Raw genomic sequence first — 262,708 nt, 5'->3', positions numbered from 1 at the left:
AAGTAAAAACACAGGAGAATGATAACTTCAGTAACTTTTCTGCCTGCCTACAGGTTTTTATCCAGTGTTACGTAACAGAGAATGTTAGAACTAACAGTTTGACATATAAACATAACATGAAAGACAACAGTTGCCAGAAATACTGTCACGGGATGCTCAGCAGAAAGCAAATGATACCAGTAGAGTCTCTAAATTTTTGGGGATGGAAGCCAGGAAACTGGTAAGAGTTTGCTAATAGGTGAATGTGACAAGCACTAAACAGGGACTGAGATACTGCTGAGCAGTTCCCAAGTTCAGACAACAGGAAAGATGAAAGCAGCAAGGACTCTTCAATGCTCTTTTAACAGTAAGAAGCCAATTCTGGCATTTTTCTGTAGCTAAAAACATAGCATAAAATCAAATCTATTGCTTACCATATGCAAGGAAATGCCAGCCTCACATGAGGAAAAGCAATTAAACTAGCAGTCTAAATTTTATTTTTAAATATTATTATTCCCAAGCAATAAAAGGGACGCAAGTAAAACACTTGATAAAAGCACACAATAGTGACTGCAAAAAAAACTAATTAGAAGTGGACCAACTCTACTAGAATTCAAACAAAATGCTTCCATTTTGTAGTATTTCCTATGAAGAAAACGGAGACTCCACGTATATCAAAGTTTCAGACTCAGAAAACTGTTGTGAAAAATTTCTTCCCACAGAATGTGACCTCGATTCCTAAAGAGAAGGAAAAATGCTGTGTTGTTTCCTCCATTTAAAGCACATCCCATTTACTACATTAATAATGCTTCAGTGAAAAGTTACAGTTCATTTTGATACTGCACCAGCTAGACAGACTGAGTTCAAAAAAGAAAACCAGATTTCCATTAAGTACAGAGACGAAGTCAGTGGCAAGAAATAACTTCCTTTACAAGTATGGAATCTTAAACTGAGTGCAGAATTAAACGTAATGAAAAAAATATCAGCTGTCATTCATTGACCACACAGCCTTAGCAAAATCTGTCAAGTTATTAATTCTATCTTCTTTCTAATTAGATAGGGAAAGTTTATTTTTATAGTAAGCTACAGTGCCATTTAACCTTTTTTTTTTTTGCATTCTCTAATACAGATTAATGTTTTACTATGGGAATTCATAATATTCCTACATTATTTTTTCCATAGCTTAAACTCAAATTTACAAAAATTGAGCTGAATATCTCATAGTTGTCCTATCTGTAAACTAATGAACAGGCAATGGACTGTGACCAAGTAATTTGGCAGTGGACACTACTCGCTGCCAACAAAAGGATGGCAAAATCCAGGCAACAGGGCTACCACTTTAGGTGCTGGCAAGAACAGTTTTTAGAATACTAGTACTGCTCTGTATATTCTTCCCAAGGTCAAGTTCTCTTGTAGTCTCCCTTTGCACCTCATCTGCTCTGTATCCCATTTGTAGAACTCTGATCTGTTTTTTTCTCTTAACCAACTTGAGTCCTTTCTTCCTGTTGCTATTATGACATATAACAGACTCCTATCTTTGTTTTCTAACCTCATCTTCTTAGCTCAGGCCTTATCAGCACTCCAATGGGTTTTCTTTTGTTTCATTAAACACACATATTTATAGCCTCCTTCTAGCTCTTTGATATCAAGATTTCAGTTTCTCTCTATCACCTACCCCATTTGCAGCATGTTGTTCATTGCCTTCTTAAATCTCTAGGTTCTATAGCCATCTAGAGCCAGTCTCTCCATCCACTTTAGCTTTCATTCTATCAACCATAGAGGACTCCAGTCCCTGTCCAGTTCTCTTTAGTTTTGACTCTCGTTAGAATATAGAGGACAGAAACATTTTCCCCTCTCTACAGGCCGGTCCCAACAGAAGAGTAAACAACTACACTTAGTTCCACCCTAATAAATGTCTAGTATTTTTTTAAAGCCTGGGGATAAATTACACAGACACAGACAAGACATCACACTTTAACAAACAGCAAGCCCCTGATACAGACCACTGGGGTGTCTAAACTCTATCAAAAAAAAGAAATTTATACAAATTTTAGAAAGTGCAAATAGCTTCATGTTAAATTACTAATTTTTAAGGACGTGTAAGCAATTAAAAATACACCTTTTTCGTAATAAAAAGTATGTTTAAGCACATACGGGAGTGTAACTCTGTGAACACAAACCACTAAATCACACAAAGTAGGGAGAAAAGGTGAGAAAATTGAGTTGCCAATAAAGGAATTTAAACAGTTTCAGAAACAAAAAATGCACACAGAGAAGTGCTGAATTTTTTCCTCCCTGTTGAGGGAAAATATTCCAAACACACACCGAACTAGGAAGTGAACTAGGAAGAAAATAACAATGGAATTAATATAGAAGTGATTATCCCAGGATCAATGACATGGATTATATAATTTGATTTGCATATGAGAATTATTAGGAAACTTACAAGCATGCAGGTAGCAGCTAACTAGTATAGCAGATTTTACTAAATTCTATCTCAGCATGTTTTATTACTCATCAATTGTAAATAGCAAGTACTGCAATGAAACAACTGACCCCAAGTCCCACAACAGGCAGCTGCTGGTTGGTGTGTTGACAACGAAACTCAGCCACATGAGAAGGCCTGGACAAGGAAAATCAGTACAGGTAGAGTAGAGGTCCCCAAACGTCTTAGTAGTGAACACTCCAGAGTGTCTGTTAAGAGAAAGAAGACATACAGATCAGAAAGCAAACAAACAAACAAAAAATAATCACAAAGCTGTAATGAGAACAAGCTATTAGAATAGAAACAGCGGAGATTGTGAAGAGAGCACAGAAGGAAACAGCACAAGATAAAAACCCCAAGCCATCTGTACCATTCTGTGTTAATATAAAAATAACAAATATGTTACTGGTGGAGTGAAAATAACCCTCTATAGCAAATAGAACTTGTTATAGCTCATGACAAGCTTCATTAATCATATGACAGCTATAAGTTTAGATTCATGTTTCTGAGATTAAGGTAACTTTAAACAAAAGTTTTATTCTCTCTCAATTTCACTCCACATATAAATAAAAAACCAATTATCTAAACAGAAAATAAGATCCAAGGTTTCATTTTGTGTTGCAGATGGAATATCATACAAATGACATACAGCACTAGTATAAATACTAAACTTTTCCCAAACTTCCACCAAGACTTCCCCTTACAAAAACCACAATTTATGTATATGTACATGCATATCTATATACACAAACATGTATAAACACACATTTATTGTATACACAGAACATACCTTTTACCTTGTAACTGTTAAGTGCTCCAATTTCAGTTGCATTTCTACAAAACATTCACTACCAAAGGCCACAGTGCACTGTTATGATCTGAATGCAAGTACACATGACCTATATTACAAATTAATACTCTAAACTCTGTGCTGACAAAGAAAGACCCTCCTCTGCCTTTTCAGTCAGAGGCAATATAGTTACTGTCAATATGCTGCTGAGGCAAAGAACCTTCGACATTTTTAGAGAGCATCTTATAGTAAGCAGACAATTCATTTTTAAAGCTATCAAGAAAGATTGTGAGGAATTGAGAACAAAGTAGTGACAAAACCCAAACATGCAAACAAATGTGAAAACCAGGACACATTCTATCATTTCTATCTTGGTTCTTGTCCGAAAGTTCAGTTGATCTGGTTTCCAGAAAAAAAATTGTGAAAATCAACACCACCTCTGTACTCTTCTGTGCCTTTCCAGAATATTTTCTAAAGAAAAGAGTAAGCTTAAAAGCAGTACTAGAGCTCTGCACTCCAGTCCAGTGTATAGCACATTTATATTCCAAGAATTGGATTAAGGATGATTGTCATGACTTTCAGAGCTAGAACTAGTCTATTGTGAGGACAGGAGTGAAGAGTTTAGATAATGCAAGACCAATCTCCTCTCTTCCTGTTCTCGAAGCTAAACATCCAAGCTCAAATAAGAGACCACCTCCTCTCCTCCCCCAGGGACCTAAAAAATCTCCTATAGGAAGAGACGCTATGATCTCATACTGTTAAATGCTGACCAAAATATACTGCTGGATATAGATCATGGGGTAGCAAAGACCCCTGACATTAGAACCATGCCTTCCCCTGACAGGTACAATGCAGCAGGAAAAATAATGAAAAGCAGCAGAAAAAAACCCCAAACCATGAAACAAACCAAAGCCCACCTCCCTCCATGTGCCAGAACCTTTTACAACTTAATATTCAGTTTATATAGGCTGCAGCTGTGCTTCTCAGCTCACAGGGCTTCACAGGTCTCCCTCATACACACAATATCCAATAAACTTTTACCATGTCACTGCCTTAGAACTCAAAATAACCAGTCAGTAAAACAAAAATCTAACTCACGGGTATTTCTTCCAGGTCTGAAAACAGAGGAACATGAATCTTCCCTCTATTTTCTGCTGTTAGTGTAGATCACACAGATCTTGCTAACCAAACACAAGCTCATACCTGTCCTCTAGGACCACTCAAACATTGATCTCTGTATTAGAAGACAATTTAAGATATGAAACACTGCACAAGATGCAGCAGAGAAAAAAAAATGACAGTTCCTAAAATTCAGGTGTCACTTAGCAACCTTTGACAATGAATGTCAGCCTTATCCATTTGTATAGGTGAAATCACTTCCACATACTCATGAACAAAACATGCTATAAATTCCCCCCGAACAACTTCAAGTACATACAAAGGATCATTAACAAACACATGATTGTGGGGAAAGGATTCGTATTTTTGATTCAAATCTGATCTTAAATACCAAATTTGTATCTAAAAATTAAATTATAGTTGGGAATTAGGGAATGTTTTATTCCCATTTTTGTTTAATGCTGTTACCAATTACATACTAAAAGTTACATCAAAATGCTGTTAAAGTGGCAGAATAGAGAGAGCAAAAATAATACATTAGGGAACTGCCAGAACTGAAGTTTCCTTTCTTAATTACTAAATGGCCTACATGATGAATCAACCAAGTTCTCTTTTTACACATCCACAACAATGTAAACACTGATTTTCTTCAATAAACATTTTCATGCGTTTTGTTTGCTCACCCTTGTGACTTCATTAAGGACAACTGCAATGCATACTCTGTTTTGAGCTGCATTTGACAGCTGTAAGAAGCCAGCAGCTGTCAATAAAAAATAAAATCTGGATATTGTCTGTACCGATCCTACTGCCACCATGTGGCTTAAAGCTCCTAGCATAAACTATGCTTACTCTTAATGCAATTCCTAGCAATTAGCAAATTACCTTTAAGGTAAGGTCTTTATTTTAGGCATCTGCTGTCTCCTACACAGCCACTCCTTGTCAATTTTCAAGCAGCAGCTGTACATTTGTTGGCATAATTTAACAAGACTACAGCCAGTAGGCAGTATTTTATGCAGATGGAGAGCAGGTGATAATGACATAGCCACTTGCTTATTAATACATAGCTGTCTGCTGTCAACATTTGTTCTTCCTTTCAATCACTGCTGAGTGCTCAGCCAGTGACAGGGAATATGAGCTGATCACATTCATTACACGTGGAACATTCAAAACTGAGTTGTGTGAAACAGTAAGGTGAAATGTGAAAAAGGAAGAATTCTGTTCCAGAAACACTACTTACTACTAAGCAAAGCCAACTAAAAAAAACCTATCAAAATCTATTCGACATCAACTTGTAATGAATTAAAAGTGATCAGAATTCAGCAAGTCTCTGTAATGGTTTAACTATATCTGTAAATCTGAACAGAGACCTGAACAGAGCAAAGTTTCAGTAACAGGTAACAGAAGACTGCCAAGAAACTGGGTAGAAAAGACCAAGAAATACAGTGGCTAGGATAACCAATTTCACACTCAGTTTCATCAAGCTGGAATCTGCACTGCTAATACAAGTCTTACTTTTTCTATCCTATCCCAAATTTCTTGTATAGGTACAAGAGTTTGCATGGTTGCTCGACAAACTCGTCTGAGAAACTGATTCAAATCTAAATTAGCTCTTTTTGGGCAGTGCAAGTGGGGCTTCACCTTTAACTACATCAACTCCTTGACCTGGTTTACCACACACTCACAAAAACCTGTACCAGCATAGGAAATAGGTGGTGGGGAAAATCAAACAAATTGCTGGGTTATACTAGCTTAGGCTGCATCTGAAATAACTTCTAAAGCTTACTGTATCAGGAGGTAAGATAGCTCATTTCCTGTGCCACGATAACCAAACGTGGTTTTACCACGCATACAAATACTCTGCTGTAAATTAACACATTATCATTTATCACAGAGTAAACTACTTTGCTTTAAGGTGAAGCATGGTACTGTGGCAATTACTGTAGAAGAGGAAGAGCTATCACGCTTTACATATACCTTGTAACTTACTTAACACTATTGTGTTCATATAGCCTTGGTCCTAGGAAAGATAATAAATGTCAAGTTTCAAGGTAAAAAAAGCTTGTTTCTCTATTCAATACAGCAATACGTAGGCACTTGTTTTTGATTGAGACTAGTATTGCCATGGGTTTAAGTGCTTTTATACACTGTTAGAAAATGGAATATAAACTGGGTATTATGATCACTGTGTTACACCAACTCTGAAGATTCTACATCACTGAAGATTAGTATTCTCAAATTCATATTCAGCTATCTTTTTTTAATTGAGTTCTTGCATTATATTCCAAGACAGCACTAATGTTACAGCCCCCTCTACTGGAAAGATTCAATGGATATTTTTATGCAACAATTGGAAGAAAGAAATTCAAAATATACCTTTGATTCACTCATGTTTAGTCTGTTTTTTTGCAGATGAGTGAACATATTTCAGAGGTGAGTAAGTGCTGTAACATCAAGTAAAACTAATGATACCTTTAGTCCTTTGTCATCAGGAAAATCTAGGCCAAGTCTAGTTCAGACAATTTCATATGTTATATTAATAATGTGTTAGTTTAGGCAACAGGACCTTAAACTGGGACACAAAAAGAATGCAGCAACTCGTGTCAGGTGACATGGAAAAAAATAATCTCATTTCAGAATGGCCATTCAAAATGAGAACTGCACAGAAAGACACCCACAGGTGGCCAGCCAGTACAATTTTTCATTGCTCCGTGTTCCAAAATCTCTCATCTCAACACAGCTTGCAGTGCTTATTTAAGGCTGCATGTAATGAACTCAACTTCAAGATGCAGAGACAAGGATTTAAGACCATGATTTTAAAGAACTGAAAAAGGTTCGCTATTTTCTGTCAAAATATATGCAGTTTTCACTGTATCTCAAGTTTTAAAATCATTTGCCATGTTTATTTTTGGTTACCCCAAATAGTTGCAAAAGAGTAAGTAAAGCCTAGTGTCCTCTGTAACAAAACCTCAAGTGAAAAAAAATCTGTTTCTCTGCAAAGTTTGTTTCCATTATTTATTAAACCATTAGCTAAACCCTTTAGTCCCCGCTCCTATTATTACTGTCCTTCTTCAAGAAAGGCAGTAAGCTTACCGTACTCGCATTAGCTATCTTCATTTGATACTCACAGGTCCCTGCACAGCTATGGCACTCTGGGCATAAAGCTGATGATGTGGTGCTTGAACTCCATGATCAGAATACAGCTGATAAAAACACAAACAGAAAAAATGAGCAAAAAAGCTTGTTTCACAGTTTTAGGTTTTTGCAAACCATTTACATACATTTATTCCTTAGCCATTAATTTGAAGTTTCAGGTTTATCTAAGAAACCGACCTTCTAAAACAAAAAATTCAATATTAAGACTATGTTTCCACACTATATTCAAGTCAAGTAAATTCAGTTAATCCACTTCAGTGTCAAAAAGCACTTTCCTCGACAGAAGCAGCACACTTCTCTACTACAAGCCCGTTTCACTCAGCTCCAGTTGGAACAGTGGGGAAGCATAAATTCCCAGCATTACTACACTACGTGCAAATAATACACATGCTTTTATTTGAATTTTACACAGTCTTCTGAATTTCCACATACTGCTTCCTTTAACATCAACAAATCACATACCCGTGAACTGAGAGCATGTTATACCCAAATAACCATTAATTATTTTTTTCCCTTTTTCATTTGTGCTTATAGATGTCAAGTTTCTCTGTAAAAGCTGATATTTGATTTATGAAATGCAAAGGTAAAACACTGATATTAAAATCAATGACTATACAGTAAATACTGAAACTTATGCACTTTAAAAAACCAGAACACCCCAACATCCAAAGTCTGCTATTTTTTAAGACCTATGTAAGGAAATTACTTAAGTACGTCAGGATTTCCCACTTAGAATGTTTGAAACACCAGTTTTGGACCTTCTCTTGTAGCAATAAAATACTCTTCAACTTCTATTAAAATATTTGATTACTACCCTAATTTACCATTTATTTTGGCATCCCCGTTAATGAGGAATAATTTTCAAAGAGAAAGAGTATCAACTAAACACAACACATTCCCAATTTTATAGTAAGCTCTTCTGTAACCAATAATAACTGGATACTAAAAATTACGGTAAATAAAGAAGTGGTCTTACTGTACATTAATAATCTCTTAGGAAATGTTATAAATGCTATTGATATAGAAGCAAAAAAAGTCGTAAACGCTAAAATATTTTTTAGTCATCCAATTCCTCTCAGTTCATTCTGATCTTCACAGTATTCAGAAATGAGCTTCTATTCACACAGAAAAATAATTACTTCAGGAAACTGTTATGGCTACATTAATCCAGAGTTTTGAAGTCCGACTCCGTTTTATTTATTTATTTATTTCAGAATCAAAGCATCCTCCCAGAAAACTGGAAGAGGTACACTAGAATAACTGACATGATTTAACAGTTAGCAGCATGGGTGTGGGGGTATCTGCAATTGCAGATAAATGTTTCAATTCTAAGTAAAATTTTACTAAAAAAATACCTCGGGAACTCCAGCTTCCACTAGGAGAGGAGATACACATGCACCTTCCTGAGTAATCCCTACTGGCTGATAAACAACTTCAGATGGTTGCAGATACAAGAACGAAGATGAAGAGGAAGGAGGAGGCTGAAATAAAATACATTTTCCAAAACTATATGGACTTATGCACTATAAATACCAAAGCTTATTTTACAGTCTTTGTTATGTACAAAGACAAAGCTTTAAGAATCAAATTAAACTCTGATAACCTCAAGAAACTAACTGAGGGAAAAGCAGATAGAAAGGTAAGTGGAAGGGTAAAAAACCCAACATCCTTTAATCAGTTTTACATATCTTTCAGATTTTTATTTACATTTTGGAGAGCACTGTTAGAGAATAGCCTACAAGAAACTGTTAGAGAGATGACCCTACAAGAGAGGTGGAGAGGGACTATTCATAAAAGCTTGTGGTGATAGGACAAGGGGGAACGGATACAAGCTGGAGAAAGGCAGATTTAGACTAGACATTAGGAAGAACTTCTTCACCATGAGAGTGGTGAGACACTGAAACAAGTTGCCAAGGGAAGCTGCGGATGCTCCACCCCTGGAGGTTGGATGGGGCCTTGGGTAACCTGATGTAGTGGGATTCCCTGCCCATGGCAGGAGGGTTGAAACTAGATGATCTTTAAGGTCCCTTCCAGCCCTAACTATTCTATGATAAAATCCTAAACTTGTAACAAAACCGACAGTTAACTCTCAAGATAATGAAAACATACTACAGTTAATTTTCTCTTGCAAAAGTCTTACATCAAAAAAAAAGTATTTTTTGTTTTGAACTAAAGCCAAAATACTTTTGTTTTGAATTAAAGCCAAAATATTTTTATAATTCAGCACCCACATTTCAAGGCAGCAGACTGACATCCATTAATAAGAGGGGAACTGAACACAACTGGACAAGGCTGGCTGCTACTAACATAATAAGGACGCATTGTAGCTGTTGAAGTGTAAGGGACTTGGTCCTCCTTTTAGCTTCAAACTCTTAACTTCCTTGAATGGCAAGATTTCCACACTGATCTTTGCTACAGAAATCACAAAACTGATGAAGCCTCCCCTCCAAAATTACCAAGTACAATCTCAATTTCTTCCTCCAACTTCAAGGATCTGGGTCTAATCTCACCCTACTTGTGTGCCTACATGCCTCTGCAACACTCCAATTAAATATCACACTTACTATCAGTTAATGAGCTGGTTAATGCTAATTTCTTCTGTCACACAAAATACGGCAGTTTTTACCTACTTCTGAAAACTTACTAGATAATCTAATACAAGACAGGGGAGAGGAAGACCGTTTACATCAGATTTGAATTTGATGTTTCAATAAGTGCTACTTTATGCCTTTGTTGTGTCAGCAAGTGTTGCAAATGCATTGCTAAAATATAATAATAAATACTAATGTCAGTGCTGAGAATAGTGGGAGGTCTCACTGTTACATAAATACACCATAATTTTAAATTAGATGCAAACTAATGATAAAATGCTGCAACTATGAACTGGGCTTACCTGTGGAACAGGCCACTGCAACTGAGTTGGAAGACACTGTGTTGGTGCCTAGATTAAAATAAAGACACTATCAACTACGTTATTAAGAACATATGCATAGATATATTAGAATAAAAATAAACTCAAATTTATAATAAATTCTTAATTAAAAACAAGAGATAGAAGTTTTTTGTCTACTTCCACTCAGCCTCTGACTTGGGCATTTCATAGATGCTTCAGTATTTTACAATATTAACAAGCATGCCTAATTAGGTAAACAGAAGATATAAAAAGCACTTAACTTTCCAATACACATTAAAAACTTGGACATGCTGTATAAATCCAATAGCCAGCCACCAAAACAGTTAGGGAACAGGAGACCAGACATATCAGGATGCTCAGAGAATTTGGTTTGTTAAGCCTCGAGAAGGACAAAGCTGGGAGGGGATAATTATTGCTGACTACAATCACCAGTAAAGGGGAGAGGTGGGACATAAATATGACTAAGCACAGTTCTCAGAGGTGTCCAGGGTACAAGAGTCAGTGGACACAGACTCAAGCACTGACAATTGTAATTACTTAACAGGAAAAACAAAAAAAAGTCTTTCACTATAAGAAGGGTTCAATATTAGAAAGACTATCCAGAAAGACTGTAGAAGAATCTCCACCGCTGGAGACACTTACAATTCAACTAGACAAGTTCCATGAGAAAGCTATCTAATCAGCCTTGCTTTGAGCAAAGGTTAGCTTAGATGAGATAAGTTAAAGGATGGTTACTAAGCCAGCTGTCAAGCAATACCAAAGAAAATTTTAGTTTATTACATTGCAATGTAGGCATACAGGCAGAATAAATTGTCTTCTAGTAGAACAGCCTTCAGTCAAATTAAAATCTTTTTTATATGGCTATTTTTAACAGCCTTTTTATTTTCAAAGGATAAACAGACCTGAGACAGGGCAGCAAATAAAACTGCATGGCTGGAAGGACTACTAATAGTCTGAAACCCTTTCTAGATACCTGATAATGGTACGTAGGAGACTGATAAACCGGTTGAGCTACAATCACAGGTGAACTGGAAACAGCATGGCACTTAAAAAGAAAAAAATTACAAGTCTTAATATAAGCAATTTCCTAAATTGTCACTGCTATTAAGAACAGTTCTGAACTGCTATAATGCTGAACTACCTCCCCTCCCTTTTGAAAATTGATTTACCAAATTTAACTTGCACTCAGGAGCCTTCAAAACTACTGCTTCTAAGGGCATACATTAGAGATGAAAAAAAATAATCTCCAGTATATTTAGTTATTTCCAGAAAGCAGTAGGCTGTCACCATCTAGATATGCTGAGGCCATCCACCACCCTGACATTTTCATAAACACTTTTGGCAATCTAAGTTGTCACTGATGTATTCCTACCCTCTCCACAGCCCCAAACCAACCTCCCCTTTTCAAACTTCCTTCCTCATACCAGCCCCAGCATTCATCCGATTACGCAGTGAGCCTGGGTGGAGAAATAAATCAGCTAGAGACTTGCTTGGCTTTTGTGGGGGCCTAGCTGAGGGTCAGAAACATCAGTGAAAGAAAGAGGGTCAGAAATATACAGCCATGGTAGAGGACAACACAGCACAGTGAACCTCTAGTACTGATTAATTAAAGCTAGGTTTGTGCAAACATGATGTCATAAAAATTCCCTCATTCCTGTAAATATTTACAAACAACTCTAAAACTACTTCAATTCACTCTACACTATATGAAAATGCAGAATGCAAAAAGGAAAAGAGATCCTATCTGTACTGCAATACATGCAGACTACACACCAAAAAGTATGACTTTTGAATTTTCATTTGATGAATGCTTTCTGTAACATCAAATTTTCATCTTTTTCCTTAAAACTAAAAATATGTAAGTAACTGAAAACAAAAAAGGCAGCACTGCTTGTAGTCAGAAAAACTGAGTGCTATTTGAAACACAGTGGATCTGAGCCAGGGCACCAGAACCAAAGTTCAGTAGTAGAAAGCAAAAAAACATTCATCCTTTTTTTCCCCCAGCAGGTAGAATTTGAGCAAGTTCTCTGCAACTACAGAACATGAACTTCAAAAACGTTTTTAAAATATGTGAACAAGTGTTTGTGCTCATCCTGTAAAGCCGAGAGACACTATGTTGTGCCTCTTAAAAAAAGCAAACACCTTAGCAGTTAAGAGAAGTGATTAAAACACTACCCTCATCTCTGTTTTGGGAAAGTTTGATTTTATTTACTAGTAATTCTTCCATTCACTTTTTCCTCCAACAGACAAAGGATTTTCCACTCACGTATAGAGATGTGTAGGTACAGCCCCTATGAATGCTGGTTTTACAGTAATCAGTAAGGATGCATCCTCTGTGTCTGCCTCATCACCTTACGCACACCCTATCAGTCTTCCAATCACTCCCTCTTGTAAAAAACCTTAAAGGAATCAACAACTTTCCTGTATGTCCCAAGAAATTCTGTCCAAACTCCCCAAGTCTACTAAAGGCAAACAATTAATTTATTGAATTACCTTCCTCCTAAAGCAAGCAGTATTCTTGAAGAGTGTGTGGATGACTACAAAAATAACCCATTTCACATTTGTTTGATGGTCCGGTATTATGTTCTACTTTTATCCTCAGCATAACAATTTACAGCAAAGAACCCCTTACTCATGAAGAAATAAACAGAGCCAATCAAGGGTCATAACTCTATAACTCCTTAGTATCTATAACTCCTTAGTAAAACAAAACCTCTCCTGGGACAGGGCTCACACCAATTCTTAACTACTCTGTCCAATAGGTCATACCAAATCAAAAGTCCCCTGCAAAATAACAATAAACTTAAGTAATATTTAAAACCCACAAAATAAACAAACTGATATAAGGAAGTCATTTAAACATCAAAACACACGGCACGGCAGAAGAAACTGGAACCAGGAGGGACTTGAAAACACTGCACTCATCCTGCTCTGTATAAAAGCATAAATACAAAAGTAGATTACTTACTGTCCATGGCTGTGGAACAGAAGTTGCTTCAGATGTATGAAAATAAGCCACTCCATTATGGTAAACATAAGGATGTCCACTTGAAGTAGTTAAGTACATTGTACCAGCTCCTGGTATTAAAGAAGAACCTGGAATTAATGTTACTGGTAAATTTTATCCTTTTGTACATGGAGGTCATTAAAAAAAGAGATTGTTTCTGACATTCAGAGAAGCAAAACACTCAAAGGAAAGAACATGGGGCAGTGTGCCTACTGCCATCTCTGTTCCCTCTCAAACACAAAATCATGAAAGCAGATGGCTACGGGATGTCTCCAGAGGCAGATGGGAAGTGGTGCAGACGATGACATGCATATGAACTACTAAAAAAACGTAACTCCAATTACCAGCAAATATATATATATTTTAATCTTCAAATGTCCAAAGGAAACTTCATATTGTAGGAGATTCACTTCCACATATTCACATTTAGCTGAAATGGGATCCAAGCACTAAAAACAATAGAATGATTTCATTACAAGGTGCAGTCTGGTTTCTCAGTGCAGAAGGAGTGTGTTTCTGATTGCACATTGCCTGACAAATGTAAAAACTGGTGGACAAGAGCAACAGAAACACTCCTCAGCAATGCTGCTGCTGTGGTGAAGGCTATAAACGAGCGTGGTCTGATCCAAAGCAGAATTCCATCTACACAGCCCTCAAACAGGGAATAACAGCAAGCTTTATTCAAATAAAGGAATATCTATCCCTGTGTAAGGTTGTTTATCTTTTACAAACGCTGCCTTTGAGATCACCTAGGCTCTATTTCTGTTTGCATTTGTTAGGGTACGGGGAAGGGACAGGACTTGATGTTTCTTTAAAACTTCACGTCAAACATGAAGACAAGTTTCAGTTCCAAATATAAAAAGAAGTCTGTATCAAAAAAGGAAACTTAATACTGTAACTGAAATTGAAAACTTGAAATCACATTAAGGACTAACATAGCATGGAAAAAACCTCAGGAAGGAATTTTTAGTTTTTCACCTCTCTCGCAAACCTAAGTGCCACAAGGAAGTACCATTTTATGGACAGACACAACACTGAAGAGATCACTGGACTAAGTGGAGGACCAAGAAGGGTCCCACAATGATTTGAGAGCTTTTATCAATTGTAAGAGTTTGACTAACTGTGGAGAAGCCTGAGGACACTTGGATACAATAAAACTAAAATACTATCTGTAGACAGGTCATGCTCTTGGGTTGTTATGATGGTGTTAAACGAACCTTAGAAAAATTAAGGGGTACTTTAACTCCAGTAAGCAATCTATAATAATAGTTACTCATATCTCAAATGAGATCGACACTATCCCATGGCAAACCTGTCCACATACTAGCAAGTATATTGCACAACATTAATTGGTCTCTTGCAAAGAAAAAGGAAATATTCTCTAAACCAGCAAAATCACTGACAGAAAAATAAAACAATCTGAAATTCTTCTACCCACAACAATTCGGCATTCTTCTCCCAGTTGTTCAGGTTTGGTTTCTACTTTTCACCTTTTAGAATGCTCATTTCCACAATACTGGGTGCTGGGGAAAAGCAAACTGAGCTGTCCTCCCAGTATATTCAAGCTTTTAGCGTAAAAGTTCCTATAGTGACAGAAAAGCTAGAAATGGTTTCACTTAACAGTAAGGAAGACAGGCACAAGATTCTAGGTGGGCTGGAGAAAACAGCAATAAATGGGCTATCTTTTCAATTCTGCTAAGTATAACAGAATCACAGCCCTACAGTGATACTGCGAGTCTAGGATTTACAGTCTCATGAATCTCAAGATGAGCTGCAGTAGGACAAAGTTGTGACTCAGGTTGGTAGGCTGAGCATGACAGCAGATATCCTAGGATCCAATTTTAACGTATGTCCCTAGATGTCACTACGATCTTGTGTCACAGATCTAAAGGACAAAGCTGCAGAGTCACAGGTCTACAAACAGATCTCAAAAGGGCAAAGAAGCTTTCTTCAAAAAACGTTTGAGGTTTTTTTCCTCTGTTAGTCCAAGTCACAGAATTAAAGAGATAGGCCCCTCTTCTAGCAATACACACACTCAGCACAAGAGTCAGTGGAAGGAAACAGCACAAGTCACGCAATGCAACTGAGAAAGTCCCAGTTAAAAGACAACGGTGAAAAACCAGCAACACAAACAAACCAACCCTACAAACCCTTGGTGATGACTGAGCAAAGGCCACACCAAATAATTGCTAAAGCAAAGAAACTATACAGTTGGAACAATGTTTTCCATTTTCCCTAGGCAAACACTATCCTTTAAACTTACAAGGGAGAACAACAAACCTATGCACCAGTGGAGAAAGAGAGGGGAATTCCCTGTCTGCACAAAGTATGTCTGCACCAGTGTTACTGTACATGTACTTCTTGTCAATAACGTGACAGTAACAACTAAGGAAAGCTTTAGAATTAAAGTAAAAATCTGTATCTTCCAGATGGAAGATGAGCATAAGTTGGGTTTGTGGTTCTTTTGGTTACTTGTTTTTTTTTTTTTTTACACTTCCAAAAGGTACCATAGCACAAATACTGAAGGACACTTAGAAAAGTACACTTCATATCCTGCTGCACCTATCGAAGTAATGTATTCTACATCTAACACATAGCCCTTAATGAGGAATAGCAAAACAAAACAATACACCCTGCTACAGCAAAACCCGACAGATCTTGTCTTAAAAGTTGGTGATTTATATCCTATATTTTCAGTACCATATTACAGAAATAAACCATCACCTCACAGAAGGGAAGGGCATCTTCTTTCGATGAAAACCTGTCTTCCATCCCCTCCAAAAGAACATGGTTACAGCACACTTGCTCAAGATATAGAAGTCACGACAAAAAAAAACCCTTATCAATACTTTTGCTATGTAAATGTTCAGTCTAAAGAGCTCTTTGCAAAGAAGGCACATATAACACCTATTCCAGCATCTTACAGCGAAGAACTCTTCAGAACTGAACGGTGACCACAAACACCCATTCCTTATGGTTTCTACCCAAGAAAGCAAGGTGCACAGTCCTGATCAAATGTGCCAGTACAAATAAATAAATTGGTAACAACCCAACCATCCAGTACAGACTGCTTTCTCCCGCAGAATCTGTGAGGACTGTAAGTGATTTGAGGTTCTACCTGGCAACTAAGAGAAATTTTCATTCAGTTTGTTCCTAAATAATCTTTTCCAAGAAAGTAAGCAACATACTAAAAGAGATAAAAGAACCTAAGATAATCTGCTTATTTGTACTTTTCCACTGCCACGTATTTACTTCCCCTGCAAACCATTCCGAGCATATCCCACACAGAGCATTAATGCAACCTGTGATGAGGCACACCTTAAAAACTCACATTCATAATGACAAATATACAAACATAAATAAAAATACATACGAGAATTCCGTATTCGTTGTTTTCTTACTGCTGGAGCAATATTCAATTTCTTATTCTTATAATTAAGTTTTTTAGACTAGAATTAAAGAAAAAGACATTCAGTAAGTATATCATCTACACATATCTAGACATCCGAGAAACAAAAATCAGAAGCAGGCAAGACATTTAGTGGGTTTTAGCCTCCCCTCTAGTGAGGGGAGAGTAGAACCTTTTTTACAATGCATCTCAAAAAAGGAAAAGCTATACTTAATTATTTTCTACTCTGACCTTAAACTTCACATACACAAAATTAATCATGAGTAATTTCAAGTATTACTTGCTCCTCACAGAGCCTCTTGACTTAATCTGATACCTGTAACTGTCAGCAGATTTTAGTTTTACCATTCTTGGGTATTTACAGTTTTTATAAAAGCACATGGGTACACTAATGGGCAATTCCAAATACAAGGACTTTTCTTCATGTTCATGACGTTATTTTACAAAAGGTGACAGGAACAAGTAAGTCCATGAAAATGGCCAGATTATAAAGATTTAATGTATAAAATCTCCCTATTCACTCAGAACTGCCTCAAAACTTCCTTACACACAGGCAAACCAAACATAAGAGCACACAGATACCCTCGTAAGGCTAAACTATTGCAGCGGTATTTTTTTTAATCAATCTGCTGGAGGGTAGGGAGGCTCTGCAAAGGGATCTGAACAGGCTGGACCACTGGGCTGAGGCCAATGGCATGGGGTTTAACAAAGCCAAATGCCGAGTCCTACACTTGGGGCACAACAACCCTATGCAGTGCTACAGACTAGGAGAAGTCTGGCTGGAAAGCTGCCTGGAGGAGAAAGACCTGGGGGTGTTGGTTGACAGGGACTGAACATGAGCCAGCAGTGGCCCAGGTGGCCAAGAAGGCCAATGGCATCTTGGCTTGTATCAGAAATGGCGTGACCAGCAGGTCCAGGGAGGTTATTCTCCCTCTGGACTCGGCACTGGTGAGACCGCTCCTCGAATCCTGTGTTCAGTTCTGGGCCCCTCACCACAAGAAGGATGTTGAGGCTCTGGAGCGAGTCCAGAGAAGAGCAATGAAGCTGGTGAAGGGACTGGAGAACAGGTATTATGAGGAAAGGCTGAGAGAGCTGGGGGTGTTTAGCCTGGAGAAGAGGAGGCTGAGGGGAGACCTCATTGCTCTCTACAACTACCTGAAAGGAGGTTGTGGAGAGGAGGGTGCTGGCCTCTCCTCCCAAGTAACAGGGGACAGGACAAGAGGGAATGGCCTCAAGCTCCGCCAGGGGAGGTTCAGGCTGGACATCAGGAAAAAGTCATTCACGGAAAGGGTCATTGGGCAGAGCTAGCATATACCCCCCACGGAGGTGGTTGAGTCACCTTCCCTGGAGGTGTTTAAAAGACAGGTGGATGAATTGGGGAGGGGCACGGTTTAGTGTTTGATAGGAATGGTTGGACTCAATGATCCAGCAGGTCTTGTCCAATCTAGTGATTCTGTGATTTTGTGCTAAGTACAGACAAGTAAAGCTACATTCTCTTCCAGCTATTTTGCTTGCAACATGAAGTGAGAATAGGGTCCATCACGTAAATGAAAACATTGCCTTTGTTTTAAAATAAACACTGAACTTGCTACTTCTTAATATAATGGATAGGAGTAGGGTAAATCAACTGTTTTAGTTTCCAGCATCTCTCTAATGCTGCTCTGTGAAACCAGAAAGGGTTCTGAAGGTCTGTTTCCCTGAGGAAGAATGCACACTAAATAGTAGCACCTTACACCACAAAGTTTTCAGTTTCAGAAATGTTAACTTCTCCCGTAAAGGGAAAGCTACCTCTTAAAGAAGATAGAAAGAAATACAATTATATGTCACATTCAACAGAAGGACAACAGTTAGGAAATCACTACATTTTCTTAATTTTAATCCAATTTAGCAAAATCTTGAACAACTGTACATACTATAAAGTCCCATCTATCAGATTTAAAGTTAGGAAGAGGCTTAATTATTTTGTTACATCTGGAACTGCATAAACAAATAATTACAGCAAACATGCCTATCTAGTCTAACAAACACAGAGCAAGCCCTAGGCACGTTTAAGTCAAACAGCATTCCAACACAGACAACAGAAAGATGATTCTTCAATGAAATACATGGCATTGGGAAGTGCTCCATCAGAATTTAGCCTTTTCTACACAACCTTCACAGTTAGGAGAACTATCTAATCTGGACTTCCTCAAAGCATTTAATACAGCACTGTATGAAAAATTACACATGAAGCTACAGAAAGTGAAAACTAAGAAGAAAAATCGTGGTGAATAAAAAAATTATTTCAGAAAGATGGGAAGAAGTATCATTGGTAGTAACAACACATGACTAAGAAGAGGATCTTGGTCAAAGTCCTCAAGTCTGTCCTCAATACTAATACAATGTAGTACTTACAAAGGCTGCAACACAGAAAAAGAAACTTATGGAGGCATTACTCATGACAGAAAAGCAGGATGCAAAAATAAAATCAGTGCAAAGAATGACAGGAATATCACACATGCAAGAATACCACTGATATTCTTAAAATTCATAACAATAAACCAGAGATAAAATAAAACAAGGGAAGAGAAGTAGCTGACTCACTAAGTTCCTATCTGTGTACTCTTTAGGCTCCCCATAACTGTATTTTTTTTTTTTAATTCTGAAGAGTTCTTTGAAAACTTCCCAGCTTTATTCAATTTTGACACATGAATTTTCAATAAAGGCTCAGTATTTCAATAGGCTTCGTACTGAAGAGAAGGAAATTTGCAAGCCTTGGATATCGTATTTTCTGGGTGTCCCCCCCTGGGTAACTTCACATGTATGAATGGATCCCAACTAACAGATCACATTACAACTAGGACATGGAGCACGCATTGAAAAACAAAAAAAAACCACTAAAACAAACTGAAGAGCCAACATAGAGCTGAAGAGCTAGCCGTGTCTCAAGGTGGGGTTCTACAAGCAGGAACATAAGAAGAGCAACAAAGCCGGTGAGGGGGCTGGAGAACAGGCCTTATGAGGAACGGCTGAGAGAGCTGGGGTTGTTTAGCCTAGAGAAGAGGAGGCTGAGGGGAGACCTCACTGCTCTCTACAACTACCTGAAAGGAGGTTGTAGAGAGGAGGGTGCTGGCCTCTTCTCCCAAGTGACAGGGGACAGGACAAGAGGGCATGGCCTCAAGCTCCGCCAGGGGAGGTTTAGGCTGGACATTAGGAAAATATTTTTCACGGAAAGGGTCATTGGGCACTGGAACAGGCTGCCCAGGGAGGTGGTTGAGTCCCCTTCCCTGGAGGTGTTTAAGGGACGGGTGGACGAGGTGCTAAGGAGCATGGTTTAGTGTTTGATAGGAATGGTTGGACTGAATGATCTGGTGGGTCTCTTCCAACCTGGTTATTCTATGATTCTATGATAAAGACAGCAATGTAGCTAAGAGAAGAATCAAGAGTTACAATGTCATAAAATGAACCTCATTGTCTGAGTTCAAGTGAATCTAATTATTCCTGAAAATAATTGTCAGCTCTGATACTAAAATATGTCAGAATAAATGGCAGCAGTTGTCTTTCCCAACTCCCCACGAAGTCTTTAAAGCAATGGATTTTAATAAAGCAAAAGAAAGCAACTGTGAAGGAAAGGAGCTTCATAGCTCTAGATGTATAATAGACCACATACAGACTAAGAAAGTAAGGACTATACATCAAAGTCAGGAGTTCTGCTACGAACTGGCAACTCCCTTCCCTAGTTCCAGAAGGTCTCAGTATAAATTTTATCTTAAATCTCTCTAAGCCATCTTCTTAACTATGCAGATCAAACTTAACACATCTTCAAAGGCAAGTTAGCAAACAGAAGAAGACCAGGCAACTGGAGCTATTCAGTGTCTAGTATGAGATGAAGTATTTCTTATAACAGATAATTGTAATGGGGACTATCACTTACCTCTTGTAAAATCTTCTGTGCGTCTTCATGGGTTTCAAAAGTAATGAAGCCATACCTTAATAAAAATTACAGAAGCTAAGGCTTTGAAGTTCATATTTACAAACATTGCACATTACTTCATACATAGTACAAGTGACATTAAAAAATAAACTAACTGGCAAGTGTAGAAATAAAGACTTCAGTAACAACTTTAATCTTAATTTAACATCCTTGTTATAGTCTACTCCATAATACACTGTTAAATGTGGTTGTATATTAACTGTTTCTATGCAGTGAATGAGTAGCCCACATTAAAAGCTACGCAAAACCCTCTAACTCGGTGTGTATCTTTAGTTCTTTGGTTAAATAAAGATTTTGATCTGAAACCGTCACTCGTTATATAAGATCAACAAAGCTGGTGAAGGGGATGGAGAACAAGTCTTATGAGGGAACTGAGGTTGTTTAGCCTGGAGAAGAGGAGGCTGAGGGGAGACCTTACCACTCTCTAGAACTACCTGAAGGGAAGCTGTAGAAAGGAGGGTGCTGGCCTCTTGTCCCAAGTGACAGGGGACAGGACAAGGGGGAATGGCCTCAAGGTGTGCCAGGGGAGGTTCAGACTGGATATCAGAGAGAAGTTTATCACAGAAAGGGTCATCGGGCACCAGACCAAGCTGCCCAGGGAGGTGTCACCATCCTGGAGGTATTTGAAAAGACAGGAAGACAAGGTGCCCAGGGCCACAGTTTAGTAGCAGATAGGAATGGTTGGACTTGATGATCCAAGAAGTCTTTTGCAACCTGGTGATTCTATGATCCTATACAGCTGCTCAAGATGAGACACTTGCAATGCTATTTTTTTATCCTGTACTTCATTGTTCCCACCTACTTCAGCAACAAATATGAATGCTTCACACTTCACTGGCACTATCCAGGATACTAAATTGAGTTCTCAGAAAGTGCAGTGATGCAAAAATAGCATTTATCTGTAAATTATTCTTGTCATTCTTGACATGACTAGCATTAAATGAGTTCTGTGGTAGCCAAAGATTAGGTATTCCTATACTTTAGGACACAGTATGTCTTTTTTAGCATACATCTTCGAATGGCTGCAACAAATCAAACACGCTTTCTACACAGAACTCCTGCTGTACCAAACTCCTGAATTTATTACCAGAGAAATCTAGGCCACTGAATGTAGCACTGCCTGCACAAAACTAAGTATCACATCTTGTAATTAAAGTCACAGCACATACCTATGTGAGCTTCGACTTTCTACAAATCTTTTTGAAATCTTTCTAAGTTTTGTACGTGTAATGCCTTAGATTTATGGCTCATTTCTCAGGGTTAAAATTCAGAAGATACCAAGGTAGCCTCTGTCATTATAGCCAGCAGATAGAGTTTTACAATACAGCCTATCATACCCTGTGTATTTCCTTGCTTATTTTAGTACAGAGGTCCAGTTAAGTCTCTGACCAACTATGTTTTTAAATCTGTGGGCTTTTCCTGTACTGCATTCTCTAAACAAACTTGGCAGCATTTCAAGTCCAAAGAACATAGAAACTATATCCCTAGCTTAGTACTTTACCTAGAATTAGAAGTCTGTCTATGTGCTATCTGGACAATAAACTAATAGACATAATGAACCACACAAACTTGTAAATTTCTTAAATCACTTGTCAATGAGAAAGAACGAAGCCTGGTCTTGAATTTTTAGTGGAATCTAATTACCATTAAAAGTAATTATTTTCCAACATATTTAGTGACAGACATACGCTGGCAATCACAGCTGCATAGTAACTGGATATTTGTGGGTTATTGCATTATAGGGACACATATAGTGGAAGTCTTGGCTATTTCTTGGAATTTAGCAAGAGGGCAAGAGACTTGGTGGTAGATCTGAGACTAGGACCAAATCTAACAAGCCACGCAGGTTATGCTACGACCTGCAGGTCATTGTGCAGTTTGCTGACATATGCTAAGTACTAATAGCATTAAAAGTATGAGATTCCAACACTACAGGCTTACTGCTCAGGAGACAACTTATGATGACTGAAGTGAACTTTGAAGGCACAAATTCTCATGCACATTGCTTTTATCCTTCATGCTCTATCAGTAATTTCACTACCTAGTCTTAAACCTTCTCCAGATTTGCTTTTAGGCATTTCTTTCTGTTCACTTGCAGTCTTCGTCTCCTTTTCTGAAACCATGACTCATTTCCACATTTATACCCCATGTTCTTGTTCCAAAAATCTTCACACAACATCCCAGCAACTGACATGCAGTCCAGTGCAATCAGGTGTATCTCACCTCTTCCTCCATTCTCAGGCTCCTTTCCAAACTGGCTTTCAGTAGCAGAAATGTGTATGTATAACTATATCACCTTTTTAGGATTATCTACTGAAATTATTATTGTCACTAAAAAACTGAAAGGACTATCGATTTCATCTTCATTGCACACAGCTTCATCTCATAATAACATGACCACCGAGCTTTAGTTATCCAAACTACATTTATATGTAGTGTTAAAGGGAAAGAACAGATTTTTGCCTACATGGAATAACTAGGAATCTCAATGACATAACATTCCAAGCTATGAAAATCACAATCAAATTCACTATAGTCACTTCGCTTTATATTATATTTTCAATTCCCACAACATGCTTATTCTAGTATACCAACCCCTTTGACACTCCAGTTCTGTCACTCACGATCTTCACATCTTTCACACTGCCATATTGAGCAAAAAAATCCCGCAGTTCATTTTCATCAGTCTAATAGAGTAAATCAAGACCAGGAGGGAAAAAAAAAAGAAAAGTTGGTTTGCATAGATATTCAATGAATACTTACCATAAGACTTCTATGATATACTTTGGATAGTTCGCTACAAACTAATTATAATCCTAGATAGGAAGGGAGAGCCATTTAATTACAGTATGTTCATATTCAGCAATAATGCTAGAAAGCCACTAAGATATTAAAACTCTTCTTTTTGAGGATTTATGTAATAACTTACAGGTAAGACTACCGAAGCAGGTTTACGACATCTGAGTTTTAGTTTGTAAATTACTTGAGCATTTGCTTACAATAGGAAACATCACTGCAATGTTCTCAAACTTCAAAACAGCAAAGTACACAGGCTTCCATAAAGGATATGCATACATGAAAAAAAAATCCCCATTAAATGACTGCAACTTTACAGTCAAATCCATTAAATACACCACGATCCCTCTTTCCAAAGTATATTTAATATAAGACTGCAAATATGCACAGACACACCACAAGAACTCTTATAGACTAAGAAAGAAAATGCCCTAAATCCACTTGGAGGAAATTGTTCCTTTATGGAGTACAAGTGAAATAAACAAGTTCCTCCCGTAAAGGCACACCTAAGCTACGTGAACACTGGTCTACCTTATGTGAATTAGTTTTCTTTTACAATGTAAGCATATATCAAATATGTTGCCCGAAATGCCACACTTCAGATTTTAAAGTTGTGTTCTACATGATCCTTAGTTAATACTATACCTAATGCCGGAAGAAGTATGCTTATATGCATGTATTACGACATGCTTCAAGCAATTTCCACGTTCATCTGTACTTTTTAGTACTTTAAGGAAGTATATCGTAAGTACTATAGTACCTCGAAATGAATGACTTACTGTTTAAGCGTATGCATACAATTTAGTCAATCCTCTTCTGCACATCCAAGGTTTATCTGCCTCATCCAAGTTTGAGAATCAAAGAGAACTTGAAAGAAACAAACCCTAATCTAATTGCCCTAACTGGAACGCTAATTTTGAATGATTCTACCCTCAATATACATTTTGCAAAAAGAAATAATGCAGCTTTCCTGTTATGACTGCTAAGTTCAGCAGAGTACTGGTGGACGACTGCTATCTCTCACTAATCCAAGTATTCAGGCATTGAAACATTAAAAAATACTCAGTTGCTCTGAAATTGAGAGGAGTAGCTAACATGTCTACAGCAGTTTCATCCCTTCTATATCCTCTTCCAACAAAATCCCTCCTTATGCTTACAGATACAAACACAAGTCCTCCGTTGTTGAAATTAAGATCCATAGAAGATTTTGACCTATCAGCAGCTGAACCAACGAGTCAATAGATCCTTCAGAATGAACACTAAATATACCAATGTTGTTAATTGTCACATTATGCAGAAGTGTTTCAACCTTTGAAACTGCAGTGAACAAAGAACAGAGCGAGACAGGTCTTTCTACAGCTCTAATAATGCAAAAAAGCCATTGTGCCTCTTTGCTACAGCCCAAACATAGCAAAGACCTCTTAGAGCATCTCTTGAACTATGAACGTCTCTATTTGAATAATCTAAGTCAAATGAGACAGAAGATCCTGGATTTTTTTTTATTTACTATGCAAAACAGCCCGAGTGAACCGTCATTCTTCATTCGAGTCAGCACCCTTGGGGCCCTCACCCTCGGAGAATTAAGGCAGAGAACATACTGGTGGTGGAACAAAGAGACAGTTAAGCAGACCAAGAACGTTTTGTGAAAGTTAGTTACCTAACTCATCTAAATTGGTGAGAAAGAAAAACTGCAAGTAGCATAAAGAGCTTGTGAATAAGTTATCTCAAATGTTGAAAACAAATGAACAATGCAAAAAGGGCTCCACATTCACTATTTGCTATCTGTGGTATTTAGAATGCTTATGTCCTTGCAACAGCTGTAAGAATGAAACCAGTACTGCAAACTGCCCAGAGAAGATTTAATATTAGTTTTAAAGCAAACACTTGCTTTTAAAAAAATGACTATAGTGAGGGACGGACTGTAGCTGCTTCTTTGTATGAATTGGAATATAAGCACTAGAGGAACTGAACACACTGACACTTGCTCTGTGGGACACCCTTAACATCATGTTTACAGCTTATTAAGTTACAGCATTATACATAACAAGAAACGTATCATACTTTTGTACCATGTGCTCAGCTGAGGACAAAAGCCACCTTCTCCGAAAAGGGAAAATGCTGAAAAATCAGTATGACAGAACCTTCTAGCAGTAAGGTGTACACAGGGTCAACTTTGTACTACAGTTACGTAAATCGAGACTTCAAGCTTTATTCTCTCCTTCTGATTTGAGCACTACAATGTAGGGCACTTACCACCAAAACGAACACACACATGATTATTTCTCACATTTTTCCCTACTGATTTCCATAGGGTTATAAATTATAATTTAGTAGTAAAAATACGAACAAAAATACCTTAAAATCAATTCCTCCAACGAATATGCTATTTGGAGTAACTGTTCCAAGTTTCGGAGAACTGGTCAGATTAATGAATGACACTGGTGACATACTGGTGGGAGACGAAGATAAAGAGTCTCTTTGCATCTCACTTGTCATCTGCTGATTAAAGGAAAACATTTTCAGTATCTTACATGTTATAAACTATTAAATAAAAAATTCTCAACAGAAAATACATTAAGAATTTTTGGGAGACACACTGACTGAATGCTAACCACGTACATTTATTCAGAACACAGCTTGAAGTATTTAAGTATAAGCTCAGTTTTAAGCAATTCAGTAACTTTGTGAATACACTAAGGTCTGAAGTTTTAACTGTATTTTAACACCTTTCCAAAGTAGACTTTTAGGGCCTAATTCCCTAATCTTAAGTTTTTTGATTGCACAGCACCCTGCTGCATGAACCCGAAACCATGAAGCCTATTTCAGAGCTTAATTTTCACCCATTAGAAGCCCCTTAGTGTAAGCCTATACAGAAAGGACTTTTTCAACTCAGCCTGTGCGCTCACACACATCTACAAAACCCTGATCTTTGCAACAGCTTCTGCTTGATTTTTCAAGTGCCGAGCACCCGTAATTTCACTATATAAAATAAACAAGCTCATTACAATTGATGAAAACAGCACCTAACACTGTTGGCCTACAGCGATCCTAACAGGAATTCCTTCTGCAAAAGAGCCAAATTCTAGGAAAGGAATGTGGTATGGTAGCAACTTCACAGAAACCATTATTTAGTTGTCTGCCTGGTATTTTAGCTTCCACCACGCTTACACCTGCGACTTGTGAAATAATAGAGACTTGCATCTCATTTCAGAACAAGCTAATACTGCCTTACGTAGCCCACCCCAACTATGAGATGATAGATGCAAATTCACCAAAAGATTTGGGGATGAGGAAATAGCCAAGTGTTTATCTACTCAGGAAGAAGTATGCATTCCTCCTACTGGTAATACAACTTTAGAGTAGTGCCTTACCTGAAAAAAATCCCCAATGCTTGCAGGCCAAGAACAATCAGAATCCCAACAGTCCCCAAAGCTTTAGAAGGAAGGAAGCTTTCTGCCGAGAACTTTTGAAGGAGGTAGTTGAGTCATCATCCCTGTAGGTATTTAAAAGACAGGTAGATGAGGTATTTAAGGATATGGTTTAGTGACAGATGGGAATGGTTGGACTCCATCACAGAGGTCTTTTCCAACCCGGTGACTTTACAATTCTATGAAACAGGTTACTTCATCTCTCACACCAAACACAATATTCCCGTTGTACAATCCGGCAACTGTGTACAGCACTAAAACATTTTAATTTAACTATGAAAAAACAGTTAACACTTGATGCCACAGCCAAAATATATTCCTTACCTCTGGGATCTCAGATTCCATGTTCGCCACAGAAGTTTTAACAGTTACCTTATTAAAAAAACAACCAACAAAACCCCAAATGAAAGAAATGAGATATTAATCATAGAATCATCAGGTTGGAAAACACCCACCGGATCACTGAGTCCAACCATTCCCAACAATCACTAAACCATGTCCCTCAGCGCCTCGTCCACCAGTCCCTTAAACACCTCCAGGGAAGGTGACTCAACCACCTCCCTGGGCAGCCTGTTCCAGTGCCCAATGACCCTTTCCGTGAATTTTTTTTTCCTAATGTTCAGCCTAAACCTCCCCTGGCGGAGCTTGAGGCCATTCCCTCTTGTCCTGTCCCCTGTCACTTGGGAGAAGAGGCCAGCTCCCTCCTCTCTACAACCTCCTTTCAGGTAGTTGTAGAGAGCAATGAGGTCTCCCCTCAGCCTCCTCTTCTCCAGGCTAAACACCCCCAGCTCTCTCAGCCGCTCCTTGGGAGACTTGTTCTCTAGCTCTCTCACCAGCTTCGTTGCTCTTCGTAGCAACTCCCAAAACTGTAAAGCCCAATGAGATTTAAAACATTAAAATCCTTATCCTGATAACCATCCCAGCATCGTTCCCAGTCGAAGCCAGCAGGAAAAAAAAGAAAAAAGCAAGCTTAAAGAAGCGGTAACACAGATCCATGCGCCAACAGCACGACCCTCACCTAAAAACGTGTGTCTCTACAAGTTTTTAAACTCACTTTATCAGGGCTTTTGGGTTTTTTTTCCGGCCAAACACTACGGAAACGTGTATTCACCGTTATTTTTAGAGGCTATTTAGCGCGCTCTGCGGCTCCTCTCACACACACATAGACACACACGCCCGAGGCTCCGCTGACCGACCCCGCGCCCCCCTCCCCGCGGCGCCTCACACGAAATGGCGCCCCGCGCACGCGCTGCGCCGCCGCAACCGCCGCCCTGGCGCCCCGCACGCCGCCGGCACGCGCCCCGCGGCCCCGCCCCGCCCCGCCTCCCCCCCAGCGCCCCGAGGGCTGCTGAGACCGCAGCCCCGTCTCTGCGTCCCCCGAAGGGCTCCCGAGCCCCTCCCGTCTCAGCGACCCAGGGGGCTGCTGAACGCCCACGGGGCTCCTGAACCCTCAGTGTTTGGAAGGGAATCTCGTGGCTGCACTCCAGTGAGAATTCTGGAGGTTCCCAAAGAGTCATAGAGTCATAGATTCATAGAATCACCAGGTTGGAAAAGACCCACAGGATCATCGAGTCCAACCATTCCTGTCAATCACTAAACCATGTCCCTCTGCGCCTCGTCCATCTGTCCCTTAAACACCTCCAAGGAAGGGGACTCAACCCCCTCCCTGGGCAGCCTCTAACAAGTGCTCAGTGACCCTTTCCGTGAAAAATTTTTTCCTAATGTCCAGCCTAAACCTCCCCTGGCGGAGGTTGAGGCCATTCCCTCTTGTCCTGTCCCCTGTCACTTTGGAGAAGAGGCCAGCACCCTCCTCTCCACAACCTCCTTTCAGGTAGTTGTAGAGAGCAATGAGGTCTCCCCTCAGCCTCCTCTTCTCCGGGCTAAACACCCCCAGCTCTCTCAGCCACTCCTCATAAGACTTTTTCTCCAGCCCCCTTACCAGCTTTGTTGCTCTTCTCTGGACTCGCTCCAGAGCCTCAACATCCTTCTTGTGGTGAGGGGCCCAGAACTGAACACAGGATTTGAGGAGCAGTCTCACCACTCTCTCTTGCTCAGGGAGGTTGCCCTGAGCCACGAGATAAATTTAGGAGATGCAATTTGGGGTCCACTGGCTGAGAAGACTAGAAAATATCACTCACCTTCATATCTACTTCTCAAAATATTCTAGCTCTGTTTTTCTTTTCCAGCCCTTGCTGCACTGGAGGAGACACACCAAGAGTGACGCTTGTGTCAGGTGTACTTGTGTGGTCATTTAATGAACAGCACTACAACCCGTTCCCCTGCTCCACAATTTCACCCTGTTCGCAAAAGCATCTGCCCTGAAAATAGCTCTGCCACTAAACAGGCCTGGAAAAAAGGAGCAATTCAAACGTCAAGTTCATAATCAACATAGTTACAAGGTACAAGCCTGACAAAAAAAAAGCTTTATTTGGTGATTGCAAGAGCTAGGATGCAGATAAATGGTTGGATCGATGATCCAGTGGGTCCTTTCCAACCTGGTGATTCTATGACATGCGTGCTGGGAGAACCACCCTGGTGGGAATGCTGCTTTTCAAAGCGACGGAGCATTCCCAAGCCAGGACACAGCAGCTCAACCCCAAGATACAATGTTGGGATCACTGTCTGTTTAGCGTTGGCTGCTTTTCTGCTTTACTTTCTTGAGTGCCTTAAAATGAAAACTTCAAGGAAGATTATCTTGGTAATGTCTACAATGAAATATATTTTAGTTGAATTCGGATCTTTGTGTCTTGCTTAAGTTTGCTTTGTGCAAAGGAAACCAATCCAACCTAAACCAGATGGCACTTCGCATACTTGTTGCGTCATTTAGCTCTCACTGAGCATAGGCAGAACACGCACCTGGAATCCTTATAGGACCCTATACTGCTCTTTACTTTTGTGGTGTTGCTTCAACATCTCCTAGCTTCAGCAACATTATTGTTACCACAAGAAATAAAAAAAACAACTAAAGGAGATTTTCTAATAATTCCGTGCCTGAGATATATACCAATATAATGCTTAATTCTTACTAGTGACTTTTTTGACTGTCTCGGAAAACTGTGTAAAAGTGAAGGCAATTTCAGCAGAGCTTTTTAGAAATAGTTATTTTGTGAGATTACAGAACTCTGCTGAATTGCATTTGTTGACTTTTATGAATATTTATCAGACAGCAACAAAGCTTATCCGAAGAACAGCACTACATTTTAATGATGTCAAAGGTAGAACAGGCCAAGCCTTTCATGTGCTTTGTATCTTAATTTGGGGAATCCAAAGTTAGAACAGATGAAAGAATACTGAAACATTCAGAGACATGAAAGTGTATTTTGCATAGTTTTAACTGTTGGATCTTACACGTTACACCTCCTCTTGAAGTTAAAAAAATGAATCTGGGACATTGCAAATAAATAAGGAAGACTGAGCTATTTTTTCTTCTGATAATTTTAAAATGGAAAACCTGAAAATCCAACACATCTATAAATTTAACAAGATTACTAGCAGAGCTGCCAATAAATGTTGCCATGAATACAGGATTTAAATATTACATCAAAAGTGGCTGCGCTGCCCTAGCACTGTGTGGCTGTTTCATTAAGGAAATAGTATCCTGGCTGAGGAAGTTACTCTCTAAGGAAGTCAGGAGTGCATCTGTTTTTCCTGACTCCGCAGGTCAGCCATATATGCAGCATGAAATGCTCTCTCCTCCTGTTCTCTGCCACAAATTAAAAGGCAGTGCTGGACAAGGACAAGAGCCTGACTGTGCTGGTTCCTGTAGGCTCCTGCCTTTTGTCCTTTTTTTATAGCCTCAGAGAAAGTCAGAGGTTAAGTGAGGAACAATAAAGTGAAAAAAAGTGAGAGAGAAAAATAGAGAGAATAGGGAGGAGGGAGGAGAAGAATTCTCAAGGCAGCAAAAAGACCAGGATGATTTTATGACCAATACATGGGCCTGGCAACAGACTGCTATTTCACTGATTGATTCCCTGACCTTGGAAAAGACATGCTACCTTTTTGGTTTTATTAGTTATTTGTAGGTAGTAATGCTAGCTTTCCTACCAGTATCTTAACGTCCTCTCATGGAAATACGAGCATTAATTTATTGTTGTCAGACAGGGAGAGCCAGGCTGTACCTGATGAAAGATTACTTGCTTCCTGCTCTCAATTTAATAAAAAAGTCTCTTAGGATGTTACTAAAAGATTGACTTCTGTCTCTGTTACATAGACAAGAACTGTATTAAAAAAGAAATCTGTAATTTATTAAGATGTACACAGTGATTTCCCTTATGAGCTTTTGCATGGATTCTCTACACCTTGAGCCTTGACCAGAATAATCAAAAAGCCAAGGGCTTTTATGTATTCAAGGACTTTGAGGAGACGACCTGAGAAAGTTTACAGTGCTTAGAAGCGTATTATGGTGGTCACTAAGACGTGCCACTGAATAAAAAAGTTTTGATGAGTGCCATGTGGAAAATGCAGAAGTAAATTACTCATTTCTGGGAAGTTTTCCATTGTTCAAATGGATGTATTTATTTCTCTGATACATTTCCATCTTACAGGCCCTTTTCCCACACTATTCCCTTTTTTGGGTTAGTTGGGCACATCTCCCTTCTAGACAAGCTGTGACTCCTCACCTCATCCCAGTTTCCACCATTCTCTCTGCCCTCCGTCTCCTGCTTTGTTTCTGGTTGCCCTAACAGCTCTTGCTGGCTCCCTCTTGTCTCTGTCCCCCTTTACTCCTCCCAATGGCTGCACTAGTATCCACTGTCCCTTTAACCCCTGGGGTCATCACAGGCTGGGTACTGGGGGGCTCTGGCAGAGTACTGGGCACTCTGGTACTCTGGAATAGTATTGGGAGGGCTCTCAGAGGTACTGGGGGCACTGGAAGAGTAAATGGGGGCTTTAGGGGGAACTGTATTCCCCGGGGAGGTACTGGGTAGCTCTGGGGTCTGTTAGAGCACTGCAGGGTGCTTGGGGGGGGTCTCTTGGGTTGGACTCTTGGGCGTTCTGGGGGCTGGGTACTGGGGAAAGGGAGTGAGCTTCTCACACTATGGCTCCATCGAGCTGAACTGCTCTACTCCCGAGTTGCTCGTTTGCTTCCTGTACCACATTTTCCTCATCCTCAGCAACAGATGACCCAGAGGAACAGGAGGCTTTGATGGTTAGTACATTGGAATACTCTCCCAATACTATTTTCCCAGGGCAGTAGATTGCTAGTACATAACACAAGCATCCTCATTCAGTCTGTCCTTGCAGCATATTAACACTATTGTGGATGTTTTCTAGATCAAAATGTAACAGGGCAATGAGTGATCTCATTCAAATTTGAAGACGTAATTAGATTTTATTGCTTAGTTTAAAAATACCTTTTTTTTTCTACAAAAGTGATGGTCAGCATGGCATAGGTTATTGGAACTAAGTCACTATATAAAACTGGTTCGGTTTCTGTCTCACTTCAGAGTTCAGAGTATACATGTTTTATTTATAAAGTCACTTGTGTGCATTTTATTTTACATGTCCTCAAGGGGGAAAAACTTACTGGAAACTGCTGCATGAAAATTCTGTGGCTGATGGAACTTGTCACAAAGAAAATATGAAAGTTAGTGTTAAAAATGCCAGCTCTGGAAAAGTATTTTAAAAATGTAGTAGCATCTGAGTAAAACTGTAAAGCTTGTCAGTACTTTTCCGTAGCAAATGGAAGATTATATTACAATCCTTTGTTAAATCTGATAATATGGTTATTAATAGGAAATACCGAATAGGTCTACTGACAAATTTGATTTCTTTATGTATTATAAAAGCACAGTCTTCCAACAAAACACTATAGATATGTGTGGAAATATTAATAGATCTCCAGTTAGGTAAATGAAGAGGAAATTATCAGACTCTCATTTACTTTAATTTAGTGTGACAGCCTTGACTGTTTTTTCCTGTCATTTTTTCTCTACTGTGTTTCCCTCAGTGGAACAAAAATTGAATACTTGTCCTGAGTCTGATAAATTTTGGATTTTTAATATTCTTTTGCAGTTGTCATAATATTATATTTTACATGTTTCACCAAACTGATATAAAATTCTGCAGAAAGAAAGAAATGGGTAGAGAAGACTATTAAAAAATGACATGTATTACAAAACACAGGTGGGGAAAAAATACTTGCAAGAACGATAAAATAACGGGCTTTGCTTTCTCTGGAAGTGTAAACCTACATGGATGTAAGGGCAATTTAATAACAACCATATGCTGCCACGATGTTAAAGGGTTCTTATAAGGTAAATAGGTTTTTCCTTTCCCAATTCTTTTGATTGCCAGCCAAGAAAATGGCTCTGGGTTCTAATCCTACCTTTTACAAGTTGATTCTTCAAGTATCATTTTATGTTTAGATACTGATTCCGAATTAAAAAAGTTTGCAGATGACACCAAGCTGAGTGGTGTAGTTGCCACACTGGAAGGACGAGATGTCATCCAGAGGGACCTGGACAGGCTGGTGAAGTGGGTCCGTGCGAACCTCATGAGGTTCAACAGTTGACTGAAATGAATATGGAATTTAATGGTGAAAAGGAGACTTTGAGATACCAGTTGCAGAGACGAAAGTAGCACGTTTTACAAACTCAGACTTTGGTTTTCCTTTTTTAAATACTTGGTTTCTTGTATTTATAATAAATTTTAGAGAATTAACCTAGCAAACTTTAGTTGACAATACTTCATCATAATCTACTTGTATAATGTAATAGAGTATTTTATCTGGAGATCTCAAATAACTACACAAAGAAAGCCCCTTCCTCTGAAAATTTCTACTGTTTTTAAAATACTATTAGGTACATAGGAAGCACAAGAACACATAGCACTGATTTTTAAGAAGGATTGCTAATCTTTCCCTACTTCACTTAACAATAAATTTCAGTTGGTTTTATGTAACATGAAGATTTTTCCATATTAATGTTTCAGTTAGAATCAAACTTTATAAGATCACTTATCTTGCCTATGTGAGTGATTAGGGGATACTTTTTCTTTGTTTCTTTTTTTATTTTGCTAAATTTGCAATTCACTTTTTCTGCATTTTATAGAATGCACCCTCAGAACACCTGGAACTCTGAAATTGTTTTTACCTCTTGCCTTCCATTCAGATCAAGAGTTTCTAAGTATTTGGAGCAGTATGTAATTGAAATTAATTTTGGTTTATTTGTAATGGCTCACAGGAAATAACTCAGTGTAAGTTTTGGCCTACACTGTGGACCTGGGGATTTACAAAACAAGAGACTTTATTCTTCCTTTCATTTTTCCTGTCCTCCACAAAATCATAGAATCATAGTATGGTTTGGGTTGGAAGGGACCTTAAAGATCATCCAGTTCCAATCCCCCTGGAATGCACAGGGACACCTTCCACTGGGTCAGGTTGCTCAAAGCCTTGAACACCTCCAGGGATGGGTCAGCCGTCACAAACCTTTGAGAAGTGCTGTGTCCAAGCACGGTTCACTGAGCCTCATTGTACATAAAATCTGCTCATAAACCCACTTCTTGGCATCCTTGGATACCACAACTGCAGAGAATCTATGGGAAAAGTCCTGCTGTCTTTTGATGGCAGCATAGCCTGAAGAGGTCATACACTTAAGTTTTTAATCTCAAATTTTGCTGCTGAGTCTGACTTTACATCTGAGATTAGATGAGGAGAAAGTAACTGGTTGGAATTAGAAGACTCTTCCTAACTAAAATGTGAACAGGTGTCTTTTTTAAATTTGCTCAACACAGGTGTAATTTTCTACTTTTATTGTGGATTTGTCTGTAAATCTCTGCATTTTGGATTAAAACTTGCCTGGCCTTTCATTTGCAGAATGCTTCACTTTTGCTAATCCTGCTGTAAACTACGTTGGGAGTAAACGGATTTCAACTACTGGCTTATTATTCCCACTCAGAAAAGATGTAGACAAACAGTGGTTAACAGTGATTTCAATTAGTTAGTACTCCCACAGTGGCAAATTTAAGGAAAATAAAGTTACACAGATTAGTCATTAGCCTTTCTTTTCCATGTCCTTAGAATCTTCTAACCTGACATTAAGGAGCAAGGGAATTTGCAATAAAATATTAAATGTACTTCATTCTTGATGGAAAATATTTTGAATCTTCTTAAAATCCTGTTCAATTAATACTAGAGGGTTTTAAGTTATTTTGAGGACTAAATTTTGATCATAATTATATAGCATGGTTTTTTAGATTTGAGATTTTTTTTTTTAATTAATTAAGACAGATGGGCAAAATTTGCATGCATGAGAAACAACCAGACATAAATACTTTTAGCAAGTTTTCAAATCCATCTATCTAGGCACATGCAAGCCTCTGTTTGGAAGTGTCATCAAGGATTAGGACAAAGTCTCCCTATAACTTTAGATCCAGTATAAGAAGTATAAACTTTACAGGGTACCTCTTCTTTGCACACATTTATTACTACTTATAGCCAGTGACGAAGATGTCAAAAATCTTGCTGGGAAACATTGACTTGACGTTTTTCACAGGAAACCAGCTTTCTTTGAGAAGAGGTGGATGTGAGTGCTCTTTCCCTGGATATGCAGTCAGGCATGGGAGGTCTAAAGGTGGGAATGTACTTCTCACACTGACATATTTTGGGTGCATGTGGTTTAGTGTTATTGTTTGGATTAAGGGTGCAATTTTGAAGCAAATCTTCTGATCATCCTAATTTATCTACTTGATTCACATCACAGAGCAGCTCTTGAGTGTCCATCTGACTCCTCAGCTCAAACTAAGAGATGTTGTGCCCCAGGAGTGCCACTACTGTGCTTTAAAGTGCACCTTATCTATCTAGGGCTCTTCCCAAGTAACGTCCACCAGAAATGCCTATAGCAGGGATGTCATATGGTCAGCACCAATGCTATGCTCTCCCTGTACAGATCCACTACTATGAGACTATTTGATATTTCACTTTTCATCATTTTCAGGAACTCCTCAAAAGAATTCGAATGAGTAGTCTTTTCCCCTGATCGGGCTAGTGTATATCCCCTCAGTGGTCCAAGCTGCATATGATTAACTTGTTTATGACCAAACCTAGTTGAGCAATTCAAAATCTTCCAGAGCGCGTACTTTAAAGGAGGGTTGTGTGTCTAACAGGCAGAAGAACAGCCTACATTCTGTGCTTGGTGTCCAGACTAAATTGCCTCCAGTGTCTTTAAGTGTAAAGAAAATATGGATATGGCTACTGCTGACATTGCTAACAATTTTCTTCTGATGTGGAAGACTACAGACCATAATGGTAGATTTTTAATTGAAATATTACCAGAAGGCTTTCTATCCTCAATAACATGATTTCCTGGCTATTACGTGTCATTAAATGCTAATACTTCTTCCTCAGCAGCTGCACAGTTCATGATAATCCACATGTTCCCCAAAAATTGCATGTAAGTGCATGGGAAGTGTGGTTCCACGTATATTCCTAGTACTAAATATATCCATTGAGTTGGCAAGGAAGTGAAAGACTGCGCTGGAATGAAATTGTACCTGTTGATAGGTAATTGCCAAAGAAAGGGGAATTGGCATACACCTATTGGATCATGCTGTTCATAGTTATCAACAAATCAGTTCACATAGTTTGAAAGATAGCAGCAACTACAATTAGATTTCTATACATGTGTCACAGCCAAAGCAATACTAAAAGCAATGATCAGAGGAGTTAAAAAGAGCTCTGTGAAAAAGACAGTCACTGGTAAATGTTCTCATTAAGTGGAATTACCACCTACCTTAAAAAAAGAGGCATGATCATTAAGTATCATTAGACTTAAATAAGAATTGGTCTTTAGGACTCCTCCAAATCCTCAAGACAATTTCTGTTGTAATATACACAACAAACCTTTTCTTCCCTCCCCCAAACACAGGCAACTAGCAAGTGAACCAGGGCAACTCGAGAAAGCTTCACTAGTTGGACAAATGAATAAACTCTATGTCTCGCCTGAGTTGTAGCACCATTTCTGGGATTATCTGATGCTTTCCATTAAAAACCGTATTTTCAATTGCTAGCTTCCCAAACTTCAGTCACTTTGGCCACAAATCTGAAGATGGGAGTATGACTCGTGCTATGATTCTTTGTGATTCACCTGAATGCTGGTGAGTAAAAAATGATGGCAGTAACTAGGAGGATCCAGGTAGGGGAAAGAGGGAGAAGAAATGATGCTGAGTGCGAGAACACCTTGCTGCAGCTCAGAGGATGAGGAGGTGCGTGACAGTAAAATATCATGTCTCGAGGAAGGTGAGAACTGGGACAGGGCTCTGGGTAAGGAAAGCAGTCTCATTCACAGGGATTATCCCATGGAGTAGGAGGAGCTGCAGTCCTACAGCATTTTATATGATTGCCATATTCACACCAGAGGCTACTAAACTGCACTGGGACCACTAACCTTAATTCTGGTGTTTGCTAGCTATTGCATGGCTCTTTGCAGTGCTGGTGATCCCGTCATATGCACTTATGATCTTATAGAAATCAACACATTCCACTCCAAGGACCTGGATTGTGTCTGTGTAGTAAGCAGTGGCTGTAAAATAGGATTAAACATGACCTAATTGAGGCCCTGATTTTACCCTGTCTCATACTTAACTGGCGTATCTGTTTTGGCAAACAATGCTGATAAAATAAAGGGTTATTCCTTGAAGCTAAGAATTGGAAGGAATCTTCCGTGACTGCAGTATTCTAATTATTAAATACACTGGATTAGACTGAAAGTACTATCAGACAGTGAAAAGAATTCATCAGTGACTTCTGCTGGAACATCATTAAGATAGAGACATACCATAAAAGTACTTCTTGCTAAGTTAGAGAAGATGCAACATCTATGCTACCTGTAAAATATGTTTAACGAGACTTTTTCAACAAAGTAGGAGGCAAGACAAAACAAGAATCAACAAAAAAATTAGGAGACATTGAATCAAGTAGTGTAAATATTTTTTTAAAATTTAACAAAAACTGAATAGTATGTTTTAAGGATTGTGATATTTTGAACATCTTTTGACTTTATGCAGACTCAAATTTGCCTTTTTTCCCAGCCTAAAAATGTAATAATAGTTTTATAGGAAAAATATGACTTGGGGTTGTCTTGCCAAAACCTGAATGAAGCTTAGCAATAAGTACATCTCTTTATGAATAAATTATAAGATTAATATACTTTTTCATTTTGTAATATCATATTCAGGATATAACAGCACAAACACAATAACCACTGAGATTTAAACAAGTTACTGCTTTAAGAATTACCTAGCAATACATTTTCTCATCAGTAGCTTTGCATAAGTCTCACCAATTCTCAACTGAATTATGGTTTGCTATCAATGTGAATGCATACTTGAAGAAATTCATAGAATCATAGAATAACCAGGTTGGAAGAGACCCAGTGGATCATCGAGTCCAACCATTTCTATCAAACACTAAACCATGTCCCTTAGCACCTCATCCACCCGTGCCTTAAACACCTCCAGGGAAGGTGACTCAACCACCTCCCTGGGCAGCCTCTAACAGTGCCCAAGGACCCTTTCTGTGAAGAATTTTTTTCCTAATGTCCAGCCTGAACCTCCCCTGGCAGAGCTTGAGGCCATTCCCTCTCATCCTGACCCCCGTCACTTGGGAGAAGAGGCCAGCACCCTCCTCTCTACAACCTCCTTTCAGGGAGTTGTAGAGAGCAATGAGGTCTCCCCTCAGCCTCCTCTTCTCCAGGCTAAACAACCCCAGCTCTCTCAGCCGCTCCTCGTAAGACCTGTTCTCCAGCCCCTTCACCAGCCTTGTTGCTCTTCTCTGGACTCATTCCAGAGCCTCAACATCCTTCTTGTGGTGAGGGGCCCAGAACTGAACACAAGATTTGAGGAGTGGTCTCACCAGTGCTGAGTACAGAGGGAGAATAACCTCCCTGGACCTGCTGGTCACACCGTTTCTGATCCAAGCCAAGATGCCATTGGCCTTCTTGGCCACCTGGGCACACTGCTGGCTCATATTCAGTCGGCTGTCAACCAACAGCCCTCTCCTCTCCTCCAGGCAGCTTTCTAGACAGACTTCTCCTAGTCTGTAGCACTGCCCAGGGTTGTTGTGTCCCAAGTGCAGGACCCGGCATTTGGCCTTGTTAAACCTCATGCCATTGGACTCTGCCCAGTGGTCCAGCCTGTTCAGATCCCTTTGGAGCCTCCCTACCCTCCAGCAGGTCGACACTTCCACCCAGCTTAGTGTCATCCGCAAACTTGCTAAGGGTGCACTCAATGCCTTCATCCAGGTCATTGATAAAGACATTGAACAGGGCTGGACCCAGCACTGAGCCCTGGGGAACCCCACTTGTCACTGGCCTCCAGCTGGATTTAACTCCATTTCCCACCACTCTCTGGGCCCGGCCATCCAACCAGTTTTCCACCCAGGAGAGTGTGCGCCTGTCCAGGCCAGAGGCTGACAGTTTCCGAAGCAGAATGCTGTGAGAAACTGTGTCAAAGGCTTTACTGAAGTCCAGGAAGATACATCCACAGCCTTTCCCTCGTCCAGCAGCCGAGTCACTCTGTCATAGAAGGCGATCAGGTTAGTTTGGCAAGACCTGCCTTTTGTGAACCCGTGTTGACTGGGCCTGATCACCCAGTTCTCTTACATGTGCTTCATGATAGCACTCAAGATCACCTGCTCCATGACTTTCCCTGGCACTGAGGTCAGACTGACAGACCTGTAGTTTCCTGGGTCCTCCCTGCGACCCTTCTTGTAGATGGGCACGACGTCAGCCAGCCTCCAGTCCAGTGGGACTTCCCCAGTCTTCCAGGACTGTTGGAAGATGATGGAAAGGGGTTTGGCCAGCACATCTGCCAGTTTAGTGTTTGATAGGGATGGTTGGACTCAGTGATCTGGTGGGTCTCTTCCAACCTGGTTATTCTATGATTCTATGATTCTATGATTCTATGATTCTCCTTCAATACCCTTGGATGAATCCCTTCCGGCCCCATAGACTTGTGGGTGTCTAGTTGGGCTAGCAAGGCTCCGACCACCTCCTCTTGGATCACGGGAGCCTCATTTTGCTCCTCTAGCTCCTGGGTTTGTACACAGACAGAACGACTTTCTTTACAATTAAAGACTGAGGCAAAGAAGGCATTAAGTACCTCAGCCTTTTCCTCATCCCTGTCACTGTTGTTCCTTCTGCGTCCAATAGGGACTGTATGGTCTCCCTAGTCCTCCTTTTATTATTTATAAATTTATAGAAGGATTATAACTTATTTCCCATTGCTCTTTCTCGAAGAGCAAATTAGATGTTCCTGAGACAGGAAAAGATATCAGTTTTCACTCTTCATCATCCATGGTCAATTGGTACAGGAGCACCACTTTCAGCTCCCAGAAGAACACTTAATTTTAAGAGCTTCCTAAAATGCACCATCTAGGTGCAGACTACTGGCTTGTGCAACTATACCCCAGCACAGCTCCAAGATAACTGTATTTTCAGTTGCTTTGTGATACAAAATACATCCAGTAAGAAACAATTGTGTGCCTGGAGAATGGACTAAATTGAGTGTACAAAAGAACACATTAAAATAGATGTTTACTGACTCATGTGTTCAGGAAAACACAGATTTTTTTTTATCTATCATCTTGCCTTTCTTATCTTGAGTGAATTTCTTGACTCTTCTTGAAAATCTGTCCCTATCCCTTCTCAAGTAGTTGTAGAAAACACTGCAGTGTCTCTGTAAAGCATCAAAGCATCTCAAAATTGAATATGGAAGCCTGTTAAATAGATGTATCACCAAGTAATGTTGATTTTTTTTGCTTTCTATGCAAGCAAAAATTTTTAGCATGAAGCTTCCTTTTGTCATTTTTAAAAAAATTAGATAGTAAAAATATCAAACCATATCATACCATATCATACTTCATACGGCACATATCATACTTCATGTTAGATATTATTATTTTCAAAGAATGAACAGTGTCTGGAAAACATCATTTTAAAGAAAACATGCTGTCAGAGTGACATTCAGTCTAACTTTCAAAACCCACAACTGCTTAGAACTGCTTAGATGAAACTTAACTGTACTTCAGCTTAAATCAAAATAGTCTACTTTGAAATATTCCACATATTGTACCATAACCATAAGCTTTTATTAGTTCTTTTTTTCTTTTCCTTTTTGTTGCAATTAATTGGTATCATTTTCTCTCTCTTGTACAATGCAGGTGGGGGTTAAGTCCTCCACTCGCTTACTCCCTTTTCTCTTCTGTGTTTTTTAAGATAAATGTTCTTTCAATGTGAGCATTTTGAATCTTCTTCTAGGGTTACTTATTTTGTGGCCTTTCTCACAGAAAAAAACCCATGCACAATACATATACATATCTAAAAAACCCATGCATAATGCATATACATATCTATACATGCATTATGGTATGTTTTTTACATTAAATTTAGATGGAAGCTCAAGCCAAAATGTCCAGTGGTATTTAGATATGTCCCTCAATTAACATTTCTTTGTGTTGAACATGATAGATGTCTCCGTAACTGTGACAGAAGTGTTCTTCTAAAATATAGAATTATAAATACTGTAAATTGCTTATATATACTAATTTCACATCATTTAAGTGGTAGTTATGTCCTGTAGATTAGCATTTGTTAGTAGCTAATGACTGGCTGGAGCAAGGAAGTTACCTCTTACTCTTTCCTGCTTAATCATTGACTGCCAACAGATGCCCAACACGTTCATTAGGAAATCACTTTGGAAAACAGAGAAAAATTAAATGTTTCACTGCATTTTATTTGCTTTAAAGTTGACAGCTGTAATTGTTAATAGTCTTACATCTCCAGTGACTATCACCTTGTCACCAAAATTGGGAAAAGAAACTCCTTAACACCAGTGTGGTCTTAAGAAGCAAGGCATTATTTTAATTTGGTACTGGATAGGTGGGGGAATTGATCCATCTAGCGTGTGTGCTGATGGTTGTGAGTAGCAGTTACTTATACACTGAATTTATACATATGTATTATATTTCTCACAAAAATCATGCTTATTAATCTCATTTCCCAATACAATTATAATAGGTGTCCTCTCCCTCACATATGCTCCTTTGAATCTGAGGTCTGCAGAGCCTCCTGCCCTGTTTTGTTGGCATTTGGCTTCCTCTGAGGTTCCCACAGAAGGTTTGAAATAAGGGTTATCTTGACCTCCCATCTTTTTTGGATCCTGAAGTACTGGCCAGATGCTGGTCTTCTGCGGTCCTCAATTCCTTTCCATTGTTCTATTCTTCAAATATCACAGGAGGAGGGGACTTAACTGTTCATTTGTTCCCAACATTAGATTAGATATTAGTACACACACTGCATTCTACACAGCAGCTCATAGAGGTTTGCTCAGGGGTGCAGCAAGCCTGCCCAGCCCTACTCCTCCCATTTTTCATCTTTCTATATTATCTCTTGCCCATCTGTCTTGCCTGCCATCCACTTTCCTCCAACTTGGAAGCCAGTTACAAGTGGTGTCCCCAGGGCTGAGTGCTGGGTCCAGCCCTGTTCAATGTCTTTATCAATGACCTGGATGAAGGCATCGAGTGCACCCTTAGCAAGTTTGCAGATGACACTAAGCTGAGTGGAAGTGTGGATCTGCTGGAGGGTAGGGAGGCTCTGCAAAGGGATCTGAACAGGCTGGACCGCTGGGCTGAGTCAAATAGTATGAGGTTTAACAAGGCCAAATGCCGGGTCCTGCACTTGGGACAAAACAACCCTGTGCAGTGCTACAGACTAGGAGAAGTCTGTCTAGAAAGCTGCCTGGAGGAGAGGGACCTGGGGGTGTTGGTTGACAGCAACTGAACATGAGCCAGCAGTGGCCCAGGTGGCCAAGAAGGCCAATGGCATCTTGGCTTGTATCAGAAACGGCGTGACCAGCAGGTCCAGGGAGGTTCTTCTCCCTCTGCACTTGGCACTGGTGAGACCGCTCCTCGAATCCTGTGTTCATTTCTGGGCCCCTCACCACAAGAAGGATGTTGAGGCTCTGGAGCGAGTCCAGAGAAGAGCTGGTGAAGGGGCTGGAGAACAGGCCTTATGAGGAGCGGCTGAGAGAGCTGGGGTTGTTTAGCCTGGAGAAGAGGAGGCTGAGGGGAGACCTCATTGCTCTCTACAACTACCTGAAAGGAGGTTGTGGAAAGGAGGGTGCTGGCCTCTTCTCCCAAGTGACAGGGGACAGGACAAGAGGGAATGGCCTCAAGCTGCATGAGGGGAGGTTTAGGCTGGACGTCAGAAAACTATCATTCACGGAAAGGGTCATTGGGCACTGGAACAGGCTGCCCAGGGAGGTGGTTGAGTCACCATCCCTGGAGTTATTTAAAAGATGGGTAGACGAGGTGCTGAGGGGCATAGTTTAGTGATTGATAAGAATGGTTGGACTCTATGATCCATTGGGTCTGGCTGCAGAGGATCGATGGGGGTCGGGGCGGGGAAGCTCCGGGGCGGGGAAGCGCCGCCGTTCGCCGCCAGGGGGCGGTGTTGCCTCTGGGACCGCGGCGCCGGCGGCCCTGTGGGGGGACAGAGCGGGCGGGGGCGGTGCGAGCCTCCTACCCCCTTGGTCCCCAGGGAGGGGGTTGAGTCACCTTCCCTGGAGGGGCTGAGGGGCTGAGGGGCATGGTTTAGTGTTTGATAGGAATGGTTGGACTCGGTGATCCGGTGGGTCTCTTCCAACCTGCTGATTCTATGATTCTATGATTCTATGATTTCTCTGGGAGATGAGAACGCCTGGAGTTCAGTTTGTTGTGTCCTGGGCTGCCGTGTCTTCTCTGATCGCCTCTGATCGCCCTCTTTCTCTGTCTCAAACGCAAGGTCAGACGGAGCTGGAGCCAGCTCGAAATTAGCAAGAGACTTGCCTGCTGTGAAGTTCATTGTAACACTAAAATTTGTCCTTGGAAAGTAACAGAACGTCCATAAGATTTCTGGGAGAATTTGTCCACGCGCTTGTGGGAAAGTGACCTTCCTGTACCTGCAGGGGCTACAAGGGAGCTGAGGAGGGACTGTTTACAGAGGCTTGTGGTGATAGGACGAGGGGCAATGGGTATAAACTGGAGAGGGGCAGATTTAGACTGGACATAAGGAAGAATGAGAATGATGAGGCACCGGCTCAGGTTGCCCAGGGAAGCTGTGGCTGCCCCCTCTCTGGAGGTGTGCAAGGCCAGGTTGGATGGGCCTTGGGCAGCCTGGTCCGTGGGAGGTGTCCCTGCCCAGGGCAGGGGGTGAAACCGGATCGGCTTTAAGGTCTCTTCCAACCCAAACTATTCCGCGATTCTGTGAAATCCGTCCTGCCCCAGGCCCGGTGTGGCCGCGCACGATCGCTGGGGCCCGATAAAGAACTCTCCCTGTCTCAAACTCCAAAACTCGCCTCGGAGAGTTCCCCGGGCAGCGTTTCGGGTGCGGGCTGCCCGGCTCCCCGCCCTCCCGGCCGCTGCCCGCCCCCCCGGGCCCATTGGCCGCCGCGGGGACCCCTCTCCGCCGATTGGCCGCGGTCCCCGCCTGTCAGCGCCGCCCGTCAGAGCTCGTGCGGCCGCCGCGCCGCCTCCTGCTGCCGGACCGACCCCTGCCCGGCTTCTCCGGCTCCTCCTCGCCGCCCGGCAGGACCCGCAGCCCCGCTCCTCCTCGCCCGGCGCTCGGACCCGCAGCCCCGGCTTCTCCCGCTGCTCGGACCTCTGCCCGGCTTCTCCCGCTCCCCGCGGCGCCCGGACCCGCAGCCCCGCTCCCCACCCCCGCGCTGCTCAGCCCCGCTCCGCGCTCTCTCGTCTCGGCGGGACCGGCCATGGCCCCCGGGGGCTGCGCGGTGCTTCCCTCCGCGCGGTGAGCGCGGCGCCGCGGGGCGATGGCGGAGGCTGCGGGACGCGCCGCTCCCCGCGCCGAGGACGAGCCCGAGCCGGCGGGCCGGGGCCGGGAGCGCCGCAGCGGCGTCGCCGCCGTCGGGGCCGCCGAGCGCTTCCCCGGGGCGGCCCCCGAGCCCGAGGGCTGCTTGCTGGAAGCGGCCCGCGCCGCCCCGCGCAGGAGCAGCATCATCAAGGTACGCGCGGGGGATGCCCGGGGTCCAGCTATCCCCGTGGGAATTCGGCGGCGGGGCAGCTTCCCCGGGAGCCCGAAAGTTTTTTTCTTCCTTTCTCTGTATGTCTCCCTTCTTATTTAACATTTACGAAGCACCCGGAGGCGGGCTAAAGCGGTGGTTTTCTTTGCTCTCGAGTATGCGGTGTCACAAGGGAACAGAAGGCGTGTTTGGAAACGAGTCGCTCCGAAGCGGCACCGGGTGTTTCACACCCTTGATGTGAAACTAACGGGTCGAGCGTGAGCCTAAAAGCCTCCGTCTTTGTTGTAATCTGGTGAGAAAAATGGCTTTGTGATTGTGTCTGGCTGTCCGTCCCTCCCCCGCGGGGCGATTTCTAAGAATAAACGATGCGGTTTTGCGTTAATTGGCATCTCCTGGCAGGTAGGCTAATCGCTGCTTTCTGGGAGAGGATGAATGAACTCTCCTGGGCGAACTCACTCGAGCATCTGCTCACGCGTGAGCCTCGTGTAGCGATTTGCGCTTGGAAGGCAGCGGGAGGTGAGACTCGATTCCTGGGGGTGTGAGAAGGCGCTGGGCTCGGCTCTAGCTTAAGGCAAGAAGCCAAGAACACATGCTCCGTGCTTAGTGTATCTATTCAAAGGAGGAATTTATAAAATACGTCTTCTCTTTTTTCTTTTAAACCTTTAACATTCAGAGATGAGGTACTCAAGTGAACCTTGAGGATGTTTTGAAAGTTCCACCTTGAAATATTAACCCACTAAATCCAATGAAGCGTTTGAAGTGTGACTTTAACCTTCTGAAGGCACCCACTGAATGTGATGGGAATGCTTCCAATCTGAAGTTACATAAATGCTTTACTAAATCAGGACTGATGCTCTGTGAGCATTCCGATATGGAAATGGTATTTTCTCTTGGACTTGCGTGAAGGCTTCGAAAATTGAAAATACGCTATCTTGGATATAAATTAAAGAACCTGCTGTTTCTGCAGACTACACTGGTTGTGTGTGGTGTACGAGGTGCTGAGGGGCGTGGTTTAGTGTTTGATAGGAGTGGCTGGACTTGATAATCTGGTGGGTCTCTTCCAACCTCGTTATTCTATGATTCTATGATATGTTTTCATGTTACAAATGGTAAGCAGGTTTTAATGACCGGGTAGCGTTTTCACTACAGGTTGTATGAACATGTTTAGCAATGTTACTAACAGTGGTAAGAATTTGTCCTCCAGCTGGAGCAAGTATCTCGAGGTAGATCCTGGGATGGAGTTTATCAGCAGAGGGATTTCTGATGGTGATAAGAAAGTGTTAGTGGTGTTATCCAAGGAAATGGAAATATGGGGTAAACTTGGTTCCCTGTACTTAGAAGTGGTGCGTTCAAACTGGAGCACATGCAAAGAAGGGTTAAGTAGGATGGGCTGACAAAGTTTGAATGAATACTATATGAGGGGAAAATTTGATTTCTAGGACAGCATTGCCTTTAGAACAAAGGATGCCTACACATAGATCAGTCTGGAAACTAATAAATTATTCCAGTCACTGGAAGGATCCAGAATGGTCTTATATGGAACAAAAAGTATAGTAATTCGTCTTAAATTTAGTTGTTAAGATGATGAATTAAATTAGATCACATAGTTGTGTCTGACAGTGGGTATGTGAGCTTGGGGATTTGCAGGCTGTGCATACACTGTTGGAACCCCATGCAGTATTACATTTATTTTCCCAGGAGGTTGTCTCAGTGCTGTATAAAAATGTTTTGAATCAGTTTCCCTTTGGCATTGTACTAGCAAATGTGAAATATTTATAACTGGGGATAGGAGTTAAATAATTTGCTTGTCTGCATCTTTTGGGAAGTTCTGATGTCCTAGGAAATGTTTATTAGGTGTGGAATGCAAATTTTAAATGGAGTTGAGATAAGACCTCCCATCTTACTTCACCTTTTTAGTTTGAGTTTTTGGGGTTTTTTTTCAGGACTTCAGTGTGCTGGAGTTCTGTTTAAGCATTGTACATCTTGCAGGCGAATGAGTTTTACGATGTTTTTGTTGTATTTCTTTTACTCTGGATTTATATGAATGTATAGACTTTATTTATAGTGAGAAAAGTATTTGATTGCTTTAAGTTGATCTTACCAGCTGAAAAAGGGGGTTTAAGAAAGCCAGGGAAATTGTACAGTAAGGGAAGACTTATTCTGTGAATGCTCTTGCACTGTTTTCCCGTTTCTCTCCTGATTATTTAAAGACTTTAAGTGTGAATAGTCCTGTTGAATTAAGCAAACTGTTGAAATTCTATAGATTTAGATGATCAAAGTATACTTTTAACAGGGTTTTTTTTCATAGTTGTCTTTTCGAACTCTAAGTTTCAAGGTTAGCATCTGAGAGCGCAATTCCTGTGGAAGTCAAACTTGCTTGTATTGGAGTGTTTCGATATGTGCAGTATAACTATGAAGTATAATGGACTGAATGGGGACTTGCTTTAAAGGCCTTTCTTGCAGCAAATTACATTTGGCATATACTGCAAGTAAAATATAAACCCTTCTAGATAATCTTCAGTGCATTCATATGCTCTGTAGTTGGCCTCAAACAAGAGAACACATTTATACAAAAAGAACAAAATATAGCTGGAATATTTTTATTCCTGTTTTCTTTGTTAATGTTTGCAGCTTTGTTGACTCAGGTAAATTTTGAAATGGGATTAGTGAGAAAGAGTTCTAACTGCTTTTGTGCTTAGAAAATTTCTCTAACACGTGTGCATTAGTTGCTTTTTCTAGGTTTGTTAGGAAGGGTCTCACTACACAATGAGTATAAGAAAGGATTTTTGCTATGAGGAGCCTGAAGTCATCAGAGTAAAATGGTTGTAAGACAAAATTAGAGGAAGGGCAAGAGAGCACTGAACTTGGCCCAGTTTTAGAGAAGCCTGAAGATGGACCATACATTGGCTGAATTATTTGCCAAGTGTTTTAATTGTGGTTTGGTTTTTTTTTCTTGTAAGTAATCCAGGGCCAATTGTTTGCAAGCAAAAAGTTAATTTAAACCACTTTTAGGTCAGGAGAGGGAAGACAGTGCTCAGAGAACTGCGTTTTTTCTTTCTTTACATGTAAGGTTTTGCCAGCTTTCCTGTGTGGGGCTCGAAGCAGAATTGGCTGACGCTGTTTTCCTTCTGGCATGTTCCTTCTGACCTTGTCACCTACAAGCGTTTTGGTAAAAAGATAGGGAGGCTGTGTCATTTGTTACCTAATGCCTGCTGAAATATTTTAGTTTCTACCGGAACATGTCCCTGTCAGTTCTTACCAGATTTCTCTCTCTCTTTTGTTTTTGTTTTTGGTTCTTTTTTTGTTTGCAGGCAGTACAAACTTTTGGAACCACGTGTTTGTTTTCTTTTCTTCTTGTATCTCTGCCTCAAGATACTGTAGCAGATAAGGCAGCCCTGTATTGTGTTAGCAATAGCAGCAGTAGTGGGCTGTGCCCGTGAAGTGAACTTGAAGTACGGATTGCAGAGTCAGATTTTAACTTCAGTCACAGACCTTGTACTGAAATTGTTCCAAACACTGTTTGCTCCTGTTTCATGCACAGCCAGTTGAGTTGTCCTTGCTTGCCATGTACTTCTAGTCTAAGAACTACAAGGCTTAGGGTTTTGCAATCGGATTCATTCCTGGAAGTGTATCAAGATGGCCAGCTGTCTTGTTTCAAGAAGTTGTATTTATCCTAGTGACGTTTTTAGCTTTAAAACTACAACAGAAAAGAATGAGACTTACATTTCTTTCAGCTTGTGCTCTGAAGTCTGGTGGCAGAATTTGTGTTTTAAATACATGTTACATCTGTCTGTGTAGCGTGACTAAGACTTCATCAGGAGACAGCAGAGCTTTTCAGGACTGTAATGATTCTCCATTAACTCTTAGTTAGCTTTTTGCTGTGTAAGATTATGTTTAGATACTTGCTACTTAACAGAACTATGACTATGTAAGATTCATTGAAGTTGATTAGTTAGTTGATAGCCCAGTGGTGATATTGACACAATATCATCACTGCATTCTTTGGCATATTCCTAAGTACCCTATAAAAAGAGGAAAATATTTAGGAACAGATTACGTTAAAGAATACAGTAGAGCCTAAAATGCTGTAGGGAAGGGCAAGAATGATACGCCTTGCCAAGGCAAGACTGCCACAAAATGAGAAATTCATCACGTTGGTCTGGAAAAAGGTAACTGGTGGGTGATGCTTTAATGTATGTGAATTCCCAAACACCGGAGACAGGAACAAGGAGCTTATATCCATGTTCTTTGCAGAATATGAAGCAGGGGAAACTCATTGATAGTTATATAGCAGCAGGTTTAAAAGAAATGCCAAATATTTTCTGATGCAACGTATGATGAAATCATGCATTTAACAGCCACAGAAAGCTGTGTCAGTCAGAAATGTAAATGGGTTCAAACGGATTCAAAATGACAGATTGATAGAGGAGAGCTTCGCAATGTGGCAAAAGCATCTGGCTTAGAAAGTCCCTAAACTACAGGCTGTTGAACACCAGAAAGCTACAGCTGAGGATTGGTCACTTGTACTTTCCTGATGCTTATGTGTTTCCCCAAGCATGTATTCCTGTAGCTGGGATACCAGCCTAGACTGACGTTTCTCTAAGCCAGTAACGGAAATGCACTGTGAAGAGGCACAGAAGACAATTTTCCATTTTTGTTAATGTAAAAACTTCTTAGGAATGAAAAGAATCTTCTTTGTTATTTAGTTGTTTAGAATTAATTTTTTTTTTGCCAGCTTCATGGAAAAGAAGCATTTTGGAGATTTATTTTTTTGGGTTGCTGTGGCGCAGCTGTCTGTAGTTGTTTGAATGTTTTCATAACACTGCACCTGTATTCCATACACCACTTATTTTCATAAGCATCTACTTAAGACAGGTTTGAACAGAACCTGTACTGGTTGTAGACCTGCTTTTGTCAAATTACATTATATCCAGTAGTTAATATCACTGAAGATGGACAGATTTGCTGTGGAACTGTTGCATTTATCACTGGGATCCTTTCTCATGGAGGACAATACGCATTTCAGAATGGGCTTTAACCTCCACCAATAAAAACTTTACCCCCTTCCCCCTCAATGGAAACTAAAACAACATTGGCAAGTCTGGTAAGGCTGTGCCTAAGATGATAGCACTGTAAGGAGAAGGATTTAGGTATTGTGGCTTTTTTTAATGTCAAGCTATCAATAATTATCTGTAGTAATGCAGGCCACAACCCACTGAAGACCTAAGTGTATAAAATGGGATTATGGGTGCAGGATTTGGGCATATGGGTCCTATGAAGCTGTCCTGAATGCTAACGTACCTTCTAATGTCTTCAGGGATCTAAGTGTTGCCAGAAAAGTTTCTTGGAGAGATTTTTCTCTTGTTTGGGCCCTGAGTCACTTACATAAAAATGCTCAGCTGTAAGTGTGCATTGTGCCCAAGTCAATCTATGAATAACAGATGAATGTTTCTTTCTATTAAATTTCTTGGCATATTTCATGTTTGATTTAGACTTTGTAGTTCTGATGGATTTGCCACAAAGTACAATAATTCTGATTTCCAGCCATCTCTGCACTCAAGAAAAAAAAAAATCTTTGAAGTTAACTTCTGCTCAAGGAGATCTTGGGGCCTGGTTAAAAGTTTCTTTAAAAAAAATCAATGGGAACCTTTCCACAGACTTGTGTAAACTTCATTTGATACTTCCAGAAAAAACCCAAACTCGAACAACCCACATCCAGGGCAAACTGCTTCTTTATAGCAGATTTGTCTGTTATGCTGCCTGTTAACTCTGGAGTAGATTTTTTGTCAGTCAATTCACAATGTAACACGTGACTGGTGATCTCATTAAACACTTGGGTAGAAATGGGTAATAGCATTGTGTTTGTGGTATTTTTCCATACAGGATTGTAATTGTCAAGACTATTTAAATGTCTTCCACTGAAATTACCTAATGGTAATTCTTCAAACTGGTAGGGCGATATCCTTTCTGTAGAATAAATACCAGGAAGTCCAGTGTTCTGAAAACACAAGTTCTGTCAGGTCTTGTCAGGCAGTCATTTGATAGATTTTCTAGGTAAGAGGTAGGAGCTTTTATGGTCAGGAATAAGAGAAAAAGTTGGTGATGCTGATTGATTTGTTTTTCAAGTATGTTGGCTACACAAAGGCAATTATGCAGAAGCACACAAATGATGATTAAAAATAATGTTCTGTTGGAGTAACAGTGCTGGTGGGTAGAGCAGCAGTGGAGCGATGCTCTCTACTGTTTTCCAAATAGATTAAGCAGCTGTTAATGAAAGTAAGTTTTCATATCTGTGTAGAGATGCAAATCCCACTTTTTATGATATTATTTTATTCGTATTGTAGTTCCACTGAGATCAACTCCCATCTGTAACAAAAATGTTTCATTTGAGTTAATGGTATATTTGTTTTTCTGTCCTTCCCTACAGTAGATGTGGAAATGCAGGCGCTTACTGTAGAACCCATAATACATCCTCAGTGGCGGAACATTTAGCAATCATGCTCGTAAACCTAATCAACGTATTTTTTTTCTTTCCAGTATGCACCTGGAAAGTATGATTTTTGGTAATACGTTGGTGGTTTTTCTAAGGAATGGAAAATGGTGACTAATATGGCTTTTTATTCATGTATTCTAGCTTACTTTTTTCTTTTAGCCAATGTGACGTGAGGGTTTTGGCTTGTGTGACAGTTTAGGAACTACTCAGCTTTGATTAAAAGAAAATAAGTTCTGCAAAAGACTAAATGCCTGTACCAAATACTAAAAGATTCTGAAGACTGATGTCTTTGTATGTACTGGTGTAGAAGTGTATTTACTGTCAAAGCCTTGTTCTTAAATCTTTCTGTATCATAAACATTTTTGGTTTTGAAGCCTACTGATGTAGAATACTGTCTTCTGAGGGAATCTTATGTCAGGAATTCGCAGCTTCAGTGATTATTGAGACTCTTCCTGAGACATATTCAAATTACTGAGATTATTGTGATGACTTAATTTAGTTCATTGCTAACATGTGTATTGTTAAGTTGAAAGTCTCCAACCATTAAGACTGTGCAGACCCTAATTTGAATAATTAACTGGAATCAAACTGAGATAAAATATTCCTCTTCCAAAGCCAACAAAATTAGCCTTGGGATTATTTTGGGCAGCATGCATCGGGTAAACTTAATGTAACATGCCAATTTAAAGGTGCATCAAAGTCACCAAAGCGCTGAAGAAAGAATTCACTGTATTCATGCTGATTACTGATAGATCTTATCCCTCCTGGTTACCTCTGTCATGCTGCTTTGGTGCTTCTTCAGGGGACAAAAGGAGCACACCTTTGCTACCCAGTACCTTGTTCAGAAATCCATATAAAGTGGAAAGTAGTTTAATAACTGCGAAATTGTCATGTATTGATTTGCATGGGTGTGTATGACTACAGAAGAAGCAGAGTAGTGGATAATTAGTACTCCAAAATCGTCATTCTTTGCTGGAAGTGGGTTGTGGTAACGTGACTACAACTTCTCAATGGGCAGTAAGAATCTGTTTCATATCTGCTTAGCATGAAGCTGGCTACCTAATTATATACCTTTCAAATAAGTCTAGAATCAGATGAAGTATAGTGTTCATGGTTCATTATTTTACAGATGCAAAGTCTGTCAAATTGTGTTGAGCAATGATCCTCCCACTGTAATTTGGATCTAAGTTCCTGCATTGTATTATAGGTAGGTAGAGCATGTTTTTAATTCATTAGACAGTTTTGATGGATTGCTAATCTGTTTTGATTGTTAGATACAAAAAGGTTTTATCGTCTTTAGCTCTTTCATATAGTTTTTGGGAAAAAAAAACAACAAAAAAGGAGTCGCTTAAATAAAATGCAGGGTGCATTTGTTGATTGAGAGAGGTTTGTTGCTTAGGTAAACATGGTCATATCCATCTTGCTTTTGTGTATGCTGGTGCACCTTTCTCTGTTTTGTGTTGATGCATCTTCTAGAAAGTGTAGCTGTTTTTTCAGAAACAAACTAGATACAAAAGAACAACCAAAGAAAAACTTCTGTGGGGTTATTGATGAAAAAGACCCTAGGAATTTAACAACTTTTATTACATTGGATTCTACTGCAAAGTCAATATATTTTGTGGAGTATGTGTATTGTAGTGACTGCTTGGGAATGTTAGCTACGTCGTGTTTGCAAGAAAAAGGTAGGAAGTAAATGGTAATAAGTATAATGCCCCTATCAGGAATCGGATGCTAGTGTTCAAGTAGCTGGGAAAGCCATGGGGCAGAGCAGGGTAAGAGCACAGCTAGAAGCTCAAGTAAAATTCAGAAAATTGGATTATATGCAATCCAAATGCTGCTGGGAGGTGAGACTGTCATGGGGAGCAGACAAGGCTGGGATAAAACTGGGAGCCTGGCTGGGAGGTTGGGCAGTGGAATTGGGAATCGGCCAAAGATACTCAAGCAGGATAGGGATGAGGTGAAGGGTAGTGACTAGGACTGAAGCAAGAGCTTGGAGTACAGCCGTGGGGATCCCTTTTGCACACCCAGCGCTGAGCTTGCCCCCAGAAAAAGTCATGCAGGGCATGAAAATATGTTTGTCTGAGCTGAATTGCTCTGGGATAGCAATCTCTTGGGCGTGTACAGAACTAGAGGTGTATAGGTATGTAAAAGAAGTGGTGGCTGAATGATGTGAAGTTTGGGGGAGGCTACACATGTGGCGGCTCTGGTGGAGGGAACAAGAGGGGCATGAGCAAAGGCTGCCTTGATCCTGCTCTTGCCAGCTCGGTGGTTGAATCTAATTCCTCTCTTCCTGACTGAGTCTCTCCTTCCATTCTGGGACAACTCCAAAGCTATTTGGGCATTTCCTGTTAAGATTTCCACCCACCCACCCACCCCCCGCCGCCATGGCATTTGGGCAAGTTTTACCACTGTAATTGAAATCACAGTGGTTTATTCTTGATGGGTTCTGTCAGTTTTAGCCTACTGTTGCATAGAAAGATAAAAAACATTGTTTTTCTTAACATAGGAATTTATCTTAAGACACTCGCAAAATACAGTATAGGCAACTGTCATTGTAAGTGTAGAGGAGTTCTGGATTCTTGCATTAAATCTTTTTATAAGCTCTATTTTTGCTTGGAAGAGCCATGCAATTTGATTTTTTTTTCCCTTTTAATTTAATTTTTTAACAGTTTTCATAAATATCTGATTGGAAGTTGCAATTTGCTCAGCTAAAGTGACTGTTCATCTCTTCAAGCCAGAGCTATCAGGAGAGAGCGCTGTGAATGAATTGTAAGATCTGTTTTCTTTTTCCAAATGTGATTATGTAGGAGTTTATTAAATAAATTAAACAAATGTAATAGTTTAATAAAAGAATTATGTTCCATTGGTGTATGACACCTCCAGGCTACCTGATATAAATACTGTAATAAAAAATTCTGTGAGCACTGGCTGAAAAATAGGTGTTGGAATTCTTTAAATGTTTGAAAAAAGACCACCTACAAATGCTTTTTGTTCTGTGTTAGATGGAGCCTAGTCCCAGAGACTGCCTGAAGGCTGTGCAGCCTCGAGCAGGAACGCTGTGTGGGAGATGTGCTGGGGCCAGCTTCACTCTGTGGGTAACACCCCAGTCCTGGTGCTGAGGCAAATACAGATTTGTTCTGGGAAGTATGTATGGATTTATCCTGTAGGAAGTCTCCTCTTCTAGTGTTATAAAAAATTGGTTGTACTTGTGTGTGATTTGGAAATGCAAGTCATAGTATATATAGCTTGTGAATTTCTTTCTCGGAGTGTTATGATTCGCAGTGGCAGTTGTTCCCTGAAGCAATGCAGATTTTGAGTATAAACATAGTTTCTGCAGTCCCTGAAATCAGTGGCAATTTTCCCATTGCCATCAATGGAGGAAGGATTGGGCTGAACACAAATACCCAATCACTAAACCCTGTTGTTTTACTTCAAAATTTTCTTTTTCTGGGTCTTATAGACAAAATGTTGTTAATTTTGTTATGATGATCCTACTTTGAGCTAGGTGAGGTTTGTTTGACAGAACTGTATTGCTTTAAACGTGAACATTACTCTTGTCGAATGAATTTTAGGGGATTGTTTCCAGATAACAGTTGCTGTTATTAGAAACACAAAGAGTAAGTTGCTATTGGAGCTGAGGAAAGAAAAATAGAGATGACTTAATAAACAAATGCATTTGCTGTGAGTTATTTGCTTGGCAGCTCTGCTGCGGGGTCTGTGTGCTGAATGCATATTAACAATTCTGTTCATATTCAATACTTTGTTTGCTACATCTTTGTGGAGGACAGAGGGGAGGCACCTTCATACACAGTGGTGAGATACATGAGTCTGATGGACAGGAATAGTGCTTAGAAGTGATTCATTTTAAGGGACTGATCCAAATGTCATTGAGATCAAATTGGAGCCTGTTCATAGACTTCAGAACATTCTCCTGGTACCCTTGGTCACCTCAACAGAGTTCCCTGCAGCAGACCTCTTGACTTCGAAGACTAGCATTTTTTTTTAACCATTATATTTGCTTAAGTTATGTTCTATTCTTATCCTGAGCATCGATTAGGTAGATCAGTCCAAAGACTGTGGTGTCTTTCTGCAGAAGAAGCTGAGTTGCAGCCCTGGAGGAGGAGGAGAAGTAGATTTTTTGGCTTGGAAGAGTGAAACGTGACTGTGCTAAGTAGCATGCTTTGCCTAGGCTCAGTAGCCTTCCTGGGAGGGTGTGGATGTAGGGAGTAGGTAAAAGCTTAAGTGATAGGAAAAAAGATTAATTTAACAAAACTGTGAACAATGTCAATATCCTCATTTGCTTTAATATATGTAGGACTGTTAAGTATCTTTCACTGCAATGATGTCTGATACGCTGTAAAATGCGGACAGACAAGCTCGTATGGACAAGCCACTCGTCTTGTGGCTGTTGGAGAGTCAGAGGACTGGCCTTTCCCCAACGAGTTTGTCTTTCTGAGGGCTAATGCCCAGACTTGTGTTTAGGTGTGTGCTGATGCTGGATGGATGGTCCCATTTTGCTGCAGCTTTTCAAAGAATCAAGAATTTTAATTCTATGAAATAAAACCCCTCAGGTTTAAGAGTACACTTGGATCCTGTAGCAGTACCTCGCCTTCCAAATAGGAGAGGACCATTCATTTTTCTAGCTTTTTAAAGAAAGCTGGTTTATAGCTGATGTCTGGCTTCCACATATCCCTCTGCAAAGAGGTAATGGTGTATTTCCTTCAGACCAGCTTTCATCTTCTCCAAAGATACTCAGCTCTCAGCTTAATAAAATGAGCTATATCTTACTGCGAGTGTATTTGGCTTCGCTTTTAGAAATCTGAGGATTTGAAAGGAACAGTGTGGGCACAGTGTTCCATTCACTGGATGAGCGGAGGAAAGATTGGCTTTCTGACATGAAATGGCTGCAGCATTTTCTGTCCTGTTTGAACAGTTGTGAGGCAAAAGACATGACCCTGCTGAGATGAACCATGTATGTGGTATTATGTGGTATAATCCAGAGCTTTTTATTTCTTTTGAAATGCCATTTACTTTGTTTACCTATCTGTACACCTACTCAGGGATCACAGAATGTCTCTTTCTTGTGCTGTGGCATATTGCAGCCAGGAGCGCATATTGCACAGTTCTCCAAATATCATCCAAGGAAAACACTGAAGTGTTTACATGACTGGATATCTGTATGTTCTAGAGAACATAGTTTCACTTGCTGTGTTTACCCATCTACCTATTTATGTATTGCATATACTTTGCATGGTAATAGAGATTCACAGAACATGTTAAATTGACTAGAGTTTTCATTAATTCACAATTTTAGCAGTGGGAAATGGCGATAGTGTTTTCTACTCTTTTTGGTGTACTAAATACAAGTTACAGTGGTAACAGAGGGATTTAAAAAAAATACATAGATAAGTCTCAGTTTTAAACTGACGGTCATCAGGAGTTGGCTACAACTAAAGCTGGTATGAGGTTGTCTGTATACTCATTTGCATTAGTTATTAATTAAAATAAATTTCTGTGTGGACAGAGGCCAAGCACCATTTTCTTCAAAAAAAAAATATTGAATGCAAAAGAGCAAACGTTGCATCCATAGGGTGATGGGTTTGCTGGAAAACTGATGCACTTACCTTCAGCTTGAGCTGGTGGTTTCTGTGATAAGCTGCTCTTTGCATTTTCTCTGAGGAAGAAAAGAGGTGCAGACTGTCTTGTGCTGCTGTGGCAAACTGCAGTACAGAGCATTCCCTCATGCCAACAGAACTGCTCACACAGCAGTGTTGCAGACTTCATTTATTCTTATTTAGGCCTGTTGCATCAAAGGCAGATTTGATCCATACTGTATTTAGGTAGAAAAGACTATTCAGGAGCTTTTGACAAAATCCTTGGGATCAAAAGCGAATGTTGTCTTCATGAGCTGATCATTGGCAGTTGTATATGAGTGGCGTCTTTCAGGACAGGACCAGGGAATGCCCCCTGTGGAAAAAATACCAGTTATTTGCAGTGGAAACTGTACTTTCATCTCCCTGACTGTATATAAAATGCAGTTTGTGAATCTGTCTTTTTTTGGTGTTTTTTTTTTTTTTTTTCTGTTTGTTGATTTTTAATGGCTGGTTGCCATGCCTGCCTGTTTTTAGTGACTGTTAATAGCACGCTTTCTTTTCAGGAACTTTGTGCATCTCCAGTTAAGGGTTAGTGTCTGAATCCATGGGCAGTGCTTGGGTATAACATTGCATGACTGCTTTGGGTTTATTGTGCTCCAATAAAGTAATTAATGGATGAATGCAAATCTGGAAGTAAGGATAGGAAAGAGAATGATAGTGTTTATATATCTTTTCCACAATATAACAATGTGTGTTGATACTTGGTATCACCAGTCACTTTCCAGCTAGGGGTCTTGGCTTCTCATTAATCTGTACACCAGATTTTGCTCTGTTGTACAACTTAAACGTTTCCTGTCTCTTCCACGTTTTTGAAAATATTGTGGGTTTTTTGCTTGCTTCTGCTGATTTTTTTAAGTGTTTTTCCACTGTGTCTATAATGCATGTTTTGGTTGCTGCATAAAAGATTGTACTAGGTCAAGAAAGTATTTGGGGTACCTGTCACGCTCAGCTGTATTGGTAGTGCCAGTTCAACTGCAGTTATAATTGTAAAACCCTTCCAGAAGAGACTGGAGAAGCTAACTTCATGAGCATTTAAGAGTCCAGACAATGGGAAGGTATTAAGCATCCTTCTGGAAGGACCTGCAATGGCTGGACGCCTTACAGAACTACTAAATGAATCACAGAATCATAGAATAACCAGGTTGGAAGAGACCCACCAGATCATCGAGTCCAACCATTCCTATCAAACACTAAACCATGCCCCTCAGCACCTCGTCCACCTGTCCCTTAAACACCTCCAGGGAAGGTGACTCAACCACCTCCCTGGGTAGCCTGTTCCAGTGCCCAGTGACCCTTTCTGTGAAAAATATTTTCCTAATGTCCAGCCTAAACCTCTCCTGGCGGAGCTTGAGGCCATTCCCTCTGGTCCTGTCACTTGGGAGAAGAGGCCAGCTCCCTCCTTTCCACAACCTCCTTTCAGGTAGTTGTAGAGAGCAATGAGGTCTCCCCTCAGCCTCCTCTTCTCCAGGCTAAACACCCCCAGCTGTCTCAGCCGTTCCTCATAAGGCCTGTTCTCCAGCCCCCTCACCAGCTTTGTCGCTCTTCTCTGGACTCGCTCCAGAGCCTCAACATCCTTCTTGTGGTGACGGGCCCAGAACTGAACACAGGATTCGAGGAGCGGTCTCACCAGTGCCAAGTACAGAGGGAGAATAACCTCCCTGGATCTGCTGATCACACCGTTTCTGATCCAAGCCAAGATGCCGTTGGCCTTCTTGGCCACCTGGGCCACTGCTGGCTCATGTTCAGTTGCTGTCAACCAACACCCCCAGATCCCTCTCCTCCAGGCAGCTTTCCAGCCAGACTTCTCCTAGTCTGTAGCACTGCACAGGGTTGTTGTGCCCCAAGTGCAGGACCCGGCACTTGGCCTTGTTAAACCTCATGCCATTGGACTCAGCCCAGTGGTCCAGCCTGTTCAGATCCCTTTGGAGCCTCTCTACCCTCCAGCAGATCCACACTTGCACCCAGCTTAGTGTCATCTGCAAACTTGCTAAGGGTGCACTTGATGCCTTCATCCAGGTCATTGATGAAGACATTGAACAGGGCTGGACCCAGCACGGAGCCCTGGGGAACCCCACTTGTCACTGGCCTCCAGCTGGATTTCACACCATTTCCCACCACTCTCTGGGCCCGGCCATCCAACCAGTTTTCCACCCAGGAGAGTGTGCGCCTGTCCAGGCCAGAGGCTGACAGTTTCCGAAGCAGAATGCTGTGAGAAACTGTGTCAAAGGCTTTACTGAAGTCCAGGAAGACCACATCCAATGAGCTTCTAATGATGTCAGATGAGCCACTAACAGCCAAAGAATGACAAGTTTTCTTTCTTTCTGTGATGATTTAGTGATTGATAGCAGTAACATAACCTAGGTAATGCGCTAGGGAGAATTGCTGCTCTTCTCAAGTGGTTGTTTAACTTCTAAGATAAGCTTCATGGTGCTTCCAGTGATGATGGTGAATGCTCCCTCTGCTGTTGACTCCTCTAGATTAGTTTTAGTTTTATAGTTTGTAAACTACATGAGAATTTTACCCGTTTCTCCCAGCATGTCACTTCTAGCTGGCCATGCCTGACTGCTTAATTGATTCTTTAGGATGGTGGCTTTGTATTTGGTTTTTGAGATCTGGGTGCCCTCTTCCCTGAGGACACCGCTGTACTTTGTTCTGGGAGGTGTGAAAAGCAACAAGAGAAGTTTAACTGCACATAGAAGCATTCAAAGACTTGAAGGAGAACAGTCTAGGAAATAATTCTCTTCTCCTGCTTGTTGTGCAATAGTGTGCTTGTAGGGAAAGGACTATTTTTTAGTGATTTTTTTTTTTTTTTTTAGGATTATTTTTTAGTGATTGATAGGAATGGTTGGACTCGATCTGGTGGGTCTCTTCCAACTTGGTGATTCTATGATTCTATGATTTGGCCAGAAGAGTGTTATTGGCCAAACACTGGGAGATACAGGTTAGTATTTGACTATCTATTAGAGATTACAGAGGTTGTGATGGACCTACAAAATCCTTCCCTTGGGCTGAGGCACAGGGAGGGGGGAAATGTCACAAATCCAGTTCAAATTTTTGAATAATATTTCTCATGTAAATATTTTTCTGTAAGCAATGGTGATTTGCGTGTGAAAGCTTCATCCTGTTAGCCATACTTTGTCTATTCTGTGAAGCCCATGTATTAAAAGTCAGGAACAGAGAAGACTGACATCACTGTCTGCCAGCTCAGGGAAATAGTCTGGATGTGTGCAGCAGGGGAGCAGTGGGGAAAGCTTGCAGTGTGGCCTAATGAGACCTCGACTATGTATTTCTAACCTTTGCCAGCCTTTTAAAATAGCTGCTTTACCTCATTTTATGGAAAATACTTCTACTTTTCCTGATTGTTTCAATCTTACCCTGCCATATAGAACCAGAACATTTTATTTTATTGCAAAGGAAATGGTCGTCAGTTAATGGTGAATATCATTAATTACATTGTCAAGTTAAAAATTATACATCTGCAATGTTTTGTCCTCACTGTAATTTTTTTTGCCCTGTACATTGTAGTGAAATTTGTGCTGCTTTGAAACTACTGGGAATGTTCACTGTTTTTCAAATAGCTGGTCAAGTCACAGTGGTGTTGATCTGGCTGTGAATTTTGAATAGGACATACAGATTTTAGGGTTGTTTTTCACTTGTCCACCATAGCCTTGTGACTGTCAGCTCAGAGTCTGCCTTTATATTTTGATCTGTGGCCTTGTCTACACTGGGAAATTCTTGGGAAGTGGAAGACAAATTGACTGAAGATGTAAAAACAACTCAAAATAAGTCTGTATTAAATCCTGTTTGACTGTCAGAAAAACCAGTGTTTTTAGTTTACTGTTACTGCCGTTCCCTGCTAGTTGGGGTTCAACTCTCAGTGACATGTTTTGACTTCATACGTTTAGCTGGTAAGTCTTATTTCTGTGCTGAACCTGATAATTCAAAGCTACGTATTGTACCAGTTCTTTCGGTGCTTTTGGGGTTCTGCTGGACATCACCTTGCCGCTACTGTTACAATATCGGGGATTGCAAAAACTTGTGGGAGCAGTTCACTGTGGCACCAACACTGGGCTAGTAAGAGTGACAATATAGGTTATCAACAGACTTGTTGAGTATTAGCGTATAGTGTATTTTATTTAATCGTGCTTTTTAAAACTTATGTTATAGTTGACAAATGTGTGGAGCTGTGATTATTCTTTCTGTAGTAGGTTTTACCAGCATCCTGAGACTCCAGAATACAGGATGATAGTTGCTGCATGAAAACTAACTTTGGACCATGTACTGTGTTTATTTCTTCTAGCTCCATAGTACTGTTTCAAGCTATAGTATTCTTGTTGCCATAATAATGTAGTGGCGAGTCTTTAGTTCAAATGTGTAAGAGTTTGAGATGAAAACCCCATGCTTTGTCTTCTTAGTAAGGAATACAAGGTGTTGGACAAAGAAGATAAAATACTTTGTATGCATTTGTATGGTAAGAGGAAGACAGACGCTCTCTAATCTTAATGCTTACAAGGACACTGTGCAGTGCAATAGAAGTTCAGGGATTTTTTTTTTAATATGCTTCTTCCCCAAAAGAAGTAAGTCTACAACACTGTTTAAAAATAGAAGGTTGGAGAAAGAAGTGAGAAGGCACAGAAAAGATGGCAAAAAGATCCTTTATTGCATGAGAAAGGAGTCTTTGTGATGAAGGAGCATCACTCTGCAGAAGACTGAGACTTTTAAACAACTGTATTAGAACAGAAATGAGATTCTTTTTTCTTTGCCATTCAGCTTTGAGGATGTCAGATTTTTCTCTCCTGTGTTTGCTCAGTGAGGTCAGAGAGGGTGCAATGTTTTTTGGGCTGGGCTGCTTGGCTGCAGCCCCAGCCTGTATAGGCAGTCAGTCTCCCTGCTGGCCACGACTGTCCAGCCTGCAGGACTGTGGAGGAAAAGCATCACTCCCTTTGGAATAGCTTTTACTTAAATTTGTTAACACTTTTGTTGTAACTATAGCGTATATTGCTTGTGTGACAGGTTGGTTAGTTACTCTTCTAGCAACAACTGGTTTTAAATCTTAGTGTATTTATATCTTATTATCTTTCTGCAAATTATTTTTCCCTTTTGTGCATTACTCTCCCAGCGAACACGAAAAATCAAGAGTCTTGGATGCTGATCCAAGTTAGTATTCGGTATTCATGTTTGCTGAACTGTGTCCTGAAGCTATTTAGGTTTCCTAATTTTCCAGAGTGATGGAATCCCTTTAGCCCCAGAATTTTGCTTTTTCAGTGGAATAATTCCAATTTCTTAGTTTCTTTGTTCTCTACCATCTTACTGAAGTCAGTTACTGGAAATACTATTTTTCCTTTTGGCAAGGCTGAAGCAATTTCACCTTGGGATTTGGTCAGCTCTGTTGGAATCCATTTGCTTTCACTAGGTTGGATACCTTCCCTTTGGACTTCTGCTGCCCTCCTGGAGCTGCTATTTACAATGTGGCAGTGTGACAATCTAGGCAGCTCATAAATAACTCTTGATAGAGGCCTTGTGAGAAACTTAATTTCTTGGCTTTTTGGGAATCCTTCACTTGGGGAACCAGTCCTCTTCTGGTCCTGTGGTTTCATTTCTGTTTCTCAAGTCTGAACTATTCTGTTTGTTGCTTTCAAAGGATACTCACCTCCTGCTTTTACATTTGGTTTTCTTATTTATTTATTTATTTATTTTGAAGGATCATGATGCCAATATAAAATCTGTCTCTTTCTGAGGAAGAGGGCTTCTGCAAGTGTCCTGAAAACCTTCCCTCAGTTCCATCCTTTTCTTGGGTGAAGACGTCTCATAGATGCTCTTGACTGCTGAGATCAAAACCTACCGCAGTGCAGGGAATCAGAACCACCCATTATTTCATTCTTTCCTGCTCCACACTCTAGTGTGGTATCAAAGATGAATTCTGTTGTCTTCCTACGTTCCCTTTGGAATTTGCTAGCATTGTTAATACTCCATGATAACGGAAAGAAGCCTCCAAATTGTTATATTTTGTGGATTCTATAAATTATAATTTCTTACTATAAAGAAAAAGAGTGGGTTGAAAATATTCAGATTTAAATTATCCGTACTTCAATGGATGAGGAAAATAAGTGAAGGATACAGAAGTATTATGCTAATCAGTTTTATAGAAAACAATGGCAATAACTGCAGTGATTAAATGATATAATGAGTTATTTTAATAAAGCCTTTGACAAGTGATTAAGAAAAATCTCAGCCTGGATATTTTAGCAGGGGAAATACACTTTCCTGAGGGGTTTACTTTTGATACAAATTGAAAGGAATTTTGGAATGATTGGTTCTGCAGCCAAGTAAAAATATAGTTCCTTAGAGGCTACTGTTACCAAAAGTCAGCAAATTATTTGTCTTAAAATCTATGTAGTTCTGTTTTGTTTTAAAATATATCTTGTTTTATAAGGTTATAACCATGGGAATGGAAATCTGCTGTCTATGAAATAGCTGTTCCTGCTGCTTTTGCAAATTATTTTGTATTTCTATAGAGAAAGTGGATTACTGTCTCAAAATGCTTGAGACTTTTAGGTGAAAACTCCTCCTCCAACAAGAGACACCAAGACATCATTAAGAGAATGGTGATGTGCACCATTCAAACATTTTTCTGAATGCTGTATGTTACATATTAGTTATGAACTTATATATTGCCTGAATATATAGTTTCTGCATTGCTAACAAACAAGAATAACACTATATTCTTCCAAGATTTTTTTCTATGAGAGGATCTCATCTACTGAAAAGCCTTTATTTTAGTAGGTTATAAAATCTAAATAAGACCTCATTGAAAAATAATCTCATTAAAAGGTGTAATTACAAGGTGTATGAAAATCACTGGAAGGACTCCAAATTAGTGTAGTCCAGGTTTCAGTGGGCTTTAAGCGTAGAAGTGACGCTTTTGTAGCATGAACTACTTGGTGACCGAATTAACTATAAACCATATTCTCTCTCGGTTCTAAGTTTTCTTCAGCATCATTAGTGCTGTGATCCTACAAGCCCATCATTTTCCTGCCACCTGTTAGCAAGACCCTTAATAATGTCGAGTTAAGCCTACATGTAACTAATTGCAGGGTTGTGGTTGAACGTTGCTGTGAGCCAGACTCTGCCTGGGCCTCCAGGAGAGAAGGAGGATTCAGTGCTGTCTTTTCCCTTTATCACAGCACATATGGAGAAGTGTGCAGTCTGGCTACTCTGCCTGGAGCTGCTGAGATGTATAAAAGGGGGAGTGATGTGTCACACACAATGTATTTATCTCACTTTATTTTCTCACCTCTGGACTTGTTTGGAGCAGGGCTCAACAGAAGTATGTTGAACAGGGTCTGTAGAACCAAGCACTGAAACAGTTTTACTCTAATAAGCTCACTCTTTATGTTCATTGCCTTGCTTTACAGATTTATTTCAGGTATTGCTTCAGTAGCAAGTCATCCTCTGTACATATGCAGAAGGCCAGCAGGCAGAGATATTTAAGCCTATATGCATTTGCAATGTGTTCTTTTTTCCTGCATAAATTAAAATCCGGGTCTGGAGGCTATAGTTTAGCATGAGTAATAATGAGAACTGAAAATTCTGCATTTGAGCCTCTAATTTCTTTCCGATGCTCATTATCCTGAGGGTTTTTTTCATGTAAAAGCTATTTTTTTTTGAAGGTGAAGATATATTGGCTAAAACATACCCCTCCCCAAAATACCTCCACAAATCTATACCAGCAGTGACCTGTAAGTAGTAAAAATGAAATTAAATGTCTCAGTTCTTTTTTCCTTTGAAGAAGCAAATGGAGTTGATATGAGCTTAGAGCATATAAAAAAAGTTTTTACTGCTACTGTAACTGGAGTGACAGAGCTGTAACTGTGGCATTTCTTATGAAGATAAGTTATTCATACCGAACTTCCTATAACTAATTTTTGCCACCAGCATTTTATCTTAAGGCCAAGAAATTCTCAAGTCCTATCTGCAAATTCTGGTTATCGTTTGAGTTGGGGTTTTTTAATTTATTTTTTAAGTGGCAGTTAGAGCAATTCAGGTAATCAAGAGGATGTTTTCTGCAGGCTTGCATTTTTAGAACTGTGTTTTCTTATTTCCAATTACTGTACTTGGATTGTGTGAGGAAAAGCTGTGCAAGATGCATGTTGCGTAATATTCTAAGCAGGATTTTCTTGCCAAGGTCCAGTTGCTAATGCTGTTTGTGACCATCCTTTTGAACTCGCTGCTGATGCTGACAGATGCAGATGCTGTGGAGTTTGTAACTTCTGGGATGGGGAGGCTGTCGAGGGAGCTGCATGTCGGGGCTCGCCTTTCCGCAGCGGGATGATCAGCCCTACTGAGCATGAGGGGATGTGGCAGGGATTTGAGGAGCAACTTCAGGCCCTCAGGGGTAGGGACTTGCATTTATAAGCAAAGAAGGACACAGAGGGTGTTACTGTAAGCTGTGGGGATATGGGCCAAAGCATATAGGACACTCACTTCTGTTCATTCCTCAAAGCTTTTTGTTCTGAACAACGACTTTAGTGACTTCCACCTCTAATCTTCAGAGGATGTTTATTCAGAAGTGTCATTTCTTATCTTTCTCATGCTAATTTATTTTGCAGTGGCTTATAATGACTGTCCCAATTGCCTTGGTTCTCTTCTCACAGAATTGCTGTGGTTGGCCTCGCCACAGAGTTTATGTACTGAGGTGTCCTTTTGCTTACTGTTCTTCCAGATGCCTCGTTTTATGGTAGCTGTTCTCTGATGATCCAAGCCTTGTAACAGTTGAATCTGTAAATATTTTTATTGCCTTTTTCTTAAGCAACATATTAATGCAGAACACTTATGACGATCTTCCAATCCCAAATAAAGGAAGCTGGCATGCTTTCCTCCTCTCTGGAAGCTACAAGATTTTGGATGTCAAATATACTTTCTACTGTAAAGCAGTTTTGTAAAGCAATGCACTGTTTTCCTGGCTGGTGTGACCATTAATTTAATAGTGTGATGGTTTAGAACGACTATCCTCCCTTGTGTTAGTTTACTGGTAGTTCTTTTCCTGTCAAATAGAAACCATTGTGTCAAATTCAGTTTAGATGGAATTACTAGTTCTTTTGGGTAGTTACAATTAGGCTAAGATGTATTTTAGCTTATTATTTCATATTAAGATATTTTAAAAATCCAGTTAACTGAAATAATGAAGAAAATGTTTTATTGCACAGTTTATCTTGTAAATATCAGTGGAAACTGATGTCTTCCTTTTCTTTAACTCTGTTGTTAGGGGAGTTGAAGAGGCTGGCTTTTATTGTGCTGGGTGGGACCTTCCTCCAGATAGTGTCTCAGTGATCCTTCCAAGGTCTAGGGAGGTCTCAAAGCTGACAGATGAATTATTAATTCCTCTTCCTGTCTTCATTTTGTCAATTCTGTTGTGAAAGTAGGAAGTAGAGATAACTGCAGGCTTGGTTGCAAATGAAATCCTTCAGGCTTTGCATGGATGCTGTTTGTATTAAAATACTCGTATTTAGCAAAACCTTGGGTTTGGGCCATTAATTCAAGAAAGATGTTTAAATGGGCCTCATGAGGATGCTTTAACAAAATGTTTATGTATTTTGATCAAGATGAATTAGAGATTGGGTTTAAAGAGTGGGTTTTTCTGGCATCAGTGAAGAATAACTGCTACCGTGTAGAAGCAACCTCATGATAGCTAGCTGCACAGGGTACTGCTGGATCCACTCATTGTAATATGCTTCTGATTGACTTGTAAGTCTCCTCATCACGCTCTCAATAACAGTAACACTAGCAGTTTTAAGAGTGTTTTAAGAAGCAGTTTTAAGCTGAGAGAGCTGGGGTTGTTTAGCCTGGAGAAGAGGAGGCTGAGGGGTGACCTCATTGCTCTCTACAACTACCTGAAAGGAGGTTGTGGAGAGGAGGGTGCTGGCCTCTTCTCCCAAGTGACAGGGGACAGGACAAGAGGGAATGGCCTCAAGCTCCGCCAGGGGAGGTTTAGGCTAGACGTTAGGAAAAAATTCTTTACAGAAAGGGTCATTGGGCACTGGAACAGGCTTCCCAGGGAGGTGGTTGAGTCACCTTCCCTGGAGGTGTTTAAGGCACGGGTGGACGAGGTGCTGAGGGATATGGTTTAGTGTTTGATAGGAACGGTTGGACTCGATGATCCGGCGGGTCTCTTCCAACCTGGTTATTCTGTGATTCTGTAATGTGTGAAACCAAATAGTACAATGTAGCAAAGACCTCACTGCATTGACAGAGGATCACAGGACCTACTGTAGTAGCAGTGTCTAGCCTTGCAAAGGAAGTTAAGCCTGGGATATTCAATTGTGTTGCTATACTGTAAGTTTATATAAAAGGGAATTTGGAGTATAAATTTGGACTAGATAAATCTCCTTAGGGGAGGCAACAATGTTATGAAAAGCAGGTGATAACAGTTCTCCCAAATTATGCTTCTCTGCTGAAAAATGTTGGTACCACATAGATAAAGAATTTGTCACAGCTGTGCATCAGGGATAAACAAAGGAGAAAGCATTGTCATTGAGACACAGAAGTGTATTAGTTTGTAAATACAAAAGTAGCTCGTAAATATTTTTATTCCTTCCCAAGCAATTCATATAATGTAAACAGAAGCTTAGGATGTTTTGCTGTGGAGTGATACAATAAGGGCTAGAGTACTTTGATAAATGAGAGGCTTATCTCTTGGATTATCCATACTAATCATGGTCATGTACTTCCAAAGTGCCACTTTTGTATGTATAGGTCCATTCTTTGCCCTCAGTGTCAACCAGACAACCTCCCGCTGAATTTGTGATGTAAATCACTAGTGGGACTACAACGGACCAAACCAAATACTGCCTTCCTTTATCCACTGCAAACTTGTGGATGGGGCTTCATAGATATTAATGGAGATTTCTTTTAAAATAAGAGTGAGACAGGGTGTTGAAACAGTTTGCCCACATGGGCACTTAATGTCATCTTTATGTTGCTTACACCTAAAGTGTCTTGTGATCAATTTTAAGGTTGGATTTGAAACATTAGATAAACCTCTGGCTCTAGCGGCATGGTGGTTATTGTTAAGATTCTGGTTTAGCTATGTCGCCTTTGTAAAATCTTGTGTCACTTACTTTTGCTAGAAGCTAGTAAAGTCAGCTTGGATGTACAAACACTATGGATTCAGTGAAGCAGTTCTGTTGCTGACCCATAGGAGTGTTCCCTATGGTCTAAAGTTTTTGTATGTATAAACAAAAAGTAAGAGGACTTGCTGTTGTGTGTAGCTCCTTTCAGAAAGGGGAAGCAGCAGAGATGGGACAACTTCTTTTCTGTTTGTCATAGTGGGAATGATGATTTTTTTAAAACAAGCATAAACATTTATATTATAATTCCAATTTATTATTGTGGTCGGACTCTATGATCTTAAAGGTCTTTTCCAAGCTCAATGATTTTATGATCCTACTCAAACTGATCTTTGTGAAATTCATTTCCTGAGTTGGCAGTGTTCTTGATTGGTCAAAAAAAAGTGACTGTATGTGGATGAATATATGCAGAAAATGCCATGTAAAGAATGAAAACATACATGCTTTCATGCCACTTTATAATCTCGATCTTGCACATTTTTGGCTAGAATAGTGTTTTTTCTAGAGATAAGAAGTATGTTCTATGCTCCAGTCAAAACAGATTTGATTTGAGTGAGTTAATACTCTCAGGATAAAAACCACAATACGTTGTGTGAATTTAGCTACACGTAGCACACATTCAGCAGTGAACCTGTTCTGTATGTGTGACAACTGTTTGAGATGTGCAATAAGTGAAGAAAGGCCGTGAGATTGATCTGCCTTATACAAACATTCATTCAGGCAAGAGAAGTAACTTTTTCTTTACAAAAAAACCCAAAACCAACCAAAAACCCAAGCCAAAACACTATAGTTTCAATCTTAGCTGTTTTTCACTAAGTGTTAGCAGTTTGAAGTGTGGAATAGGCTTGATAAGGAAACTTAGGCTTATGTAAAGTTATTTGCTCTTTTTTTTTTTTTAAAAAAAAGCCCAAACCAAACCCCCTCTTCTTAATCTGTTTCGCTGCACGCTCTCAAGCCTGCAGACAGCTTTTCAGCTCACAGCTTAGTATTGTATTTGAAAAATTCAGGGTTTGTTGTGGTAAAGGGAGTGTAATTTTTTTGACTGTGTGGGCAGTAACTTGATTTTGTTGAGAAGTGGCATAGCTTTTAGGAATAAACAGCAGGTTAGAAGTTGAATTATAGCAAAATCTATTCGAGGACTGAACTGTTTGGCTCTTCTCCATACCAATCGCACTTATATGTATTTGTCCAATTTTCACGCAAATGGGATAAAAGGGGTTAAGTATTGCAAGAGAAGCAGTTCTGCAGCTCATCAGAAAATGGAGTGCTAGGTAGTAAAATTCAGTTTTCACAAAGTGGAGTGTTTTTTGGTCTTCTGTTGGGGGGTCCATCATGTAGAAGTTGCATCTGGGTGCATGTTTCAGCCTGCAACCTTTATGAGGTCACCAGCGTACATGGGTGTTGAAACCTGAATGGTAAAGCACCATGGCAGAGGCACTGCTGGTGAAGATGTCACTTTGACAGGCTGAGAGAGTTGGGCTTGTTCAGCCTAGAGAAGAGAAGGCTCTGAGGAGACCATATAGCGACCTTCCAATACCTGAAGGGGGCTACAGGAAAGCTGGGGAGGGACTGTTCACAAAAGCTTGTGGTGATAGGACTAGGGGCAGTGGGCATAAACTGGAAAGGGGAAGATTTAGATTAGACATTAGGAAGAATTTCTTCATGTTGAGGGTGGTGAGGCACTGGAACAGGTTGCCCAGGGAAGGTGTGGCTGCCCCATCCCTGGAGGTGTTCAGGTCCAGGCTGGATGGTTCTTTGAGCAACCTGGTCTGGTGGGAGGTACCCCTGCCCATGGCAGGGGGTTGGAGCTGGATGATCTTTAAGGTCTCTTCCCACCCAAACTATTCTATAAGAATACTTTAATCAGTGTTGATGAAAATTGTAATAATGGCATCATTTACTAGAGTTTAGTAGCAGCTGCTGGCAAATAGGATTTTTAATTTCTCTCCTTTTGTGGGCACGGTAAAAATAAACTGGTTTGTATGCAAGACTCATGGTTCAGTAGAAAACTTACTGTAGTACTGTCAGGGAAGACCCACTAGAAACTGCCAGTAGCTCTCAGGAGAGCTCAAGGTTTTATGTATGTTGCGAAACTAAAGAGAGATGCCCCTAAAACTCTTAATTATGGAACACCCAGTTAATCCTGGTAGTTCTGTTCCTCCAGCTGTGCTCCAGCCATATCAGCAGGGAAGCAAATCATCCTTATCGCCTGATGGGCAGGCAGGAGAATATGCTATGTCATGCTCCAGTGGGGAAAAATGTTGGCTTTTCTTTCTGTTACCCTCTTGCTCTGCCTGTAATGCTCCAAAAGACAAAAGTCAGTGGAAGTTGAAGACTGCTCAGAAAGAGCCATGTCTGAATTTGAGAAAAATCTCTGGCTTTGCTCATGGGGTTTCTGTGTCAACTCTCCCCACTTTTTTTTGGCTGGACTTTGCAGCTCAGGAGGTGAGCCTGCAGCTCTCCTAATACAGGGAGGGAAGATGTTCTGCATACACAGATTCTTGGCAGGGAATAAGACCTGTAGGAGTGACCACAGTTTTGATAGTAAGTAATGATTCCAGTCTTTGCCTACCTGCTCCATTTATGTGTTCAAATAATTAACTTCTGCAGCAGGACTTGGATTGGTGCAAAGACAGACTCTGTTTTTAATAACATAAATATGAGGAGTTTTACAGTTTTTGCAATTGTAACAGCTTTAAGTCTTAAATCCATTATTTAATATTTGTTTGCCATTTTAATCACATTTCCAGAGCAAAGGGACAATTAAAATTAGAGCTGACACAGTAAATCCTGCTCTATGACAGGCTTGCAAAATTCTACTCTCCCGCTCAGCTAGAGTGAGTAATGGGTTTTGATGGGTATGTAGTACATCGCTAGGGATTTTTATCCCTCTTTACTATCACTGTAGGCGTGTGTTCTGAGCTAGGATCATTAAGTTTTCCTACCTTTTACTAAATGTTGCTTTATCATTAGTTAAAGTTCTTACTTACGAGCGCCTGCTTTTTCATGGCATTAATTACAGCAGTCATGACCCCTTTGTTTAGTGTTATTAATTTCCTATTGGAAAGGTTTTATTTCCCTTGTCTGATTTTAGAGATGCTTTTCGCTATTGTGAGCATAGTGACCAGTTCGAAGTTACAGGCTGTTGAGGGTGCTTTGCTCTCCTGGATCAGTCAGTACAAGTGGTGCACAGTCATGGACAATCTGCTCAGTGCTTCATCTTGATGCATTGGGAAACTGTATTTTTATCTCCTGTTAGATGTAAGGAGGAGTTCGGGGACCGCCATGCCAGCCTGAGTCTCTTGAAGCTTTGGTTGAAGAAAATGCCTAACATATTGGATTTTTACAGAGATTCTGCCACAGTGGGGGTGCAGATATTTATGGTTTGCGGCTGTAGGACCAGATTGCAGCAGGCACCCTTGACTGCAGAAAGGACTGACTGCAGTGCTGTCTGGCCTTGTGAGAAATGCGCAGAGGTAGGCGTGATGTGTGCAGAGGGACTGCTGGCCAAAGTACCATATGCCATGCTGGGTACCATATGCCATGATCTGCCCTCCTCTTTGCTTTCTTTCCTACTCACCTGGGTGCAGATGCTTTCCCACACTTGACTCCTTTTTTCTTTGATTAAACTGATGCATATTGGCAGCAGAGCCAGCAGCAGGGCTGGTGAGACCTTGATGTGGTGGGGCACAGAGAGAAGAGAGCTTCTACGGATGCTGTCATTCCTTTTGGGGCTATAGGAGGTGATTTTCATCTGGCCATTACAACAAGGAGCCCTTCTTTGAGTTCTGCATGTTGCAATGAAAGCTATCTCCAGAAAAGCATTTTCATTAGTTCAGATGCATTTATAGGAGAAACCAAAGATTAAATAACAAGAGTATTGGAATGTGGCTATTCCAACATAATGCTAGGCTTTAATGAGGAGTCAGAAGGATATTATTATAATACAGGCTAAAACCATGATTAAGAGCCCACAGAAACCTCTTTGATAACACTGTCGGCATTCTGCTGCTGTTGTTGGATGAAAGGTTGGTGCAGACTGCATAGTGAGGGAAAAATGGTAGGGAGATTGCTTCTCATTTGTCATTAGATCCATCCAGCCAAAAAAACTTCTACTGCTTTATTTCAAATCTGGAAGCAAATGGGGCTGCAACAGATTCCATGCAAAAGCCCTTGCTGTCATTAGGGTTTTGTGCAATATTTCTTTTTACGTGTGTACGTGCAGACTGTTTTGTTGAACAGCATGGCAAGAGTTTTAGAATCAAAATTTATAGTACAAATTAAATACATTTTGGGAAGCTGACACTTGAAATGGAAATAGTGGAGGAAAATGAACATATTGAACCACCCACTTATTGCTTACTCATTCTGTTTCTTGACACGCTCAGCTTCTGCTGGGTTTGCTACAGCACAAAGATTAGGGGACCTGATTCTTTACTCCCTTGTCCCTTGCATTCCTGTTCATGCTTGGCAGGAGTATTGTTTCTTGTTGATGATCATGGAAGACTGCAGGGAAGGGCAGACATCAGAGATGAAATCTCTGCTTTGCAATTTTTGGTGGTGGGTAGGTAGCAGCTGTGTAACATTGTATGACTAAGGAGTTCTTTAGCTCATGGCTCTATGTGTAATGAATTCTTTCACAACAGAAACGGCTTCCAGAAAGAAAAGTATCATACAAATACCAAGTTGGAAAAGATCTCTTGGATCATCAAGTCCAACCATTCCTATCTGCCACTAAACAATGTCCCTGAGCACCTCATCTACACTCCTCTACCCATCTACACCTCCAGGGATGGTGACTCAACTACCTCCCTGGGCAGCCTGTCCCAGTGCCCGATTACCCTTTCTGATATCCAGCCTGAACCTCCCCTGGCGGAGCTTGAAGCCATTCCCTCTTGTCCTGTCCCCTGTCACTTGGGAGAAGAGGCCACCACCCTCCTCTCCTAAACCTCCTTTCAGGTAGTTGTAGAGAGCAATAAGGTCTCCCCTCAGCCTCCTCTTCTCCAGGCTAAACAACCCCAGCTCTCTCAACTGTTCCTCGTAAGACCTGTTCTCCAGCCCCTTTACCAGCTTTGTCCTTGTTCTCTGGACTCGCTCCAGAGCCTCAACATCCTTCTTGTGGTGAGGGGCCCAGAACTGAACACAGGATTCAAGGAGTGGTCTCACCAGTGCCGAGTACAAGAGCAGAATCACCCCTCTGGACCTGCTGGTCACGCCGTTTCTGATCCAAGCCAAGATGCCATTGGCGTTCTTGGCCACCTGGGCACACTGCTGGCTCATGTTCAGTTGCTGTCAACCAACACCCCCAGGTCCCCCTCCTCCAGGCAGCTTTCTAGACAGACTTCTCCTAGTCTGTAGCTGCACAGGGTTGTTTTGCCCCAAGTGCAGGACCCGGCATTTGGCCTTGTTAAACCTCATGCCATTGGTCTCAGCCCAGCAGTCCAGCCTGTTCAGATCCCTTTGGAGCCTCCCGACCCTCCAGCAGATCCACACTTCCACCCAGCTTAGTGTCATCTGCAAACTTGCTAAGGGTGCACTCGATGCCTTCATCCAGGTCATTGATAACGACATTGAACAGGGCTGGACTCAGCACTGAGCCCTGGGGAACCCCACTTGTCACTGGCCTCCAGCTGGATTTAACTCCATTTCCCACCACTCTCTGGGCCCGGCCACCCAACCAGTTTTCCACCCAGGAGAGTGTGCGTCTGTCCAGGCCAGAGGCTGACAGTTTCCGAAGCAGAATGCTGTGAGAAACTGTGTCAAAGGCTTTACTGAAGTCCAGGAAGATACATCCACAGCCTTTCCCTCATCCAGCAGCCGAGTCACTTTGTCATAGAAGGCCATCAGGTTAGTTTGGCAAGACCTGCCTTTTGTGAACCTGTGTTGACTGGGCCTGATCACCTGGTTCTCTTGCATGTGCTTCATGATAGCACTCAAGATCACCTCTTCCATGACTTTCCCCAGCAGTGACTTTGGAGCTTTGTTCTGCTCCTCTAACTCCTGGGTATGTACACAGAGGGAACAACTTTCCTTACTGTTAAAGTCTGAGGCAAGGAAGGCATTAAGTACCTCAGACATGTCCTCATCCTTTGTCACAGTTGTTCCCTTTGCATTCAGTAAAGACTGAATATTCTTCCTGGTCCTCCTTTTACTATTGATGTATTTATGGAAAGATTTTTTCATTATCTTTCACTGAATTGGCCAGTCTAAGCTCTAGTTGGGCTTTAGTCCTCCTGTTTTTTCCTCTTCATGGTCTCACTTCCTCCCTGTAGTCCTGTCAAGATGCCTGTCCCTTCTTTCAAAGTTCGTAGATATTCCTCTTCTTTATGACATCCACCCAGATCTTCCTCCTCAGTCAAGCTGGTTTATTCCCTGCTAGCTCATTGTCTGGCACATGGGGACAGCTTGCTCCTGTGCTGCCAGGATTTCCTTCTTGAAGAGACAAATGCTGTAAGGCCTGGTTCTTAAAAGCTTTCTACAAGTTATTGCCCCTCCTATTCACTTCTGCGGGGGAAAAGGCAACTTGCAGGAACAGCAGTGTATGCTTGTTATGCTTAAACTACAAGTTGAGGTGAACTTAACTGATAGATGACTCCCAATGTAATAGTTACACGTAAGAAGCTCTTTGAAATGCATTTTGAGTAAGGTGGCGAAGTCAGGCACTCCAAGTATAGGCCCCTGTGTGCAATTCTGTCTTTTAAATATTCTACTGACCTCTCTTCAAATGTTGGCAGAGCAACTTTTTTTTTTATTTCTTGGCTTTGCTCTTGAAACTGCTGAATTATTTTGATACTTTTAATTTTTCTTCTTATTTTAAGGCAGGCACCTGATGTGGAAAATATTAACTCAAAGAGCTGAAAGCTGGCAAGTGTATAAGTAACTGAAAAAAGGCAAGCTTTTGCTAATGAGTAAAATTAGCAATACATGGTCTCATTGGTTTGGCTTTCCATGTGCATGACTTCTGAACATACAGTTCAAAGAGGGCTAAAACCATTTCCTCTGTTCTCTATATTTAGTCAGCATTTACCTAACAGCAGTCTAATCTGCTGAAAAAATCTTCCTGACAGTCTCAAAGGCAGCATCCGTTAGTTTTCTCTTTCATTTTGCTCACAGCGTGTGTAGGTCAGGCTGATACCCTTGGATTCTCACTTTAATGAGTAATGTATTTGCATTAACATTATAAAAGCTTTTATTTGATGAAAAGAGTATGCAATAAAAAGCACCTAAACCCAACCGCAAAAAGGCCCTCCATCACCTCAGTTTTTGGGGAGTATTTGTGGCTCTGTTTGATCCTACTGTCTCTGACAAATTCTGTTTTCTATTCAAGTTTTAGGGATGAGAAGGGTAGTAACTTTACACACGTGACTATTCTATAGGTGGCAAACTGGAGAAAACTTCTCAGTGTGAAAAATGCAAAGAAAACATGCTGTTGAGCTTGTGAAGTTATCTTGGTCTTCCAGACCTTTTGTGGGAGCCATGGGTCTGTCACCAAGAAGCTTTGATTTACTGGGTCCAATGGCTGTAGGCCATCAAAGGTAGCACCATCGAGATAAGCTAGTGGCTCTGGTGTCAGCGTATTGAGAATCGGGAGGATACATGGGCTCAGAGTTCTTGGTTCAAGACAGAGAATGTCACCTTATAAATGGAGCTATCTTTCTCTTAAAGCTAGAGGTTTTTCTTTTTAATGGGGGCAAAAAGACTTCTATATAGTACCTCGTCACTCCCTCCTCAGCAGACCCCAAGGGTAGTGTATTTTCACAAGCTCATATTACTTGGGTGAAACAGAGGTGCTGTGAAGTTCTACAGTTTTTTTAGGTTCTACAGCACAGTGAAGTAACATGTAGACAGTGTATCTTCTTACAAATTTAAGCAATTGGATTAAAAAATAAGGGAGATTGCCTTTACCTTTGCCCCTTCTTAAAGCCCTAATGCTTTGGTGTGTGTGCCCTACCCCAGCTAGTCAATATTTCTTCATATAGATAAATCTTGCTCTTGCTTTGTTGCGCTTTCAGGAAACAGAATCGTAGAATAGTTTGGGGAGGAAGGGACCTTAAAGGTCATCCAGTTCCAAGCCCCCTGTCATGAGCAGGGACACCTCCCACCAGACCAGGCTGCCCAAGGCCCCATCCAACCTGTCCTTGAACACCTCCAGGGATGGGGCATCCATAGCTACCCTGGGCAACCTTGGCCAGTGCCTCTCCACTCTTATAGCGAAGAAATTCTTCATTACGTCTAGTCTAAATCTGTCTCTCTCCATTGCCCCTAGTCCTGTCACTACAAGCTGTTGTAAACAGTCCCTCCCCAGCTTTCCTGTAGGTTTGCTTCAGGTACTGGAAGGTGATTATAAGGTCTCCTCGGAGCCTTCTCCAGGCTGAACAAGCCCAACACTCTCAGCCTGTCCTTGAATGAGAGGTGCTCCAGCCCTCTGATCATCCTTGTAGCCCTCTCCTCTGGACCTGTTCCAACAGATCCGTATCCTTCTTATGTTGGGGATTCCAGAACTGGACACAGCACTCCAGGTGGGGTCTCATGAGAGTGGTGTAGAGGGGCAGAATCCCCTCCCTTGACCTGCTGGCCGGGCTTCTTTTGATGCAGCCCAGGACATGGTTGGCCTTCTGGGCTGCGAGCACACATTGCCAGCTCATGTCGAGCTTCTCATCAACCAGCACCCCCAAGTCCTTCTCTGCAGGGCTGCTCTCAATCACATCATCCCCCAGCCTCCATTGAACCTGTGGATCGCACTGACACGGGTACAGGACCTTGCCCTTGGCTGCTTTGAACCTCATGGAGTTCACACAGACCCCCAGCTAGTCCAGGTCCCTCTTGATGATGTTCTGTCCTTCTGGTGTGGCAACTGCACCACTCAGCTTGGTGTCATCTGCAAACTTGCTGAGGGTGCACTCAATCTCACTGCCCATCATTGATGAAGATACAATTAGCAGCTTTCTCTGGGTGTATCTATCTTAGCATTTCAGGTCAGAGTGAGAGCGAGTATGCTCTTACATCAAGCCCCCAAGACTGTTTGCTGTTACTGAGCCTTGGGCCTTGCTGCATAGTGGTCTTGAGGGAGCACGGCTGGTCTCTGGGGAGGGCTGGGGGGCCTGAGGATGCTCAGCTCCCTATTGAGTGTCCAGCCTGGGGCTGGGTTGGAGCTAGTCCCAGCACAGCCCACATTGTGTGTATGTGGGCTGGGGTCCCTCCATGCCAGCTGTTTTGCTCTGCACAACTGTTCCAGTTGGGCCCTGCTGCTTTGCTGATGCACAGACGGCTTGTGTTTGTGTTGAAAGGGTTTTAAAGATGGGCAGAGCTAAGAGAAACTAGCGTAATACATAAAGAAAAATATTCAAGTGATGTTTATGGTAGTGCTTTATCATGTGTGTATAATTATTTGCAAGAAGCTATTTTTATTTTTCAGCATAGATCCTTTTAATACTCACAGCTATTTTAAAAACCGTAAATTGCACATTTTGCTAGTAATAAAACTCCGAGGTAATTTTGCCAGAGTGCTGCTGAACAGCTCATATTTCAAACTTAGTCATTTGAGTGTATTGAGTCATTTCTTCTTCAGTTACATAGAAGTTTTATTAAGAAGCCTGAGTTATGCAAAGTTCTGTTTCAAAATGATGTTTATTAATACATTCACTTGCTCTCTTTGGCTTAATGCAGCTAATTAGACTGTTATTAGGCTGCTAATGTAGAAGACAAAACTATCCTGGAGTGCAGTATCGCTTGAGGAGATCTTAGACAAGCCACGCATACAAAGTTAAGAGTACCTTTGGGACTTGAGTGCTTTGCAGGATATGGCTGTTGTGCAGCAGTGCCTTGAAAAGAAGCAACACCAGCAAAGTCAAAATACCAAGAGCTTTAGTCCACGCTTAAGGTCAGTGAGGAAAGGTTAATCAGGTGTGTGCTTTTCTGGTTTGGGACTTGGTCTCTGGGTCCCAGGCAGTCACCAAGGTCTGAATTTGAGCTACTGGATGAGCTTACTGTGACTATGAGTACTTACATATCAAAAGTGTAATCTTGTTTACTGTTCTTACTGCAAGACCTCTGGGGAGATACATGTCACCACCTCCTCTGCTGAGATAACAGTGGGATTTTGCGTGGTCAGTTGTGTTGATCTTGGGCTGTCTTGCTAACACTGAGACCGAGCAGCTGGGTATGTCAAAGTGGCTGCTGCGGCAGTGCTTCAGCATAAATCCTGCCCCTGCGCTGCTCCGTGCAAGGCATTTGAGAGCACTGAGAGATTCCCTTTTTGCAGGTGGTAGCTCTGTCCACCCTGACAAGCCTTGAGGGCAGCAAGAGTAGTAGGATATTACAGTGTTGCCTTATCAGGACTTGCCTGTCTCCCCTGGTCCTTTCTTTCCTTGTAGGAGGACAAAAAATAATTCCATTTTTCTGCTGCTCTTTTTTTTAAAACCTAGTTGTGCTCCCACCTCCACACCTACCCCCTGTGTCTTCAGACTGTTTCTTGGCTACTGATTATCTCACTCATGGGGAAATACATGTGGTGGCTGCAGTGGTCTGTTTTGTGATGTAGAAGGAATAAATTTTCATTATCGTGGAACTGTTAACTCCTACATGTGCATTGAGTCTGTCTGCCAAAGGAGTAGAAAAGGAGCGGATGGTGAATCCCAGAAATCTAAATGAAGAGAACTTTATTTTCTTGTGTGTAAGGGGAAAGGTAGCTGCCTTCTTTGGTTCAGATATCAGATGGTCTGCTACATGCTTCTACACCATCACAGTAGAATTTAAATAGAAGTCTGTTATACAGGGCATAAAACCTTTTTTTTTTTTTTTTTTGTTAATGTTCATTCTGTGGAGTTGTGTTGCACACATAGGCAAGAAAGCTCTTTAGTCAAGTCCTTTCTGAGTGTCCCTGATAAGGAAAAAAAGCCTTTGAGACCTGTTTACTTTTTATTATTCTTGGTCTGTCTTACTACTTTCTTATCCTTTAGAAGTGCTGGAATAGAAGCAAATTGGTATGTAACAATATATTGTCGGGGGCTTGTTTCCTCATACTAGGCAAAAAAAATTAATGAAACAGCTAAGTTATGCTCTGATTTCTGTGTGTTTTCTTGCAATCATTTTATCTCATTTGGAAATACGCTTTCTGCTTACAAACTGTGTGAAAAATCCATATATAGCAAAAGAAATAGATTGATGCTCCTCTGAGGAGCAGTTGTGGCTATGAACAAACTGTTGTCAAATGCAGAATGTAAACAAACTGAAAATTTAAGAATTCCACCTGCCTCATTGTTCTTTGATGGTAATATTGGAAGAAAACCTGCAATAATAGTGATGAGAGTTTTGTGAAAGAGCAGTTTAAAACCAATGCAGCGTTGTCTCCTGTCAGTGCTGCACTGGCATCCTGTCTCTTATTTTATTGCTCCTCCAGCCTCCACCTGGTATATTATAAGGTCTATAGGATGCAGCGTGGTCTGGGAGAATTTACTCAGGTAGTGGGACTGCCTTCCCCTGTGGACAGTGGAGTTCAGCTCTTCCTACCTGACTCACTGTTTTCTTTCTCATAGGAAGACTGCTTCCGTGTCTCCATAAGGATTTGGTTGTGGTTAGCAGGCTGGGCGTAGACCAGGGATCTAAAATGTTATGTAGCCAGGTCTTGGAGACTTTTCTTATTTCTTTTGGTGTTTTCCCTTTCCAGCGTGGAAAAAGACCCTTTTTCCTGCTGAAGGGATGGAGGGAGCTTTGCTCCATCCTCACAGCAATGCAGAGTTGGGGACAGGCCACCAGAGCTCTGTGTAAATGTGCTCCTCTCCCCAGTGCTATCTCCACCAGCTTTCTGGACCTGGGGAGAGCCTCCTGCCAGAGCAGCTCACCTCCTGTTGTTTGATTTTTGGGTTCTTCTCAGCTGCAGAGGCTGGAGGATTAGAATTTTGTTTGTTTGCAGCCTGGTGAAGGAAGCATGTATGTTGAAGTGTGGTGGTTTAGGACTGACTCCAAACCTGAGTGCAATAACCACCTTTAATGTTTTTTTGTGGCTTGGCTCAGAATTAACTGCGGTAAGACCATGGTTAAACTCAACCAAAGATCCATAGGAAGCCTTTCCAGCTCTGTTAAATCCGTTCTGTTCCCTTTCAGTCCTAATTTTGCTTCCTTCCTCGAGAGCAGCAAACGCAGCAAAGGCGAGTGGTCAGCAGTCCTTCCCCAAGACTGCTGTCATGCTCCTCGGGCCATTTGGCAGCAAAGATGCGTTGACCAAATGATTGATATTTGTGTAAGTACCTTGGAGCCACAGGGACTTGGGAAGCCAGGCAGTTGTGAGATTGTAGCTTTTTCTGTGCTTCTACCACCTGATGATGTGTCCCAGGCTCTGTGTTGGCTCTAGCACAGAGATTAACCTTAGGAAGGAAACTGCCTACGTGGGCTGATGGCAGAAGCGTCACGGCATTTGGATATGCAGGAGCACTGTAAAATGAAGATCTGTGGCACGGTACTGATGGGCCCGCTGTGCAGAACTGTGTGGTCATAGTCAAGTTGTTTTCTGAAAATATCTGGAAGAAACTCTCTTCTGAAGAAGCAGCATTTGCAGCTGTCACACATATATTCCTGAGGAACAAAGTAATTACTGTATACCTTATCAGGTGCTACTTCTTTCTCCAGTCTAACTTGAACTGTGAAGGACAAAACACCCTTTTGCTTGTTGGTTTTTTTCCTTCCTTTTCATCTTGGGTAAAGGAAATAGGAGTTGTAAGCATTTTTTTTGTTTCATTAACAGCTATGGATAAGAAAGAAATAGCATGGCACTGTCACGTCAGCAGTCCTTGTGACTTCATCTCATACGTACAAAGGACAATATTCAAACCTGCATTACTCTGCAAATTGCTGTGGAGGCAATCGGCAGGAGCTGACCTGGGCTGTTCCTGGTGGTGAGGGGCATGATTGGGAAATTAAGAATCCATTTATGGTTGCTTTGTTTGCCTCTTAAGATTGGTGGGACTGTTTGGATACTTTATGCTTCCTAATGACTTCTACTTCCCCTCCTTCTCCCTAAAGGATTTAGAATATTTAACTTGCTGAAAGACTTTGGATGAAATCCTCCAAGTGGGAAAGCACTGACTGTTGACAAGTTCGAGTGTAAAATTGGTTGGAAGTACTTGTGGGGGAACAGAGCAATGGAGCTGAACCGTAAACTGAAAATGAGAGTACTCGAAATCAAAACACATTTGTTGTTTGTTCACTGCTGGTTTCTAAGTATACAGCTAGTAAATACTGAATTCTAAGTCCACTTAAGTCAATCAAAAAATCTTCTTGTAATTCAATACCCGTCCAATGAATTCTTTCTTCCAAGGTACTTTACCTTAAATTTCTATTATAAGGTGTGGATCACTTTTCTTCAGATGCTTCATGAACGTTATTGTGTACTGGCTTTATATGGCTGAGGTGAATCAGACTCAGATATAGAATATCTGAGAATATCATATAGATATATATGTATCTTAACTGATAATTAATATAAGCTATGGGAAGCTATATTTAAATGTTTTTTCTTCTTAGGAGGGAACAGGTAGATGTGGGGTCTTTGCATTTACATGCATTTGAAATAACTTTCTTTTAAGCTTTTAAAAAGAGGAATTAAAAGCACTGTTTTGGGAAAGCTAAAAGTAAAGTTAATATTGCTGTTTAGGGCTTGCTTTTTCGTGGTCAGGATTACCAGATGCTCAAGTTAATTTCATTTATTGCCTAAGCTTTGTCTGACCTCTCTTCAGAGGGTGAGGGTTAAGCCACTGAAAAAAAAATACTCTGTTCTGTATTGAATGCTGTTAAGTCTTGCAGAACAGGTTTGGCTTGTTGATTGTATTCCATCATTCCTCTTTAATTAAAGAAAAGGTGTATTTGAGTGATGTAGCAGAGCATATAGCATCAAGGCATTTTTCTCTTTACCTGGAACTGTGCTGGGAGCACTGTCTTGCAAGGCTGGAAGCTTATGCCTGAACTGTTTTGCATCTTTCTTTACAGCTCTCCACACAATGCACCCTCTCCAGCTCTTCTCCCTCCCTTATGAGCTGGAAGAACATGCTGGATGTTTCTCCCCTTTCTGTTTCCACTTAACTTCTGTTCGGTGAGAGCCAGGAAAGAAGTGCTGCAGCTTCATCCACCCTGTGAGCAGGTCCTGTCCTTAGCTTGCCTTGGGGGTGCCTTGCTGAGCAGGGTCCTCCAGGGCTGGTCTGCAGGTGTGGAGCAAGCATGATAGTTGGTCCTGGTTGCTCGTGGATGGCTTGGTCATGGAGCATCTTGCCATGTGTGGTTTTTATTTCTTAAAAACTCTCCTGAAGAATTGAAGATGGATGCGTTTTTTCTTATTTTCTGTAAACATACAGCTTTTTGCTGAAGGACCATCAGTGAGGTGGTGAAGTCAGTTCTCAAAGGGAGAAAATGCCAGATTTAAAATTGCCCAGATAGTCATACTATGGCTTAACATGTGTGTACATTTCAGTGCTCTCCTTTATGGTCATGCTGGCCACGTTGTGTTTTCTCCGAGACTCCTATTTATCCAGCACACAGGAGGGATTCTACCTAACGATCAGCTCTTCAGTATTTTGTTTTCGTCATTGTTGTGTGTGTACCCCAGGCTATATTTACTACATGCTGTTGAAGTGATGCTTTCAGGATAGGATTATTAACTAACTCAGGAGCTTTCCTTTGGTTCTCATTAGTATAATAGCCTAGTGTGGCTCAGGCAATAATTACTTCGCCTTTCTCACCTGCAGACTGAGGGCATATCTTTAATTTTATAGACGGAGGAACTCAAACATGGTGAAAAGTGTTACTTGGAATGCCTGATTTTAAAGGCTTTTATTTTGCAGACTCCTTATTATAACACCTTCAGGAAGGGATCGAAGAAAGGGTCATCACATTTTTCTGACATATGAAGACAATGAAGAAGGGCTGGGATTTTTTTCCTCCCTCTAATGTCATTCTTGTAAATTGCAGATCTGTCCAATTTGAAATTCAGCTGGAGAAAGATGACATTTAATTTAAAGTTGTATAATGGAGAGCGTTAAGGAGCCTGAAAGTCGTCAGTCCGGTCAGTAGTCCCCAAGGTCTTTGTTTTGCCAGGAAGATGTTTGCTCATTCTCTGCTGCTGGTGTCCTCTCTGAGCTAATGATGTTCTGCACGCGCACTTGTGGCTGTGGAGGGAGATGGTTGCTGCCACCTCCATACCAATCCAGGCCAGAAAGACAGTCCTCACAGCAATGAAGTCTAAGAGCTGTCATCAGGATGCTTCTCGCTTTTCCTTCCTCTGAATGTGTTTGGAGCTCCATGGCACCAACCAAGGCTGCCTGGCTAGCCCGTGGTGTGGGAGTGGGTGCCCAAGGCGCTTCTTGGGCAGCCCAGTGCCCTAGAGTAGGACACAGGATGGCACCACACAACCTGGTGTCCCTCTGAACTGCATTGCAGGTGAAATGGTATTACCATCTTGTTCCATGTGATCTCATAGTAACCTTTAAGTTCAGTCAACCAATCTTAGTATTTTTACATTGTTTTCCTGGGACCTTAAGTAAGATGGGTAATTATTACTTCTGACTGTGTTGTTTTTTTTTTTTTCTTATGAGGATTATTGTTTTGTTTTATTGGTTTTTTTAAAGGATCTAAGGTCTCAGTGGGAGTGGGGCAGAGTGTCTTGGTCCAGCTTTTGTGACTGTGACAGTGTGAAAAGGGATGTTTACCTATGGATTTAAAGCAGTTAAGTGGGGACCTGTTAGATGTACAGTTGCTTTAATCTTTTCTTTTGAGGCAAGAAGAATGTTAAGGGCTTAGTGTAAGGAGAGCCATGGCCAGCGATCTAGTTCACCCGGTTATGAATGCAATGTAATCCCCGTCCAATGCAGAAACATAAATCATAGTTGTCCTTAGTGAACCGTGCTGTGAAGGCCAGTGGATATGGTATGACTGTGTTCGTGTGTGTCCTTGTGAGTAAATTGAGAGATATATATGGCAGTGGCATAAAGAATGATTTTTGTATGCATTAATATGTTAATATTTCATGTAGATTGGGCAGGTAAGGAAGCCTGTTTGCATGGCAGAAGAAATTAAGCGTATGTGTTTTGTTCCATCAATTTCCTTGCTTGTGTCCTAGATTTGTATCTTGTCAAGATTTCAGAGCACTTTCAAACTGCATTGTATGTGTACTTATGTGTTTATTTGGTGCCAGTTTTGGTAACTCAAACTTTTGTTCTTTCTATTCCTTTTTAAGCAATGAATATTGAAAAAGAAATAAACTGACAAGACCACAAATGTCAAGAAAAAGTATAAAATTCAAAGAAAAGAGCATCTAAAGTAAAAACAAGTTCATCTAAGATGAATCAATGGGAAAGGGAGTGGTGTTTTTTTCACTGTACTCTGCTGTGGTTTATCCACTGTTTGAGTAGAAATAGATTAAACCAAATGTGAACTTGATATCTTGTTTTGATATCAGTGGCAAGGCAGGACTCAACAGACGTCTGAAGAATTATCTTATTTTGGACTCCAAAGCTATTTCATGGTGGATCTGAAGACGAAAAAGCAGCACTGTATGGGTAGTGTCAGAGATACAGCTCCTGGTGGAGGGTTGTGTTTCTGTGGTGTTCAGTTTTGTCTGAGACGACAGCATAGGAAGCATGTACAATGGCAAACGCTGCTGCTGGTGAGAACTGGCTTTGCCCTTCTGGTAGTTGGGTAGATCGATGGCTTTGACTGCAGTCAGCCTCATCCAAGACTGGGAGATGAGTCTCCTGTTGGGAATTTCTAACATTTTTTTCCCAAAATGATTTAAGCAGTCCTCAAGCAGGTAAATTAAAATAGATTTTCCAACAGGTTAAATAGTAAAGCACATACTGTATTTGTTAGATAGTCTTTTAACACTATGGATTTAGATTTGTTGTTCTGTTTTTCTGCCCATTCCTGCTCAGGTACCTTTGTGAAAATTTTGCGTAGAAGATGCTGAAATTGGTGTATAGAGGAAAACTGTTACTGGGACATGGTCATGAGCTAACTATTGATAGATATGTGGCAGAAAATGAGAAAGACATGAGTCTCCTACCTATAGATTTCTAAGTCAGAAAAATACAGTCTTTGCTGCAAATGCATGGTTCTTTAATAGAAAAAATTATTTCCGAAGTCCTGTGCTGTGAGAGGGTGAGATATGGGTGTGTAAAAGTATGACTGACTGATATTTCCTCTAAGCATTTTGTGCTCTGCAGATGGTGTTTCTATTCAGTATTGCAAAAGCCATGCTGACCTTGGCAAGGAAACCCAAGGAAAGAAAACCAAAATGTGTGAATGCGAAGTGTGGGCTCCCTGGCTGGACAGGTATATTGAACAACAGTATCCAGGGATTTTAAGAAATCATGAATGAGTCAACTGTGCAGTGCTAGTGGGGCTTAAAAGAAGGTAAGTTTTGCTCTGGGTATTAGCAGGAGTTGTATCCCTAAGGTTCAGGTGTAGCTCTGGTAGTATTGATGAAACCTCACCAGAGACACATACTCAAGTTCAGTGAAGCACAGCTTAGGAAAAAGTAGGTTGATTGAAAGTGGTTGAAAAAGAGGTTTTTGGGAGGAGTAGAGGATTTAGTTGTGAGGAAAATAGGGAAATCACTGGGTCTGAGTTGCCTCTGTGTTAAGTCTGTTTGCTTTTGACACACAGTGAGCTGGGAGCTGGAAGGCTGCTGCTGTGTCGCCAAGGGTTGCATTTCCTTGGTCTTTCTAAGGATGCTCATGGGAGGTCACACCACCTTCTCTACCTGAGGAGCTGTCTGAGAAGCTGCTGAATTTCTCTGCCTTTACAATTAGGAGACCTCTTGATGAATCACTGAATTTATAAGGTATTGAGCCTCTGGTAGGAGTGTTGCTTCTGAAGTCAAAGACTTCTTGCTTTGAAGCATTTGAGAAGCCCAGTTTGGTGCCTTTCTTCAAGGTGCTGCTCACCATCACTTGCTGCATGGCTTATCTTCTCTTAAAAAGTGGATTAAAACACTTCACTGAGTCAAGTCTCTCATTTGAATTAATACATCTCCTCTTGGTGATCACAAAAGACACTAATTCCAAATGTATGTACTCAAATGAAACAAAATGCACTATTATGCTCCTGCAGCCACTGATGTGAATAGTGATTTACAATTGTTTTTTCTTAAGTCGCCACCCATCTGATCCTCAGGGTTACAGTTTCCTCATGGCTGCAGTTCAAGAAAACAGTTAAGTACTGATCTGAAGGATATTGTTATTCAAGACAAGCCTTTTAATATTTCCCTAGTGCTAAACCCCATGAGAATGGGACTTAATCTCTTGTTTGAACTTTAGCTTTTCTACTCTGAATATGGATGCATTTTAGATTGAAGCCTGATGGGTAACTGTGTGTGTGTTTGTGAAAAATACTTCTTTAGAACTCATCTGATATTTTGCTGTATAAAAAGGAGAAAGTAATCTTTAACAAGATGACTTTTCCCCATTTCCCGGCTTTACCTTTTTATTACTTATGATGATGTTGATAATAGTACTCGGAGAACTTTGCAGTAGGCCAAGATCACTGCATCTCCTACCTCCTTCACATCCCCTATACTGGTATTCAAGTCACTAGCTGTTCTGACTGGTTTTCTGATTTAAATAGGAGCCCTCTCTGAATGGAGACCCTTGGTTTCCACTGCAGCTCAGGTTAGATTTTTTTTTTTTAAAATGTCCTCTGTTGGTAAATGGGAAGAACGTTGTTCTGTTATACTAATTGGCTAACAATTAACTGTGTGTTAATTAGGTGGGCTGACAGTTGGTCCTGTTGCAAATGCTCTCTAGTCCTTCTAATTGTTCTGGTTTTTTGAAATGAAGACAGAAGTATTTGTGATTAAATTTTCTCTCCCAGCGTTACTGTTTATGCAGTAGAGCTGCAGGCTGCTCTGTTCAGATTTTTTTAGTATGAAATAACATACCTCAAATTTTCTTCATGTATTGTGCGCCCAATCAAGTCAACCAAAAGCATGTAATCACACCATTTGTTAGCATTCATTGCTGTTAGGGTTTGAAGACATTGCACACAGGTGAGTGATTGCTGTGTAGTTGCTCACACTTTGATTAATGCATGTAGCTTACTGGAATGGTTTTGCTGCCTTGTTTTTGCACTGCTTCCCTCTCAAGTACCGAACTCACAAAAGATACACTGTGGTGCAGAAGCTTGGAGTTCCTGAGGCTCCTGGTGCTGTGTGTTGTATTTACAGTGTAGGAGAGCAATGAGGATAGTGTTTTGCTGTGCTGCTGTCACCCACCCAGGCTTGCTTTGTGGGCAGAGGGAAAGTACGATTTGAAGTACCCTTATGTTTCATTTTTATTTCTCAATGGTTTTATTTCTCAGAAGAAGGGGCAAGAAGAAGAAGGGAAGAGGTGAGAGGAGGTGGGAAAAGCAGGTTAACAAAGGCAAACTGACCAAGTGTTTGTTTGACTGTGCTGAGAAGCCCCATCAGAGAGGCACACAGAGCTTTCAGTGAAGGTGGAGAGCTCATTGTCTTCCTGTAGGTGTCCTGTCATCTGAAATAAGAAGATGCTCAGCTGGGTGCTGGAAGGGGAAAGCTGCTGGTGATACGGAGTAAAAGTGATAGAAGAGCTTTGGAGAGAGATCTGACTACTAAGGTAAAAAGACAAATATCCTGGAAAATAACTTTAGCTGCTGGTGTCCAAAGAAAAGAAGAGACTCTAGAGAGGAGGTAGATTACAGAAAGGTATGTGGCAAGACAGACTGTTAGGCGAGATGGAGCTGATGTGGAAGACGGCTACAGGAGTAAGGACTCTTGGAGATTTAATGTGTACGGGGAGAAGGAAGGGACTACAAAACAAATAACCCGGATTTGCTGGTTTACAAATTTTGACCTCATGTCCCTTTTAAGTGCAAAAGTCTTGCAAAATGGAAATCCAGAGGCAAATTGTCGTGTTGCAAGCAAGAGCATGAATGAATGCACATCATTCTTGCTAATAAATTTTCTTTTCGGGGGGGGGGTGGGGGTGGAGGTGGGGAAATGCAAGATGCGTTTGGTTTATAATCTCCAGAGAAGCCAGTTATCAGTGAAGACCTTGATAATGCTCTCACTAGTGTAACAGGATAACTTTGTAGTCATCATCCAGGGAATCAATGCCTAAAGCCTACAATAAATCAGGCTTTTGTTCTCTTAAGAGACAACTACGGCTTTGACAAACTGGCAATTAAGTCATTAATGATTAATGTTTGATTGTGTTATAAGCTGTATTTAATGATTAATAGCAACATAAATGTATATTTATAAAAGAAGTTAATGGCTGTAGAACCATTAACTGGCTGAGGAGAAAATTGGTTGCTTCCTGTTAAATACCAAGTAAACGCTGCTTTAGTCAGAGATGTATTTCTAAGTAGACAGCATTGTTTGCTTGTAAGATCAAAGTAACTTTGAGAAATTGCCATAAACACCTTTCACAAAATTAAAGGTAGATAAATAGACCTGAAAGACAACCTGTCTCTCCTAATATTTGTAAGTGAACTTAATTTCCTATTAATGTTTTTCTCATCCTTATCGTAGCTTAATGAAAATGAGCATGAAACAGTTCAGTAAGAAGGAAGACTGCTTTTAAGTCAAACACTCCCAAGTGTTTTGCTGATCTGTAGTGAAGACAGACAGACAAACTCTGATTTGTGCTTTGTGACCCATGGAACTGCACCTTATTTTCTTTCATGTAACTTAAACTGTAGATTTGCTGCTCTTAGAGTCTTTATTTCATTAAGGTAAAGATTATTCATGCAAGGATTATTCTTTATTGTGCAGCACAGAATGGATTAAATTATACATGTTTTGAGCTGATTTTTCAAAGCTGACGTTCCAATAATTGAAATTGGATTGCTATCCAGGGCACCCTGAGTTTTGTTTAAATGAACGTACCTAAGAAACACAACTCTGTGCTACAGTGAAGACAAAATTGTGTTTGCATATTTCGTTAGCTTTTCAATACGCACTCTTATCCTAGACAAAAATAGTGTCTCCAGCCATATCTGCCTGGTTTAGCTGGGAATGACAGGGTTTATATTACAGGCACTCTGAAAACTAGACAGAGATCACCTTTTTGTGATTTAGGTTTAAGAGCTTAAGCAAGAGCTTAACAGTCTCTGAGACTTGATTGTTATGAAGAGTTTGAGGCTGTCATGGGTCTAGAGACTGCCCGGACTTGGTTGTAATTATTCTTCCCAGCTTTGTAAGGCAGCCAGGCAGTTCCCCCACATTGGAAGCTGGATGCTCCATTGTAGCAGCGCCAGTGGAAGAGACAGTCGAGTTTTTTCATCTAAATTGCTCAGATGTAGTCTTTACATCTGCCATATTTAATCAGGAACAGCTTCCAGGGAAAGCATTTAGGCTCAGCATGGGCTAATGCACAGGAAGCACAACAGAAACTACATCTTGGGCTCTTCTAGTAAATTCAGGTGACCTTGGGTGAGTTGGTTAGTATCTTCATGCTTTTGTTTCCTCTCCTGCTCTTTGCCCTTTCACTGAGCACAGTGGAAAACTCGTCATAGATTGGTCATCAAAGTTTTATCTTAATGTGATGGAACAAGAGAATTTTTCATCCTCTTTAGTTGTAGAACGTTGACCGTGAAAAGTGCAAGTGTTTGCATCTGTTTTATGCAAATGCCTGATACTTCCAGTTGTTGGTCAAACTGGGTGGATGGGGAAGAGAAAAGAAAAAAGTGAGGTTTGGCTGGTCTGATTAGTATTGAAAGATGGTTTCTTACCAAAATGAAGGGAAACTGAATTTTTCATTTTGGATCAAATATAGTGTTCCTGATGTATCAAAAGCTAATTGTGTACATTTGCAAAAATGTGTTGGTTTCCTTTTCCAGGGGAAAGTGGAATTCTCAAAACAGGGCCAGGAACTATGTTTTCCACTTTGCATCAGGTCTGTGTTAGCATGAACTGAGGGCATTGTGCAGAGTTTTAATTCCTGTTGGAAGAGCTGTGAAGCCAGCTCCCAGTCCTCAAACAGCAGGCCACTGAGCCGCCACCATCATTTTTTCTGGTTCAGAGCAGGAACTTAAATGAGGATTGCCATTATTTCTCATGTGGAGGATGAGAGAAGTGCAAATAGGACAAGGTGGATCCCCCATGGCGGGGGAGGGCCAGGGTCTCTGGGTAAAAGGGAACATTGGTTTACAAATCTAATGTTAATTTGAGGGTGAGCAGGTGTTTATTATAAGAGGTTGAGAATCTGATGTGTGGAAATGTCAATATAGTTTATTCTGGAACTGCTAGAACAAACTGTTGAGTTTTTTTTTTTTTTTTGGTAATACTTTGCTGAACCTGAACAAAATAAGCCCAGCAAATTCTAAAAAAAATGTTTTGTTGCAGACAAAGTAGTTGGCAATATTCACTTCTAAATACCTGTTGTTTTAGTTACCCTGAAGGACCAGTCCTGACAAAATGAGAAAAACACAAAAGCTGAAAAATAGTCTGGTCTCATCTTATTGACAAATGCCAACTGTTGTTGCTACTGGCTGTGCATTTCATATATGAATTCAGTGTTTATGTGAATTAAAAATAAGACTGTTAGCATCAAGCTTTATGATAATATTAAAACCTTTTAATCCCCGTCATGTTTCCTCGCTTGTAGTACACACGACACAGTTGTCATTGAACAGTAACAGCAGTGAACTGATTGTCATTCACAAAGTAGCTGAGACCAAAGAGTTAGAAATATGGAGTGGGAATGACATTTATAGTGTGAGCTGTGAAATACTCACGGAAATCCATTTCTTTCATAAATATTAATTTGACATTGGTTTAGCACTTAATAAGTGGAATTGCTCAAGATGATAAAGATGCTTTACTACATTTGGATAGCTTTAGGAAATGTTTCTATCTGCCACTTAGAGAAAAGTATGAAAAAGATATGAAAAGGTTTTAAGTTATGTAAAGTTAAGAGAGTTGAAAGTTAAGTTATTTGGGGTTTAGAGTATGTAGAGTAGGGCCGAATTCTTTTCTACATTTACATAAATGGAGTCAAAGCCCATTTCTGAATGAAAAGGGAATGCAGCTTGGTTTCTTTCTAAATTTGTCAAGTGTCTTCAAGGCCTTGTTGCCTTGAGTTTGAAAACACCCATGTGTGAAGTACATACTTTGTTTTACTGTAGCACGCAAAAAATGTCTTAAATGAGGGACAAAAATGTCTCAGAGGTGACCTTTTGATTCCCTGACTGCTTTGAAGGCAAGTTGTATTCTACCCTGTTGCTCTTGGACTGTGTTGGATGCTGCCATCAAAACTGCTGGCAATTTGTGTTGCTGTTAACAATTCTCATTATAAGGTAGGCTACATAGTGAGCAATACTGGTTTTTTGTACGCTTAAGAATGAGTCAGACGGTTGATAACACTAATGGGCTGCTGAAAAAGGACCTAAGAGTATTTAAGAAATGTTAAGCTGAGTTACTTGTGGGTCCTTAGTCATTCTTATGTGCAAAATAATCCCAATACATGATTCGTTCAAGCATAATGTCTTGGGTCATAAGAAAAGATGAAAACATGGAAGAACACTAAGAGCAGAATAATAGTTTTTAACATTCTTACTGTATTTTCAGTACCCACAGCATTCCAGAAATGTTGATACTTGTAAGCTCCAGGGAGATAGCTTGAAGTTATACTTCCCCATTTTAGAGGAAGAGGACGTTTGACTATCATTCTATCCTACCTGACAGGCCCCTTGTTCTGAGCAGCAAAATAAAGTAGCTCCAGTGAGAGCTTCCTTTGGTGACTTCCCACCCTGTTCCAGCAGAATCAGAGGTGCCCTGGTGGAGTTTTGGTTTGCACTGCTGCGACTTGCAAGCCTGCGCTGGGGTGAAATCTTGGTCTGCACATGGAATCTGCCTGTAAATTTTAATGAAGTAATTTCATCTTTGTTTCTTTGTTAAGTGGGCCTACAGATTTCCTGGACTGAGTTTCTTGAAAAAGGACTATTTCTGGAGAGTGGCATGCTTCTAGAATTGTTCTTCATTCTTCATTTCCTTTTGTTGCTTTTTCTTGCCACATTATTTTATGGTATTTCTCCAGGTCATAGGTTTGTTGTCATAGTAATGATGCTAATCTCTGTAAATTAATAGCGTTTTTTTCTGACAGCAGGAAGAGAAAGTAGATCAAGTTGTTGATATGCAATATCATAAGCATTTTTCTTGGCAGGGAACTTGCACAGATGAGAGGTCTAGCAAAAACCAGACTTTTATCTTCATGGGGAGATTTTAATCAAGTTTTAGATTAACGAAGGTTAAAACTGTTTAAAGCTGTTTTTTACATGATTGCTTTTTTAAGGCACATGGTACTACATTTCCCTTTAAAAAAACCCACCAAACAAAAAAAGCCCCAAAAATCAGAATTTAAAAAAAAATGTTCCTGCAGTGTTCCTTGTTAACTATTTTTGATTTTTCATTTTAATTATAGCCCCAAGGCCTCGACATCACTTTAAACCTGGTACCCAGATATAGCAGCGAATTATCTTTACTCCTAAGAGCTTCTAGTCAAAGAGAACAGACAAAGCAGGTACTTGAAGCAAGGATGTAGACTGGGTCTACTTCAGCTGAACCTGCATGCTCAAAGCTGCCAGTACCATCTTGTATCATAACTTCCAACTAATACAAGGTGCAGTTGGTCCTGTTGTTATAGATACAGTGGTTTACACTGGATTTCATATGTGTCGTCTGTTCACTGTACAGGGCAAGTGAAGCTGGCCCAACCAGGAGATAAGTTTGACTGAAAAGTTACTCGTTGGGCTTTAGTTGCATAGATTTTGTATGTTTCTTTTTTTTCCTGGACTTGAACTTCTTGCTGGGCTCATACTTCAGGCCCAAGACTCTTAAAAGATTTTATTGAAAGTCCCAACTAAAATCGCCTAAACTTGTCAGAATGCACAGGAAAGGTAACAGCTGCAGTTCACTCTACAAGAAAGATCCTTCCAGCTATCCCAGGACACTTCTAGTATGATGGGAATGCCTGGAGGGGTATTCTACAAAGACTCCTTTTTAGACTGTGAATTTATAACTCCTTTTGGCTTCTGACATATAGTGTCTGGAAAAGTTGATTTGCTTTAAAACTCTGGAGAGATTCCTCTAATAAGCTAAGAAATGTGATGATGGGAAACTTGCTGTGGAATTTTAATTAAAAGCAAACCATTTATATCACCATTGAAGGCAGCTGCTATGTTAGTCCTAAATTCTCCTTACTTAATTCACCTACACCTGGGTTGTAAGGTCCTACACCTGGGTGGAGGCAATCCTTGGTTTCAATACAGGATGGAGGATGATGAGATGGAGAGCAGCCTTGCATAGAAGGACTTGAGGGTGTTGGTTGATGAGATACTCAACATAAGCTGGCAATGTGCTCTCGCAGCCCAGAAGCCAAACATGTCCTGGGCTGCATCCAAAGAAGCGTGGCCAGTAGGGCGAGGGAGGAGATTCTACCCCTCTATTCCTCTCTTGTGAGACCTCACCTGGGGTCCTGTGTCCAGCTCTGGAATCCCCAACATAAGAAGGATCTGGAGGTGTTGTAACGGGTCCAGAGGAGAGGGCTACAGGGATGATCAGAGGGCTGGGGCACCTCCCATTCAAGGACAGGCTGAGAGAGTTGGGCTTGTTCAGCCTGGAGAAGAGAAGGCTCTGAGGAGACCTTATATCCACCTTCCAGTACCTGAAGCGGACCTACAGGAAAGCTGGGGAGGGACTGTTTACAACAGCTTGTAGTGACAGGACTAGGGGCAATGGATATAAACTGGAGAGGGGCAGATTTAGATTAGACATAAGGAAGAATTTCTTCACTCTGAGGGTAGTGAGGCACTGGCACAGGTTGCCCAGGGAAGGTGTGGCTGCCCCATCCCTGGAGGTGTTCAAGGCCAGGTTGGATGAGGCTTGGGCAGCCTGATCTAGTGCGAGGTGTCCCTGCCCATGGCAGGGTGGGGTTGGAGCCAGATGATCTTTAAGGTCCCTTCCTCCCCAACTATTCTGATTCTGTGAAGTATATTTTTTTTAGTAGAAAAAGAAGAGGTTTAGAATTAAAAGCATTGTATTTTGAGAAAAAAATTAACCTCTTGCACATTCCTCTGATCTGTGAAGCAGTTGACTGATACCCTGTGCATATCCTAGCTGTTAGTGCTAATGAACTTTGAAAACACTGAAGAGCAACAGTTACTGCAGGATCAGAAATCTCAGCAATGCATAGTTTGCTCCTTGACTGTTTGTTATAAAAAGCATCTTTGTAGCAATGCGCGCAGGCTACACTCCAGAATTTATTCATCAAATGCTTTGAAGGAATGCTGAACTTGATAAATTTTTAGCTAGCATATTGGGTTGTTTTCTGGTTTTGCTCCCCTTCTACCTCCACTGAAATCTGGATTCACATGTGTATGAATTGAGCTATTTAGAGGACTTTTCTCAGAACATCATCTACATATGAAAATGAACATAGAAGCTATTTGGAGGTAAACTTTGATAAACTATAGTGCTTAGTTTGATCATATGCCCTTGAATGTGACAGTTGTTAACTACCCTTTCTTTTTTTAACTACCCTTTCTTTTTGTAATATTGGTATTCCAGTGTTAATATGATACCATGAATTTGAGAGTGAAACAAAATGCTCGTATCATTCTCGGACTTCCTGCAAGTGCTAAATGTACCTGATAGTTTCCTTCTGTTTTGTGTCATGGACAGGAGATGACAACAGGTAACTCCCTGTTTGGGCAAGATATAAAAATAAGGGCAACGGCTTGTTGTTCTGATTTAATTACACTGTTAAATGGTATTTATATTTATTGTCCTTTTCACAATCCACTTAAGATACATATGAATTATTTACAAGAGGAAAACCCTAGGAACAGTGTGGCTCAGAAGTGAGCCTCTTACCTCTAGGCTGAAAGTTCAAACTGAACCCAGTTTGGAAGGCTATTTTAGCATATGTTAAACTTTTTGTTGCAAGTTAGCCCCTTCAAAATAAAACCTAGTTAAAGTAATGCTGGCTTGCTAGTTCAGTAGTATCTTTTGCCCCTTCACTATCAGTCTGAAATGTAATAATGGATTAATTGTTCTTTGGATTTTACAAACAATAGAATGCATACTGGTTTCCATTCATGCATACTTTAGGAATGTGATGCTATGTATGTTGATCGGTCCATGTCATTGTGCATCTTGTTAAAACTGGGTACTCTAGGATTTGCCATATTAAAAGGACAAATGCCTTAAAATTGAGATCCCCAAAGCCATAATTTCAATTAAAAAAACCCAAATCAAGTATAGTTATATTTAAATTAATCTTAGAAAGTATGAAGGGCCAGATGATGATAGAAAGTGTTTTCTTCATCTTTCTTGCTCTGCTTTTAGAGGAAGTAGGCAAGAAAGTACACTAAAACATGCACTCAGCTCTTAAAACAAAGAAAACCCAACTTCTCCCTCCCCCCGCTCCCCCAGCCCCCAAAGAAAACCTTTTGAAATCTTTCTGGAGACCACTGCTGTTTGTGGGTGTAGAACCAGAGATGTTAAGATGTTAAGAGTTAGTAAGATGATCCATATCTTGAATGTGGAATGAAAATGTTTATTGATATCTTGTGTATCTTGCAAATCAGATTAATGCGGAAGAAGTGGGTTGAGCCATGAGTTTGTAGGCTCATCTGATTTAAAATTGCATGTACTTGTTAAAATAACTGAGAACCAAGAGGCAGGGATTTACACATATCAAAAGACCTGCTAAGTAGAAAAGCTATGGCTTTTCTTATTGTAGAGCTGAAAAATGACAGTGTTGAGATAAAAGGAGTTTACCTACTGCTGATTTTGCAATGGAAGGTTTATTGACTTTTCACAGACATCAAATAAGGGTTCACTGGTGTTTTAATTTATTGCCACACTGATGAGCTGAAGGGGCCTCTATCTTTCTGTGCAGAGCCAACACAAGATGTCCAAGTGCCTAGCAGCGCTCAGCTCAGTCAGTGGCCTCACCTAGCGTTATTCAATGTACAGCAATGGCTTGGGCTGCAGCCATGTGTGGATTTCTCCCAGAAGGGCAAATAACGCTGGGATAGGGCTCAGGCTGTCAGTGGAACTCCAGACTTGGCAAAGGGATTGGCGTTTGTCCTCGTGGTGTGTATGCACTTTGAGAACAAGTTTGACAGAGCAGATTTGCTGAGGTGCATGCGTGTTCTAGAGAAAGCTGAGGGATTGCCTTGGCCTTGGTGGAGATTTATGCACTGACGGTAGAAGCAAGCTCTGCTTTGGAGAAAGAAAAAAATATTTAATATCAGTAAGCCCCCGGATGATTTTGCTGTTTCAATGTTTCTGTATTTCTCAAAACCAGTAGATTACTAATACTTTTGTTTAGGAAGATAACTCATCAGTGTCTCTTTGATAAGTCTTAAACAATACATGACTTTTTGCTAAGAATTTCTCTACCTATTTGAAAGGAGGTATGTGGCCATCAAGGCAGTCAAGTCTACTTTGCAGGATGACGGCATTGCTTTTGCAGCTATAGCTGTCTGGTCCCATGAGATACACCTTTAGGTGAAGGTACAAGACATACTGACAGGGGTCCTGATAGATCAGACTGAGAAACGTCTTGGAAATGTCTGTGTACTCACTTGTATATAGAGTGACCTGTATCAAGTGGTTTTTCCATGTTTGGTGATGAAGTTTCTGCCAGACCGTTTGGCACACATTTAAACAGGGGTTTGAAGAGAAAGGAAATGTTCTCGGAAAGAACTTAAACAATTAGAAAACACTTTGAAGTCACTTTGCTGTTGCTTTCTTCTTTGATCTCCGCATGTACCAGTCATTTTTATTCCCATGCATGCAATTATTAATTGCTTTATATTTCATGTTTGAAGGGGGAACACTGTTTTACCTTTAATCAGCAGTAAAAGTGCTGTGATCCCATGGGTTCTCTCTGTAGCAATGGAACTTACTCAGGTGATGAGATAATGAGCTTTAGTTTTTTTCAAGAGAATTGTGGCCCTGTAGCTGTCACTTGTAACAGTGAATTCTCAGCTTACATTCTATTCCGTCTCCAAGGTTTTAACCTTAATATTGTACATTACATTACCTCATTGTGCAATGTTACGATTTGTATTTGTTTTGTCTATGGCAGGAGCTTTCCCACAGTAGTAGAGGAGAGCTATGGAAATACCCACATTCCCCATGTATGGTTAAAAAGGAGTGTCAAGGGGAAGTTGTTACTCATGCCCCCTGTTCGTTATTTGTTTCCTGGATCCACCATAAGCCAAACTTCACCATAACTCTTAAATATTTGAAATGTAAAAGGATTTACACAAATAGTTTAGCACAAAGACCCAATTTTATAAACAGCTCTAGAAACCAGACCACCATAGTGAGCTCTAAGTATTGTTTCAATCTGAACACTAAATGTATTCTGTAGAAACCAGCCTGTCTCACAGAAGGAAGCGGAGCTTCCATTGAACACAGTTGGTTAGGCTAATGTTTTGGGAGACTCTCCTGCTGTCACCCACACTACTGACTTGACGGAATACTGATAAATAAAAATATACAGTGCCCTTCATTCTGCTTGGAAGCACTTTGGACTGGCTGTGGACTCAGGCAAATATTGCTGTAGGGATTACATGTAGGTCACACTTTCAAATTTGTCAGTTTAAGGGCTACACCATTTTTTATAATTAAAACCAGACTATTTTAAGTCATCGCATGCTGTGCTTTGGTCTGGTCCTCCTCTTCCCAATTTATAGTTCTTTGAAGTGATTTCTGTCCTATTTGGAATAAAAGTGAAATAGTCTAAGAATGTTTTTGGTAACATTTTTCATACAAGTAATGCAGTTCACGTTATATGTGGTACTTAAAAGCCTTAATAGTACTGGCTTTTCTTTGCAACAGCAGAATGCAGCAGTGGGGGCTGTTTGCCCTGAATTATAACACAGACTGCAGGACTTGATTAAGAAGGCACTGTGTGGGCGCAAGATAAAATTATATCCTTGGGATTATACTAAAAATACATTTGTGAAAACACCATTTTCATGGCACAGTTGGATTTAACCTGTCCTTGAAGACATCGCACCTCTCTTTGCCTGGTACTCTTTTATCTTGCTTCACAGATGGCATATGGGGAAAATAAAACACAATGATAATGGTCAGTGTCCTGTGTATCTGAAGCTTTGCAAGCTGCACTTGCACACTGTGTTTATAACCTCAGGCACTGCATGATTTTTATACTTATCCCTGCTTGTCAGACCAGGATTCCCACTGGGTATAAGGGCTTGTTTGGACTTCTCTCCTAGGAGCAATAGAGGAAATGATGTCTGTTTTTCAGAACCTGGCTGGAACGTTGCCTTTATACCGGTTTTCTAGAAATGACAGTTGGCTCCATGTGAAGCTAGCGTTACGAAAACCAATAGGCACAGGAGCACTCCAAAATAAACATAGCTTTTGTTTTGCATTAAAAATAAAAGGTAATTAGACTGTTTGCTTCTTGGAGCTTGATGAATAGAAATCACATGCAGCAAGAAGGATTTGAGTCCTTTTTATCATAAATCAAGATGTAAAGATTGTATACTCTCTTGTAATGACAATTATGCTCAGGCTGTAGAGTGCTGTGTACCTTAAGTCTTTCACAGGCATGAATGAATTTGCTAAAAAAAACTGAGCCATAACCTAGTATCTATCTAGTCTGGGAGAGGAAGGTGAAATCTGCACATCTCATTCTGGCTTTACATCTCTGGAACATCTTGTATATCCAGATTGCATTGTTTTATACATGCATGCCCAAATTCAGCTTAATGCCTGGAGTTGAATTACTCTGAGTAGAGAGTAGGATTCAGTCCCCTAAAAGTGATTTATTGCACAGCCAGAACCTGGAGAACGTGAAAGCAGGGAAAAACCGCCAAAAGTTTGTGTTTTCAAGGGTGCTTGGGAGTGAGTTTTTGGTAAAGATGCTGCTGCTTCTGGCTGTGCTGTTGCATTTTTATCTCTCCACAGCTTAATGTAACCAACACTGTGAGCTGAAGAACTAGAGACACAATGTTTTACTGCAAAACTGTCTTTCCTTAGGATGAAATTGCATAGGTAGGCTTATGTGATGCTGCACAGACTTCCCATGCTCATGTCAGATGGACTTTGTTCATCTTAACTAGTATCAGTGCTATGCCTCGATTGTGTGATCTAAATGGAGCTAGTAAGTATTTTATAGAGAGCAAAACTATTTTAAGATCATTCAAAAAAATCATACTTAGTCTGTGACAAATTAAGTGTTAAGCCACGTCTTGTTCTTAGACATCTGTAACTAATGGACTTGGGGTCTAGCATGTGTTCAGAGGAGGTGCTTTATGGTGGTTGGGATAGAGACCAGCCAGTTTAACTTCTAGGAAACGCTGCTCATGGTAAGACAGATCAACAAGGAGCCCTGTGTATACGTTGTACTTCTGTGGGGCTCCTCAGTCACCCACCCTGTGCGTGATAAAGACTAGCACGAAATGAGTATATGGTCTGAGTATCTTTCAATCTACAAGAATGGAACTGTTTGGTGTGATCTGCATTCAACGAAGTCTTCCCTTGACTTCATCTGGCTTTAGCTCAAACCACTGAGGTCAAAGGAAGACACAACTGTTCCTCTCTTTAAAGGGTTTCTTAAGTTAATCTTGTGTTCTTTTGCTTTATTTTCTCATCAGATAATAACATTGTTTGCCCTTTCTGTACAGGAAGCACTGTTCCTGTTTAAATACTTCCACGATGCTATTAGGAAGGAGTAGGATTTGGTGGTTCATCCCCTTTCCAGTTTGATTTTTGAGTTACTCCCTGTTCCCATTCATCTGCCTTCTGCCTCTGCCAGTAACCATGAAACAGTCAATCTTCTATGAAATGAAAATTAAAGATTAGAGAGATTAGTAGGCAGCAATTATCCAAAGCCTTTCTATGAGAGCCATAATAAAATTTAAAGTCTTTTATGTAATGCTCTGCATCCAATGAAGCCATTTCTTTTAAATAAGGAAATGGGGTATTACTGTCAGCATTTGTCATGCATGGTGAGATACTCTGAATCTGGGGGAGTCCCAATGGGTCAAGTCTGTGGTGCGGCACTCCCTGGTCTATAGAACTCATGAGATCTACATAGACAGATTTCTGAATGTTGTCCCAGAGTGAATAGACCACATATTCATTAGGTGGAGATGGAAACAGACCTTTCAAACTTCCCTTTTTATCACTCAGCTGTGTTATTTTATTTGGCTCTAAGCCGTGATTGCCCTGCTTGCTGTGGCAAGAAGAGCTAGAAGAAGAAGCTAGAAGAGCTGCTGTGGGGAGGGATTGCTCGTTGGGTTTGACTGTTTAAAAACACTGTTAATGTATTTAAGTGAAGAAACAGTCAAAGCAGGATCCATTTAGGGAAAGCTATTTGAGAAACAAATGTTCCTGGCTTCACCACCTCCAGAGTAGCCTGGGCTGTAAGTTGTGGTGGCAGTAGCCCTGTAGGATGATGGGTGGCTGAGGGGCTGGCTATGACCAGAGCTGAGCTGAGCAGGGAGCTGGAGGGAAAGTAGCAGGCCAGGAGCTACCTTCAGCATTCCCAGAGGGCAGAACAAATTTGGGGTGAGGGATGGACCACCTTCTTGTTGCCTCTTTCTCCCTGCCTGTATTCTTCGCTGTCTTAGGTGAATGAGTTTTAGACTGAAGACCCAGTTGTGGCCAGGGTAGGATGTGGACTGCAGACACCCAGTCCATGGGCTGCTTCTAAGGGATCAATTGAAAGGAAATGCATGTTTCCTCATCATACTTAAATATACTTCAGAACACTTCACACTGCCACTAGAAAAAGCATAGGAGTCTAGACATTAAAAAAAGCTTGAAAACCACTGTTCATATGCAGCTGTTTTGCCTGGTGCTTTCCTACCAGCATCAAAAAGTTCCCTTTTCTGCTTCAGTGAGACGTGTGTCTGTGGGAGAGGAGTGGATATGCCATTTCTGTGCACTCCCTGCTACTTGCCATCTGAATAAATCTTTCTCTTGCCGAGGGGCTGAGTGGAGCGCATGCCAAAATGCAATCAGGTTTTGCTTCACTGGGATAAAATATCTATCTGACTCAGCATTTTTGTTTCTAATGATGTGCTTTCTCTACTCCCTCTCAACCCCCTATCTGGTTTATGCTCTAAGCAATGTGATAGCTCCTATTTAGACTTAATTTGTGCTACTTAATTTAGCATTTAGGATGTTTTTGAACACCTATGTCAAACATTGACTTGTTGCACAGGCTAGGAACGATGGGATTTTGGATGGGGTTGTAGCTGCTGGCACTGCCTTTGCTTCCCTGCAGAACATGAGAGGTGGTTCAAATGCTACAGTGAATGCTGAGAAGAGGCCTGAACTTTAATTCTTGATAGATTTCCCCCACCTAGATTCTGTGTTTTTGAGATTCAGGTTTGGTTAGAAGCCATAATTATTCACAAACTACCTTTATTCACACCAGGAAGCAGCAGGTGAATCGAAATCAGAAAGTGGCTGTGTTAAGAGCTCTTCCTGGATCCTTCCAAGGCAGAACCTGGTGTGGCTCCTTATGGTTGAGGGATACTTGGTCTTTCACATGGGCAGGCAGAAACACTCAGGAGCTCTGAAGTCTGCAGTGATCTTGAGAAACAGGTTGGTTGTCAGGGATCCTACTTTAAGTTTTTGAAATACCTTGTGTTCATCCTAAATAATCTTATTGAATTCTGGGATGAAGTTGAATTTCCCTCGATACCTTCCCTGCACTGTAAAGAGCCAAAGGCATCTATAGGTGACCAGCAGTTTTGTCTTTTTTTTTGGTGGGGAAGAGCAGAGCCTTTTTCAAGAAGGATCATAGTTAATGTAGATGTTTAGTTTATAGTAAAGCCTGCAGCTTTTACTCTCTGCTTATTTGTCTGACTTGTTCATTGTCTCGCTGGTTTGGTCGTCTTGAATTTGCGGTTTCAAAATAAAGTAAACAAGGATGCTCCAGTTCAGTGTTTACTTGGTTATAACAACAGTTTGTCTTTCATTCTAAAATCTCAATTATAACATAATATGCAGCAATGTGTCAGCAGAGGAATTAATCATGACAAAAAGAAGGCAAAAGCAAAAGCCCTGGAGTGCACAATAGGCTTGATCAGTCCATGGTGTGGTTTTTCTTTGCTAAATTTTTTCTAGGTTTATTTCCTCTTTCCTTTATTATCTTCTCCTTGTGGTTTGACAGAAGATGCTAGGATGGGAAGGATCCAATTTTGACTACTTAATAGCTTCCTCTGTGTTGTTGCCAAGGCAGTTGTAAATGTGTGGCCAGCACTTGGGGTGCACTTCACACCAACCCAGTACCAACTGTCTCTTTGTTAGTATACTAACCCTTGGCTTTTTGAAGTTCTGCCTCTTTTCCTGGCACTGCTGATTTAATTTCACAAGCTGTATTAAAATGCTTTTTTTTTGTTTACCAATATCTTAAGGACTTAAAGTAGTCCTGTATTATAATACTGCTGTACATCTTCTGAATAATGCATCTCTGACACAGGTTTGTCCAGATTTGTCTATGGAAGCAATCAACCCCCCACGTTTCTTCTTAAGAGCTGTTGTAGGCTAGTTTAAACACAATATGTAGCAATTTGGCATTGCACTGATTTATATGCAATCATGCAAGTAAAGCTGTTTCACTTGTGTGTATTTTCCACAGCCCTCTGGATTTCTTTTCCTTAGAAAATCTGCCTCATTGTTCATTTGCAATTGCAAATAGCTCCACTGCAATAGCACCCAGAGGTGCTTTAATAAAACCAATAGCAAGAACTTATTAAAAGATGGCCATAAATCAGTAGGTCTCCAGAGTAGATTTAGTGGCTTGGAGATATTCCAACTGAAATTAAAATCACAATATTGCCATTAAATTTATTAATAAAGCATGTTGTGGAGATGAGAAGCAAAAAAAATGGAGACATAAAACGTAGCCAAGATATGAGAAACTGCTATTATTAAAACATAAATGCTTTGCATCCTACATTTGTAAGTAATTATTCTCAAAGAAAAAAAAAGTGCCAGAGGCTTCCACTAATGCATCAGGGACTTTCCTAGCATTGATTTTTACAATGAGATATTCAGCTACTGCAGTAAAAGGTGACTGTAGAAAAGAGGGAGAAAAGATGATGCAGGTTGTATTGTGTGGTGCATGGATTGCTAAGCATTTATGGATATAAGACAAGAGGCGTGGCTGTTGACAGCACTCAGCTTCATGTGAAGTGTCAGGTGCATGTGCTGCTGGACCAGACTGATAAATTTCCTTACAAAACTGTTACCAGTTTGAGGGGTTAGATCCTCAGCTGCGCAGTTCACTGGAGTTCTAAATTTAGAGTATGCAAGAGTCTGGTTGGGATTTCTCTCCATGCTAACAGAAGTGAGCAATAGTGATGGAGGCAGACACAAGGTAATGTTCAGCAGGAGACACTGAACACAGGCTCTGGAGACCTTAGTCCTGTGTCTTTGCAGGTGTGGGTGCTCTCCTTGAAGGTCTGAGCAAACACAGGTATATCCTGAGCAGCATTGAAACCAAGGCACTGTATTCTTCCTGGTGCTCGCTTGCGCTGGCAGAACTACCCAGGGTAATAAGTGCTGCTGATGTGGACTGAGATTCACAACACTCATAAATAAGGAAGTCTGGAAAAGCACAGCAAAATGACTGTGGAGGGTTTAATGTTTTCAAGGTAAAACCATAGTGAAGAATTCATCTGCATGTGCTTCAGCAGAGCTTACACTAGTAATACAAGTGCCTCTTGGGGAGGGCAGGGGAATCCAAATTGTTTGAATGCTACCATCCTTTGGGTTTTACCATACAGATATCATTGAGGAGGTGCTATCGCTGCACAGGACTTCTGCAAAAGTCACTCAGTCTGGAGTGTAGGTGACCTGCTGGTGGGGATGGCAAGAGAAATGTTTAACTTGAGAATGGTTGCTAGCTCTGCATGTGATGCTCGATTTCTGTTGGAAGGAAATTTGGGCATCTAGAGTGGCAGGAAGCCGTTTGTACCTTCTCCAGATCCTCAGTCGGGCTGATGTTTCCTACAAAGTCTTAAGCAAGCATGGAGACCTGTCCTCCAGGCTGGTGCATCAGAAATGAGACTATTTGTGGACTATAGCATACTGACAGGAATTGCAAGTGCACTTAAAGATGGACAAAACAGCAAAATATGTCAGCTTGAAACATAAGGAACACTGACATTCAGCTCCACATGTAAACAAGCGTAATGGGTAAAAATGAGCCAAAGCAGACATTTAACTGGGAGAAGACATTGGCAAGCGATAATGGCAAAGGAGGCTTAGGTGAAAGTTAAACGAGACTCTGCTTGTAGGTTGTAGACCTGCTTTGTAAAGCTGTGGTGCCTGCATTTAACATGAGGTTTCATTTCCATGCTCTTTTTCATGTCAGAATGACATAGACTAACTGGGAGGAATTTAGATAAGAAAGCAATAAATAACTAAAACACCAGAAGGGAGTCTGAAGAAAGCAGCAAGTACAGATTAAGTTTGGCAAAGCGTAGGCTATGGAAAGCTATAAATCTCCATCCCTTTGAGAGTAATAGCAAGGAAGGGAGTACAGCATTGCTGTTGGGTATGTGGGAGCAGATTATTTGGGCTCTGTGGACCTTGGTCTGGAGGGGTCTGCAAGGCTCTGCCTGAACAGGTCAGACTGTAGGGGCAGGGCCTCTGTGAAGCAAGAGTGTGGATAATCTTTAGGTTTAACAAGTTGCAAAGATCAGCTGCTAAAGAGTGAAATGAGAGTAATTCCACTGTTTAAAAGTGGTTTAGCTTAGAATTGGGCAAGGGGAAACACGATCAAATACCAAATATTGAGAGGAATCATATGGAGGGGATGAGTATAAACTGGGAAATGCAGGAAACGGACTGTAGACTTTCTTTTTACTCTTCTGCATGGAGACATTTGCAGAGAAGGCCTGTGGTACTATTGAAAATGTTACTTTGTGTTTTTTTGGCTTTTTTTTGGTTTTGTTTTGTTTCTTTTGGTTTTGGTGTTTTTTTTTTTTTCTTACAAGATGGAAAATGGACAGAGCTAGATTGAATGTGCAGAGCTGCAATTTCATTACTGAAATGAGCTGTGCTTCCACAGACTGAATGGGCTTTTCCTTAGGAAAGTGATTAAGGAAAGAAGTAGACTTGATAAAATAGCACAGTGATTTAAATCTGCTTTTAAAAACTATTGCATTGCAGTAAATCTTAACTGAAATTAGCCATGTAAGCAGTCTTGATGTTAAAACTCTTCCTGCTGTGAGGACAGAGTCTTGAGGCAATCCAAAAGATTTTCCCCATTTTGCATAAAGTTTGCCCCTAGTAAGGTTTTTACTTCTTTCCTAACAAAACAAAGAGAAAATATGCAACTCCAGAGCAAACAAGCTTTTCTGCCAGCTCCAGAGCCGTACGTTGGCTGCACTGATGCCTGTCTAGGTTAGAGCAAAGGGTTCCCTATGTTGTGCCCAGGAAAACCTGCAGAGTTCTGCTTGTGCCCACCCAGCTGGCAGCCAGCTGACTCATGAGACTGCCTGCAGACGCCTGTCTTTAATCCGTCTGGGTTACAGCCATGTCATACCACCTTTCTGCAAGGCACGGGGCTGGAATAGTCTCTAACATTGTACCCATATGGCAAAGACACACACAGCTTCAGCAGGCAAAGGAGGAAGCCAGGTCTTCTCCGTTATCTTCAGATAACCTGTGGTGTTTTACTGTATGCATGGTTGGTGCCACCCTGCTCTTAGTTATTATCTGATTGTGAAGAGATACAAAACTGGTGTAATAATCTTTGATCTGGTAACACTGAACAGGGCTTGAGTGATGCCGCCTTACCTGTAGTCTCCTATGATCCCTGTTTTGTTTCCCAGAAGGATTTGCCAACCTCAGAATTCACTTCTCACCTGCAGTCTAGGTCAAGACAATGAGCTCCTTTGTGATCAAAGACCATGGTTTAGGACAGCTGCAGTTGGAGACTGAAATGTTGCTGCTGAAAGCAGGGCTTCAAGTGTGTTTTCCACCAAAGGCACTGACCCTGGGTGTAGCTACAGTGCGAGATAAGGTTGAGTCAAAGCCTGTCCATTTTTGGAGCAAACTGCAACAACTGTGTGTTTGTCTGCCACGGCCCCTGCACTGTTGGCATCAATAAAGAATAAAGGGAAACAGAAAAAACAAGAAGCGTTTTGGAAAAACAAAGAAACACTGTATGAATATGAACAGTGCTGGGTCCAGCCCTGTTCAATGTCTTTCAATGACCTGGGTGAAGGCATTGAGTGCACCCTTAGCAAGTTTGCAGATGACACTAAGCTGGGTGGAAGCGTGCATCCGCTGGAGGGTAGGGAGGCTCCGCAAAGGGATCTGAACAGGCTGGACCGCTGGGCAGAGTCCAATGGGATGAGGTTTAACAAGGCCAAATGCCGGGTCCTGCACTTGGGGCACAACAACTCTGTGCAGCTACAGACTAGGAGAAGTCTGGCTGGAAACTGCCTGGAGGAGAGGGACCTGGGGGTGTTGGTTGGCAGCGACTGAACATGAGCCAGCAGTGGCCCAGGTGGCCAAGAAGGCCAACGGCATCTTGGCTTGTATCAGAAATGGTGTGACCAGCAGGTCCAGGGAGGTTATCCTCCCTCTGTACTCGGCACTGGTGAGGCCGCTCCTCAAATCCTGTGTTCAGTTCTGGGCCCCTCACCACAAGAAGGATGTTGAGGCTCTGGAGCGAGTCCAGAGAAGAGCAATGAAGCTGGTGAAGGGGCTGGAGAACAGGCCTTATGAGGAGCGGCTGAGAGAGCTGGGGGTGTTTAGCCTGGAGAAGAGGAGGCTGAGGGGAGACCTCATTGCTCTCTACAACTACCTGAAAGGAGGTTGTGGAGAGGAGGGAGCTGTCCTCTTTTCCCAAGTGACAGGGGACAGGACAAGAGGGAATGGCCTCAAGCTCTGCCAGGGGAGATTTAGGCTGGACATTACGAAAATATTTTTCACAGAAAGGGTCATTGGGCACTGGAACAGGCTGCCCAGGGAGGTGGTTGAGTCACCTTCCCTGGAGGTGTTTAAGGGACGGGTGGACAAGGTGCTAAGGGGCATGGTTTAGTGTTTGATAGGAATGGTTGGGCTCGATGATCCACTGGGTCTCTTCCAACCTGGTTATTCTATGATTCTATGAATCTGAGAACTCATATTGAGTACTTTAGCTGCACAGCCTGGGGTCCATACCGGGACCACTGCTGTTTAGTATCTTCATCAATGATATAGACAGCGAGATTGAGGGCACCTTCAGCAAGTTTGCAGATGACACCAAGCTGAGTGGTGCAGTTGCCACACTGGAGGGACGGGATGTCATCCAGAGGGACCTGGACAGGCTGGAGAAGTGGGTCTGTGCGAACCTCATGAGGTTCAACAGGGCCACGTGCAAGGTCCTACACCTGGGTTCGGGCAATCTCTTATTTCAATATAGATGGGAGATGATATAATTAAGAGCGGCTCTACAGAGAAGGACTTAGGGGTGCTGATTGATGAGAAGCTCAACATGAGCTGACAATGTGCGCCTACAGCCCAGAAGGCCAACCATATCCTGGTCTGCATCAAAAGAAGCGTGGCCAGGAGGTCGAAGGAGGTGATTTTGTCCCTCTATTCCTTTCTTGTGAGACACCATGTGGAGTGCTGTGTCTAGTTCTGGAATCCGTAACATAAGAAAGATATGGAACTGTTGGAATGGGTCCAGAGGAGGCTACAAAGATGATCAGAGAGCTGGACCCCCTCCCATACGGGGACAGGCTGAGAGAATTTGAGTTGTTCAGCCTGGAGAAGAGAAGGCTCCGAGGAGAACTTACAGCAACCATCCAGTACCTGAAATGGGCTACAAGAAAGCTGGGGAGGGACTGTTCACAAAGGCTTGTAGTGACAGGATGAGGGGCAATGGGTATAAACTGGTGAGGGGCATATTTAGATTAGACATAAGGAAGAATTTCTTCATGTTGAGGGTGGTGAGGCACTGGCACAGGTTGCCCAGGGAAGGTGTGGCTGCCCCATCCCTGGAGGTGTTCAGGGCCAGGTTGGATGGGGCCTTGGGCAGCCTGGTGTGGTGGGAGATGTCCCTGCCCATGGCAGGGGGGTTGGAACCAGATGGTCTTTAAGGTCCCTTCCAACTCAAACTATTCTATGATTCAATACTGTCAGCCACATAGGAATAAGACTTAATGCAATATATTTACTAGTTCAACTAAAAGTAGCACAATCCACCACTACCTGGTCTTCCCTGGGTCCTTGATTGGGTGGAAGGAGGAGTAGAGTTACTGACTAACCAATCATCTGTCCCTCTGCTGAGGCTGTGAAAGAGGCACTGCTTCTTCTGGGCTTGTGGAAACCTGGCCTTGTGCAAACTGAAGTACCGTTACCAGTGCAGATATGTTCTAGGGTAACAGTGCTGGGGACAGTGTGAACAGGATCTTTTAAACTGATGGTCTCTCACCACCCAGCTTCCTGTAAAGGCTTCCCAGGCAATGCCACAACCTAAAATGTCCCCTCTTTCTGACTGTAAAAATGGGGCTGCCCTGAGAATGCTGCATTGTTTTAAATGGCATCAGCCCCTGGGGTTGGTCATGTGTGGTTTGGATACAGAGGGTGTTTGGTAGGAGGCCCCCTCTGAGTAATCCATGGATATTTTCTGTGTCTGTAGTGAGTACAGTGAGTGACAGGGTAAGAGAGAGGGAAACGTACCTTGAGGGCAGTGGGACACAGCTGCTCCAAGTCTCAAACACCTTAGCATCTTTCTGAAAAGACTGGCAAAATTTTAAGAACGTGGTATTTGCTGCCACCATCTAGTGATTCCAAAGTGAGACAGCAGTTCTGAGTTACGTTGGATCAAGTCCTCATGGCTTATAAAACAACGTGACTCTTAGCTGTAGATTGACATGTGGGTCTGGTAGTCCACAAAATTCACTGCAGTATTACTTGTCCTTTATGCGTATAAGAGAACTAAGTTGGCCTTTTCTGAACTTGCTGACACTTCCTCAGCTTTCTTTGCTTCTTTTGAAATAACAATTGTAGACATGATAGTGTATCTAGAGATTCAACAACAGGGAACTTGTAGAGCTGTGTATCATTTATCTTGATAAATGATATGTCATTAATGGTTAAAAGAGTTTATGTTGCTAATTACCACTGGGTTGGGTTTTTTCTCCCCTCTACTTCTTTTGTTTTGAAGAGAGGTAGCGTATATATGCTGTGCAGGAGGTACTCCTGCTGTTTGTTCATACATTTCTTTCACGTTCCTCACAAACGGAGCAGTTACATGACCTCAGGATGTTGTTTCACCCTGAAAGACTCTGCTGAGGCTTCCAAATTAGTGTTGCTATTTGGTGAGCTTTAACTTGTTTAGTGGGTGTAAAAAAGTTCAAACTGGTGAAACTGCTGAGAATAAACTCAAGTTTTTGAATATTTTTTTTTTTACTGTAATTTACCATATTAGGATCATCTTTGTTCCCCATGTTAGGATCATCTTTGTTCAATTTGGTTTGCTGCAGATTGCCAAGGAGAAATTTGGGGATGTTGGAGTGTGTGAAATGTGTATTTGGAGAGAGCATGTTCCAGAAAGTTTAGGTATTTGTAACAGATGTATTTCAGAGCATAAGAAGATTAGTGTGCTTTTCATTTAAATGCTTTCTTCACTGGAAGCAAAATAGCAAAGGAAGATAATGTTGGCAGAGAGCAAAATGAACAGGGTTGTATCACATCAAAATCATACCAAATCTGGATTGTCTGCCTAAACAAATATTTGCAATGAGAAAAACCTTATGCCTGTTGGAACAGACTGTATTCAGGCCTTTTTTGGGTTTGCAAGGTGATTGAGGGGAATGAGGAAAAAAATGGTTTATGTACTCTATTTTATGGTTGCTTTTTCTGTTACTGGACAGTGCAGGAAAAAAAATCTTCAATGTAAAAGCTTAGGAATTTTGCCCAAAGCAAATCCCACAGAAAACATTCCATCTGTGTAGAGGCATAGACATAGATAGTCATGCTTTGATCCAATAAACTAAGCATGTGCACAGTTTAAAAACAGTTGTAGAGTGTTTTAAAACTATGTGTATGCTGAAGGAATCTGCTGGACTGGGATTTCTGCAAACATGGAATATTGAGGGAGGCCATATGGAGTGTAGCCCACCCACTGTTCTGTATTTGCCTAGGGGGAACCACAATCCAGATCCTTTCATATGAGGGTAGAGAGCCCCCCAGATGTCTGAAGAAAAGGCTCTCTAATTTGTACAAGTTTCCCATGGCATTTGCAGGATCCAAGTACATTGCACACTGCCAGGGCTGCACACTGTGGCTAAATGCCACTAAATGCTCTGGAGCTGAAGGAAGCAGCCAGAACAACTCCAAGGCTGGCTGAAGGATTAGCTCTTTCCATCCTTCAGCTAAGGCTGTTAGCATTAAAAATCACATCAAATCTCTTGCTGGCAGTGCCACGTTGGAGAGGATAATTTATTAGCATTTATTGGTATTTTTTAGTAAAAGGAATTTGTCAGTTCACATTTTGAATTTGAACAATTCAAATTATGCTTATTGTTGAGATATTTCTAATGATGTAGGTTTGTTTTGATTAGAGGTATCAAGTCAGAGCTCAATGGCCTGAAGGCAGGAGCAGTTACCTCATTTATTTGTTGTTTTGAAAACGTCAAGCAGAAATGATTGCTGTGTAACTTCACGAGTGATTCTTCTGCCCCCTGCCTCCCTTCCCGGAGCAATAAAATTTTCTAGTTGTTGTAGGATTTCATAGGGGTGCATATGATTTCCTTTGAGTATCTTTAAAAAAGAGAAGTTGCCACATTTTTTTATAAAGGCAGCTCTTCTCTTATGAGCAAGATCACTTTTTTTTTTTTAAGCATAATGTTCGAATTATCATTATCAGGCTACTGGGAAACGAATAGTGATGCCTTATTAAATGAAAGTTAAGTGTTTCTTTCTAGGTGAACATATAATTAACTGCGAGCCGTTGCTTCAGTTACTTACTGCTGGAAAATGTAATAAAAGCGAAATAAATTGATGAGCCTTTAAAAAAATCTGAGTGACTGAAATGTGTGTCTCTGGGATGGCTTACAGAGATGCTCTTCTTTGGTTGAGCCTTGAGAAGGAGGCTATGCAGAGGGTGGTAATGCTGTTCCAGGCTTTAGAGCTTAGAAGGCAGTCAAATAGCTCCTTCCACAAGGTGGCTATGAAATATAAGATTATTGTTTCAAAAGTAAACGTGACTTCAATCATATAAAGGATGAGTGCTAAGTAGTTACCCTGCCTGAAAACTGCATGGGAGACTTTATTCCCTTGGCTCACTGTAATTCAGCAAACAGAAGTCCTTTTTCATCCAAGGCAGTGCTATGGGTACATGTTACTTTGTTAATGCTGTCCTTAAAATTGAATCCTCTGTCTTGGAGAAATCTCAGCTTTGTAGCGAGAGGCTTAATAGTTTTCTAGCCTGGCTTCCAACTCCAAGCTAGCCAGGCCATGGCTATTGCACCTCTGGGTGCTCCTTGTTCTCTTAGGCAGAGGGCAGTCCAGCTGAGGCAAAGCTGATGGAGGCTCTGAATTAATTTCAGTGCAGAAGATGATATGCTAGCTGCTTTTTCAGCCCCCAGATTAGCGTGAAAGAGAGTAATGCATGGCAATGAAGATTTTTTTCCTAGCTGCACAGGTTTGGGGAAGTATTTGATAGTTTCTATTTCAATTTGCTCTGACATGTTTCAAAGTGTTAGGGTATGCCAATAAAATAAGATAACAGCACTGAGGCTTGAAATCAGGCTACAAGTCCACATCTTAAGTCACTCAAATCTGTGTTTACTTTAACAAACACTTTTTTTTGGTGTCAAAAAAAAGCCTCTTTTCACCCTCCTATTTAATGCTGTTCTTAACTCTATTGTAGAAAATCCTAGAGAGATACAGCACATTTGTCACATAGGTTAGAAATGGTGCTAGAAGATTTCTGTTTTGCTGATGTTGCAATCCTTTCATGTGGCAGCTCAAGCAGTGTGAAAACAAAGACGCACTACCCAGAAAATAGTGGGAATGGGGAAGAGCAGTAACTCTTATGGGTTAAAAAAATTGTAAGATAGAACGTGATTCTGCCTTTTTGCAGCATTGCGATTCTGTAAATTAATAATTTTTTATTCCCCATCTTATTTGATATTTTTTAATAGGCAGTACTTCCATGAACTTGTCTGATCATTTTTTATGTTTAGAGATCTAAAGCATCCAGGCAGCATTGCTGAAAAACAGTGTGTGAGAGGAGATGAGTCTCATGCTTTCCAAGTGATTTTGTGAACAATAGGAGATAGTCATGAGGACTAATGCCGCTAACTGAACACGATCAATGCTGTTTTCATTCTAAGATGTGACTGAGTGAAAAATGGAGGCCTACCAAAAGGAAGGAGGTAGTGCTTAGATCCATTGGAGATGAGTCCACAGAAATGCAGGGTTATAGGTGAATTTGCTTCATTGGAAAGGAGAAGGTTTCTAGGATGCTTGGGCAAAAAGTGGAATTTTAAAGGGAGTGTCTTCTCTTCAAAATATAAAGTAAGGGAGCAGATTTTAGGAAAAATACTTTATTTTTCTCTCCACCCCATCCTCTGGGTAGCCCAGCAGAGGTGGGATATAGCAGGTACACAAAGGTGTCTACTAGAAAGTGATGGTGCTTGTTCTAGCTTTCTTGAACTTTTTCAAGAAAAAAAGATATGGTATAATTGTGGTTTTCAGAAAGTTAAAGAATTACTTACAACCGTTATATACTGAATGAATTTCATGCTGAAGTACAGAGCTGCTGCGATGCTGCCTGTAGTGCAAACAGCTCATTCAGTTTAAGAAGCTTTAGGTATGTTTACAACTGTCTTGTTCATAGGATTTCGCCCATAAGCTCCCGGCTATGCAGACCTGATTATTGAAAAGTCTTTTTCTGCACGTTTTCAGCTAATTTTAAACATTTAAGCACTACATCCAGGTAGTTCTGTTCGTGGAAGTTTGTGCAAGCTAAGCAGTTGCTGTTGTGTTCAAGCCTTCCTGTGGTCACTGTCCCCGCAGCCCCTAGCATTGTCTCGTGAGTGCAGAGGAGTTGCAGTGCTGGGTGAAGGTGTCTCGTCCTCGCTGTGCCAGGGCTGAGATGTGTGGGTGCCTGAAAAGCCTAGTGGGCTGCTAGCCTGGCCCAGACATCAAGCCTGGATCTCCAGCTGGCTGAGCAGCATTCCCTGGATTTGGTAGGGTTAACAAGCCTTCCTCTCTCTAATGCTGCATTCTTTTCAGTGGACCCTCTGGGGGATGAGGAGTAAAAAGAACAATTAGACTCCATTAATGACTAAGAGACCTGCTGTCAGTACTATTGCTTGCTGGATTGAAAAGCAAATTAATAAATACAATAGCAAGGCTGATGTGATCACCAAATGTATTCTATGCAGTTTATCTGACAAATATAGTTTGAATTAGAATCATAGAATCACCAGGTTGGAAGAGACCCACCAGATCATCGAGTCCAACCATTCCTATCAAACACTAAACCATGCCCCTCAGCTCCTCTCCACCCGTCTTTTGAACATCTCCAGGGAAAGTGACTCAACCACCTCCCTGGGCAGCCTCTAACAGTGCCCAATGACCCTTTCCATGAAAAATTTTTTCCTAAAGTCCAGCCTAAACCTCCCCTGGCGGAGCTTGAGGCCATTCCCTCTTGTCCTGTCCCTTGTCACTTGGGAGAAGAGGCCAGCACCCTCCTCTCCACAACGGCTCTCTCAGCCGTTCCTCATAAGGCCTGTTCTCCAGCCCCCTCACCAGCTTTGTCACCATTTTTGTCTCCTTATTCTTTGTTTGTCTCCTTTTTCTTCCTAAGCAGTTATTTGTGGCACAGCATATAGGGACATAATAAAAGCAAGCTTACTCTTTTTGCCTCTGCTTTATTGAAGCTACCAGACTGTGAGAGCTTATCAAAGCTGTGGCTGAAGAGAAGTGCCTGCTGGCTCCCTTCAGATGAAACCTAGAACAGAAAGCCCTGAGGAATGAGGTCTCTGAGAAGTATATTGAGATTGTCTTCTTTCCCTATTTCTACCTTACTCTGTATCGACCCCTTGCTTCCTTTTCTGATAGTTGCCCCTCTTACTGCAAGGAGAGGGCTCTGCCAGCATCCCAGCTGGCTGTGGCCTCTTTGGGAGGCCCATCACAGAGATGTGGATACCATGAGAACCACCTCAAAGTAGTAGCATGAACTGAGCCCTACACCTCATGGACTGTGTGTCTTGAGTCTCTCTTAGTTTGAGCATCCTCTGTAGAGTTACTCTGTGAGTGTCCCTAAACGAGGGAAGCACGGATTGATGCAATACCACTGAAATTCTTTCTGTCAGCACAAAGTCATGGTACTTGCTGGAGTTCTTCAAGCAGGTAAAAGTACTTGGCTATTCCTGCTCAAGGGCTTACTTGCCTTTCCTTTGAGCATTTATTAAACATAAAGAAGATGCTTACCTGAGTAGTGTTTTCTTCTGAGCAGTATTTGAATTTAAATGGCCTGAAGGCAAAATGCTAAAATTTGAAGAAGAAAATCCAGGTCAGCGTATGTGTGCTGAATGCATCCCTATAGCAGATTTGGCAGTGGCTTGTGTGGTGTAATAGACACTACTGCATAGTATATAAGCATCTAGTGCTGTTTCTGTATATATATATATATAAAACAGGGAAAACCAGAAAAACTGCTTTTGCAGTGCCATAAATAACTTCTCTTGACTTTAATAGTCTCTTTTTTTTTTAATAGTTTTGTATTCATATTGAGAGTATTTTAAGCGGCATTTGAAAATAAGCCGAACTATTTACATTTTTGTTAACTTTCTGATTTACGGTCCTTGCAGATACTTGTTGATTTTTTTTTTTTTTTAAACTGTGCTCACAGTGATTTTGATTTATGCATGAAACCGCAATGGAATACTTAGGCAAGTGCTTGCAGAACTTGCCTTAGAGGAAAAGTACAAATATTAGGTCAGTAGTATTTTTAAGTGCTTTCAGGATCAGTTCTTCTTCAAGTCTAACTTGTGTTAAAAATGGAATGCAGCCATTGAAAAAAACCACAATAGTTTCTTCTAGCTACAAAACTGGAGTGTTTATTTTGGTTGCTTTGCCTTCAACCTACAATTTTAACTTGTAGACTCCTTGAATGATTATTTATCCACTTGATGTATGAGATTTAATTTCAGTGACATTGTTTAAAAATGTGAATTCCTGTTTATGGTATATTTCATTCCGACAGGGGTTTATAGAGATTTTTGTAGGTATTTGTCAGAAAAAAATGATGTACATAGGTGAAGTAGCTTTTGTCAGCAATCTTTGCTCCACTGGGTATGATGCACTGTTCTATTTGCTTCTTGTTCATGAAATCGCTTGCTCTGCTGTATCAGAAACTACGGTGTCAGTTTGTGACCGTTCCCCTGACAACAGGATTTTTCCTCATCCTCTTTTTGCCACATCCTGCCAGACTGTGTTGAAAAGGCTGAACTGTGGGTGAGAGGTTCTTCCCCACCTATGTGGCCCTTTCTTTTTTCCACACCTCTTGTAAAGATTACCCTGTCCACTCTGGTTCACTAACAGCTAATGACAAGCCCTGATGCTGACTGAAGCAACGTGATCCTCAGACTGCAGTGCCAGCTGCTTTGGGGTTGGGAAAAGATCCAATTGCTCACAGCAACCTGTTTTGCAACACCAGCAATAGTACTGGCTTCTTTTGGGGTTTATGCACTGGAGGCTCTGCTGTTTCTGGTTTAATCTCAGATGTCTACAGATAAGAAGGCTGACACATCTATTCCCCTCTCTTGCTTGTCAGCAGTTGCTTGAGTGTGGCAGGTGCTCTTAAAATAACTGGACATGGATAAAATTAAGTTTTCTACATATCAGTTCATAACTTAGAGCACCCAAGAACTGTAGCTTGTTTGTTCAAAATGCAGCCTTCTGCTGTCAGACTGGCTCTCTAAGTCCTACCAGACACATGTGGCATCCGGAGGCATGAAACAGCAGCATCGGAGTAAGAGGACATCAGGCTGGCACGCTGACGTACTGTGCTCATACGTCTATGGTGACTGTGGTGGGGATCTAGTAAGTTACGGAAAGCTACACAAGAATTAGCTGAGCATCAGGGGACCATGTTTATTGAGGCTGTTTACACAATCAGAAATTTTCTGAGAGCGGCACATGGATTGCACTCCTGTGTTGTGTAATATCTGTCACAGGGCAACAGGCAGGTGACCCTCTTTGTAAAGAAGCAGGCAAGGAAAGGTTACACACAAATGTCTTCCATTGTTACCACTTATTGGTAGAATCTGTTTTGATTTTCATATTATTTATATTAACTGGTTAGTTATCATTTGGCTCTGTGGTCCAGTCTATATCCTACTACTGTTATTGGGAAATAATATCTTTGTAACTTTCTTTAAAGCATTTTACAGTTGTGTGGGGATCTTGCTCTGTTTTGCAGAGAGGGGAAGTTGAGCAGAATGAAGATAACTGACTTTTTGAGGCTGTACTGAAACTAGAGGTAGAGTTAAGTTTCCTCACAAGTTGCAGTTCAGTGCACTGGCTGTTTTATCTGCATGACCTCTCAGAAAGGAAACTTGTCAAGGTAATAGAGGCAATCTAGGAAACTGGAACTGCAAATGTCAAAATTGAAAAGGTTTGCCTCTTTTCCCTGGCCCCTGAAGAGAGGATACCACCTGGCAAACAGAGTGGTGGGAGATGGGGGAGAGGATGACCCCCTGCTCAAGAAACAGCTCTTCCTGTCATCAAAATTTCCATGCAAATTTTTGTTTGCTCTGGAAGCATCTGGCTTTTCAGGAGCCAGGGTGACTTTATGGCATGAACAGGATGTGTGTACTCAGTGAAAGACTACCTGTACTTAGGCATCTGGAAGATCTAATTAAGTCTTTATTCCTTGAGTAAAAACCGCTCAGTAGGATTGTCAGGTGGCAAGATGATGACAAATTATGCTTTGTTACCGTGTGGTGACTCATGTCATGCATCTCATGTCATACTGCAACAGTGATGAGCATGGAGGTGCATACTGTACATCATTGCTTTGCCTTGTGTACTGACCTGGACACAAGTTCACCTTTGGTAGTCCAAATAGTTCCCTAAAAATGGATCCAAAATGTTCCCTTTTTGGGGGGTAGTGGAGTGGTGGTGGGAGCAGCTCTGTAGCTCAGTATGTGTGTTTGAAAAGCCACATCATTTTATTGCAGTTATTGGTGAAAAAGAGAGGAAGCAGGTACACAAATAGGAGTTTCTGAATTCTGAGTGGCTGTGATTTTGAGGTTCTTGTACCCCAGAAACTGTCACCTTGTCTGATTTCTATATTTTTCCAAGAGATGACATCATTTTATAATGCATCTTATTTGCCAAGTGGAACAGTTGAGACTAATAAAATGCTTGCATACTGCCACTGAGCATGTGCTGCAAAATACTTGGAAGACGTGCTAAAAAATGAGCAGTCCATTGTGACTAACTCTTGGAGCAAAAAGCATTGGTTAGTTAAAAAAACCCAACACAAATGAAAAACCAACCCCACAGAACTTTCCTTTGAATTATCAAAAAATAAACACAAAAGAATAGGGAATCCAAACAAATAAAAAGATTAAGGGGGCTTCTGATAGCTGCAAAGCTCAAGCAGCCTGCAGGAGTATAGAGTAGTTGGAAAAGTAATAGTTGTAGCTCTACTGAGAAGAGCATATACAAGATTAGGCTTAAATCTATTTAAAGCAAACATGATTGCCATGGGATTCATTTTGGAGTGGAGAAGAGATTTCTGTCGTCCTCTTCTTCAACCGGCTCAACTGCAAACAACACACTAAACTTGTTCCAGAGCTTCTGTTTCCTACCAGAACCTGCGTGCTTCTATTAAGATGAATTTGGATCATATGTCAGCTTGTGTTTGGATGAGCATCTGCACTGAGTGCTTCTGGAGCAAGACAGAAGGGCAGAATCTGTAAGCAAGAGATGGCTGAAGAGTGGGCTTTGCAGCCTTGCAGTGCTGTGTGCTTCTGCTTGTTTTGTGAACAGACAGAAATATCGCCTCAGGCTGGCATTTGTCAAAGCGGGCTGTATCCTCTAGCAGAGCTGTAGGCAACTTTAAAGGAGCTCACAAAGTGTTTAAATGGATCAGGAAAGAGCAGATTGTTGTTAATTGGCTTCATGCACTCAGTCTGGTCGGAGTTGTGGAGTAGCTGCACTTGGCAGCTTGTAATTGCAGGTGGCTTCTGGTTCCTTGCTCTGGAGGAACTAAGCTGCTGCCAGCCTTTCTGAGCCAAGGAAAAGCAAAAAGAGCTTGCACAGGGCAAGGAGTGGCTTAGAGGCAGAAAAGCAGGGAAATAGTTAAGTTTGAAAAAAAAAAATTTGGAAAAAACCTAATGAGTTAAGCCACTTTGCAAGTGGATGTTTCATGTGGCTGCACACTTATTTGGAGTAATGTTTGATGTTGGTACAGGCATTTATAACAACCATTGGATTCGAAGCCTGTTTTGGGGCTTACCTTAAGAGTTGCATTTATCCCTTGAGGCAAAGGTGTATGTGCTGGGTTTGATTCTCTCCTTTTAAAAGCCATTCTTCTCCCTGTCAGTAAGCTTGCCTGATGGGATAAACAGATAGTAGGTGGAATGAATTTATGGATGGTTTACTGAGCATCTGAAGAGAGCAACTAGTCATAAGATCATTAGTAATTATACTGGCTTTGCTGAAGTAATTCCTTTCCAAATGACTGCGGTCATCATGTATAAATTGTTAGACTGCATCTTGTGATTCAGATAAGTGTGGATTAAAAGTCGATATTCCAGGAAAAAGATGGAACAACTATCTATATGGAAATGCAACATTTCATGTGATCTACTTTATAGTGTAAGCCACCAAATGTAGTTTTCGTACCTTCTTAGAAGAAAATGACCGTAAACAGATGCTGTGAGTTAACTTTGAGAAAGGTATATGATCAGTAGAGCTATGTAAGAGGATTGGGGAGATGTTCAAGCAGTGATTATTTTCAATAGTGCTAACACATTTCTTCATCCTGATTTGGTGTGGTTAATCCAAAGCAGTACACACTAACAAAATATATAGCACAGCTGACGTGGGAATTTTAGCTGGAGTAAAGCTGTATAGCTGCATTGGTTTTTACTGGGGATATGCCAGCTTTCTGCACTTGAGTATGTGGCCAATAATCTACTTGGAAACAAAATAGAGCTCCCTCAAGATGACTATTCTGTGGGGAAAAAAAAAAGTAAAAAATACATAGCCTATACTAATTTTGGTCTCAAAGTGTTACCAGATAACCATGGAAAATAGACCAGCCGTTTGTTGAAATAACTAGCTACTTGCTGGAAAACTTTTATATGAAACTACATTATCATTTGCTTAAACTGATAAATGAATCTTGGCAAGAGGAGACATTCGGAGCCGAATGCAGACCCATGCAAATGGTTCTTGTTTTCAGCAGAGCCATGACTGGCAAGGCAAGAACAGAGTGGTGCGCCCTATGGTTCACAGAAAGCATTACTGGCATTGAATAGTCTTTCATGACCTTATTAATCAGGGAAACCAAAAATGTGACATAGATCTATCACACTAACCTGACACTTAGGGACAAGCTTAATTAGTACTGAAGTTGTGTATTTTGTGACATTACTCCTGGAATTGTCCTTTGCAGGGGTTGTAATCTCTCTGTTGGTTTAGTGTACTTTTTAAAGAGCACTTTTAACTCTGAACAAGGTCGCTTTTCCTTTAAGTATGTGAACCATAACGCTTGTCATCAGCAGGATTTATGTGCTTTGTGAGAACAGACTTTGTAGAGTGTAAAAGTTTACAATTTAAGCGCCTTTGCCACACACAAAGTAAGTTTTAACCAACTTTAAAAAAACAATTGCACAAACCCCCAGTGCAGGGGAAAGTAGTAAAAGTTATCACCATCTCCAAATGTAGTTACACTGTGAACCGATCTCAGAGAAAAACTCTAGGAAAAACTCTGTCTATACCACAAAGTCCCCTTTACCAACAGCATAGGAGACAGTTTTTAAACAATGCATGCTATTTAGGAAGAAGGGTCTAGGCTATTTCACCAGCTACGCTGTGGGAATTTCATAGAATCATAGAATCATTGAAGTGGGAAAAGACCTCCAAGATCATCAAGTCCAACTATCAACACAATACCAATATGTCTACTAAACCGTGTCCCCAAGATCCATAGCTACATGTTTTTTGAATACTTCTGGGGTGGAGACTCCACCACTTCCCTGGGGAACTTGCTCCGATGTCCGAGCAATAAGGTCTCCCCTCAGCCTCCTCCAGGCTAAACAACCCCAGTTTCCCGAGCTGCTTCACTTGAGACTTGTGCTCCAGACCCTTCACTAGCTTTGTTGCCCCCCTCTGGGCAAACACCAGCAGCTCAACGGTCTTTTTGTACTGAGGACCCAAAACTGAACATGAGATTCAGGGTGCAGCATCACCAGTGCCAAGTACAAGGGGACGATCACTCCACTGGCCTTGCTGGCTGCACCATTTCTGATAGAAAACGGATGCCGTTGGCCTTCTTGGCCATCTGGGCCACTCCTGGCTCATGTTCAGTTGGCTGTCAACTAACACCCCAGTTCCTGCTCTGCCAGGCAGCTTTCCAGCCACTCTTCCCCAAGCCTGTAGCACTGCATGGGGTTTTTGTGTCCCAACTGCAAGACTGGACACTTGGCCTTGTTGAATTTCATTTTTCAAATTCGTCAAAGTCTCTGTATTTTCTTTCTCTCTCCTCCTTTTTTTACTTCTGGGTTGAAGTCAGAGCTGCCACCTTTTCTCCCCTTGAGACGAAAACAATTGATTTCTTGCTGAATCCCCTCCAGGAGCAGTTAGTGTGGCAGGAGAGGTAGTTTTGGCAGGAGGGTCTACAGGGCACTTAGGTTTGTTGTAGTGTGGGCATTGAGGCAGGGCTAGTGAGGAATGGATGAGTAAAGTGCGAAGGTCCCTCTTCCTATGTCTTTAAGGAATCACCAGGGTGGAATGAGGTCTAGTGCTGGGGATGAATGTGCCAGGTTAACTTCAGCGTAGCTGCTGGTGATCTGAGTACCTTAAGGCTGGAGTTAAGGGATTGGTAAGGTTAAGTTTTGAACACACAAGAGTGAGGCTTTGTGTTTTTTGCTAAATCTTCCACCTTCCTCAGCTTTAGGATAAAGGTTGAATTGGGAATCATAAAATAATTTTTGTTGGAAAAGACCTTTAATATCATCAAATCCAACTGTAAAACTAACACTGCCAAGCCACTAAACCATGTTCCTAAACACCACATCTACACATCTTTTAAATTCCTCCAGGGATAGTGGCTCAACCACTTCCCCAGGCAGCCTGTTCCAATGCCTGACAACCCTTACAGTGAAGTAATATTTCCTAGTATCTAGTTTAAACTGTCCCCTGGTGCAACTTGAGGCCATTTCCTCACATCCTACCCCTTGTTACTTGGGAGAAGAGACTGACCTCCACCTCACCACAACCTCCTTTCAGGCAGTTGTAAAGAACGATGAGGTCTCCCCTCAACTTCCTTTTTTCTAGGCTAAACAATCCCAGTTTCCTCAGCTGCTCCTCACAGGACTCGTGCTCCAGCCCCTTCACCAGCTCCTGGAAAGCCCCTCCCTTCAAAAATGTGGAAAGAAAATAATTTGCCTTTATGCAGCCACATCTTAGAAATGAGCATTAAACCACACTTAATATACAGAGGCAGAGGAAAAGGAAGAGGTGCTCTGAAAGGAGGATCTCAGTGGGAGGGGAGGAACTAAAATCAACAGTCCTCAGAGCCATGAAATAACGTATAGCTCTATAGCCATGAGAGAGTTTCTTGGCTCTGAGTTGGGAGGGGAAGTCTGGAGAAGATCAAGGAGCAATAAACAGCATCAGTTTATAAAGGACAAATTCTGCAAGGCAGATTTGATCAAAACTTTGGATCAAATTACACAAGTAGGCAGTGATGTGCGTGCTCTATCTAGGAAAGGAGGAAACTGTTGCAGCAAAGGGATAGCCTTGCAGAAGCTTCTTGACATTACCTCCTGGTTAACTTCTGTGTTGGTATGTGCTGCCCTGAGCTGTGGGCTGAACAGGGCTGAGTGGCAGCTCAGGGGGAGGAAGAGGTGAAGAGCAATGTACAGGACTGGGAGGAGTATCCAGGGATCAGAGTTTGCGTAAGGACACAACTGACGAAAAGAAAAGTTAATTCTGTACTGAGGGTGTGAGACATACAGGCTCAGGATCCTCCTTTCTAGACTGACTAGGCAAGTGTTGTGTGGAAAGTCTGGATCTGGACTGATAGTGATTTTATGAAATGCCATGTGCAGTTTAACACTGTTAATCTAGGAAGGTAGAGATGAGCTGCAGAGGCGGTTAAACTCAGCAGTGCAAGTTGCTCACGCCTCTTGGCAAGTCAGAGAAATAATGTCAATGGGAGAATTTTCTAAGAAAGCTTAAAAATGCACTCAAGAAATTAAATGTGATTAAAAGTGGAAAAAACATAAGCTAGCGCATTTTGGGGGAAATAGTTCAAAACAGATATATCATGAAAGAAGAAGACGCTTGGAAGGCAGTAGTGCTGAAAAGGCCCTGGAGATGGTCATGGAAGGGATATCCATAGGAGTTTGGTGTGCCAGAGGAAAGACAAGCCAGCATCGTTGTCAGATTGCCTGCAGGATTCTGGCTCACCCTGCTATAAGCCAGACACTTTTCCCAAGGTTAGCAAGGAAGTACAGCTTTAAAATTATGAAAAATTTCTACTGACTTGATCAAAAATACTTTTTTTTTTTAAATAGGAAGTATTGTGGTGGGTTTTTTTTCAGTGGCAGCATCTAGGTCATAGAATCAGGAATGGAAGAGTCTGCTATTGCCCTGAAACTTGGCTAATGGAGGCAACTCTTTAGTACTATGGTTGGTGCATACCAGTCAAACCTTAGCATTCTTAAGTAAGTTGATATGTCTGAGGAACTTTATGGGTAAGGTCTTTAAAGTTCAGATACTGATCGATTTGCAAACTAAGTAAAGAACATTTCCAAAGCTTTTATTTTCATAATGGATCTTATTTCTTTTGGAGAAATGTCTGGTCTACAGTGTGCAGCTGTCTTTGAGGGAAGGGCCTCAGCTATGCTAAATATAGCAAAAAAAGCAGTTACTACTGTTTTTGCATCCAAAAACCTATGTGGTTAGTGTGAAACAGGCATTAAAATAAAAACATGAAGTAGTTAAAACCATCATAAGCTTCTGCTTGAAAGACTTCTGTTATTTTAGAGCGGTAGCAATTCTAATTAGCAGACTTGTCCTTCACAGAGAAGAATACATCCTAAGGGCATGGCTGAAATCCAGCTGTAATTGTGCATGTTTCTTATATTCAGCAATCACAACTGTTGCCATTGGGAGAAGGCATGTTCAGGGAAGGATTATTTTAGTGAGCCCAGCCCTCTAAGTAACACCTTATTAGGTAAGTAAATTTACTCTCCAGTGTTAAGCAGCCCGTGTACATGCATTTCCAAGGATCAGGCACTTAGCAGCAGGAGGCTGGAGTATTGCTGGCCTTCTGCTAGCATTTTTGTGCAGAAAAGTGTTCTGCTGCAGTGGTACCCCAAATTTTAGTTAAGTTTATGAAGCAGGTCATCATAGAATGGCAAATATCTGTGCTTCATTCATAATTTCGGTAGTGTAGTGCATTTCCTTCTCTGCATACTTGTGTTGTTGTTTCAACTTTAAAGTTTGTAGTGGCGTGGGCTTCTGTTCAGCAGCCCAAAGCCAAATGTTTGCACCAGTGGCTGCCCACTGTTCTTTCTGCTGGGAGAGTGCCACTGCTGCATTTAACCTCCCAGAGACAGCTCTTGCTGAGCACACTCATTTGGGAATAGAGAAGGACAGATAATCTGCACTTCCCCCCCTCCCCACAGTTGCTTTCTCACAGGAAAGAATCTGTCTCCTGTCCATGATCTGCTTTTGGAAATAAAGTGGTTCAGCCCAAGCAGGATAATCTTTCTGTATTTTTTCAGATTGTCACTTAGAACAGTTTCATCATGTTTCAACAGCTTTTATTTATATGGCCATGCATGCAGCTTGAGAGCATTTTTAGAGGAGCAGTATGCAAACATTCAAGTCAAGGTATAAAATGTATTTAAGCTAGCTTTTTAGATATGGCAATGAAAAAAAGCCTTTTTTCTTTTTTTTTTTTATTTTTTTAGGGGGTAAATGTGACTTGAGGAGGCAGGAAAGGGAAGTCATCAGTATGAACAGTTTAAAAAAAACCAAACTAGCAGCTCAGAACTCAGCAACTCTCATTCTGCTGTATGGCAGAGGGAGGGATTTCAGCTGATTTTTACTTTGTAGTTGTTACTGAGAAGGAAGTTGCCTTAAACTACTGATGAAGGATAGTTTTGCCAGCCAATGTGCTGATGCTGGATATACGTGGCATCTTTACTCCTGTAGTGAAGTTGTGACTATACATAACTTCACGGAACTGCATCATACCCACAGTGCAGGGGCTGTTGCAGTGTGTTTGCTAACTATCTTGAACTGTATTAGAGAAAAGTGTTTGTGAAAATCACACTGTGGAGTGTCCAGAGCTCTCCTTTGCTATTTGGGTATTTGGCACCCACAGGTTTTGTAGTGATGCTTCTGTTGTTAGAGCCCTGTAACTCTTTCTGTTTTATAGCCACAGATTTTCAATCCCTGGTGTCTGCCTGGGTGCTACACGGGCTTTGCCTTGGCATAGTTGGTGGATCCCAGTCCCACTAGATTATGTGATTAGAAGAAGGGAATAAATACAGGCAAAGCATGTCAGATTGGTACTTGTTGTCATGCTTAGTTCTGCAGAGCTCCTGATCAAAGAAATTAATGATGATGGCTTTAGTAAGTACTACACTGAAAATGTTTATAATATTGAGAGGGAAACTGAGAATTCCCATAAGCATGGAAATAAGTCTACCCAAGGTGGCTGAATGACTCAAACTCCTGCTAAGGCAAGGCTATAGGAGCTTCTCAAAATATGGAGGAAATACCTCAGGTTATTCAGGTTTATGATTTTAATAAAATAAAATAGAAAATCCCATGCCTCTCTTCCATCCTAAACCCTCAGTTTGCGTTTTCCTGCTCCAGGTATTACAAGTGATTATCTTTTGAGGCAAATGTTTTCCATCTGTCACCTAAGGCTGATGGTCTAAATGACATGAAATGGAAAAAGAATAATTCCATCTATTAACTCTGTGCAGCATTTTATCAGACTCACTGGAACTGAATTCACAGTCTGTGCTGTTTCATTGCTGTCAGTAATAGCTTTTCCTAAGCATTTATTTGTTAGAGTGCTCTGTTTTCCCTGCAAGGTAAGTAACCTTAATACATGTGCCAACGTACATTTTGAACAAAATTACGGGGTAGTTGCTACATTTTTTAAAAGGCATTCTAACATTTTTTTTCCCAGTCCTGCCTTTGCAAAGAAGGTAAAAACCTAAATTTTTTTGAATGAGTGACTCTAACCATCTTTTCTTTGCTTTTCTTTGTTTCTATTCTATTTGAGAGAGATTATTCCCAGAGCACCTTGTGCATTGTAAGGATTTCTTAAATAGACTTCATTAAAGCCGGTAAACCAGAAATGTCACTTACAAGTTATATTATGAGCTAGAGACACCTTTAATTGGAGCACTGTGTCCCATGTTTACAGCGGAAATAGGATACAGCTCCCTTGTGGTGTACTAGAAAAGACAACTTCAGATTGTGTTGTGCATGAATTTACTCCTGCTTGAATTTGGCAGTCTTAAAAAAGGCAGCAGTTACTTTTGCTCCCTACCAAGATAGCTCCTTCTGCCTGAGCAGTTGGGGCTAGCATTTAAGCCTGGATGTACCTACTGCTGTTGCACTTTCTCCTTCACTCCCTCCTTTTTATTCTTCTTACTTTAATTTCTTCTATGCACACCCACCCACCTACCCACCCTTCCCCAAATTTGAGACAGTTGTGGATCTCCTTGAGGAGCAGGTGCTTCTGATTAACTTCAGGAAAAATAATCTCTGTGGTCATGTTCCTCCTCCTTGGCTCCAGCCAGAGATCTGGCTACTGCTTTTGCTCATTAGAGCAAGGATGCAAACAGCAGCAGATGCCTGTTGGTTGTAATTAGATAAAAGAAATGAGTACTGTGAATGCTGCAGTGAAAGGGGAGGTGCTTCCCAGACAGGTTGGAGAGGGATCATTCCCATTTTGAAGGGCTGTTATTAGACTGTCCATTACTAATGAAGCAAATGCACATGCTATCCTCTGTCCTTCTAGTTTCTTCCTCTCTTTTTCTGACTTTTACATGTCCCTCATCCTCTTTTCTTCCTGTCTTCATTTCATGTGGCTCTATTAGATGCTGGTTATCGTTAATCTGAACCCTTATGTAGCGACAGTCACTTGGAAATACTAATTTCTTCCTGGCTTTCGTTTCCCAGAGTGTAGTCTCAGCTGCCTGTGGACACAGAGGAGCAAGTGACCTTTATTTTTATAGCTGTGTTTTGCAGTGGTTCATCTGCAAGCTCATGGCTCTGGCTTTTGAGACAGATTGTCTTCTTCTGTGACCAAAGGAGATGGGACATAGCTGCACAGAGCAGCATGAGACAGAGAGACAGTCAGGAAAAGCTGTTGATTAAGAAGCAGCAGAGGATAAGCAGCCTTACACTCTTGTCATGCTGGGCTTAGGGGGGCGGGGGGCGGCACTGGACCTGGATGTCTCTTTACATCCTCAGCTACAGAAAGGTCATCCTTGGATATGGAGGGTCTGTGGACAAGTGAGCCTGGGGAGGGAAGGACATGGTGACATCTTGCTTTATAGGCAAATACTTGAGTGACCTTGTAGCCTGAAAATAGGCAGAGGTGGTCATAAATGGCAGGAAGGCTGTTACGGCAGGGCTGCAGGAAAGGGATGCCACAAGTACTGGGCAACCTTGAAAGTGTCCTCTTGTGCTTTATCCAAAATGACACCTAACCTGTTGGCAGGCTTCAGCCCTGCTATATTCCTACCTCAGAATGAGATATAAATAGTTTGTGTTGATAATGCTTTTTTTTTTAAACAACAAGCTACAAGGAAGTGCTGTATTATGTAAAAATACTAGCCTGGAGAAGAGGAGGCTGAGGGGAGACCTCATTGCTCTCTACTACTACCTGAAAGGAGGTTGTGGAGAGGAGGGTGCTGGCCTCTTCTCCCAAGTGACAGGGGACAGGACAAGAGGGAATGGCCTCAAGCTCCGCCAGGGGAGGTTTAGGCTGAACATTAGGAAAAAAATTTTCACGGAAAGGGTCATTGGGCACTGTTAGAGGCTGCCCAGGGAGGTGGTTGAGTCACGTTCCCTGGAGGTGTTTAAGGGATGGGTGGAGGTGCTGAGGGGCATGGTTTAGTGTTTGATAGGAATGGTTGGACTCGATGATCTGGTGGGTCTTTTCCACCTTGGTGAATCTATGATTCTAAAACTGCAAATACGGTGCAAACTCCATTTGTGTTTAGCAGGAGCGTGCAAATTCCACTCCAGCTAGCTAACTTTGTAGTTTGCTATTACTTTGCAAGGTTCTTGGCTGTCAAGTGGACTTTATCAGCAGCTATGTGTGATTGCAGTGTGTCATTACAGCTGTGGCAGGCTCTCCGAATAAGCATTTTTGTGTGGTGTTCAGTCTAGGCTTTTCCTCTGGTGCTTTTGTTGTACAGGTTGGAAATTTTTGAGCTCTGTGACCAGGCTCTTATTCCAGTTTGCTTGTTACAAACTGCCTGGCTGCTCAGGGGACAAGCACTCCCCTTACTTCTGTGCTGTTACTCAGGAACGTGACCAGCAAACACAGCTCACCTTTTCAGTGTTAAAGAGGACCTGGTGTATCCCATGGTGGTGAGTGCAGCTTAGCTGAGGATGTGTGCAGCGCTTTAGCAAACAGCATGGTAGCCCCAGGCACCTAGAGGCTATTTCAGCCTGGGTTTTAATGGCAGTGTGGCCCAGAAGGCTTTGCCAGTAAGCAGAAATCAACTGTACCTCAAAGTAGCTAGAAGGAAAGATAGATACTTAGGTTTTGAAGTTTAAAGGGGACAGCACCAAGACAGGGATAAATAGAAATTAAAAAGGCTACCCAATAATTCTGTAATCTACCTTTCTGCCTATTTGAGTTAGCTTCATGGGCTCCTCTCTCCTTGCAGCATATTCAGGGCTTCCTGGTGAGGGATTTTATGTTCTTTATTTTTATCCAAGTGTTGTGCTTGCAGAAGATGACCTGGGTCTGGGGAGTCTTGGCTCACTTTGAGGCTTCCAACCCAACTGTGGATTTTTTCAGATGCAAAACCTTCCCTTGGGTGTTTCTTAATCCTTACTTTGATTGGGAGGACATTTTGCTGTCCCTCACAGTAGTTAATTTACTGCCCTTTTTTCACTTTGGGAAATTTTAAAGTCCCTTGGTTGTGGCTGGATGAGATAAGAAACTGGCCGGACAGTTAAATTGCGTCTGTTCAGAGTTTAGCCAAGCAGAAGAGCTCTTCTTAGCAAATGAAGCAGAATGAAAATAACTTTCTTTCCAGGCTATACAGTGACCAACTCTTGGAGCAGATCGTTTTTGCGTTATGAATCCTATGGCCCCTATAAACACTTAACTTGCTAATGACATTTTAGGCAGTTATGTAACTGGACTGAATACAGGCAGCTTGCTTTGCGCTCTCAGCTGGAAAAAAAGTACAAATCAGTTGTGAGCCTTAGCTTTCAGAAAAACTGTTACATCTTTCAAGAAGATGGATTTAGAAACACTTAGATAATTGATCCTTCTGATGTATTTGTTGTAAAGGTAAGTTAATAAAGGTGCTAAGTAAGTTATGCCATTTTACAGTGATGGTAACAAACAGGTCCAGTGAATTCTTTCTGTGTTTCTAATGTTGCACTCAGTTTGAAATACCCTGCCTTTACATTATTTTCTCACTTTTCCACAATAAGCCACAAAGTGCTAGTTATCATGGAGGAATTACATCTTCCTACAAATTGACTTAGGGGGATGTTTTAATGCATCTATGACTGTATCTTTGACTGTCTCTCCTGATGCCACCATTTGAAAGCAGATGACAACTGCAGATAAAATGTATAATATAGAGTATGATTCACGTGGGAATGGAAGAGGAACCTCTGAGAAATATACTCTTCAGAGAGAAATATCAACATGTACAGTTCAGTATGTCACTTAATGAGCTTCCTTAGTCTTGCAGGTCAGACCTGACATTAACTAAAGTGACTTGGAATAATTTTGATCGAATGGCTTAAAAGGTCATACGTAAATTGAGTTTTGTGGTTGCAGATGTCTTTCTAATGGATTACAAGCTTTATCATGAAAGCATCGGGTACAATCAGTTTATACTTACAAGGGGCTCTGATCAAGACTTAAAGGTCACTGAAAGGTGAAATTAAAAAAAAAAATCAGAAAGCCAGGTTAAATTTCTTATAAGGTTTCTTCATGAGGCTTAATTTCTTCTTTAATACTGAGATCTCTTCCGTTTGGGGATTATCTCCCAAGCAAAGTAATCACATTCCATCAAGGGCCATCTGAAACTAAAATGAAGTACTGGAAAAAAACCTGTCAAGAGCAATCCAGTGCTGGTAGTAAGATGGAGTGGATAACCTCAGACTGTTTGAAAAGGCCGTGTTTACCATGTCAGGAGAGAGTACCCTCCAAAGTCTGGTGTATCATAATTATTTTGCTCCTAGTGTACAAAAATACTGCCGTGCCTCAGATGTCTCCTCATAGGAGCTGGTACAGCTGGGCTATATTTCTGTCCCTTGGACCTTGTAGAGGGAAACCATTTTCACCCCGTGTTTTTACCTTCCAGCTACCTCAGGACTGAGATAGTCCAGCCAGTTGTACAGCTGACAAGGACATGGAGGCTTGTTTTCTTTGATCAGAAAATAAGACTCACTTTGTCATGTTTGAAACTCATCTTAATTGGGACATGTATGAACCTACTTCTTGCCACTGGCAGAAGTAAGGGAAAAGAAGTGTTCCGGCAGCCCAGTGCAGTATGGGTGTAGTAAAGGATCTGCAATGAAATTCTGTGGAAGGGTTGCAGAACCAGGTTGATGGTCGTAAACATTTTACTTGTGTGGTAACCTACAGATGCTCCTGACTGGTTAGCTGCTCACATCTTTGGAATTTAGTGTTTGTGCATGGAGACACTGTTGTGGAATTGCACACAGTTGGTTTACGAAGGCTCATTCATGGGAATGTTGCTGCTCTTAAGGACCCGGTTGGTGTGTTCTAGCAGACCATGAGGTGAATGTAGCACCAATTCAAGTCGACAACTGCGTTCTTGAAAGTCAAACCCGAGTCTGGTTCCCTTTGAAACTGTTTCAAATTTATATTTTCAGATTTCAAGGCTAACTGTCTTTGTTCCTTAGTTGAGCCTTTAGGTCCTCCTGGGTTGGCAGTTATGTAAAAGCACAGATGTTTGCTCAGTGTTTAGTCTACAATTGCTGAAATAATTGCACAATGTAAGTATTTAATGTATTTATTCAGATATGATGATTGTATTTACTATTTACTGTTCCTGCACCATTTAGACTTTAATTGCAACTAATTCATAACTAGTTTGCAAAGCAATGATAAGGTGTGGGAATAGCTGTATCTCAGTCAAGAGGATATTTGGATAATGTTGTTTTAAGAGTAGCCTGTTTTTTGTCTCTCACTTTTTGGAACAAAAGAACTAATTCATGTTTGCTTGAAAGTGATTTTCATTTGTTATGGTACGTCATGCTGAGTAGTGTGTGAGAATATGACTCGAGATTGTATAAATTATATCCATGTGGTTGTCTTGTTTTGAAAAGCAGTTTGAAAAATAATATGGACCAAAGCGTAAGTCTCTACTGTTCCTTTTTCCTTCTTATGTTACAGAGGAGAGGGCTTGTTTTTGGAATGCCGTAAGTTAATTGTTATTTAGACTCAGAAGTGCATAAGGTTGCATGTTTTTTATATGTTATAATTTTTATTTCTTTATATATTGCTTGTGAGTGGTACTGAGAAGTGTAACCCAGCCACTGAAAGCAGGCTGTTTCTGCAGAGGCTGATTGTGGCTGGTGAGCCTGAATTAGTAAACCCGTTCAACTTTAGAGAATAAGTATAGGGTAGTCACTAAATGTTCCACTCTTCCCATGTGAAGCACTCTTAGGTCTGGCTGGTGCATATTTACTGAAAGAGTTTGGGATAATAGGACATGGTAAATGAGAAGATTAATTAGGCAGAAGATACAATGAGACTGTAAAAATAATATGATGAAAAAAGCAAAAAAATCTTTCCAATAAAGCTTTTCAAACTCAGTAGACTTCTGGTTTTGACTTAGTAAACCACTGTCTCCATAAAACTAAGGAGCTGCAGAAGCGCCCAGGGCATGGGATGGGGGAGGTGTTTGGCAGTCTCTGAGTGAACATCTGCCTGAGTAGTTGTTCTTGGGAGAAAGTTCCCGTCTGTGATGAAACATGGGGAGTGCTTTTTTTTTTTTTAAACTTCCCCAAAAAGTTTATTTAAGAGATTAAAATTTTGAACACACTGTATTTTCTATAGCCCAAGAACCAGACTGTTCAGCATTTGGTCATCAAGGACTGAAAGAATTTATCCATTAAAATCTGAGTGATTCTGCCAAGCAAGCATTCAGTAAAAAGAGCTTCGTTTCAGATTCTTTGAAATTTGCTACTCGGTAGTGGATGTGTTATAGATACAGTAGATTTCCAGCTGTATCTAGGCATGGGCATGGAACAGCTTGTATGAACCTGCAAAGGGCTTTAACTGCTGAAGAGTTGCTGGAAGAGGATCCTGCAGTGGTGGCTGCAAGCAGCAGGCTGGGAAGAAATGCTGTCGGCCTCTCGCTCTGGAAAGCACCAGCCCTGCCTTCCTGGGAGCAAGAGTCTGGACCCTTTGCATCCTGTTACATAGCGTAAGGGTCTTAAAAAGTAGCTGCTTTAATTTAGGGTTGAAATGTGGAACTGTCTAGCGCGTTTCTGTTGCAATATGGCATATAGCCTGAAAAGCAGTTTTTAAAATTTGAGGTTTGTTTTAAAACTTGAGCGCAGCAGAGAGCTTCAGAGAATACTTTGGCATCAGAGCTTCCGACAGACAAAAATGTTCGCCATTCTGACCTTCATTTACAGGATTCATTTATCACATTAGTGGGAGGACTAGGTTCACCTTGTGGGATCCTTGAAACATTCATCTTACTCTAGGTAGCGCAAGCCATATCAAATACTAGTCCCATAATAATTGCTCATAATCTGCATATGGTGTGAAGCTCAAGATGCCTTTCTGAGCTGACGAGCAATGAGGGAGAAAAAAAATCACAGCAGCAAACAAAGGTTGTAGAGTCAGTGAGTACCGACTGCAGATCTGTGCAGGTGACTTCTCTGTTGGTTCATACATCAATTTGACCTTGTTTTGGGCTGGATTACACCAGAGCTTGTGGAGAGCTTATGGCCTTTTTCAGCTGTGGTGGTGCCTGTCTCCTACTGTGGAAAAAAAGAGAGAACACAGAAATTAGCAGTTACCATAACAAAACCATTACAAAGACTGACAAGCAGACTTTCTGTCACCTTATGTTCATTCTAATACATGTTCCAGCTTGTCCATCCATTACCTCATATTAGTAGGGCAAGATTCAGGGCGTATTAGACTGGACAGTGGGGAAATTGAAATCTATATTTCTTATACCCAAAACAGCTGAAGTAGGCTAATAATGTAGAAGCTAACTCCAGTAAAACTTGAAGCTTAATATGATGACAGTAGTGGAAAACAATTAGACTTTAATTACACACTGAAGAAACATCCTTATTTCTGTCTTTTGAATAATGTAAAACCATTTCCAAATTTTCTGTGACTTTAAATAATGAAGATCTGTTCAGTGGAAGCTTTCAACAATGTGACACAATGTGGAAACTTGGAATATTTTATAAGGTTTATAATAAGGTTGGTTTATTTGATATAGAAAAAGTGTTCACTGCTTCTGTAGTTAAAATTTATATTCCTGCAAGACTGCTGTCTGGAAGAAGAGTCACAGTTTTGCTTGCAAGTGGAAGTAGGGGCTTAAAGTGCTTTCGTCAGCCAAGGCTGCAGGCTGAGTGGGTCTTGCTCCATCTCTGCTCCATCCCTCTCTGGAGAACAGGTAGATCTTCTGGGAGTCTGGGCTCCTTGGATGCTTCTCCCTCTCTAGCAGTCGGGCTGAGGAGCTGAAGCGAGAGAGTGCTGGAGGGATGGTTAATGAGTAGGGGACGGCTAATGAATAAGGGACAGATTAATGCCCATTTTAATCCTTGAAGGGAGGGATGTGGATCTAGGAACAAAAGCCTGCCTTGTGCTGGTTCTGTGGTGGTGCAACCAGACTATTTCCTGTATTGCATTTGCTAGGATTTTAAAAGATGTTAGTTTCCTTCTGAAATAGAATTATCCAGAAAAACTTATTTGAGGAGGAGGGACCCAAACTGCTTTTGCAGAAATGACTCACTAACCATTTTAAAGCCTAATGCTTTGTGCTGTCTCTTGACAACTGGATTTAGTATTTACAGAGAGACAAAAGATGGTCATTAATTTACTGTGTTTTCAGCTGAGACTGAGGAGTAATGGGAGCTGACTGACAGAGGTGAGTTGTGTGGAGAAATCTTGTGCTGTGTAGAAGACAACCCTCTGTGTAGAGAAAAGGTGCTGTGTGGCTCTGTGCTCCTTTGAGGGAGCAGCTGCAAATGGGGATGGCTTGTTGAGGTCATCTCCACCGTGATGCAGTTCTTAAGGCAGTTTATGAAAATACTGGTGTTTCAAATGAAACAGGGGAAAAAAAGAAGAGTAAATGGGTGATTAAAATGATAGTTTTCAAAAGCTGGTCTCAGGGTAAACAAACCCTCTTGAACTGGGCTAAACATTGTTTCAGTAAAAATTTACGTTGTAGTGGGGGAAAAATATTACTTAAACATAAAATGCCTGATTAAGCTTCCTCAATTCATAATTCCCTAAGACTGGCAGACCTACTAGAAAAATTCTTCTTAAATGTGCTGGATTTTGGGTAGGTCGATACATCTTTCAAATGAGAGAAGTAAGAAGTTTAAGGTAGAAGAAAAAGTAATAAATTAGCAGTTCAAATATATTCATCAATCTCAATCTCTATGGCAGGAAAAGCATCATTAAATTGACCCTGGTGAGTAAAACCTTACTGTTGCCCCCCACAAGAAGGATGTTGAGGCTCTGGAGCGAGTCCAGAGAAGAGCAATGAAGCTGGTGAGGGGCCTGGAGAACAAGTCTTACAAGAAGCAGCTGAGAGAGCTGGAGGTGTTTAGCCTGGAGAAGAGGAGGCTGAGGGGAGACCTCATTGCTCTCTACTACTACCTGAAAGGAGGTTGTGGAGAGGAGGGAGCTGGCCTCTTCTCCCAAGTGACAGGGGACAGGACAAGAGGGAATGGTCCGCCAGGGGAGGTTCAGGCTTGACATCAGGAAAAAATATTTCATGGAAGGGGTCATTGGCCACTGGAACAGGCTGCCCAGGGAGGTGATTGAGTCACCTTCCCTGGAGGTGTTTAAAGGACGGGTGGATGAGGTGCTGAGGGGCATGGTTTAGTGTTTGATAGGAATGGTTGGACTCGATGATCCAGTGGGTCTTTTCCAACCTGGTGATTCTATGATTCTATGTTTTAGGCCTTGACTAGTCCCAGTACATCTTGCAAAACCTGGCAATTTTATGAGCACTGAGGCTGGATTTCTCTCTACTTGGTGGTGTTTATGTGGAGATGTTGCTGCCATTGGGTCTATGAGGACTGTTGGGATACCTGCTCTCACTGCAGGACCTCGATGTCATTCAAGAAGTCACTCAGAGTATATGGCTAAATATGAGATGCCCAAACTGCCATTTGGAATAGGGATGATACTCCCCCTCAACCCGCCTTGTGTTTTAGGGTGAGCACTGAGAACTGAGGTTTTGCTAATAAGACCAGGAAACAAAATTAAAGGGTTTAAAACCAGGCTCTTTCTCCTTCAATTCAGAAGTGTTGTCTGCTGAATATGCTACCACCAGCTCTTCTCTCAAATAACTTTTCCTTTAATGTTAGAGTGTCTCCTTTCTGTTTTTTTTCTCTAGCTGTGCAGTGGGTGCACAGATGGCCTAGCATAAAGAAGATGGAAAACAGGGATGATGCTTTCTGATGGATTTGTGTACAAGTCTCAATGGATCTAAGTATTAAATAGCTTCAATTTTTTTAAGTTGTCATGAGTATACAGAAGACTGGGCACATGTCACTGAAGCTGGACTATTTTTTTTAGTAGATAAAGTGGATTAGTCTTAAAGTGGATTTTTAGTAGAGGCTTGTAAATGACTGAAGTTGAGTTTTTAAAAAGCATAATGTACTGGGAGACAAAAGCAAATGTTGATTGAGTAGGAAATAGTATTTAAAAAGAAATCTTGAAGCTGCTGTTGAGACTAGCTGATGCAAACTGCCTCTTCCTATTACTTTTTAGAGATGATATGAAGTACTTTTGTCTATAAAACCTGCCTGTCTGTCTTGTGAGCAAGTGATGAAAGTCAGTGTACCAGAAACCCTGGTGATCAATATCTGCTGAAAAAGTTCTCTACTAATTCTCCATTATGAATTTTGGCTGTCTGCTAAATGTCAAGAGGATCAGACTGGTCACAAAGAGGTTAAAGAGCTCACCTCAAATCACCATAGGCTATTGCACTTCGATTTTTCACTTCTTTCTTCACATCAGTGTCAACTGCTTAGCTATTGCAGGGAGAGGGAAAGGGTATCTTCATTTCCAGTTCCTTACAGCTCCATTTAAAATTCAATCACTGCTTATGTGTGCAAAGATATTTTGGCTGAGAACTTAGCTGAAAGCAGTATGTTTGCATGCAGAACACTAGAGATGGGCTCTGAACCTTTAAATATAAGGAGCTAGTCAATATTCTTGGTGTTATTATGGGCGATGCATTCCCTGTCAGTGAATGAGATGTCGAGGAGTTGCAGCTACAGGGAGGAATGGCATGTGTTAGGAAAGTGTAGCTTCCCTGGGGTTACAAATTAGGCATTTTAACTTCCTCCTTCAGCTACTAGAAAGTAGGTTGAAATAATCTGTCTTTTCTGTGTTCTCACACATTGGCATTGGAGGCTCTATCCATAGTAATTTATTCTGTACTTGGGTTATTTCTAGCTCATTGTACAGCTATGTAAATACTTGTGCTGGGAGAGTGCAGGGGTTGGGAATACATTGCTAGAGAGCTAGAGGCAAGGCAGAGGTCCTTTCCTTCTCCCCCTCCTGACAGCAGTGCCAGTTGGACTGGGAGCTGATTTAGAGGTCTGGATTTTGGGAAAAGGTGCGACTCTTCTGCTTTTCCTACTTTCTCTTTTGCAACGTTCCCGTACTCTGCCCTCACTGTCTGCTTGGTGCTCTCACAGGACACAAGTTGATGTGTTTTTTGTTTATTACTGTGTGTCATGTCCACTGGTCCCATCCACACCCCCACTCCCTCCAAGTGTTGCTGAATCTGAATTGTAGACATCCCAGTTCTACCCTATTGACAAGGTGACAGGCAGCACTGGAGGGACCAGAGATAAGAGCAGTCTCTGGAAGAATTGTAGCATTCATTAACATTTGGAAATTGCCTGTCTTTTACCTGCCAAGGTTATTAACTCATGTTTTTTTAGAGAAAATTTAAATTCTGCAGAAATAAATTAAAAAACGCGGGCTTGCTAAAGGAAGCTTCCCATGCATAGGTAATTGAGAAATGGGATTTTTTTGCTTCTATTCAAGGGGAATTTTCTTGAACACGTGTCCTTTCTTTGTAGCCTACTATGTGTATTTTTCAGTGTGATAATTATTTACAGTTTTATTGCAAAGTGACGTTTGAGAATGAAAGTTACTGTAAATGAAATTACCTAACTTAATGAAGACATTGCAGTCCTGTCTTTCTGGGCATCTTCATGAACTGAAGCATGAAAGCATAATCTAAATATAAAAAATAATTTCCTTAGAATTGTAAATACTGATATCCTCTAGAGATGCGTTTGGTTATTGTCAAATTGCTCTATGTGTATATGAGCATGTAGGCAATTTGGTTTCTGTATAATGTCTGCTGTATTCTCTCATACTCTTCTAGTTCAACACAGAGGTACACACCAAGGGAACTGAAAACAATGGTGGAGAAATTTTTACCTCCTTGCTGCTGAAAAGCAGCCTGGTTTGGAGTGGGGAGACTGAAATGACTTCTGGAAAAATCAACAGAGCAGGTAGTGTAGTATGCTATGTGTGAGAAGTTAATCAAGTGCTTTGAACAGAGAAAGGGAGGTTTTAAATGCTTGGTGACAACCAGATGGAACGGTGTTAGTCCCACAGATTTGCAAGTGGATCAACGTCTTTGGATATTGAGTCAAAGAGATTGGTCAGCCCCGTAAGAAGTGGGAAGTGAATGGTATCTTTGGTGGGACTGAAGGTGGTGTGTGCAAGAGGTGAGTGAACCTGAATGCTGAAAAGCATTGTGTGTGTTTAGTACCTGTAAGAATGAAAGTGGCTTTTGTGGTCAACTTAATAATGAAGAATAAAATAAACCCTGCAGGCCACTGAAGGATGGAAAATAGTTGTAAAAGATGTTCTGGCCTTTACTTACAAATATAGGCAAGAAAGTATATTCTATTCAGGTTTTAATTTTAAGAGATGCTAATACAAATGAATTATATATTTAAAATATTTCTATCCATAACTGAATCTTTATTATGTGCGTCTCCACAAGTGAGCGTCTTGCATACTGATAGATGTGGTCCATTTACATGTACACCTTCTGCTGTTTAAAACCACAGCAATATACAATTTAAAAAGAATACTGAAGATGTGATTCGCTACATAAATAATTCTGTACTGCCAGTAAGTAGTTTCTTGAAGTTTGAAGAGATTATTTGTTTTAATAGAGGATCTTTATAGTTTTGAACAGCTGAGGTGTGATTATGCTCAAACCTTGGCTAGTAATTAGCTTTTGTTATTATCAGATAGGAAACTTGCCTGCGGGTCTGAAACGCTAAATTGACATAATTGCTTTGTGGTATGGAGATGGATATTTGTTTTTCCACAGACTTGCCTTTCATGTTGTTGAAAATATATTATTGATCCGTTTCGAAAGAGAGAACAGTAGAAAGAGAAAAGAAATTAGAGAGTACGAGGCTCTACAACCAGATAATGAAATGCTTAGGTCAAAGAGTGTGAACTCTAAATACTGTTTGTTTTCACTGAGTGACTACCAGGGTCATGATGCAGGATGGTGACAGGGAAATAGAAAGAATAAGATACCATGTACAATTGCAGGTATGTCTGTATTTTGTGTAAGCGGTTGAAGTGAACAGGGCTGTAAAGCTACAGTCTATGTGGCCATTATGTTTTAGGGAGAGACGCCAACCAGAGCTCCAGTGCAGAAGACTGTGAAATGATTAAATTTTCACATGGTGGTTAATATGCTTATCATCGATGCTTTTAGTTGAGCTTCATGGCTGCTGATCACAGGAGGCTGCATCGTGATTAAGCCCGGTGCATTGGTTGTGAATAGCTCTCCTGCTTGAAACAGGAAGAGACGAAAAGAAATGAAGGGATTGCTGGCTGGACAATGTATCTGGCAGAAGGATGAGGTGACAAGTGAAGAGTCAAACTCTTGGTTAATCTAAGCAGGCATAGAATTAGACTGTAGTCCTGGAAAAAGTCAAGGAGATTGTTAGCATGGCTGAGTGCCAGGCTGTTTCTTTTCCTGGTTTTGAAAACCATGGTGAAGCTGGAAGCAAGACTGAAATGTTAAGACCTGTGAATAAAATTTCATTCTGTCAGCTCCTGCATAGCTGGTGTTTCCCATCTGGAATCAGAATGAATGGGTGAGTGGTTATTAATATGTAATGAGATCTTACAGAAACAACAGCATTGCAAGCAAAGGAAAAGAGGGATTTAGAGAAAGGGATCATTCATGCGAAAGTTAGGCTTGCCATGCTGGCATGTTAGGGATAATAAGGCAGGCATGGTCCTGAAAGGTTGTACCAGTGTTTTAAAAGATGGAAATAGCAGGATGCTTGGACCATGAAAGCTGGCGTCCTCCTGACATTATGCTGTATCAATTCCCTTGTTCCACTTCCTTGCCTTTTAGCATGTTTTTTCATTTCACTGTAAACTGCTTGGGGCAGAGATCATGCCTTTTATTTGTCTGTGAAGTGCTACTACTTATGAGGAACATATTTTGTTGATTGCTGGAGGAACAAGAGCATCAATAGCAGGGCCCCGCATGCAAAATCTCTAAGTCTCTGCAAGGATGCATTTTTTCCCAGTCTGTGGGGGAGCCTCTAACCCTGAATTTCTAAAAACCAAAGGTGTGCACTAGAGAAGGATTCAGTCTATATTCAGCCCGGGCTGTGTGCTGCTGACTGTCTGGTGTCTGGGCTGGTTGCGTGTTGAGTCTGACCTGTTCCTTGCCCTTGTGCTGTGTCACATCATCGTCACAGCAACCCCACTAGAGCTTGTGTTCCTCCCAGGTGAGGGAAATGCCAGAAAGCCTCCTCCCTCTGTGGGATTCACTCTTTCAGTGATTACACAGTATTCAGTGCATGTTTTGTGTTCTATTTTACTGTTTATTAAACAGCTCCATGACTTTGGCTTGATCGCCAAGGAATTTAGAGGCTGTTCATTTCTGATGGAGCTCAGCCTTGCTGTAGCAACACGTACCTTGCCCTCCAGGGCACAAATAACAATACAGTGTGGCTTTGCTTATTGGAAAATGGAGAATGATTTTTTTTTTTTTAATACAGCTTAAAACAATTTTTTTGAAGCTTTTATCACCCAGGGACTATACTGTGATGGAACCTGAACCTGATGTGCCCAATCTTCAAGTGATACTGTTTTCTATTAGCAGCTGAAATGTATCAAAATGGTCAAGCATCCATCCAAACAAATAATAAATCAAACAAGAACATGTAATAGTAGGCTATGTAAAAACAAGTAGTAGGCTATCAGTGCAGGTAATTCTAGGCCAGTATTTACACACAGCAGCAAAATATGCAACTGGTCACATGGGGTTTTCAAGTCAGGGTGAAAATAGGAAATGCTGTAGCTGTAGGAGAGAGGCCACAATGAGACATGAAGTTCTGTTCTGGTCTTTCCATTACTGTGATGGTATTTTTTCACAAAATTGATAAGTTTGAGGCCCTCTGACCACCCGCCATGGAGGCATCCATAATAAGTCACAAGTAGTGCCTCAAGAAAAACACTTGAGAGTTTTTGCAGCCTTTTTGGACTTGTGTTTCCCAGTCACCAGACAAATGTGGCATTCCTTGTCATGCCACAGTATTGGCTTGGTGTACAGATGCGTCCAAGTAAAAACTTGTCATGTGAGGAAGATGCAAAAAGGAAGCAAATGAAGAAAAGTCAAATTAAATTGTTTGATATTATGCTTAGGATATAAAAAGGACAGGGTTACTTCTTAGTTTGCTACTCTTGCTCTGATGATTTTGCCATATGTGCTTTTCCAAGGTAATTTCTAAATCTAAATCTAAGACTTTTCACAGTTACACAGGGGAGGCTATGGTGGGTTTCAGGTATTTAAGAAAAGCTTTTTTGGAAAGAGATTTCAAGAGCTGGATCATAAATACAACTGAGCAAAAACAGATAAGAAGGTGGTAGGCTGGCTCTTCAAAGTGTTGATGTGTATGTCTTGCACCCAAACCAGCAAGTGAAACAGATTCAAGAATTAAAATGCACAATGTGTACTCAGAAGTGGAGGAAATATAAATGCATAACTGCAAAGAGGACTGTTTCTTGTAAACAGTCCGGCACAAGGGTAGAGATGCTAATTAGGCATGTAAATTGAGTGTCTGAGGATTTCAGAGCAGAGAAGATACCTGAAAGCAAGCCTTGATTTTCTCAAGGATAGCATGAATGAATTGTATTTATTAGTTATCAGAATGCCTCTAGGAATTTAGATTTAGTAGAGTTCAGAGCTTTTGAGGATTATAAGGGGATGTGCCAGGAAGAAGTGACAGGCTGTCAGGACTTACTGAAAGGGCAGATATATCCTACACACTCAGAGGTTTAAAAAAAGAATTTAAAAGGAGGTGTTGATTTTTTTACTTCTTCATGAAATGTTTATGACTTAGTTGGCGATTGCCATTCTTCTTGCTTTCTCACACTCATCAATGCTTTGCTCTGCTGAGAGTTACTTGCGTGAAACTTTAATTGCAGGTTCCAACCAGAGGCAGGGATGCTGACACACCTTACCTGCAGCTTAAAGAAATTGCGACATCTATAGCTTTCCGAAGCCGGGGACAACTAGGAGAGACTCAGCCACAGTGATCTGTCAGTGTTGTTATCTTCCCATTCATACAGAGCTGTGAGAGTGGGCTATTAATCATCCTGCCTAAGGTCTGGGAGCATGTGGAAATGCATGGAGAATTACCATACCTTCTAAACAGTCAACATGGCAGGCTCTGAGAGTTCCTTCGTGCTTTAAGTCAGAAGTAATGACAAATTCATCAAAGTCTCCGTGCTTTCTTTCTCTGGCCTCCTTTTTCCTTCTAGGTTGAAGTCAGAGCTGCCACCTTTTCTCCCCTTGAGACGAAAACAATTGATTTCTTGCTGAATCCCCTCCAGGAGCAGTTAGTGTGGCAGGAGAGGTAGTTTTGGCAGGAGGGTCTACAGGGCACTTAGGTTTGTTGTAGTGTGGGCATTGAGGCAGGGCTAGTGAGGAATGGATGAGTAAAGTGCGAAGGTCCCTCTTCCTATGTCTTTAAGGAACCACCAGGGTGGAATGAGGTCTAGTGCTGGGGATGAATGTGCCAGATTAACTTCAGCGTAGCCGCTGGTGATCTGAGTACCTTAAGGCTGGAGTTAAGGGATTGGTAAGGTTAAGTTTTGAACACACAAGAGTGAGGCTTTGTGTTTTTTGCTAAATCTTCCACCTTCCTCAGCTTTAGGATAAAGGTTGAATTGGGAATCATAAAATAATTTTTTTTGGAAAAGACCTTTAATATCATCAAATCCAACTGTAAAACTAACACTGCCAAGCCGCTAAACCATGTTCCTAAACACCACATCTACACATCTTTTAAATTCCTCCAGGGATAGTGGCTCAACCACTTCCCCAGGCAGCCTGTTCCAATGCCTGACAATGCTTACAGTGAAGTAATATTTCCTAGTATCTAGTTTAAACTGTCCCCTGGCGCAACTTGAGGCCATTTCCTCACATCCTACCCCTTGTTACTTGGGAGAAGAGGCTGACCTCCACCTCACCACAACCTCCTTTCAGGCAGTTGTAAAGAACGATGAGGTCTCCCCTCAACTTCCTTTTTTCTAGGCTAAACAATCCCAGTTTCCTCAGCTGCTCCTCATAGGACTTGTGCTCCAGCCCCTTCACCAGCTTTGTTGCCCTCCTCAGGACACACTTCAGCCCTTCAATGGCATTTTTGTAGTGAGGGGCCCCAAACTGAGCACAGGATTCAAGGTGCAGCCTCACTGGTGCTGAGTACAGAGAGATAATTAGTGCCCTGGACTTGATGGCCACACCATTTCTGATACAAGACAGGATGCTATTGGCTTTCTTGGCCACCTGGGCCACTGCTGGCTCAAGTTCAGTCCCTGTCAACAAACACCTGCAGGTTTTTCTCTTCCAGGCAGCTTTCCAGCCCCTCTTCCCCAAGCCTGTAGCACTGCATGGGGTTTTTGTTTCCCCAGTGCAAGACTGAACACTTGGCCTTGCTGGGCCTCGTACAGTTGATGTAAGCCCATTGATCTAACCTGTCCAGATCCCTCTTTAAAGCCTTTCTACCCTAGATATTAGGAAGAAGAATTGTGTCAAACTTTGTTAGTGAATTTAGCCATGATTAGTGATTTGGCATTATTGTTAGTGTTAGGGCTTGGTAAAAAGAGCAGTTGCAGATGTAACAAATCCCAGAGCTGTGGTATGGGTTGGCTTTGGCATGTTCAAATAAGTTTTTTTTCTTATTTTTGTAATGCAGGTTATAATAAATTGATTGTGTTTAGTGCTAGAATATTTTTTGTACAATTTTAGGTAAGGGAATTGTTCTGTTTCTGTCTTGGTCTTACATTATATGCTAGGTTAGGTTTGGGGATGGCCAATAGCCATTATTTTCAAAATTATACATGAATGGCAGTTATTTTCTTATTGCAGACAAAATTCAGCTTTGTGACTAAGAAGATGAGATTTTGTGGGGTATAAAGGGAATAAACAGTTCAGTGTAACTTTGAATCCTGCATGGATCATATTGTTGCTGTGAATACTGGTGACATCAAACACAAATACCTTATGTTTAATTTTCAAGGGTATTGATGATTTGGGTTTTGTTAGGGGTAGGATTCATATTCCAGTAAGAGAAAAGGTCTGGTAAAAGAAGTGAGGTGGAGTTTGTGCTTTTGAAGAAACTTTCATGGTCTGCAAGGCCAGCTCTGGGGGTGCCGCTGGCAGTGATGAATTTGCTTAGACCTGATGCTGGATGTGAGCTGTGCCGTGTACAAAGCAGCAGGGGTTAGCCTTAGGCTCAGGATTAGGAGAGGATTGTTTGTTTGAAAAGACTGGTGGGTCACAAGGTCCTGAGGAGGTGGTGGTGTTGGGATTAAGCATGGTGCAGGTCTCACTGGGATGGGATTAAAGTTTAGGAAAAAAGAGGTGGAAGAGCTCATATTCTTGTTGAATCCTGTGGGGCTGCAGGATTAGGAAAAACACTTTTGTTGTGAAAGGCATGGAGGTTATGATTAATTTAGTTGCAGGTTTTGTTTCACGTGTTTAACAGAAAGGCAATGGATTCCATAATGAAGTTCTAATTTTTAAAACGTACCAACCTCATAGTGTTCATTGCACATTACGAACAGGATTTTGCCAGTCTTGGAAAAACTGAAAAGATATAAACTATGATGAAACAGTAGAAACTGTATTGTAGATATAGGCTGTAGATTGAAGTCCCCAGAAGTATAAGAAATTAATATTCAACCTTAATGTATTTATGTTTGTGTCTGTTCTGAATTGTTGTTCATACAGTTTGATATTCAGGAAGCTCTGTAATTCGTGTAAAGTTTTGCTGTAAATTACTTTTCATAAACAGTTTTCATTCCTGGCAAGCAAAAATACATCAGAAGCTTTCTCATAAAACCAAATTTATTACTTATCATACTGCTGTATTGGTTTAAAGAGATTAAAAAGTGAGTACTTGACATGATTAACAATTTAATTGAGTGTAGTAGGAAGCCCGATGCTTTCTAGTTCCCAGAGTTATTGTTGCTTGTTCCTGTGCTTTACCAGGCTTTTTAGTTATTATTGTAAAGATCAAATCATGCTTATTGTTTCAGCAATATCCATTAATTTTGCTTTTATGAGTGCCTAAAATAATCTTAGAGCCTTAATGAATGTGTTGAAGTGAAATACTATGGACTGCTTTTAGGCCAGTACTGAAAGTATTCCTCATCTAGTTTTTTTTAATGTAGCAGATTTTTGCAGCATTATTGCACAATAATTTGTGCTCTCTTGTATGTAGTTATGATATTTGTGTTTATGTGGTGTCTTATTTCCAGAGAGCATGTGAGCAGCATTGACTTTGAAGGCACTGACTTTCTTGTATTGAAGGGTTTTGGAAGATGAAAAAAGAGAGTTTACTCTATACTTTTACATGTATATGTATAATGTCTCCTTCAGTGCTAACTAGTCTCCTTTTCTAGTTGTTCTGAAAAATTCACGTTGATTTTCTGCTAATGAATTAAACTTAGAGTGCTAGAAACATGTAAAGTTTTGGCAAGTGTTTCAAAAGTTCGTTACTAAACTGATGAGCTGGGAGCTTTATTCTTCTTCCCTATTTTTGGGAAGCCTCTGCTGCAGCGTTAAACTTTGCTGCAATACCTGCGTTCCCTCAGGGTGCTCAGTAAGCTGTTCCTAAACCCACAGTTGATAGGAAACCATATTTAAGCCAAGCCATAATGAAACCTGTCCGAGCCCCTGCCTAGGGTTTCTCATGTTGTTTTTCCGTAGGGAAGGACAACATATGTCTCATCTTGAGCTAGCTAGAAAAAGATAGTTTTCTTTGTCTCGTACCACGTAATTTTGTAAGATTCAAGACCTTGGTTTGCTTTATAATGTAAACACGTAAAATGGCCTTTTGGCAATCCTAACGTAGAGCGTGATATGTAGCATAGTGTAGAAAAAGAGGGGCTTGGTCCCTATCGAGACCTTGGCCACCCTTTTTTTTTATAATGTAAAAGAATTTAGGGGCTGAATCTGAAAACTGCTAAGGATGATGACAGTTTTTCCTCTGGCACTGAGCCATGCCTTTTGGCGCCTTCATTGATAAGGGACATGCAAGTGCTGGCTGCAGATGCAGGAAAATCATCACAACTTCTCATTTTCACAAAATGCGTGGAGCTTTAGACTTTCTGGTTGATTCCAGCTGAAGAATTGAAAGTTTGTGTGTACATGCAGAGTGCTCAGGTAGTGCTGAAGGTTTTTGTTCCGGTGTATGAGCTCTCTTGTATATTCGGCTTGGTTTGTAGAGCAACAGCAAAGGAGGGAAGATGAGTGTGTTTGTGTGTCACCACAGCAAATTGGATCGTGACTGCAGAGAGATTAGTTGGATTGCTTTGCATCTTCCACTGAAGAAGAAATTGAATTTATTCTCTTGAATGCAAATCTTCTTTCAATATATATTTAGTCAACATATCTCATTTTTTGTCTTTTGGGAGATGAAGGAACCCCAAAAGTGTCTGCTCTGGTCACAGGCAAGGCAGAACTTTTTTCTAATGGGACACCGGATTTCATCACTGGAAACTGGGCTAGGCCGAGTGTCTTCTGGCAGGACCCTTCACACTCCTTTGTCATCCACTGAAGCGCATCTACTGTTCATTCAGCAGCTCTTGCAGGTTAGTGTGGGTTATGGAGGAAAGACAGTTATGGGTAGGTGCTTCCTAAAAAGGACTTCAGTTTTCTCTGGTGGAAGGTGTTAGGTATTTATCTCTGCACTCAGTACCCAGGGTTTCTGCAACACCTTCTCCCAAGCCTACCTGTTAATTCCAGAGAAGCACTAAATGCTCATCGTTAGTCTCTGCAACAATAATTGGCAGAAAGAGCTTTTGAAAAGCAAGCTTTGGAAGATCCTTTCGTTCTGTAAAGTGTGCAATAGCATTTCTCTTCCTATTAAATCAGCCTAGCATTTTGGGATGGTGTTGAAATGCAGTGTGGTGCAAGTTGACACTTCTTTCTATGCAGTAGCTCTCTTTTGCGAGTCCTCCTTTGCAGAGTGGCTTAAGTGTTATATTTGTGAGTTTGTCTTATAAAGCTGGTAGGGTATGATGTCTTTCTGGAGAGATTCTGCTCTCCTTCTGCATGTGCATATTTTGTTTATGTTTTTAATGAGGGTTGTATATTTTGAAATGTATGACGTCAGAGTAATTTCTGCTTAGCAGAGGTAAGGCAGTATATTGGCGTACCTGACTGTCATATCTAGCTGCTTAAAAGACAAGCACGTTGTAAGCCATAGAAAGATACTAGTACCTGCTTAAAAATGGGAATGGCTATAAAATGTCAGAGGTATAAGAATTACTTGTCATACTCAGCTTGGAAAGGTCTTTGTTGTAATAATGAAAGTTTCCATCATTCTGTACAAGTGATAAGTTTGAGTTGTCTATTGGAGCTCGTGTAGAACATCTGACTTTAATTGCCTGTTTGAATTTGACAGCTAAAAGTGATTAATGATTTCCTAATAAATTTAGCAAACTGTGAACAAGTAAACCATTTGAAGGACAGAAGTTCCCTTATGACGTTGCAAATACCAGGCTGCAATTGCTTTGTAAAATTTCTTCAGGTATGTCATTACTCATGGAAGTACTTATTGTAGATGTTCCTGAATTATATTTTACTTAAATTACAGTCTTGTCTTAAACTAAATCAAGAGATGGCTTAAACGAGGAAAGCAGCTGTGTGTGTGTTTGTGGCTACAAATTTGAAAGGTCCTGAGCAATTTGGAAGGTTAGTTCTGGACTCTGCTTTGTTGCAGGCAAGTCATGTAATTTCACTTATAAAAGACAAAATGAAGTAGAGGAGGTAATTAATATTTCACTGACTACCCAGGTATAAGAATGTTTATTGAGTGAATGTGTGAAGTCACTGAGATGGAAACTGCATGGAAGTGACTGTGTTATTAGGGTTGTCATTATTAATAAGCCTCTTGATTAGAACTGCCCTTTTGGATGATCTACTCCTTTAGCCAAAGAGAAAGTTTTAACTGGGAAGAGTAAAGAGAACTGGAATTTATATTCACAGAATTACAGTACCAGTGATGTTAAAAAAAATAATTGTCAGCTTCTGGGCAGGCAGCACTGCCTGTGTACACAGCCTGTTTGGAGAATGTAAAGGCATTAAATTCTGCAATTACTCCAGAGACCATTTTGCAGTGGTAATGTTCGTCTTCCACAGACCATCTATCATGGCTAGAGTTAGTAAGGGGGGAAAAAAAGGTCTTATTGTTTCTGAGTTATTATGGAAATTAGGCAAGGGGAGGAGTTGTGCTGCCGGCAAGAGAGTTCTAGTTCTTCCTGGACCGAGTGCTGCAGCACTCAGGGGAAGTTCTTTCCCAAAACAAGATGAATTAACGATCCCATTGGAGTCAATGGCAGATTTCCCACTGGCATTAATAGAGGCAAGTTTTCATGCTGTGGGTGTTGGAGAAATACTCGGAAATTTCTATAGGGAAATGTGGGAAGGAATAAAGGATGGAGCACTGCTTGTAAATAGGAAGTTGTGCTGCATGGAAGATAGTAATATCTATTCTTTGTGCAGCAAGTCTGTGTTATCAGTTGATGTAACTGTAATGAAGGATTTTTTTCCTTCCTGTTTCTCTTTTATGCCGCAGGATCTACCTTTTCCCAGATAGTATGAGTGACTCTGTATTTGGAATGATTACGTTGCTTTAGTTCTGGGTGATTTCATCCAGACATAGTAAAACATGAAACAGGTTTTCAATCCTGTTGACTTTGCACACCTGTAACAGCTCTCCAATGGAGAGGCAGATGTGGATAGTGATGGTGAGCTTCCTACAGCAATTTTACTTCTGTTAGTAACCTGTTGAGAACTCATGATGTAGAGGGACATCAAGCTTCCATAGATCCTTCCTTGTATGCCAAGCATGCCCCTGAAATGGATTGTCAGATGTGTTGTGGCTCAAAGGCTAGAAACACCAAAGCTGAATAAAGGAGGAGCAAATTATGTTAGCATTACCCCTTTTGAGACAGAATTATAAATTACTTCTATGCAGTTCCTGCATTCAGGTTTTCTTTCGTTTATGCAAGCAGGAAACTGTTTAAATGATCCCCTAAATTGGGCGTGTATGTTACTCAATGTATACATGATTTAACAATGTTCGCAGGCCATCAAATAACTTAATTGTAGAAGAATGATTTTTATGCCACTCAATGTTTGTAATTTGAGCAGGAACACGTTACTGTGTAAGATGAGTAATAACTTTGTTGCCTGGCTGTATGAGAGGAAATAGGCTGGTAACAAAGCTCTATTTACTGTGCATGGACACACTAACCAGTGGCCTGTCTTCCTTATGTGTTTTTATTTCAAAGCAACAACTAACACGAAATCCTTAGAAAAACATGCATTTTAAATGGTTCCTCATGAAGGACACGATTTAATTTTGTGTTTTTAACTGGCAATTTTACTTTCTCAGCATCAGTGCCTGTTGGAAGATGACCAGGCTGAGCTTTTGGTTATAAATGCTGTCATAGAGGTGTTGATGGTAGCCCCATGCCTTCTATGTTGCCATGTGATTTTTTTCTGCTGGGATAAGCAAGAGTAATGCAAATGTAGCTAGGGTGGATTGAGGGAATCAAAGGAGCTTATTTCAAGGACTCTTGGTGTCTCATGCTTGGAAGTACAACCTCTTGTTCTGAACAGTCAGCCGCCGTCCACAGTCTCTGTAGTTTCTGAATAGTCTCTGTGGCCAGCAGCAGTTTTTCTGGCATGGCACCTCATCACAGCCTTGAATTTATCCCGTTATAATTATTAGTTCTATTTTATCCTGTGGAAATTCAAAAGGAAAACTATGAACTGCAGTTTTTCTACCCCACAAACATCTGTTGTGAAGCCTGAGATGATGGATTTAGTTTTCTTTGCGCTGGCTGGGTCAAATGCTCAGCTGTTGTTTAAATTTTAAAGAAGATTGTCTAAAACTAGAACCTTTCCTTGTATATGGGTGCTGCCACCTTCAATTCACTCCAAATGTACTTTAATATACTCCAAGGTTCATTGGTATTATTTGCAGCACATTTATTACCCTGAAAGAGCTATTATAAGGCTGCTGCATTGTGCAAGCCAGTGAGCTAGATAGCTTCCCAGCACTCTGACTTTTCCTTTGAATTAATTTATTTCAAAAGCAGCTTCTCGCTGAAAACCATCTCTGTAGAAATGACATGGTAGCCTAGCAGGGCTGTGTGCTCATTGCCAGCTGGATTAAAATGCAGTGTACAGACAGACAGGTCACCTGCTGCAACCTCTGCAGAGGTCTCATTCGGACCAGTTTCATGTCATCAATCCCCTTGTCTTTTATTTTCTTCTAATTTTCAGCTGACACTGCTATTTTCAGCAGTAACAGGGGGTCAGCCAGGCCTTGCTGACCTGTGCCCTCAGTATGGCAGGAGGCATAGGCTGGCTCTGATGAGTCAATTCCCATGTTAAAGCTGGTCTTGTTAACTATGGGTGAGGTTCTCCGAGGGGTGGCACTCAGCTTGTGCTGCCAGGGCCTCCACAGCCAGGAGCAACCATGGGAGCTGGTCTTGTGGAGAAAGCCGCAATGTACTTGAAGTTGTTGTTGCTCTATCTGGTAACTTTTGCAGTTGGGCTGCTTTCCTTGTTGTGAATCATTATTTGTACCAACAGTTTCTTTCTGTCACATGAAGGGGTAAAAAGTGTGAAGACCTATCCTTCCAGTAATAGGTACCGCTTGTGCAGGTCCCTTTAGGTCATCAGGCACCTTGCCTATACAAATGGGACTGCAGAGGCCAATGGGTTGCTGTAAACAGGATGGCAGAGTGAAAAGAGAGTAAACGTTCCTAAGGGCTAAGCTCTAGTTTGCTGAAGGAAAGGGGCAGGTTTTTGACTATAGGTTATTACTTGGAGTCATCTTCCTCATGCTTATTCTCACTTGCTCTTTTGGGCTCAGCAATGACCACATACATCTTATTGTAGTGAGTTCTCCCCTAGAAGTTGATGAAGACGCGAGTCAGTGCTTTTTTCCATAAGTATCTTGTTCCCCCAGCAGTGTCATGCACATCGTGCGGCTCCCAGTAAAACTGATGAAACTTCTGTTGGTTTTCATGGGAACATAACTGGGACTAGATGAGTGAAGTCCTCATTCAAGACTCAAACAGCCAAACTCTGTGTATCTGGACCACTCTCCTCATCCTGAATATGATTTCTGAAATGAGGAAGGCATTGCATGTGTTTTTGTAAATTGGCCTCTCAGTATCTTTTTTTTGTATAATACAACAAAAAATCTCAGTGAATTCAAGTGAAAGGGAGTTAGTGGGCGTGGCCCTTTGGGGGAGGTGGTGGTAGGGATGAAGGAGGACAACACCACAGGGTCACACTGCAGCGAGGCTGTGAGCAGAACCCATTGCTTGTGTTGGTAGGAGTTTCTGTTTTAAATCTAGTGGAAGGGTTTCACTTAAATCTAGTGGAAGGGAGTGAAATAGTGGTCTAAAAACTGCTTTTAAAACTTTCAGTATTTGATGGAATGTGTTACTCTTTCAACCATTGACTACAGTGTTGTAGAGCTCTGCTTGGCTGGCTTAGATGTTCTTTAAACTTTTCTTTTATAAGGGTGGTGCTGCACTGTTAAATTCTGCAGGATTTTTCTTTTGCAGGAGGACTGGAGATTTTGATCCAGTCTTCATTAAAAGGAAGAGTATTAGTTCAATGGTTGGAACTGGTCTTGCATCTCCATAGGAATGAAAGGAACCAAATAGCATAGAACTGAAATAAAAAGCCATGGAAGGACAAATTCAACCAACATATTTTCCTGAACATATTTGGAAAACAGAGGGAAGGGATCTATGATTTTTTTAATTTGAAGCAATATAAAAAGAACCTTGAACTTTCAGTCAAACAGGCATGTAATTAAATTTCTCCCTGCTCCATAATTTTCTATTGTATCCTTGTTACCTTTTTTGTCATATCTGTTTGCATCTTCACAAATCCAAAATGTCTTAATTTGAATAGAACAAAAGCCTATTCATGCTTGCACTGTTCATGTGGTTTAATTGGTTTACAAAATACAAATACTCTTTGAAAGAAACTGATTTGATTTCAAGTGGCTGGTAGCTGTCCATCATAATGTGGTCCACAAAAAAAATGAAGGAACTGAACTAGACATAAATGGGCTTGACTCAATTTGCTTTGTTTCTTCTCTTGTTTTGACTGTTCTCTTGCTGTTGCTCAGTGAATACAGTAGGAAAATATTCTTAGCATTGTAGCTAATTGCACACATGAAAATTTTCCACATGTTATGTTTAAACGGGGAACTGAAAATACTTTTGAAGTGCTCCACTTTCCCATTCTAGGTAAGATTGGCATGATCTTAGAGACTGCAAAATTTATTATGCATTTGGAACACCTGGATGGACTGTATTACAGTGGGGCATGTTATAGTGATGTATAGTGTCAGTCGGGGTCAGAATGTGGTTCCAGTTTATTTTGATATTTGTGATGTATGTAGTAGAGAGTTAGGAGCTGGGAAAAGGTAGATTCCAGATTAATCATATCTAATTCAATTTGAATTGAATTATAAGTAAGAATTAGTTGAAGTTAATTTCATCTTTCCTATAAAATAATGTGTTAAGTAATGATTTGTTAAGATGGACCAAGATCAGGTGACACAGGTGAGTGGTGGGCAGGCACACCTGTCGCTTGGTTGTGATCAGGGAGGGAGTGCAGTGTTTGAGCACAGAGGTAGGATCTTTGCTGAGTAACTGTCAGAGTAGTGAGGATTGTGCAGGATGAAGCTTCAAGTCAAGAGGACTAATGGGAACTGAGTTGGGAAATCTGGCCAGATAAATAAGTCCTTGTTTAGGTGTGGGTTTCTCTTTTGGAAAATCACGGTCTTCTGGTGCATCTGAATATAATCACTGCAGACATGTTCAGTGATCCCATTGCAGATGTGTCCCTCATGGAGGGGACTATTTGCACCTTAACACTTTCTTGGCCAGCCCCAGAGTGGCCCTGCAAGCCAGGCACGAGCTTCTGCATTGGTCCCCAGGCATCATGTCTGGATACTTGGCCTCCTCTGGAAGCTGAGAAGATATTCCCCTCACTGCATCTGCCCTGGCTGCCTGGCATGGATTTCTGCAATATCTTGTCTGTAGGTATGGGAGGAACAGTCCTGGGTGTCTCTCCATAACAGCTTTTCTAAAGGGGAATACATGCTTTCTTTTCAACTCTGCTTCCAGCTAACAGTCACTTCTTGGGGTAGCTGTTTCTTAAAGCTTTCTCAACAAACTTCACACCTCATGTACCCTCTGCAGGGTCTCTGTGTTTTGAAGATCACATCCTTTCCTCTCTCGAGAGCGGGACCTTCTAGCAGTAGCTGTATAAAAGCAGTAGGGCAATGCAGGACAGGCTGAACACCTCAGTGTGTAGGATGTCCAGTACAGTGTGAACACAACACAAGGAGTTTGTGTAGAAAAATGTTAGTTAACTCATTAAATGGATCCAGGGGTTTAATTGGAGAATTATATATGTCCTTCTATAGGAAGAACAGCATGTTATGGTATGGCTAGTTACTCATCTATTTAAATTTATTATGTGTTCTTCAGTACAACCATGTGGAGATTATCAGCCAAATAATAGTCATGTTATCTTTGGGGAGCATCTGAGAATTTGGGAATATATGCAGGTATTTCAGGGAGGCTGCAGGCTGCCGAGGCACCTTTAGTGATGTCAGCTCCTCATGTACATGCCCTCATGAGACTTTCCCCTACATTTACAGGCTAAACTCAGAAAGGGAGACATGGGGAGCTGTCAGTCAAGTCTCTTCAGCTGTCAGTATAGTTTATGTTCAAGCACAGACTGAAGGGCGTAAGAAGGGACATTACTGGCAACGTAAATAAAATCATGGTTGGCAGCAGGTTGCAAATGCTGGAGAGAACCGAGGATGAATGGGCAATGGATTGCAAAGCAGTGGGAAGCCTCTGAAGGATAAAAATGGAAAATATTGGTTATTGGCAGCAATAATCTGAACTTGCACTGTGTTACCTCGGTGGGAAATTACTTGCATGTCAAAAGAAAGTTAATGTGCTGGTAATAGGAAAACAGAAAAATGTATCTACACTGTCATTTGTTGGGCTGTATCTCCATGAGTTCTGAGGCTACTTTAAAGAATATATTACCTCTACAGAACTGCAGATTAATTTCTCAAGTTAATGAATAATTAAAGTCTTTAATTTACCCAAAGCATCCCTTCTCAGTTTATACGCTTTGCTAATAGGAAAAGAGAAGGTGAGCTGCTTCTTGCAATTGGAAGTTTTTCAAAGCAAAAGCCTTAGTTTATGCTTTGCTAAGATTAAGTAGATCAGGAATTCATGGCAATGGATTTAGCAACTTGCTGAATAGGCAACCATGTACCATCTAGAGCCTTTGTTGTATGAGAGATTCATTAGCTGAACCTTATTTATGGTGTCTATCTCTTGACTTTCACAGAAGAAAAACAATGGAACAACTGTTATTTTTTACCTTTTCTTTTGTTTTTATTTGCCATATAAAGTGGCTTACTTTACTTTTTCTCTTTTTATACAAAGCAGAAATCAACCTGGAATATTTGATCAGTATAGATTATGGAAGTGTTTTACTGTGATGGAAGTAGAGCGAGTTACATAATATTTACTGATGGTAGGAAGAGCTGATTGCATCAGGTCATCTGTATGGGAATAATAAATTTTGCTAATAACCATGGGAAAACAGGAAGGAAGAAGCACCCAACCTTGTGATGCTAAGAAGGCTCTGCATTCTGCAGCTGCCGTCAGCTGCTGATAATCTCTGAGCACCTTTGTGTCTGTTTTCCCTGTATAGGCAGGTAACTCCTATGAGCATTAAAAGGCAGTGATTCAGGGGGTGAGTGCTTCAGGGGTGACTCAGGCTGCTCGTCTGCCCCCAAGGGCTGATGCGTCCCTCTCCTCGACACCAGCCTGCTTTAGTAAGTGGTGAAGCAGGGCTTTAGCAGGGTCCTTTTCTTGTGGCTGTGAGGCTGCTTTGCCTTCTGGGAAGAGCAAGAAATGAGCCAGCTTGGGGGTGGGGAATAAGATTCAGCTGTGACTGCTGAAGAGGAGCTGATACCACGTCTAGGACTTTATTGAGCCACGGAGGATTTGATGATCTGAACCTCTGGTACTTTATGTAAAAATTACCTTCTGAGAGAGGTAATGAGTGTAATTAGTAATTCATGCAATCAAATAATTCTGTTCCTGGATTGTTTCCATGTCATCTGTTCTGCAGCATGAGAAACTTCAGAGCCTGGTGTGTGGCTGGAGCCAACTGCTGCACAAGTTCATCCCACAGAGGACAGGGATGGCTGGCACTAATGGGATGACTTAGGTTTAAAGTATTGATCTGGAAGGGTAAATTTTGCTTCTAAAAAGCTGCTAAGCTTCCGGAGTTCATTGGTGACATGGTGAGTGCTGCTTTATTTTTGGTCAGGAGGGGAGACTCTTGGGAGTGCACTGGTGAAAAGCTGTGTCTTTCTGCTGCTTCCCTGAGTGGAGGAGTAGGCTTTGCACAGCTGAATTTGATTTGACCATTGCCAATGAAAAATGCTTAATAATACTGTCACTGCTTAGTCTTTTTTAAGACCAATCAGAGCCAGGTGTCAGACATCTTCTAAAAGCCCTTTTCTGGTGCACACAGATTTACAGGAACCTGAGATATTTTTGTTCCCTAAAAGTTTTCCTCTAGCTCCTTAGGTATTGTTCTCTGATGTTATACAGTTACTATGGAAATAAATGACATCACAGTTTGGTGAATGTAGCTTCATTGAGAAATTGATAAACTTAAGCAAATGAATTGTCAGCCAGCTGTGTTTCCTCCTTGTCTTAGTAACACGGAAAAAGGGAAGGTAGATGGATAATGAGAAAGTGATAAATAGTTGGGTTTTTTTCCAAGGAAGTATGTATTTTCTAAGCCAAATGTTTATCAGTTCTTTTAGACTTCAGAAGGATTATCAGCAATCTCCTTAAAGATATACAGGGAATTCAAGAAAGGGAGTTGGTAATTTCCCACTAGTTGCATCATCTCTTATGTTCCAGTTACTTCCATTTAGTTTTCTGGTTTTGGTACCAGTTGAGCAGTAGAATACCTTAAAAGGAGCTGGGAGAGATGAATGTAGACAACTCACTCTGTGAGATAATTGGGACTCCTGCAAACATACTGATGCCTCCATCTCAGCCTGCCTCCCATTCCCTTGCTTGTTATCCTCCCCTCATTAGGTGCCTCTGTTGCTGCCTCCGGCATCAGGCTGCAGGCAGGGCATGCACAGAGGCTGCCTGCTTGCAGAAAGCCAGAGGCCACCACTGTCACCCCTTATCCAGGGAATTCAGTACAGCTCCCGCTGAACCTGGGCACTGGAGCTATGTGATGCTTGGCAGCCCTTCTACAGCCCAGCCCAGGTATGGCAATGATTTTACACTTAAGGTATCTCTTCCTAGGAGTGAAAGGGCCTTCCTAGTTCCTGGAGTAATTATGCATTCCCAGTATAATTTTACCCACTTTATGACAGTAGGTAAAATCTGTGTTGCGGAGTCATCTGGGCGGTGTCAGTGTGATAGTCTTCCTGAAGAATACAACTGAATGAAGGTCCTGAGATAAAGTGTGTGCACTAAATACCTCTTTCTGACACAGTTCATAAATTGAATTTCAAGTGCTTTTACTACCAGAAAAAAAGCCTGTAGAGTAAATGTTAGATTCTGTAGTTAAGATAAAATGTCAAACTGTTTAAAAGCCTGGATAAATTAAAGTCTATTTTGTGTACCATCACAGCTGTTGTCATTAATATTTTGCAGGTGACATTTTTTGTTTTAATAGCACTGTCCTTACTAGCCAACACATGGTGGACAGTCTTGGAAGCATTTGCAGCAAATTCACTCTGTCCCAGGAAGGCTGAGCAGAGAGACTGTGCTGCTTAGTGGATTTGCTGTCACTTTCTGAGGAATTAGCCAGCTCTTGTTATGACTGGAGCACATTTGAATCCTTGGATAATTTCTGAATGAATCAGGCACGCAAGGGCAGCGCTTTAAGAGGCGGAGTATACGTGTTTTATGTACCCATCTGTGCAGCAGTGGGCTGTTTTCCAGTATTTGCTTAAACAAAAAAGCAGGCCTGGGCTAAAATATACATAGGGAGGGTGTCCAGCTCTGAGAGGATGTGACATTACAGCTGAGTTGTCAGTGCAGGACTGCTGTGGTTTATGGCTGAATGGAGAAGTTCAGCACTACCTACTGTGTGGTAATCTCTTTGTAAGCATTAGATTTATCACTTGCCAGTTGTAAAGGAAGCAATAAGAATATTACCCAAGCATGTCCATTATGGCAGTGTGAGTTGGCAGTAGAAAGGAGATGTTCCGTGTATGTAGTTTTGAACTAAGACGTTTGCCAGGTGTTAGTTCTATGTATGAAGTTGTGCATCTATGTGAGACAATGGCATGAAGGTTTAGTGTAAAACCTGATTTTTGTAACACACCTTTTAGAGACAGCAGATTTGCCCGCTGATGCGATTGGGCTTTTTACATGCTTTGTGCCGGCCCAGCCCAGTGCTGACAGCTGTTCACTAGCCCCAAACTGGAATTGGAAACCCCATACAAGAGGGTTGAGTTTGTAGCGTTCTCCTATTTTAAACATTGGGAAGAAAAACACTGTAGGGAGAATTTTTTTGATGCAAACCAGACACTGAAATGTCATAGAAACATATTGGTAAGAAGAAGGTCTTGTGTTTTATTATGTGCTGTTCTCCTCTGACTGTCTTTAGATTTGCATACGATAGCAGGACCTTGTTTTCTTTAGTGTCTTTCAATTTAAGGTACTAGTACTTTTAAACTTTGGTGCATGAGATTACCGAAGTATCAAGAGCAGACTGCAGGGACACGGCACGTAGTTATTGGCAGAGGTCAAATCCTGTCTGCTTCGCACAAATAGTCCTATTGAAGTCAATAAAACTATTTGTGTAACCAAGGCAAGCAAGATTTGGCTTGCTTGGGAATTAGCTTTTAACAGCAGATTTTCACTTAAGAAGCAACGATCCTGTTGTCTACAAACATTCTTAGTAACGAAGAAGAGAATGGAAACAGAAGAAAGGTCTTGAGGAGCAGAATAGCTCCCAAAGTGTATGTTTTTCACGACATATCAGTTATTTATGAGTTTTTTTCTGTAGCGGCCAGCTAGTGCAGGTGATGAGCACTAATGCAAATATGATCACTGAGTTCAGAGAAACTGCCTAAATAAATAAAATGGGCACAGCTTTCCTTATTAAATACAGATGGTTTTTCAGCTTTACTCCAGCACGTCAGGGAATTCGAGTCTGCTCCTCCAAGTGAAAAGAGGGGAAAACAGTAGATGAAGGTGGAAAATGAGAAGTAGCAGAAGGCACAGATTTAGCTAATGACAGAAGTAGGTACAGGCTACTTGCCATCTTGAAAATGAGGGATACAAATATCCTTAAGTTTATAGGTGAGAGCAAAGGTTTAGAAAGTTTGTGCTGCAACTCTTCAAATTTAATTGTATGCTCCTTGCTATTTTGGAGTGTGGAAGACAGACTGAAGTTTTCTGGAACAAGGAAGGAGTCTTGTTGTTTATATAATGCAAAAGATGGGTCTGAAATATGATACATTATTTACTATATTTATTCCTTTGTCTCCGTAAAACTAACAGAAGGGTGTCTGTTGCCTCTTCTAGATGCCTTTAAATTTTTTTTTAGACCACAAATGATTATTAAAGGCATCAGGCAACAACATCTATGAGTATACATAGCAGTAGCTAGTGCAGCCATTCCCAAGGGAGGAGGCATGATCGCCTCAAAATAGTTGAGCAGGCAGCTCCTGCTTAACTGGGCAAGGTCCCTCGTGCGCTGGAGCAGATCGTTCCCCAGCCCTGTGCTGGGTCAGCTCTTGCCCAGCAAGCCAGCACAAATAGAGCAGGCAAAGGGGCAACTCTTGTAATGAAAGCAGTGTGGTGGCTTAAAGTCCTTTATCTAGTTACCTGTTAATGTATGCAAATTCTACCGTGGAATTCGTGTGTGTACACACGCACACACGCTTGGAGATTAAAGCTATCTTGTGCAGAGAACAGCTTTCTGATGTGATAGCAAGAGGAAGCCATGTTAATTGAATGTCATATTTTGGAAAAATTAGATGCAAAGTCATTGAATTAAAATACTGGTGCTGGGTAAAACAGAAAAAAAGTCTCGCAATTATTTCTGGAAACATTATCTCTGTAATTTGTTTATATTCTGGTAGTTTCTGGAAGCCGCAGTCAGGATGCAAAATGCATCATATTAAGTATGTTTATGAGGTACTTCAAAGTAGTCTCTTATTTAAGCAGCGTTGGGTTAATCTCTCTTCCTTATCCATATGGGAGAAGCCACAATTACCTGTTTCTATATGCACAGGACTATATATACACTCGCAGGTTTAAGCGCCTACACAAGAAGATAATGTGCCAGTACCCAAGTAGCTGTATCTGTGAGGTAGTATTTATTAAAATTATATATTTAAAACTATTTTAAATGCTGTATATTTAAGTGAAAACGAGATGGAGATGAGGATTTGTTATGGGTGACTCAGGCTATAGGAGAGAACAGGCTAAATGGCACTTTCCAGAGAGCTAATTAACGTGTAAGGGGAGATGATTGGTATAAGTATAAACAATGCTACAGAAGCAGCAGAGATACTCAGGGGTTATTTATCTTGGGCACTTGAGCCAAGGGCAGGATGTCTCCTGACATGCGGTGGTGTGTGTGGAAAAGAAAGGTGATTCTGTGTGGGACAGAGGTGTTGAGGCAGTGTCCATCTGCTCAGGTGTTTTGAAAGCCTCCAGTGCTGAGAAGTAATGGCCAGGAGAGCTCGAGAAGCTGGCTGCAGCAAGCACTGGAACAATAATGTTGAGTTGTAACAAATCTTGGGAAACTGGAGAAATTTCCAAGTGCTGTGGAACATTCAAGCCCTTCTGGTGTTTATACAGGGCCCAAAAGCGTAACCCTAGTTAGTAGGTCAGGTTGGTTTGATGTTAGCTACAGACTGACAGGGCACAGCCTGCTTGGGACTCTGTATTCATTTAATACTCCAAAGTATTAAAGGCTAAAAATATAATTCCTACTTAATATGGTTTAACCACTGGTAGATTTGTCAGCTTGTTTTCCATTTTGATGGAGTTATATGCTTTCATGGTAAAAAACCCAGCGCTTATATAATATGCTTGTGTTTCTCTAAATTGTTTGGACTAGTCATATGTGTCTTTTTGATTAAAAGCAAAACCCAGAAAACTCTTCTTGTATTGAACTAACTTGCAAAGTGAATTTTAAACCTGAGATTTTGAAATGAATTGGTTAATATGAATATCGGTACTTATGAACAATGAGACCCATTACTGTCTTCCTGTACCTATTGTTGTTAGTGCAAGAAAGGTTTTGTTGGTGGAGTTTGTATGTGGAAGTGCAAGCAAGTAGTGAGGATGTCAGATTACAGAATGATGTAAATCACATTTGTTTTCATTCAGCCAAAAGTAAGGTAATATAACAAGGAACAAAGAACCCTGTTTACATAAATAAGGTAAGAAATTCTGTAAATTTTATACACTAATATTCACCAAGCAGGTTTTCAGTCTAGTTCGAGCTATTACAAAAAATCTGCTCCAAGCAGTCCAGCAAGTAAAGCCAGAAGGGCAAACTGAAATGCAGGGAGAGAGATACTAAGGTAGAAACGGAATCACGTCTATACTGTATGGAAATGCAGTAATAGAGAACTATGCAAGTCAATCTTAATATGCAAGTGTTTCAATTTTACCCCATCCTCAGAGAAGCGACTGAATTGCAAAGACCACAGCAACAGAGGCAACCGTCTCAGTGTGTGCAGAAGCTTGTGGTTGGCAGTGGCTGGTGAGGACAGGATTGCTTCACCTCCCCACCATGGCTCCAAAGGCATGCTGACCAACAGGTGTGTGTTTTGTGAATAAACTAACTAGGAGGGAGTGCAAAATACATTGTTCTTTAGCTCAACAGGCTCAGCTTCTATGGGTTGAGAAGATTCTCTGTGCACAGACTCTGGGGAAGGTGTTTAGAAAACAATTTTTGTTTCAATGGCCATTTCTGAAGCCCTCCTAGCAGTACTTAGCTTCTTAAAAGGACAGCATCCTTTGTGCCAGCTTCAATTAAACACTTCTATTCCCCTATTTCCTCTCACTTCTCATACAAGGGAATTCCATTTTGCTACCCTGGAGCGTAATGGTCACATATTTCATTTCCAGAGCAGCTACACGTGCCTGTTAGCAGGGCAACGGGGAGACGTTGTGCAGGCTTTTCCCATCCTGCCCTCCTGGTTTGGCAGTTATATGATGCCAAGGGCAGCAATGGGGTTTAAGTCGCAGGAAGTCAGTTTAAGACAGAGCAGAGCCCAGCATGCTGGTGGGGTGCCGTGGATGCAGTTGCAGCTCTGTGTGTCTGCCTGGCAAATTAAATCTTTTGTTCCTGGGCTCAGCGCTGACGTCAAAATATTGTGGGGGAGAAGAGAGAGCAACTGAAGAAAAAAGTAGTAATTTTGCCCTGTCATGACAACCACATTGGGTACCAAAATGTAGGATGATGCTCTGACTATGAACACTGTCTGCAGGAATGAAAGTTTAGTCAATACCCTTCTAAGAAATCATTAAACAGAACAAGCCAGGCTGTCCTGGGTGTCATTTTAATAATTGAGCTAGAACTTTGAATTGGGAAAGAATGTGGCCTTCAACTATTAGTAATGGCCATAAGGCATTTGCTAAATATTGCTTTGAGAGAAGTGAAGTGAGTTGTTAGCTCTTGTTTTCCTTTAAAATCTTCCCGAGGAGTAACTCCATCTATGACCACATCAGGTCACTTCACCTCAGCCAGGCTGGATGAGCACTAGTGGTACTGGAAGAGAACAGTGCTGGGTGACAGGAACAGTCCCGAGTATGAGCCGACTTCTGAATAAGTGCTGTCTTCCTAGGTAAAGGTTCCTAATTCCAGAAAAAAGACTACAGAAAGAAGGTGCAGAACTCTACAAAACTATCATCATTGATTAATTATATTGGAAACAACCACTTATTTTTGCTTGTAATAAAGCTAAGTTATCTCAGATAAAACAGTCAGGTGGCAGGTTCAGAACAAGGTTTCATACAGGAAGTAATTAAGCTTAAATACAAAATATTTTGATAGAAATGTCAAATATATATATAAAATATATATATTTATATATAATGATATAAAAATTGATTGGGAGCTATTAAACACAAAAATGCCATTGCTGGCCTGGGAAATGTCGCAGTCATGGATCTAGAGAACCTCTACTGGGTGAGTGTCACTGGCCACCACCTAAAGCTTTCCTGTAAGTCTCCTATGTTAGCAGCTGTCAAAGAAAGCATAGGAGGTAGACAGACCTTTTGTTAAACCTGCTTTAACCATTGCGTTGTGATCATGCATAGATTTCTGAGCACTTGAGAAGCTTGGGTAGGACTTCTTTTTCTTTGGTATTGACTTTTCCCTCCTGGCTGTGCACTGCTGTTGAAGAAGGACATACTCTTATTTGCTTGTGCATGCCAACACAGACATGAAAACTGAAATTAATCCCAAGGCATAAGCATATTCTGCCCTCAGGTGAAAGGAAATGTCCTTCTGTCTTGTGAGACCTCCCACTGATGTCAGAAAGATGATTGTCATGACTAATGACCTAAAAGCAAAATAGGCAATGCATAGATATTGGAGGTTGAAGGGAATGCATCGGAACAAAACACTTTCTGTTTTTTTGCCTTACCAGCTGGATTAGTACAAATGTTTTGGTCACTACAGGTGGCCTGAAAAAAGACCTTTGTTTTAGGAGATGAGCATTTAGATCATTGAAGGAAGAAAGCAGAAAGCGTGACACCAGAAAAGCTTAGTATGATGGTTCTTTTTTTAATACCGACTCTTTTCTTCTGACTGCATACTTTATTAGAGAGGAATATTTCCTCCCCTGTTGCAGAGCTGTATGATTTTTTTTCAACAAAAGGCACAAGGGGCCTGACAATGCACAGATAAAATCGTATTGAGCTGTGCTTTCTGGAATTTGGCACATCAAACGGGGCTTTGTTGGGAGGTTAAAGAGCCTATTTCATTCAGATGCTATTTTAACAGAACACATTGTTTTCAAAGACCCTGGGAATTATGCCCATAAAATGCATTCAGAGGTTATGTCTGTGAGGCTCAGTTCAGCCACTGGTACGGGTGTTGTCTGGGGACCTTTAAAGGCCAGACATGAAAGCAGGGCTGTAATCCTCACATTGAATCTCATCTGCTGCACAGGGCTGTCTCTGTCAGCACAGCATGTCCACCCTTTGCGAGGAGGGCTGGGGGACAGCAGGGCTGTCCAAGGAGCCCCCTTTGTCTCATGCTTATGCTCTGGTGGGTTGGCTGGGGGCTTAGGGATGGTGAGCTGTGCTGGACACCCATCCAGAGCAGAGGCTGTGTTAGTGGGGAAGGGGAGAAGCTGTATCCCCCTGAACAGGGCAAGCTGTAAGACACCAACCAAGATTACAGCCACCTATTTTGGCTGATGCCCCAGACACGGTGCCCAGGACTTGTAGCTAAGGACAGCAGGTTTTTCCAAACACTGCCAGGCTGGCAGGGCTCAGCATCGCAACCTCCAGGGCTTCTCTTGAGCTGGCTGTGTCTGGTGGGTGCGTGGTACTAGACCCGATTGACATTGCCAGTTCTTGGGCAGGAGAAAGGAGGAAAGAGATTGGTGTTACATTTAATTCAGAGTAACTTCTTCCTCCATGGATGCTATTTTCCATAGAAATCCTCTCTGTTCTTACTGCCTTCTTCCCTAGTCTATGCAGGGGTGTGGTTGAGGGTAGTGATTTAATATTTCTATTTAACACTTTCTAACAATATTTGTAAATACATAAACCATGTATTGTCATACAGCACGACTAAATTCCCGACAGCTTTATGGAATGACTGCAATATAATCTGTTGATAAATATTGGTGATGTGTTTTGTGAGTATTAATAAGGAGGAAGATAAATTCCATATAGATGAACAATTTTTTCAACTCCTAAAGAAGGTCTGTTGGTTTTGCAGGGTAAACAGTCCCCTGGTACCCCTTTGTGGGCTTCAGGGATGTTACTGACGGTTGCACACAAGTTTGCACCATCAATAATGATAAACGTATTTTAGCACATGCTAAATTGCTGAAGAAGAGCTTTCACCTGCATCAGTTTTCTGATTTACTGTGTTGCTGTAGGATTGTACTGCTGGCACAAGAGAGTATGTGGCAATGCTTGCTTTGGGGCTGGAGAGATGGGAGCACAAGAATGACTCATGCGGGAGGAAGTTAACCTTCAATCGAGTTCAAGCCACCTAGAGAACTGCACCTTCTGCCCCTGTGGTGTGACCGCTCCTGCAGGGCACCACTGGCTGCTCAGAGCCTGGGGAGAAGAAAGCATTCCCCTTCTTCCTGCCAGCATTTCAGAGCCTCTGAAGTCTGGGGAAGCTCTAAACTAAAGAACTTTCAGGCCTCTGAAATTAGTTGATGTTGTCCTGGGTTATGAGTGAGATAGAAAACTGACAGTATGTGTTGATGGATTTCTTACAAGATTTGGATCATATGAGTCTGGTTATATCAGATGATGACGTACAAAACCTTGCTGTATTAAATTTGCTGTATTGCAGCTGTTGGTTGTGAATATGATTATTTTCTTTTTATTTTTGACATGTTTTTGACTGGCAAAACTGTCAAAAACCCAACCCCCCAAAAATTCCCAAACAAACAAAAAAACCCAAACTGGTTTAGCTAGAATGGAGCTACACTTTCAAAGGAAAAAAAAAATTTGTCTTGATCCTGGCATAGGTTTCTTCATTACCCGAACTGATACAAGCTACGCTACTTATTTGCAGCTGCATACTGTAACTCCAGCCAGCACTGCTTTAATGGTGATCCTACCCAGAGGTATTCCCCAGAGTACACAAAATATAAGCTTTCCTTATTTCTCTGTGCCTGTGCTGCTTGCTCACGTGATTTGTCTAAAATTCATGTCTTCCTCCTTAGCATTTCTTTCTCTTTCTTAGCACTGCTTTTGGAGATGGGGTGTTGTAGGCAGATGGTGCTGTACAAAATCTCAGGGTTTCAAACCTATACAGCCAATTCCTTTAGCAGTGGTGAGAATTGCAGCATATGCTCTTGGCAGGGTGAGTGCTCTTTGGGCTCTGACACCTGGAGACGCTGTGTGTCAGGGCATAGTTTTCTGAGCGGGTGTATCCCATGAAAGGCTGCAGCCTGGAGAGTGACTGTCCTCTTATGAACACTGTTTGTTTGCGGATGACACTAAGCTGGGTGGAAGTATCGATCTGCTGGAGGGTAGGGAGGCTCCAAAGGGGTCTGAATAGGCTGGACCGCTGGGCTGAGACCAATAGGATGAGGTTTAACAAGGCCAAATGCCGGGTCCTGCACTTGGGGCACAACAACCCTGTGCAGCTACAGACTAGGAGAAGTCTGTCTAGAAAGCTGCTTGGAGGAGAGGGACCTGGGGGTGTTGGTTGACAGTGACTGAACATGGAACAGCAGTGTGCCCAGGTGGCCAAGAAGGCCAATGGCATCTTGGCTTGGATCAGAAACGGCGTGACCAGCAGGTCCAGGGAGGTTATTCTCCCTCTGTACTCGGCACCGGTGAGACCGCTCCTCGAATCCTGTGTTCAGTTCTGGGCCCCTCACCACAAGAAGGATGTTGAGGCTCTGGAGCGAGTCCAGAGAAGAGCAACAAAGCTGGTGAAGGGGCTGGAGAACAGGCCTTATGAGGAACGGCTGAGAGAGCTGGGGTGGTTTAGCCTGGAGAAGAGGAGGCTGAGGGGAGACCTCATTGCTCTCTACAACTACCTGAGAGGAGGGTGCTGGCTTCTTCTCCCAAGTGACAGGGGACAGGACAAGAGGAAATGGCCTCAAGCTGTGCCAGGGGAGGTTTAGGCTGAACATAAGGAAAAAATTTTTCATGGAAAGGGTCATTGGGCACTGTTAGAGGCTGCCCAGGGAGGTGGTTGAGTCACCTTCCCTGGAGGTGTTTAAGGGATGGGTGGACGAGGTGCTGAGGGGGATGGTTTAATGACTGATAGGAATGGTTGGACTCGATGATCCGGTGAATCTCTTCCAACCTGGTGATTCTATGATTCTATGAGGATTTAGTATCAGTTCTGTGGAAAAATAGGATGAGAGCTCTCTGGACACTGTCCTCTGGAGCACAAGGCAGACTTGTATGGGACAGCAGTGCAGGTTCTGTGCTCAGAAACACGAGTCAAGAAGAGAACCAGTTGGTTGGGGTTTGAAGATAAGCATCAGATGCACATGGTGGTCAGCCTAGTGCACCCAGTGCTCTCCAGTGTGACCTGCAGTTCTGGCTGTTTGGAGACGAAGCCGGAAGGGATCTCCGAGAGAGAGGGTGACTGGGATTTGATGAAAATCAGGCCCCTTCAAGGTGTGGGAGGGAAAAGTATCCTAAAATAAAAGCCCAAACTTGCCCATCGCTTTTGAAGTTAAGGAACTTAATCAGTTTATATTAATTTGGCCCTGCTCCTTAAAATGTGTAAGCGTGTGCATAAGTATTTTGTTATGAGGTGTCTTAAAGCTAAAAATAGGCAGAATGTTTTGTAATGCTAACTGGGAAATAGTAGCACGGAAGGGCTGTGTCTTGCACCAGAGCACATCTTAGTTCTGATTCTACAATAGAATCTCCTTCCTTTTCTGCTAGTCTCCTCACCTTCTTCAGATGGTGGGGAAAAAAATGCTTCCTTTTATTATGTCTGGCACTGCAGCCTGATGGATTTAAGATCAGGCTCGAGGTATGCATCTTTTGGGCATGAATTCAGTCCTGGAGCTGCCTGAAGCTTGCAGAATAGCCTGGAGGCGCTAAGCACTGTTACAGCTCTGTCTGTCATTATGTGAACAGGGGCAGAAATACTGAAGGAGTTCTAACTGGTTCCTTGTGGTCTAACTGGTTCCTCATGGCACTGCTGTTAGCACCACCACACCAAGTGACTTGTCTTGCATAGAAATCCTTGCACAGACCAGCTCCAAAAATACTTCGAAACTTTGTAGTCTGTTCCCTACCCTAGTGCTTCTGTTTTGAGCTGGAAATTAAGACCATGAAATAAGATGGAATCTTCTGTACTGTAGCATGTAGGTATTAGGGAAAATGAGTGTTGAAGTCTGTAGAAATCCTGAATGAAAACAGTGACAGAGTATATTTACCACTGAAGCTGTACTGGGCCAAACAGTTTAAAAGTGAGGTTAATAATTTGCTTTCTGGACGACCTTACTTACAGATTTCTTGCGTGTCCAGGGTTTTTGTTTTGGTGCTATGCTAAGATTTAGTGTTGCTTCACATTACGTGTGTAATTTTAGATCTTCTTAGCTGTTTGTTGTGTCCTTTCAGCTAATAGAAACAAAATGAATCATCTTTATCTATTTTAGCAGTGCTTTCTCTATGTTAGCTAGTGAGAGTTCTGGATTGATAATTCTTGAATTAGTTAGCAGTGTTTACAATCTACAGACCCAGTTGGATACCTGAGAAGATAATGAGAGGAAAAAGAAAGAAACAATGTACTGAAAGACAGATTAAAGAGCTCAGTGTATTTTGCAGCACATGCATAAATGATCTGGGAAGATGATGGTGCTGCACAGCAAAGCATCCTGTGGATAAGAAGGGCCTGTGGAACTAGAGTTCATCACCTGTGCAGTATATTTCATAGTACTGTAATTTAATACATAATTCCACTTTTTTTTTTTTCAGTAGGGATCTTGCTTTTTCTTTTTCCTACCTTATGTTGATTCCTCTGGCTTTAATACTTTACTGTCTGCTATGGTACTGATGATGGTACAAGCGGTAATCTGATGACTTTGGATAAATGAATTAATTTCTCTCTGCCTTGGCTGATTTATCTATAAGAGAAGTTAATCATGTTTCTTGGCAATGTGATTTACTTGAATGTAGTGAAATGTAGTTTACTTGAAAGAGCTCTCTTGGAGCTGTGCGTGGAATATGGGGATCTGGGGTGGCATGAGACACCAAGCTATGTACAAAACCTCCCAGGTTTGTTGGGGAGGAGAAAGGTGGATCACAGTCTGATTTGCTTTGTCAGAGAAAGTTAAATTGCCTAAGGAGATGGGGACGCCTTGTGCCTGCATACAAGAGACTTTAAAATTAAAAGTGGAATCTATTAGCATAGGGATGCCAGGAGAAAACAAAGTTATTTTTAAAGCTTCCTTTCATTCAGAAACTATTTTTGAAATGCTAATGGTGATATATTTGCCTTGTGCTGGTCTATCATAAGCAGGATTTGCAAATGTTTAAATGCTATCCTATTTTGACACTTGGCAACTTCAGCTCAAATTCTGCTGACATGTTTTTACAGCTTGTTACCACACGCATTGAAGCTCCAGCCTGGATAAATACTTAGCATTGTGAACGCATAGATGTTTAGTATATGAAGTGTGTCTTTAGAGCCCAACAGAATGGTTCAGTTGTCACTGATGTAAAGTGTCTGTGGTCTGCAGTTGGAGTTTTAGCAAAGGACTGTTGGACAGTGTTGATTTTTTTTTCCTGGAAGAAGACTTAGAAAGACAAGGATTATTTTAAGAGGTTTTTGTGCTTTGATGATTCTGGGCTGAGTACACAAACCGCTCTGAACTAGAACAACCTAAGCCCCTGTGTACTTAACACATGCTTTGCAATAGGCTGTTCTGCTAGGGTGGTGACTTCTGCACCAGAGGATGAGAAGAAGTCATCAAGAGGCAAGTTTTGTTGCCTATTTTGGTGTCTTTATTGGGGAATCTTTCCCTGGCATAACCAAGAAGTATTAGGTTTCTATGAAGCTGATCAAACAGGAGGTTTGTTCCTCCTTCACCCTTGAAGTTAGAAACAATTTCTGGGGAAGTCTAACTTTTATAAGAGAGCAAACAACCCACTGAATTGCAAGGTGCTGAGTGCTTAAGTCCTTTACTGAGTTAAAGCTTAAATAGCCCTTACTTGGAAGCCAAGGTATGTTGACATTCTTATCTATAGTTCCTGCAGTCTGCTGATTTTGAATTTGCGCAGCTGAGGCCTCCATTCGAATGGCAGGAAAATTGTAATAGCTTTCAGCATCCTATCAGCTTCTGAGCACTGGCACAGAAATGTGTCTTTTCTTTTGCACTGCTCTGTGCTAAGTCCCTAGTAATTTTTATGAGATTACCACCAGCATTTAAACCTATCTCACCAGGAAAACAGACAGGCAGTTGTGTCATAAGGTGTGTCATGTTCTCCCAGCTCTCGTGGCTTTCTCCTAGACCAGGGAGCTGAAGTCTTGGGAAGAGGCTAAGCAGAAGTGTAGATAAAAATGATGGTAATGTAATGATAATGATGGTAATGTGATAAGTCAATCTCTAGTTCAACTCTATTTTGCAGGTCAGAGTTACTCTAAGGAAGAATCTGGCCTAATCTAAGGAAGCTTTTCCTGTCAGGGACTATTTTTGACGGGTGTTCTTGTCATGAATGGTGCAGGCACTTCCGATGAACAGAGATACACTTGGGCTGCAGTTCCACCTTTACCTGTCAACTCAGTTATCTGCTGTATTTGTCTACTGTTGGGCTCTGCCACTTAATTCAACAACAGTACTACAGAAACACTTGCATGTGGAGCTGAGGGATGGCATGATCATAGGGAACCCAAGTAGCTTTTGAAGAACAATCTCAGCTGACAGAGCAGTGCTGTAGTTCCAGGGGTATTTGTTACATAATCAGTTGGGTCGTCCTTATACCCTTTAAGGAGCAGCTGCTGAATACGTCCTGCATCTGCTCCAGGGATCTGGGCTGCACGGTGTTTTTATCCCATCTATGGGTCTTTCCAGCTCCCTTCTCACTGTGGTGGCAACTTAAAACCCTGTGAAATGTTTTCCTGTGTGGTGCTTTTGCACATGCACCATTGCCAATCATTTTGCAGACATGAAAACTTGAGTAGGTGAGGGCAATGGGCTGAGCATTCATGAGTCAAGGTTGAAAAGGGGCCCATGGGAGATTTTCTGTGCTAAGCTGTTGTCACTTCTGTGGAAATGTGGGAGAACTAGGCTGTGTAACTGTGGGCCAGTGGATGTGAGAAAGGCAGAGGAGTATTGAGTGGAGTAGGTAGAGGAACAAAGAGAATTAGGTGCTTGCTGGTGAATATTTTCTAATGTATCTAAGGAAAAGGGTGGTACAAATGATGTGATGAGGAGGCAAAGGAAGATAGATAAACCTCTCAAGCCTTTATTGAGATGATAGTGCTCTGTGGAAAAGCAAAGGTTTCTTATCTTCTTAGTTAAAATATGTAATTGTTCAAAATTCATACCACCACTGGAAGGTGAGTCATAAGGTAATTGCAGTTGACCTGCAGGATAACAAACCTTTTAATATAAGCATAGGAGCCTGCCGTCTTTTAAAAATACTGCTTTCCAGTACGTTGAAATGTACAGCTTGTATTGTTTGGCCAACTTTCCAGCTATAATAAGGAATATGTACTTCTCATATAAATACCAGGATCGTCAAAAGGCAGATGTCCTTCGGTGTTACATCTCCACAGGTGGGCTCCTTGCTGTGAATGGAGGCAGTGCTGTTCCCCCAAGAAGCAAGGGACAGAGAATGGCAAAAAAAAATAAAAAGGAGCAAAAATGTTTCTGGTGTCTGCTTGTTCTGCAAAGCTTTGCCCGTCCGCATGCTAAAAATAAAAAGAGCTCCCTCTTCTACTAAGCATGGTAGCATCTGCCTGCTGCAGATAGACCAATCCATCTGACTTGGTGTGAGTGCTCATTTTTTGGACTGGAAGAATAATTAAAAATGTTCTTAGCTTACATAATGTAAATACAGAGGAATATTTGTGGATGATCAGGAGAGTGCAAGGCTGCTAGGGATGACAGTTTGAAAAATGTGGCTTTGTGTAGGGGTTTACTGAGGTTGAGGAGCCAAGCTTTATTTAGAATAAACTGCAAAGTGAAAAGCTCAGGAAAGGATAAATGTGAAGTGTTTAGGATCAAGATGCTTTGTCAGTGATTAATGGAACTTGGCTACTTTTGCTGCTTGTCAGTTTTACCTCTGTGCAGTGCCTGTTATGTTGTGGGCCATCTATAATCGCACTGTCTGTAGCCATTTGGACCCACAGCACAAGCCAGGACAGAGCAAACGGTTCTGGTGTCCTGCTGGTTGGTCAGCTTTTTAATGAAGTACGTATTCACTGTTACAAAGAAGCAGACATTTCCAAGGCCTTTTTATGTCTTACAAAGGTGTCTTTTTGGAGGTACAGCATCCTCTTGGACTGTTATTAATTACTGCCATTATCTTGGATGAAAATGAGTTTTGGAGTTCAACTTTATCTCTGTGAAGGACACTGTTATTTATTGTTGTCCTGAAGCTTGCCTCCATTTTTAGGCTGGTGTCAGTCCTGGTGTAAATAAAAGGAACTGCAATGGCTTCATTAAAGTTGTGTGAACCTCCAGGGAAGCATTTTGAAGAAGCCTGCAGCAGGGCTGGTGGGCCACTGGGGTGCTACTTGTGGCTGTGGCTGGAGGATTGTGCTGACTGAGTCGGGAGGATGCACCTGGGTGCAGGTAGAAAATGCCAGGAAGGCTTGCAGAGAGCTGAAATCTTGGCTGAGCTGTTGGGAGGCTGCAGGCTTGCTGTGCCATGGGATCTGCCTGCCTTTGCTTCTGGAAGAGGAGGAGAGGTGCTGGCTGCAAGCTGACTGGGAAGGCTTGTGATGGAGCACCGTGGAGCTTGACAGAAGCAGCTGTCAGCAGGAGCTGCCTTGATGTCATCTGCCTGGAATTTATTTTCCCGAGGAAACAGGGATTCCCCAGTAATGATTGTGGAGTGGTCCCATGCTTCTGCATCCCTGCCTGGTCATGGGGACTTCTCTGAGTTTCCTTGTTTTCATTTACCCCACACTGGTTGTGACTGGTATGTGCGGATGAAGCATAGTTTTGCCGTCATTTATTGACAGACTTTTCTAGGTCATGAAATAATTGCTCTTTCTTCAGGATTTCTGGCCTTGGTTACCAGAAACAGTGGCAGGATGCGGAGGATCAGTTGGATTTCACAATCCCGCCTGAAACAAAAGCAGCATTTTTGCAGGCACGCATCTGTAGAAACAGCTGTATTTGTGCTTGGAGAGAACACTTTTCCTTCTTGCCTGCTCCCTCCGGCAAAGCTTTCTGCAGTTCTGCCAGCCTTTTGTGGAAGAAGGGAGGTGGCGGCTGGCCGGCTGCCAGCCAGGCTGCTGGTATCATCTCTGGAGGTTGTGGAGATGCTCCTGTTACCCCAGGGCAGTGGGAGGGCAACTGGGAACCAAATCGGTCACTGCTGGTTGTTCCTGGTGTCTGCCAGAATAAGTCCCTCTCCAAGTCTGTGGCTGTCTGGCTTCTGTGGCTTTCAAAATTTGCGGTTCCTCTAGACTACCAAAAAATGTGCATAATGAGGAAAACCAGAGGAGAAAAAAAAAACAACTGCCTGCCACGCTACCTTGCAAGATGATGGTTCATTAGCATGCTTGTGTTAAGATAGCACCTGAAATTGGAGAGGACAGACACCTACATCTGCCAACATCCCTCAACCGCAGCTGGAAGACCAAAATCATCATCATTGGATCATCCTTGTCGTTCACTAGAGCTTTGTCCAGATGCTGGAGGTGGACAGCTGGTGTCTCAGGCATTCCAGTCTGTAAAGGGGAAGTTTGTGTTTTTCATGCTCACACTGTATTTGTCTTGTTTTCCTGGGAGCTACGTTTTGCATTCTCCTTATTCAACATGTATAATGGCAGGGTTTAAACAGTGTATTAGATAATTAACTCTGAATGCATAATTTAACTCTGCTGCTATGAGTATGGGAAAATGCCTTGCCCTTGCTGAATTTAATAGGGGAAAGGTAATGTGTTAAACTTAGTGTGGTGAAATACATGTCTTTGTCTCAGTTCAGGTTCGTATGGACATCCTTCAGAGCTCGCTCTGCTGTCACCTACCAGTTTGTACCATACTAGCTATAATGAGTTTTGCTACAAAAGTTCCTGTTCAAAAGGAATAGCAGATCAAAGTCCTAGTTAGGACTCAGTGGTTCCAGTTACTGCCTGTAGTGATCTGACTGGCAATAATGACAATAGATATATCAGCATGCATAGATGACAAAGAGCCATCATGCAATATTGAGTGTTTTTTCTAAGCGTAGATGCTGGCATCGTGTCAAGTGTATACGGTGTGTCTGTTCCTGGGGTACTGATGTGGTGGAGCCCAAACCTGAGGCTACAGGCTTCACTGACAGAGTAAGGAGCAACATAGTGATAATTTCCTCCCATTGCCCTGCTGACTGAATAGTTGCTTGTAGGATCATGTGTTTTGCGATGAAAGGGTTACTGTTTGTTCAGTGATGCAAGGCAGTGAGAAAATACTCCTGTGTTTTGTTTCTAAGCTAATTAAAAGCATAGGGGAGAGGCTATTCCCTTCCGGTTTTGGCAGTTCCAGAAATAAGCATGGTTGAAATCTGCATGACTTTCATGTTGCCTCTTTGAGGTTTTGTTGACTCAAACAGTTGAGAGAATCAAAATGGTGCCAGGGTGTAAGCCTGACTGAGTGAATGAATAGCTGTAGCACGTATTTCCTTTCTGAAGAGACATGCAGCTATTGTACAGCATAGAGCTTCACTTGGGGTTTTTTCAGTCCAGTTTGCTTTAATTTTGCTCCTAAAAAGCTGGACACAAGCTAAAGCTTGCACACAACAGGTCCTCTTGAGTGATCAACCATCTTAGAGGCAGTGGGGTTTAATTTGCCTCTATTTGAGTCAAAAGCTGTCCTGACCTCAATGTGAAAAGGATCGTGTTCTGTACTTTGCACATGGGGCCAGGGTTTGGGGGGAGTGAATACAATGTTTAGGCACTTGCAAATTGCACAAATTCTATCACTTTTCTTTGTGAATGAACAACATGCTGGCTCTTTGATTCAGGACCAGAGTAGCTGAAACAGCATTTATTGTACTTACAAATGAGCTCTGCTATCTTCCATCAGCAATAGCAAGTTACCCTTTACTGCTCTAGGCAGTGATTATTTCATTAAGTGTTTTAATGAACACAGAAAGGTTTAAATTTATTCCTATTTTCAGCATTCTTGTGGTAAAGCCAGGTCCTCGATATACAGCAACCATGGCTTCTAGAGCAGGTTTTGGGTTTGAATGTAGCCTGCATTAGAGAGTGTGGGAATTACAATACCAGGCTCATCAGTTGAACTAAAATACTATGTAGAGCAAATGGAAAAGGTCTTTATTCCTAAAGCTTCTTAAAAAAAATGTTATGTAGCTAAGAGATGTTGTGGGGATTTGTGGTTGACAAGAGTGATTACAATATCAGAACAGACTTGGCAGGTGCTCTGCTGCCAGGCTGAAAAAAATCTTCTTGCTTCCTCATGCCTGTGGGAGAGATCTTTTGGGGATGTGCCTTAGGTTATAGGGAACACCTCCTCCTGCTGTTGTTTTCACAGATTAAACTCCTTTTGATATGAAGTAAATTTAATGAAAGTTTTCCTTGTTTCAATACGTCTTTTTCAAAACATATTCCTTCCTTTCCATATTCAGTCTTTGGTGGAAAGAAATTTTTGAGGGACAAATTATTGGAAATCCCATACATTTTGAAATTTTTCTGAAGAATAAATTGCTGTTTTCCAGCCCTTTGGTGTTTTCGATGCTTCTGAGCCAGAGGGAGGTGTCAGGATTCCCCAGGTGATAGCCTCAGAAGGAGCTAAGGGAAGGACTTCCATAGTGTTGTCTCTTCACCTGTGGTTTTATTTTTGGTAACAGCAAGACTGTTGTGTATTTCAACCCAATAAGTGATTGGTTGTCCTTTCTCCTTGCTCACTCTCCTTTCACTGCAGCCCCTTGGTAGCTGGCTTTGTCCTCTGGCATCATTGGGATTCTCCTTCCTTTCTTCTAGTTCTGCCTTCTCTTCTCTCACTGCTGCTCCTTCATCCCTTGCTGCCTCCCTCCCACTGCTCCAGGACCTGGCTGCTCCTGTGGCGGGTGTGGGATGCTGGAGGTGTAAGGTTAGATACCTGATATGCTTATGTGCTGTAGCAGACAATAGGATTTCATGATCCAAGGGAACCTATTGAGGCCCCGTGTTCTTAACTTTCCCCAGTGTGTGGGGAAAAACACTCAAGAAGGTGTCCTGAAGATGAATTTCTTGGACCTGTATGGAGTATCTCTTAACCTGTTTTTTTGGTTTTTTTTTCAGAAAAATCTAAGATACATTGTGTTGTCCAGAAAGTAACTTTCTGATGTTTTGTACAGGTTAGTCCTAGGACAGTCTCCATTTGTGGTCTGATGTTCCAGTACTGTTGTCTGTGCTGCACCATGCGATGGGACTAGTGATGTTTAATTATTTTGGTTCTGCCAAATGAAACACAGGTGCTCTTTCTTAATCTTCGTTTAAACACCTCAGTGCCTAATGCAACTCGTTCTTAATCAGCCAGCTTAATTCAGTTACTCTTAAGCTAACTCAAATGCTTTTGCATACAGCAATTTCACTTAATTTCTGCAGGAGATGAACAGATTGCCCTTACTGCTCGCCAGCTGGGTAAACTGAAAAGATAGATCACGTTGACCCTCTGCACTCCACTGAGGGCTTCCCTTGCCTTTTGGCAGAGCATCAAACTTGTCCTGGTTTGTGAAGGTTATGTGCAAGTTCTTTCTGTTCTACCTCTACAGTACCTCTTCTGTTCATCCACCTCCTCAGTGACGCTGTCTCTCTGCAGTATTGTCATCCAGTAGAGCAAGAGTGGATCCCTGTGCCACTCCTGCCATCAGGAGTGGGATTTCTGTATCACAGAGAACTTGAATGCAAACTGTGTTGTCTATGCAGCAGTGCTTAACCTTAATGTGGCAAGTTTGCTGCTGCTGCACCAGGAAGAGCAGGGAGAGCAGAGGGGTGCAGGACCCCACTGTTTGCATCCCTCTGGCTAGTGTGTCCCTGAGTGATGCTTGCCTGGCCACATGGGCTGTGAGTGGCCTTTGTGCTTTGTGCTTGTCACTGCTGAGACCAAGGTCAGCAGCAGTTTGCCCAAAATGACATTTGAAACTTGATTGCTGAACCAGCACTGCTCCTCTGCCTGGGTAAGGCTTGCTTTCAGTGCAGAGCCATTGACGTCAGCACATCGCAGGTTGATTAGGGAGGAGATTTTGTCCTTTCTAGGTCTGACGTCTTTGATTTTTCATGTGTATCAGTTGAAAATTAAGGTTGCTGACAGTGGAAGAGGAGCAAAGCAAAGAGGAGACCAGCAAAGAGGAGAACAGTGACTTTATTGCCATTTTACACCTTTTCTTTTTCTGCACTCAGGATGATGGTGGGAAGGAGAGATTGCACAGCTTCAATTTTGCTGAAGAGTAATAGGAACATTATTATTACTAGGTTTATACCCATTGCAGGGATGGCTGCTAAGTACCTCTAAGATAACCTTGGTACTTGCATATTGCTAAACTTTTTCCTGTACAACGTATGCAGAATTAGTAATGTATATTCATTTCATGTTGATTTTAATGGAATACATTTTAAAAGGTCTGTCACTGTATTTGTGAAACACGGAATACAACACCTTAAGAAAATGTGGCTGTCCTTTCTGTTGTCACTTGTTCACTGTGACTAGGGGATGGTTTAATCAGAATTGCTCAAGCACCTGATGGTGTAATGGGCCTTCAAGTGTAATATTGTCATTATTTATTCTGAGGTTTTGTGATGGTTTTAGGGGAGGGAGCCAGTTGTCAGTGAACAGGAGCCTCATTATGCCCCAGTAATAAAGGCTCAGTGATACTTTATAACTGAAAACAGAGGCTTTTAGAAGAGATGCAGATGATGGGACTTCACCATTTCAAGAGACCACATCAGAAACAGAATTAGTGCTGCTTGCTGCCTCAGAGGTCCTGTTAAAGGACACCTCCTGGATGTCCTGGAATCCACTGCAAATCTTCCACTGGTTTCAATGAGGTCAGTGCTGCACCTCAGTACTAACAGAAATTTATGCCATAGTCAGGCATGTGATTTGTGAGTCATCTTTCAGTACCTCACGTCCAATCTTAGCTTTCTGTCACCCTTTCTGCCTTTGCTGTGATTGCAGAGGGTGACTGGAGCCAACCTGAGCTCTGTAGATTGAGGTAATTGGTACGTTTCCAGCTTATTTGCCTTGTTGACATAGTAAAAAAAATTTTTTTATTTAGGCTAGAAGAAAGAATTTGGTGCCTGTCAACTGTAGAATTGCTTACTGGTAGCTCTTTAATGGACCATTTTTGTTTACCAAGTGATGCAATAGAGTGCCTTGTTGTAAAAATATGTTTTAAATTTTTCCTCTCTATTGACATGGGCTTTGGTTTCTTTTCAGCAGCAGCCTAAGCAGGGACTAGATGGTCATCTTCAGTGGCTCGTTAGGACAGCAAATTTTAATTATCTTTGTGCCATTCAAATAAGAACCAGCTCTGCCGGTTGCGGTTGGGAGGGTTATACCCGAAGAAGCCTCCTTAACATGAATAGGGAATGTGTTGTGTTGTTTTGTAGGCAGATGCATGGCTTCGATGAGTTATTAAAAGGAGTTTAAAAGACTTACTAGGGAGAGAGGGAGAGAGAGGGGAAACACCAGAGCAACGACCTAAGAGTGGAGAGGATGCTGGGGCATGAGACCTTTCTAGTGGTGTGCAGGGGGCAAATGAAATCGGCAATGTTAACCTCCCTTTTTTTGCCTTATGTATCACTCCTTTAGCTAGAGATATTAAAGCTCCTGTAGTTAAAGCCTCTGTGAGGTCCTGATAGGTGACGGTTTGTGCGGGTAGCTGCGTGGAGGAAAAGAGGTGTTTGTTATATGGTGAGCTTAAAGCATACAATAAGCTGGGAGAGTAATGAGTATGGAGCAAGAGATATTAGTCTGGTGTGTCCCCACGCACTAAACTGTGACTGTCTCTGTGGCCAGGTTTATTTCAGGGGGGTCTTGCTGCTGCTAACTGTGATTACAAAGCACAGAAGCCATTCATCTTCGAAGAATTTCTAGGTTAAGTTCCATTTTCAGAGTCACTGACTTAACATGTCTGAACTAGGGTGTTTCATGGCTATTCCCAGAGGTTCGATTCAGGAGTTTTTCTAGAGCCTCAAACCACTTATAAATCTCTAGATTTTTGCTGTATTTAGAGATATTTATGTTCTGCTTTCAACCTAACAGAGGGAAAACAGTTTTCATGGCTTCTGCTATGTAGCAGTAAGTTTTGGTTATCAGAGAGGCTTGGGGGTTTCTGTACTGTGAAGGATGACTCCCACTATTTCAAGACGATGACAGGAAAAATTTAGGAATAATGAAGGAAGCAAAGAAATATTGGCAGCTTTTCCTCCAGCAAAAATTAGAAACTGGTCCGCTGGCATTTCAGAAATGTCAGCTTCATGTTACAACTAGAATACTATTTTTTTTTTTTTTACATATGTTGAAAATCAAGTACTTAACCTGAAATGAAATTTGGAAGAATTCTTTACTCAGGCATCAATCCCCATGGTACCTCAGGTAAGACTTATAAATTAGAAGAAATATTTTATGCCAGAATATAATAACTTAATGCTCCTGGACAGATTGGCCATGGGGTGGACATATTTTAAATCTTTTGTAGTCTTACGTATGTAAGTGGAGTCTGAAGTAAAATCTCATCTTAGCTGAAACAGCTTTTTAAAACAAATTCTTGAATGTTGTGCAACTTTTGTAGAACACTTAAAAAGAGGGTTTAGCACGTGAAAATATGGCTCTGAGAATAAGTGACCTGATTTCTTAGGGCTTTGAATATTTGCAGCTCCAGGTGTAGACTGTGATTTTAATGTGGCCACATAATATGGACTAAGATGTATGGCCTTGGCTTTCCAAATGTGAAAATCTTAACTATTTTTCCAAATTCATGTAAAACCAAACCAAACCTGTTGGCTTTTTCTTTCTCCCCAAAGCTACAATACAATATTCTGTGTTATGAACTACCTAGTTTACCTGCATATAAGCTGTCTAGAAACAAAGTTAAACAGAGTTAAACAAGTATTTGTGATCAGAACTGTGGTGTTCCCTGTTAAATGAAATATGGGGTTTGTTCCTTCCTATTTCTTAAGGGAAGGGGTCAAGAAGTTAATTTCCTCTCAGAAGGTCACATGGATGAGCATGGGAGAACAGGCTTTTTCTAGTCTTCCTTTTCCTGTGTATGGGTTAATCTGTTTTAGAAGAAGCCCAGTAACAGACCATTTTCATCCTCATCTTCTCAAGATACAAGTTGCAGCTGTCCAGGAGGTCCCATCCATCCCAGGCCTGGTAGGGAGCATGGTGCTTCCAGCAGCATCTCTGAGCATCAGGCTGGCTGGATACTGGTGATCCTGAAGACACTCATGGCATGTGTCAGGAGCTGCACTTTTCTTGTGTTTATTCTGTGCATTGCAGGGTGTCAAAGCCCTTGGTGATGGCTGGTGCTTCTGACTGTTTGCCTATGCTTGGTAGCAAACACTTGGCTCATTTTACATGAACTTTTCTTATATATCCATTAACCTCTCAGGAAGTTATTACAGGTCCAAACTAGAAAAAAAAAAAAAGACTATGCAAAACGAGCGGCATTTAACTAATCAACACCTCTGTGCAAGATTTCACACCAAGAACATTTCCCTAGAAATAATGTATTTGGAAGTAATGAAATTCTTGGAAAGAAATCCTAATGATGTGCTAACCAGGGGAAGCTCTGTGTGTGGGTGTGCTTTGGAAAAGTGAGAACAGTCTTTCTAGATCTTCCTTTTCTTGGAAATTAAGAACATTTTAATGCCTCACAACTTGAACTCAAGCAGAATTTAAGTAGGTGAATGTGGCTCAGAGTCAAGAGTGGTGAGAAAGAATAAAAGAGCAAGATAGATAATCTGTGAAGTGTAGTGCTGGGCAAGTGGTGGCATGAAAAATGGATGCCAACCCCTCTGGCATAAAGAAAAGCTTTTTTCTCTCTCTTCTACATATGCATTCTTGAGGGTGCTTGCAGTGAAAATGAGGAACCAGCAGCATTAGTAGCACACAGGGAGACAGTTCTGTCACAGACAAAACACTGGGTTATTGTCATTTCCTGTAAAAATAAAATAGAAGGAGAGTAAGTCATAGCATTAGGGAGGAAAAAGCCCTAACTACATTTAATTGAAGTGATCTCCCCCACCCCCTCCCCCCCAAGAAAAAATAATTTTCAATTTCTTAAGTTTGCTGTTTAGTAACACTTTAATACTTCTCCTGTCTTTGAGAAGGAGGCTAGAGTAGCAAGTTCGTTTTAATTGCTGAACATCTGGAAAATGATCCTATGAACAGGTAGTTTAAGGGCAGTACGATGACATCTTGCAGTATAGAGATCAATGAGAGATAGGTAAGATAATTCTGAAAGCTTTACACTGCTTGGAAGGAGAAAGCCCTGATTCAATTGGTCTCTTTGTTGTGTGCCAAATGGGTATGGAGTAGCAGGACAGGAGCGTAGTAGAAGATTGAGGTATCTAAGTGACCTTTGCCTTCATCCGGCCATGGCAGCATCATGAGGGGAAGGGAAACAGCAGCCACCTGCCCAGCTGGAATCCCCCAGGGCTGAGATGATGCACTTGCCATGTGAGAGGGTGGGAGAAGGGACCTCCTACCAGGCAGCTGGAGGAGCAACTTAAGTAAACTGAGTTGTGGAGGAAAACATGGTTTCTTCTCTTTTTGTCTCCTGAGAAGGTTTCTTTCACGCAGGAGCTGAACTTATGCATAGGAGAGGAAAAGTGTGATCCTAAGCTCAAATCCCTTGAATCTTTATTTCCATGAGATATTGAGTAAAGGTCAGAGGTTCTGGGAAGAAATGTCCAGTGTTTTGACCAGTGACTGGAATACAATTTATTTGTGGGCTTTTGTTTCATTTCCTGTTTTTGAGATTACTAAGGGATTTGTAGCTGAGAGATGCGTATTCCAGCTCACTGTGTGACTTTAGACCCTTGGTGCTGGAGGTAGGCTCTGTTTACAGAACTGCAGATGACCTTTTCTGAATATCTAAAAGTACTGGAAGTGTATTTTTTGGCTTGCAGAGTTCAGGATGACCCATCTGTAACATGCAGTCACTTGAGTAGCCTAACAGTTGTAGTAATTGCTGTTTTTCAGCTTGCACAGATGTGTTCTTTTGAGAATGGTGTTTGAGGGAAGTTGGACCTACAGTGCCTGCAATTGCAAAAAAACAAGCCAGGAAACCCCCAAGTTCCCAGCAAACCATTACTGGTAAAGTTTATGTCCCTATGGTGAAGTGGTTGGGAGCAGATGTCATTTTTGCATCCTCCTCTTAGCCTAAGTGTGAGTGGCCAGGACTTGACGGGGCCACCCTTCTTCTCACAAGGCTGTAACAGCCCTTTCCAAGGAAAGGCGGTGGGGTGGAGGCAGTCAGCCTGCACTTCGCATGCCCAGACCCTTTGCCAAATGAGTAACTAGAGTAAGGTAAGCGACAAGCTGTCTGTGGTGCTGGCCGTGCCTTGCGTAGAAAAAACTGCCTTGATAGATTGTGGCAACTGTGTCTCTCCAAAAATGGAGTTTGCAGATGTGCCCTGTGAGTCCTTAAGGTGCTGGCTCTATTTCAAGCCAAGGGGACCATGGATGGAGAGCGAGATGCATCTCAGAGCATCTGTATAAAAAACGCAGCTTGCAGTGGTAACCAAAGCAGACCCTTTGGCAGGGTGGGGAACGGCCTGGGAGAAGCTGCAGGGTCACTTGTGGAGTACTGGTGGCTTCCATCTGCTGGCAGATACCGTGCTGGCTATAGGAGAAACGTGCTGGGCAGTGCTTCTGCCATGAGCATCAGTTCGCAGAGTGCCCTCAGGCTTCCCTTTCCCCAGCCCAGGATGGAGGGAGCTTCAGGTAGCAGGCTCTGCTTTGATGTTGGCTCCTTGGTTTTCCTCCTCTTTCCATGAAATCCTTCCACTTCCTAGCTTTTTCTTTTCAAACAGCCTGTGACAGAAACTAATTTGTGGTAAAGAACACTTCCTGTTTTGCTTGATACAATTTTCCCACGTCTCCTATTCCCTCTCTGCTGGTGAGAAGTGCAAAAACCGGCTGATTTGAAGAGCATTGAGTGAGTGGAGCTGGTGTTTCTGTAACTGGTAGGAATTCTCTCTTTAGCAGAGTATCCAGAAATGGATGTGTAGTTGAGATATTTATTGAGTGCCCCTTCCCTTAAATGTTTCCAGATGAGAAAACAAATTTGTACAAGCTTGTAAAAACATTGTTATAGTAAGTCACCTAGCAGGGATTACTTTCTAGAAGAAGATGAGTGGTGCATTTTATAACTATGCTGAATTTTGACTGTCCTGGGCTTTCTGAGGCTGCTGCTGCCCTCACATCTTGGGTTTTTTTTAGCAAAGTTCCGGAGACTTGGGTGCAAGAAAAGTAATTCTCTCCCAAGCTTTGAAATGAAGGACCTGAATAAATATTTTGAACTGACTTTTTTCCATTTAGAAGTATTTTTGTTGTATGCTGGTCTGTTGAAATCAGCAGAACTATGAAAATTTGCAACAGCTTAGAGCATTTTCTCAATGCAATTTTAACTGCAAACTTTCAGAATTATGTGCACTTTTTAAATGAAAGGAACCTTTCATTTCAAGTTGTATGCAAAGACTTTGTGCAGACACTTAAAAAATCTAAAGTCACTTGGAATTCCTTCTCTAGTGACATTTTACTTAGCAACTTTCCACATCTTAGAGAAAAATGTTGTGTTGCCTGCAGATGAGTAATCTCTTTCTACTCCCATTAAATTCTACGTGGTGGTGTGAATATATGTAAGTAGAGACTTGGGGACAGGCTGTGAAACAAAATAAGAGAGGAAGACTTCTCCATTTCTGAAACCATCTTGATGTCATCTGCTAATTAGTGACCTTCTTGTTACTTGTCATGGGATGTTTTGTGGTAGTGGGAGCATTGCAGCAGCTCCGGGTAGGAGCACCTTGGGGCAAAGGCAGCTTTTGGCTTTCTCCGCAGTGGAGAGCTGAAAGATACAGGAGTTGCTAGGCTGTTTTCAATGAATCTGAAGTATATTAAGTATAGTAAGTCTATTAATAACACTGTGGCTTTTCCCAGAAGGTGCAGCTGAGGGTGAAGTGCATGGCACTAGATGATGAGGTTAGGCAGAGGTTAGAGTAAACCAGCCTGTTGTTATTGTGGGGTGAGGCCAAATCTATTGTGTCACGCCTGCGCATTTCAACAGGAGTTACTTTTTATAGAAGCTTGTTTGTCAGCAAACTGTGCTGATCTTTGTTGCAAACCAGCAGCAATATGCTTAATGACCTAAATAAAACATGAATGGCCACTTGACAGCTGAGAAAGGCACCTCTGTTGTGTTTTTAATTGTTCACATAGGCTCCTGCTGTGAGCTGATGCTTTCGGTTGTGCACGATCTTAAAATAAATTTTAATAATTTGACCTCAGGGCATAGACGTTGTACTTAACTGTCATGTGGTAGGAGCTTGCATCAGATTGAGAGATGAAAGTTTCTCTACAGGAACAGAATTCAGAATTACAATCTGTAAAGGATTTACAGTAAATGCAAACCCAGGTGTAAATACATTGAGGCACCACGCAGAGGTACAGTAAGCAGCGGTTGCAATAGAGGTGCTGTGGATAGGAGAATGTAGATTCTTTATCTTGCTGTTGTCTTGAGGCTGTTGGTGCAGTAACAGAGACCTCAGACTGTGCACTCATACGAGGGACCTCTATGACTTTGTCAGCTTTTGCACCACCACACAGGGAGCAGGAATTCTTGGGGACTATACAGCAAATATTTCCAGTGCATTAGGGGGATTAACCTGTCAGTTTGGAAAAACAAACTGAATGCTTTTGAAAAGAATCCTGTAACACAGTATGTTTTATGATTACACTGCATTTCCCTAGAAATATCAATTGACACCTGCAAAATCTTGATTCATTAAGTAGTTGGTGAACTGGGGTGTTTGTTTCTCTGATCTGCTGTAATTAGGTACCTAACATGAAGCACAACACAGCACGATAGGTGTGTATGGTCCTTTGCAGACCTCCCTATTTAAAAAAAACATTTGTGTAGTTCCATACTTGAGGCTTTGTCAGTGGATTCCCTTTGCCAGGCGGCTGAGTGCTTATTGTTGATGTAGACTTTAGCTGAGTGGTGCTATGCAAATTTTAGGGAAAAGCATAGCCAATACGGACTTAATGTTCATCCAGTAATTGCGTGGCTGATATACAGTGTGGCTCTGTTACTTTTTTTTTTTTAATCCCTTCTGGTGGAGAGGCTTAAGGGATATTGAGCCCTGGGGAGCTCACTTTGCCCTTCTTGGGGAAGATGGGAATGCTGACATGATAGATGACCATCCTAGGAGCTTGGGTAGGCCATTTCCTTGGAGGAAAGCAGTATTATCTTGGCAGAATGTCCATCTGTTGTTCTCACATCTCAGCTGTGTCTTCTGCTTCCTTGTTGCATTATTGACAGTGTTTAACAAGGCAAATCACTAACGCCTGCCTCACGCTCCCTCATCAGTCAAAGCTACGTTTTCAAGGAACAGAGAAAATCTCCCAATTTGACAGACCTCTGCAGTCAGTCTGGATGGACTTTAAATGCCATGGAAATGATTGTTTAATTGTGTGACAACTAAATGCATTTTAAATTATCTTTATAATCACTCATTTACATTTTTGTTGCAACCTATGAGACTGTGTCCCTGCTGCAGCAGGAAGCACTGTCATCCCATAGGAATGGTCTGGTGGCAGGAAGATGAGTACGGAGGGGTGATAAGGGCCCTCCCTGGTTGTGTCCCTCTCTGTTCGGGCTGTGGCTCTCCCCTGCCTCCCACCTGGGCACCCTGATGCCTCCTGATCAGGGCCAATTTACAGCCTCCTGGACTGAGTGGAGGAAGGCAGAAATTAATCTGGAGGGGAAATTGTTCTGCCTGAGTGGGCAAATAGAAGGAAACTGTCTCATTGACTGTGTTGCTTTAATCTCTTTTTATGAGCTACCTGCAGCGCAGAACCCTTTGTGTGACCCACCATCAGAGCTGGCAGGGGCCCAGCAGGATCTCTGCTAGCTTGAGCTGAAGGATTTACTGGCTTTTGCCAGCTGCCTTCCCCTTGGCAAATCTCCCCATGAACAGAACCAAGAGCAGGGGGTCTTGGTGGGGCTGGATGTGGCCCCGGGGAAACCCAGCAGCAGCTGTTACTGGAGTGCAGCAGTGACGGGACCAGGCTCCCGTTTCTCCTTCTGGTCTTTGAAGGCCCTGTGCGATCAATGGCAGATGAGTGGGAGCGATGCCCATTTTTTCCCGAAGGTGCAATCCTACAGGCTCTTCTGTGGGCCAAGCGCTGCCTTCCCCTCACAGCACCCTGGCAACGCGCCCGCTGAAACTCTGCTTTGCACATGGGCTGCATTTAATCCCGCATGGAGGGGATGGTGCATCCTTGTCTGCCTTTCATCTCCTTCAGTCTGCCTGCAATTGCTCCTCGATCACTGTTGAGCCGCAGCCCTTGGGTTTGGACTTGCCCTTGGTCAGGCAGGGGTGTTCCTGCTGTCGCACGGCCAGCTGGTGAGGTCCTCCCTGGATTGATAGGCTTCCTGCTCCTTCCCTTGTCTCCTCAAGGTGTGTGGTTTATTTCAGCTGAAGAGGCTTGGATGTCCTTTGTTAAAATATTCGCCTTATCCTCGACTGTGACCACTTACAGCGTGTGCCTAAGCTGTGCCATTTGACTGCCACGGATGGTATGTGTGGTGGGTGAAGGCATTCTGTCTGCCCGAGGGACTGACTGTGGGCACACTCAGCTTGCTGAAGAGACTAAATTTTAGTCTATGATATAGTGTGTGCACGAAAAGGTTACAACGACATAGTGGACTATCACTTACAGGCTGATCATAGCTGAATTCATGGTGTAAACCCTTATTTTTAGTATCTGGCAAATGAATATCAAAATTTGCATGCGGTAATCAGTTTAAAAGGAGATCTCGAACAATTTAGTACAAATGTTAACTACAGCACAAACAGCGTATAGGGGGCCTGTGATGAAACACGCTCCTACTCAGACGAGCTGCCTGCAGTGAGAGGGTCCCAGCTGCAGTCCCAGCAGCCACAGGCACAGGCCACCTCGCTCCCACAGCCGCAGCACGGAGAGCAGAGAGGAGTTCGTGGGAAAATGGAGGACACGCACCCTTCGTGAAGTCCTGGTGTCTTTGTTACTCTTCCCGAAGAAACCTTGAACCTTTTGTTTAGAGTACATCAGTGGGAAGCTTAAAGGCACTTTAAACAGCTTCCCACTCACTTTCCATTTTTGTTGCTGGTGAGAATACAGATGAACGGAGCCTGAAGTCTCGAGTCCATTTTGCGATTAAATATACTTTCATTTTTCACAAACTCTTTTGCAGTTCAATTTAAATATGACTCCTAGCTGATCCGGGAAATATCTTAAACCCTCTGCCCCATTCAACCAACAGTGCAGGTAGCGCTATGGACTAGAAAGCCGTGTCTGTTATTAGGCTTTACCTCAAACTATGTAATTTACTGTTACTGCTCTGAGTAATTTGTATTTATTACTGACACAATATTTATTTTTATTTATTATTAACAGTTATTCTGTGTTAATAGCCTAACTGATGAGCCAGTATATATATTTTGAGTGCCATTAAAAATTTTGTTCTGAGTAAGATCTGCCCCCGCTCTGAAATGGGAATGATTCTATGAGTATTAACAGTCAGCCCTTTGGAGCAACTGCTGCCTCTTTTTATTTATTCGGTACCTACCCAGTGCTATCCAACTCCCTCTTGCGACATCTGGAAGCTGCCTTCACATAACTATTTATTAAGCACTAATTGTAGCAGTAAGCAATAGAAAATAAAGTTATAAGCATATTGTTTTGGTGTCTTTAAGGGTAACTGGCTGTTTTTGTTTCATTACTACTTCTGCAGTTGCTTGTTAGCTAGCTTGCGCCCCAATATGTTCTGCCAAAAGCTTTTCTCCCATACTGATATCTTGTCGCTCTGAGGTTATTGTTATGTTTCTGAAGACAGAGCTATAAATTAATTTTTAATTAGACAGCTCTAGGAGACAAAACCCCCATGTGTAAATAGTGGTCCCTAAATTGACGAAGATTTGGGTTTGAACACCAACCATTATTTTGTGGTTTTGTTTTTAATTTAATAAAACCAAGACAGAAGAAGATTGAGCCTCATGCTTCTCCAAGGGAGCCCCATTTCAGCACAGGTCAGTTGCTTGGATCACTGGAGGTTCATGACTTGAGTAAACAACATCTCTTGGTTTAGTTCTAAAACCTACCAGGCTGTCACTGGGGAGAGCTGGCAGTACGCAGCTGGAAGGATGTAGTCTTGGCATCTTAAAAGCACATCTGTGCTGACCAAGTCATTGCATATTGTCGTATCAGAAGTTTACCTGTGGATCCTCATGATGATGTGCTGAGCTGTGCACTCACACGAGAGACCTCTGTGACTTTGTGACTGGGAGGTTAACATTCAGCACCTGGCATTTGCCCTGGGCTTGGGGATGGTGTATGCAATTTTCTGATGTCTTTCCCCTCCTCTTTCTGCATAGAGCAATGAATTTGCACACTGAAATCAATGAAGATTTAGTAGCTAACTTTCATTACTGTCAAATTTTGTAGCAGTCAAGTGTTCATTAGAAACAGAATTCTTCCCCTCCACCCCTAAATCCCTTGTGGCCTCAGTAACATAAAGATGGGATTTGCATCAGCTTGATGTGTACAATACAAAGAGGATGTTCATGTGCTGGTACAGCAGGCCTGCGAGTTACTTTGGCAGGTGGATTTTCCTTATTGCCATATGTAAACAGCCAAGATAATGTGTACCTGTGTATCATGGAAGTTGAGGAGGAGTTCTGCAGCTGCCCATGCAAACTTGTGTGTGAGTGCAGACCATTCTGGTGGTGATCTGTTGATTACCATCACACCGTTTACCACATGAGCACTCACTGTGGTTAAAAGTGCCTGTGAGACAACAGCTGCCCAGCTGTGAACTCTGGAGGTGCAACAGATTGGTCATGGTTTTCTAGCAGTGGCAGCTACAAGGGCTTTATGGTACAGTGGTTCACCCATTCCTGCACCTGTAGACCTGGAATGAATCTTCCTGTAGGAATTGAGTGGCACAGGCTTGTGCCCAGGTCCTGGGCTGCCGTGTCTCCTCCTTCTATCTTTTGTCTTAATAGTTTTATAGATGAGAGGAATTGCTAGAAATATCTTACCAACAGGAGGACTTGTGAGAAACATTATGGGCTTTCAAATAGGACATAAAATATACTCACTGATCAGTTTTCTGTCCTCATTAAGTCTCTCAGAGGTGAATTTAAGGGAAAAAGTAAAGATGGGAAGAGCTTGGAAATGAAATCTCTTTATTTACAATGAAAAAAAGATAACTCAAGAATACTGAAAAAGGCTAAAACTTAGTGGCCTAAGAGGTGGAGGGCAGTCTCAATTATCATAATGTTGTGGAGCTATGCTACTGCATGTATTATTTTCACTTTACTACCAGGTATTTAATGTATGTGGGTAGCCAGTGTTCTCTTTTTGTTTGTTCTAAATATTTCGAATGTGTAATGCAGTATAAAATGTAGTCCCCAGTTATTGCAACAGAACAGAGCTTGATAAGGCAAAAAAATACCCATTAGTGTTTGTATGAACTACAAATTTAATGACAGATACAGACTAATAATATGAAGTTTATTCCTGTCATAAAGGGAATGGAAGAAAAAGAAACCAGACTCATACCTTGAACCTGGAATTACAATTTAAAGGGAAAAAAATTAAATCCTATAATAGTAATCCACTTCAAATAATTAGTTGTCTGGACTTTCAGGTCAAATTTGCATGAAACGTGCAAAGTAAATACTTCTCTCTTGTTCCTGGATACATACATGAGGTTATTTCTGTATTGTTTTCCTGAAAATTATGGGGGTGCACTGAAGAGTATTTTTCAAGCTTCTAGCATACAGCAAGGTCTCTGTGGCCAGCAAGCTCCTGGCTTCTCCTGAGTCCCAGAGGGTCAAAGCTGAAGCTCTGAAACTCAATTTTTTCGTATACAGGGTACTCTGATTTGCAGGGGGTGGGGATGGGGGGCAGGGTGTTGCAAGTATTTTGGGTCTTGAGGGGAGATGAGCTACATTGCTCCCTGTGAAGCATGTTTCTTGAATTTGAGCTTTGTCATGGTGAGACAGACACAAATATGGTTAATGTACAGCTGTATATTGTCAATATGTGTTTCCCACTTACCTAACAAATGAAGCTGCGCTGATGAAGTTTAATGAACAAATGAATGAATCATGCATTTTTCTATGTTGTCCTTGTAGAAAGAGAAGTACATAAATCTACAAAGTGCATGAAAGAGGAAAGGTGGGGGAAAGCACTCAGCTAATTCTGCTAGTTTTCAACAGTGATGCACGATTTGCCATTTTATTGTTCTGTAGTAATGTTAAATTTAAAGATACAACCTTTGTTAACAATTCTTCCAGATTGTGTATGTTCTATTGCACGAACAATTTAATTCTAGTTGTTTCCATGAATACGTACCTTCAATGTGAAGAGATTTCTTGGGTTTTGTAGGGAGAAGGTGGCAGCCATGTGCCAGTCCTTCAGGGCTGGGATGCAGGATGTGAGGACCGTGCTCCGCTTTCCACCTTGTCTGCTGAATGTGCACAGATGTTTGGAGATGTGTTTAAATAGCACTGGTCCCTGAGACTGTCTCAACTGTGGCAGGGGCAAGAACAAGCCCTGGCCACCACCAGGACACAGAAGAACATTTGAGAAGATACACGGTCATCTTTGCATATTTCCTTGCTGTTTACCAAGCTCAAGTCTCCCTATTCTTGACAATAGCACCTCAAAATACAGGTTACAGGTTAAGCCCACTCAGCGATGAAGCTTTTTCTTTGTCAGTCAACATTTGGGAGGTAAGAAGCAATTGGATTGATCCTTAGGCTCATGCAATGAAAGGTGCACTCTTTGTCTTGGCCCTGAAGATGCTGACTTCCTCCCTTCTATTTCAGGAGGTCATTAGTGCTGATGAGATTAGAGGTTTATATCTTCAGGTCCGAATCATTATTCCTAATTTAATCAATGCATTTGAAAATATTTCCTTTAATAAAATTGCAATGACTTTACGTGATTTGTCATGCTTATCAAAAGCATGGTTTTAACATTTTCATATTTAGAGGCACTGAGCTTCTGGAGAGGAGTATACATTAGTACATCATTGCTGGGCCAATTTCCTGCCTCTCTCTCCAGTAAATCAGAATAACCTAGTCAGAGTAATCACAGTAATGTACAGCCAGCATAGCACTGGAGTCAGGCCTTCGCAAACAGCTTAAAATCCTGGGAGAGGTTACTTGCGTGAGCAGGACTGCTTCACTGCAGCCACCTTCATCATTCAGCTGTGTGCTTTGCCTCCCTGTGAAATAGACTATTAGCAGCCTTATGATAAAGGAGAAAATAACCATCTGTAATGTAGAGGTTTGACTGAAGAAATGGCTTTTATGTTGCAAAGGGAATGAGATAAATAGCCCCTCACAGTGGGAACTGAATTACTAAGGCGAGGTGGAAACAGCGGTGTTACTGCAGAGCTGGGCGTTTGCTCAGAGGCTTTTGAAGAAAATGAATCCGAGTGCTTGGTTTTCAGGAACGTTCCTGGAATGTGTTAGGGCTACTATTTAATTCCAATTACCTCTGTCTTTAAACAGTCTGCTTGTAAACGTTTGGGTTCAGGCAGGTGAGGAAGGAGCAGGGGACATGAACTTTTTACCTGCCAGGTGGATTAGTCCCCTGTTTGAACACGCAGCGGCTGATGTTTTGTGTACTTCTCCTCTACCTTGGCTTCTGTGGGGTGAGGCAGGGGTGTAAATCACATGAGTAATTTTGATCTTGCAGATGATGAACTGATGCAAGGAGGGAGAATCTGACTGTCTGAAGTAAGATGAGGGGTCTGTGGGAGGACTGACATTTTTATTAGCTCTCAGGGGCCTTTCTTAGTGTCCAAAAAGAAGGGCAAAGGAGATGCAGGGGTGGATGCAGTTGTGATGGAGGGGTTGGTGCCAGGCATTCCCTCTGCAGTGCCAGTAGTGGGATATCAGCTCACTGAGATTCTCTGCTTGGACTTTGGGGGTGGTGGTGCTCCTTGCTGCTGTAGAGAAGAGACTACCAGTATGCCAATGCCTGGGATATAAATGACCGAGTCTTCTTGCCTTCTGCCTCTGACCCTAAGCCACTAGCTCCTCCTCAGACAACAGTCCAAAAGCAACGTGTGGGTGAAAACACCAAGAGAAGTTTTCCTCTGTGTTATAGTAGCACGGTGGCTGGTGATACGGCAGCATGACTGGCAAATCGCAGTAGGCAGATGGCAGGTCTCACACTAAAAGAGAGGATGTGTAAACGACCAAAGATAGGTTTTAACAGTCTTTTTCAAAGCCAGAAGTTTGTCACTGTATGAGCTCTCAGTCTAAACATCCCTGTGAAATTTCAAGTCTGAAGTCTACTAGTGGTTTATTAAATAGTTCTGGCAACTGAAATGGATGCTGTGAATCACTGCGTACATGCCCGAGTGCAGGGTGTCTTGGGTGTCTCAGGCATTCGCTGTTCCACACAGCCCAGCCAGACTGTGCCTGCTGCCTTGACGCTGGCTGCCAGGCTCCCCCTGGCCAGCCGACACTTTGTACTGGGTCCTGCAAAGGCTGAGCAGTAGGAGAACCAACCCTCAGAAACAGTCTTGCGCAAAATGCTTGGGTTCATTGACAGGTTAGGGCAGAGCCATTGCTGGGGAAGCGGTGGCGTGTTGAGTGGTTCTGTGCTGCCCGACAGCCCTTGGCAGGCTTCTGCCTTTGGGAGCCTGCTGGGGCCACGTGCCTCGGCCACCACCGGAGTGGTTGCTTCAGTCTGGCCTTTGGTCTCAAGGATCCGAACTGCTGATGGCCTTCTGCATCCCTCGTCTTTGTCGTGCACAGCTGTTTGGTGCACACGGTGGTGCACCAGCTGGAGGATTTTGTGAGGACATGCCTGTGCTCTGCAAACAGCTGAAAAGATCAGGCTGGCTTTTCTTCGTTTCTGACGTGTAGTTTTGGGATTCTCCTCCCTCTCCCTTCTACCCCCTTCCCCTTCCCCTTCCCTTCTCTCTCCCTTTTCTTTTTTTTCCTTTTTTCTGGCTGGTCTGTTTTAACAGCGAGGCTTCATTAAGGAGAAGAGTATTTCCTGTACAGTGCAAATATCTAATGTAATTCAGCTCTGTGGAGCTGCTGTATCCTGTATATCCTGTACGAACAGCAGTGCTGGAGCTGCCCGTCAGTAATAGCCATTTTCTTTTTTCATCCTTTTTAATACTGCAGAAAAATAATGCTCTTTTCCCAGCACCTGACAAGTACATGATGTTAGATAACTCCAGAATGAGGAAAGCACAATGCATGCAGGCACTGAGAACAAAGAAACAAATTATCAGAAAATTAGGCTCAAACCATTAGCAGCTTGAGCAGCAGATTGTCCTTGAATCGGTAGCAACCCCAAACTAGCTCTAGTAACTGAACTACCCTCCTTTTATTGACGCAGTACAACTCTTGGTGACGTTTATTCAGAAGTAAGTGTGCTCCCTGGAGAATGGAGGTTTTCTTTTTCAGGTGCTCTTTTAATGAGGAGGCAAAGTTGGACTGAGCGGGATGTCAAGAGCTCTTTAGCTTGTCCTCTTCTGCAGTGTGCTGCTCATGCCTGAGACACACTTCTACAGGGGGCCTATGTTTATGACTTTTTCTCATGTTTATAATTTCATTGCTCTCTTCATGTATCAGTATTATTTTTCCTTGTTTTTTCCCCCCTTCACTTGCTCTCTATGACTCATGCTTTGATTTTTGTTTATGTTCCCAGTCTGCTTAAGGGCCTGTAAGAGTTAGTAGTCACTGTAAGAGTACATAGCAATATGCAACATTTTATTGTCTCCTTGATTTAATTTGTAGCCAGAAGATGAAGTTAAGCCATGGCACGGGCTTTATTTGTGGAATTGGAGAATGTGTTCCTGCAAATGGCCAGCAGCATCAGTAGGGCCTGGTTGTGTGTGATGATGGGTCCAGCCAAACCACGTGCGATCTTAGAAATCTGGTGGCTAGTTTGAGGGGGGCAAACAAAGCTTATAACTGCCTCCTTTGAACCAAACAGAACTGGAACCATCAGAAATGGAAACCTTGGAGAAAAGAACTGCAGGTATCACTTCATGCCAGTGATCCTGTGGAGCTTGGGTGTAGGTTGAACAGTCTGTGGATTAAATAGTTATGAGTTTGATGGCAGTGGCAGGACCACAAGGAATGACCCTTGGAAATTGTTGGTAAATGAGTGCTGGTATGTCAGACCATGTTCGCTCCTTTGCAGCAATTAGCAGTCGGAAGAAGTGGAGTTAGTCTTCATTAAACAACAGGTGTTGCACTGCATGGCTCTTCTGACATCTCTTCTCCTAGTGAAACTCACTGATAAATGTTTTTCGAGAGGTAGAAGGTAGTTTTCAGCCATGACATTTGAGACCCACCCAAGGGCAGGACTGCAGTGCCTTGGCTGGGGAGAAGCTGAGCAGATGAGCATGCACCAGTGTGTGTCTGCGTGGGATGATGTGCATCAGTGGTGAAGTTCAGGGCTGTGGTTTAGCTCAGAGGCTGTCTTGTCTGATGTTTGGTATTTCCTATATCATGCATCAGGCACTCACTGTACTGATATACTGCATTTAGGAGCTGTTTGCTTTTTCATTTCTCTGCTGTTTGAATAACAGAGTTATTGTAGTCCCTGATCCTACAAGCATCTAACTGGCAGCAAGAGTTATGTTTAGAAAGAAAATACAACCCTGGGACTTAATTCAGTGGTGCTCGGTCTCTGCTGCTGGTTGAGCAGAGTGTGTCTTGAAAATCTCACTTTTAGGTATTTCCCACAATTTTTTTGTTTATATTAAGGAGAAGATAAATCTGTTCAGCAGTGTCTGTGCATCACCACTGACATTTTAATTTTCAGTTAAAAGATTTTAATTAAAATCTGACATAATTTTGGCGTGAAAAATGAGAGCAAATTGAATTTATATATGGAGACTGAAGTAATGTGTTGGTTTCAAGAACAGCTCTGTGTGATTAATCCAGGCTGTAGCAATGTATGTTGAAAGGGGCTCTGGTTGCTACTTTTGTATAATTTTGCCATTATTCTACCAAGGCAATTGCAAGGAGAGAATTTCTGTGCTGGTTTTTGCAGTTTCTCTCTGCTGGAGTTCTTCCTCTCTCATTCAGCTTCTCTCTCCCCTTCTAGATGCTGCATAATCATCCTGGCAAGACATGATTGCTCTCTGGGCTTCAAGGAGATATTTGTGTGGGAGGAAATGGCTCTTGAAATGGCTCAGAATGTACCAAGTTTTTTGTAATTTTTATAATTTTACAGAATGCACTTAAAAAGGTGGTGAAATCCCCTCACAGCTCTTTTAGGTGCATGTCAGTTTGTGGTTGCACAGCTGCACATCTTTGCTTCTGCCTGTGTGCTTACACCCATATGTTCTGTACCAAGTCCTGGGACTTAACGCACCCTTACTGTCAATTCCCTATGTTATTCACAAATGGAGTATAAACATGTCCAGGATGTGTATTCAAAATACATTGATTTGCAAAGCATTGTCTGTCTCTCTGGTTAGGGAACACTGCACAGGTAGGAAAACAGGTGAAAAATCTTGTAAGCTTTTAGTCCTGTTCTTCCCTGAAGCATAAACACCTGCATCTTGTAGTCTCAGAGACGTTTTCTGTCTCTGAAAATTCTGGTTAAATTATAAGCAGCTTATAATTTTCTTAGTGAGGACTGCTTGCAAACCTGATTTTGCTTTTGTGTTGAACCAGCTCTGCACAGCCCTGCTGAAATAAACATTTGTTGTGCCACTGCTGTTGAAGCATATGAAAAGGAAATGGCAAAGGTAACGGAGCATGTCTGTGTATCTTTTCTGGTATTGTATGAACAAGAGCACTCGATTAAAAAAAGAAGCTAATTACACTGAAATTTTTAAATGCAAACCCAACATTTGATATTACCCAGACTGTGTTTTACTGATATTATCCAGAGTGTTTTACATCTTCCTTAATTATTGTGGAACTCATGGTCAAAGGATATGGTTTAGGTTTAACAGGTTTCAAGTCCATTTCTCCTGCCTGCTCTGCGATCGTGTTTATGGGAAGAAATGAAAAGGATTATCTTCAGATACGTAGCCTCTTTTTCTGAAGGTCTCAAGCAGTCTAGTTGAAAAAGCTTGCAGGAGTGGTATGCAGTGTCTTTTCTGCATTTGCAAAGAAGTGCCTTGTTTTCCTAAGACAACTGTTTGACTTATTTTTATTACGTGCTGCTGTAATCCTACCATGAAGATATGATTCATGAAACATGTAGGCTTGATACACAGTTAGAGCAGTCTCTGAAAACAGAGGGGTGGTTTTGTGGCTCAATAAAACAGCATGTCAGCAGCATTCATGGCTCCTCTGCCCTCTGCTTCCTGCATGACTGTGGGTAAATCTCTGAAATCAGCAAAGCACTATAATATCTTTTAAGTTTCACTGAATACAGTAGATCTGTTTTTAAACATTTCATTGACTCAGCAAGAGCTGAGGATGTATCATCAGCTCTATGCTTCACACAAAGCCAAGTAACTGAACTTCTGCTTAGTGAATATTACACTGGAGTCCCATCCGTTGCTTCAGTGTTTGATACGTACAAACCTCTGTCCCTACACACAATGCCATGTGATATCTGTGCTTGAGCTTCTTGGAAATGGGATGCAAGGAAAACCTGCTTCATACCCAGTTTTGTATGTTCTCCTACTTGGATTTCAAAATTTGATTTCAAGCCTTGTGTTTCAGGCAGCAGAGAAAGAGAAAACTCTCCAAGTTTGGCATTAAGGTATCCGGAATGAGAGTGTGTCACCTAAAGAAAGCTGTAAAGCCTGGAAGGTAACAGCCCAGCTCAGTTAATATTCTAAAAATGCTCTACCCTTCAGTGCTTCGCAGGTTTAGACGCTTTCCTTCTTCCACTTCAAATAGCCACTTTGACCCTGAAATCAAAGGACCTCTTCCAAATTTATTTTTTATAATTTAATAGTCTGGCTAATTTCTGGATGGGTGTGGGTTTTGTAGTTTCATACATTCTTCTAATGTTGCATGTGAGTTTATTCTGGGGCATGTTGTTATGGATTGGAGAAAATTGTTGTCTGTAAGGGTTTAGAAGGAAGTGATGATTGAGGTTGGGTCATGCCAGTCTTGCAGCACAGAAGCAGCCAACCAAAATCTCTCCATGTCAGCGTGGTGGTGCACAGCACTCACTGAAAGACTGTACCTCACTTGGAGCACTTACACCGGTGTTCGCATTTTCAGATAGCAGCAAATGGTTGCAGGCTGAAGTATTCATTCTTCATAAGGGCAGTAATGCCATTTCAGTTTGCTGAGCAGCAGCAGTGTGCTTTGATCAATGGAGAACATTCAGCAATTACAGAGTATCTGATATGCCTCAATTTACCCAGTAGCTGCAGAAGTCATTGACGGATAATTTAATTTGCTTTGGAAAATGGGCTAGGAATGTTTCATTTTCCAAAGGACATAGTTAAAAAATATTTGCCACTTTACTGCATACAAGGAGATGATTATTTTTCTTCTCTCAGTTAATAATGATCCCAGCTGAAAACATTATCTGGAAAAAAACCTATAATTAATTTTGTACTTGTATAGGCAGAAGGAGAAAAATATTTTCCATAAGCTTCAATATTGATTCAAAATCAGAAAACAGTGGAGACAAAACCCACTGAAATTAATGAGCTATGAAGTTTACTGTCTATGATAGTTTGAATAGCTGTAATATTTTTTAAACCTACCTGTATATTATCTGGTGCTGCTACAGTGGTTGGTACTGTGTTCCTGACTCCAAATATAAGAACATAGCCAGAAAATATGGTATAATTAAAAGTGGGATTTCCATGAACCTGATACATTACTCCTGTGGATTAGACTCTGCTTTCATTGCATCCAGGTAAGTAAAGAACAATTGCTTTGTATGAACTAAGAGAATTAAGTCTGATTCAGATTAATAATAGCATTAGGGCATTCATATTTTATTGCTGCCACCCTTGCTGAACTACAAGACTGAAGCATGCGCATACCCTTCACTATATAAAAAGACATTGTGCAGACTGTTCCCTATTTTTTTGGTATTTTTGCTTTAAGAAGCATGATGATAGTGTTAGTAACTGTGCTGAAAAACAATGAATGCCATATGCCATAAGTAGAGCTGTTGTGTAATTACATAAGGTAGTTCAGATACAAGAGTCGCTATGTTCTGCCTCTGGAAGAGGAGACTTAATTAAGACAGACAAATTCTCCTGGGTACTACAAAGCAGTTCTCTGGATACAGCCCTGATTGTACTGTAGTTCTTTTAAATGCATTACAAAAGCCTTCATTATTATAATTAAACAGATATAAAATATGTCTGTCCTTCATTGCGTAAAGACTGGAAATTACATGAAGAGCTTTGAAATTGAAAGCTGACGGACAAAACAAATGAATTCTATAATTTTCTGAAAACTATACAATGCTGTAATTATTGCTGGTTTTAGTCTTCTATTAAAAGACAGGCATGTAAAAGAAATAGCTAAATGGCATATTTACATATTTACGATTTTACTTTGGCCACCAGCTAGAAAAAAATGAGAGTCATCTGTAAAAATGTAGCTCAAAATTTGGCTTCTCCCAATTATGCTGGATTTGGAGCAGTGCAATGTGAGAACGAGTGCATGTCCCCTGACCCATAAAGGATCTGATAAAAAATAACAAGGAAGAAGATGAAGCTAATTCTTTTAGAGCAAGAAAAAGCGTTTTCCTGAAAATTTATCTTTTTACCATACCTGCCTTCGTAAAAACCACGCCAATATACTTAGAATCTGTGTTTTCCTCCTGGAAGTGATTAGCTCTAAAAGTCTTGAAAAAACAGATCACTGGTGTTTATAAAGGACTTGAGGAGATGTTGGATGAAGAATTGCACAGGCACACCTCTTTTTTTGCTGAATGGGATATTAACAAACAGACAGTGTGACTGTGGGGACTTAAATGCGTGTGTAAGCGTTCATAAGATAAAAGCTTAAAATGAGCTACTGCTAAATCACACAGTTGTTGCAAATCATAGTGGATTTCAAAGGGCCCATTGAATGGACTGTGAGTTCTGAGCTGCTTTTTGTCTGAGGAAAAGTGGTTCCTAGTGGTTAGCAGCATTTTCCAATGAATACCGTTCCTCTGTGATTTTTATGTTTCTTCTAAGTAGCTTCCATCCTTGTGACTTTGAAGTAATTTAGAAAGCATTTGCTTGGTAGGCACGGCTTTTGCTTGATTCTCTGCGGCATGATTGTAAGCCGCCTGTTTTGTCCTGGCTGTTGAGCCATAGCCCCCTTCTGCCATGCTCCTGCCACTTGTACACACCTGAAAAATGAATCACTGCCAGTATTCAGCAGATGTCTTTTAGGAACTTCTTGAGTTGCTCTGGGGAGCGTGGCTGCTGGTGTTAGTGACAACTGTGTAAGATGATAAGGGAAGCTTGTGGTTTGGTAGTGGCGCTCGTGGCTTTCTGTCCTCAAGAAGGCAGATACAAAACTGGGACTTCTCAAAACAAAAAGCTTCTCAAAACCACTGGTCCAGCTGCTCCCGTCCCTGCCGCTAGACACCCCTTTTCTGGTGTGCGTATCACCTCCAGGTGTGGGGAAGGATGGAGACCCCGGCAGACACTGACCTGTTTCTGAAGTGACTGAGTTTTGTGCTTTAGAAACACTTTTGAATCTTATGGAAGTCATGAGTCCAAATCCAGAGCGTATGGTATTTCCTAAGGGATCTTCCCGATGCTGTGAGCAGAACTAGAAGCCAAGGGGTTCCCACTTTTCTGGAAAAACACAACGTTTTTCTTCTTGTTCAGCATTTCCTAAATGTTCCAAGTGTACACAAATATTGGAGATTTGAGGTGTTATTTTAATCTCATAAAGTACTAAGTTATGTTGCAGTTTTGGTATAATCGTACTGTGATTAGATTATTATTTTTCTAAATACCCCTATTGCTACTATTTCATAATGTTTAAATATTAGCTGGATAGAAGCAATTATGCCAGGTTGTGGTATACTTAAACTGTAAAAATGCCTGTGCTGTGTGAAACCCGAGGAACCATAATATTCAGGCATTCAGCTAATTTACTAATGAAAAAAAGGATTTATAATTGTTTAACAAAATATATGACCAGAATGAAGTCACATTACAATTATGGCCCTGTATTTATTTTTTTAAAAAAACCAAGTCATTTTGTCTCTCCATAGGACTTGAGCTCTGGGAAGTAGGAGATCTCTGCCTTTAAAAGTGGATAGTTTTGAAGAAATGTGATAAAAATTGTAGCAAATCACCATAGCAAATCAGTTATTCTTTAAACAAATTGGATGTTTATGATGCTGCACTTTGCTGTGAAGGCTTATCAAAGTGCTTGTAACCTGCACAGTTTACTCCTGATTTTGGTGAGTGATGCAAACATTCACTGTCTGCATTGGTAAAAATTTGGAATGCGCCTACTTATTAGATTGGCATAATGTGATTTAATGAGGCTACCACAGCTGTCTCTTGAGTACTTATTTCCTTTGCATTAATGAGGAAATCTGTGTTTTTACTTCTAAGGGAGAGGTTTAATTTGTTATACTGTTGCTCTGTAGACCACTGAAATAATTGTTTAACTTATATGTGGGATTTAGCCCTGTCAAATCCTTTATCGGTGTAGCAGCATGTTTCATGGCTTGAAATGCTTCATGTTTGTTCTTATATCAGCAGGCATCATTTATACATACAGCCTAGTCTTTCAGCCTAAGGATGTTGAAGGTGCGTGTATTCCTTGTGAAGCCAGCTGAACGTGAGCCAGCAGTGGCCCAGGTGGCCAAGAAGGCCAATGGCATCTTGGCTTGTATCAGAAACGGCGTGACCAGCAGGTCCAGGGAGTTTGTTCTCCCTCTGTACCCGGCACTGGTGAGTCTGCTCCTCGAATCCTGTGTTCAGTTCTGGGCCCCTCCCCACAAGAAGGATGTTGAGGCTCTGGAGCGAGTCCAGAGAAGAGCAATGAAGCTGGTGAAGGGGCTGGAGAACAGGCCTTATGAGGAACAGCTGAGAGAGCTGGGGGTGTTTAGCCTGGAGAAGAGGAGGCTGAGGGGAGACCTCATTGCTCTCTACAACTACCTGAAAGGAGGTTGTGGAGAGGAGGGTGCTGGCCTCTTCTCCCAAGTGACAGGGGACAGGACGAGAGGGAATGGCCTCAAGCTCCTCCAGGGGAGGTTTAGGCTGAACATTAGGAAGAAATTTTTCACGGAAAGGGTCATTGGGCACTGGAACAGGCTGCCCAGGGAGGGGGTTGAGTCACCTTCCCTGGAGGTGTTTAAGGGACGGGTGGACGAGGTGCAGAGGGACATGGTTTAGTGATTGATAGGAATGGTTGGACTCCATGATCCGGTGGGTCTCTTCCACCCTGGTGATTCTACGATTCTATGGTTCTATTTATTGCTTGTGCTGTGCACATAGTTGTAAAGCTAAAAACTGTCGATGGGACTAAAATCTTGCAGAAATTTCTGAGTATGTATGTACATACAGACATGCCTCGGCACTCGCTTTGTAGAGGAACAATCAGGAAGTCTTCACTAAACCTAGTTTTGTGGTGAAGTTTGGGATAATAGAGGACACATAAAGCACAAATAGGACAACCCAAGTCCACAGGCGTGCCACGTGGGTGGAGAGGTGATCCACACACCCACCCACGCTGGGCAAGCTGTGGAGCGCTGAGGCTGCCACAGGGATCTGTCTCATGGGTTCCCATGGGGGTGGTGTGTGTACCCCCACAGAGAGTCTGTACACCAGCTGCACAAACTCCTACACCTCAAGGATGCTTTGCTAAATTGATAAACAGTTTCTTCAGAGGAGCTAATGCATTTGTGGGGTGTGCTGAAAGTTGCTTTTCTCTCTCAAAAAGCTGGGGCCTTTAGACAGCACAGTCAAGGCAAAACTTCATCCCCCAGTGCATTACGAATGCTGTTAGGTTGTCCACATAATTCATATTTGACTTCATTTATTCTGTTTTGAACTATTGAATGATTCAATCATGAATGACAATTAGAATTTTAAAAAATATTACCACTAAAACAGTTTAATTACCTTATTCTACTGATTTTTGAAACTTCACTGCTGAGTTTAAGGATTGAGGTTGATCTGAATAAGCACAAATGTGATTAATGAAGAAATTATTTAAGTTGATTAAAAAGGGCTTAAAATAATGCGATTAGACTGTGGAGATTTGGGTGGCTTATTGGATTACACATTTTATTCCTGGAGGACTGTTGTAAGATTCGGAATGAAATTAAATTGGTCATCCTATTTTGGACCCCCTGTGCCTCATAATCCCCAGTGCCATGATGCTAGACAGCATAGTCACGTTCAGCGATTTTCTCTGGAAAAATACAGCGTTGAATTTTTGAGCTAATAACCAGGCCAGAAGATACCACTGGAATCTGGTCTGCTCTCCATTGTATAGGACTTAAATGAAATCACATGTGATCTCATGTGACATCCTTTTGGAAGGAGGCTGGTGCTGATGAATGCCTCTTTAGTGATGGTGACTCTCCTGCTATCCTTGAAAGTTGTGACCTTAATCAGCTATCCTCAGTGAGGGTTTTAGGGTATTTTGTTTTTGTTGAATTTTGGGTTTGTGCTTTTTTTCACTCTTTAGTTTTCCTTTAAATGTGTCCTCTTCTGGGTATTGAAATGATGGTACTGATCTTTACGTAATCATCTATAATCTTTGACAATGCCAATCAACATGTGAGTTTCTACGGTGTCAATAAGGAAGCTTAATTTGAAGGACTTAAAATACATTGATTCACTATTTAATTAAACTACTGAGTTAGAACCATTATATTCTGAATAGAAGTGCCCAGATCTGCCTTTATTTTAGTACATTAGAAGCATCCTTTAAAGTTATTCCTTACATTCATTTAGACTGGACAATGCTTCTATTGAACTAAAAGAATCTGGAATCTTTTACTCAAATGGGTTTTCCAAAGTCTTCCTGATTACTGTGACTTTTATGAAATCTCTCTAGTTTTCAAGGTAATTTCTAAACTGAGAGTATCATATGATGGACAAATAAGAAAATGCTAGAACATCTCTATCCCTAGCAGGTATTATATTTATGTAACCAAGTATAACATTGCAATCTTCTCATTATATTCTCTGCTGATCATCTGTGATGGACAATTGGAGGGTTTTTTTTCCGAAGTCATTGTTTCCTGGGTCACAGTCATGTAAATAAGGCCTGCCCTTTGTGTTTCTGGATTGATGCCCTCACATTTTGGTGCTTATTAAAACATGCTTTTTCTTATGCATTGATTGTCAAGCAGTCTTTTGACTTTTGATCACTGAGCCATATTCTTTGTTTGTCATAGCTGTTCAAATCTTGGCTTTCTGTCCTCTCCGGACTCTATGTATATTGATTTTATGCTTCCTTCCAGGTCATTCTAAAGATGCTAAGTAGCATTGGGCTAAGAACGGGTCCCAGCAGGTTCCCATTTGAAGCATATCAACATGATGAGTATTTCACATTTACTGTTGCATTCGAGACACATAAGTTATTTTCTGTTTGATCCATTTAGTGTCTTCTCAGTTTATTTTTATTGCTATATCTTCTTAATGAAAATGTCATTCAGTACCAAGTCAAATGCATTGCAGAAACCATAATATATTACAGATTCTAAGTGTATTAGAGTGACTTTATCCCATCTATCAAACAAACTTTTAATCTCATAAAAGAGTTGTCAGGCTGGTCTCACAAGCTCTGTTTTCCATTATGTTGCAAATAGTTAATGCTAGTCATCTTTTTATTCTTTCTTAATCTAATATTTTTTTCACTCTTCAATTATTTTGACAATGAAAAATGCCTGCTTACAGATACACTGCAAATCCAGCATTTAGAGATGTAATGAAGGGGAGTACCCCTGGGGCAAGATTTTCCTTAGCCAGGTCTTTTTAAACTCATTTGGCTTTTCCTCCTAAGTTGCTACTGGAGTTCTATTACTGTAATTTTGTGGATAGTCGTTAGTACTGTTAACACCACAAATGTTTCCATTCAGTGATCTACTGCTGGTGGGATTCTGCCTCTTCCTAATACTTTCAAAAGAACTGTCTGGACCTTCTCTGCTATAATTGCCACTTGCCACCAACCTGTTCCCCTGCTTTTATCATCTCCTCTGGTTGCAGTTTTCTCCTCTGTTTCTTTCTTTAGTAATTTCCTCATTTTCCTTATTTTACTTTATAACCCACACCACCAACTTCTCTTATTTTTACTTTGTAATGTATTGCTTTCTTGCAGCTGTTTTTCTTTCCTATTTAAGAGACATTTTTAACCAGCATAACCTTCTTTCTGTCTTGTCAGGCTCAGGTAGTGTTTTCCAAGGATCGACTGAAGAAAGTTTAGATGGATTACCTACGTGCCGTCCTCTTCTGTCACATTTTAAGGAGGGCTTCCCACAGATGCAATGGAGGGGTTGTTTTTTTCCCTGTGAACAAAAGATGCAGAGAGAAGTCTTGCACTGATTTGATGTCCAAGAAACTAATCTCTTCAAAATACTTAAAGCATGTGTTGTTTCAAAGGATGCAGAAATACAGAAAATCAGTGCAGGTAAAATCCTGCAGAAAGGTGTGTGCATAGTGTGTTGTGTTCACATTTGGATTTTTGCATCAGAAGATGCAGTGCATGATGCACCCAGGCATCCAGGTGATGTGGAAATAAAAAGCCTGTCTTCTATAGTATTAAGAGCTTCAAGGTCTATCAATTCTTTCTGGTCTGACTGCCACCACACTGAGTCTTGTAGATCACTGTGCTTAGTGCCATGGTTTATTCTGTATGTGTTTCTAACCATATGTATTCTGTATATGTTTCTAACTTCCCAGGAGTGCATTTTCTGCAATTACACTGGGACTTGGACACTGTGAGGAGGGTGGTCACAGCATCATGCTGTGGCTTCCCTGCTGGCAGGACCATGGGTGAGGATGCTGAAGCTGGATCAGGTATCTCCACGTTAGCTCTCAGGTGTAGGTGAGATCTCACAGATCTTTGTACCAACGTACGGAGAAGCTTCTAAATCTTGTTTCTGCGAAGGGCAGCGGGAGGTTACTCTGGTCTCTGTTTTGGAAGGACAGTGTGTCTGTGTCCTCTGTGTTCTCTACAAAGCTGTCATGTCTCTGACTAGCAAAAGAGATGAACATAAATGCTGTGCTGAGATATGCAGATATTGCAGTGCTTGTTTTCCTGTTGCCTGCGGCCATGGCAGCCCTTATGTCAGGGTAATGCTGTAACTCTCAGTGAGCCTGCAGTGTTTAATAATAATATTTTAGAGCCCGGGTCGCAGTGCTCAGAGCTGTTGGGAAGATGCTAACATATCAGATCTTTGGTATTTCCGTGCTCTTGATCTTGTATCTTGTTCATTGCTTCTGCTACAGGTTTAGACTGGTTACGTGTCCTGTGCACTCAAAATGCCTTGGCTCCATGTCTGTAGGAAGAGTAGCTGTGTAGTTTTTAAATACAAGAGCTGCGTATTTTGAAATACGGTGTTTACTATGCCTTCAGAAGAATAATCCAGCTGCTCGTTTAGGTTACCTGGGTGCAATAATGAATGGGATTCAAGTTCCTTGCAATGCGGCCCCACAAATCTGTCACCATAATAAGTGTCGCTAAGCTTTAGGGAATGTCCCCTTACTCAGTTGTACAAATACACCTCAAAACAGGGCTCCCTTTCTGGTGCGCCTTGTTAAATGTGGTGGCCTCAGAAGTGGCCAGGAGCATGGCTTCCCATCTGTAAAGCACCATCACTGCAGTTACTTCTGCAAACCTGAAATCAATCCAGAATTATTAAGTAGTTATAAATGGGGATGTTTATGTTGCTTGAACTCTGCCGGTTACTCTTCGTGCTGGCTTGTCTCCAGTTTGGGTTTAAAGCACGGAGAGACTCTCTTTTGTTGTGCCACCTAGTAAGAGTGATCAGTTCAAATACTCAAAATGGGTACTTAGTAAGATCCTCTGGTCTGGTTACTCATCTCTCCTCCCTTGTGAGAGACAACACTTGGTCTATTGGAATTTAGTACACACTGCTCAGTAGGGCTCACTTATCAGCAGATGGGGGCTGATAGGAGCTGTGGTCTGCTTTGCATAAGGGATGAGCTCTGTAAGGCAGATTGCTACAGGGTGATCTGCTTTAAGTAGACATCCCTTTTAATTTTTGCCTCAGATGCATCTAAAGGAGGATCTGTAAAAGAGTGAGGGTTTGAACAATGGAGCTCTCCTGTAAATGCTGCAGCTGAGCTCTCTTTTTCCCAAGGCTTTCGGCTGCTGCTTCTGCTTGAAGACAGAAAGTGTCTTTTCTGTCTTTCTCAGGTTTGTATTCCCTTAGAGCATGGGGATAAATTCAGTCCATGTCCAAGGTGCCCTCAGAGATTCATAAAAATTTCAGCCCATGAACAACCCAACTACTTAAAAATAACACAGTGTTGGAAGTGGCAGTGGTTGGAGACGTTATGTTTAGAGGGCCATGTTAGCTCTGTACAAACTAAAAAACTCCTCCCAGCTGAAGTAGATCTGAAACATGGGATGTCATAAGTGAAGGTTTTGTTCCACAGGGAGAATGAAGGGGATCTATGGAAAATCTTTTGCATCAAATGGGATCTTCCACAGGGTTACACAGAGGCATCGTGTCTATGTATTTGAGTGTCATACAGAAATTAATTTCTCATTTTATACTGTTCCTTAATGCATAAAGAGATAGGTACTTGCTACTTCTATTTAAGGGATGCCCTTCTGGAAACCAGTCGGACATTGAAGTGTAAAGAGAAAATTTCAGGAACAATTATGGCAGAAGGACCCATGAAATGGCAACCTCATTACAGTCATTGAATGGTTATTATGTTCTTGTGCCCTTGGAAACTTCTTGCCTTTGGTTTAATGGCCCTAATTATAAAAATAAGTTGAACTAGTAACTTCAGTGTCATACTATGCCAGAAAATAGATTCTTCTTGCATTGTGTGGATTTCATTTCCAAAATGTGTTTCCAGATGGAGTCTACGTGCTACTGCTTTTTTCTTTTGCTCTCTTTTGTCATTTAAACAGCAAATGTAAATTTTCTTTGAGGTAAAATTGAATAAATAGGGCAATGCTAGTGATTTAACTAAGAAAAGATGATAAAACAAGCAAACACAACAGAGTATTCCTCAAATAGCAAATCATTTTAATTCAGGTGTTTTTCTCATAGATCTCCTCCAGATGTTCTTCTCTATCTCACGCCAGCCTACAGTCCAGCACTGGAAGGAGATTTTTAGTAATGGAGGGAAAGAGGAAAGCAGACAAGCTGTTATAATCTTGCCTCCTGTTGAATTTCTCCAGCTGGGACTATTCAGTGTCCCAGAATAGTTAAGCTATTGCCTTCAGTCTGTTTTCCTGCCCTCTGGGTGCCCATTTTGAGGGGTGGCATTTCCTCCCCTTTTGATGAGAAGCTTATGGTAAAGTCATTGCTATAGGTGTTGGTGACAGACTCATTACCCGTACCTGATGTCTGGGTAATCCTGGGGAGTTCAGAAAAGCCCACTGTAAATGGTTATATTACTGTTCTCCAGGATACTTCCCTTTCTCCTGTGTTTGAAATCCCTTAATCACTGCTTTTTCATGAATGATGACTGTGCTGAGACTTCTGCGTGGAGCTTGAGCTCAGGTTAAACTGCTAGTTAGTGATAACCAGCTGGATTTTCAGGCATGCTGGCATGGCTGTTCGGGTATCTGGAAAATTGTTGGACTCTGCATTCTGAAGCCACTCCCCATATGTCTACCCATGTTGTATTTTTGGTCTGCCTTACATTTTCTGTTGATTCCATTGTCTGTCTCACCTTTTAAGAGCACGTGTTAAACTTTGGATCCAGTCTGTTCTGCTTGTGCTCAAATCCCTGAATTAGCAGGAATTTTGCTTTGAAGAGGCTACTGAGATTGATCCCACAGCATTAACATCTGCTGTTGCAGTCTGTTGAGCTGTGGGGTTAGCCCAAGTGCGATTGACAGCATCCATGTGGCTGTCTGTGCCAATAATGAGGTTATTTGGCAGTTCAGCCCCTGTGCAAAGGTAGCTGCTTTGTGCCATGAGTTGTCAACATGGATGAATTTTGAGTAGGTAACCTTATCTTTGTTGTCCTGCAAGTCGTCACAGTGGACATCTGATACTTGCATACTACAGGTCTTGCCAAGAAAGATTAGAGGGAGTGCAGCTCATTAATTTGTTGTGATATCAGTTCTCCTCACAGCCTCTGCTAAGATTTGCAAAAGGAGCAATCCCAGGATATCCTCTGAAGGTGGCCAGAACGTGGCTAGATTCACAGAAATCTTTGTGTCCTAGTAGTGAATACCAGTTTCCAGTGATCCTTTCTACCCATACTTATCACATACTGATACTGTGGGTTCAAGCATTGAGGCGCATCTCTGGTCAGATGGACTAAGTCTCACAGACTGATGAAATCTGGTCACAGCCCTGGCACCGACATTGCCTTTCTGTATTCTCTTGGATAGTTTATACAAACCTTCCTGGCTCTGACTTCATTAAAGAAAAATCACACCATCATTTGTCAACTGCTACACAGTGCTTTGAGTGCTGCTAGTGACTCCCTGACTTATTTTCTTAATGTTTAAAGGTACATTTTTCCACCTCAAGTATTGTAAAGCCTAAGATTTTTCAGGGGCTGGGCTTCTAGAAGCGTCCCCAAAAACCTCACCCCATTGAGCTAATTAGTTTCTCCTGGAAAAAAAATAATCAAGTAATCAGTTGGCCAATTAAGTGGTTCATCTGTAGTTTCCAGAGCAGATAGCTTATAGGATGCACCATTTATCACAATCTATTTGTGAGGACAGACTAAGCTGTGTTTGTTATTGATTTTCTAGTACTAGGTTCATGGGAAATAACAAAGATCAGAATAAAGCTTCTATTTTAGCAATGGTGATATTCACTGGTGGAAATGTAAATCGGTTTTGAGGGAAATGGCTCTTAATGGCGCTTAGCAAGTTTAGCTTTCAGCATCATTACTGAATTTCCCATCCTTTCACAGAAGCAGATGTTTAAGGGCTTTTGATGTCCTTGGGCAATTAGTGCATTTTTCTCTTCTTATCCCCCGTAGCAGAATCCTGGAAGGCTGTCAGTGCTTTAGAGGGCCTTCAGGTGACTTAATTTCAGGAAAATAATAACTCATAAGCTTGACCTCTGTGTGCAAGGTTGCTATATAGCTCTTATTACCATGCTGTTTCTTAACTTCAGATCAACAATTTATGTCCTATAGTTTTGACAAAGTGGGTGGGATGGGGTGGAGAGCATGTTTATTCATTTTTTTTTAATCCCACATATTTATTTCTGTTAGCTCTTTGATTTAAACAGCAGAAGATTGAGTGGTCAAAGGTCAGGGTGGATGGGGTGGAGTTTTCCCACAACTGCTGATAGTTTACTGATCCCACTGTTTACATATTCAGTCCCTCTGACGAGGATGATGTGTTCAACAGGAGAGCTTCTCCTATTTTGGGAGCATACTTAGACTGGAGCTCTGAATCCTCTTTTTAGCAGCCTTTAGAAAACAGTTGTTTGCAATGTTAGGAAGCAGTCAGGCCAGCACTTGCATATGTCACTGTGGTGTTAACTGATTTCAGAGCAGCTGTGTGTACGCTGAATGCTAAGCACATGTTGAAGAGGTCCTGTGGTTGAGGTCTTGAGGTATTTTTACATAATGGATATTATGCAGGCTCAGAAGCAGAAGACGGTGTCAGCCAGTTAGGTCACCTTATAGGGGGGTTTCTTTCCAAATAACCCAGAGAAACTGAAGTTTGAGTCACTTAGGAAGAAGTATCTTGCCTTGGGAATCATAAGGTTTCCCATATAATTAGACTTTTTCTTTTTGTACTTGCACATTGCAGGCAAATTGATTGTGTTTGTTTCCCGTTACAGTGTTTTGTATAGAGCTCTGTTATCTCTGTTAGAGAAGGCTTTGGGGTGGGAAAATCTACAATTTAGTTGTTTTCTCGCTATTTCAGATGTCTTTTTTGGGCAAACGTCATCCTTTCCTTCTTTTATTGCCACAATAAATTTGCTGTCATCAGCTCAAGTGACTGAGGATAAAGAGCAGTCCTAAGCCAGTTACTCTGTGGTAACATCATTTTTATAGACTTAGCATCTTGGAGAAAGATAGACTTTTTGCCTCCAAGATTCGCGTGTACATCTCATTGTGCTTTCTGATTGCTTTGGTTAATGAACGGGAACAAGTGCTCTTGTGTGGGTGAATAATGTAAAGAGGTTTTTTGATAATTTGCAATGTATATGGTTATGGCAGGGAGTACAAGAGAGCAAGTTCACCATTTATTAGCATAAAATGCTGGCAGCTTTCAGTTTGCCAGGTGGCTGTACTTGTTCCTGCTCTTAGTCTCCGGTGAAAGATAAAACGGAGCAGGAATTTAGCCACTGGAGATACTGCAGTACAGTAGTATTCTTAGCTGAATGTATTGTCTCAGAAGAACAGTATATTGAAATTGGATTAAGGTAGAGACAGAATGACAACAGCTAAACGAAATTTAGGAATCTCAGTCTGTGGGCTCTGTTGAGCTAAGCTCAGCGTAAAATCTGTAGGGAGGCAAAGTGTATTTAAATCACTTTCTGTAGGCTCTGATGTGAATGGAGCCCAGTGGAGGGGAGGACACTTCTTGAAGAAAACACTTCTCCACTCTCCAGCGTGATCCCTTGGACCTGGGGTTACGTCGCTTGGCTAAACACTGCTGTCAGGATCTGGAAATGCTTCTTCAAGCAATGCGAATGTGGCAGAGCAAAGCCGGTGCCTGACTTGTCAGGCTGAGAAGACAGCACCTGAGCTTAGAGAAACACATTTTATTCTAATGCTGCAAAAATTCAAATACCTTCTTGATAATTATGAATGAAAACTGTCATCTTAAATCTAAATTAGCATCTCATTCTTTGGAAGACTAATTATATACCTATTCTGTAGAGACCAAGAGAGGAACAGCTGATGCAGTAATAAGCTCAGTTAGCAAGCAGGGGTTAGTGTATGCTAAACAGTAGATTGGGGAGATTGTTAATACCAGTTAAAATAATCCTATCAATGTCGATAATACTCAAATCTTGTTAATTTTAGGAAATTAGTCAGTGGACTGGACTTGAATTTTATTCGGTTGATTAAAAGATATGAGGAAGTCCTACTCAGAGATGAAGAACTGCTGTTGTACAATTTTGATGTTCCTTATGTACCACCAAGTACGAAACCAGATGTATCCATCAAAAATAAGAGCAGCAAAAGAGGACACAGAGGGTAGTCTAATTTCCTCCAAATCCTTGAGAGGTTAAGCCTGAATATTAATAAGCAACTTTTGTTGATTCTCTGAGGGGCAGTTAGGGCTTTTCCACCTTAATACCTGAAAAATAAGAGATTAATTCCAGGGCTTATTTTCATAAAGAAGCATAGGTATTGTGGAAATAAAAATAAATGGCTTTTATTTTCTCTGCGGGAGAAAATCAGTCATGTAACAATTCCCACCTCTCTAGCAGAGACGAATAATAGAATCAGAGAATCCCTAGGTTGGAAAAGACCTTTGAGATCATCAAGTCCAATTGTCCTTGTCTACTACTAGATCATACCTGTCTACTAGTACATGGCAGACCTGTAGCTAAACGCTGCTCTGATGAGTTTTCCAGGTCTGACCCTGAGGAACCCCTCTTCTTCAAGGAATGAATCACTGCAGATTCAAAGGCCATTAATATGAGCTTCTATATATGAGAAATAATCTTAATTGATCATAAATCTTAAATCTAAATATTGCTCCTGTAAATTGCAAGAAATAAGAAGGGAAAGGCTCTTCTAGAACCCACTGGGTAATCAGCTGAATTTGGTTGTGTTCGTTAGCTGGAAGATTTTTCACATCTATAGCTGTGTATTAAATCACAGTATGTTAATGAAGGAACAGAGTATTTTAGCGGAAAACTATAATTAAAAAAGCAGCTGACCCAAAGCAGTCACTTCATTGACTTTGTTCCTATTTTTTTAAGACCAATTCTGATAATAAGTACTACAATAAATGGTTAGAGTAATTCTTCTTGTCAGTAGAAGTTGCTGTGTCAGTTAAATGGGAAATCTTTAGGATAAGACATTTAGAGGTTTAGATTTGGTTCCTAGTACATCCCATGCCTTTAAATCTGGTCGATGAGGGGGCTGGGGTTTTGGAAATATTTTGGATGTTATTGAAACAAGTGAGTGAATGAAAACAGCAGTTTCATATAAACACTTATACTGACTACTTTGCTGAAAGTATCTATACAAACATGCCAACAACAAGTGGAAGTGTTCTTAAAAGTATTGAGACTGATGCTCTGTGGCTGGGAGAGCTGCACAGGGTCCTACTTGGGCACAGACAGTGCGAAGCAGCAGAAGGGCAGAGATGGGTGGATGGAGGGTGCTGCTAGAGCTGGGACTGCAATCAGGATTTGCAAGGATGTATGACTTGAGGAAGGGTGAATGACACAGCATAAATGGGAGCTGCAGGGAAACAGCTCCTGGGGTAGGGAAGAGTATTATGAGGCCTTATGAGGAACGGCTGAGAGAGCTGGGGTTGTTTAGCCTGGAGAAGAGGAGGCTGAGGGGAGACCTCATTGCTCTCTACAACTACCTGAAAGGAGGTTGTGGAGAGGAGGGTGCTGGCCTCTTCTCCCAAGTGACAGGGGACAGGACAAGAGGAAATGGCCTCAAGCTCCGCCAGGGGAGGTTTAGGCTGAACATTAGGAAGAATTTTTCCACAGAAAGGGTCATTGGGCACTGTTAGAGGCTGCCCAGGGAGGTGGTTGAGTCACGTTCCCTGGAGGTGTTTAAGGCACGGGTGGACAAGGTGCTGAGGGGCATGGTTTAGTGATTGATGGGAATGGTTGGACTTGATGATCCGGTGGGTCTTTTCCAACCTGGTGATTCTATGATTCTGTTATGGGCTGCAAAGGTTTTGGGGATCAGGGATTTTGGTGGATCAAAGCAGGTTCCTTGGGCTCTTGGGAAGTTGGTCCCTTGTGCACCTTTCATGGTTTGGCCTGAGGGCAGCATGGCAGAGGGATGTGTGCCTATACGCAGCATCACCATTTCCCCCCTTTGGGACTCCTCTCCTCAAAACCCAGGCAGCAAAAGTCGCTTCAGCAGCAGAAGGCAGAGAATTGGGGATGTTTTGCTGGTGACTAGGAAATAGAAGGGAAAGCAATTTTAACAAGTGTTTCACTATTAATTACAGCCTTGAATGGTATTTTAAGAATATTTTTGGCAGCTATTGGGTTATTTATATACTAACAGAGTAGATGGAAAATTGTGCTGAGAAAAAAAAGTATTATTTGCAATTTATAATTATTGTGAAATATTTTGAATTGATGATATATGGGAAAAGATTTAATTTTAGTTGCTGCACTAAAATTACAGGAAGCTTTGCAGACACTGAGTTGACATCCAGCAGCCAGTAGGTAGTAGATACTGAAAAGTCACACGTGTCTGGCTAAGTATATTCTCAAGAGGAGTTGCATTAAAGAAAAAGGCTTTGGGTTTCTTGCCAGGTTGTTGATTTTGCCACAGTGTTTTGTGGTCCTGGTACCTAGAAATGACCAGTATAGTTACTTTTCAAAGCAAGCGGAGAGACAAGAAAATACTAAGTAAGTTATGGCTGAGCAGAGGGATACATAGGGCTCCCATGAGAGCAGCTGTAAGAGCCGTGTAGTTGTGCAAGCAGCATAACTGGATTTCTCAGCCTAGTGACAACGTCCTTTGGCCAAGGACACCAAAACATACAAATAAGAAGGCCCAGGCTTTCCTGGGTGTGTATCGCAGGGGTCTGACTCAGTCATGACTGTTGTTTGGTTTTGTTTTAGTTTTGTTTGAGGTGTCCAAGTGTTGCAGAAAAAAGGCATAATTGACGCAGGATGCATCTGCTGAGCACCAGACTGTCACGTGTGCCCCACAGGCACGCTGATCCATCCCAGTCTCTCCTCCCACCGCTGCTTCTGAGACTTCTTCCCCTGGTCCCACATAAGCTGTGATTCCTTCCTCATGCCTTTTCATTGCAAACTTCCTGTTTTATTCATGATATCTCTTAAATCCTGATGAGATGCACTCCCACCTCTGGTTATGCAGATGATAATCAGGTGCTGGAGCTTCTCACGAAACCCCTCTTCTCATATATCTCCGTTTTGAAGATGTACATGACATAACTGGCAATCACTGCCCCACAGCTGTGGTGAATTGCCGAGATCTGGAAAGCAGTGTAATAGCTGCAAGAGTCACTCATGAAAACTTGGTATCTCTAATGCTACAATCAATCAAGTTGCTGTATAGCTCAGTATATTTTATAGCTCAGTAGGGAACTGAATTGTGAGAAGGGATAGTATGTTGTGTTTTGAGGTTCAGAAGAACATGAATTATCTTTACATAAACATATCTTGTCTGTACATACTTCTGGAATGGCCAAATCATATCATAGAATCATAGAATAACCAGGTTGGAAGAGACTCACCGGATCATCGAGTCCAACCATTCCTATCAGTCATTAAACCATCCCCCTCAGCACCTCGTCCACCCGTCCCTTAAACACCTCCAGGGAAGGGGACTCAACCACCTCCCTGGGCAGCCTGTTCCAGTGGCCAATGACCCTTTCCATGAAAAATTTCTTCCTAATGTCCAGCCTAAACCTCCCCTGGCGGAGCTTGAGGCCATTTCCTCTTGTCCTGTCCCCTGTCACTTGGGAGAAGAGGCCAGCACCCTCCTCCCCACAACCTCCTTTTAGGTAGTTGTAGAGAGCAATGAGGTCTCCCCTCAGCCTTCTCTTCTCTAGGCTAAACCACCCCAGCTCTCTCAGCCGTTCCTCATAAGGCCTGTTCTCCAGCCCCTTCACCAGCTTCGTTGCTCTTCTCTGGACTCGCTCCAGAGTCTCAACATCCTTCTTGTGGTGAGGGGCCCAGAACTGAACACAGGATTCAAGAAGTGGTCTCACCAGTGCTGAGTCCAGAGGGAGAATAACCTCCCTGGACCTGCTGGTCACACCGTTTCTGATCCAAGCCAAGATGCCATTGGCCTTCTTGGCCACCTGGGCCACTGCTGGCTCATATTCAGTTGGCTGTCAACCAACACCCCCAGTCCTTCTCCTCCAGGCAGCTTTCTAGACAGACTTCTCCTAGTCTGTAGCTGCACAGGGTTGTTGTGCCCCAAGTGAAGGACCCGGCATTTGGCCTTGTTCAACCTCCTGCCGTTGGACTCAGCCCAGCAGTCCAGCCTGTTGAGATCCCTTTGGAGCCTCCCTACCCTCGACATGGGTGGAAGATCGACACTTCCACCCATCTTAGTGTCATCTGCAAACTTGCTAAGGGTGCACTCAATGCCTTCATCCAGGTCATTGATAAAGACATTGAACAGGGCTGGACCTAGCACTGAGCCCTGGGGAACCCCACTTGGAACTGGTCTCCAGCTGAATTTAACACCATTTCCCAACCCTCTCTGGGCCCGGCCATCCAACCAGTTTTCCACCCAGGAGAGTGTGTACCTGGCTCTCTTGCATGTGCTTCATGATAGCACTCAAGATCACCTGTTCCATGACTTTCCCTGGCACTGAGGTCAGACTGACAGGCCTGTAGTTCCCTGGATCCTCCCTGCGACCCTTCTTGTAGATGGGCACAACATCAGCCAGCCTCCAGTCCAGTGGGACTTCCCCAGTCTTCCAGGACTGTTGGAAGATGATGGAAAGGGGTTTGGCCAGCACATCCGCCAGCTCCTTCAATACCCTTTCATTCATTATATTTCATTCATGAAAGAAAACTTACTCATTCTTTTTTTATGTAATTATTCCACAGGATCCTTCAAACCAAAAATGTGGAAGAAAGAAAACAGTGTCCTTCAGCAGCATGCCATCAGAGAAGAAAATAAGCAGTGCTAGTGACTGTATCAGCTTTATGCAGGCTGGGTGTGAACTGAAGAAAGTTCGTCCAAATTCCCGTATTTATAACCGTTTTTTTACTCTGGATCCTGACCTGCAGGCTCTTCGTTGGGAGCCTTCCAAGAAGGACCTTGAGAAAGCCAAGCTTGATATTTCTGCTATAAAAGAAATCAGACTAGGGAAGAACACAGAAACATTCAGGAATAATGGACTTGCAGACCAGATTTCTGAGGACTGTGCGCTGTCAATAATTCATGGAGAGAACTACGAGTCCCTTGACTTGGTTGCCAATTCAGCTGATGTTGCCAATATTTGGGTTTCAGGATTAAGGTACTTGGTTTCTCGTAGCAAACAACCCCTGGATCTAATGGAAGGCAGCCATAATACCCCACGATTTGCCTGGCTAAAAACTGTATTTGAAGCAGCAGATGTTGATGGTAATGGCATAATGTTAGAAGATACATCCGTAGAGCTAATAAAGAAACTTAATCCTACCTTAAAGGAATCAAAGATCAGATTAAAATTTAAAGAAATACAGAAGAGCAAAGAGAAACTGACAACACGAGTCACAAAGGAGGAATTTTGTGAAGCATTCAGTGAACTTTGCACAAGACCTGAAGTTTATTTCTTACTTGTGCAGATATCTAAAAACAAAGAGTATCTAGATGCCAATGACCTCATGCTGTTTTTAGAGGCTGAGCAAGGAGTGACCCACATAACAGAAGAAATGTGTCTAGATATTATACGTAGGTATGAGCTTTCTCAAGAGGGGCGATTGAAAGGTTTTCTTGCAATTGATGGATTTACTCAATACTTGTTGTCTCCAGAATGTGATATTTTTGACCCAGAGCACAAAAAAATTGTCCAAGACATGACACAGCCTTTGTCACATTACTACATCAACGCATCCCACAATACGTATCTCATAGAAGACCAGCTCAGAGGACCAGCTGATATCAATGGTTATGTCAGAGCTTTAAAGATGAGTTGTCGGAGTATTGAACTAGATGTCTGTGATGGCCCAGATAATGAACCCATTATTTGTAACCGTAACAACATGACATCGCCACTTGCTTTTCGAAATGTTATTGAGGTAATAAACAAACTGGCCTTCTTTGCTTCAGAGTACCCTCTTATTCTCTGTCTAGGCAACCACTGCTCAGTACAACAGCAGAAGGTAATGGTACAACACATGAAAAGGATCTTTGGAAACAAACTCTACACAGAGGCACCTTTATCATCGGAAGTCTACCTCCCGTCACCTGAGAAACTGAAAATGAAGATCATTGTGAAAGGGAAGAAGCTGCCCTGCGAGCAGGATATAGTAGAAGGAGAAGTCACAGATGAAGATGAAGAGGCTGAAATATCCCGGAGACTATCAGAGGACTTCTCAAGGGAACCGAAACTGATCTGGCTCTGCAGGGAATTGTCTGACTTGGTGTCCCTATGCAAGTCTGTCCGATACAAAGACTTCGAGACATCCATGAAAGCTCAAAATTATTGGGAAATGTGCTCCTTCAGTGAGGCAGAAGCCAGTCGGATTGCAAACGAATACCCTGAAGATTTTGTCAACTACAATAAAAAGTTTCTGTCCAGGGTGTACCCGAGTGCTATGAGGATAGACTCCAGTAACTTAAATCCTCAAGATTTTTGGAATTGTGGTTGCCAGATAGTGGCAATGAACTATCAGACCCCGGGGCCCATGATGGACCTACACACTGGCTGGTTCCTACAGAATGGGGGATGTGGGTATGTCCTCAGGCCTTCAGTGATGCGTGATGAAGTGTCTTACTTCAGTGCAAATACCAAGGGTATTGTTCCAGGTGTCTCTCCCCAAGTTCTACATGTCAAAATAATCAGTGGTCAGAACTTTCCAAAGCCCAAGGGTGCATGTGCAAAAGGGGATGTCATAGACCCCTATGTCTGCATAGAAATACATGGAATTCCTGCAGACTGCACCGAGCAAAGAACTAAAACAGTTCAGCAAAACAGTGATAACCCCATTTTTGATGAAAGCTTTGAGTTCCAGATCAATCTACCAGAGCTGGCCATGATCCGTTTTGTTGTTTTGGATGATGACTACATTGGGGACGAGTTCATAGGGCAGTACACTATCCCACTGGAGTGCTTACAGCCTGGGTACAGGCACATACCGCTGCGATCTTTTGTTGGTGATATCATGGAGCACGTTACCCTCTTTGTTCACATTGCAATTACCAACCGAAGTGGTGGTGGGAAAGCCCAGAAGCGCAGCCTCTCGGTGAGGATAGGAAAGAAAGCAAGGGAGTACACCATGCTGAGGAACACTGGGCTCAAGATTATCGATGATATCTTTAAGCTGGCAGTGCATCCACTACGAGAGGCCACTGACATGAGAGAAAATATGCAGGTATGACACTTCAGTTATGTGTATTGTTGTGTCCGGAATGTCAAAGCAAAGGTCCTCTGGTGAGCTGCTGATAGGAAAAACATGCTGAAGCTGGTGGAAGCCGGAGAAGCTTCAGACCCACAGCTACCATTGTCAGCCCTTAACTGGACATCAGAAGGCTGATGGTTACAGGTCTTAGCTAACAAGAAAATGTGGGATTAGGCAGAAATATTTTAAAAATCAGTATGCCTTCTCCAAACACATACTTCACTAGTTGTATTTGTCTGAGAAAGCAGAAAAATAGGGTCCCCAGGTCTCAAAAACTTCATTTGCTCACTGGTCCTGGAAAATGTCAGCAAGCTTTTGTTATGCTAACTGAGTAAGAGTTATGCTCTTAATTTTTTGTCTGGGTGAGTATAAGAAACAGTTGGTGAATGTGCCATTAAGGTCCTGTCTGCACCAGAGAAACCCGCCGTGTGGAGAGCAGCATGTTTCCCTGAGTGTGTGTTGCCACCATTTGCCCAAGGGCTGCAGATGTTCAACATACGCACTGAATGCCGCTTGGATTGCAGCTTCTTCCCTGCTAAATAGCTGTGTTGTCTTGGCTGGCTGTGTGCTGGCACAGGCACCGGTGCTCTGTCTTGGCTTAGGTGGTCTCCTGGCACCACATCCACCCACGTGTGCTGCTCTGAGAGCAGCTGAGCCTGCCACAGCCAGAGATGTTGGGGCCCAGGTGCACAGCAGCGTCACAACGGCTCACGTTAGACCTTTGTGGTTGGCTGAAGGTGAAGTGGCAGCAAGGCCAAGCAAGAACCAGCCTGCTTGGTGCTGCCCTCCCCAGTGAGGACGTCTCTTTGGGTTCAGTAAAGGGCAGCTCAACTCAGTGCTCCAGGCGCTGCCTAGAAACAAAACTGAGTAGCATTAAACATTGAGTTTTCTTTAATAAACAGTTGAAATCAGCCATAACAATCTCCTTGGTAAAGATACAGAACCAATACGTTTTTCTTTCTTGAAAAGAGGAGAAAACCACGTAGCACTTCATTGACCCCGCTCTTCTGGACAGAGTCTAAAGCAAATTAAAAGCTGGAAAAGTTTGCAAAATGACATAAGTTTTAAGTCACTCCCAAAGGAATAGTCTAAGCATATTTTTAAGAATGGGAAACTTCCCAGCCTTTTCTTTCCTGCAGGCCTTGAAAGTATTTAGTTTGAACCGCTGACTCCACCTTCTGTCTAGGTCAGGCTTATGTATGTGAACTATACAAAAGAAAATACTCTGACTCAGAAACAGTATGAATGTGCCCTACAAACAAAATTTCAGTACAAGATCTTGTTCTGGGGCATGCCTGATAAAGATGCAGTCATTTCATTTAATAGCATGCTCATATGTTTTATTAATGAGAAAAGCCTATATTAATATGCTGAGAATTTTCTAGTGACTGGTTTTTTTTCAACATTTACAAGGGGAACATTTACAAGGTATGGGCTTATAATACTCTCTTACTTGGATTTTGTGCATCTTGGTCGTTTGTTGTGTGCCTCGAGAATCTAAATGGTGCTGGCATGTCAGCTACGTATCCGCTGACTTAAATAAATAAATCCTAGCACTGTTAGTTTGGTTTGACTCGTATATCCAGTATTGATTTTCTTACATGTGATCTATGAAGGGGGAAGAGTATTTGTGTTTCTTTATGATGTGGTAATGCAAGGCTGAAAACCGAGTGGGTTTTTTTTCCTGTTTCCTTTCCCATGGGAAATACAAGGTCTGTCAAACTTGTTCTTACTGGAAGATGATGATGATGGGAGAATGAGGCATTTACAGCATCAAAAGCAATCGGAGTCTGAACAGTTGGCAAGAGAACATCGGCATTTTAGGCCGATGCTTTAATACGTTGGGGACCAGAGCTTGTCCCTGTGGGGCTGGATTTGCAATGCAAGGCTGGCAGCTGGGATACTTGAGGCACAGGGGATGCTGGAGCTGGCAGTAGGCTTGGGGAGCCAAGAACAGGGGTTGGCCAGGGATTCCTGCCTATGCTGTCACCCTGGGGCCTGTGGGGAACCTGGGGATGGTGGACAGTGGGTTAGCACTGTCCCACATCAGGATGGAGAAGCAGGCAGGAGGGGCGCAGTGGCAAATGGCAACTTGTGCTCAAGTATTTCTTTTCCTTTCCCCAGAATGCCATGGTGTCTGTCAAGGAGCTGTGCGGGCTGCCACCCATTGCGAGCCTGAAGCAATGTATCCTGACCCTGTCCTCGCGGCTTGTGAACAGCGACAATGCACCCTCTGTTACCCTCTGCATGAAGGATGCTTTTCCTTACTTAGAACCTCTGGGGGCTATGCCTGATGTGCAGAAGAAGGTCCTGGCAGCATATGACCTGGTAGGCACTAACCACCGCCCCCTCTGCTTTCCCTCACTGTCTTGAATATGGCAGGCAAGACTCACAGAATCATAGAATCACCAAGTTGGAAAAGACCCACTGGATCGTCGAGTCCCTTAAACCCCTCCAGGGAAGGTGACTCAACCACCTCCCTGGGCAGCCTGTTCCAGTGACCGATGACCCTTTCTGTGAAAAAGTTTTTCCTAATGTCCAGCCTAAACATCCCCTGTTGGAGTTTGAGGCCATTCCCTCTTGTCCTGTCCCCTGTCACTTGGGAGAAGAGGCCAGCACCCTCCTCTCCACAACCTCCTTTCAAGTAGTTGTAGAGAGCAATGAGGTCTCCCCTCAGCCGCCTCTTCTCCGGGCTAAACACCCCCAGCTCTCTCAGCTGCTCCTTATAAGGCCTGTTCTCCAGCCCCCTCACCAGCTTCGTTGTTCTTCTCTGGACTTGCTGGCTTTCATACACCCAAATGTTTCAGTTACATGAATGAGGCTCTTTAAATGACTTAAGCTATGCAAAATTGTCCTTTAATCACCAACATCACCACACTGGGCTTGTTGGATGTGGTTTTGTTTTGGTTTTTTTTCACATGATTGTGGCTAGCACAGGTTGGCACTGGAGGAGGGACGGTGTTTACAAAAATACCAGCAATTCAGCATGTGCTGGCGGCTGCTAGTAGTTGTCCTTGAAAAGTGGCAAGATTTGTGTGCTACCCTTCACTTGCCTCCTCGCAGCAGAGGACGAGGCCATTAGATGGGGAGCTGCAGTGTGGGAGTTCCTGAGCAAAGCTGAGCCGTCCCCTTCCCAATGCCTTTCAGCAGCTCTGTAACTAGTGTCCATGTCCTTAACAAAGAAAGTTGGTGGCACTCTTGCAGGGGGCATTGTAGAGTAGGAAGGGAAGTTTTAATGTCCTTTTTCTGTTTGAATGGGAAATTAAGGGCAACATGACACAGAAATACTTACAAAAACAGAGAGAGATGAGCTGAAGACATTCCAGGAGAATGCTGCAGCTCAGCCCTGTCTGATGACATATGTCACTGCTATAGGTGACTGAGCAGCCGCTGTAGGTGACTTCCAGCAGCAGAATAGTCACTTTGTGCTTCTCAGGATGTTGGACTGCCCCTGACTTCCCATCTAGAGATGGAACGCAGCAAGTTACACAGTTTTGCAGACCCTGTCTTAAATACTACGCTGGCAACTGGCTAAATCCTGACGCGTGTTCAGTGCGTGGCAGTTATTTCTGCAGCTTATGTCTTTAGGGAATGAAAATGTGAATAACTTTGGGGGTACCAAATTGCTCCCAGAGACCCTGAAGTGTTGGGAAAAGCGATCACATCTTTGATCAGCTATTCAGCGTGCCAAATGCTCGCCTACTTTCTGTTTCTTGTTTTGCTGTTACAACACCCTTTTCAGGAGAAAATCAGCTTGGGGGAAGAAGGAGACCCTGATTAGAAGAGATGTACTAGAAATACTCCGAAATAACCTTTGGGTTCCTTCCAAAGTGGTTTATATTTCTTGAAGATTATGAAGCTAAGGTTATTAAATACCAGCTCTAACAGTATCAGAACAAGGATTTGTAAGTCCTGCTGATTGCCATATTTTAGATTGGACTTTTGGGAGATAGATTTGTTGTGTGGTGTGATGACTCTCTGAAAGGGCAAATACCACATAAATAATTTTTCTGTCTTTGGAGGCCTGCTTAATGGAATTTTACCAAAATGAATGTGTCGCCTCTTATCTTTGTAATTATATATTGAAGGATACACATGGGACATTTCAAGGCCTTGTTGTACTTTGGAAACAGTTTTCCAGTTTAAATAAGTGAAAGGCCTCTTTCAGATGCAGACAAAAGCACTTGTAAATCTGTTTTAAATAAAGTTTGCTCTCACATTTATGTCTGATGGAGGGAGATGTATCTTGAATGTCAAGAGACAGTGCGAGGAGTTTAAAATCAGAGGGCTGAGAAACAGAAAAGAAATTTTTCCATGCCTATGGAAGGATTGGTTTGAGATGTGGTTCTGGTTAATGAGAACATGATACTGGAAATAAATTTTACCCGCTTTGTCTGTCTGGGACTGCCACCTAATTTGCTAAAACTATTGGATTCTGAGAAAGCAAAAGCGGAATTTAATAAATGTTTTTGCTACGCTTTGGATATTTGCCTTTTGATGCAATGCCAGCAGCAGAATCCTATTTAACCTTTTCTGTGTTTAAAAACATGAACTGTCTCTTTCAATCTCGGTAGCTGATAATACAGTGTGAGGAGGGTGTTTGTTTACAGTTTCAGTGTCGAGAAAGGGCTCTTCCTTGCTAAGGTGTTTGTAATGACTTAGTATAATCCCAGATGCATTTATTTTAAATGATATTTTTTTGTTTGTTCGTTTTGTTGCAAATGAGCCTTTTAAGTTGTTGGTAAATATGGCTTCAAGGAACTGGACCCAGAGTGCTTGCTGCTTGTCTTCAATTCCCGAGAAATGTCTCTTCACCTCAAAGCACATTTTGGGTTAATAGACCTGAGAGTGATTTTAAATGCATAAAATAAAATCTATTGACATTGGCCTCTCTCTTGTATGAATGGGTTGTACTTCTTAATTCCTTTTATGGTAGAACAGAAAAAAAGTTTGACTTAAAATCTCATAGTGGGAAGCTGAGATTGTATTTCTGCCTCACTTGCTAGGCTCCACAGCACAGATATCATGAGTGTGGAGAAAACCTTCCTTGCCATCTCCAAGACCACTATGTATTTTACATTCTTTAAAAAGTCTGCTTTGAAAATAATCTTGGATAAAAACAGCCTGATATGTTGAGGTTTTTTTTCCCCAACTGAACATACCTTTTTTTTTCTCTTTTTCCCCCAAAGAAAGTATAAACTGCCCGTATGTTTAATGGGGCAGAGACAGGGCTGACAGTCCAGAAAAATGGAGGTGCAAATGCTTGGAGACCTGCCACAATGATCTGGAAAACAATTAAGTGTCTGTTCCCTCCCGCTCTGCCTTTGTCAGCAGGCGCCACAGACAAAGACTGGTTTGTGCAGTTTGTTTGGGTTTTTTCCTGTGCAATTAATTTTACCATTGTGTTCCACATTAAATATTTTCTTTCAAGAGAGGCCCTGTTAGAATAAAATTTCATGTGCTTTGTTTAAGGAACCGGAATAATTTTTCAAGGCTCTATTTTTTTATGGTCACATTGCAGTGGTTTAGTGGAACTCCACCGTTTCTTTGTCTCATGGAGGTTGAGGCTTCATTGATGATACTGGGTGGAATGGGAGTTTCTAAAGAGGAAAGCAGGGAGTGGGATTTGCTGAAAACAAGAGCAAAAGGTGGACTGTTGACAATACACAGAAAACATTTTTGGACTCAATGATCCGGTGGGTCTCTTCCAACCTGGTGATTCTGTGATTCTGTGAAAAATATGCTAACTACCAGAAACCCAGTTTAAAATGATTTATTTCAACTTACAGCTTTGCGTGATACCGTACAAGGAGTACGATGAATGGATTTCGGTAGTGTTGTCATTGATTCCTTCACATACATCCTCAGATGGTGTAGCATGTCATGTACAGACCTATTCTTTAGACCTCTCCTTTCTCATGAAGGAGGACTCTTCCTTTCGCCCTCCGCCTGTGTGCTCGCTCTCATCAGTGGCCAGGCATGAGAAGATGCTTGCTGAGGTGGGCAGCATGTGAGGTGCACCTTGAAAGCTGTCAAATTTATGCTAGTGTTTATTGATCACACCTTAAAAAAAGGACATACTCAATGTGAAAAGAAGGGATAGGGCTAAGCCAGGCGTGACAGATGGTTGAATTATTCACTGCAAATAGTTATCCTATGGAGTTAGGATTTTTTTTTTTTTTTGGTTGAGGATTGTTCAGAAACAGATTGTGGTTTCTCTGTCGGCGTGATATATACATTTGCTGATGCAAGCACACATGGACTCAGGGACACTTGTGCACTTTTCAGTTATTGTTTCAGCACTATTTTACCTTCATGATCAAACGATTGAATCATTTGCAAATCATAAGCAGTGAGCAAGTAATGATAAAATGTTTTTACCCAGTCTCCTGGCTCTTGCACATAAAAGTTTTCGTGGAAAAATAAAGAAGCTCCCCAAGTATTTTTATGAGGAAGAAAAATGTTTGACAGCGAAGTTATTTGTTATATAAACTATGTTGATTTTTTTTCTCTGTATTCAGGCCTCTTTAGTGGAACCGATCTTGATTATTTTAGAACAGACAAGTGTGGAAGGACATTGTAGGTGCTGTTGAAAGAAGGCAAGTTAGAGTTAAGAACTTCCTAGCCAACATGGAGTTGGATTGGGGATTTTTGAGAAGAGAAGCAATATCTGTAACTCTCCTGGGGCATAAATTAATGCATTTAAAGGCAGTGTTTTTGTCAACACAGGTACTGGTCCATGCAGCCAAACTCATACTGTAGAAGTGAGATGTGTCTGGAGAGGAACTGCTCTTTCCTGCTCTTCTTTCCCATTCAGTCTTTTTGTGTTTCTTTGTCTTGCTGCAGGCATGACATCTTTATTCCAAAGGAGAAAGTCCATTTTCCCAGTTTATGTCAGCACAAAATGACTAACTAGGGTTTTTTGAGCTCTTCCACTGAAATTCTTACTTCAGCTGTGGGACAGAGTCATTCCCAAAGGAATGGTTTTCACAATTCTCTGAGCAGCTGAAGATGAGGGATATTGCAGAGCAGAACATCCACTGCCAAGGAAGTGTCATAAAGCACTGACGTCAAACTGAGGCCGGTGCATGGACATTGTCTTGAATTCATATCTGGTTTAGAGAGTTTTCTGTCCAAAATTGGACATAGGCTGGGAAAGCAATTATCCTGTTTCTTTCTCCACTTCTTGTAATTCTTTCTTTTATTTACCCACCACACTTCCAACTTCTGTCTCTGATAGCTATGTCCTATAGTTCCTTCTACAATAAGACCTGAAAATGGTCAGATTAGAACCAGTTGGGTACTTCAATTACTTGGCTTTAACATAAACATAATGAAAGCTGACCCCTTCCCTTGTTCCTCTAGTGCTCCTGTTTCAAAAGAACTGATCTTCATGCGCTAAATCACATCCTGCAACACTCTGGCATCATATTTCTCCAGAAATATTTGTAGGCAAAAAAATGAAATTGAAATTTAAGGTGACTTTTATTCAGTTCATTCTCCAGTATATGTTGATAAAGTATTTCAGATGTTTCTAGCTGATGTAACCATCCCTGATAACTGTTCCTCTTACTGGGCTGTTGTAGGAAAAGGCTCAGCTACAGAAACTTGGCTTGGAGCATACTGGGCCAGAGACAGGGCAGACTGATGGCCAGTGTTCCTTGTCATGTCCTGGCACCACATGCACATACTCCTTTTTTACAAGACTTGCTGGCACACAATTGATTGCCTGGCTGCTTCTTGTCCCAAATGTCTGCAAGAAGTGCTCAGTGCTAAAGAGGGAATCTGTTCAAATTTGCGTGAGCTCAATTTGTGCTTCAGCTGGCTTTCCAAATTGGTTGTATTTTTATAGCCTTTTTGGTTTTATTTGAGGGGTGGGGGGGGTTGGGTCTCTCTTTCTCCCTCTCTTTCTCCCTCTCTTTCTCCCTCTCTTTCTCCCTCTCTTTCTCCCTCTCTTTCTCCCTCTCTTTCTCCGTCTCTTTCTCCGTCTCTTTCTCCGTCTCTTTCTCCGTCTCTTTCTCCGTCTCTTTCTCCCTCTCCGAAGCATGATGTGGTACTTCTCACCCTCTTCATTGTCAGTGAAAAGCACAGGGACAACACCCATGAGGAGACGAGAAAGCTTCCTTTAAGTTTGATATTCAGTTGGTTTCTGTTCTAAACATTACAATATTTATGAGAGGATTCTTTGAACTGTCTCTTTTGTATCATTTATCTTCCCAGCAGGAGCAGTGCTTTAATTTGCCACCAGGAGTTTTCCCTGTCCCTTTTTGTCTTTTTTTGGTGAAACTCTGCTCTGTTAATTTCCTCTCCCATTTTCAGTCTCTGGAATAGTTTGTAACGAAAAGAAGAAATTGATCTCTAGCACAGGAGTTTATTGAACTAAAAATAAATAAGTTTTTTTTTTTAAATTCAGTTTGCACTGATCCTATGATTTAACTACCTTTAGTACAGACAAGAATAAGCCTGTTAAGTTTTTGTGGGTAAAAATGTGATGCTCTCAGTGTGAAGGTATTTTAAATTTAACTTCAAATTTATTTGTCTTTGTCATTAATTATGAAGTAAAGCATTGTTTTTTTCTGCAAAGCAATGGAATCTTGAATTTGATATTACATGCTACATTTATATACATAAGTGAGACAAGTCAGTTTTTATTTTCAGCCCATGGTCTTTTCCACTTTCTGACTCTCATATGCTGAATGAGAGAGAGCTCCTGGGTTTGTGCCAGCTCTTGTTTCCCTTGCTTTTGGGAGAAACCCACATGATTGTAACAGGATGCTTCAGGTGGATTGAAATGAATCAAGTTGAGGCTTCTTGCTTTCAGCATTGCATATGAATATTTAAATTAAATGAGCTATTTTGCAGAAAAAAATCTAACCTATGCAGATGAGGCTTTGTGTTCCTCATTCTCATTAGCTTATTGAATGTGACGTGTATTTCTGGGACTTGTGCCATCTTTCATCAATCTGAACACCCCCTTATTCACTCCTTGTTATCAGGAGTGCACTGCAGCCTCTCCAGGAGGGTTACCACTTCCAGGACTTGCAAAAATCTTTGTGTCCCTGCTCCCATGGAAACATGGCAAGGGTCCCCGATAGGAGGCGTGGGTCTGTCCTTTGTTCCTGCAGAGCTCTGTGCTGCTGCAGGTGTTGAACGAGCGCATGAAGGGACCCCATGCCCACCCCACAGGTCTCGACCCTCGGGGTGCAGAGCCCAGTGCTGAAATCAGCAGGATCCCAAATGATGTCAAAGTGTGTGGTAGTTTCTCCCATTCAGCCACATTCCCTTCTCTTTAATGGCTACGCATAGTTGGTCAGCAAGGTAGCTTTTTAAGTCCCTATACTAGAATCAAGTTTTGTGTAGTTTTACTCCTATTCTTGTCTACTTTTTTCTCCTGTAGGTATGTTCAACACACCACTCAGTAAAGTTTATAGTCTTTCCGATATGGGAAATGCAAGTTGTCCTGAGCAATCCTGCCAGCTTCAGCAGCTGCTAAAAGTTTCCTCACTGACTATAAGCAGACCCGAATACTGGCATCTATCCTTTAGAGGTTGCTTTTTAGTATGTGTCATCTGGAGGTTAATCCCTTGAAGCTCAGCGTGCAGGAGTTAACACTCTGGTGGAGCAAGAGTTTCCTGAGGGAGCAGGATGTCTCTTGCTTTTTGGGAGGCACTCACCGAAGCGAGTTGCCATGTGGGAGCTGACATTAAACAGCAGCCCTGATAGGCTCCAGGCAGTTGGCTGGGACTTAAACAACTGCTGAAGAGTGCTGCTCACTGCAGGTCTGAGCAGAGTAAAGGTGCACAGAAATTCATGCTGCCAACATCAGGAAGCTCATTTTTTGTATTTGAGACAGGTTGGAGGATTTTGAAACATTGCTGGTAAAACGGTATGAAAATTTCAAGCTGTCGTGTGATTTATGGGGTTACCTTCCCAGAGAAAAATCTCATATTCCTCTATGTTGTGTTTAGAGCTTCTGGTTCTTGTCTTGGCACCGATAGAAGTAGGTGGGATCCCCAGACGTGGTTATGGGTGTGGTGGAACTGAAAAAGCAGAAGACCATTCAGACTGGGAGACCATGGACTCATTTCAGAACCCGTGACAAAAAAGAGTATCCCGATGCCATAAGACAGGACTGTAAGCAGGAGCTGTTGATAAGCAGAGCCACAGGAGCAAAGTCTCGCAGGGGCAGGTGGATGGGACCAAGTGCAGGTGTCTATGGCAAACATGTTACATCCCTGGCCAGCATTCTCCTCTGCAGCCACCAACCCTGCCAAAACTGATGCCTGCTGTCCTGTGTCCAACCTGAAAGGATGTGCAGGGCTCTCGTTTCTAGTTGAGGCTCTCACATGCTTTTACCTCTATTAAACTGAATACAGACAAATTGTTGATATTAACTAGTAACTTAGCTTTTTAGGTGGCCTTTTTAATATTTACTTAGTAAATATCTCCCAGAGTGCTACCTTGTAAGTGAACACATCTGAGGAGGAAAAAAAAGGAAAAAAAAAGAAAAATCAAAAGTGGTTTTTCAGATGAGATTGGTTATTTTTTGAGGGTTATAATGGTTGCGTTGCCAGGATTTGCACAGAATCTTTTCAAGAGCATCTATTGTGGTATGCTTTAAGAAAACAAAACGAAACAAACCCCAAACCAAACAAAATGCCCCAACCTTATGCTATGATATTATTCCTGGATAGCTGCTACTTGCCTGCGGTTCTTCTATCTGTATGAATCAATCTCTGGTTCTTCAGAGTGAACACCTAGGCTTTCTCCTTGCCCTAGCCTGTTGTTATGATCTTTTACCACAGCGTTAGGAAGCAGGATCTCTTGCCCACTGAAACTGCACACGCGGTTCTTGTTGGGAGCAGAGTCAAGCCTGTTATGGAGAAATACCACGTCCTGCACTCTGTGTTATTACAGGTGGCAAGGTATCACAGACCAGCCAGACTCGTGTATCGTAGCTGGCCCAGAGTGTATTATTTCTACCTAGCGCATTATTTCCTAGAGGAACAGATGAGGGTGCATGCCAGGTGGTGTGCCAAGGGCATTCCCTCACTCCAGTTGCTGAGCTGAGGAACTCTGAATCCATCCTGCAGAATTGCCGTGGGACAAAAGCTATTTATTTTTGTGAAGATTGCTGCTGAGCAGGAAGACGGTAATGGGTTAATTTCTACTATATGATTTGCTTTTAATTGTTTATTCTTGCTGAGCTGAGAGCAGTCAGACTTTGATGTCAGCATCAAAGGAGTGGAGGGCTTCTCTACCTACTCTGCAGCAAGGGAAAATCAACGTTTTCTTGCCACTATTCATTTAAAAAATGAATGTAATACCTTCGTGTCTGAGAATCCTAGAACAAGCATGCCAGAAAATCCTGGGAGTGTGCCTAGTAGTAGTAGTAGTAAGATCTGATCACACTTAGATTAGCAAATTGCGTGATTCTCAAGCTTGCTTTTTTAGCGTGTGGTAGGGTAATTTCCTGTGGCCATATACATGTATCTATGTATACGTGTGTACATACAAAAAACGTTGATCTGCTGGAGGATTGGGAGGCTCAGCAAAGGGATCTCAACAGGCTGGACCGCTGGACTGAGACCAATGGGATGAGGTTTAACAAGGCCAAATGCCGGGTCCTGCACTTGGGGCACAACAACCCTGTGCAGCTACAGACTAGGAGAAGTCTGGCTAGAAAGCTGCCTGGAGGAGAGGGACCTGGGGATGTTGGTTGACAGAGACTGAACATGAGCCAGCAGTGTGCCCAGGTGGCCAAGAAGGCCAATGGCATCTTGGCTTGTATCAGAAACGGCGTGGCCAGCAGGTCCAGGGTGGTTGATTCACCTACCCTGGAGGTGTTTAAGGCACAGGTGGACGAGGTGCTAAGGGGCATGGTTTAGTGTTTGATAGGAATGGTTGGACTCGATGATCCGGTGGGTCTCTTCCAACCTGTTTATTCTATGATTCTATGTTTCTAGGATTCTCTGTAGTCAGCACTAGTGAGACCACTCCTTGAATCCTGTGTTCAGTTCTGGGCCCCTCACCACAAGAAGGATGTTGAGGCTCTGGAGCGAGTCCAGAGAAGAGCAACGAAGCTGGTGAGGGGGCTAGAGAACAGGCCTTATGAGGAACGGCTGAGAGAGCTGGGGGTGTTTAGCCTAGAGAAGAGGAGGCTGAGGGGAGACCTCATTGCTCTCTACAACTCCCTGAAAGGAGGTTGTGGCGAGGAGGGAGCTGGGCTCTTCTCCCAAGTGACAGGGGACAGGACAAGAGGGAATGGCCTCAAGCTCCACCAGGGGAGATTTAGGCTGAACATTAGGAAAAACTTTTTCACAGAAAGGGTCGTTGGTCACTGGAACAGGCTGCCCAGGGAGGTGGTTGAGTCATCTTCCCTGGAGGTGTTTAAAGGATGGGTGGATGAGGCACTGAGGGACGTGGTTTAGTGTTTGATAGGAATGGTTGGACTCGACGATCCGGTGGGTCTCTTCCAACCTGGTGATTCTATGATTCTATGAACTCTCACAACTCAAGTTCTGCTTTAGAGATCTGAGCACAAGAGAGTCAGGTGCTTTGTATATGTTGTCCCAGCTTAGATGCATTGTCCTTACTGGGCAAATCTTTGCTGCTGGGTAGGAGGTACAGGCAGAGACCCACGGGGGCCAAGCCATGGGTAGTGGGTGCATGGGATGAAGTGGCCGCAGAAGTGCTAGCAATGTAGACACTGGCTCACAGACCCCATGTCTGTGTGTGCAAGAGGTGCACATTTGGCCTCTAGCTGTCTCTCTAGTGACGTGCAGGTTTTATTGGGATTCTTGCTCTCTGCTACTCAGATCAACTTCAGCATTTGTACTTGGCGGCTGAACAGCTCCTTCAGCACAAAATGACTGTGCACTGTGGTACTGAAAAGCAAGGGTTGGTAGAAATTGTCACTTCTTTCTAGATGACAAGCGAAAATGTCAAAGATGGAAAAATCAACGTGATGCATGAACAAGTAAGTAATAAGAATGGAAGGCAAAGGATGGTTTTGTAAAGTAATTTCAATCTCAGGCATATCCACTGGGCATGTTCTGTTAAAAACCAATTTTGCACTCTGTAGATGGATCAGACTTTTTTCCTCTCTGCCCATGAGGCTGATAATGGAGTTTGGTTTTCTTATGTTCTTATTTATAGCAAAGCCAAGGCATAGCTGTTTTTATTAAATGAAGCCTGTTTTAGTAGGTTTAATTAGAAACAAAGGGGCAAAATTTGCATCTGAATTTCTCCAGAATTTGGGAGATTGGGTGTGACAAGAGGAAATGTCTTGTCTGTCTTGTATCTAATTAAATCAATAAGATGGCTAATTTACAAGTGTTAATTTAATACAGTTACATTGTCTTCCACCAAAATAATCAAAACCTACTGGTTTTGTTTTCCTATTTAGTGTGTTTGAAAATAGGAAGGCTTTTAGCAGTTGTAGCATTTTGGCAAAGCTTTCAGACAGCAGCTTCTGTGATTTCAGGATGTAACATTAGGCCATATTCAGTTTGCTCCATTTCTAATTGGCACTGCTCTCATGCTGCTTGGATTTGATTGGGGTTTGTAGTGTAGGTCCCGGGAGAGTGAGATTATTCTCCGGCATGGTTTGTTATACAGTGTGTTCTTGCCTTCTGTAACAGATGTATGTGCCACCTTTTTGCAGTTTTGCAGAATATAACATTGGAACAATTTGCATGCTTGCCTGGGCTTCTGCTGGGTTTTGGAAGGTTTGTTTCTGTCAAAGGAGAGTAGCACTTGCAAGAAGGAAGGCTTAGGAAAATTGTCACATAATGAACACTTCATCTGTTTGCACATAATGGGCTGCTCTAGGAAGATGCATAAATATAGCTACCTCTTGAAACTTGTGAGTAGGCTTGTTGAAACGTTCTCTTTTTTGTTGGTTTTGGGGTTGGTTTGTTTATTTGTTTTCATTTAAAATTCAACAGAAATGTTGTGAGGATGGGATGGGATTGGATTTGGATCTGAATTTTTCCAAAGAGGGATACAAGAAATACTGTAGCTGAGCCACTGTAGTGTATGAAGATCAGCAGAGGCTTGAGTAACTCTTAAAATCAGTGCTGTTCTTAACTTGATAACATTTTTGGTAACCATGTATATCAAGGACTACACTTATTTCTCCTTTTGTTTCAAGAAAAGTACTAATAATAAAGGACTCTGTTTCATCTGCTAAGTATTCTTTCTCCTGAAATCAAATCTGTTTCCTTCACATTATTTGCAATGGTGTCTCACTGATGTAAACCAGCTGTTCTTTAACTTCTGGAGCAAAACGCTTTCTCCGTAACTGTCACGTAGCTTGATACAGATCTGGAAGCCCTGATATGAAGGAATGATCCAAACTTCATAGTGTTGCTTGCAGAGCAAAGCTCTTTTTAAATTTTAAACTTGGGGGTTTTTTTTCTGTGGACTGGATGTTGCAGGAAACGCTAGTAATGTTGCTTTTTTTCTGTTTATTTTCTCACAGATGATTCAGGAGAGCAGGGTTCTCATCGAGACGGCAGACATCACTCATGACAAGATTGTTCAGTGTCAGAAAACAGGTAATCCTTCTTTATTGTGCAATTCTGCATAGGAGATGAGAAGTGATGTGCCAGAATTTACTTACGGTTTGTGACTAATGGAGCATCTTTCACCTGATATTTAGGTGAGCATCCCAATCTTTCCCTGGCAGACTCCGTCCTCCTGAAGGCTCATCCTCCGGTAGCAATGCAGGTGTGGGATTGGGCAAAAATTCTCAGCTTACAACTTAAAAACTATTTCTCCATCTGCTCCACAGCTCTCAAATGCCATACAGCATTTAAATTAGTCAAATTAGCTAGAAAGGCATTTGGTTGAAAAGAGGGAGTGAGAAGACGTGCTGCCTTTACTGATCTCCAGTCTCTACCACATTCTCTACCTTAAACAGAGTAGGCAAGAGTTTTTAAAACCCATGGGACCAAGCTCTGTTGCCTCTCTTTACTTACTTTTGCTGTTTCGGCTTGTTTTAGAGCTTGGAAACTTATGGTAATATAATTCCATTGTGTCACAGTACATTGTGGCTGTGCATCGTGTACATCAGGTATATGGGCACAAACTGCTTGTAGGCTTTAAGTAGGTTGTGCAGAGCTGTTGCTTTGTACAGGACATGTCTGTCTGAACTAGGGCTCTGCCTCATGTGCACAGGTAGAAAGGGAAGATGTGGTTTCAGAAGTGGCCACCCATGTGTTGTCCACTCTGCTGCAGGTTCACGCTCCTTTTTCAGGTTGGTGGAAATCACCAGCCTGTGATTCACAGTTCAGCTTATTCAGGCAAACCCCTTTTCATCACTTGTTCCGGATAGCAGGATAGGCTCTGAACTGGGATGTGGTTCCTCTGGTTTCCACTGATACACAAGAATAAGCCCTGCTAGAGAGATAAGCGAGTCCACGTTTGGCAGTGGTAATCCTCAACAACTTGATTAATCAGCTTTGATGTATCATAAACCACACTGAATAAGTACATGCAGTGTATTTCTGTTGGAGATTTACACTGCTGAAATTACATCTGTTTTCAGTTCATTTGGCACTACAGCTGCACATTTCCTAACCTACAGCAAACCTTGAACGTCAGTAATGCAAACGCTTCCTACTGCATTTAATGTATGTTCTTGGGTATAGTCATCTGGGACCACAACGATCATAAAGGCTATTTTTTCTAATAGGCATTTTTGGATTTAGCAAGTGACACAGGCTATACAGCAATTTGCTTCTTTTCAATGTAAATAATGAATGAAACATGCTTTGTAGAAAATCCTTCAGTTCAGCTTTTTAAATAGAGGAAATTTGGAAACTGTTTCAACAATAACATTTAACTGATTTTTATGTGGTGCAAGAGCAGGATGGAACCTAATATCCTTGCTCTTTGAAATTCAGAGCTCTGGAGCCATGCTGGTGCTGTGGTAGCAAAGGGAGAAAAGGCAAGCAGCCATATCTTGTTGGATTGCACAGGCCTCATCTTGTGTCATGCCTGGGTTCTGTGTGTCTGCAAAAACAGCAAAAACAACCTCAGCCCAAAGCCTTCATCAAGCGCAGAAGGTTTAGGAATGGAACCAGACAGGAAGCTGCAGCACCAGGGGTCTTTCTAGCTGGTATAATTTTAAACCAACACTTTGCATTAAATTATGTAGACTGCCAACAACATCAGCCAGCTTTCTGCCTGCCCTGCTCTGTGCGCTGAGAGAAGAACCCTCAACACTTGCTTGGGCACTAGCATCTGTGCGAGCAGAGGGCTGGAGATGTGCAGAGAACGCAATGAAGGACCATGCCACCACACTTATGTCCAGAGTTTTATGCAGTTCCCCTCTCCTTCCTTCCCCCACCATAAAGATGAATTTCTTGCATTTGTTCTCTTTGCTCCTCTGTCTACTTGTATTTTCATTTGTTGTGCTTTGTTAGGCTTAAAATATCATTTCTGATTGAGGAGAAGACTGGAGAGATATGAAGTGCTCTTCTGAAGCCACAGGATTTAGACAGAGGAAGGGAGCAGGAGAGAGAGCATCCATCAGCACACTCAAATGCCTATTAGTCTGTTGCAAATTTTACTCAGACAAATTGTTCAAATAACATTTTGAATGTGTCAAGATGAAGCGCTCAGAATTAAGAGGTGTCAGAGCCACGATTGCCTGTGACATTGTCCTTCACCTCACCCCAGTCCTGTTCCCTTTGGACATGTGTTCCCAGACCTCTGCTTCAGGTTGTATCCTGTTTTGGTCCAGGTTCTCTGTGCCACAAAGCCCTGTGCGCTCCCCCAGATGGCATCTCACGTGGTTGGTTTTGTTGGGTTTATTCATGTACAGTCTCAGCCCTGGTTGGCAGCAGCTGGGAGGACTTGTTAGTGCTCTTACAGCCTAACAAATGTTTGAGGCTTCCTCTCTTAGGGCAGCACTGTCTCTAAATTACAGGTGGGGAGGTGAGATCCAGAGGGAAAAATAACAAAAAAGATGCAGAGCTGTCCTTGTGGAGCTAAGCATCATTAGCCTTAATTTTTTTTTTTTGCAGGACAAAGCAAGTCATTTGAAGGTTTTCTTTCACTTACTGCAGTGAAATGATTTGTAAGTCAGCTGGCACGAGGCATGCCTGCAGGGGAATCTTGTTTGGGGTGCAATTATTTAGACTGTTTTCCAAAGGAAGTACTGCAGGAGCTCTGTTACCCTAGACAGGCAAAACTGGTGAGTGGGTGAAGTTTTGCAGGATAAACAGTAGAGAAATCTTGCATTGTGTGGGGTTGAACTGCCTCAGTGTTATCAAGTTCCTGGAGTTGGTGCGATTGGAGAGGAAGGCTATTGTTAGTCTTCCAGGAGCGCTTCAGGCAAGCTACACCCTGTGCAAGCCTGCCCTGGGCTGCTGGGAGACTGACTCCTTCAGCAACCTGTTAAACAGACCTCTCTGTCTACTGCATGCAGATGTTCTCTCAAAGGGCATTTCTTTGATGTCACTTCAATGAAGCTCAAATTTGCGAATGACATTTGCCTTAAAAAGTTAAGGGAAGGAAAGCTATGAAACAACTGGAGGTGGAAGGTGGTTTGCTCAGCCAGGATAGGCTTCAGGCTTTTTGGAGTGATTTAGTACAAATCTGGCCTTTGTAAGGAACAAATTAAGGGAACACAAGCCGCGCTCTCTCCATTTTGTCTCTTAATCCACACCAGACTCAGAGAAATTTTTACATACATTGTACAAATCTTGTGGAATTGGTGGGCTAATTGGACCCAGTAAGGTTTTAATCTGCTCCCACATTTCCTGAATTTGTGTATCCAGCAACAGATCTGCAGACATTTGCCACAGAGACTGGCAATGACACGTAACAGTTCCCAGGGCTGCGGTTGAAAGTCTCAGTTCTCCAGGCTGCAGGAATAGCAATCCTGTGATTAGCAGTATGTGTTCCTGACATAATTCATCATTGTGAAGTACAAGAGGTTTTCTGTATGACTATGATTAAGATTAATGAGGAGCTGTGCATTTCAGTGTGTATTTGCTGTGCTGAACAGGTATCTTCCACATCTGTCAGACTGCCTCCCAAGGTACAAGATCATCTGTTTGAAGAGAGTGACACACAATTGCCTTTTGTTGCAATATTTCCAGCAATGCAGACTGCAGGCAGAAGCACTGGAGGGCTGTTTGTGCAGGGACTGGGCATATGCCTGTGTGGGACCTCAGCACAGGAAAGGAGTGTTACGTTCAAAGAAAAGCCCAACTGCAAGGTTGCACACAGTCCTTTTATTATGGAAGATGCTGTCCAGGATGGGATCATAACAGGGAAGGGGGGAAACACAGGCAGAGGTTGTTGGAAGTGCCAGCTGTGAGACTGAAAATGCTCATTAAACATTTTATAGGGGAAATCAATCATACACTGGATGATATAGCAAACTGTTTTTTTAGGAATGGAATTCCATGAAGAGCTTCATAACCTTGGGACAAAGGAGGGTTTGAAAGGAAGAAAATTAAGCAAAGCCATTGAGAGTTTTGCATGGAATATCACAGTGTTGAAGGTAAGCACAGAAAACACTACCTTGTGTTTCCTATTAAATCTATAAGCAAACCTTTGCTCTTTTAGCCCACCTGTACTGTCTTACTAGTGCTGAAGCAACATCTTGTTTTAATAGGATGTATAAATTGCCCTCAATTATTGAGATTTATCAAATATATCTAATTACACCTCTGGTTTGGAAGCTGTAGAAGGGAATTTATCTAAGCCTGAACAAAGTGGAAAGATATCTTGTGGTTTGTATGCCAAAGGACCTGGTTTTGGCTCTCTGTCCTGCCCCACCTGCCCTGAATGTGACCTGTTGGGGGTCAGTGTGCTTCAGACACTTCTTTTGTAAAAGAAGAGTTAGAGTGTCTCTTTGGGAAGGGATGGAACTTGAGGGAGGATAATGAAAAAACATGAGTATTGTAAACCCTGCAGAAATATCAGGGTTATGTTTCAAAAGTGGAGCATTATCCAAGCAGCCAAATAAAAGAGGGGATGAAAATTTCTCCATCCTGGCTGCACAGTGACATGCTGTGCAGTGAGCATGTTACTCACCAGGCTTTAGCTACTGGTTTGGCACCAACCAGCCACAAATTGCTGCAGTAGCAGCAGCCTAAGTGAAGTTACCCAGGGACAGCCGAAGGCAAAAAGTGGAGAGGATCTGGTGCAGCCGTAGCAGACAGCAAGGAGAGGACCTGAGCCAAGCATTCAGGTTTTAGCATTCTGCTCACAGTGCCTTTCATAGGCTCATTTCCCACCTTGCTCTGATAGATCACACTTAGGTGTCCCCTTACTCTCTCCCTCCCTCCCTCCAGCTCCCATTAATCAGATTGCCCTGTCTGACTGCATTTCCCTGTGACCCCTGGTGTTTCTCCCTTTGTTGGCATACCGGGGCAAACCAGCTGATGACAGGGAATTTTGACAGAGTTCCTCATCAAAAACATAACACACAACAACAGTAGCAAGAGTAGTAGGAGGTGGATGCTTCAACTTTGTGAAGATGGTAAGATTGCTAACATGTCCTGAGGAGAAGGGAAAAAGAAGTTGGGAGTGAAGAGGCTACAGGGCAAAAATGGGTGAGAGGGGCCACTGGTGGTAGAGAAGTGTTCAAAAAGATGTGGGGGACACCCTTGATTCTGCGCATATCTTGATTCACTGTGAGAGAGAGGGAAAGTGAGTAATGGAGTTACTTAGTTAATAGGACCTCTGATAAATAGAAAAGGTAACCAGTTCAAACGCAATGGAAGGGACTGACCTTTTCCACACAGCATAACTGAGGTGAGTAGTTAAAAGAGGACAAAAAAACCCCAACCAAACACTAGGCAGTTCTAAACATTAATCTGAATACCTTTAGCTATGTTAGGCAAAATAAATGTGCTCAGAGTCACTCTAAACATGGTCAGGGTTACTCTGAAGTTTTCCATTTTAGATGTTTGTCAAGTGAGAAGTTCAGACCTCTGTGGGTGACCTGTGGTTAATGAAGGTATAAGTAGGGTATCTGAGAAACATTTTCCATGAAAAATAATTGCTTCCGAGTGCATATTGTCAGTGTATTGAAGAGCATTTCAAACATCTAGTCAAGGTCAAGGAATAATTGGCATTTTTCATTTCTAAGACACAACTTCTTTTTTACCTTTCTCACATAATAAAATACTAATAGAGTTTGTGGCAGCTACCTGCGGGTATAAATGCACATGAAATATCTTTTCATTCTGACTGAAGTCACACTTGGCAATGACATGAGACAACTGGGATTGTGGTTGTACCTCAGGTGTCTGATATGAGAACTTCAATCATTGTTCTTATTTTTCAATTTTTTCTTTTTTTTTTCTTGGAGAATGCTGCATTTCAGTGGCCCTGCCCATAACAAACCTATTTGCTGGTTACTGCTGCATCTTGTGTTTGGCACTGACTCTCCCCTCTGTGCTAGGGAGAGGAGGATTTGGTGAGGAGAGGCAGACAGCCCTGCCCTACTCAACCCACTGGTGTTCTCTGCTTGTCTAGTTTCAGGGTGGTCCCTACAAATATACTTCACTAGGTGTTGGTATAGTGATGTCAGATAAGCAAAAACCAGCCCATAATATCTCACAAATGTATCAGCTGCTTTACACTCGGTGAGGTGAGTGAATGGCTTGACACCGATGGGAGAAAGACTCTTTGTGTGCTCAGAGTTGTTGGAGGCAATTACATCATGCGGCAGTATTCTGTGTGAGGTGGCCGTGAGCAATAGCAGGTATTATGTTGTTCTTGTGCCTGCAGGGTGATTAATAGTCTTTTCCTAGGCTAGTGAAGCAAAGGCATATTTAATTAATGTATTTCTTTATAAAGACTCATTGCAATAGGTAGGCTTTGAATATAAAGAGGGGATGTAATAAAAAATTGCTACTGGCAAAATAATTAAATAGTTACAGAGTGCAAGATTAAAGTATATTTTATAAAAATCATAATTGTGGGCATTCTTCATTTTTAAAAATGCCCTGGGGTACTTTTAAGAGGTACCTAATGAGAATGAATCAAAATAATGTGTCATTTGCTTCGTTAGTTTATATAAACTTAATTACATATTAGTAATGCCCACTAGAAGGAAAAACTGTTTGCCAGAATATAAAAATGTGAGTAAGAACAGGGACGTTATAGCTTGGTGACAGTCAACTTTGACATAAATGTGTATTTTTAAAATGTCACATCTTCATGTTTGATCCCATGTCATGTAAAATACTGTCAGGCTTGCAGTCAGTAATATTGAGAGGCACGGTGTAAGTACACTAGTCAGAAGAATCATATTCTCACAGCAAAATACAGGAATGGTTATGAACCCATATTTAGGTCATATAAAGCAGAAGCTGAGAAGGCTCATTTGGGCAGTTCTAGCTTTGAGCTAACGAGTCCTCCTGAGAGCTGGGACATAACAGCTTGCACTTGGTGATGCCATAGAGTACTAGACAGCTTTCAGGTCAGGTACACTTATCTATGTACAAGCAGTGTGCCGAGTCATCTTGGGTCTTCTCCCAGTCCTCAGCGTGGGGCAATGCTGCTTGCCACTTCTCGTGGGACCCTTCTGCCTGCTCCATCTGCCTCTCCCACAGGATCTCGTCCCAAGTGTGTTTTCCCATAATTGAGGCACTCTCAGCATCTGTCGCAAGTGGAAACCACCGAATTAATGACTGCTTTCTGAGTTTTTAAGGATGTTTGGGGAAAAAAGTTGTAGCCTGCAAAACTATTCTCCTTGCTGAGGCAAAACTGCCACGGACTACCGGGAGGTGTTTACTTGGGCAAAGAAGTTGGGATCCCCCTGAGTCCCAAGTGCCTGGCAAGTAAGCCGAAGTTCAAGTGTGTTGACTGTGCTTTAGATTTATGTGCCTTGTCTGTTTGCAAACATATTTTCCTGGGCTATCTGTGCTTTGGTGGATCTGCACATACAATGTGTAGGAACAATACCACTAGATGCTTATCTGAGTGGTGATGGTAAACAGTTAATAGACAGTTGTCTATTAACAGTTGTCTAGTTAATAGACAAAACATGGGAAGACAAAGATAAAGTGGTATTTACTATTTTGGTCTAATGCTGAAGGGGAGAACACCCAAATGTTTGTATCGAGTCTCTGCTCTGAGATGCATTCATGTTTTTTTAAGTCTTTTTTTGATGCCCGTGGTAAGATTTTGCCTTTGCTGCCATAGATGTGTTCTGTCTTACTAGGACTCAACTGTCAGTGCATGCTACAGACATCAAGTGGTTAAATTCTCAGCAGCCATCCATGAGTGTATCTTCTAATTATCCTGCATTTAAATTAATGCTGATTAGAAGTGTAAAGAGAGAGGTTGCTGAATGCAAAAGATGTGCAATTATTAAATTGTTAATGCAGTTCACACTTCGGGGGAGAAATCCACAATTTTGTGATGTTAGCTCTGGTGTAAGTGTTTGGGTTTTTTTTTTGCAGTGAAGCTGTAGTCTTTAGGAGGATGATGTCCACAAATGACCTGTTTCTTGGCACAGTCACCAACAACTTAATCATAAATTGACAATCAGCCTTCAGTTGCTTGGGAGACCTGCACTGCCCAGACCTCTAACTTGGGTGGCGGAGCCCCAGATATGCATTTTGAGGCTGCTTGGAGAGATAAAAGCCAGATTTCTGAAAACTGTGCATACAGACTATCTGGTTTCACCTAAACTGAGATTAATTTAGCATGACTACAAGGTATTGGTTTTCTTTAGGAAGAGAAGCAGCATATCAGGCAGTGCTTTTAATTGTAAAGCACTTTATGCACAATGATACCACACAGAGTTGCTGCTGATCTTTGGAAGAACTGGGTCCATTCACAACCTTCATTTAAGGATTATTGTAGTGCACTATGGGAGTATTTTTTACACTACAGTACTCTAAAACCATCTTGTAAGTAAGGCTTATTTGGGTCTTTTCACATCAATCATTTTTTCTGCAGTGATGAAAGAACCATGGCTTTGCCCCTTGGCACCCCACAGGGCAGTGTGGCAGAATCTTAGGGACACTTCATGTAATTAAGCCCAACAATAATGATATAATTGCTGCCAAAGGTTTTGCAGGACAGTTTACAGAATCTAGATCTTGCCAGAGAGCACAGTGAATTCATGAGCTCCCATAAAGCTGCTGCATTCCATGTACCATCTATTTTGTTCCCTGTAAATATAAGTTAGATTTTCCCCTGCCCCCCACCAAATTCTTTATATCTTATGTCTCTCCTTTTCCTAGCATATCTCTGTGGATGTAAGCACATCAGCGCTCAGTTTGTGAAACTAGGAAAATAGATTAAATATAAGCTGTAGTGGCTTAGCAACAAATTCTTGTGATTTGCTGTCATCTTGTGACCATGGTAGACCAGCAAGAGCAGTAGACAGGAGTGGTTTGTGTGGCATGTAGTCTTTATACTTGCCTTTAAATGTAAGGCTTATTGTATTATTCCATGTATACTTGTCTCCAGATCTCCCTAGATAAATAGGTTTTGAATGTGGTTACCCGAAATGCTCTTTTTCTGGAGAGGTTAAATGCCTCTCCTGCTCTCTGGTTCCCATGTTCTTTGCATTTCCTTTGTTGATGCAGTGCAGAGTGGGTGTTTCTAACTTTTAAACCTTTCCAGACTATATGCCTTGTCTCCTTTTGAAGGATCTGCTGCCTTACTCTGAGACCAGCTCAGCTACTGCTGAGATTGGCTGATACAATCAGTCTTCAACAGGATGACAGATTTTACAAACATACGAAGAAATGCAGAGCTGCTCTAATTATTCATGTGGTTACTAGATCGGGTTGGTTTCTTGCACATTAACTGAAGGACAAAAAAGAGAAAATAACACGAAACAGCTGGCTTTCTGAGAGAGTGCTAAAGAGAAAGCGGAAAGGTCCTGCAAGGTCAACATCCATTTATTCTTGTAAATGCCAACCTACTTAGCTTGATTCAGTTTATTCTTTCAGTAAAGATAAAGGTGAGGAAGGAAGTAGGTTTAGTTTGTTCCTTATCAAGTGTTTGAAGACTCTGGAGTAGCAGTATGGGAGTACAACCCATTCCTGGACCTTTTGCGTGCTCTGAAGGCAGTGCTGAGTGCAGTGGAGGCTTCCAGCTTTGGAGCTCATTTCAAGGGCAAAGCCTGTGTTCCCAGCCCTCAGGTCATGACACAGGACTCTCCTGTCTATGAGGAGGTGTTTCAAGATTTTTCTGTAGAGGAGGATTTAGAGTCCTTTGAATGATATTGAATTACAAGATAAGGAGGAAAAAGTCTGATTCATAGAATCACCAGGTTGGAAAAGACCTCTTGGATCATCGAGTCCAACCATACCTATCTGCCACTAAACCAAGTCCCTGAGCACCTCGTCTACCTATCTTTGAAATACCTCCAGGGATGGTGACTCAGCCACCTTTGATCAGCGTATTTTGTAAAACAGAACCAAACCATGTTACCATTAGGTAGGCAGATCTTTCTTGTTCATTGCAGAGTGCTATTCTCTGCTGATTTGGTTGATAAATGCCTCCTCAAGCTCTCCTCTGTAATGTTCCCAGCAGCGGCTTTTGCCTTCATGCCCAAGCCTGAAGGCAGGAACCAGAGATCTTTAAAAGACACTTAGTCTCAGTGGATTTTGTCAGTTGTATCTGGTGATGGAAACTTCTCAAGTTACTACAATAGTGTGTGTCAGGCTAAAATGAGTGTAATCCCAGTCTCTCAGTGGTGCTAGTTAATCAGGTGGAATATCCTGTCCTTCTTGGCCATCAGCCACACTGCTAAGCATTGCTCCAGGGAGAATGCAGTGAGCAGTCTCAATCAAGTACAACATGGCCTTTCTGGGTACCTGACTGCTCCTTCTGAGCATTTGAAGTCCTGATGGTGTTTCTGACAAGTTCTCTGTTTTCTTGGACAAGGAGAATTTCAAGACGTGAATTGGATTTAGAGCAAATTAAGTATTCACAGGTGTTTAAAATATACATGAAGGTCAGCCAGACAATCTCAAATATGAAAGTACCAAATGCTGGCATCAGCAGGGGTTAATGGGAAAGGGAGAGCAGCGACCTCCAGGGCTCACAGCTCTTGCTCCTTTGTGACACCGTGAGTTTCTCAGGAAGTGCATTAAGGCGTGGAGTCCCAGGATGGATAGACAGAGAATCACAGAATCACCAGGAAGAGACCTCTTGGACCATCATGTCCAACCGTTCCTAACTGCCACTAAACTATGGCCCTGAGCATCTTGTCTACCCATCTTTTAAACACCTCCAGGGATGGTGACTCCATCACCTCCCTGGGCAGCTTGTTCCAGTGCCCAATGACCCTTTCTGTGAACGGTTTCTTTCTAATATCTAGTCTGAACCTCCTCTGATGTAGCTTGAGGCTGTTCTGCCTTGTCCTGTCCCCTGTCACTTGGGAGAAGAGGCCAGCACTCTCCTCTCTACGACCTCCTTTCAGGAAGCTGTAGTGAGCAATAAGGTCTCCCCACAGCCTCCTCTTCTCAAGGCTAAACAACCCCAGCTCCCTTGGCTGCTCGTCATAAGACTTGTTCTCCAGCCCCTTCACCAGCTTTGTTGTTCTTCTCTGGACACGCTCCAGAGCCTCAACATCCTTCTTTGACTAAAACAAGCCAGAGATAGATAGATGGCAAGCAATCTTGTGATGTGCCTTTTACTTTGAGTGATGTGACAAATTGCCAAAAGACATGAATCAGATGCCAAGCCACTGGTTGTGTGCACCTCACGTGTGTTACATTGCAGGGGTGCTGGTGGGAGGCAGGATCAGGAGCATGCGGGGTCGCGTGTGGTGCCCCTTGTGCCAAGGCCACTTCAGTGGTGTGGGCTTTGAGCCTGGCAGAGTCGACACGCTGGGCATGCTGTGTGTAGAAAAACAATTTTAGCATCACAAGTGGAGGCTTGTCAAGATGTTATATAGTGCTAGTCTGCCAACATAGTTGTCTGACTTTCTTCTCATGTAGGCTGGCTGCTCAGTGAAACCCTGTACTTGGTCAGCTGTCCTGTCTCGTATGCCCTCCTGTGCCTCATTGCCATCTTTGTCTTTCCTGTCTCTTCTCCCCAGCCTCAAGTTCCCCTTCTCTCTGCATCAGCTCAATTGTGCATATCATCTAAATCACGCTAAAGCAGTTGGTGAACCACCACACTCTTTGTCTTACCCAGGCATCTGCTTCTCCCCCACCTTGATCTGGACTAACCTTCTCATGACTAAAACTGTCTCTGATGCGGTTTGCATGAGTTTATCACTCTGCATTTGTGCCAGCTTCACCTGGGGTAGCTCTGTGGGATCTGCTCTGTGCTGTGCTTCTACTGATGGGGCAGAACGCTGCCACTACCTGAGCTTTCGTCTGCCTTCTTTACCAGCCTGGCAGGGATTTTAGCACCTGGGTGTTAAGGCCAGCTTCTCTCAGACATGTGGGTCATCCGGTCCAAAGACTGTGCGATTGGAAAAGTGATTAATAACATTTAGGTAATGTTACATGAATCCAAAGACAGTTTGTTTTCTGAATGCTGCTCTAAGCAGTAACAAGATTATCACCTATGAGGAGGTTATTTGAAAAATCAGCAGGTAGGATTATAAAGTTCCTTGAAGGTACTCATCTTTTGAGCAAAAGGAGCTACTGCTGCATGTATGTGTGCCTGAGCAGAACTGAGCTGGAGTATGGCTAGTACTAAGAGCGGAGAGTGGAAAGATTACTGAATGGAATAGTGTTTGTAAAGGGTTCTCCCACTAAAAGTGAATTGCTTGGATGTAAAAGCTGTCAGTCATCTCCCATCCCTTGGAGGAGGAGACAGTGAAGGCAAGAACTGCAAGTGGCATAGGAACTTCAGCAACTTCAGGAACTTAGAATCATAGAATAACCAGGTTGGAAGAGACCCACCGGATCATCGAGTCCAACCATTCCTATCAACTTCTACCACCATGCCCTCTGAGACGCGTATATCAAAGACTCCTGTACCCAGTGGTGCAGTTAATTAACACAGCCTGGAAGACATGGAAGTTGAGAATCTTGTTTGTGCCAATCTGACAACGTGACCTCATTCAGAGGAATTAAAAGGGCTGTAATGAAAGTATGAGTTTCAGCAGAAATTCACACGTTTCTTGCTTTTGTCTGTCAATGGCTCTGCTAACAAAGAGAGAAAGAAACTGAGCAGCTGCCTCTGTGTGGAGTTAAAGATTGCATCATAACCCAACCTGAGCTGCCAGCACTGCCACACGCGGCTCAAGCAGAAACGCTGGAGGGGTAAGATCCTTTCCTCTCGGTCCTTTCCTGGTCTGTGGGGTGGCACTGAGCTTGTGCCCCAATGCCTGGCACAAGAGGCTTGGAGAGACTTTTTTCTTCCTGGGTTTTCAGTGTGCCTCACCCAGATGGTTATTAGCAATACTGAAGACCTCAGTGGTCTTTTCCTTTGCTGTGTTACATTCACTGTTGATGGTGTTTTAGGGTGGTCTGTTAAGCAGCACAGTATTTCTCCTGTGCTGAGACACAAAATTAATGTTTTTTTTTTTCCTGGACTCAAGGTCTGTCTATTGCTTAGAAAACTCGAGTTATCTCTTTATGAAACTTGGAGGATTCCTAATGTCCCTTAAATAATATATGAGAAGAGAGATTCAGTTGCATGGTTATTTATTATTGAAAAGACATGCTACATTTTTAAATAATTTCAGTTGTATTTTAATCTCCATCATTTAGCAAATACACTTTACAACTGAGAATTTGCTTTTGCTGTGCTCAACTCATCCCTCCCCAGCTAGCTCACATTGCTGCTTCTGGACAGAGTAGAGATGACACTGATGGTGCCTGCCAGGGTGTTTTGTCTTCCTTGTGTTTTTAACTGTTGAATGCTGTTGGGAATCAGCGTGCTGTGTCCTGGTAAAGATCTGGCAGAGCTGTGGTTGCTTCAGGGCTAACGAAATGCAGGTAGAGAAAACTCCCTTTGTTTTCCTCCAAACTTGAAGCCCCCGCCCACCATATTTTTTTTTCTGAATTTGTGTAGGGCTGCTGAGTATCAGGGAGAGACCAGGGTGCTGATTTGTACGTGGTGGGAACACTTAGAGAGAATCGCTTGTACGTTATTTTTTTTTTTTCCCCTCCAGCATTTGCTTATTGTTAAATCTGAATTGTGATGTTCTCTGGGAACTGTAAACTAGTGCTAGCCTGAAACGATTACATTTGAATGTAAACTTTGGTGTCTGCCAAGAGGTTTAATGTCTTCTAAAAATTACCTTTGTGGTATATTTTGAGCTTGTTACAGCTACTGTCAGCAGATCACATACAGTTTCTCAGAACTTATAAATGATGGGTAGTTGATTGCCCCTTTTGTTATGTGAATTATGTGCCAACATCTACAACACTGTGGGGGAGCAGGGTGTCTAATTGAAGCCGATTCCCTGGGGGAGCTTGGGAGGTGATGAAAGCAGCCAGTTGCTTCATCAAAACTTCCTCCTGTGTCATTGCTGAGATGGCAGTTGGGTGTCCCCTGGCATTGTCAGTAGCCGCAGTCAAGTCTGATAACATATTTTATAATTGAGATGCGCCTGGCCCTTTTTCTTTACGGAAAAAAGGGGCTAGCAAGTCTCTGTCGGAATGTATCCTCCTCCACTTGCTCCCAGTTGTAGATAGGAATGCTCTCTGCACAAGTGGGATGTCCATAATGCATTGCTAGCCACGACCTTGGTGATTTTTCCTGCACTTGTGTGAGTTGAGGAGCCAGGGGAGCTGAACGCTGAATCCAGCAGGCAGAAATTTGTTGGTGTGACGTTCTCCATTTCACTGTGCCAGTCCAGCTTCCATTACTGCCTCCTGACATTGGAGCGAGTAAACGTTCAGCCATACTGCTAACGTGTTCTGGAGGCTGTGGTTAAAAAAGTAAAACATTATTTAATTCAGTGGTGTTATTGATTAATTGTTGTAGTCTGGAGCCGCCAGCAGTAGAGGGCTGCAGAGCAGATTTCTGCGTTAACATAAGTGATTATTGGTGATGTGGATGTGGAGAGAGGACTTAGACAGTTAGCTGAAAGCCACAAAATGCATTAACAATCATCATAGATGGTCAGCAAGACCAGACCTTTGCTTTGTAGTTATTCTTCCACTGTAACCCTGGTATATCCTGTAAGCCCTAACTGGCAGATGTTCCAAAAAATTTGTACAGGAGCTACAGAAACCAGAGGCCCAAGTGCTTGTGGTGGAAATAAGCTTTACAACATCAGCAACAGATTGGGAGACTGTGATCTTGCATGCCGTGTCCTTGACAGCTACAGGTGTCTTTCACCTGAGTCACGTGAAATAGTGTAAGGTGATGCAGGAGCTAAAGGTGTTTCCCTTTCTTACAGGTCAATCCCCCAGGTACTACTGGGTTCTGTTTAGAGAGAAAAGCTGAGCCAAAACCAGAGATTATGTTGCTGTAACCGCTGCTTTTTATTTTTAGATCACAAAACCAAAAAGATAGCATTGCCTACGTTGGATGAGCTGTGTACGTGACAGAGCAGACTAAGAGGAAACAACAGTCAGACTTAGAGGAGTAATATATAAAGACCTGTATAGCAGGGTGTTTTTTTTCAAGCAGACCCTGTGTTATGGATCAGAAATAGATGCTGTATTGTCAGGAGAAGCCTTACTGATATGCTGTAGTTGCTCTGAATTGACAGAGCAGGGAGTGTCGATAACTGCAGTTAAATGCTCTGCATGTTCTCACTGTGTGTGAGCCTGGGCTCCTGCTCTGCCGTGTTGGTGACCTGGTGATGCTGATGTGCATAGGAGTGGGGAGGGCGTGAGCCACATGAAGGCACTGAAAAGTGCCTGAAAATTTTTTACATTTTCAAGCCATGACAAAAGTGATGCACAGCTCAGCCTGAGGGACCTAATTTGGCAGTCTGGGATAAACAGGCTGAGACTGGAGGTTGCCAGCAGCATCTAAAGAAGGACAGTGTCCTTCAGAGGGTGGCTCGGTGGTCTGAAGATGGGTAACCTACATTCATCTTGTCCAACACTAACCAGTAGCTGTGGAGGTGTTACTACAGCCCTCTGAATCAGGCTTAAAATTTGAGTTAAATTTTGCTGAAAAGCGTCTTATTTTCTGTGGCATGTTATCATAATGAGTTGGAAATCATGCCTGTTCAGTTTCCCTCACTGGCATTTTGGAGCAATGAATGTGTAAATGAATACCAGTCTCCATCCTGCACCACTTATTTCTGTACTTGGCCAAGTAAAAAACCAAGGCTTTGCTTTGTGCCTCTATTCCCATCTTTCAGGGAGAGCTCTCATGTACAGCCATGCCTGTTTCTGACCCCTCGCAATTTTCTTCTCCCCTTCCAGTCACTTTTTTTCAGTAGCTCTCTGCCTGCTAGGTCAGCGTGCTGCTTACCAAAATAACCCTACCCACTCCTGTATGTGCTTCATTTTGCACTGGGAGGGCGAGGCTGAGATTCTCCTAGGGGAACAAGCCCTGTTAGCATGTGGCCCACAGCTGCTGTGCCCTCAGGAACCTCTTTGACCTTTGAACATGATCAGGGAAGGTGGCTCAGCTCTGCTTTATGGAGCTCACTAGCCAGTCTCACCAGCAAACGTGCTGTTGGCTCGGGGGACCAGAATGACAGGGCTGGCCAAGCAACAGGGTCAAGGTGAACTGGAGCATTTGTGTAGGGATCTGCTAAAACCTGCTTCCACCTAGCAATTAGATAGCATTTTGTGTTATTGTTTTCTTTTTTCACTTAACGTTTTGTGTGATTAGGTGTTTTCAATCTCAGATTAGATCTTTCTGTTTCAGTATAAATTGTTTGTGGTCTGTGCTGCTTGTGAGCAGGTTAGAAGCTGATTGCCCACAGCACCTGGAGTGAAGGGAGAAGAGCAGCCAAACCAGAGGGGTGTCATGTCCCCAAGCAGGAACAGGGAGCTCAGTGCATTCTGCAGATTCCTGTGTCCCAGTCAGATGGGATGGTGGTTTGCCAGCCAACACAACAGCAGGAGGGTTTGCAAACGATATAGTTGCTAAGAAATTGGTGTTTGTGCCAGGTGGTTACTCAGAGACAAGGAGAGCGTGAGGAGCTGTGTGCAGGAGCAAGCACTGCATGAGCATGCTCTGTTACCTGTCCAGAAATGCTGTGCTCTGACTGATGTAATTTAATTTCATCTTAATTAGATTACTTCAGTTAGCATTAAGCAGAGCTGCAGGTATAATTTTTTAGCTATTGCTATAAGCAGTGGTCTAAGGAGAGCAGTGAATATTTGTGCTACATCTCCTGTAACACAACCCCCCAGCCAAAAAAAAAAAAAACAACCAAAAAACTAAACCAAACACAAAACCCACACAGATGCTTGTTGTATTCAGTCAAAACAGAGTCAGCTTGGGGATAGTAAGTAAAGCCTTTCCAGCTTCTGACAAAGTTAATGGACATTTTGCTGTCAGCGCTTGCGAGAAAGGACATGATTTTGCTGTTAACTGTGTGGCTTGGATCCTGGACGGCTGGTGAGTCAGCGCGGAGGGCACCAGGGAGCAGGGAAGTGGGGGGTGCCGGCTATTCCTGGCCAAGTGTTTTGCTCAGGGGTTGCTTTGCGCAGGTGTTTTGTTAGCTGCAAAACATATCTTTTCCTGCAGCTGGTCTTTTTACTCAGAAAAAGTCAGCCCTTTCTGCCTCATTTTTTCTTCCCCTTGTTTTGTTTTTTCTGGGACTCTCTGGACTTTACTGGAGATACTGGTACATGTGGGAAATCAGGTTTTGTGACCAAAGGAGGCCAAAGAAATAAATGCCTGGATGTACAGCTTTTTGCTGTGTATAAAAAATAAGTAATGCCCCTATTTCTTCAACGATGTGGGGTTTTCTTAGTATTGATTGTGCACTCCTGGGCTTCCAGCCAACCCTTTGATTTCAAACTTATCACCGGAGAAAAGGCAGGCTCCTAGTGAGGAGGGATTGACAGCCAGAATCTGCACATTTGTGGCTGTGCTTGCAAACTGTCTGCTAGATACAGTGCCTGAGAGACACATGAGCAACAGAGCTGCTCATCACATGGCTAACATCAAATTAATGGCATTATTTTTGAAAGCAAATTCCTGCTGCAACACAGTTACACACAGTCAATGTTCACATGTATTGCTTTTGACAGCCTGATATAAGGTAATTTAATTTAAGCGCCCAGATGAGAGAGAAGCAAGAGGCGTTTTCTAAAAAAATGAAAATAAAACCCCACTCTTTTTATATGTAAAATGCCTGCTTGAAGGAATAGATTAGTAGCTATACAGTGGAATTGATTTGCAAGAGCCCATGGATTTCAGTGAAGAGCTCTGTTTGAAGATCAATAAGGACTGCTCCTGCACGAGGGCTTTTGCCACTTAGGTATTCAAGCAAATCCTTGATATTAATTCCTCCTCAGGCTTTGGTCTAGGGCCAGCAGAGAGGGTACTTGACTGTGTTTCAGAGAGCAAGCTGGCCAAATACGTTCTTTGCCTTTATTTAATTAAGCAAATCCTGTAAGAGAGTAGCTAGGACAGACCTCCTTTCCCAAGTAGCGCTGGCTGCACAAGACAGCATAATACTCACACTGGCAAGGCCAGCAGGTAGAATCAGAAGTGTTTCTAAGTATTTGCTTTGCTAATTGCATTACTATTTTTGAGGTTCTCCTTGTATGACAGAAGTGTTTTGTTCATTGCCCTCAAGGTCTGCCTTTGGCTGTGTCACACAATTTGGGAATATAGAAGCCGGGCATGGCAGGTTTATAATAAGCTCGGGAGCCTTGTCCAGTGCAGTGCTGAGGGCATGTATCTCGGGATCCAGCACAGCTATTTAGATTTTAACTACAACTCTCCAGCAGCTGGAAGAGAAGGCAAAAAATGCCATGGGTGTTTCTCAAGGGAATGCTGTATTGGCAGAGGCAATGTGAACTAGCACCTGTATGGCTGGTTCATGAAATAAAAGAAGAAAGGAAAAAATGAGGAGTAATCTGGATTAGATATAGAAATATTAGGAGATTGTTCTTGTTAACTGTTCTTTCTCCTTCTCTCTGTCTTCTTCCTCATTCTTGCTGTCCTGGGTATCCCAGCTGCTGGCTACAATGCATTGAACAGATCAGCCCTAAAGCTTCTGACCTCGTTGCTTGGTACAACCTTTGATTCAATTTTAATGCTCATCTAAAAACTCATGTTCACCTTGTTTTTATCATGTAACCTTGTGTCAAAGCTGCACATGACAATCTATTCCACGATAGTTTCTCTTTCCGGCTCTTGCTTACAGAGATTTAACACTTCATGTAACGATGACTGCTTTTTCCCTGGATGGATATTTTCTTTCTCGTACATCTCAGATCTGTTCTCTGTGTGATATAATTGATTCTTAACCCTGTTTCCTTCTTGCAGATTTTTGTTAGACTGTGCTTTGGGAAATGGGAGAGAAGGGCTCTGGCTGTCAGAAACACACCAAAATGAGATGCTCAATTTGAAATCTGAAATTACTAGCAAATACTGAGAAATGAGGTGACTCAGGCCCCAGCGAGGACTCAGTTGGGTTGCTTGATTTACTCAGTGCAATACTGCTGCAGCTTTTCATGAGGCCAAAACAAGCTCTTGCATTTGGTTCAGATGTGGGTGTCTGGGAAGCTATCCCCAAAACCCGCACATTAAATAATACACGCAGGGAGTACCATTTAAGTGACAACTTTTTGTTTTCCTGGCAGGAAGTTAATTTCTCCTATGCAAGATTTTAAAATAAATTGGTGAGCAACATTAGATCCCTGCTTTTTTTCCTATGTAACTAATTTTTTCAGTCCTTTGTTTTTCGATGTGAGAAGTGATTATACAGGATGTGTATAATCTTTGTGTGCAGTAATTTTTCATGCCAACCTGTGCACTGTGATCTCTGTCACAGAGAATAAAGCAAAGGTCTGGCAAACTCTACTTAGTAATGATGAAAAGGGTGGTGTTTTAAAGTCTACATTGATACAGAAATACTCTGTATGCTTTTGGAGTACTCCATTCTGAAACGTAGATATATCGTAATCAAATCCATATAAATTGTTCCCGCATTAGGTCCCTACATTTAACTTTGAAGGAGGAATGGAAAAATACCTGCTTTTTGTAATGAGTTTAACATAGCAGTCTAATAATTTCATTAATGATTTCCTGTTCAAGAATGCATAACCATCAGTTTCCCTGTTAATATTAAACACAATTAAAGTCCCACTATGACACTGAAAATGCACCCCTTGTGGTAAATGCCACTTCCACACAAGAGTATCCCAGTATCATAGAATTACCAGGTTGGAAGAGACCCATCGGATCATCGAGTCCAACCATTCCTATCAATCACTAAACGAAGTCCCTCAGCGCCTCATCCACCCGTCTGTCCTGTCCCCTGTCACTTGGGAGAAGAGGCCAGCTCCCTCCTCTCCACAACCTCCTTTCAGGTAGTTGTAGAGAGCAATGAGGTCTCGCTTCTGCCTCCTCTTCTCTAGGCTAAACAACTATTTATATTATTTATATTTATATTTATATTTATATTTATATTTAGTTACACATGCAACAGAAAAAAAGTAATATTGTGGAGTTGAACACAAAATGGTGCCATTTACCTAACCCACCTCCTCCTCTAATTTCTCCAGCCTCGGTGCCTGGGTTGTTGTTGTAAATAATGAACTGTTGTCTTGACTCATAAAAACTTAATTCAGAGTTAAATTTGGCAAATATGTTAAATAATAAAAATCAGTGGACAGAATTTGTCCCATCTGTGGCCATTGCCAGTGTCTGTCTAGAACTACTTATGCTTCTCAAAACCTTTCATGGGTTGTCACTGAAACTGAGCAATATTTAAAGCCATGTCAGATTTTCACTGTTTTCTAAGTAGTATTAACCTGTCAAGATAAAGGCTTATATTCTAACACTTGCTTGACAAGCTGCATTAATTGTACTGTAATGTTAATTTGTGCTGAGGCTCCACGGTTAGTTGAAATTAGGTGTATGAAACCTGACATTTGATGTTCCTTAACTCTAAATAAAAATGGGTCCCTTGATCAGTTTTTCAAGCAGAACACTCAATCTCTTCTGGCTTAGTTTAGTGTCCTGACAAATGCTGAGTTTAACCTTTCTTACAAGTATTTATTTTCAGGCAGGCTGATATCAATAGCAGAAGGGAGCGAGATGGATAGATGCGGAAGTGGACTGTCATAATCTGTTTATGGAAGAGAGATGCTTTGTTTTTAAGGACAAAAAGAGTCGTTCTGTGCACAGAAATGATCACAATGATTTATGAAGGTAGTTTCAGTGCGATCAGACTTTGAAAGTTTACTCCAGCTTCTATTCAGTATTTAGTTTGTTAAGGTGTTGACACACTTTGCTGACATTTTTCTTAAGTGGATTATGCTCACAGCCAGTTTTTCAAAGCAAGCAGATGGCTTTTCAAACAGAGCATGCCCACAGATTATTTTTTTTATGGTGTGTCTAGAATTATGACAGCTCTGTCAGAGGGGGCTGGTTTGTCATTAGTTTTCTTGTGACAGATGATTCAAAATCTTTCTTGCTCCTTCAGCTTGCTCAAATGAACCAGCTGTTTAAAAATAAAACAAAAAAACCAACCAAACCAAGGAGACTAAGACATAAATCAGTTGCTCTGTACATGAATGGAATTGCACTATCTTGATAAGTCCATTTCTGTTTTTAGATCTCTGTAAGGTAGGAATGTCTTCAAAATATTGGAAGTATGCTTTTCTTCTTGGAATCTGAAGACATGTCATACATTGCTTCAGAGTAAACCTGTAATCTGAATTGCCTGGTTACTTGAATGTGAAATCAGAACATGCGTAAGGGAAAGTGGATGGCTCAGCACTCTCACACAGGGTGTGAAGTCCCTTGGCTTCTGGGGACTTTAGGTATGAATCTTGGCAAGGCGGACTCAGGCTCTCATCCTCCAAATGGAGGTGTATCAAATCCCAAGTACCTTCCCTTAAATGAGTGTCTTGGAGAGTCCCTCGGCAAAGACACAGTTTATGGGCCACCCTGAGAAAGATTTCCTTGTTTTGCCTTCACTCTGAGAAGGAAGAGGACGTGAATAATGTGACAGACTCAGCTGAAGCTCTTTGTGTTGTCAGCTTATGTAGCTGTATCCATCTTGTGCTGCTGCATAGTGGGAAATCCTTCTCTGTGCATGGTGTGGGTGATTGTTCCTATTGCCTGGGGAGACACTGGCCGTGTCACAACAGAGGAACAAGCTCCTGGAAGTCTTTTCCCAGTCACCCCAACTAAGAGGATGCCAGGTGTTTCATAGTACTGAGCCTTCATCATCATCATTTTACCTCTCTGTTGCACTGGGTCTCCCAGATTTTGGGCTTAGTTCTTGGTGCTATAGGAGTGTCTGGTTTGAGTTGTTTCTTGTGAGACCATTCTGTTCTTGTGCCAAGTTTTGACTTAGAGAGGTTAAGGCTGCAAAGCATCATCACACTGATTTTGTCTGTGTGTTGATGCAGCCTTTGGTGTCTTCAGTCTCATACACATGATAAAAAGCAGCAGCCCTGCTGCAACTGTATCTATTTCATCCTAAACCCAAATTATTTAAAACTACATTTGTGTAGCTAAGAATCTACCACCTTTTTTGGTAACATTATCATGTCATTAATGATATTGCTGTTGGGTAACTACTAATGCTGCAGTGTGTTGTCCCTGTCACTGCAGCACTGGCATCATTCCTGTGCCATTTGCAGACAGGAAGGGAGACCAGGGCATGCCAGGGTTTCTGGATTCCTGCCTACTGCCTTTAACCATAACTTCAACCTCTGTTCTAAAAGCAAGGTCACAGCTATGTGAAATATGTCCTATGTAAATTATTCTTGTTTTATTTTTTCAAACCATGTCTGCCCACTGGATCCCAAACTGTTTGTCTGTGTATTCCCATAACTGCCATGCTACCGAGATACAAATCTCTTCAAGAGCTTCCCACCAAATAGCAGAGCCGTTCTTGCAGTCCCAATGCTTCTTGTTATTCTCGCGTTGAGTTGGATTCCCAGCATCTGGATAGCAGTTTGCATTGTTCTGTAAGGAGGAATTCATGTCACCCAGGAGATGAGACAATCATGTTCTCAGGCACGGGCTGCCATCCCTGGCTGACGTGGTTTCCCACGTGGTGTTTACTAGTGCAGTGAGACTTCCAAAGCTACCATTGTTTCTTTGTTGTGATCATTGTTTATGGGGGCTCAGGCAGTGCAAGTCTGGTGCCAGGCGCTGGCAAAAAGCAATCTGTGCTCATTGGCGTTGGATAAATCCTTCTTCTTAGCTCCGGGGGAAGGGAGAGCAGAGAGATGCTTCCACTGCTGCAAGGTGTCGCTATGCGACTCCTCCAGCACATCTGGTTTGTTTTGAAATCTGAAGGAGGGTCGGTGATCAGTTGCCCCTCCAGTGTGCCCCAGGTCCTGCTGTAATATCTGTTGTAATATCTGTTGTCTCCACTGAGACCCTGCAAAGCATCTGTGGTTCGTGGGAGGTCAGGTTAGGTCACACGGATGTGAATGTGACATTTCAGTCAGTGGAGATATTCCTTCTGAATACACGCATACCCAGCTGCAGGGGGTGGTGTACTTTAAGCTGTACTTCAGGTGAAATTAGGAGAAGAGCAACTCGAGTTCTTACTGGTACTGAATTTTAATAATCAGATGCATCTCCTAGCTTTTATTTATTTGTATCCTCTACCACCAGAGTCTTGTTTCTTCACAGCACTTGAGTTATCAATATTGCATAAATATTCATTTTGGCATTTCCGAACACCAGCTCCTTGATACAAATTTCATGTAACATGTTTTTCCTGATTGTTGCAAATTGGATTGAGATCCTGTTAGTCACCTCACCTTTACACGCACAGAGAATACACAGAAGCAGGGTCTTTGCTCCTGAAGTCTCTCATTCCCATTTGCTTGCTTTTGAAGGTTCAGATGGATTCACTGTAGTGCTACGGGTTATTGTGTTTCATACAGATGTGGCTTGCCCTGCCTCTGCGGAAGGAAGGGCCCAGGCTGTGTAGAAAATAAGGGTGCAAGATAGGGGTGGGGAACCAGGGTTTCACAGCTCGTAGAGGACCCCTGCCTGGGGAAATGCGCATGTTGCCATGTGGGATCTGATGCCAGGGTGTGAGGATGGAATAGTGGCACGGGGAGGAGGATGCTGTGTGCCATCGCTGCCCTGTCCCTGGCAGGTCCCTGCTGTTGACTGTGGAAGAGGAAATGCCTTCCCCCACGGGCCTCTTAAGGACAGGCTGAAATTACCTCCCAGGGGGTTCCCTGGAAGTGGGAGGGAGTCTGGTGCCTGTTCCGCTCACCCTACACCCTGTGCTGGCTGCTGCCCTCTCACTGAGCTGGCTCTGGGCTGCAGACAGAGCTCCAGTCCCTTCCCTGGGGGATGTTATGTATGTAGGGCAGAGGGGATTTGAGACAGGACCCAGGTCCTGTTCCACAGCACTGAACAATATGGTGAGACACGAGAGCAGTGATGCCGCTTTCAGTCCTGAGTGATGTGTGCAATCCCTGACTCTCTCCTGCATGTCTGTCTGCATCCTCAGGGCCAAGGAGACCTCCTGAAGAATGCCAAGAACGAAGCCCTGGAGAACATGAAGCAGATCCAGCTGGCATGCCTGTCATGTGGACTGAGCAAAACTGGAAGTGGGCATGTGGACGCCAAGTCAAAACGGGGCCTGGAGGCAATACAGGAGAAGGATACCGGAGACGAGAATGGGAGGCTGTGAGGGGAGGCAGAGCTGCTGCAGTTGTCACAGATTTCAATAACTCTACACTATTTTTTTAAAGCATTTAAAAATTCACACAGGAATGCCCTCTACAGGGTGTTGATAGTATTAAAATCCTCACAATGTCAGTATTTTAATGCAATTATCTAAGTTAAACTCTGGTAGTGAGATTTCTAATGAAGCCAAGCTGTCTGTATGCAAGTGTGCGTGTGTGTGCACACATGCAAATCCTGTAGACGCCCTTTCATGCATTACATTAGCCATTTGCTAATTTATTTCTTTGTCATCTTTGAATAGGCCTGTTCATTCTGAAGATCAAAGCAAATAGAGAGTACCTGTATCAGTTTTGTGCTTTATTTTACACTCCAGCTTTTATCATTTAACTTATAGGTTACATTACTGTTATGCTGTTTAAACAAACAGACTACAACAACCAATGTCACCGACAGCTATTTTTGTGAGGGCAAAACCGATGGTTTGCTGCACATCCTGAACGGGATTTTTAATGAATAATTCAAACCAAGTAAACTAGATGTTAAATGGCCAGAATTGCTGAGTAGATTATGATTAAAATAGAGGTGTATATTTCACTGAATTTTAGCAAACTGCTCTTCAGGATACACTCAGATAGCACGTACTAACTTAAGAACTAGCTGATGTATTTAATTCCGGTAAGTCATTGCTACCTTGTAGATCTGCAGGACAGCTACAGTCTTTGCTGATAGGCATTAACTTGTGTAGTAATGAACATAGCTAGTCAGCCCCATAGTTACAAGAAGAGCTGTGAATTTCCTTCAGTGATCGTGAACTCTGAAGGTGAGCTTCAGGCCGTTCTGAAACCCCCAGTGACGCCAGTATTGTAAGGAAGGTTTTATAGATTTCACAAACTGTGAGCTTTACTGCAAGAGGTGTGAGAAGTCAGATCTTGCTTGCCACCCTCTGCTTGGATGTTGAAGTCAGTTGGATGAAGCAAGCCAGATCTGGCCTTACATTGTTGTAGTTAAGAATCATGTTGTTCTAGAAATTTGAAGCAAGGCTGCAAAGCTGCTACAGATGTAGTGTAGAGAAATAGGTTGGGGAAGAAACAGGGTACCAGCATTTTTGTGCAGCAGTTACAAATGTCCTGACATGTGTCATATGTTTAGGGTAGTTCTGAGAATTGGATGCCTCTTTGTGCTGCTGTAGAAAGGAGATAGAGAATGTCACGAAGCAATGCATCGTTGTCCCTCCTAGTGTCCAGCTCATGTGTGCTCACAACATTCATTTCAATTGTTTAAGTACTGTGCTTGAGTGTAGTATTTGTGTTACCTTTAACAGGACTAAGTGTTTTATGGTTATGAAAAAAGACTATATTTATTTAAAGCATTGCTTTTATTTTGAAAAGCTACTTTTTAAATTAATTTGATTAACAAATATGCTAATTTTCTGAACTTAACAAAAAGTAATTGCTGAAAGTTTGACCATTGGAGAATCCTGTATAGCTATTGTGTTAAGTTATTTTTGACTTCTTAATAACACTATTATGTTCATGTTGCACATTACCGAGAGAGTAAAGCTATGAAACAACTTTGACCTATGTTTTTAAAGTGATTTTACATGGAATGTAACCAGTGAGATGTGGATAAAGGTGGTTAGAGTGGGTGAGTTGCTTGAGAGATGGTCCTGCTCTAATAGGAACTGTATTATTGCAAAGGTTATAACTCAGATACCTTAAATACCCTTTCAAACTTGCCATACTTGTTCAGATCCAGCCCTGAATCCTCTGTTTATCTCTCTGCTGGCTAATGAGTGTGTATTCAGCCTTCACTGAGGTCTGGAGAGTGGTGTCTTTTGTGTTTCAGGCAAGACATCAAGCCCAGATCTGTGTTGTAAGAGTATACATTCATCTTTTACCCTCCTGGGTTACCTTCCCGATTTCGTCATGGGTTGTAGTTATATGAAAAACGGCACTTGGCATTCAGTATTTACAGTTAGAGAGGATGGCAACTATTAACCTAGCACCACCAATTATGAAGAATCAGCCTTGGGAAAGCATCTCCCTGAGAAGGGAGAGATTGCTTCAGGAAGGGTGAGTTTTTTTGCATCTTGGTGCTTCATTTAAACCTAGAAATAGCTTGATTTTCTCACTTTAAAAGGCTGTCCTAATGTCTGTACAGGAACTACTGGCAAAATATCTTCTGGTCCTCCTTCCTTCTCTGATGTTACAAACAAATGAACATAAAACTACATAGAGGAGGGCTTGCTTTCTGTATTCATGTGGAAAATGGTACCATATAGCTCTCACTCTGTACGTATTTGCAGAATGAGAAGACAGTGGCCTGTCAGAAATCCCATAGCATGTGTGCACACACCTTTCATGCCATGTTTAGAATTCATGTTGTGTCCTGTGCCCAGGTTGTGCTACTTGGCTTTCTGTGCCAAAACACAAGGAGTAGAAAACCTCGAGCACCTTGGATTGCCCCAGGGATCTGGGGCTGCTCCTGGCTCTGGTGACCACAGCCCCACAGCTGAAGCAGCTCCACCCTCCCTCCTGCGCAAAGAGAGAGCTGATGGCAAAAGCTTCTCTCGCCTTCCTCTGGGCCCCTTTGAAGTCACTGGCATGAGGATGATAAAGTGGCAGTCGGCACAGTAAAAATTCAGCCTTGGAGGAAAACACATGGAAAAGCCATATCCAGCGTTGACAGCAATAACACATGGGGGACTGCTGCCTGGCCTTTTGGGAACTGTTTCATGACATGCCTGGCTTCTTATAGTGGCACAACAACATTTTCCAGGCCCTGTGCTGATACGATTTGCCTGATGTGCCACCTGAGTGGGAGGATATTATCTATATCACTTCTGGGGAAGCGATGTCAGGAAAAGGTTACAGGTATTTGCAGTTGTTTACAGAGTGTTTTAACAACTAGATATCAGAGAAGCTCTCAGGGACTGGCAAATCTACCAGAGGGTGTACAAGAGTGAATCTACCTGGATTCTCTGTCCAGTTCTGCCACAAATTCCTACATCTTTACTGTATTTATTTCCCCTGTGTCATTCTTTCTTCTGTAAGTTAAGACTGGTGATGTTTTCCTTCCCAGGCATAGATTAAGTTACGTATTTCTGAAACCCTTTTGAGAGTGCTGCCGCTCTCAGGAGAGCATCCGGGCACTGTGTTTGGGCTGTCCTGTAACAGCAGTGTCTGCGAAGTCCTTCCACTGCTGGTGAGCCGTGCAGGTGCAGGTGAACCAGCATGTGTGAAGAGAGCTGCTTCCCTCTCCTGAGGGCACTGGTTCCTCCAGTGCTCAAGGGTGCATTGTCCACGTGTTCGTGAACCTGGCCATTACCAAACTGCACCATTGGTCAAGAGTGACAGAGAAGCAGGCAGCCACCTTGAAGGTGTTAAGTTCCTGCAGATTTCCCAAGCAAAGATGGGGTGGGTAGCTCAAGTAGTCTCTGGCAGCATCTTCCCTGGTACATGAGGGTGTGTTGTAACCTCGACTTTTACGTTAGCCACTGTGGCCCCATGAGAGAAAGGTGAATGCAGAGGTTTCACCTGGATTTTTGTTTCTAATGTATGTGAAGGAATCCAGCCGTGAGGCACAGGAAAAGGCTGAATTAGTCCAGCTGTTCACCGATCTGATTATTCTTAGATCAGCAGGAATAGTTTTTACTAGGTTTCATGTGCTGACAGGACCAGCAGGACTGACCTCTTCCCCCTCCCTCTCCTGAGCTCAGCATGAGTTAAAGCACCATGCTGTTCTGCTGCTTTCTTTATATTTTTTCATGCATCTTATTCCCTGTTCTTAAAGGGATAATGCAGCTTCTCAGTGCAAAGGAGGTGAGAGTTTTGCTTTTTCTTCCGAGACTCATCTCCCCAAACAGATCTTTATCAGATAATTGCATGCACAGAGTGAGCTTTCCTGTATAATAACCCGTCTCTTCCATCTATCTGTTCAGACTAAAACATTAGGTTGTAGCCTCCTTGGTCTCTGTCCCACTCTGTCCCAGTAATAGGCAGCAGCCTCATGCAGGGGACTAATTCGGGAAGCTTCACAAAAGAAGAAGGTGAAGGGGTTGCAGGAGCAATCTCTTCTTGCTCCATCACCTGCTGTGGGAATGAGTGTGGTTGCCCTGTCTTGTATCACAGCAGCAGTAGATGATGTACGCATTCAATAAATCTGAGATTTACTTCTTGTAAAATGAAGTGCTTAGCAGGGGAAAGGTGATTGTGAAGGATGGAAACATCTGGGCACAGTGAATGTGTGCTTGAGAATGGAGCAAATATTAGGCACCAAAACACCTTCCCATGCCAGCCCCTCTCACCTCCCTGGCAAGCATGAAAATCCAAAGGCTTCCATAACATTGTACCTGTAAAATTGTCTCTAAATTGCTACAACAAGCACAAGGCGCTACGTTTGCCCAGGCAGCCGGGCCCAAAGTCTGAGTGCCCTTTCAGAGTATTGTGACATGGTCCCTTCAAGTTGCCTTTGCACAGACTGAGGCTGAGCAGTCTTGCATTTGCTTTCCACAGCAGGTCCCTGAAAAAGTGTTTCTTCTTTAAAATAATGTTGAGGAATATGTGAGTTCAGTGGCCGAGATGTGAGCGGCCAGGCCAGAAATGTCATGCAAGTGCTGTCATACCCACTGTTCCTCTGCAACCAAGAGTACTCTGTGAGCATGCCCCCCATCAAATTGGTCATGCTTTAAATGAGGATTTTCTACTCTTTTTGATTATTTGAAACATTTTATGAATAAATTGCTTTTGCAGACAATATTCATGGAGTAATTTCAAGAAAATGTGCAGAAATAAAAAGTCTTAGCAGACAGCGTATGTGTAGGAGACAGTTTGATAGCTGTTCGCTGTGCACGGTCCACATCACCCTACTCTCCTATTCTGGAGCTGGAAGAAATGAATGATTGCAAAGGTAAGTTTGAGTTATTGGTGGTGTTAAAAGTATTTTCCCTGTTGAATTGTGCAGTGGGGACTCATTCATTTATTAAAATATTAATACAGTAGGCTGGGAAGCAAATGGGCTACTTGAAGCCAAAAGTGAGTGAGCAGGGGTAGGAGGTGGCATGTTGTCATGGTACATGTGGGGAGGGGCGCTGGGCTGGGGGATTCTTTGTGGGTAAGTGCTGGCTAAGAGCCCCCAGGAGGAGCCAACCCCCTCCCTGCAGTAGCGGTGAGGGACTGTTTGGATGGGGAGAAGGTTGGTAACTGGTGAGGTTGGTTTCCAAGCAGCAGAAGTTTCCACAGACCTCAGCAAGGACTGGGGGCATGGGGGCTGTGGCGACTGGTCCCATCTCGGACCTGTGGATTAGTGTGGCTGTGGGAGAAACCCTCACGGGATGGGAGAGACCACAGCCAGAGCCCCAGGACCTAGCAGGATTCCCACCATCGGACCCCTCCTGGTGCTGGGTGGGTTTGCAGTAGCTGGGACTGCGGCACTGATGACGCTGCACGCAAGCCATTTGTTGCTGTGACCCGGTGGGTGGGAGTGCTGTTCAGCATGGTTTCTCATTGCAGGTGTCAATCAGTTTTAAGTGTCATCTTATTAAATCACCTCATTTGTCTCTGGCATGCAAAATCACCACGTTGTTGTGCTTCAGCGACATAATGTGCCACCAAGACCATTGTAGGTATTTCTGCTTGCTGTAATGTATCAGGTGTTATTTTTTTGTAAGATAAAATGAATGATCTTTTTTCACCCAGAAGTCTGAGTCTTCAAAGTCAACCTGACTGAATGCCTGTAGTTCATCCTCAGTCTCTGAAGTACATTCAAGAGTTTATGGGAAGATATTGATTATGCCTGGTGAAGCATTAATTTCAGATGGCAGCTAAAAATGCAGCTAAATTGAGATACTGGGTATACAGGGTGGAGATGAGATTAGAAGTAGACAAAGACTGGTGTTAATCTGACTTGTCTGGAAACACATACGGGGAGAATGGAAGAATACAGATGAATTACTTGTATGCTTCCTCAGATAGTTTCTGGTGGACCAGCTACACATAATACAATTGGAAACGAGGTACAAATTGTGACTCAGACAGCAAGTGCTACTATGATTATTTATGGTGTTGATGGGTGGAGGGTACTGGCAGCAAGGCGCAGTGGGAGTTTTGCAGCTTTGCTGTTGCAGCGTTAGGGAGAGGGTGAGCGGCGCTGCTGCTCCCTCCCGTGCAAAGCAAATAGGCCAAAATATCAGTCACTGCTGCATTCCATAGCTGGGCTCTTCCAAAGTGGAAAATGAAGAAACATGCTGGAGAGGCAGAAACAAGGTATTGAAGACCGCATTGATATTGGGAAGCCCATTGCTCTCTGATGTTGATGTCCCTGCCTTTGCCTTTGGGATTGATCCCTGACTTAGCTGTGCTCTGCTGCTTTGCAGCAGCCTTGCAGCATGAGCCGTTCCCAAAGCCAGAGCATCACAGCTACAGCTGAACCATGCCACTGGCTCACCCTCAGCACCAGAGGACATCTGATTTCCTCCTTTCCTTTGTGCTCCTCAGTGGTCTCTAGGTTTTATGAAGTCCAAGCACAAAGCACAAAATTATTTGTGCAATGTGGGACTAGCAGGCAGCCAGGCTGGGGCCACAGGCTGAGAAGTGTGGGACTGCCCTGGGCTGGTGGCAGCTTGCTGTGGGGCTGCTCACCCAGAGAGTGTTTATTGGGGCTGGTTTTAGGAGTTTTAGACCAACTGCAGTGTGAGTAGGTTCAGCTCTCACCAAAGCCAAACTGTAAATGCACCTGTGAATGCCGGGACTATGATTCAGCAGTATCTTGTCTTGGCCCATCCCGGCCTCGCTGCCTTGCCAAGAGGAGCAGGATGTTGTCCCATCTCCTGAGCAGGAGGGTGGAATGTTGTTTGAGGGCTGCTGTTCCACTGTGGTTTGGAAACAGAGCTGTTGTGA

At 41.9% G+C, this 262,708-nt stretch overlaps 2 protein-coding genes across 2 annotated transcripts; one reads left to right on the top strand and one right to left on the bottom strand.

The window, feature by feature from the left end:
- Nucleotides 1–2,649: 2,649 nt before the first annotated feature.
- BOLL (boule homolog, RNA binding protein) lies at nt 2,650–26,112 on the bottom strand. The gene is made up of 10 exons (XM_069860692.1): nt 25,981–26,112; nt 23,425–23,516; nt 20,770–20,824; nt 16,821–16,896; nt 13,409–13,536; nt 11,414–11,485; nt 10,420–10,467; nt 8,882–9,007; nt 7,499–7,573; nt 2,650–2,673 (listed from the first exon to the last, which is right to left on the bottom strand). Exons 1-10 carry the CDS (start codon nt 26,107–26,109, stop codon nt 2,650–2,652), a joined length of 825 nt encoding a protein of 274 aa, XP_069716793.1. The 5' UTR covers nt 26,110–26,112.
- Nucleotides 26,113–44,852: 18,740 nt separating this feature from the next.
- On the top strand, nt 44,853–257,388 carry PLCL1 (phospholipase C like 1 (inactive)). Its single transcript, XM_069860686.1, has 6 exons — nt 44,853–45,044; nt 214,626–217,097; nt 219,249–219,452; nt 231,610–231,685; nt 235,538–235,647; nt 255,634–257,388. Exons 1-6 carry the CDS (start codon nt 44,853–44,855, stop codon nt 255,814–255,816), a joined length of 3,237 nt encoding a protein of 1,078 aa, XP_069716787.1. The 3' UTR covers nt 255,817–257,388.
- The last annotated feature ends 5,320 nt before the right edge of the window (nt 257,389–262,708 follow it).

Source organism: Phaenicophaeus curvirostris, chromosome 7 (genome assembly GCF_032191515.1).
Source record: "Phaenicophaeus curvirostris isolate KB17595 chromosome 7, BPBGC_Pcur_1.0, whole genome shotgun sequence".
Classification (NCBI taxonomy): Eukaryota; Metazoa; Chordata; class Aves; order Cuculiformes; family Cuculidae; genus Phaenicophaeus; species Phaenicophaeus curvirostris.
This window is presented reverse-complemented; position numbering and strand designations above follow the sequence as displayed.

Bases quoted from the DNA above. Each gene is read 5' to 3' on its own strand.
- BOLL (XM_069860692.1), bottom strand. From the start codon at position 26,109: ATGCAAAGAGACTCTTTATCTTCGTCTCCCACCAGTATGTCACCAGTG. The intron at 16,897-20,769 runs GTAAGTGATAGT...CTTTAATTCTAG, and splicing joins CACAGAAGATTTTACAAGAG to TCTAAAAAACTTAATTATAA. The intron at 10,468-11,413 runs GTATCTAGAAAG...ATTTTAATCTAG, and splicing joins CTCCTACGTACCATTATCAG to GCACCAACACAGTGTCTTCC.
- PLCL1 (XM_069860686.1), top strand. From the start codon at position 44,853: ATGGCGGAGGCTGCGGGACGCGCCGCTCCCCGCGCCGAGGACGAGCCC. The intron at 231,686-235,537 runs GTAATCCTTCTT...CTGTTTTTTTAG, and splicing joins TGTTCAGTGTCAGAAAACAG to GAATGGAATTCCATGAAGAG. The intron at 235,648-255,633 runs GTAAGCACAGAA...CTGCATCCTCAG, and splicing joins GGAATATCACAGTGTTGAAG to GGCCAAGGAGACCTCCTGAA.